At 40.1% G+C, this 288,358-nt stretch overlaps 2 protein-coding genes across 2 annotated transcripts; one reads left to right on the forward strand and one right to left on the reverse strand.

Annotated features, from left to right (window-relative positions):
- Nucleotides 1-30,049: 30,049 nt before the first annotated feature.
- LOC110933565 (protein FAR1-RELATED SEQUENCE 5-like) lies at nucleotides 30,050-33,514 on the reverse strand. The gene is made up of 8 exons (XM_035989397.1): nucleotides 33,207-33,514; nucleotides 32,947-33,081; nucleotides 32,763-32,861; nucleotides 31,866-32,655; nucleotides 31,495-31,753; nucleotides 30,810-31,382; nucleotides 30,641-30,699; nucleotides 30,050-30,449 (listed from the first exon to the last, which is right to left on the reverse strand). The coding sequence occupies exons 1-8, from the start codon at nucleotides 33,439-33,441 to the stop codon at nucleotides 30,050-30,052; spliced, it is 2,550 nt and encodes an 849-aa protein (XP_035845290.1). The 5' UTR covers nucleotides 33,442-33,514.
- A 237,662-nt stretch (nucleotides 33,515-271,176) lies between these two features.
- LOC118491544 lies at nucleotides 271,177-272,488 on the forward strand. Its single transcript, XM_035989398.1, has 2 exons — nucleotides 271,177-271,407; nucleotides 272,303-272,488. Exons 1-2 carry the CDS (start codon nucleotides 271,177-271,179, stop codon nucleotides 272,486-272,488), a joined length of 417 nt encoding a protein of 138 aa, XP_035845291.1.
- The last annotated feature ends 15,870 nt before the right edge of the window (nucleotides 272,489-288,358 follow it).

Here is a 288,358-nt window from a genome sequence, read left to right on the forward strand (position 1 = left end):
TTATGTACATCGAGGATTTTAAAGGGTGGCAAAACCTTTTTGAAACTTGGGTGCAAACTTATAAGTTTGATGCATGGGTTTCGTTGGACAAAGATTACGTTAAACCGAAAGATGAACGTGGAAATGAAAAATCTTTAAGTGATTATTCAGCTGATGAGAAATTAAAATACACCAGTGAAAAATGATGATTAGTATTCTCCAACAAGCGGTAAAAGAAGATATTTTTTTTTTGCTTTAACATGAGGAAACTGCTAGATCAATTTGGTTAGCGTTACTTAACAAGTTTAAGGGAAATGCTGATATGATAAAAAATAAACGTGCATTACTAAAGAAATCATTTGATATGTTTACAGCTTTTGAAGATGAGACAACTAAGAAGACTATCGATAGATATTGTCATCTTATTCAGGAAATGAGAAGATTGGAGATCAAGAAAGAAGACGATGAATGGGTTGATAAGCTAGCTGATTGTTACAGCCCCCGACTCCACCCTGGGAGCGAGAGTCGTCCACCAGCCAGATGGTATCGGTGTTTTAATTATGCAGCGGAAAATTTTTCATCAGGATTGTAGTTAGGAAATAATTTCAGAGTTTATAAAACACCAACTTTTAATATTAAATAAATGGACTAAAACCCATATTCAATTCAATTGTTTTTATAGGGATAAACCCAAATAAATAAAACATAAATTTCTTCTTTTATTCAGGTATTTATAGGCACTTTATTTAAGCCTTCAGTGCTCCATAGCTGACTTCTATTATCTTTACAAAAAATTACCTGAAACACGTTTTGAAAACGTTTTATCAGTAATAAATACTGGCGAGTTCATTCCATTTTTATAAAAATATATTGTTATACTTTACAGCATTAAGGGCTTTTATATTTGTTTATATTTACCCAAAACTCAATCAGTAGTTGTCACATGGTGGCAGTTCCGATGTAACAGTGGTCATATCACTCATTGGCTCACTTTCGTCCAATAGTGAATTTATCAAGTGATCATATTTTACTATTATTCAAAGTATCTGTCACTAGGCGATTCCTGTGACGGTGGTCAAATCACTGTTGATCATTTTTTACAACTAGTGACTCTGGTCATATCACTGTTGATCATTCTCTCAACTAGTGCTTGTGGTCATAACACTGTTGATCATTCTCTCAACTAGTGCCTTTGGTCATAACACTGTTGATCATTCTCTCAAGTAGTGTCTTTGATCATGTCACTGTTGATCATTCTTTCAACTAGTGACTCTGAACTTAGTAATGTCCCATGACATTGCTTTGTCAAATATATTTTCTATGACACAAAACCAATTAGCCTAGAAAAAGAAGTATATCATTTTCTGTAAAATTAATAGCTATAACTTTATCAAATATAATATATTAATTTAATATATTAACGTGACTAAGATTTAAAATATAATCTTAGTATATTAAAAATAGAATGTATTATTTTTGACATATATCATTTAAGATATACATTAAGGTTTGCATATTATATTTATAATATATAATTTTAAACTACGTACCGATACTTGTACTAAATACCTAAAATTGGTACGGATACAGTACGAATACGAGTACGGCTATTTGAAGAAAAATCCATCCCTAGTGTAAACCACTAAAATAACATGGTTTACATCCGAAAATCAAGAAGGGTAAATAAATATTCCATACTACATTTTACTTATCAAAAAAAAAAAAAGTAAAAAATAACTTTTGGGTCACTTGACCCACAACTCTCGTGGCACACCAGAGGTCTAGCCATGATTATAAATAATTTGTAAAATTAATCATTTAGTAAAATACTAAATTCTATATTTAAAATTTATTTAATATAAAAATGTTTATAAGAAAAAAAAAACGAATAGGAATTTAGTTTTATTTGTAACATTTGAAAAGGCCATTCAAGTATAATTTAGTCTATGTATATGTTCATCAAAAGATTCTTCTACATTAAATAATTTTGAAAAGACCATTTACCTTAAATTACCTTTTTTTTTTTTATTTTTACATCGTCAAGACTTTTAATATACTGTGTACCATAAATAAAGGTTAAAAATATATAATTACTAATATATGACATTAAATGTTCATGGCTCTACTAAATCATATTAAACCATATTTGTGCTACTACTGGCTAACTTTTGATCAATAGTAACGATTGTCAAATAATGTATAAAAACCCCCCATACCGGTGACTATTGTAGAATACAAAAATTTAATCACTGTAAATATAACTGGTAAACATTTAGGATTTTAGAAAGCATTTTTAAATGTAACTATATCACAAAAAGGTGATAAAACTGTGAAAAAAAGAGAATTGACTCACTTTGTAACTTTAAGGTTCAACTAGAAAGCCTCCTGGTATAATCTTGGGTATAACTCCTGAGCTATTTAATAAAATATATAATGCGCTCGTGTTAAGTATAGTAACCCTGTTCAACTTTATCCCTACGTCACGAGACAGAACCCCAACGAACTTAGTCAGGCAGAGCCTTGACATGCGTTATGGGGCCTAGATCAATCGGACAGGGCATCAGTGATCAGAGTTTAAAACACTTAAAACAGGGCAGAGCTTTGGAGTATTATAGGGTCTAATACTTAAAGAAGAAAGAAAAAGAGATGGCGAGAGAGTGTAGGCAAAATGGAAAAAGAAGTTTGAGCAAATCCAAAGCGTCTCGATTGTCTCTATTTATACTGAATTGGTAGCTTTGAGTCCACGCAAACATCCTGATGTGCCCACGTACACAAAACAATGTATTTTTATAATTTAATTATTAAACGGTTCCTAGGCCCGTCTAGGTACTTCATATTTCTAATAGTCAACTTACCTATAATCTACCTGTCTGATAATATAAGTTTTTATATACTTTTATTTTAATAGAAAGGTCTCCCATATACAGGCCAATTAATTAGCATAACATTACAACCAACTATATATAAAATAGTTTTTAAAACTATTTGGGTCAAATAATTATATTAAAAATAACACTAGTTACTAGTGGTTAATAAATTTAAACAATCTATGATAAAAAATGGATATGTTACATCCTTCCCACCTTGTTTTAAATCTCGTCCTCGAGATATGGGCTACGATGTCTCCTCTAGAGTTATGTCACGTCTTAGTCAATAAGAACAGTATTAAGGTAAATGATATGGAATGAAAACATCAAATTTTGTGAATACGAGTTGTACAATAAATAGGACTCAATTGTTCAGCTGAATTAGTTCAAGAAATCGATGTTAAACGAATGAGATGAAATGATAAAATTTCCAAGGTGACTAGGTTCAAGTCAAAAGAGATATATGATCAATAGATATCTAAATTGAATGTTTACAAGTTGTAAATGACTTTAGAAACAATAGAATTCATTGTCAAAGGAAACTTACTTTGATTCTCAACTAAGAAAGATTTAGAATCAACAAGCTCAAAATGAAATAGAAGCACGGAAATAATTTGTCAACTATTAAACCATGATATGAGAAAAATCAATGTTGACATTTATTGAATTGCAAGGATACACCGAAAATACAATAGAGTTTAGTGTATCATTGTCTTAATACATAATTGCATTAAGACTATTTTAAATGACGAGTCAAACGAAAGACATACGTGGTTTTGAATGATTCGTATGATTATGATTAGCTCAAGCTACAAGTTTATGTCGACGCCGCAAGGTGTCAAAATGATTGAAATAGCTAAATAAATATGGTGACCGAACAATTTCACCGTGTTCGTAATCAACTGAAAGCTTTAATGAAGTAAATTTGGATATTCATAGATTTTTCAGTTGATGATGAAAAACCAAATGAATATCATAGAAAAATTTGATCAATGATGAAAGAATCTTTAGAGGTACACCGGAATATAATACGAATTTGTGTACTCTTATCTTAACACATAATTGTATTAAGATTGTTTAGGAAATGAACCAACAGAAATTAAATAAATAAATTCGTACATCAGGTGGGCAAATGAGATTAGCTCAAGCTTCAAGTAAATGAAAACGCCACCACAAGGTGTCGTAACCAACTAAATGATTCAATGAAAGTGAAGACCAAATAATATTATAGTTATAAATAGATGAAGTATTTGACAGGATGCATTTATTTAAAAACTTTTATTTATACTAGGGTCAAATAATAACTTAACTTAGATATTACATATCAGCGATTACTTCTGGAATCATTTCTGCTTCTTGCGTAGTAAGTACGAATGCTCGCGCGTTCTTCTTAGCTCCGTCTGCTGTTCTAGCGTTATTGTCGGGTGCTTTGGTTAGTTTTGGGCAATATGGTTTGATGTGTCCTGTTTCTCTGCAATTGTAACAGATATTAGTTTTCCTTCTACAATCTTCCTCTATATGCTCGGTCATCTTGCAGAAGTTACAGTAGGGTGTTCTCATAAAACGACATTTTCCTGAATGCTTTTTGTTATAGCTTCTGCAGGTAGGTTGCTCCAATGACGGTTCAGTTCCTTTCTTCTTGAATGTAACGCCCCGCTTTTTCGTAACTTTCTTTAACTAGAAAACATGTCTTGTATTTCTGTTTTTTTTGAAGTTTGTTCCTTTTGTATTTCGTATTTCGTTTCAAACCATTGTAAATCCAAGACTTCGATCGTAATGAAATTCTATTTTTTTCATGCTTATACGTGTCGCAATACTTGAGTTATACATTACCCATCTCAAATGCATATGCGCAACCGATACCCGACATACTGGTACCCATGACTTATACATGCTTGTTACCTGTCAAATACATGGTTAATAATAATAATAATAATAATAATAATAATAATAATAATAAAATAATAACATCTTAAACATCAACGTGTAGTTGATATGTTGTATGCATATCATTGCAAAATATATATATATATATATATATATATATATATATATATATATATATATATATATATATATATATATAAAAGAATGTAAACAACTCTGTTCGATCAGAGCCTCATGGCTAACTTGGTTGTTTTCTTTCAATGTATAAACCATTTATATATTTTATATTTGAATAGTTAGTGTTTGTTGACATAATATGATATATCATGATCCACTAATATACATCAACTAATTGTCAAAAAAAATGTATATATATTATGGCTGTATAGCCTTGCGATCGGGACTAAGCTTGTAGGATTGTGATTGTGTTTTAATCACCTCCCATGTGACTTCTGATTTAGTGTAAGTTATATGATTTAATAATCTACAATAATCTTACATATATAATAATTAAACTATGTTTCAACAAAGAAAAATGAAGTAAATTGGCTGCTAAAGCAACCTTCGGCCGCAAGCTCCAAGAAAGAAACAATTTCTTTGTTTTAATTCTTTTAACACCCAACTAATCCCATTAAATGCCAACCAACTTAAACCCTAATCCTTCCCTATAAATACCACTCTAATCCAAGCCACTTTTCCACTTTACAAACACTCCCAAATCCCTCTCAATCACTCAAAATCGTTGCTGAAAGTTTAGGTTTAGACAGATTCATCGAGCTTTACGAAAATGAGCATAACTTCTTCATTTCTTATCCGTTTTGGTCCATTCTTTTTCCAGAACGCTTGGCTTGACCTTGGCTTCGATTCTAGGGGTGTTTCACAACAAACAAGTCCCTGAAACTCTGGCAAAAAGGCTTCAAAGTCTACTGTTTAAATTTATTTTCATTAATCTTTGTTTAGACATGAGTTTAACTCACTCAAACCTATGTCCTTATGCTTATAACCACTCTTATGGTTAGTTAGGCTTAAAAACAAGGTTGAGACATACAAAATCAGAGGATAATCCTCAAATACTTTCTGTTTTGTTTAGGGTTTTGACCCACAAGTCATGTTCAAGCTTCAAGCTTGACGAAGGAGTGATTATGGATCAACTTGGGTTATCCAATATAGAATCCCCACATGATTTGATGATTTCTCATAGTATAGTTGTTCTTATTATTGTCTTAATATTGTTCAAGACCCTTCTTGGTTGTTCTTACATCAAGTGTAGTGGTGAACACAAAAGAGGTGCCTAAATGGGAGCTTGTTCTTCCTACCTCCTACATGACTTCTATGACACATTTGAGATACCTAAATGAAGATTAAATCTTCTACCTCATGCTTGAAATACTTGTACTAAGGACTTATTAATATATACTACCCAACCTAAATAATATCTATGTACCTTCAAACCTTTGATGTTGAATTCATGTTCATTTGTCAAAGTAGTAGGACATCATCTAGGACCTAAACCTTGTTATGATTCTTATGAGTGTTCAACTCATGAAAACATTATTATAACCCTCGTGGTTACCAAGTGTCATACAAGTGTTATGCGTTAAAGATGATTATGTTGATATAATACTTTCATGTTGTTTTATTCCGAATCTCGACTCTAAGCATGCTTGAACTTTAACCCTTACACATTCAACCTTCTAAACCTCATCAACTTCGTCACATTGGATAATCGGAAAGCATATGCAACTTTGTGAGTATACTCGCAACCCCTTTTTATGTTTACCACTTTTTGGGGTGTAACATGTTTCATTACTAAAAACACACTTAAACTTATTTTTTATGCAATGCACAAAAACAATCCTTATACATGAATACTATGTTGTGATACTTAATGCTTACGTGGACCATACTTATGTGATATGTTTTAGTCATTAGCTCTCACGAGCCTCCATTTGACATGTATAGCGCTATAGGAGTAACGCACCGCCCCCCTTAAACTTGGGTCATGTTGAATTAATTAAACTTTCTTGCGTAAACAGAGGTTGGCTAGAAATATTGCATGCCACGATAGGTTGATCTCGTATAAACTAAGTTGCCATGTGGATTCGTTTTAAACTTTTATACTTATACTTATACTTATGCTTAAACTTGTATACTCGCCTTTGCTTTTGCATTGAACTTTATTTTAAACATGTTACAGGTTGAGGATGATGATGCTATGAAATGAAGTAGCGTTGATGCCTAGATACACATATAGACGTTTAGGTTTAATCGTTGTATCAATTTTGCATATGTTCTTATATACTTCTTTGAACTTGTTGTATTTGAATTTTTTGTAATGTCGACAATCTACTTTATGAAATGAAATCGGTTTATTAAATATTGTCACAAATAGCGTTATGATGTCTCTAGCAATCTTCACACTTCGTCTCATCCCGATGTTTCCGCCATTGGTTGGGGTGTGACAGATTGGTATCAGAGCCATAACTATAGGGAATTAGGAAAAGTAGGAATACTTTTACCTAGTCTATAGTTTTAGAGCTTTATTCTTATGTTTTGCTTGAAACTACTTGCATGCTACTTTATTTGCTTCTTATTTATTATCCTTTGATCTTTTTAAACATATATGTCGCTTATGTGTTAATATTTGACACGCTATTCTTATGTGTTAATACTTGTTTTGTTTGTGTTGATACTTGTTTTATTGTTCTATTCTTTATGTGTTAGTCTCGATGTACCTCCTTATGTGTTTATACTTGTTCGTTTATTTCCTTAACATACGCTTTTTCTAAAGCTTTTGCTTGATTATTCTAAATCCGACAACACTCATATTATACAAACGAGACGAGTTTACCAAAATAGGCGTGAAACCCACAATTTGGTAAATGAATCTTATTCCGCTTAATTCTATGTTACACGAAATTACACCATTAAGTTAGGGGTGAAACCCACATCTTGATGGAAATTTCAAATTTTAATTCAAAATTCTAGTGGACCCTCGTCAACGTGTCGAAATTTAATTTTGACCCGATGAGTACCAACCACACTTAGGGTACAAAGTCGTCAAGTTAGGGGTGAAACCCGCATCTCATCGACTAGTCCACTCCTTGGCTTTCATAAATCCCGCCAAGCCTCGAAATTTTCGATTGAATTGGGACATGTAGTAACCGGAAGGGTGAATACCGTTAACCGACTTGTCGGCGAGAGTATATCACCTATTAGGCCAAAGCATGTTCCTCAATTTCAAAAGACTTTTCGATCACTTTGGTTAGTCAAGTTCCGTTTTGGAACCATCCAAGTTTGTAATTGAACTTACGCTTATTATTTTTGATCTTTTATGATGCAATTCTCTCTTCTCAATTTTGAACCATTTTTGAGATTTCACTTTTGCGCATACATCATACTATTAATTTTCATACAATTATACGTTATTAACATGCATAATTTCACACAATCTTATTTACACTTCTTGTAAACAACAAATGGAGACATGTTATCAAGATAGGGGTGATTTCCTTACCTTGATGATTAACTCCGCTTCCTTTTTTTTCTCATCTTACAACGACCTCACCAACGTGTAGGGGGTGATTCCCTTACTTAGGTGGTCGTTACAATACCTTCTTTTAACAGACCATATTATGTAAACACGATCATGTTTATATCCACATCGTTTATCATTAGTCAAATTCCTATTTATTTCAAAATGCATTATTTATTTAAGCGTACTTCTTATCCTACAATCTATTTTCACATCATTCGTTTTACATTTTCAAATTCTTGAGCATTGTATATGCCCGAATTCGCTTTACTTCAACATACACAATATACGTAGTTTTATTAATCGTGCCAACATTCATACTCATACACTTGTACATGTATTACTCATATGTTTTATGTCTATACTCATACTTGCGTGAATGATCATACTTAAACTTATATCTATGCTCATACTTTCATTCATACCCATACATTCGTACCTGTACGCGAGTGGAATCCGAGGGGTTCGCTTGCGTGGGTCCCATACATACTTAAGCATAGACTTGCTTATATACTATATTCTTATACGTATACATCCTTATCCTTTTATGTAGACCCTGATTCATACACAACTAGTACAAGCTATGCGGATCATGCGACGATCAAAATAATCGCGGGTGCACACTTGATTATAGTGATAGGCGTATGAGAACCATAGAGTGTACCACTGTGTATGGTAAGACACAGAACGTCACATGACACCGAATACGAAACGGACGTAATGTGGTCAAAACATGGTGGATACGCCGCTGGTACTTCCTATATATAAGTGTTTTCACCATGTTACCAAACTTACGTAAAACGTGCCATGAGAAATTCAGTGTTTTGCAGACCTATTTAGACCTAATACAACTTTAGACAACTCACGAACGCATTATATCCGATTATCCACGACGAGACTTCATTCTTAACACACTACTTTCATCTACCCAACACATATGCCATTCATATGCTTGCATTCTTTAAGAGTCAATCGTTCACTTCTATACTCGTACTATTCTCCATTATCCCTTTCGTTATTTCAAACCCTGTTTACAATTGAGCTTGTTTGAAACTTTCGAAACCTAACTTACCTTCCTACCTTTAGAACTATTTCCCTATTTGTTATTCTTGTGTAAACATACTTAGTAGACCGTTAGCACTTTATTTAAAATACCAAACTTTCTCGTTCCACTCGAGAAGCAATTTTTATGAATGTGGTTTTATACTATCCTTAAACTTCCTATGTAAACTACCCCACCTACCATCAAAATACAAACCGCATTGTACAAAACCTTCCTTCTTAATAGGTTATATTTATAATACACCTCTAATTTAAGTTATCCAAACTTGTTTCAACTCGTTTTACCTATATACGCACCTATATGTTTCAATAATGCGTGGTACCTCAAATCTATTTTTTGCCAAGAAAATTCTTTTACAAACCCACCTCGTCGTTTTCCAAAAATTCATACTCTTTACGTTTCAAAATTTTCGAGTCTCAGATTTTATATAATCACTTTTCACCAAAACTCCTTCGAGTCTTCTCTTGAATAAATTTCGGGACGAAATTTCCTAAAGGAGGGGTGACTGTAACGCCTTGCTTTGTACGACTTCCTTTATTTAGAAAACTCGCCATGTATTCCATATATGGAAACTCGGCTTCTTTCGAAACCACATTGCCATTATAAATCGACACTTTCATCATATTAAAATATGATCATTTTTTTGTCATACTTCGAATGATCATACTTGTTTTATGTTCCAATTAATTACATGATTCGTTACGTTTTCGTCTTACATACAAACTTGCACCTATTTTACGAACAACCATCATGAATATGAGTTTTTAATACCCTTCATACATACGGATACCTATCTATACATTCACAATACATAACCTATACCTTATTTTATACAAACTTATCAAGTCTCATATATTGTATAAATTAGACACTAATAGATATATATATTCTTAATAAATAAATTAATCATATGGTGATATTAATTATTATACACTTTAGTGAATATATATATATATATATATATATATATATATATATATATATAGGATAAGGATCCGTTAGGAACCACCCTTTATTGCGAGAACCGCGAGAACCAGTGTGAACACATGGCAAAATTGTAATTATGTGATATTTATTATAAAGCACGTGCCCCTCTGTTTCACAACCCTGTTCACAATCCATTAGGGTTTCATTCATGTTTCATTCATCGCTTCAGAATATTGTATACATTGACGACGGTGGTCGACGGCGTTCACGTAACTCACCGGAGTTCATGGCGGTGGCATCCGGTCACGGTGTTTCCAAGGGCGTTCACAAGGACAACCCACATTTTGCACCCTCTACATGGCATCTCTGATTCATCACATGTCGATTCTCACACATCCGATGTTGCTCCTCATACATTCTCTGATAATCCTCCTCATACATCTGATGCTGACATTGTTGCTCCATCTGCTGATAATACAGTTTACAGTCACAATACACCTACAAATACAGAGCATCAAGAGTTGCAGTTCATTCCAGTTGTGACTAAAGGTATTATTTTGACTGTAAATGATGTATATACTTTGTAAATGATATTATATTGAGTGATATGAACATGTGCATTATATTTACTCGAAATGATGTTGTATTAAATTATATGCACATGTGCATTATGTTGATTGTAAATGATATTGTATTACATTATATGCACATGTGCATTATGTTGAAAATTAGACTATGTTGTTGATGTATGTATTCTGAACAATTGCCTTATGTATGACTATCCAATTATATACAGAAGGACAGCAAACAAAGGGTCTTGGGTGGCGGACAACTACAACTAAAAAAGGGAGGTGACTGTGTGAGATTGGCAATGGAAGAACAAGCCGACAACCGGGAAGGCATGGGTGGAGTTTATGCAGCTTTTGGCGCTGCTGAGATACACCAGAATGAGGACGGGTCAAGATGGGTGGGGTTGGCAATCGGAAAAAGTAAGTCGACTTTCAATGTTAAAACCGTTAGAGAGGACTTGTGTGTCACAAGTGGGGACCCGTCGAGTGGCTTTGTAATGACCTGGAACGGCTGGGCTACACCTAAAGCCAATATGTTAGCATGGAAAGGCGTCGAAGGCAGGTTACCGACAAGAAAAAGAGAATTCATATCAGCAACGCATTGTGCCCTGGTTGCGGATACGAGCAAGAAACTGTTGAACACATCCTCCTTATTTGTTTGATGTTGAAAACGCTATGGTGGATGGTCGGATCATGGCTAGGAGTAAAATATTTACATTCTTGCTCATCAGTGGCATATATTCTCTTTTTCCTGGAAGCTGTATATTTCTAAGAAGAAGAAAAAGGCAGCCAACTGCATAGTGATGGCCACATTATGGAACATATGGTCGAGTAGAAATGAGAAGGTATTCAAAGCCGTGAAGTTTTCAAATGCTATAATACTGGAACAAGTCAATGAGTGTACTATGTTGTGGATGAAAGTCATAGCCAAAATGGAGTATTTAATGGAGAATTTAGTGACTGAAGAGTGGTACACCAGTGGTGTGAATAGTGGTGTGAATGTAATAGAAAATTAGGAGTTTATATCTTTATTGTAAACGTACTTATCTAGTTTATGGCTAGAGTTATGGTTAGAATATATGGCATCTCGTTATGTTAAAAAAAATGTCGTTATATATAAAATGATAATGCTCGTGTGCATTATGTTGACAATTACATTATGCACACGTGCAATATATTGACAATTACAATATGTATACATTTAATGACAATATGTTGTTGGACTCCTGGTCCCCCTTTATGATGAACGTAATTCTTGTTCCGATGATGTAAATTCCAATGACACTTCCAATGACACTGATGAAGATGCTGATGATGATCTAGAAGACCCCCCTCACATATATATATGTATGACCATGAGCAATAACTTATACGTTCATCCAGGCGTCGTAAATCAACTGACGATCCTCTATTAGCCTATATATGATTTCAAACAATTTCTAAGCAGTATTCGTCTTGTTTATGTTTTTTTTTGTTTACAATCATTTTTTGTGATATCTGTTTTCATATTCATAGATTGTGATTACGATCATGTTACATTGTTATCAATTACTTATTAGACATAATCATATGTAATTTCATTATTGACTACCTAACATATATTACCAACATGGTTACTGTTTCGAACAATGCACATGTGCATACATGTTTAACGTTTCACTCCACATGGGCATTACCAACATTAACACATTATCACACAAATTTTGTGTTACAACAATTAAATATAACACCCTCATCATAAGAATCACATAATCCGATCAACAATCATTATTGCACATATGCACCACCAACATATATTATACCAAAAAACATACTACATCCTAAATTAACAAATATAACCATCTGTAATGCATTATACAATTCCAATATGTATGCTATTTCAGACTATGCACATGTACAATACCAACATTCCCTCTACCAAACGACCTAATACACCATATATTAACAAACATGATCATTCGCCTCTGATACTGGAAATTTTGTTGATATCTTCATCCTCATGTTCTTAAGTTGCAAGTCTTGAATTTCTTTATCTTTGCTGAAGATGCAATCAAACTTCTCACCACTCCCATTATACATCTTCACATGTCGCATAGCGAACACCCCGCAAACTGTGAAGTAATAAAGGGATTTCGTTTACTTGTTCGATTATTTCATTGTGATTTCGCTCATTTGTCCTCCTCTTTATGTTTTTTTTCTTCTTGTGCACCTACATGTGATATATTTAATGTGTATAGATAAATGATATCATTTAACATGAAAGTAATAAAGGGATGCACATGTGCATAAACTCCCAACTGCATCATCGAATATTAATCAACCTTTTTTACCTTTTTGTTTAACCGTTGCGTAATCATCTTCCATTGCATCCGACTAGTTTTTGACCCTTCATCCTTTGATTTCAAAACATAAGTTACCTTCTTTGAATTTTTTCCGTTATCGATCTACGATAATAAAAAAACAAAAAAAAAACATAGGATTAACAAACATATAATCTCAATGAATATGTGCATCAACATTAACATTAACTTTATCATTACTATATACACTATGCACATGTGCATCAATAAAAATTACATTGTTAACATAATCTGTCAAAATTCTGGCAAACTATGCACATGTGCATAACTATGCACATGTACAACAACATGAATGACCTTATTAACATATTCTGGAAGATTATGCATATGTGCCTAACTGTACGTTTGCATCCATATGACTGACCTAATTGAAATAATCTGGCAAAATATGCATTTGTGTATAACTATGCACATGTGCATTAACATGACTGAGCTTATCAACAGGTTTGCTTCGATAAAAAATAATAGACAAAACAAAAGTTATTTTTTCAATTTTTTACGTATTTGTTTAACTGTCGCATAATCATCTTCCATTGCATGTCACATAATCATCTTCCATTGCATCGGACATTTTTTTACCCTTCATCCATTGACATCAAAACAAAAGTTACTTTCTTCGATTTTTTCCTATTTTTTATATACAATAATATACAAAAAAATAATAAAAAATAAGATCAATAAACATAAATTATCAATAAATATGTGCATTAACGTTAACTTTATCATCACCATATACACTATGCACATGTGCATAAACATAAACGACCTTGTTAACAATATATGCATCAACTTTATCATCACTATATTAACTATGCACATGTGCATCAACATAAACGACCCTGTTAACAATATAAACATTAACTTTATCATCACCATATTAACTATGCACATGTGCATAACTATGTGCACATGTGCATTAACATGCCCGACAATATCAACAGGTAATGTTTGCTTCAATAGAATAACCTAACCATTGCCAACTCAAATTCTGTATTACCACCAAATATATATAAAATTATTCAGTAACAAAACCTACATACAAAAAAAAAAAAACACACACATACCTACCAAATTATAAGTCGGTGTATCACAAAAATTACCCTGAATCCCTCAAACATCATATACATCAAACCATTTTTGGTAATGCAGATATGAAACTACGATTTAATCGTCTTATTAACATATAAAGGATCTGAATCCACAATTAAGCATCATGTTAACATATGAAAGTGCAAAAACAAATTTATTCTTATAATCACCGAACCAAATTTGGGAATTTACCTCGATTATATGATGAAACATAAAGCTTCTTATTCGTATGCTTCTTTCTCATATCTCAAGCAAACCAACTATGAGAGGTCTCATAATATCTACTGGTAGAAAACTCAAATCTGAGATACAATCTCAATCCAGATGCTTCGATATGGTGAACTGAGGATGGTGAAGTGATAATGTATTCGGGACGATGATGTAAACGATTGTAATCGATGGATTATTGAGAGAATCTGGTTGAGAAGTGTTGAGATATTTGGATGTAATCACAGCTTAGATAAGAGTTCAGATGTTGGACGTGAAAGTTTTTATTAAATGTAATTTATTTTATGCTTGAAGTCCGATGATAAAGGGAATCAGGTATGCGGGTTTTTTAAAAGTTGTTTATTATTCACAAAATTGCCCCCTGTTCACATTGGTTCTCGCGGTTCTCGCAATAAAGGTGGTTCTCGCATGAACCCTACCCTATATATATATATATATATATATAGGAAAAGGATCATGTGAGAAGTGATAGGCTAGTTGAGAAACTTGAGAAGCATTCTGGACCACACATTTTTCTAAGCCTTTCGTAATATACACATATGTATAGTTTAAAATTGACTATATACATATGTGTATAACTCAATATACATATATGTATATAGTCAATTTTAAACTATACATATGTGTATATTACGAAAGGCTTAGAAAAATGTGTGGTCCAGAATGCTTCTCAAGTTTCTCATATAGGGTGGACTTCTCTTAGGATCCCTACCCTATATATATATATATATATATATATATATATATATATATATATATATATATATATATATAAATAGCCTTGGCGGCCGGACTCCAACAACCCACATTCAAACCCTTTTATGTGGTTTATACATCTAAGCACATTAAGTTTTAATTGTTAATTATTTATATTTAACTAACCTAACATTAAATAATATGCTCACTATCTAACTTATATGTTGTATGATGAAATGGAAAAAAAATAATAAAATAAAATAAAATAAAATAAAATAAAATAAACAAAGTTGTCAACCATCCCCATTCCGATCGCAGGTTTCCAAGAGGAGGTTTTGTTGTGTTTTAATTGCTATCTACCAACGTTTAATGCTTATACACCCATACATTGAACCCTTTTTGAAACTAGATGTTGCCGCCAAAACAGAAAACAAACATCCATGGCTTCCAAACATATAAGCCACTCCCTTCTCCTTTCTTTCTTGAACCACCGCGAACAACCACGGCAACCACCGTCACCCTCCTACGCCTCTCGACATCCTACACCTCTCGATACCCCCTTCCCTCCCTCTGTTAATGACTGGCGACCGGAATAAATTCCACCGGCGCCGGCGATTCGTGTTCTGTCAGACCACAACACCCTCGCATCCCCACAACATATTCGCCGTACCTTACAACCCACCGGAGTATCAGATGCCGTCGGAATCCATTCGGGTTCACCACGTTTCCATTGCTTTGCACCGTGTCGGAGAAGTCGGGCCATAGCCGGAAAACTTGAAGCTTGCCCGAAGCCGCCGGAGTTTACGTCATCACTGTTCGGAGACAAAGACGTGTGCCGAACTCATACTTTCACCGGAGCCAATCGGACCAACCATTCTTGTTCGGTATATATCCCTTTTATCTTTGTCCCTCGTAACTTCATTTTTACTTCGGCGTTAATGTTCACATAAGCTCATAAGAGATGAACTGGTAGTTGAAAAATAGTTTGTTCATATATAAGTCACTGTTATGTATAATATTGAAGAAGAAACCAACTTGCTCTGTTTAAAAATTAAAACATAAACTGATAACATGTTGGTTTAGTTATTTCAAAGAAGCACAGAGAATGAGGACGTTACCGGTTCGACCCGTGTCCCCTATCCTTTCGCTGTAAATGTTATTTTTAGAACTGTATTTGTAGAAAACCAAATAATTGTTATTTCATATATAAATTTTCGAAACATGTTATCATAACTTTTGTGGAATTATAATCATGGAGTTCAAAGCTTTTTAAATTCAGTAACATCGATCAGGGAATGCCCCCTTCCTTATGTAAACATTGGCCAACCTTTTGTTTTTTTAGAAAAATGCTGAAAGTTTTAGAAATACCAATAAACTACTTATTTCCCTAAGTAAAATGATGTAAAGGTAGTCAAATTACATTTCCCTAATCCAAAATAACCACAACGAATAATTCCTTTTTTTATTATTTAATTTTTTCCTCTTTTATAAAAAAAACCTCCAAAAATAAACAATTACCAAATCATTTTAATTTCCTTTATAATAAAAGTTATAAATCATAATGTTAATCGATTCACAAACCATGAATATTAAGATTGTATTAACCTATGAATATTAATGAGATCGTTATTTTAACTTAGGATAATCGCTCTTGTTTGTTCTCTTGGATTGTTCCAATCTTTACTCGTGCGTTTTTTTACAAGGAGTCGCATTCACAACCACTCTTAATCTCGAGACCTCAGTGTTCCATTCTTTCCATCTCTTAGACTCGTCAACATTTGGATAATCGGAAGACTTAGCAATTAGGTGAGTATACTCGCAACCCCCTTTTTATGTTTACCACTTTTTGGGGTGTAACATGTTACATTATTAAAAACACACTTAAACTTATTCTTTATGCAATGCACAAAAACAATCCTTATATATGAATACTATGTTGTGATACTTGATGCTTACGTGGACCATACTTATGTGATATGTTTTAGTCATTAGCTTTCACGAGCCTCCATTTGACATGTATAGCGCTATAGGAGTAACGCACTGCCCCCCTTAAACTTGGGTCATGTTGAATTAATTAAACTTTCTTGCGTAAACAGAGGTTGGCTAGAAATATTGCATGCCACGATAGGTTGATCTCGTATAAACTAAGTTGTCATGTGGATTCGTTTTAAACTTTTATACTTATACTTATACTTATGCTTAAACTTGTATACTCGCCTTTGCTTTTGCATTGAATTGTATTTTAAACATGTTACAGGTTGAGGATTGATGATGCTATGAAAACGGACTAGCAAAGATGCCTAGATACTCACGTAGACGTCTTAGGTCAAATACGTTGTATAAATTTCATATTTGTTGTTGTATTATTTTCTTGTATTTTTAATGTATTGTAACATTTATTCATGAATGAAATCAATTTATCTTTAATTCTATTGTCACAATTAGCATTATGAGTGATGAGCAATCTTTCTTCGTCTCACTCCGATGTTTCCGCCATCGGTTGGGGTGTGACATTGAATTCTTGGGAAATTTTCTTGGCCAACTCTTTCTTCTTGTTTTCTTCTCTTGTGCAAATTAGTCCATCTGTCAGGATGTTAGCTAGTTCAACCGTTTCTTCAATAGTCTGTGGTCTGGCGGCCTTGACCATGTCTCGAGTTTCGCTAACTAATCCCCAAGTATAACGAGAAATTAGTATGGGTTCTGGCGAAGCCAGAGTTGGTACCATTCTTGCATATTCGAAGAACGTTGTCGTATATCCACGACAATTCACGTCTATCATTTTATGATTTAGGAACTCGTTAGCCATTCGTTCCTTTTCATAAGGGGGACAAAATTTCCTTTCTGTCATTTCCTTGAATTTTTCCCAGTTCATGGCATAAGCCATGTCACTTCCTTTTGCTTAAAGAATTGTATTCCACCATTCTAAGGCTTCTTCCTTAAAGAGGTTGGAAGCATACATCACCTTATCTTCTTCGGCACATTTGCTGATTTTAAGAACAGCTTCCGTCTTTTCCAACCATCGCAGAGCAGTCGTGGCTCCTTCACTGCCTGCGAACTCAGTTGGTTTACAAGCTATAAATTCTTTGTAGGTACACCTGAGAGTCATCGCCATCATTTTCATGGGAAATGGGGTTTTGATAATATCATCATTGCCTCCATTGACACTATGGCTAAAACTGTCGTCGCAAGCATGCTTGCTACTCACAACTTTGGTGGGTTCTACGGGGTTTTTAACAACTTTAATTATTAAAGATAAAGCATTAGCTATTCCTTGGGCTATTAGATTTTCTATAGCATTTTTATCCAAAGGATTTTCATTATTTGCATGAACTTCTGGATTATGTGATACTTCATTCGACATCTGAATGGCAAACATTTTCAGTTATTAATATCACAGAATAATTAAAACAAAATAATACTTTCAAGAATCATATGTGCTTACATATATATATATATATATATATATAGGGCTTGGCTATATAAGAAACTCTATCTTTTTAAGAAAACTATGGAAACCTATTGTGAACCATTGATTAGCTTACATCAAACTTGATCAATGGCTATGATAATTTTGGTATGAATAAAATTAAAAAGAAATGAAAGTACTGCCATTAGTACCAGTGAAGGGCATTTTTGGAAGTCAAAAAACACATTGGAAAACAGAAAGCACTGCCATGCAGTAGCCGTCTAATCAAGAACTGCAAACAAAATTCAAATTTTTTTCTTCTTTATGTTCAACCCATTATACTCATTACTCCCCTGTTCATGTTTCTCTCTCGTTAAAAAACCAACATTGAAAACCTACTTCCGGAACCCTAACACAGTAGCCGATAGTGTCGATCTTGGAGAATGAGGAAGTCGTTCATAATTTTGTCGTCGTCGGTGAAGCTGAAACGATTAAGGAAGATTAAGAGTTCAATTAAAAGGTTAGTTGTTGTAATCGGTCATGTAAAAGGAGGTTTTGTTCAACCGATTTATCGGAAAATGGCAGCTGAGTTTGTTTTCTTTTATATATGTAGGACTTCGAAACACATATTAGGGCAAAAAAGGTCTGAGAGCCGTAGTGTTGTGATTATATCCGACGAACCAACAATCTGATATGTCTATGAACCTTTAACATAGTTCAAGGTGATCTATATATGGATAGTGTGTTGGATAAGAAATTGTGCATAACAGAATTTTGTTGGCTGCGTTGCAGTGTATGATGATACCGATATTGTGTCACCAAGCCATGGGAAAAGACGGAAAACGGGTTGTGTGGAAAGCAAACGGGGACATAACAAAAATCACAATGGTAAGTTCCTTTTGTTACAATAGTGGCTATTTGCGTATCCAGTTAAATCTGAGTAACATGTTTGAAACTGTAGGGAAGAAAAGCATTGCCGGGGATAGTTCTGGGTGTGGAAATAAAAGAAAACGTGGTTAGTTAAATATTGTTGGCTTTGATTAACATGTGTTAATTGGGCATGACATTGAAAATTCGCTAACATGTGATAATTGGCAAGGGAAATGAACAACGTCGATGATAATTCTGGCAATCTAATGCGAAGAAACCGTGGTTAGTTAATTTTTAAGCCCTTCAAATTTTTGGATGTTAGAAATGAAAAATTGTTACATGTTTTAACATAGCTAATCAATGTTACCGTTTGTGTTAGAAAGATGTTGTCATAAGTGGTTGTAAAGTAGACTTATTTTTTGGGTTGTTGTGGTTTCGTATAAAATGTTATTTCAGTAAGTAGGGCAGAAGTGATGGCTACATCGAAGGGTGGGACGTTAAGGACCAAAAAGAAGAAGGGTTCGGTGGACAATGTGAAAGGTGAAGCAGGGAAGCCAAAGGTAGTTGGTAACAAACAGGAAAAAGTTCAGAAAGCCCGTAAGCGAGCAAAGAAGGATGAATTTTCGGGTATAAGGACAAGATCCGCACCACTGCAGTTTTATAAGTGTGTACGGGCATTGACAGAACAACAACGTGACGCAGTCAGGCAAATGGGCTTTGGTCGTTTGCTTACTTTCAGCGTTGATGGGTTGCCGGCTAAGTTAGATTATTTTGTTGTGGACAATTTTAATCCCGATAAGATGGTGATATGTACGCCTGCTGGTGATATCAAGGTGAACAGGAAAGTGATACATAAGTTATTAGGGATTCCGACTGGTGGACAAACGATTAGTTCGATTGATAAGCTGCCGATGCTGATTGATGCCATTGCGGATTGGAGGGCGAGATACCCGGGTGTAATGGTTCCTCCAACAAAGATGGTGAAAATGATAGATGAGTCCGATGGCGAAGACAATTTTGATTTCCGTATGGATTTTGTTATGTGTTTTGTGGCAGTGCTGGTTGATTGTCATAAACAAAGTTGTTTACGGGAAGAAATCTTAGAGTATCTGGATGACGAAATGGACTTTGCAACAATAGACTGGTGTGACCTGGTTGTAGATAAGCTGAGAACTTGCAAAGATACCTGGAATCGGCTTGACCCACAAAGTTTCTTCGTTGGTCCTCTCACGATTCTGATGGTAGGTGTACTTTTAATTATTTTAGATAATTAACATGTGTTAGAATACTTGATTATTTCCGGGATGAACGGATCGTTGTTTCTTGTAGTTGTTGTACGTTGATAGCATTGAGTGCACAGGGATGGAGGTAGACAAGGCGGTGTGTCCTTTAGCTTTTTGGAACTTGAAAAGATTGCGAGAGAGAGAAAGGCTTGAAATACTTGCTAGTGGGTTTGGACTGGGACGGTTTAAAGGATTAACACGTCCCAGAAACTATAACATGGAACACTGGGCAAGTAAAGAGGTAAAGTTATATGCTCTAACATGTGTTTTTTACAACTAGTATATAATCTTGGTGTCAAAATGTTGAAAAACTATTTTCAACAGGAGAGGTTGACGATGGTACGACAGTTAATAAATGTGACAAAGAAGAACAAAGTCAAAATAGAGGGTATGTTAGAATCTCTGTGGGTGGAGAGCCATGAAGACGAGGAAGTACAAACGTTGAAGGCAACGTATGAAAGTATGTTTGAGAAGAAAGTTAGTGAAAGTGAGGATCACGATGAAGCGGTAGATTTAGCGTCGCACAAGATCAATTCGGTGTTGGAAGATTTGAAAAATGATGAAAGAATTCACATCAACGAGGGAGAGAACGCTGGTTAGTAACTGTTATTCTTTGTGTTATTTAGTTTAATAATTTGGAATCCATTTATCGATGTGCAAACGATTTCGTAGGGGATGGCGTGGATGACGATTTTTCGGATGGGTCGCCAATAGCTAGCTTGTACAGGAAGTCACTTATTCGGCAAAACAAAAAAAATCAGTAAAAGTAGATTGAAAGAAGTAGGATCTTCAGCAATAGACTTTGATGCCCCAGAAGGTGTGTTGATAATGTTTCTGAAATGAACACTGAACTTCGTGTTAATGTGATACCTGTTGTGTTGGTTATCATTCTTAAAGTGATCACTGTAACACATTTTACTGTGTGGCAACCTGTATTGATTGACATATGTTGTTGGGGTTGCAGCTGATGTTGCGGGCCAATCAAGCGTAGATGATGGTGGAAAAGACTATGCTGAAAAGATGGAAGATGGTGGAAAGTCGGGTCAGGTGAGGAGATCTGCTTGACTCGGGAAGTTAAAGCATGTTAGTGAGATAGAAGAAGGGTTTGTAACCCCAAAAAGACGAAAGACAAATATGAAGTTTGGTGGACAAGACACGGATGGTGGTAAAGAAACAGGTAAATTGTTACATGTATTACCATTTTAAGAGTACGTTTATAGTGCGAAAAGAGTTTATGTCCCTGTACTATAGGTTATGGAATGAAATGTGTAGTCTAACACATGTTAATGTGATAACGATCGTAAAGTTTAACATTTTATTGTGGTTGCAGCTGATGTTGGGGGGAATCAAGCGTACTTGGTGATGGAACTAAGTGTACCGGAGCGCTGGAAGATGGTGGTATGTCGTTGCGGGTAAGGAGATCTCCCCGTCTGAAGAAGTTAAAGGATGCTCCTGAAATGGAAGCAGGCTTTGTGACCCCAAAATGCCGGAAGACAAATATAAAGTGTGATGGGGAAAAAACGGATGATGGCAACGAAGCAGGTAAACTGTAACATGTGTTACCGGTTTCATCGAACATTTAGATTTAAAAGTACACGTTGACCGTGACGCGTAGTTTGTTGCTCGTTAAAATTTATTACCCTCTAATATGCGTACGTGTCTGAAACGCATTTATTATTAATGTGATGTTATAGGGTTCAACAAGGCTGAGAAGCAACGGGAAGAGAGAGAACTGGGGTGTAGTGAAGTTGGGGAAGAAACAAATCAAGCCGTCCAAGGTGATAAGATTGTTCATGATGCTGGTAATTCAAGTGGATGTGACTGTAGTATGGGTGGGGCCGAAGATAATAAAGGAGCAGGAAGCAGGGATAAAAGTGATGTTGAAGAAGTGCATAAGCCGTTGGGTTTAATGCGTGCAATACTGCGTTTTAAAGCAGCAGAAGTGCATGGTGCACGTGGTAGTTCCTGTCACACCCCCAAATTACCACCTAGGGCGTGTCCCTAATGGAGGTGTAACGATTCAACAAAGAGCCACCAATCATATCAAACACAAGTTATAATGTAATAAAATACCCTATTGAAAGAAATGTATCGTTTGAAAGTTAAACCAAAACCAAAACCAAAGTATTGAGCGGAAGCATAAATGTATAAGTGTATAAATGTGTCAAAACCAAATCAATGTAATTGTTTATCATGACCATAACCACTCCAGCAGCATCAGACAGCAAGCTCCCAAGTTCCTTCAATAATTACCTACAAGCATGTAAACAAGTGTGTCAGACTACGCTGGTGAGTTCAAGGTTTGTGTTTGTTTACCAAGTAGTGTTACCAATCAGGTGAGCAAAACAGTTTACAAGACAATAGGTTGTTTGTTGTTAAGATGTTTGATGTTTCGATGTTTTGATGTTGTTATTACTCGAGTACCGAATGGCCATATGATATGTGATTGCCAACCCCAATGCCTCTATCAAAGCATTGGTCATGTTTTAAGGTAATTAGTTCACGCCCGTTCCCCTTGAACGTCGTGAGGGTGCCAAACCTAATAGCGCTATCAACTAATAACCCCCGTTGCCCTACAAGCAACGTGCCGGTAGATGTAGTGGTCTTACAATGATAGAAAAACTGAGTACAATAACCAACATCCCGTTACCCATGCATTCCTCATCGGAACGTTACCCGTTAACCCTTCACTGGGATCCATGCTTGAGAAAAGAGCAATGAACTCACCTTTGGTTTGCTCGGTTAGATTAATTACTCGTTTAACAGATGATCAATCAGTCCCTATTGTAGTTAACAATAGCAGTCAGTTTCACGTACACATGATCATGTATTCATTGCATTTATTACACAAGTTACAAGTAAGCAAAACGCACATCGTTATGCAAGTCTTAGCAAGTATTTGGTCCTACTTATAATCACAATATAGGTTCACGTCACACCTTATCACAAGTGATTCAGTTCACAATTTAGTTTATACATATCGGTTCGTAAACAGCTTCATAATCACATTTGTATGACACACCATAAGTTAATCACATAATAAAATGGCACTAGGGGTTTGGGTTATATATTCAACACCTATCATCAATAATATCAAACTGTTATTATAGTCCTTAGAACCATTTTCATATCATGTATAATCTAGTTCACCTTACCCACTTTACTATCTGTTTATGAATATAAACTTGCAAAATAAAACCACATAAACTTGCAAAATAAAACCACATATCGACATCTACTCTTTATAATAATCATGAAGAACCACTATTCAAAAAAATATATATAGCCGCCATACTCTAAATGACATCACTGAAACTGACATCCTATTTGTTCTATACTCTAAATGTGCCGACACCCATAAACAATCATATTTATTAACTTTTGATGTAAACAAACATGCCACAATATTTTGATTGGACCACAAACATAACCAAGGTCTCTCATTGGACCTCCATTATCACACATGTAAGGTGGTGGGCGGCAATAGTTAAATGTCCAACACCATAATCAATCAAAGTCCTTGTTCACTCACCTACATTTATGACAATGACATCTGGCCGCCTATATTCACTCACCTACAACTAGCCGCCCCTATACTCCAATCACACATCAATATATTGACCCACTTAACTGCCATTTACATATACATGCACATGGGAATCAAACCATACCATTTTTTCATGCTACTGACACTAGCCGACAAAGAATTCATAAATAAAATAATTGTTATATGCTCACAAATATCAACTATAATTGGACCACACAATCACACATCAAGTAATTTCCATCTATAATCCTAATCGATCTATAATCCTAATCGTCCATCCAGTGCATGCATATCATTCCAGAATCGGTTTTCGTGTGAATCTAGGCCTCCTTATCATCATAAAATTAATAAGCATCCAAGTTTACATAATACTCTAAACCAAATCACATGGCCGATTACTATATTCATGCTAACAGCCTTCTTCTTTCATAATAAATATAGTTATTGTATCTCGCATGTACGTATATAATCTCAAAACAATATTCATGTATAATCCGATTAATCCATATTACACATAATCATACCAATATGAAAGTCACAGTTAAGATCAACTAACCAGGAATTGTGTTATCTCGAGGGGGGGGGGTTTCCTTGCCGATCGCAAGCTTGAGAGAGGAAGGGTGTAGGGTTTTATTTTAAGTATGAGATTATACGTATCCCTATATAATACAACTTAGGACGGTTCCTTTAATTGGCCGATAATGGGCTGTCACAAAACTGAATTGATTGGGCCGACCTTTTACCCAGGGGAAAAAGGGTGTAATATGTACGCACATGGGGGGTTAGGGAATTTGGGTTGGGTTAGTTTACTTAGGTAATTTATATTAACTAATAAAGATTTATATCATCCAACTAACATAAATGTAAATATTCATGCTAAGGGTTCGGGCTTAAGGTTTCGAGTTATGCGGTTTAGTTCATGTTTCAAACGGTTCGAGTAGGTTCATCACCAAATAGATTTGGTTTTGACTACAAGTTTGCACACTATAAACTAAATGAGTATAAGTTTAATTCGTCGAAAATAAATAAGTATATATATTTATTTGTAAGAGCGAAACGTACGATTTATACTTCGAAGTTACGGGTTGTCACATCATCCCCAAGTTGAAAGAAATTTCGTCCCGAAATTTAGCAAACAGTCACTGAGGAAGCTAGTTTTGTTAAGCGTTTTCGCGGGGTGTCACAGTTCCTGTACCCTTTAGAACGTCTGATTTTAAAAGTGTGCTGTATTACTTTATTCGTTTTAACATGTGTCATCTTGTTTTGACAGATGACCGTGGTTCGGACATGCAGTTTGTTAGTAAAGATGAATATAGAGTGGATACAGAAAATAAAGTGGCTGCGAATGACAATGATCACCAGAACACCGATCTAGAAGCAAATGACGCCAAAAAGGATGAGATTTACGAAGCACGGTTTATCTGTGATCAAGAGGTAGCCAAAATGGTCGAGATGGAGGTTAAGGATAGCGAACAGGTTGAAGGGAATGAGAATGAAGGTAATCTTCGGAAACCGTTTTATTTGTTTAGCCATGTCTAATTTATTCGAAAATGTTTATGCAACTTCAGAAAGCAAGAGTGAGAATGAAGTTGGTGCTGCAACTGATGGAAGTAAAGAATAAAGTGGTGGTGGCGTGTTTGCATCTGTGGAAGGTGCTGTTAATGATAAGGACGAACATGTGGTTTTGGATGGCAAAGGCAAGGGGGCTGTTGATGAGTCTGACTGTGATTTTAACGGTAATTATTTATGCAGCTTCTGGTACTAAGTTGTGCATGAGATGTGATAAGAATGTTTTATGCAGCTGAAAAAGGTAATATTGAGCACGATGGGCTGCATTCAACTGATGTAAATATGCAAAAGTGTATTAGCGCGGTGGTAGACTCTGTCGCAGGCGCAGCTTTCGATAAGGCTCAGGATGTCGATGGTAAAGGGAAAGCGGCTGAAGAGGTGTGGCAGCCGGAAAAGAACGGTAAAGATTTTCATGCTCTAACATGTGTTAACTGCTTCCCTACCTGTATCATTTAGTGAGTTAACATGTGTTAATCATATAAACAGTGTGCGAAGGCGATACGTTTATTGATGAACGTAATTTAGATGGCCCTAATTGGAGTCTTGGAATGACACAAATTGGGGGTGAATTGGACGTGTCACAGAAAATCGGTACGATAGAGCATTAAACAAAAATAGGATTGATGGGTTAGTAGGAGTCATCTATAATATACTTATTTGCATCAAACGTGCATGTTGCACAAGTGGGAAGGTGGATGAGATGGCTGGTACAGAAACAGTGCTGGAGCGTTCCGGTGAGCTGAACTACATTCATTTACTGTGAAAGTGTTATATTCGTTACCGCGTTACGTGAATTATTTATTTTATATGTTTTTAGGCGATATGGAGGCTACCACAGACTTGAGTATGGTTATAATGGTAGAACCAGTTAGCTCCTATGACCCGACAATTACAATCCACAAGGGGCAAACTGGTCTGGAATTTTATGGGGGTGATATGAATGAGGTGGAGGACAATATGCCGCTTGCAAACCGTGTGCGTATGTTAGCTGAATTGGGGGCCCAAAAAAGGAAGCTCCCTTTTCGAGAGAAAGTGGCAGCGGAACCAAATAGATCACCTTACTATATAAGGTCTGTTGACATGGGTCAGCCAATAACTAAGAAGGAGGCAAATCTGTGGGAGTACATATTCGCTGATGAAAGCCCAATGCACTTTTTAAATGGGCATTCTCGTAGGAAGCGGGCAATGGAGGCAAACGTGTAAGTAGAACTGCAACGTGGTTTATTGTTGTATAATAATAGTGTAAACTATGAACCAAGTTCCACACTAGTTAATTGGTTATTTTTGATTTTTGCCGCAGGAGGGAACAGGGTTCGTCGTCGGTTGTTGATGTAGATAGTCCGATACACATGGCTGTGTAAGTAGGGGGGTCACCGTAGCAAAAATTAGTTAAATAAAAAATAACATGTGTTAAAGTATGCAATTTAATTTATAATTTGTGCATTTGAAACCAGGGAGTTGCTGTTTAGAAGCCCTACCCATGTAGAAGCGTCTCGGGCTATGTTCAAGAGTTTAAACGTTGGCAATGAGGTGTCAGATGGTATTATCGACTGTTGGGCGGAGGTGCTAAACTTCCAAGAGAAACGAAAATCACGGGAGGCTTACAGTAGGCAATTCTTTGGTACTAAAGTTGTGGTGAGTGTCATGTATATAGAAATTACGGTGTGGCGAGTTTTTGACCTTATTAATTTCTCTGTTGTGCTTAAAGTTTCCGTGGATGCTAACAACTGAGGAAGGTGGAGTCGAGGCGCGGATGCACAAGTTTCGGCTTGGAATAAAAGGTGCAGTTAACAGCGGTGAAAATGTTCCTGACTTTCGAAATCACGACATTGTTTTCTTCCCGATATTGGAGCACAAACACTTTTACTTGCTAGTGTTTGAGTTACGCGACCCCGGAATTTATGTCGTTGATAATGACAAAGCCCGCCAAGGTCAGTTGATAGAAGATAGTGTCTACTACCTCCACAAGGACACAGCGTATAAGATCGTAAGTTATTAAAATGACCATTGTTGAACAATAAGTGTGATAATATTGAGGATCTGTTTTTTTATTGAGCATGGCTTGTATATGTGTATGCAGAAAGATATGTTTGTGCAATACCTTCGGGAGGTTGGGTATCCGCGAGCCGATGACATAGACTACTGCAACATCCAGCGTATGCCGGTTCCTTGGGCGACCACCGCAAACACAATTGATTGTGGGGTCTTCTTGATGCGACACATGGAGTGCTACATGGGGAAAAACAAAAGTTTTAACTGTGGGTTCAGCATGAGTGGGGCGAGGAAGATGGCGGAGGTGCGAAAGTTGAGAAAGAGGTATGCTGCGCACATCTTATGTTCAGAGGTGAATGTGCTGCTACCAAAAATCAAGCAGGATTGCCGAGTAGAGTAACACGTGTTAGGGGGGGGGTGAAATGGTAGTTACTGTAGCACCAGTGGGCTTTAAATGCGCCAGCTTTGTTTTTGGATATGTAATGTACTTTGATTTGGGGATGTTGCTTTAAACTTATTGCGGGGTAGGTGTTTTGTTGGGTATGGCATCGTCACGATGTCTTTTTGGGGATAGACTATCTATATGAAATCTGATGTTTAGTAACTTGGTAATTGTGTACTCTAAAGAATATTGATGTGTTGTTGGATGTGTTAGAATATTATTAATGTAGTTGATGGATGTAGTTGATAATGTTTTAAATGAGGTTGTTTTAAATTATATAATGGTACGTGTAACATTATAGAAAATGAGAAAATGCTGCTTCATGTTTCCAAGGGGACCACTATTTCTAAAAATGTAGTAGGAATATTGGAAATTGGGGAAAGTAGGTGGCAGAAGTCTACAAACATAGGGGTTGGTGTCTATAAAACAACTTTATTGGAAAAGGAACCATTGCTTTTTTGCCCCTTATGTTCACATCAAAGTCAAGTCACAAAGACTTATATTAAATGTACCCAGGGAAAACCTCTATAAGTAGTGTAATGAAGAACCAAAGTCATATTCTGTAATACTTCACCAGTTCAGTAAACCATAAACTGTTTGCGGTTCAAAAGTGTGGTAATGTGATGGACCCTTGTAAAGGTAAGGTCACGGCTACCCAACCAGGCATGGAGAAGCGGAAGCAAAAGGGGAAGGAAGCATGTGAGGGCCGGTACGGGGTGTGCTACGAAAGAAAAGTGTCTCACAAGAAGCGAGAAGACGGGAAAACTGGAGTAGCTTCTGGTGACGATGCTTCACATAGCGGAACCAAAAATGTAGCTGATGTAGCTGGTGTGTCGCAGGAAACGTCACGCTGTAGGGAACACGTTTTTCCAGAAGCTGAAAAGTTGAAGGGGCTACCAGATGAGTTGGTTAGGTTGCTGACGGATCTAGACCATGAATTATGTGGTTGCCCGTTGTGTCCATACTCACCCGAAACAATCCAGTCCTGATGTTACCATGACCCATGGGAGAGTGAGCGCAGCCCCTCTCCTCTGTACTTTCATGATGAGGAATTTGCCACACCATGATGAAAAGCTTGTTAGAGATGGAGGATAATAAGGGGTAGTTAGTATGTTGAAAGTGGTTGAAGATGTGTTAACCTGATGACCCTATGTTTTAACAAAACGACATACCAATGTCGTTTTGTTGGTATTTTATTATGTGTTTTTTTTTTGGCAATCCGTTGATGTCATTTCTCGGTAGTCGATCCATTGTTTTAGACGCGGGGGTGTAACCTATTAGTAGAATGTGTGGTTAAGTTGGCTAGACGTGAAGTTTAATTCTATAACCTGATGTGGTTTAATATATAAGCTGTTGGTGTGGTTAACACAGATTGTTTTGATCCTTTCCAGTTTAAAGAACCAACAATTATGGGGGCTAACATGTGTTAAGCATCTGTTTTTATGCTATGGTAAAAAATAAAAACCAAAAACACAATTATCAATGCATATAATATTAAGATAAGCCCATTAATAGCAAACAGAGGTCCCCAAAAAAGTAGGGCTACAAACACAAAAGGGGCCAAGGCCATAGAGTTTCTTACAATCCTATTTATGATAAATGGGATCAAAATAGTTCCACCTTCTTACACACGTAACAGAGAAGAACAGAAGGATGTCAAAAGACTGTTACATGTGTGTAAGAAGGCCAAAATGAAGAGAGTCTCCCATTACATAGTACTAGAAAACGACAATAAAGATTTTAATCAGAGGGTGAGGCACCAGTGGCGGTCTGCCTTTGTTGTTCAGCAGCTGCCTTTGCTGCTTTCATTGCAGCCACCTTAACGCAGTTGCATGAGTCGTGGTCGTAGACATACAGACCACAACGCTTGCATAAACGAAGCTGCTTTGGACGTTTTGGTGGTTTTGCCTTTGCCTTCTCACCGGGCCCAGAAATGCGAGTATGAGTACCACATCCTTTATTGCGTGCAACTTCTGGATTAGCAACTTCGACTGGAATGTTGATTGGCTGCCCAACTATTTCTTCCATTTCACACTCGTTTGATTCAGTTTGAATTGTAGACAATGGTTGCTTGGAAAGCACATTGATCTTGAAATCCCTGAGTTGGTCAACCAATTTGGCCAACGAATCCTCATCGGTTCTGGCCACATCAACGCATTCAGTAATGAGGTCGAGGATTTTGTTCCGCACAACGGATGGTGCGTGTGGGTTGACTCCGTATCGGCTGGAAATTGAAAAAACCTGTTTGGGGAGGGCATCTCGACGCCACCTATCGTTTATGTATTGGGGTGGAATCCTTTCAACATTTTTCAATCGATAGACGCAAAAGACATGGCGACAAAGATATCCGATACGTGTGAAATTCCTGCATGAGCAACTGGCGGATTGGTCTACAGTGTTATACGTAACTTGTTTTGAACATAGACAGCAAAAAAAAAGCCCTTTAGATCTAACATATGTTAGAGGATGGGTAATAATGAAATTGCTTAACATGTGTTACCTGATAGACATTTGTGATGTTGTTCCTTTTATCCAAATGAGTGACGTCTATCAGAAGACTGGAATTGCCGGACTCGGTTTGGTTTGTGATGTAGCATAAAAACTTCCCTTTAATTATCTCCTTTTGAACTTGCGCGAAAACAGCGTTTGTGTAAATGGCGAACGCGTGCTGTTCTATCGCTATATCAGTATTGCCAGTGAACATCGTGGATGAGGTTTTGTACTCCGATACACGTTGCCGATATCGTTGGCTGTCTACCCTATTTTCAAAGCACATCATAAATTGTACAAGGGTGTTTGCGCTTGTTGAGTTGACCTTGAAGGCAATGTTAGAGCTTTCGCAACGTGAAGTGGTCTTCATTAAGCAACACATGGGCAGTTCCCTGAAGTACACTAGTACCCAAAGATGTTTGATGTTGTACATGTCTTTCAACCAGCTGTGGTCTTGAAGTCCAAATGTTTGTAGGAGTTCATTCCAGCGGGACTCAAACGTTTCAGGTTTGATATAAACATTCCAAACCAACCGGTGAATGCAGGACCGAAGATCAGTGTTATCGAGAACGTCCGCAGAGATCTGAAAAAGTTAATAGTTACTAACACGTGTTAGATTAAAACAGTTTGAAAAGACATATAAAAATTCTGTTATGTTGAATAACACATGTTAAGGGCTAACAAATTAAGCTAACCTTGGAGGGTAGTTTTTTCATTATATGCCACATGCATAGACGGTGTCGTGATTCGGTAAAGACCATAGGAACAACTTGTAGCATGGATGGGTCTTGATCACTCAGCACGAGAGTTGGTTGAGTACCGTGTGCTTTCAAGAAAGCCTTAAGCAACCACACATAAGATTCAATGGACTCGGTTGATATCAAACCCGCTCCAAATGTAACACATTGGAAATGATGATCCACACCCGTGAATGGCACAAAAACTATCTTGTACCTATGAATAAAAAATTGATTTGATGTTAACAAAATGTAAAACTTTTTTGGGTTAGGGTTGTATACTTGGGGATCAGGCCTAACACATGTTAATGGGGGGGGGGGGGACTAACCTGTTAGTGCTGTAAGTTGCGTCAAACGCGAGGACATCGCCAAAAGCTTTGTAATTTAGCTTTGAAATCTCATCAGCCCAGAATACAGCAGACAACTTTCCATTTGATACAGTGTAATCAAAATAGAAGTTGGGTAGGTTGTCAAAGCGCTCACGCAGGCGTTCGAGGAAAACTTGTGCGTCGCGTTCACCAATAAAAATTCGCAACTGGTGGCTAAAGTTTTTAAAATCCACCGGAGTCCCATTGACATTGTGATGCCCTCCTTTTAAAGCTACAAGACATCTATAAGCTCTCATGGGTCCGATACGGTTTAGACTCATATTGTGAATGAATTGTTTGGTGGAGAATGACAGCTTCCGTGATATCTTGCTAAGATCACGGTTGTAACCCTCAACAAGTTCATGATTATGAATATCATTGAAACTCAGAACTGTGTATGAATCATTCGAGATTGAGACAAGTATGCTTGCCTTACAGTCACACCATGTGAAGTTGGTCCTCCGGTGCTTAACAGAAGATTCATCTAGGGTGTCAAAAGTCCTCTTGGGTTGTGGTTTTCCATATTTTGAGCATCGAAGATACTTGTGTGTGGGAATTCCATTCCAGACTTTAGTTTGCCCTTTTTTTACAGAAAAACCTGCTTCAAATGCATAAAGTTCATACATGGAAAGAACATCCGCAAAAGTTGGATAAGATTTCCCACACACTGGTATGAACTTATCAGCGACGTTAGGAATCCAGTAACGGGTTCCCTGAGGGGTATCAAAAACGAAGTCTGGATTCGATGGCCCTACATCATAAAACGAAAAAGGTTAGGAATCTGCTATACATGGCATGACAAAAGGTTAGAAATCTGTGATATGAGAATAAAGTGGGCTCCCATGTAATATATACAACCGTCTAACTGGCTGCGTGATGATTCAGCAAACAGAGAAGGACCATGAGATGATCCAGAAACAGCACCAGGCATGAGCTGCATATGGGAATCTTGGGATGCTACATGTGAACATTATGGAATATGTTTCAACAATGCCATATCTGGGGAAGAAAAGTACAAAACCAGTGTATAGAAAAAACAAACCTTCTTCATTATCCATAACCTGGTCATAATTAAAAGCGCTGTTCATGAAATTGTTGGATATCACAACATCCGGTGATCTAACAGGGGCTTCAGATGATCGCGAACAATCAACAGGCATATAAGTGTATACAGAAGCTTCGAATGGAACATGTGAACATGGCCATGCAGTATAGTTTGGATTATTCGATTAAAAAGTTGTAAAAGACAAAAAAAAAAAAAACAGAACTTCGAGAACAGTTAAGTTACATAAATAGACAAACCTGGAGCATTAAATTCCTCATCATTTTGGAAGTCGCTGTTAAAGAACCGGTTGGGGAAACTATGGACCGGCGACATTAACTCGGAGGTTGGTGGATTTGTCTCCATGGATATTAATGGAGAAATGATAATTTGGAGTAGAAGATGACTATGGTACTTCTGTTGAAGAATATATAAAATGAAAAATTGTAAAAGAAATATGGGGTGGGTAAATTGTACAAATGAGTTGATGTGCATTAAATGATCATGTCAATTCAAATGGGGGAAAATATCTTGAGTTGCATAAATTACAAATATAACCTTGGAAGTAAAAAGTAACAGGAAGTGACTAAAGGCTACGTGGCTAAATGATGGCCACAATTAGAGTTTGCTAAGTTTTCTAAGAAAATGGGGTTTCTTGCTAAGCATTATCATATATATATATATATATATATATATATATATATATATATATATATATATATATATATATATATATATATATATATATATATATATATATATATATATATATATATATATATATATATATATATATATATATATAGGGGACCGCTAGAATGAGAACCACCCCGAGTTATGAGAATCGCAAGAACCACACCATCCGGGGCGAGGTGGACCAAATTTTTTTTTTACAACTAGATGTGTATATTGTAAACACATTCGTAAAAAAAAATTTTAAAAAAATGCCGTGTGGGTAGTTTTTTACACCACAAGTTTGGTGTAAAAAAAAAAAAACAAAAAACACCAAACTTGTGGGTAAAAAACTACCCACACGACATTTTTTAAAATTTTTTTTTTACGAATGTGTTTACAATATACACATCTAGTTGTAAAAAAAATTTTGGTCCAGCTCGCCTCGGATGGTGTGGTTCTCGCGGTTCTCATAACTCGGGGTGGTTCTCATTCTAGCGGCCCCCTATATATATACCTACATTTAAATCTACAAAAATAACACATAGCTTACTTTGTATTAGGTTCCCAACTTTATTGTTTAAATTTAGGTATTAAAAGAACACCTAAATATCTTAAACAAGTGGCTCTGATACCACCTTCTGTCACATCCCCCGACCCCACCCTAGGAGCGAGAGCCGTCCACCAGCCAGATGGTATCGGTGTTTATTAATTATGCAGCGGAAAATTTTTCATTAAGATCGTAGTTAGGAAATAATTTTAGAGTTTATAAAACCCAGCTTTTAATATTAAATAAATGGGCTCAAACCCATATTCGATTCAATTGTTTTTATAGGGATAAACCCAAATAAATAAAACATAAGTTTCTTCTTTTATTCAGGTATTCATAGTCATTTTATTTAAGCATTCAATGCTCCATAGCTAACTTCTATTATCTTTACAACAAATTACCTGAAACACGTTTTGAAAACATTTTATCAGTAATAAATACTGGCGAGTTCATTCAATTTTTATAAAAATATATTGTTATACTTTACAGCATTAAGGGTTTTTATATTTGTTTATATTTACCCAAAACTCAATCAGTATTTGTCACATAGTGGCAGTTCCGATGGAACAGTGGTCATATCACTCATTGGCTCACTTTCGTCCAATAGTGAATTTATCAAGTAATCATATTTTACTATTATTCAAAGTATCTGTCACAAGGCGATTCCTGTGACGGTGGTCAAATCACTGTTGATCATTTTTTTTTTCAACTAGTGACTCTGGTCATATCACTGTTGATCATTCTTTCAACTAGTGACTCTGGTCATAACACTGTTGATCATTCTCTCAACTAGTGCTTGTGGTCATAACACTGTTGATCATTCTCTCAACTAGTGCCTTTGGTCATAACACTGTTGATCATTCTCTCAACTAGTGTCTTTGGTCATGTCATTGTTGATCATTCTTTCAACTAGTGACTCTGAACTTAGTAGTGTCCCATGACATTGCTTTGTCAAATATATTTTCTATGATACAAAACCAATTAGCCTAGAAATGAAGTATATCATTTTCTGTCAAATTAATAGTTATAACTTTATCAAATATATTATATTAATTTAATATATTAACGTGACTAAGATTTAAAATATAATCTTAGCATATTAAAAATAGAATGTATTATTTTTGACATATATCATTTAAGATATAAATTAAGGTTTACATATTATATTTATAATATACTATTTTAAACTAGGTACCGATACATGTACCAAATATCTAAAATTGGTACGAATACAGTACGAATACGAGTATGGCTATTTGGGGAAAAATCCATCCCTAGTGTAAACCACTAAAATAACATGGTTTACATCCGAAAATCAAGAAGCGTAAATAAATATTCCATACTACATTTTACTTATAAAAAAAAGAAAAAAAGTAAAAAATAACTTTTGGGTCACTTGACCCACAACTCTCGTGGCACACCATAGGTCTAGCCATGATTATAAATAATTTGTAAAATTAATCATTTAGTAAAATACTAAATTCTATATTTAAAATTTATTTAATACAAAAATGTTTATAAGAAAAAAAACGAATAGGAATTTAGTTTTATTTGTATAACATTTGAAAAGGCCATTCAAGTATGATTTAGTCTGTGTATATGTTCATCAAAAGATTCATCTACATTAAATAATTTTGAAAAGACCATTTACCTTAAATTACCTTTTTTTTCTAAATTTTTACATCGTCAATACTTTTAATATACTGTGTACCATAAATAAAGGTTTAAAATATATTATTACTAATATATGACATTAAATGATCATAGCTCCACTAAATCATATTAAAACATATTTGTTTTACTATTGGTTAACTTTTGGCCAATAGTAACAAGTGTCAAATAATGTATAAAAACCCCCCATACCGGTGACTATTGTAGAATACAAAAATTTAATCACTGTAAATATAACTGGTAAACATTTAGGATTTTAGAAAGCATTTTTAAATGTAACTCTATCACAAAAAGGTGATAAAACTGTGAGAAAAGAGAATTGGCTCATTTTGTAACTTTAAGGTTCAACTAGAAAGCCTCCTGGTATATAATCTTGGGTATAACTCCTGAGCTATTTAATAAAATATATAATGCACTCGTGTTAAGTATAGTAACCCAGTTCAACTTTATCCCTACGTCACGAGACAGAACCCCAACGAACTTAGTCGGGCAGAGCCTTGACATGCGTTATGGGGCCTAGATCAATCGGACAAGGTATCAATGATCAGAGTTTAAAACACTTAAAACGGGGCAGGGCTTTGGAGTATTATAGGGTCTAATACTTAAAGAAGATAGAAAAAGAGATGGCGAGAGAATGTAGGCAAAATGGAAAAAGAAGTTTGAGCAAATTCAAAGTGTCTCGATTGTCTCTATTTATACTGAATTGGTAGCTTTGAGTTCACGCAAACATCCTGATGTGCCCACGTACACAATTCTAATTTAGTTGTTATGTTTCAGTTATATTATTATTTTATTATTATAATTAATTCAGCTGCTTCACTTATTTGGCGCTTATAACTTCTAAAATATTACATTTTACAAAACAATAAATATGTTATTAGAACGAGAATAATCTTATCTACATTTTGAACCAAGTTTCACTAAAAACGGAGTAAGTCCAAATATAATGTATTTTTATTATTTAATTATTAAACGGTTTCTAGGCCCGTCTAGGTACTTCATATTTCTAACAGTCAACTTACCTATAATTTACCTGTCTAATAATATAAGTTTTTATATACTTTTATTTTAATAGAAAGGTCACCCATATACAGGTCAATTAATTAGCATAACATTACAACCAACTATATATAAAATAGTTTTTAAAACTATTTGGGTCGAATAATTATATTAAAAATAAAACTCGTTACTAGCGGTTAATAAATTTAAACAATCTATGATAAAAAATGGATATGTTACATTCTCCCCACCTTGTTTTAAATCTCGTCCTCGAGATTTGGGCTACGATGTCTCCTCTAGAATTATGTCACGTCTTAGTCAATAAAAACAGTATTAAGGTAAATGATACAGCATCAAAACATCAAATTTTGTGAATACGAGTTGTACAATAAATATGACTCAATAGTTCAACTGAATTAGTTCAAGAAATCGATGTCAAACGAATGAGATGAAATGATATAATTTCCAAGGTGACTAGGTTCAAGTCAAAAGAGATATATGATCAATAGATATCTAAATTGAATGTTTACAAGTTGTAAATGGCTTTAGAAACAATAGAATTCATTATCAAAGGAAACTTACTTTGATTCTCAACTGAGAACGATTTAGAATCAACAAGCTCAAAATGAAATAGAAGCACGAAAATAATTTGTCAACTATTAAACCATGATATGAGAAAAATCAATGTTGACATTTATTGAATTGCAAGGATACACCGAAAATACAATAGAGTTTAGTGTATCATTGTCTTAATACATAATTGCATTAAGACTATTTTTAATGACGAGTCAAACGAAAGACATACGTGGTTTTGAATGATTCGTATGATTATGATTAGCCCAAGCTACAAGTTTATGTCGACGCCGCAAGGTGTCGAAATGGTTGAAATAGCTGAATAAATATGGTGACCGAACAATTTCACCGTGTTCGTAATCAACTGAAAGCTTTAATGAAGTAAATTTGGATATTCATAGATTTTTCAGTTGATGATGAAAAACCAAATGAATATCATAGAAAATTTTGATCAATGATGAAAGAATATTTAGAGGTACACCGGAATATTGTGACAACCCTCACTAAACTAGGTATCCGTACGATTTAATTAATAATTAATTGCTGCTTAATTACTGTGCTTAACTGTAATTGCTGACAAACTGCTACTTGATTTCTAGTACTTGTATATTCCTGCATCATACTTTGATTTCTGTCACTGCATTATTTACACGTTGAACCTTAGTGACAAACATGATGCACTAAAGCACAGTAGCATTAGAACGGATAACCTATTGAACATGCTGATAAAGCCAGCATCAGGCAGACACTGCCTCTAAGGGCCTGTATGAGCCAGAAATATTTTACTACACCCATAGTGAGTGTAGGGATACAAGGGTTGTAAAACTGCGTCTCTAGGAATAAGATATAATGACTGGATGTGCCTAAAACGTACTCTAAGCACAAGCCACAACACTTTTAATTACATACTAGCTTCTGGCTAACTAAGAAAGTGCCAAAACATGAGGAAAATATTCCTGACACTTTGGGAAATAAGTTGTGTCACTAAAAATATTATTAACGACACTTTAAAGCTTATTTAAACACTTTAACGGATTTCTATCCAACCGAACAACCGGACTATACCCAGAACATGAAAATATTGACAATGATATTATTGGTCTTTTTCTGAGCCAGTTAGGGTCCCTGAATACCCTAACACCCGCTATAGAACGCATCACACCACTAACCGAGTTAACCCCTAAATCTAACCTACTTAACTAAACTTTAATCCAACTAAACTTGTTGGAATCGAACTAGAGACCCCCCCCCCCTTGGGCCGATTCGGTCCCCATGTAACTAGCCAAGTACCATTTTGATTATAATATTACACTATGTCTCATATCTTGAAGACATCAAAACCAAAGGATAAACATGCTAACTTTGCCTATAAATACTTGTGATTACATAAGAGATTATTCACTTCACAAACCAACCACAACTCTCTCTCCCTTGCTCCCTTGACTCACGGCCGAACACCCCCCTTGGCACCTCACCACCTTTCGATCTTGATCTCCACATTCCAAGCACATACAAGTCTTTCGGGTCACGCATAAGGAGTCTTGGAGCTAACGGAAGGCGAAGGACCTCGTTATCTTGCTTTTATCCACCACCTTTTCGCATAGATTCTTCCCTAGCCCCGAGCTAGAGGTATAACACTTAAAACACCCTCTCAAACTAATCTAAGGTGGTTAATAAGATTTATAACGGTTAAAATGCGGAAACTTATCTTTTGAAGCTTTAAAGGCTACTAAAACATGAATATTGTTGGATAAAAGCTTAATACTTGTGTAAAAGTTGTAGTATTTGAAAGTTGTGAATATTGAGGCCCGATCTACGTTGTGGTAGCTCGGATCATCGTTTAACCCGACTTTGTTAAGATCATAGATCTTGACATAAGCTTGTTTCTATCGGTACAAGGGTTAAAAGGTGAAACTCTACCACACGAGAAACATGAACTTGTGTAAAAGTATTTTTACTTGTAAAATAGTGTTTAAAACTAGCGGATCTACGTATCTGCAAGTGGTATTTTCAAAGGACCAAGTGTCGAGAAAATCATGTTTTCTAAAAGACGGATAACACACTAACAAGTGTGATTTTTACAAACCACAAGCGTATAAACACTTGTGAAATGAAAGATCCGACAAAATAACAATCTTTGTGAAAGATGACGGGAAGTTGTAAAGATGGATTTATTCTAAAAACGAGGTTTTTACAAGATTGAGTTATTTTACACATAGATCCACAAAATATAACGGGATCTACACTATAGTTTTCGGAAAAACCACAAGTTCATGTGATTATGCGATTTACATACTTGTCGACTAGTCTGATGTGTCGGAAATTGATTGATTGATTAAAGAAGTGTTGAAATGATTTTGTAAAAGAAAATGATACGCTTGAAAGCGTGGCCACCTCCAGTTACAGAGGAAACTCTGGCGAAATTTTTCTAAAAACTAACACTTAGAATTATTTACAAGTGTTAGAATTATTTTTGATATGTTTTCAAAATATATTTCGCCACGACTTTATTTACAAATATTCGGAGGTGGGATTTTCACAAAACTAAACGTGATAAGTATATATTTAGTAAATATATTTTTCACCACACTGTTTATGATTATTTTGTGAAAATACATAAATATTATTTTTAGAGTAAAAATAATATTTCGAACGATAACAGCTCCAAAATAATACAAACGCTTACACGACAAACATATAAGTTACAACGGTAATTATTATTACCACATGATTACTAAAACGTAACTTACGCATTATACGGAAATGATTATGAACGTATATTTTATCAATGTATTATTTTTGGGGAAAAATTATGTGAAATGGAAATATAATATTTTTGAGAAAAATATTTATATTTGGAATGAAGATATATTAAGTGAGACTTAATATTATAAATTGAACGCACATGTATTAAATCCCCCCATCCTTGGGAAGGAGATTAACTACCAAGTACATGCAAAATATAAACACGAAATAGTTGTCTAACTATTTCCCAAAGACCTAAACTATAAAGCTAAGGCACGGCCATCCGTCTAATAGAATTAGTACATGTAGGTCGTCGCACAGCAGATATCCGGAGTACTTGGTAGAGACGCACTGACTGTGAGTTCATGTCCCCCTTTTCTCTTAACTGTTTTCAGTTTTCTAAACTGCGGGGGTGAAATACATGTTACAATGTTTATAATTACTTTATATATGGTATGGTTAGCGTAAGGAGGGTTACTTTCTAGATCATGTGAATGGGTAGGCGGAAACTTGAGGTCATTAATCCTCAGGGTAGGACCGAGGGGCAGGAGCGATAGATCTATTTGGGTGTAGCGAGCCCAGTCCCAGGCCCAGCATAACGGACCTTGGGATGACTTTGTACCCGACGCATAAATCTGCTAGGTTTGAGCCTTCCTACTTGCATTTCACACATATCAATGGCCTTGCAAACCATTGGTGATCTCTTTTTCCTTATTTGCTACATACCAGGATTTTTGATAAATACAAAGGTTTACTTACTCACTTACACATGAACTCGCTCAACATTATTGTTGATTTTTCAACTTACATGTATTTCAGGGAATTAAAAGATCTGGCACGGTATGGCACGTTTTCCCGCTGCACTAGTTTCCAAGATCATCCGGGGTTTAGGGAATGTGACTCTTTCCTGGACAAGTCACAGTCCTTAAACTGTGTTTATGTTATGTTTAAGTTTGTAATGTTTATTGAACAAGGTTGGTTGTTAGGGCGTGTTTCCCGTTAAAACAATGGTACTGTGTTTGGTTTTAAAACTTAATGGATGATTCTTGCATGTTTTTAATTCAAATAGCTTTGTTATGATTAAGCTATGGTATTAAGAAGTCACACCAAATTAACCACGCTTCCGCAAAGCCAGGGTGTGACAGCTTGGTATCAGAGCTCTGATCATAGCGAACTAGGATTCCTTCTCGAGTCTAGACTATGATCACTAGGGCTCTCACGAAAACATTTTTACTGCATACCACTTAAGTCCAGATCCAAAACCTTTTTATAAACAAATGTTGAGCGCATTTTATTTATTATTTTAGGCTCAGTCTGGGAGGCTGAGGCTCGGTCTGGGAGGCCGAGGCTCGATCCAATGGATCGAGGTAGTTGTCTAGTGGGACTAGGGAGTCAGTCTGGGAGGCTGGGAAAATTGGCTAGTGGGACTAGGAAGTCAGTCTGGGAGGCTGGGAGATTTGGCTAGTGGGACTAGGGAGTCAGTCTGGGAGGCTGGGAGAATTGGCTAGTGGGACTAGGGAATCAGTCTGGGAGGCTGGAAGAATTGGCTAGTGGGACTAGGAAGAACAGTCTGGGAGGCTGGGAGGCTAGTGGGACTAGGAGAATTATGTGATTTTTACTTGGTGACTTATGTGATTACCTGATTGTATGACTGATTATTTATGCATACTTGTGTTTGTGTTACAGACACATGGACTCACCAGGCACAGGTGACTCGGACACCACCGGACCCCTACCTATCGTATCTGATGACCTCCCATCTTCGGAGCATGAGGTGCATACATCTGATTCCACCAGCACGGACGACGACGATTTCCAGCCCTTCGCACTACCCGAGGGTGCTGATGAGCCTGCGGATGGCCCTCCTGCTGAGTACCTACCTCTAGTAGTGATTCCGGCTCCTATACCTTTAGCCGTTTATCCCGCATATGACTTACTACTTGACGCCGAGGCTGACGGCGATATCGATCTGTTTGATGATGAGCCTATCGAGGATGAGATCCCGGACGCAGCCCTACTTCCTGCTGGCGATCTTCTGATGATCGCTGATGCCCCTGCCGAGGACTCACCCGCACATTCACCGGTCCCAGACTCCTTTGAGTCTGTGGCATCCGCACCATCTCACGAGGTGAGCGCACAACACTTTGCACACGATTCGGATCCTGACCAGGCATCCTCTGCTGCACCTATTCCGAGCTTTGCATTTGAGCATGACGACATAGAGGATTCTGATCCCATTTTTCCTCCGGGATTCGACCCGGATCATGATATTGAGTTTATCCCGATGGACCAGCCCATGGAGGATCCCGCTGATCCAGTTGATCCTATTGATCCCGATTTTGATTTCGAGATGGCTTTTGATGACCATGAGCCTGCCTTGGCTCCTGAGCAGGCAGCTGCTCTAGATCCTATGCCCGAGCATGACCCCGTACATGCTGGCATCCCAGTTGAGCCCGTTCTAGCTGACCCGCCCGTTGATGATCATCTGGAGGATGATCATGTTATTGCTGTCGATCCTGTTGTTCCTCCACCTTTTGTTGCTGATATACCTGTTGAGCACATTGCACCAGTTGATCCTATTGTTGCTCCCCCATTTGATCACGTTCCACTTGAGCCTGAGCACGCACTGTTTGCAGACCACATGGATCCATCGGATGAGCATGCACAGCACGGTTGGATACCTGCTGATGAGGATGTTCCACCTTTGCCCCCTCAGATCCCTGTTACACGACCTGTTGATTTCACTTTTCAGGTTCCTCAGTTCGTACCTCCAGCGAGGCCTGGAGAGGGCTCTTCAGCCCATCCTTTTGGGCACGTACCGATGTCTATTCCCTTCATGCCCCAGATGTCATCTGTTCCACACTCTACTTCACCATCTCATGTGGCACCATTTGACCCTACCAGTGAGCCTTTGCTTTGGTCGACACCACCAGTCATGCCACCTACTGATCCTTACCATCCATTTCATGTGGGACACACTATAGAGGACGTCTTGATGTCCTTCGTTCATCAGCACGAGTCACACACGCAGCGTCTCCAGGAGCTCGAGAGAGCTCAGCTGCCACCATGTTCATGCCATGGTCAGATACACTCTCCTCTTCAGCCATGTCGATCATTACCCCCAGATTATGCTGCTCGTCTCTTTACACTAGAGCAACAGGTTGCTTCTGTCATCCGTACTCAGCAAGCTATGGAGGAGGACTGGCTCTAGTTACGTCGCTTGCTTTACACTTACTTTCCCCCTCCTCCACCGCCATCTGTATAGAGCTCATCAGTACTGCTTGTGTAGACGTTGGTGAGAGGACCGCGATTGCTTTTGGTTGCATAGCATTTTGGAGACTACATGATGATACTGACTTTTGACACATACTTGATGTATTTGATGTATTTGACACTGATTTGATATAGCTTTTGGACAGGGGTGATGTAGCCCCTAGTTGATTGATGATTGTATGACACAGTGATGTACTGATACACTTACGTTGTGGGCTCGATATATATGGCAATCACAGTGTTCTCATCATATTTGATTCGCTTGATTGCTTATTTACATTTTTATGACATGGGATGTTGTGTGTATAATATTTGTGACATGGGATGTTGTGTGATTAGTATTTGTAAAGTATTGATAACATGAGATGTTATGTGCTATTACTATTACTATATACGTACGCGTTATTATGGCCTGACCAACATAAACACATCTTTAGAAGATGCCGCCAAGACGTCAACAACAGCAGATGCCTACGACTCAGGCCGAACTACAGCAAGTCATTGCTGCTGCTATTGCTCAATATGCTGCCTCTCAAGGAGGAATGAGTGGAAGCAACTCTGGCAACACTGGCAACAACAACAATCCACCTCATGGTAACCCTAAGTCATTAAGACATACCATGACCTAAATGGATCCCCTTAGCAAGAGTGTTAATGCCAATCATGCGTTGTAATGTATGTGCAGGGTGCACCTACAAACAGTTCTTGGACTGCAAGCCCGTAAACTTTGATGGCACAGGAGGTGCTGTCGCTTTTGTCCGCTGGGCTGAGAAAACATAATCCGTTCTTCGCATGAGCAAATGCGCATTGGATCAGCAAGTCACTTACATCTCTGGGCTATTTTTGGATGGAGCCCTATCATGGTGGAATCTACAAGTACAAACACTTGGCGAAGCTACTGCTTACGCGCTGACTTGGGCTGAACTGAAGGAACTCATGCGCAAAAAGTACTGTTCTCGCGCCGAAATCCAGAGATTGGAGACCGAGTTCTGGCATCTAAAAATGGAAGGTCCTAAGATAGCTGAGTATGTTCAGAGATTCCACGACTTGTCGCATGTGGTACCCTACATGGTCACTCCTGAGTTCAAAAGGATCGAATGCTTCATTTGGGGATTAGCTCCTCAAATCATAAGCATGGTGACCTCCTCTAAACCTGCGACTATCACTGAAGCCATTGATTTAAGCGTGGCTCTCACAGAGGAGGCAATTCGTTTGAACAAGTTTGATGAAGCTGAGCCAAAGAAGAAGGAGACTCATGTGGAGTCGTCAGGAGGTAACAAGCGGAAGTTTTCAAACTTCAAGCAGGGCACCAGGGTGGTGGTTAAGAAAGGGGAATCAAATGCGCCAGCGCAAGATACAGCTGGTAGTAGGAAGAAAGGAAAGGGATACATGGGCGCCCAGCCCAAGTGTAATAACTGCCAGCGCCATCATTCTGGCCGCTGTGGGTTGAAGGTTTGTGAAGCATGTGGAAAGACTGGCCACCTGAAGGAGTCTTGTTGGGCCACTGCTGGCCAGGGAGGCCAGAGAGGATTTGGAAGCAGAAACACCAACCGAGGCGGAAATGGAAATCGCCCCCAAGGGAACAATGGAGGTGATGGAACTAGGGTCAACAACGCAAACCAAGCGGGCGCCATGAATCGTAATCAGAGAAACAACCAAGCGGGAAACAATGGTGGGAACGGGCAGAGGCCCGGATGTTTCAATTGTGGTGATCTTGGGCATTACAAAAGGAATTGCCCGGAATTGAACCAAGCCCGCGGAAGGGTTTTCAACATAGAAAACATAATCCGTTCTTCGCATGAGCAAATGCGCATTGGATCAGCAAGTCACTTACATCTCTGGGCTATTTTTGGATGGAGCCCTATCATGGTGGAATCTACAAGTACAAACACTTGGCGAAGCTACTGCTTACGCGCTGACTTGGGCTGAACTGAAGGAACTCATGCGCAAAAAGTACTGTTCTCGCGCCGAAATCCAGAGATTGGAGACCGAGTTCTGGCATCTAAAAATGGAAGGTCCTAAGATAGCTGAGTATGTTCAGAGATTCCACGACTTGTCGCATGTGGTACCCTACATGGTCACTCCTGAGTTCAAAAGGATCGAATGCTTCATTTGGGGATTAGCTCCTCAAATCATAAGCATGGTGACCTCCTCTAAACCTGCGACTATCACTGAAGCCATTGATTTAAGCGTGGCTCTCACAGAGGAGGCAATTCGTTTGAACAAGTTTGATGAAGCTGAGCCAAAGAAGAAGGAGACTCATGTGGAGTCGTCAGGAGGTAACAAGCGGAAGTTTTCAAACTTCAAGCAGGGCACCAGGGTGGTGGTTAAGAAAGGGGAATCAAATGCGCCAGCGCAAGATACAGCTGGTAGTAGGAAGAAAGGAAAGGGATACATGGGCGCCCAGCCCAAGTGTAATAACTGCCAGCGCCATCATTCTGGCCGCTGTGGGTTGAAGGTTTGTGAAGCATGTGGAAAGACTGGCCACCTGAAGGAGTCTTGTTGGGCCACTGCTGGCCAGGGAGGCCAGAGAGGATTTGGAAGCAGAAACACCAACCGAGGCGGAAATGGAAATCGCCCCCAAGGGAACAATGGAGGTGATGGAACTAGGGTCAACAACGCAAACCAAGCGGGCGCCATGAATCGTAATCAGAGAAACAACCAAGCGGGAAACAATGGTGGGAACGGGCAGAGGCCCGGATGTTTCAATTGTGGTGATCTTGGGCATTACAAAAGGAATTGCCCGGAATTGAACCAAGCCCGCGGAAGGGTTTTCAACATAGAAGCGAGGGAAGCGCGCCAGGATCCCAATGTTGTCACTGGTACGTTCCCCGTAAACCAACGCTATGCATCCGTTTTATTTGATACTGGCGCTGATTATAGCTTCGTGTCGTTAGAATTTAAGAATATGCTTGGTTTAGCCGCTAGTAAGTTAGATACTCCGTACTCGATCGAATTAGCGAATGGGATGTTAGTAGAAGCTAATGAGGTGATTCGAGGTTGCATAATCGAGTTGGGAGAGCGCGAGTTCGCTCTAGATCTACTACCAGTCCAGTTGGGAAGCTTCGACGTGGTAGTAGGGATGGATTGGTTATCGAGTAACAAGGCCGAGATAGTTTGTCATGAGAAGGTCGTTCGTATCCCGACCAGTGATGGTGAGACCATTGTTGTTCACGGAGAGAAGCGTGAGACGCCGTTGAGGATTATTAGCTGCCTGAAGGCAAGAAAGTGTTTGCAGAAGGGATGTGCTGCCTTTCTGGCACACATTGTAGATAAGAAAGCTGCTGAGCCAAAGATCGAAGACATCCCTGTCGTGAGGGAATATCCAGAAGTCTTTCCAGAAGACTTGCCTGGATTGCCGCCTCAAAGGCAAGTGGAATTTCGCATTGACTTAGTTCCAGGCGCCGCGCCTGTGGCTAAGGCACCCTACAGACTTGCCCCGTCCGAGATGAAGGAACTGTCGACACAACTTCAAGAGTTGTTAGACAAGGGATTCATCCGACCGAGCTTCTCGCCTTGGGGAGCTCCAGTTTTGTTTGTCAAGAAGAAGGACGGTAGTTTCCGTATGTGTATTGACTACAGAGAGTTGAACAAGCTGACGATCAAGAATAGGTATCCCCTGCCAAGAATCGATGATCTGTTTGACCAACTACAAGGTTCAAGCTTTTATTCAAAGATCGATCTTCGATCTGGATACCATCAGTTACGGATACAGGAGGAGAGTATCCCAAAGACAGCCTTCAGAACTCGATATGGACACTACGAGTTTCTCGTTATGCCATTTGGTTTGACAAACGCACCCGCAGTATTCATGGATTTGATGAATCGAGTTTGTAAGCCGTACTTGGATTAGTTCGTGATTGTGTTCATCGATGATATTTTGATTTATTCAAAGACGAAGGCTGAGCACGAGCAGCATTTAAGAGCCATCCTGGAGCTGCTAAAGAAGGAACAGTTGTACGCCAAGTTCTCTAAGTGCGAGTTTTGGCTAAGAGAAGTGCAATTCCTTGGGCACGTGGTGAATGGAGATGGAATCCACGTGGATCCCACCAAGATCGAGGCGATCAAGGATTGGGAAACGCCAAAGACGCCAACCGAGATTCGGCAATTCTTGGGTTTGGCTGGCTATTACCGAAGGTTCATTGAGAATTTTTCAAAGATCGCTCAACCATTGACGCTCCTCACACAGAAGGACAAGAAGTTTGATTGGGGAATCAAACAGGAGGAAGCATTTCAGATATTGAAAGATAAGCTTTGCAACGCGCCAATCTTAGCCCTACCGGAAGGTACACATGATTTTGTGGTATACTGCGACGCATCGCGTCAAGGATTGGGTTGTGAGTTGATGCAACGTCAAAAGGTTATTGCCTACGCGTCACGCCAACTGAAGGTGCACGAAAAGAACTATACCACACACGATTTGGAGCTAGGCGCAGTAGTTTTTGCTTTAAAGATCTGGAGACACTACCTTTATGGTACGAAGTGCACAATCTTCACAGATCACAAGAGCCTCCAACATATATTCAACCAGAAGGAGTTGAACATGAGGCAAAGACGTTGGGTACAACTGTTGGGTGACTACGACTGCGAGATTAAGTATCATCCAGGGAAGGCGAATGTGGTCGCCGATGCCCTAAGTCGAAAAGAGAGGATCAAGCCCATAAGGGTTAGGGCTTTGGAGATGGTTATTCGAACCAACTTTCCTCTGCGCATTCGTGCCGCGCAGAAGGAAGCCCTCAAGGAGAAAAACCTTGAGGAAGAGTATCTCCGTGGGATGGAGAAGTTATTGGTACCAAACAGGGAAGGAACGTTGTGTTTTGAGAAAAGGATTTGGGTTCCTCTGTTTGGTGGTTTAAGGAAGGTTATTTTCGATGAAGCTCACAAGTCGCGGTACTCTATCCATCCTGGAGTGGATAAGATGTACCAGGATCTTAAAGATTATTACTGGTGGCCTAGGATGAAGGGCGATGTTGCTATTTACGTGAGCCAATGTTTAACCTGCGCCAAGGTTAAGGCAGAATACCAGAAGCCTTCGGGACTTCTGCAGCAACCAGAGATTCCCAAGTGGAAATGGGAACAAATCTCTATGGATTTTATTACGAAGTTGCCAAGAACGCCAAGAGGCCATGACACTATTTGGGTAATAGTGGATCGCTTAACGAAGTCAGCACACTTCCTACCTATCCGAGAGAAGGATAATACGAGCAAACTGGCCGAAATTTACATGAGAGAGATTGTTACACGCCATGGAGTACCTCTCTCAATCATCTCCGATAGAGACGGAAGGTTCGTATCGAGGATATGGCAATCCTTCCAGGAAGCTTTTGGCTCAAAGTTGAATCTGAGTACTGCTTTTCACCCGCAGACCGACGGCCAAAGCGAGCGGACGATTCAGACATTGGAGGACATGCTGAGAGCATATGTTATGGATTTGGGCGGTAGCTGGGATAAACATTTGCCTCTGGTTGAGTTTTCATACAACAACAGCTACCACACCAGTATTGGTGCCGCACCATTCGAAGCTTTATATGGGCGCAAGTGCAGATCACCGCTCTGTTGGTCTGACGCAGGTGATAGATAATTGGTTGGTCCTGAAGTAGTCCAGGAAACCACCGACAAGATCGCACAAATCCGAGACCGCATCAGTGCGGCACGTGAGAGGCAGAAAGCCTACGCGGATCGAAGCAGGAAACCTCTAGAGTTTGAGGTTGGTGAGATGGTTTTGTTAAAGGTATCACCCTGGAAGGGTGTGGCACGCTTTGGGAAACATGGAAAGTTGAACCCGAGGTATATTGGACCATTCAAGATCTTGGAGAGAATCGGGTTAGTAGCTTACAAGTTGGATTTACCTGCTGAACTGAATGGTGTTCACGATACATTCCATGTATCCAATTTGAAGAAGAGTCCAACTCAAGTTACCGTTGCCATTCCCACCGACGAAATTCATGTTGACGACACGCTCCATTTCGTTGAAGAACCTGTTGAGGTCACGGATTGGAAAGTAAACAAGACCCGCCGGAGCAGTGTCAAGCTCGTCAAAGTTCGTTGGAATGCTAGACATGGTCCTGAATACACCTGGGAGCGTGAGGACCGAATGAAAGAGAGATACCCCCACCTATTTCCTGAGAACCCTGCTTCTACAAGCAGAACTTAAAATTTCGGGACGGAATTTCTTTAACGGGGGGAGAATGTGACAACCCTCACTAAACCAGGTATCCGTACGATTTAATTAATAATTAATTGCTGCTTAATTACTGTGCTTAACTGTAATTGCTGACAAACTGCTACTTGATTTCTAGTACTTGTATATTCCTGCATCATACTTTGATTTCCGTCACTACATTATTTACACGTTGAACCTTAGTGACAAACATGATGCACTAAAGCACAGTAGCATTAGAACGGATAACCTATTGAACATGCTGATAAAGTGAGTGTAGGGATACAAGGGTTGTAAAACTGCGTCTCTAGGAATAAGATATAATGACTGGATGTGCCTAAAACGTACTCTAAGCACAAGCCACAGCACTTTTAATTACATACTAGCTTCTGGCTAACTAATAAAGTGCCAAAACATGAGGAAAATATTCCTGACACTTTGGGAAATAAGTTGTGTCACTAAAAATATTATTAACGACACTTTAAAGCTTATTTAAGCACTTTAACGGATTTCTATCCAACCGAACAACCGGACTATACCCAGAACATGAAAATATTGACAATGATATTATTGGTCTTTTTCTGAGCCAGTTAGGGTCCCTGAATACCCTAACACCCGCTATAGAACGCATCACACCACTAACCGAGTTAACCCCTAAATCTAACCTACTTAACTAAACTTTAATCCAACTAAACTTGTTGGAATCGAACTAGAGACCCCCCCTTGGGCCGATTCGGTCCCCATGTAACTAGCCAAGTACCATTTTGATTATAATATTACACTATGTCTCATATCTTGAAGACATCAAAACCAAAGGATAAACATGCTAACTTTGCCTATAAATACTTGTGATTACATAAGAGATTATTCACTTCACAAACCAACCACAACTCTCTCTCCCTTGCTCCCTTGACTCACGGCCGAACACCCCCCTTGGCACCTCACCACCTTTCGATCTTGATCTCCACATTCCAAGCACATACAAGTCTTTCGGGTCACGCATAAGGAGTCTTGGAGCTAACGGAAGGCGAAGGACCTCGTTATCTTGCTTTTATCCACCACCTTTTCGCATAGATTCTTCCCTAGCCCCGAGCTAGAGGTATAACACTTAAAACACCCTCTCGAACTAATCTAAGGTGGTTAATAAGATTTATAACGGTTAAAATGCGGAAACTTATCTTTTGAAGCTTTAAAGGCTACTAAAACATGAATATTGTTGGATAAAAGCTTAATACTTGTGTAAAAGTTGTAGTATTTGAAAGTTGTGAATATTGAGGCCCGATCTACGTTGTGGTAGCTCGGATCATCGTTTAACCCGACTTTGTTAAGATCATAGATCTTGACATAAGCTTGTTTCTATCGGTACAAGGGTTAAAAGGTGAAACTCTACCACACGAGAAACATGAACTTGTGTAAAAGTATTTTTACTTGTAAAATAGTGTTTAAAACTAGCGGATCTACGTATCTGCAAGTGGTATTTTCAAAGGACCAAGTGTCGAGAAAATCATGTTTTCTAAAAGACGGATAACACACTAACAAGTGTGATTTTTACAAACCACAAGCGTATAAACACTTGTGAAATGAAAGATCCGACAAAATAACAATCTTTGTGAAAGATGACGGGAAGTTGTAAAGATGGATTTATTCTAAAAACGAGGTTTTTACAAGATTGAGTTATTTTACACATAGATCCACAAAATATAACGGGATCTACACTATAGTTTTCGGAAAAACCACAAGTTCATGTGATTATGCGATTTACATACTTGTCGACTAGTCTGATGTGTCGGAAATTGATTGATTGATTAAAGAAGTGTTGAAATGATTTTGTAAAAGAAAATGATACGCTTGAAAGCGTGGCCACCTCCAGTTACAGAGGAAACTCTGGCGAAATTTTTCTAAAAACTAACACTTAGAATTATTTACAAGTGTTAGAATTATTTTTGATATGTTTTCAAAATATATTTCGCCACGACTTTATTTACAAATATTCGGAGGTGGGATTTTCACAAAACTAAACGTGATAAGTATATATTTAGTAAATATATTTTTCACCACACTGTTTATGATTATTTTGTGAAAATACATAAATATTATTTTTAGAGTAAAAATAATATTTCGAACGATAACAGCTCCAAAATAATACAAACGCTTACACGACAAACATATAAGTTACAACGGTAATTATTATTACCACATGATTACTAAAACGTAACTTACGCATTATACGGAAATGATTATGAACGTATATTTTATCAATGTATTATTTTTGGGGAAAAATTATGTGAAATGGAAATATAATATTTTTGAGAAAAATATTTATATTTGGAATGAAGATATATTAAGTGAGACTTAATATTATAAATTGAACGCACATGTATTAAATCCCCGATCCTTGGGAAGGAGATTAACTACCAAGTACATGCAAAATATAAACACGAAATAGTTGTCTAACTATTTCCCAAAGACCTAAACTATAAAGCTAAGGCACGACCATCCGTCTAATAGAATTAGTACATGTAGGTCGTCGCACAGCAGATATCCGGAGTACTTGGTAGAGACGCACTGACTGTGAGTTCATGTCCCCCTTTTCTCTTAACTGTTTTCAGATTTCTAAATTGCGGGGGTGAAATACATGTTACAATGTTTATAATTACTTTATATATGGTATGGTTAGCGTAAGGAGGGTTACTTTCTAGATCATGTGAATGGGTAGGCGGAAACTTGAGGTCATTAATCCTCAGGGTAGGACCGAGGGGCAGGAGCGATAGATCTATTTGGGTGTAGCGAGCCCAGTCCCAGGCCCAGCATAACGGACCTTGGGATGACTTTGTACCCGACGCATAAATCTGCTAGGTTTGAGCCTTCCTACTTGCATTTCACACATATCAATGGCCTTGCAAACCATTGGTGATCTCTTTTTCCTTATTTGCTACATACCAGGATTTTTGATAAATACAAAGGTTTACTTACTCACTTACACATGAACTCGCTCAAAATTATTGTTGATTTTTCAACTTACATGTATTTCAGGGAATTAAAAGATCTGGCACGGTATGGCACGTTTTCCCGCTGCACTAGTTTCCAAGATCATCCGGGGTTTAGGGAATGTGACTCTTTCCTAGACAAGTCACAGTCCTTAAACTGTGTTTATGTTATGTTTAAGTTTGTAATGTTTATTGAACAAGGTTGGTTGTTAGGGCGTGTTTCCCGTTAAAACAATGGTACTGTGTTTGGTTTTAAAACTTAATGGATGATTCTTGCATGTTTTTAATTCTAATAGCTTTGTTATGATTATGCTATGGTATTAAGAAGTCACACCAAATTAACCACGCTTCCGCAAAGCCAGGGTGTGACAAATATAATACGAATTTGTGTACTCTTATCTTAACACATAATTGTATTAAGACTTTTTAGGAAATGAACCAACAGAAATTAAATAAATAAATTCGTACATCAGGTGGGCAAATGAGATTAGCTCAAGCTTCAAGTAAATGAAAACGCCACCACAAGGTGTCGTAACCAATTAAATGATTCAATGAAAGTGAAGACCAAATAATATTATGGTTATGAATAGATGAAGTATTTGACAGGATGCATTTATTTAAAAACTTTTATTTATACTAGGTCAAATAATAACTTAACTTAGATATTACATATCAGCGATTATGTCTGGAATCATTTCTGCTTCTTACGTAGTAAGTACGAATGCTCGCGCGTTCTTCTTAGCTCCGTCTGCTATTCTAGCCTTATTGTCAGGTACTTTGGTTAGTTTTGGGCAATATGAAATGATGTGTCCTGTTTCTCCGCAATTGTAACAGATATTAGTTTTCCTTCTACATTCTTCCTCTATATGCCTGGTCATCTTGCAGAAGTTACAGTAGGGTGTTCTCCTAAAACGACCTTTTCCTGAATGCTTTTTGTTATAGCTTCTGCAGGTAGGTTGCTCCAATGACGGTTCAGTTCCTTTCTTCTTGAATTCTTGGGAAATTTTCTGGGCTAATTCTTTCTTCTTGTTTTCTTCTCTTGTGCGGATTAGTCCATCTGTCAGGATGTTAGCTAGTTCAACCGTTTCTTCAATAGTCTGAGGTCTGGCGGCCTTGACCATGTCTCGAATTTCGCTAACTAATCCCCAAATATAACGAGAAATTAGTACGGGTTCTGGCGAAGCCAGAGTTGGTACCATTCTTGTATATTCGAAGAACGTTGTCGTATATCCACGACAATTCACGTCTATCATTTTATGATTTAGGAACTCGTTAGCCATTCCTTCCTTTTCATAAGGGGGATAAAATTTCCTTTCTGTCATTTCTTTGAATTTTTCCCAGTTCATGGCATAAGCCATGTCACTTCCTTTTGCTTGAAGAATTGTATTCCACCATTCTAAGGCTTCTTCCTTAAAGAGGTTGGAAGCATACATCACCTTATCTTTTTCGGCACATTTAGGGGTGTTCATCGAATCGAATATCGAATTTTCGAATTATTCGAATCGAATTAATCGAATAATTTTTATTTTCCCTTGAATTCATATTCGATTCGAATTCGATTAAAATCTACCAAATTCAATTCGAATTCGTATTCGAATAAAAAACCCAATTCGTATTCGATTAAAAATTCGAATTCGAATCGAATTCGAATAAATTCGATTTGATTTAGATTCTTAAACATGTAAAAAAACTATCAAAATAAACCTAAATTTTAAAGCAACCATAAAGCACGATATCATATTAAAACAATTCCAAATAAAGTATCATAAATCTAAAATTCAAATCGAGAAGTCGGGAATAACCACTCCACATTACAAGTTAATATTTTTAGGGTTAGAAATCTATTGATAGATTTGTTACTTAGATTTTAGTTATGGGCCATGTAGTTGGTTTGGTAACAGGTAATTTTAATAGTTGGTTAATATTTTTAGGGTTAGAAATCTATTGATAGATTTGTAGTATAGCCTAGTAAAAGTTATATATGTATCATATATAAAAATATAAATAAAAATATATATTGTTTTATTCGAATTTCGAATCGAATCGAATTTGAGATTGTAAATTTGTATTCGATTCGTATTCGATTTACTTGACTCGAATTGAATTGAATTCGAATTCTTATAATTGAAACGAATTCTTGATAATCGAATCGAATTTAAACGAATTTTGAATTTTACGAATTCGAAACGAATTCTGAACACCCCTAGGCACATTTGCTGATTTTAAGAACAACTTCCGTCTTTTCCAACCATCGCAGAGCAGTCGTGGCTCCTTCACTGCCTGCGAACTCAGTTGGTTTACAAGCTAGAAATTCTTTGTAGGCATACCCGAGAGTCATCGCCTTCATTTTCATGGGAAATGGGGTTTTGATAATATCATCATTGCCTCCATTGACACTATGGCTAAAACTGTCGTCGCGAGTATGCTTGCTACTCACAACTTTGGTGGGTTCTACGGGGTTTTTAACAGCTTTAATTATTAAAGGTAAAGCATTAGCTATTCCTTGGGCTATTAGATTTTCTATAGCATTTTTATCCAAAGGATTTTCATTATTAGCATGAACTTCTGGATTATGTGATACTTCATTCGACATCTGAATGGCAAACATTTTCAATTACTAATATCACAGAATAATTAAAACAGAATAATACTTTCAAGAATCATATGTGCTTTTATATATATATATATACCTACATTTAAATCTACAAAAATAACACATAGGTTACTTTGTATTAGGTTCCCAACTTTATCATTTAAGTTTAGGTATTAAAAGAACACCTAAATAGCTTAAACAAGTGGCTCTGATACCACCTTCTGTCACTGCCTCCGACCCCACCTTGGAAGCGAGAGCCGTCCACCAGCCAGATGGTATCGGTGTTTATTAATTATGTAGCGGAAATTTTTTCATCAGGATCGTAGTTAGGAAATAATTTCAGAGTTTATAAAACACCAATTTTTAATATTAAATAAATGGGCTCAAACCCATATTCGATTCAATTGTTTTTATAGGGATAAACCCAAATAAATAAAACATAAATTGCTTCTTTTATTCAGGTATTTATAGTCACTTTATTTAAGCCTTCAGTGCTCCATAGCTGACTTCTATTATCTTTACAACAAATTACCTTAAACACGTTTTGAAAACATTTTATCAGTAATAAATACTGGCGAGTTCATTCCATTTTTATAAAAATATATTGTTATACTTTACAGCATTTAAGGGTTTTTATATTTGTTTATATTTACCCAAAACTCAATCAGTATTTGTCACATGATGGCAGTTCTGATAGAACAGTGGTCATATCACTCATTGGCTCACTTTCGTCCAATAGTGAATTTATCAAGTAATCATATTTTACTATTATTCAAAGTATCTGTCACAAGGCGATTCCTGTGACGGTGGTCAAATCACCGTTGATCATTTTTTTCAACTAGTGACTCTGGTCATATCACTGTTGATCATTCTTTCAACTAGTGACTCAGGTCATAACACTGTTGATCATTCTCTCAACTAGTGCTTGTGATCATAACTTTGTTGATCATTCTCTCAACTAGTACCTTTGGTCATAACACTGTTGATCATTCTCTCAACTAGTGCCTTTGGTCATGTCACTGTTGATCATTCTTTCAACTAGTGACTCTGAACTTAGTAGTGTCCCATGACATTGCTTTGTCAAATATATTTTCTATGACACAAAACCAATTAGCCCAGAAAATGAAGTATATCATTTTCTGTCAAATTAATAGCTATAACTTTATCAAATATAATATATTAATTTAATATATTAACGTGACTAAGATTTAAAATATAATCTTAGTATATTAAAAATAGAATGTATTATTTTTGACATATACCATTTAAGATATACATTAAGGTTTACATATTATATTTATAATATACTATTTTAAACTAGGTACCGATACATGTACCAAATATCTAAAATTGGTACGGATACAGTTCGAATATGAGTACGACTATTTGGGGAAAAATCCATCCCTAGTGTAAACCACTAAAATAACATGGTTTACATCCGAAAATCAAGAAGGGTAAATAAATATTCCATACTACATTTTACTTATAAAAAAAATAAAAAATAACTTTTTGGTCACTTGACCCACAACTCTCGTGGCACACCATAGGTCTAGTGTAACACCCCAAAAATGGGTTTGGTAATTTAAACTCGGGTAATATAAAGGGACGGGTAAAAATACTGTTAGGAGTAAAAGGGAACCCGTAAATGAATATTTACTAGGGATAATTAACCTAGTTGAATATTAGTATCGTTGGTATTAAACGAAGGATTGTAGCCTTATTTTATTAGAACGAAACATGAGGGACCAAAGTGAACAACTTGAAAGTTGTTCTATTAAAAGAAAACAACACACACAGACACACACATCGTGTGTGTGTGTTCGTGAACGAGCAGGAAGGCTCCCATGGAGCCAAAAACCCTAAACTTCATAAAATCTCCAAATTGAAAGGCTAAACGAAGCCCAAATTCACAACCGAACATGAATTAACGATCACCTTCACAAGGGGATCATAAGGTATGTCTTAAAACTTAGATTTGGTGACCTTGTTTGAAGTGGGTTATAATCAATCCATGAAATTGTATGAAATTAAGCATGTAGAGGTGTTAGAAACACCAAATAGAACTTGTGTTAGGAATAATTTCAAGTAATTGGGTGATTTAGAATGAAACCCATTGCATGAGTGTGAAGATGATGATCATGATGAACGTGAAGATGCTATAGTGTAATCTTGTGTTGTATAAGGTGTTGCATGATAGACTAAGATAGTTAAACTTGGAGTGAAATTTATGATTATGAGATTTTGTTTGAATGTGATAGTTCATAAGATGAAATAAGGAAGAACATGCTTAAAGAACTTGTACATTATGCTTAGGAAGTAGTACGCACGCCAAGTGTTTGATAAAATGTCTAAAAGACAATAATAAGTGAAAATTGTATGCAAGTAATGGGTACACATATATAGTTCATGTGAAGATTATGTAGGGATGATGTCGAGTATGCTTATGCTTGTTTAAATGGATTAATGATGTTGAGTATGCTTTATCTAGGTCATATGTTAGATGTGAATTCGGTATGGTTGTTCATAAGTATAACCATATATGCTAATAAGAATGTGAATGTAATGACATGAGTGTATAGGAATCATGTCAAGATGGATGGGAGCATTGAGGGCTAACGGGCTAAGAAGACTCAATCAAGTAAGCGAACGAGAATACGGACGCGCAAAGGTAAGTGAATCCCGAACCTACACTTAGATGTAAAATGTATTGTAGTATAATGATTATTGTGAATCATGTGAAAAAGTATGATACAATGGAAGTAATAAGGTAAGTTTACGGTAAAGGTGTTGAAAATGGTTAAGAAATAGTTTCTATTAAGTATAGGTAAGAAAGAAGCTTACATGATGGTTTTATGCATAAAGATGAAATAAGAAGTTATACGCGTAGGTATGGGTTAGTTTGTAAGTAAGTAATTGGGAATCATAGGAGAGTATGACTATAAACTCATAAGTATGGAGAATTAAGTGTATGCAAATTACATGTATTGACGGGTGCGTGTAGGATCGAAAGTAATATTGTGTAGAATGTAAGTTGCAAGCACATGTACAAATAGAAAAGGGTATGTATGCATGTATTGGAATATAGTTATATGTATAAATGAATGAGACTTGTTATGCGTATACATTGATATGTTCGTATGAATGAAATCTAAAGATGCTAACCGTTTTCCTATTTAGAATGAAATAGGGAATGCAGGTATACTAGTGATGGAAGTTGAAGGTAGGCGCCAAAATCCAATGCAAGTGGTTTGAATGGATGGATGAATGGACTAACATAAGCGAAAGCATGATATGTTAACGCCTAATTATACATGTTTAAATTTTATATATGATGACGCCAGTTGCTAATGATGTGATTGTACGTGGTGTATGCAGGTTGTACAGAACTGTGGATTCTCATCATGGAGTGTAAAAGGTTGAAGATCGAGTCAAGAGATGGATTGTACATGTGGGTGCATGGTCACGTAATTTGATAGTAGTATGTCCGATTTTTATAAATTTATAGAAAGCATTAATGTATTTAAGGTAAAAGAGTGAATTAATGTATTTCTAAGTATGTTAGAATGAATATGATGAAGGAAAATTTTTAAGTTCGTATTTCCGCTGCGACTTTTGGTTAAAACGTGTTAGGGCGTTACATCTAGCCATGATTATAAATAATTTGTAAAATTAATCATTTAGTAAAATACTAAATTCTATATTTAAAATTTATTTAATACAAAAATGTTTATAAGAAAAAAAAACGAATAGGAATTTAGTTTTATTATACCTGATGAAACAATGGTTAACCGGGCAGGGTTAACTCACTGGTCTCGTCAAGAAGGGTTAATCCCTTCCTCTCGAGGATCGCTGGCTGGATCACCGGTGGGTTGATCTCCTGCACAAGGAAACAAACCGTGACTCGTAACAAGGAGGATGGGGTGGGGGGTGCTCCTTGTTACCACTCTCCGGCGTGAGAATCAGTAGTTTGCTTGGGAAGCAAAGTAAGATGGTAGTAGTAGTGAGAGAGTTGTGAAGAGATACCTCAAACCTGGTTTGGGGTTGGTATTTATAGCCGAGGAGTGAAGGAGGAGGTGGATGGATAGACTGACGGCATGCTGCACCTTTGCAGGTATGTCAGACATGTCGGCCGTTGAGACGACGCCACGTCAGTCTGTCGCTTCCGTAGATCTAACAGGTGACTGCCATTGGTTCCACTTGCACTGTGGTGTTAGTCCCATTTGTTGAGCGTATAGGATGCAGTGCTAGCCGCATCGCTGTCTGCGGTAACATCTAATGTTATCGCGTCTCTTGCTAGTGATCAAGAAATACGCGAGATGCGGTGCTGGCCGCATCGTCGCCTGTGGTGACTGTTGCTGTTATCCAGCTTCCTTGTATTGATAGAAGTGTTCACTAGACGCGGTGCGAGGCCGCATCGCTGTGAATACTTCCGTTTTCATACACCAGATGTGATGCTATGTCGCATCACTCTACCGTTCTCATGTTCCATGTAAGTCCTCCTTCGTTACTAGATAGATTGGATTCACCCCTTGTGTCGATGCGTTCTCGCATGGGCACAAGTAGGTTGTTAACTGGTGGGGGTTTTGATAAGGGTAATGGTCACTCGCGGTCGATGCTGACGCGAGATCTGGGACCATACCCCTTCAAGTCCCCTCAGTCTAGTGTTGCTGCCACATACAAGTTGTATGTGGGAGGAGTACTGGACTATGGTGTTTAGAAGGTAGTTTGGAGTCTGGAGAAGATCCTAGACCATGTGGATGGTCTTTTCTGTTTGTAGATCAAGCTGGAGGTCTGGAAGGGTCATTTGACACCTCTTCCGTACCGGTGAAAATGTTTTGTCTGATGCGAAATTCTCAGCCTTTGGCTGGTTGCCACCTGTTGGTGTGCCGAACCAACTGTAGGAATTAGTTGGAGGAAGTGTACAAACTTCGAACCAATCTTTGAGATGTGGTTGAAGGTGTGCACAAACTTCGACCCAACCTTTGAAGTGGTGAATGAAGAAGAGAGCATGTTGTTCCCATGATTGGATATCTAATGATGATTCCGTTCGTGGGGTGTTCATGTTCTTCCCATTAGCTCTCAAGTAACCGCACGTCTTTTGCGGTTACCTCGTTGCTTGACATTGTTGGCCACGGTTGTGGGAGCAACGTTGGGTACTTGCGTCATTGTTGGCCATGTTTGGTCGAACAATGTGATTCTGGATAACGGTCAAATAAACATGATCATAGGCATGGTAATTGTAACAACTCTCATTAAAATTAATAATTAGGATGATAATTAGTCCATAAGAAAACCCTAATTGAGAAACCCAAGTAATTCTGCACTAACCCTAAAATTTTTAGAACAATCGGAATCAGGATCAGGACCCCTAAAACTCAGGGGGGGTAAACCCTAGCTTACGATTATCCATATAATACGCTGTCGAAATTGAATTTATAAAAACTGTCGACTCACCTGAGCTAGTTGGACACGTACCTACCCTACCCTAAAAATGACTTCCCAGGCGAGTAGCGGGAGATTCCCCGAATTCTGCCGCGACACGCGGGAGATGCCAATTTTCAGTATAAATAGAGGGCCTTGGGACTTGAATCTGGGAGTTGGAACGACGTAAAATCGTTGTCTGTACGTCGAGTTAAGATCATTTTACTACAATTAAACACACACTGTTCACGAAGTGCTGCCGCAAAACAGGGTAATTACTCGATCGCTATTACGATTTATCTTTCGAGATCAATATATCCAAAGAATGTCTAAGTGCCGCCCACATTGGGTTATGCTTTGTCGTTTGTCGATAATTCGATAAATGAGTTGAAGCATTATACTTTGTCGTTTGTCGATAATTCGATAAATGAGTTGAAGTATTATACTTTGTCGTTTGTCATTTTGATAAATGAGTTGAAGTATTGCACTTTGTCATTTATTGTGAGAATTTGATCTCGTGAGTTATCGTGACTGCTGTATTGATCACTAACCCGTTTGCGTATATGCATTATTATTTGAATTAGGATAATCAAGGCTAATCAGTAGGCTTATACCTTGCCCGTTAAAACTGCAATGTGAGTCATTCTCTTTTTATCAAACTGTTTTACAATACCTCAAAGTATTTTCAAAGTGTTATAATTACAGGGATTAAGTCGTGGTTATCTTGATCGCTGGTTAGTGGGGTATTGTGCACATTACTAATTTCTCACGGTTAAGCAATAAGCCCTAACAGGGGTTAGGCTACAAGACCTAGCAGTGACAAAACGTCACTAATTGGGTGACTGGACCCAATAGTGGTATGACCATCGTCACACGGGTGGCAAGACCAGATATAAAATAAGATACTGCCATTGTAATCGCTCTTATGCTGTAATTAATAACTATGTGTCGTTTTATCAAACTGAATGATTCACTCAGTATTTCCCCGCTGACAAAACCTTTTTACAACATGTTTCAGGTGACATACTGTGAATTCAGTACACGTGCTACGGAGCACCATCAAGCTTGAAGTAGTGGCTCATATTAATAAATAAACATGTTTGTAAAATAATGAAATGATGAAATTTACGGGGTATATCCCGAAATGTAAATAAATAATACTCGGGCATTTTGAAATTTTAAACGATCCTGTTAAGACTTCCGCTGTAAACCTGACTACCGCGTGTTTCCTGTCCCGCGGCTCCTGGACCGGATCAAACCGGGCGCGGGGGCCGTGACAGGAAAGAGGTGGTATCAGAGCCACTAATCAAGCCACTGATTTAAGCCTATCAAATATTTAGAAAATACTTAATTTTATGAATTGCTATTCTGTGATTATGTGTTTTATTATCTGATTAATTGTATACAGTATGGACAGATCTTTATATACTAGTCAACGTAGCAATGAATATAAATTTTTAAATAAATTTGAACCAAAGTTTTAGTACTTTCATTATCTACAGTTTAGAAGCTTTATTCCGTAAATAAATAAACTTATAAATAAAACATAGGGTGCTTTAAATTCTAGTTGTTCTGGTAGATAAAATCAAAATCTGTTATAAATTCTGATTTAATAAATTGTGTGTGTATTTTTAAACAGCATGAGTGATTTGTCTGATGCCCTTCAGAATTTAAATCTCTATCCAGTAAGAGTAGAAGTTTCCAGAGATTTCAATAGATATATACCAGATAGAGAAGAACCTATAGTATTTGATGCTTCACCTCTCAAGAAACCCAAGCCCAAGAAAATAGACATTGGGGAAAGCTCTAGGCAAATTAAAGGGTTACCATCTCAAGAAGAATTAGACCTTACATTAACAGACTATAGTACTATCAAGAATATTAATGAAACACAACTATCAATGAACTTAGAACCAGCTATTCCAAACCTTTCAGTACATTCGCGACCTTTCGACATAGACGAATGGTTGACTCATGAAATACAGTTACAGAACAATCCCTATAAGCTTTTTTCTCAGTTCAATCTAGAACCTTTATCAAATCCACCAAAGAGTAACGAGAATACAACTAGACTTCACTACTTGGATCAAGAACTAATGAATATTGGAAATAGGATCCAAGAGATTGGGAAACAAATCTCCTGGAATTACGATCCAAGGAAACACCGTTACTAGACTATTATCTAACAAAAGGATAAAGGAATTATGAAATTACGATTATGTAATAGTAATAAGTAAAATCAGTATGTGTAAAATAAAACGGATGTATATAGAAGCATGATATAATGAAAAACTTAGAAAATTTACAGAATTGGGTTCACGTGATTATGTGCAATTAAGTGTAACATTGGATTATTTCTTGTATACTAATTATTTATCTGTAAATCAGTTATCCAATGGAAAACGCTAATAACGAACCAGTTAACGAGGGTAATCAATCTGAGCAACAGTCAGGGGGTCAATATATGACTAGGCAGGATATAGAAAATATCGTTGCTCAAGGGATAGCCAACACTATTCCAACAATAATTGCTCAAGGGATAGCCAACGCTATTCCAGCAATTGTTGCTGCTGTTAAAAATCCCGTAGAACCACAGCAAATCATTCCTAGCAAACGTATTTCTGAAGATAATTTCAGTAATAGCGTAAACGGAGGTAATGATCATGTTAATCATGATAAAGAACCGCGACAAGCTCCGCTCCCTAAGAAAAGGAAAGCTGCAACACCTGGTTGCACTTATAAGGAGTTCCTTGCCTGTAAACCTGTAGAATTCGCAGGCAATGAAGGGGCAACTGCGGCACTGCGTTGGTTAGAAAAAACCGAGGCAGTGATCAGAATAAGCAAATGTGTTGAGGAAGATAAGGTTATGTATGCTTCGCACCTCTTCAGGGAAGAAGCGTTAGAATGGTGGAATACAGTGTTACAAGCTAAAGGAAGTGACGTAGCCTATGCCATGGGTTGGGAAGAGTTTAAGCGATTAATAGAAAGAAAATTCTGTCCCGAATATGAGAAAGAGCAAATGGCAAATAAATTTCTAAGTCACCGAATGGTGAACGTAGATTGTCGAGGGTATACTTCAAAATTCTTTGAGTATGCCAGAATTGTACCTACTCTGGCTTCGCCAGAACCGGTACTTATATCTCGCTATATTTGGGGATTGATTAGTGAAATTCGTGACATTGTTAAAGCCGCGAGACCTCGTACAATTGACGACGATGCGGTAGAATTAGCCAACACTCTAACTGATGGACTGGTACGCACTCGGGAAGAAAATAGGAGGAAAGATTTAGCCCAGAAAATTTCCCAAGAATTTCACATAGGTAGTCATAACCATCTCAGGAAAAGAGGAAATGAGCGATTTCCTACTATTCCATTTTGCGATACCTGCAAGGGAAAGCATTTTGGAAAATGCAAAGGATGCTGCAATTTCTGCAAAATTCCAGGACATCGGGAAGAGGATTGCAGGAAAAAGAAGGCAATAACCTGTTACAATTGTGGAGAAGCCGGACATTACAGAACGAACGGCCCGAAATTAGGCAACCCAGCAAACGAAAAGGCGAAACCTGCAGAAGGGACTGCCAAGAGAAACGCAAGAACTTTTCAATTGACTACTCCGGAAGCTGAACTAATTCCTGACATCCTAGTTGGTACGTTTTAGTTCCCGACGATTAGGCAAAAGTATTATTTGATTCTGGTACAAACCAAAGTTTTACAAATACTCCCTTTTTGCCAAATCCTTAATTTACTTTTAACCAAACCTTGGGCTGACTTCTACAGATGACACAGATTTCGTTAATATTTTGCGAATATTGAATTAATAAGACGTAATTTTTTTTTAATAAATTAGCCGGATTCGATGTTATAGGAATAGATTGGTTAAATAAACTAATCTTGCTCGAATTCTCTATAATAAAAGCTTCCGTGTTAATAGAAAGGACGGATCAAGGAAAAGGTGTATCAATTATAGGGAATTAAAGTTATAATTAGGAATCGATACCCATTACCTAAGATTGATGATCTATTTGATCAACTCTAGAAAACTAGGTATTTGTTTACGATAGATTTGTGTTTTAGATATTATCACTTGAAAGAACAAGAAGAAAACATACCTAAAACTACTCTCAGGATTAGGTATGAGCGATACAAATTCACAATCATGCTCTCCGGATTAACAAATGCCCCAGTAGCATTTATGGATATGATAAACAGAATATGTAAACCATATTTGGATAAATTTGTAATTGTTTTCATCAAACAATATACTTATTTACTTCCAAAAGTCAGGAGGACTATTGTAAACATTTACATATACCTAAATTCTCAAAATGTGAATTCTGACTTTAAGAAGTGCAATTCTTAGAACACATGGTGAATCTTGAAGGTATCCACTTGGATCTTGCTAAGATAGCAGCAAATGACTAAATGGAAGATTCCGCAATCCCTAAAGAGAAATTAGGAATTATGTAAATTCAGACAGATACTTTATTTGGAATATTTTTCTAGGTAGGATATATCCCTAAACTAAGCTAAAACAGTTAAGACTGAATAAGAACCTAAACCAAAAGAAGCCTTTAAAATTTTACAGTATAAATTAACAAGGGTTCCAATTCTAGAAGGAACAGAAGGTTTTAAAAGTATACGGTAATGCCTCAAAGCTAGAATTCGGAGATATGATAATGCAACACAAAAAGGTAATTGTGTATGCATCAAGGCAATTGCAAAAGCACGAAGAAAGCAATTCCACCTCTATATCTAAAATTTAGAAGCCATAAATTTACCCTTAAGATATGGAAACATTATCTGAAAAGAGGTAAGTTTACTATCTATATGGGTCATAAGAATTTAAGATACATATTTGAGCAACAAGAATTAGAAAATCCTAAGTAAATACAACTGCAATATTTAGTATCACTGGAGACGATTATAAACAAAAGATGTTGGAGTTCGAGTTGGAGACAAAATGTTATAAAAAATAATCTCCTTGGAAAAGAGTTATTAGATTCGGTAAGAAAGGAAAGCTAAGTCTAAGGTACGTAGGATCATTTCCAGTAATCCAACAAATAAGACCAGTAACTTATCATCAACAACTACCAAAAGAATTATTTAAAATACATGATATATTTCATATATCCAATCTCAAGCAATAGTTAGCAGACAAATCTCTGGTGATACCTCTTCAAGGGGAAAAGGTAAATAAAAAGTTAAAGTTCATAGAAAAGCCGCTACGGATAAAAGAATCAAGTTTCTTACACATAAACAACTAGTATTAGTAGGACTCAAAGAAAGAACCCGAATATATTTGAAAACTAAAATCAGAAATGAAACAGAGGTACCCTTATCTATTCCAGTAAATCTCGAGGACGAGATTTTTATTAAGGTGAGGAGGATGTAACAACTCTCATTAAAATTAATAATTAGGATGATAATTAGTCCATAAGAAAACCCTAATTGAGAAACCCAAGTAATTCTGCACTAACCCTAAAATTTTTAGAACAATCGGAATCAGGATCAGGACCCCTAAAACTCAGGGGGGGTAAACCCTAGCTTACGATTATCCATATAATACGCTGTCGAAATTGAATTTATAAAAACTGTCGACTCACCTGAGCTAGTTGGACACGTACCTACCCTACCCTAAAAATGACTTCCCAGGCGAGTAGCGGGAGATTCCCCGAATTCTGCCGCGACACGCGGGAGATGCCAATTTTCAGTATAAATAGAGGGCCTTGGGACTTGAATCTGGGAGTTGGAACGACGTAAAATCGTTGTCTGTACGTCGAGTTAAGATCATTTTACTACAATTAAACACACACTGTTCACGAAGTGCTGCCGCAAAACAGGGTAATTACTCGATCGCTATTACGATTTATCTTCCGAGATCAATATATCCAAAGAATGTCTAAGTGCCGCCCACATTGGGTTATGCTTTGTCGTTTGTCGATAATTCGATAAATGAGTTGAAGCATTATACTTTGTCGTTTGTCGATAATTCGATAAATGAGTTGAAGTATTATACTTTGTCGTTTGTCATTTTGATAAATGAGTTGAAGTATTGCACTTTGTCATTTATTGTGAGAATTTGATCTCGTGAGTTATCGTGACTGCTGTATTGATCACTAACCCGTTTGCGTATATGCATTATTATTTGAATTAGGATAATCAAGGCTAATCAGTAGGCTTATACCTTGCCCGTTAAAACTGCAATGTGAGTCATTCTCTTTTTATCAAACTGTTTTACAATACCTCAAAGTATTTTCAAAGTGTTATAATTACAGGGATTAAGTCGTGGTTATCTTGATCGCTGGTTAGTGGGGTATTGTGCACATTACTAATTTCTCACGGTTAGGCAATAAGCCCTAACAGGGGTTAGGCTACAAGACCTAGCAGTGACAAAACGTCACTAATTGGGTGACTGGACCCAATAGTGGTATGACCATCGTCACACGGGTGGCAAGACCAGATATAAAATAAGATACTGCCATTGTAATCGCTCTTATGCTGTAATTAATAACTATGTGTCGTTTTATCAAACTGAATGATTCACTCAGTATTTCCCCGCTGACAAAACCTTTTTACAACATGTTTCAGGTGACATACTGTGAATTCAGTACACGTGCTACGGAGTACCATCAAGCTTGAAGTAGTGGCTCATATTAATAAATAAACATGTTTGTAAAATAATGAAATGATGAAATTTACGGGGTATATCCCGAAATGTAAATAAATAATACTCGGGCATTTTCAAATTTTAAACGATCCTGTTAAGACTTCCGCTGTAAACCTGACTACCGCGTGTTTCCTGTCCCGCGGCTCCTGGACCGGGTCAAACCGGGCGCGGGGGCCGTGACAGTAATGCCCATCATTGTTTATTCTATCCAACGTACAAGTAGGGTAACAAAGTCATAAGCAGACTTGTTACCGCTTGTTCGACCGCTTGTTGTTCGACAAGGGCTCGTGTGATTATTGTGGATTTCGTCCGTATCTCTTCCTTAGGCACCTTCCTTCCCGCTCCAATACCGAGGAGTTTTCCTTGGAGTAGTTTCGTTCCTCGATGTGGAGTTAGTTGTGGCTCCACCGTAGCAACCATTTCCGGAAGCTATGGTTATGTCCGCAGTGACTCATGAGTGTCTGCGGTTTTGCATTCCCATATTCGCTTGAAATGGGTGTGTTGCTTGGATGTGGCTCTTGAAGGTTCAGGAGTCAGGGTTGCTGATGTGCGCGTGCGTACATTCCCTTCCTTCTTCAAGTTAAAGAAGGTGTTCATGTACCCTCTGCGGTTGTGAACCGGACAGGAGGGATTTGAAGCTTGAAGAGAATGAAGGCAATGCGGTTTACCTATTTCTGAGATGTGGTTCAGTCCAAAGAACAACACTGGTTCTGAGTATCTGACACACCTGAACGGGCTCGTGTGTGTCATTTCCGCATATTCCACGTGTGCTCGTGGGTAGTGCGGAATACCAGAGAAACCGCATGCCGCTTGTAATTGGATAAGGTAGTCGCTTTTTGTTGCATACGTGGCTGATCTCACGTGTGAGTTGGTGGAAGTTGGTGAGATCTTTCTGGCATGTGTTGAAATGAAAGGACGTTTGCACTGCCCGAGGCATTAAATGCACTGTAGCAAAGAGTGTAAACGTCTCTTATGTCAGGCGCGTGGGCGGCCACGCGCGCGTGATAACCGTCAGCGAAGCTTGACACGTGGTGTCGCGCAATTCGTTCTTTTTGAACGTGATGATTCGTTTTCTCCCTCCGCATTAATTGCGATGGGTATATAAGGGGAAACCGTTCGTGGTTTCCCCTCACTTGTTCGAAATTTCAAAAATTTGCCGGTGAGAGAAACCTTTCCTTTGTCTTCTCCGACGATATTTGTTGAAAATTCCGGTGAGGTTGTTAGTGTTTATCTTTTATATTCTTGATGGCTGAACCATCAAATCCACATAATGTGGAGGGTGAAAACCCTGAACAACCTGTAGTGGATACTGATGAAGATGACGAGGACGACGTGGATGTTGCCGGTGGTGGCTTACCGGTGTTGAAGTGGTCGAAAGGTGGTTTTAAAACCCTGATGACCACTGTTCAGATGGCCGACGAGTGGGATGCCACCTACCCACAAGAGGGGGATACCGGTGCCGATGCTCCGGCCGGTTATATAACTTTGTGGGCTGATTTTTTCAACGATGGCAACCTTAGGTTGCCGGTGACGGTGTTCGTTGCGGAGGTGTTGGAGTATTATCATCTCCATATCTCCCAACTTAGTCCCTTTGGAATGTTCCGAATCAGGAACTTTGAATATACATTCCGAGCCCATGGCTTGCCCATTACAGTTGAAAATTTCCGGCGATTCTACCAGTTGACGGTGAACACTGGTTTTTTCTCGTTTACTCAACGGCATGGGAGCTTGAAGTTGATGACGCCTCCTAAGGGTGTGACAGGCTGGAAGAAGAAATTCTTCTATGTTAAAGCCTGTGCGGTCTATGCCAGCATGTCTTTAAGGAATGTCAACGTTGGAGTTTCTGATGAAGATATTCCTGTTGCCACCGCAAAGACTGTGGATTGGTTCTCTAGGCTGCGGCCTATTGAACTCAAGAAGTTGGATAACAATCAGCTGTGGGTGTTGCGGATGATGCTCACTAGACCGGATAGGAAGGCAATGCCCGTTTTGCGGGAAAAGAGTGGTGGTAAGTTTGTTACTCTTTGTTGTTTTTCTTATTTCCTAAGCCTTGTAGTAACCTGCATGCATGTGTTGTATCAGTGGATGCGGTTGGCTTGTGGAGAATGTTCGAGCCCGATTTCGAGGGCCGGGTTGAGCTTATTGCGGTTGAGCTGAAGAAAGGCTTCAACCTAGAAATTGTTAGCAACTTCCGCGTACCGACGCGCGCAATGCTGGAAGCCTCTGTGTCGGGAGACGCAAGAGGTATGTCATAAGTTGCATCTGTTTGTCCAGTTTATCTTTTTGACTGGTTTTCTTGATTGTTTCAATGCAGCTGTCCTTGCGGATTTGGGGAAGTTTGAGAAGCGCATCCCCAAAAAGCATGCGGAGAAAAAACTGGTGAAGAAGACCACGCGGGGTCGTGGCAAGGGGAGGGCTGAAGGCTCAGTTGCCCCTTCTTTAGTTTCTGAAGCCGCAGGTACCTATCGATCTTGTTATCGCGGATATACCGATTACGTGGTAGTATCTGACACCCTTGAGGGTTTGGGTGTTATAGGTAGTGGTGCGGCTGCGGGTGGAACTGCTGCGGTTCCCCCCATTGTTGGTGAGAAAAGAGGACCAGAGCGGAAGGGTGCTGGTGGTGGTGAACCAAAGCGTCGGAGACTGCAGACCAAAAGGGCTGCTCCGGCGCAAAAGAAACCTGCGGTTGCTGCTGGTAAGTATATCCCTTTTCATTGTTTTGCATGTACAATATGTTGGATTAACAATTGTTGCTCTTTGTGTTGCAGAATCCCAAGACGCAGGTTATTCTTTCTTTGACTTCCCTACGTCTCCCCTGCATACCGCTGCTGCGGGTGCGGGTGTACCGAAGGAGCCTGTTGTGCCCAAGGAGCCTGCGGCCCCTTTTGTTGGGCCGGTTCGCGATCCCACCGTGGAGAAGACGGTGGAAAAGACTGCTAACCAGATATTCGACACTGTGGATTCCTCCGATAATCTGATCTCTCCTAATGAGGGTGATGGATTAGACTTAAGGTTTTCAGATGGTGGTAAGCAGAAATCTGATGCTGAGGTGCGGCAGCATGATGCTGAGCCGCAGAAGTCTTCTGCTGGTGAGAAGGGTACCGGTTCGTCTGCCGGTGGTGTGGGGTATGATGGGCCTCCAATTCAGCCTGGGGAGTCTGAATTGGAGTATTATTACCGCACCTATACCCAGGGTCGAAGTACTGTTTATCACCGACCCCCCTGGACTGTTATGCAGGGGGATGATATTTCCAACGACCCTTCTGCGTGTAAGGAGATTCTGGGTGGTTTGGGCACCCCCTTTGAAGTGGAACGTGCTCGTGCCGCCCCCCGTGAGTTGCGCATCAACTCTCCACCTTGCTAGTAGGAAGTTCCATAGTGGCTAACGCTATTTTGGAAGACTACAAGGTGTTAGGCCGCAGAGAGGATGAAGCTGCTCGCTTGCGGGCTGAAGCGGAAGAGTTGGTCAAGGCTGCTCGTGCGGGTGCGGAGCAGCTTGAGAAGGATAGAGCTGCTTTTGAGAAGCAGAAGCAGACCTCGGAGTGGGCTGCCACTGCTCAGCTGAAACAGGTTCGTACTCTTGCCAAACTTCTTTCTGATGAACGTAAGAGTTGGAATGAAAAGTATTCCAATGAGCGCAAGAAGTGGAATGAATCTTGGGCGAAGCAGAATGACAATCTGTTTCGTGCTCGTCAGGAGTTGACGAATGCCAAGGCAGCGAACGTTGCCTTGGGCAAGGAGAAAGCTGCAGCTGAGGCAATTGCGGTTAAAGCGCAACAAGCAGAGGCCCTGGCTGTTAAGGCGCTGGAAGAGGCCAAGGAAACGGGGGCCCGTACTGCGAAGGCCCTTGATGAGGCCAAAGAGAGGGAAAACCGCACTTCGAACGCTCTGGAAGAGGCGAACGCGGAGCGTACCCGCTTGGGTAAGGTTGTTGCCAGCCTTCAGGTATGACTTGTTACCTTTGTTTTATACTTCCCTGCTTTTTGAGAATGTTTACTGAGTAAACTGTTTCCTGCTCTTTGACAGGCTGAGGTTCAGACCCGGGAGGTCGCGGTCACTGACCTCACAGCCCGTATGACTGCAGCAGAAGAGCGAGCTAACACTGCTGTTGAGGCCAAGGATGCCTTGGCATCTTCTTTTAACCAGCTGGAGGCTGATCGCGAGTGGAAGCGGAGTCATGGCATCGCGCGTGTAAGTATGTTGTGATGTTTGAGCCAAAGGTTGACCATATGCTGACTTTATTATCTTTGTGTTGCAGATTGTTCAGGCCATTATGGATGCTCCTGAAACCGCAGCTGGTTTGGACTTGGTCAAGCAGCGTGCTCGTGACGCTGGCTTTAAAGCTGGTTATAATCGTTGCATTTCCCATATGAACGTCATGTCCATAGGCGGTGTTATCGAAGAGCGATCCGGTTTTCGGGACGTGGATACCGAAGGTCGCCTGATCGCGGCCGTAGCCTCCTTTTATGATACGTCCCTCTCTTGTGTGGAGAAGTTGGACGACTGTTTAGAGGCTGCGGACTACGTTGACCGGCTGCGGATGCTCTATGCCGATGCAGAAGAGGAAGATCCCGCTGGTGGTGCTGGAGATGACGCGGGTACCAGTGGTACGAAATAGGGTTTAGGTTGGCAAGTGCGCCCCCTTTTTGTTTTCCTCTTGTATATACTAGGAACTTTATGTAAATCCATTAAGCATCGCGTGGGTGCTTAATTTTTTGAATATAAAGTTTTTTGTTCAGTTTGTACAAGTGTTTTTAATTCTTGCATGTTTGAACGTATGTATGCGGAACTTTACCCATTTGTGAATGGGGTCAAGTATACTCCATACTTTTGTCGTATGAGTATGCGTCAATTCTGTTATTTACCCCGTTAGGGTTTTAGAATTGTGTAAGCTTTGTAAAAGCTTATATATCCGGAACTCTACCCATTTGTGAATGGGGTCAAGTATACTCCATACCTTTGTCGTATGAGTACGCGTCAATTCCATTGTTTGCTTTTTGGGCTCAGGAATTGTGTTAAGTGTTAACAAAAAACTTGTTTATCCGGCCGGATAAATATGCAAGTCTTTTTGCCTTTTGCTGGCCTATTACAATATTTGTGTGTGGTTACCACTTTGTATGGGTATCGCGAATGAAGATTTTGCCAATCTGTTTTTGGGATACCGCAAAGTGGAACACGCATTTGTAATAGTAGTAACAAACAATAATGTATAAAATTGCTTATTTATTTATTTGCCAATGGCCTGCGGCCCGCTATGTTACATAGAAAATGTAGGAACATGGCTTACATATAACAGCGTCGAAGCTGTTGTGCGTTCCATGTTCGTGCGATAGGTTCGCCTTCTAACGCTTGTAATTTGTATGCGCCTTTTCCTAAGACCTCTTTGATGAGGTAGGGTCCTTCCCACTTGGGGGCAAGTTTGCCTGGGCGCTCAGCATTAGATGCTTCGTTATCGCGTAGGACGTAGTCTCCTGGATTGAAAGTACAAACGCGGACTCGCGTGTTGTAGTACTTTTCAAGTTTGGATTTATATTTGGCCTCGTTGATGGCAGCGTTTTCGCGCTTTTCTTCCAAGAGGTCCAAATCGATCCTGTGTTCTGTGATGTTGTCTAGTTTTTCAATAGCCAACATTCTAGGAGAGGGGAGACCTACTTCCGCGGGGATCAACGCTTCTGAACCGTAGACTAGGCTGAAGGGTGTTTCCCCATTGCTTGTTTTTGGGCTAGTACGGTGAGCCCATAGGATACTTGGGAGTTCATCGACCCAGCCACGCCTGGCTGTTCCCAACCTTGCTTTGATGCCCTCGACTAGGCTTTTGTTGATACTCTCAACTTGGCCGTTTCCTTGCGGATGTGCCACGGATGAGAATATGTGTTCAACGTGTAGTTCTTTTAGCCATTTTTGAAATTCGTCAGCAACAAAGTTGGTGCCATTATCGGTGACAATGCACATTGGTAACCCAAAACGGCAGATGATGTGTTCCCAAATGAATTTTCTTGTTATCATAGCAGTGGTTGAGGCGAGCGGTTTTGCTTCTACCCATTTTGTGAAGTAATCAACCGCTACTATGATAAATTTGACCGCACCTGGAGCGTCAGGGAAAGGTCCCACAACGTCAATTGCCCATTTCTGAAAGGGCCATGCGGTTGTGACGGGGACTAAGTTGTTCTTTGGCCGCAAAGTTTTTGGAGCATGACGTTGACAGTCGATGCATTTGCGCAACTCTTTGACGGCGTACAGGTGCATGCCGGGCCAGTAATACCCGGCATTCATGATTTTGGCCACTACCATGCGCGGCCAGCATGTATGCCACATATGCCCTCGTGTATCTCTCGGATGAGGTATGTCGCATCCTGGGGGTTGACGCATCGTAGTAGTGGTCCTAGGTATGATTTGCGGTATAAGATACCGTCTCCCATTTGATAATGGCACGCTTTGTATTGTAGCTTGCGTGCCTCTGATTTGCTTTCGGGGGTCACACCTGATTGCAGATATGCGATAATAGGTGTCATCTATGATGTTGTACCGTATTGAATGACGTTGACTTGGCGCAGGGGTACCGAAGGATTTTGCAGAATTTCGATGCGTATCTCCTTTGCCAAGTGCTGGAAGCTGGTGGATGCAAGTTTTGATAGTGCATCCGCGGACTTGTTTTCACTTCGATTAATATGTCGGATATTGAACGAAGCGAATTTGGATGTTAGTTGCAGGGCTTGCTCGAGGAAGAGGATCATGATATCCCCCTTTGCGGCATAGTCGCCGCGTATTTGTCCTGCAACCAACAAAGAGTCGACGTGTGCTTCCAGATGCTGCACGCCGAGTTTGACTGCTAAACGTAGTCCTGCCAGTAGGGCTTCATATTCGGCCTCGTTATTTGTGCTTTTGAAATCGAGGCGGATGGCATATGTAAGCTCTTGGCCATCAGGGCTGACGAGTCGCAGACCTGCGCCCGCACCTTCCTCGTTGGAGGCACCGTCGGTAAATAGTGCCCAAGTTTCTGAGGAAGATGGCGTTGGTGCAGGGTTTTGTGCTTGTTCGCATTCTTGGATGCGATTCACCGGTACTTCGGCAGCGAAATCAGCTAAGATTTGGCCTTTTATCGCGGGGCGCGGTTTGTAGTTCAACGTGTGCGCGCCCAGCTCTATTGCCCATTTTGCTAATCTCCCAGAAATGTCAGGTTTGGATAGGATCGGGCCGATCCTGTAATTGGTTAGCACCGTGATGACATGGTTCGCGAAGTAGCGTCGCAACCTTCTTGATGCGTGCACTAGTGCTAATACCAATTTTTCCATTATTGAGTACCTTGTTTCTGGGTCGTTGAGCATCTTGCTGATGTAATAGATGGGTGTTTAAACCCCCTCCCGCTCCACTATCAATACCGCACCTACCGCGTTGTCCGCGGCAGATAGGTATAATATGAGTGGCTCCTCCTTGCGTGGTGCGGTTAAGGTTGGGAGTTGTATCAAACACTCCTTCATTTCCCGGAAGGCGTTTTCGGCCTCTGCGGTCCACTGGAAATTGTTCTTTCTTTAAACAGTTCCGCAGGGTTTTGATGAAAGGGTAAGACTTAGCTGCATGGTTGGCTAAGAATCTGTTGAGTGCCGCTAGCCTGCCGGCTAGTCGTTGCATATCTTTCATCGATGAAGGCGATGGCATGCGCTCGATCGCTTGAAATTTCTCCGAGTTTACCTTGAATCAATCTTTTGTCACGATGAACCCAAGGAACTTGCCTTCTTCCATTCCAAACGAGCATTTCCCTGGATTGAGCTTTATGTTAACGCTTCGCAGAGTCTGGAATGTTCTTTCAATGTCTGTGAGCATGGTATCTTCCTCCATGCTCATGACGACTAGGTCGTCCATGTAGATTTTGACACTTTTGCTTATTTGGCCGCGGAAAGTGTCGTTCATCAGCTTTTGATAGGTTGCGCCCGCGTTGCGCAACCCAAACGACATTTTTATATAACAGTAATTCCCGGTGGGAGTGCGGAATGCCGTTTTGTCTTCATCCTCGATCGCCATTTGTACCTGATGGTACCCTTTGTAGCAATCGAGGAAACACTTCCATCTGAATGGTACGAGATTATCGACCTTTTCGTCGATTTCCGGAAGTGCGTAACAATCCTTGGGGCAGGCTTTGTTAAGGTCTTTGTAATCGACGCACATGCGCCAGCCTCCGGATGGTTTTTCTACCATAACTGGGTTGGATAACCAAGTCTGGTATTTGACTACCCGTAGGATGCCTGCGGAGAGCAGTTCTTCGACTTGCTCTGGCATCGCCTGATTTTTAGCGGACCCAAGGTGGCGTTGGCCTTGGATCACCGGCTTGATACCTGGTGAGGTATTCAAGTGGTGTTGCGCAATATCACGCGGGACCCCTGTCATGTCTGCGGGTGTCCATGCGAAAATGTCTTGGTTCCCGAAGAGAAGCTGCTTCAGGTGCGCTCTTGTGGTCGGGGACAAAGCGTGACCCAATGTAACCTTTTGTTCTGGGTATCTCGCGTTGAGAACCCATTTCTCTGGTTGGTTGTTGGTGGTAGGCCTTGCGACCTTGGTCGGACGTAGTTCGTCCGTCATCATGACGTCTTTTCGTGCGTAGATTATCGCGACCCCCGATTCGGTTGGAAAACCGACAGCAGAGTGGGGCACGGATGTAATCATATTGAAATCGCCTTGGGATTCTCTCCCAAGGAGTACGTCATATCTGGAGGTGTGAGGTAAAACCATGAAGTTTACCTCTTCTATTCTTGTGTGTCTGCCGCTGGTAAGACGCACAGGAAAAGTGATCTGGCCTAGGGGAAAGACAGTTTTCCCTGCGAACCCGGCCAATGGGTAATCTACTGCTTGCAACCGATCTTTGTCCTCCTGGTCGAACTGGTTGAAGCATTGTTCGTAGATTATGTCAGAAGTACTGCCCGGGTCGATGAATAGACGCTCGGTGTAGTAATGTGCCAGTTGGCCTGTAATAACGACGGCGCGCCTATCGCGCGGCCCGCCTCGGACTTTTGGAAAGACGACTTGCTCGTCTTTCCAGTCATTGTCCGGCCTTCTCGCCGCTTTGCGCGGCCTACCTTTGCCTCCGTTGATCATGTGGGAGGAAGCCACGTACATGGTTCTCTTTCCGGAGGAGGTACCTTCGCCATGAGGGGTGATGCGCTTCGTGGGTTTTTGCCCACCTGGCAAAAGGTGTTGCAGTTTCCCCTCTTTTAAGGCCCGCTCAATCTCCAGCCAGAGACTGATGCAGTTGTTGGTGGTGTGGCCCGAGTCCTTGTGATACTCACAGTAGAGTGTGAGGTCCTGATTTTTCTTGGACTTCATCGGTTGGGCCGGTCGCAAGAATTGCGGGTCCGCAAGAAGGACCTCGCTTGGCGACATGTTGATCTCGGTCCAGTTACGGTCCCGAGAATCTTTATTTGGTGCCCGGTTGTCCCGTTGAGGGCTGCGTTTCCTCGGGTCAAACGGGTTGGTCTGCGGGACGTATGGTTTGGAAATATCGCTATTCCCTACGTCCCGGTTGCGTTTATTGTTACGCTTGGACCCGTGGTTGGAAGTTTCGGCCTGGTGTTCTGCCTTTGTCACATGCGGTTCGAGGGACCGCTGTGTCTGGGCATATGTCTTGACTGCGGTCATGACATCTTCCCATTTTTTAGGCAAGCCTTCTTTGCCGGAGATGGTCATAACCATCTGCCTATCTTTCACGGCCCTGATGAAATGGTTCCGTGCCATTTGATCTGCCACGTCGCCTATTTCCAGGCACTCCTTATTGTATCGGACAACGAATGCTTCTAGGGATTCGTTGTCTCTGCGCCAGATATTCATGACGTCCAACGAGTCACGCATGTGACGTCGTTGTTGGCTGAAATGAGCGAGAAACTTGGCATGAAAGTCCTCGAATGAGTCTAGTGATGCCAATGGTAAAGAATCGAACCAAGCCCTGGCCAGACCCGTAAGGGTCTGGGGGAAAAAATTGCACCAAGTGGGTTCGTCCCACTGGCCGTTGCACCCTGCGCCTATGAAAATGTTCATGTGGTCATCCGGGTCGGATGAACCACTATATTTCCCAACGTTGAATGGGAATTTTGTTGTGGTGACATGGGCGTGGGCTATTCGCGGGGCGAATTTTGAGTTTTCGGCCGCAGCTTTCGGCCTATAGGGCTGGTTCTCAGGGCGTTTTGCAGCTCTGAGGTATGTACTACGGGGGTGAGTGGGAGGAACATAGTTGCGTCCTCTCGGTCTGCTGCAGGTGTCATGTGAATCCCCACAATATGTACGGTCATCCGGGTCGGTACGACCATACCCTTCGGTGTATGGTTGTGGGCTCAACCGGCTCTGAATTCCAGAGCCATATCGGGATGCAGACCGTCGTCTGTCCTCAACATAAGGACCTAAGCGGGTATGCACTGGTCCCCTGGTGTGGGACTCGTATGCGGAATCATCCTCGTTGATTGTGTGGACCGAACAGTAAGATGATCCGCGGTCCTCACGTCTGCTTCTCGAAGCTGGACGTGAACGCGCCCTGCCTTCGTATTGTAAAATACGATCGGCAGGGGTGTGCGGTGCTGGGGTTGGCCCAGCTTGTATGTGCGCTTCCGCACAAGCGCGGTTATATGTTGCGACCAGCAGGGTGGCCTGTTGGTCATACCAGATGTGGGGGTCCATGTTCGGGGGGATCACAGATGCGTACTGTAATAAGTCATGCCCGAACGTTAGGGATGGACCCCTTTGCGTTGATGTGCCGATATGGCCCGGATTCGGTTCCGGTGGGGTACTCCCCACATTTCCTGTGTTGGTGGGGAGTGGATTATCCCCTGTAGTATTGTTTTGGTGATCAGTCATGATTTTGAGAGAGGACAAAGGATGATCGAAAAAGTGCTAAGAGTAGCGGTGGGCGCCAATGATGAAACAATGGTTAACCGGGCAGGGTTAACTCACTGGTCTCGTCAAGAAGGGTTAATCCCTTCCTCTCGAGGATCGCTGGCTGGATCACCGGTGGGTTGATCTCCTGCACAAGGAAACAAACCGTGACTCGTAACAAGGAGGATGGGGTGGGGGGTGCTCCTTGTTACCACTCTCCGGCGTGAGAATCAGTAGTTTGCTTGGGAAGCAAAGTAAGATAGTAGTAGTAGTGAGAGAGTTGTGAAGAGATACCTCAAACCTGGTTTGGGGTTGGTATTTATAGCCGATGAGTGAAGGAGGAGGTGGATGGATAGACTGACGGCATGCTGCACCTTTGCAGGTGTGTCAGACATGTCGGCCGTTGAGACGATGCCACGTCAGTCTGTCGCTTCCGTAGATCTGACAGGTGACTGCCATTGGTTCCACTTGCACTGTGGTGTCAGTCCCACTTGTTGAGCGTATAGGATGCGGTGCTAGCCGCATCGCTGTCTGCGGTAACATCTGATGTTATCGCGTCTCTTGCTAGTGATCAAGAAATACGCGAGATGTGGTGCTGGCCGCATCGTCGCCTGTGGTGACTGTTGCTGTTATCCAGCTTCCTTCTATTGATAGAAGTGTTCACTGGACGCGGTGCGAGGCCGCATCGCTGTGAATACTTCCGTTTTCATACACCAGATGTGATGCTATGTCGCATCACTCTACCGTTCTCATGTTCCATGTAAGTCCTCCTTCGTTACTAGATAGATTGGATTCACCCCTTGTGTCGATGCGTTCTCGCATGGGCACAAGTAGGTTGTTAACTGGTGGGGATTTTGATAAGGGTAATGGTCACTCGCGGTCGATGCTGACGCGAGATCTGGGACCATACCCCTTCAATACCCTTATAAAGAAGTAACTTTTTGGTGCATATCAAGTTGTAACTTATGCTTTGCACATTACTCAAAAAAAAACTTTACTTTTTATTTTTAACCCAAAAGTTTTTACTTTTTGTCATTTTGACCCTATATAATTTGTTTTTTTAACTTTAACCCAAAACTTTTCATTATTTGCAATTTAATTTCACAACTTTTGTCACTTATACTTTTCATCTTTCGCAAATTTCCGTTTTACGTATAGTTCTAAATTTTTCGAGTTAATACGACGTAACGTACATGTGTGGTTCAACGTTTTTGCCTCTATTTTTCCATGTTTGAAAGGTTTCAAAACAAGCATATCCTAGGTCGAGTCAGTGTTGGTGGTCGATGACGGTTGTGTGACATTAGTACTATTTGAAACCGTTTTACGCCCCGCTGCAACGCGATGTGTACTTTGTGGGGTTTTCAAAGAAAAACTGGTTATGCATATGGTTGTCGTAACATTGGCTTTAGGGGTTTTCCAAAAAAAAAATGATTTTTTTTTACTTTTCACCCAAAAGTATTTCATATATTACTTTTAACCCAAAACTATTTGTTTTTTACTTTTAACCCAAAACTTTTTATCTTTTGCAATTTATTCTCATAAGTTTTTTACTTTCAACTTTGTTCCTTTATAGTTTTCATTTTCCGCAAATTTTTAGCTTTATGCTTGGTTCTAAATTTTGTGACATAACACATCGCAACGCGTGTCTTTGGCTTAACGTTTTTACGTTTCGTCTAAATTTTGCGAGTTAACACGATGCAACATGCGTGTGTGGGTGAACGTTTTACATCGTCTATTTATTCCCCGTTTGACAGGGTTAACATAATGTGTGGGTCTTAGACCGACTTAGTTATAACTAAAGAATCCCCGCCGCATTGCGGCGGGTTGTAATCCTAGTTTGTATAACATTTGAAAAGGCCATTCAAGTACGATTTAGTCTTTGTATATGTTCATCAAAAGATTCTTTTACATTAAATAATTTTGAAAAGACCATTTACCTAAATTTCCTTTTTTTTTCCAAATTTTTACATCGTCAAGACTTTTAATATACTGTGTACCATAAATAAAGGTTTAAAATATATTATTACTAGTATATGACATTAAATGTTCATGGCTCCACTAAATTATATTAAACCATATTTGTGCTACTATTGGCTAACTTTTTGGCCAATAGTAACGAGTATCAAATAATGTATAAAACCCCCAATACCGGTGACTATTGTAGAATACCAAAATTTAATCACTGTAAATATAATTGGTAAACATTTAGGATTTTAGAAAGCCTTTTTAAATGTAACTGTATCACAAAAAGGTGATAAAACTGTGAGAAAAGAGAATGGACTCACTTTGTAACTTTAGGGTTCAACTAGAAAGCCTCTTGGTATAATCTTGGGTGTGACAACCGTCAAATTTGCATGTATCCGTACAATTAATTAATGTTGATTAGTGCTTAATGACTGTGCTTAATTTCAACTGATGACTTAGACTGCTTTCTGATTTCTGTATCATACATACATGTGCATCACCTTTCATACTGTCACAACCATTTACTACATACAAACTTTAGTGACATACATAAAATTCAGCATGAGCTAGAGACAAAGTACTACACGAGTATGGAGTGTAGGGAAGTAAGGACCATAAAACTGCGTCACTAGGTGATAGTTTAAGTGCCGAAAAGTGCCTAAAACCCACTAAAAATGCAGAATTCTGCATATTTCAGCAAAATTCAGCATTTTAACATGCTGGTATTATGCAGAAAATGGACTAAATGGTCCTGTATACTTTCCTAAGTGTCGGGAATTAAAAGTATCACAAAAGGGTACTTAAAGAACATTAAACGGAATAGTTTGACACTTTAACGAACCGGTATCTAACCGAACAACCGGACATTACCCGAAACACCAAAATTTTACTAGAAACATTGTTTAATTATTTTTGAACTAATTATGATCCCCGAACACCCTAACACACTGTATAATGTGTCATACACTTAAAACGCTAGACTTTTTCACTTAACCTCCAACTATTATTCACTTTACCATTCAAAATTACACATACCCCCCCCTTTTGGATTTACGGTTTTGGGGATGGCCCCACCTCAATCTTTGCAAGATTTCACTAAAATCCCATAAGATCTTACATGATATTATTTGATTTTATTAGATATATTACTTGATTTTGAAAGATATTCTAAGATTTCCTTGGATACTATAAGTTACCTACTTATCATCAAATTTACCTACTAAGATTTCCCACTAGATTTTAATTCTATATTTTTTTTAGATATTGCTTGAGATCTTTGCCAAGATATTGAAGGAGACCTTATAAGTATGGTGGCCTTAGATCACAACATCCTATCATTCATATCTTCACAATCTTCACCCCACTCCCTCACTTACTCTCTCTCTTCCTCTCGGCCTAGGAGTGCCGCCACCACCACCACCACCACTTACAACCACCATTGATCCATTTTTAAGATCATTCAAAGTACTAGAAGGTGTTACATGGAACTTGAAGCTTGAAGAACTTGAATAACCTTCCTCCTTAGCTTTTATCGTCCATTTTCATCATCTTTTTCTCTAGTGATCTTCCCTAGCCTTTGAGCTAGTTAAGCTTCTTGCTACTAGTTTTTACTTCTTATTTAGTTGGTTAAAAAGATATTTATTGTTATGAATCACAAGAACACTAAGAGAACATAAACAAAGAATCCTAAACATAAGCTTATATATGATGATTTATGGATGAAATGAGGTTGTTAAATACATACATGGCACCTGATTGTTATTTACTTGAAATTATGATGATGATCACTATAAGGAGCTTGCTAAATGGTGATTAAACACATGATTTAGCAAGTTAGAGGATGATTATGTGTTATCCCAAGAAGATCATCCTCACTTATGAACATGAACTTGAAAATAAAATTATTTCTTGAAAAATAGTAAATAAAGTGAGCTAGTAATTTTGCAAATCTAAGATTTATGAATAAATTTCCAAGAAAATCAAGTTCAAAATATGATTTTTAGTAGAACTTGATTCTTACATAAATGTACATTGCCTTTGGTGATAAAGTGAGTGTAAGAACCCTTCATTTACAAGGAGAGTTCAAAAGAATAATTTTTGTAGAATATGTTTACAAGTTGTAAACACCCAAAATTTTCAAGAAGGAAGTTTATTAAGAAATAAACACACTTTAAGGGGTAACTAAGTCTACTAAACATGTTACCAAGTTACTATGAGTTTTTGTGAAAGTTCATGTTCATATTGTTATATACATTGTATAGTTTTTGCACTTGGGAAGTGTAGTTTGATTATTGATTGTTGGGTTGATTTTTAAAAAAAGGAAAATGATATGCTTTAATAGCATGGACACCTCCGTTTTTAGGGGAAACTAAGGCAAAATTTTCTAAAAATATAAACACTTAGAAATTATTTTCTAACAAGTGTTTACGAATACGTTTTAAACTTTACTTTTCAAAATAAACTTCGCCATAGGTTTGTTACAAAAATACATAGTGTCGGAGGTTGATTTCGTAAATAAAAATGGATAAATATATATTTAGAATATATATTTTATAATAAGACGCTTGTGTGAACATTTGTACGAATTGTGAACTAGTTATATTATTTTAGGGTAAAATAATATATCTTAACAAAATACCATGGGAATTACAACTCCAAAACAATACCAAAAATCTCACGGAAGAAATATTTAAGTTAACACTTAATATTGTGAAGCCAAACGATAAAACGTAACTTATGTAATATTCTGGAAAGTCCTCGTACAACTATCCTTTTTGGTAAATATTATTTTGGGAAAACAAAAGAAGTGAAAATATATTATTTTCGGGAAAAATATATATATTTTGGGAATACATTATTTTTTTGACAAATAAATTATATATATTTTAAGTGAGACTTAAAAATATATTATTTCGGAACTACAATATACATGTATAAATACCCCCATCCTTGGGAAGGAAATATGGAATTAAAATACTTGAGAAGTATTAATACAAAAATATTGGTTAAACAATTATTCCAAAACCAAATATAATTATTTTAACTAATAATTATAACTTGAAATAATATTCGGAAACGCAACCCAAAACATTAAACTCTAAGCCAAGGCACGGCCCGTTCGTCTAATAGACGTTAGTACACTGTAGGTAGTCGTGATTAGCTGCGGATATTTTAGTTGACGATACAGGAGACGCACTACAGTGAGTTCATGTCCCCCTTTTCTTTTAACTGTTTTCAGTTTTACAACTTCGGGGGTGAAATACATGTTACATACTGATTACAAACATTTTATACATGGTATGATTAGCTAAGGTGTTGATGCATGGAATGTCTGTTGACTTCGTCTACATCAAGTCTTAGGTCAAGATAGGTCAACACAGGATCTAGAAAGTCAAAATTAGGTTTTGTATTATGGTTTCGCTTGTTTGTACAAAAGGTTCCGCTTATGTGTCAAACAAAGGTTTCGCTTATATGGTAAAGAGGTAGTTTCGCTTATCTGTCATGTCGAATAAGCGAAACCCCAGGGACTATATAAAGCACTTATGAGCGAAACCTTGTTAGTTAGTCGTGTACATTGAAGCGGAACAGGTTAGAGCTTTTATTACCGAAACTCTGTCAAATCATTATCAGAAAGCAATAAAAGGAAAGGAATTGAATAGGAAAGCTGTTGTTACTTCATTTACGTTGATTCCGCCTTCGTACGTGAAGATGAACGTTCTCTACTGACTATTCAGGGTCGAAACACGGTCCAACAAGTGGTATCAGAGCTCAGGACGAGGAGTTCATACTACTACAGCTTGATTCTACCGAATTCTCTCATTTCTACTCACTTTCTCTCATACTTTTTTAGTTTGAACTGGTTTCTATGGTTGAAATGGCCTGAATTTTGACTATAACGTGTAAAATACAGTAATAACAAACCCTAGAAAGTTTCAAGTTAAAATTCGGACTAAAACATGGTGAAAACTGGTTAGAACTAGGTTCCGCTTTTACGGACAATCGGAGGTTCCGCTTGATAGTTCCGCTTATAGGGACATCTCGCTTATAGGTTCCGCTTGTAATAACTTAGTTCCGCTTGAAATAACCAGTTAGTTCCGCTTATCCAGACAGTTCCGCTTGTAGGTTTCGCTTGAAAGGACAAGATAGTTTCGCTTGAATGAACCTGTGACTTTCACTTATACGAACAAATCTACTTTCGCTTATCAGTCATACCCTTTTTCGCTTAGTTGTCACATTTTTCAAAAATTCGAAAATTTGTCTAAGTGTTTGCTGATTTTGCAGGTACATTCACAATGGATGATATTTTCTTGAATCCGTTTAGCGATATGTATGCGTTTGCAGGAAATACCGGAAACGATGATACATCGTCAAGCAATGCAAATGAGAACTCGTTGAAAGAAAAGAAAAAGGAAGCTTGGGAATCGGAAAGTGCCTTCGGAACATTCAATAAACCCCCAAAGCTAATTGCTATCGAGGAGTACGGTCGGTGGTCTAGGAAGTTTGAAGATTGGCGGATGGCATTTGCATTTCCCAGTTGGAAGAGTTTAAAAAACGGTTATGAAAATGGAAACAAAAATGGTGAATCATTAAGAACAACTGAAGAGATTGATGCATTTGTAGCTGAACAAAAGTGTGTGGCATTGTTGTTCCAGTCTGTCCGGGAAGACATCATTTCTTTGATTGATTATTCAAATGCAAAAGATCTGTGGAACAAACTTCGAGTAAAATGTTTAGGAAGTTCTGATATTGTGAAAAACAAAAGAAAGCTTCTGAGGAAAGAGTTTGATCTTTTTGGATGTCTTAAGAACGAGTCAGTTTGTAAAATGATAGAACAGTTTGGTCATCTAAAGCTGGAATTAGCACGGCATGATATCATATATCCTGAGGATGAGCTTATCGACAAACTGTTTGATTCATTACCCGACGAGATGGATTGGAGGTATTATGCAATGATGATGAAGAATACCATCAAAGATCCAGAAAAGTTGACGCTAGATCTGTTGATTGAGAAACTCGAGAGTCACGAGTTAGAGCTGAAGAAGACATACAAAGTCAATCACTCTTCTTATCAACAAAATTTGGATCTGTACTATCCGAAAAGCATGATGCCAAAAGCAACGTCTCCCAAGACTGCATTTTCTGCTGAGAATGTGTCGACAACAAGCAAAGAAAGTCAAAACAGTCAAAGCAGTGGAAATCACAGTGGTTATCACAGTGGATCTTCATCATCTGCAAGTCATTCTGATGCAAAATTCCAATGCAACATCGCAATAGATTTGAAGAATGCACAGAATTTTGACGAGGAGTCGGCTAAGCAACAAATGGTCTTCTTGGCGTCTGTGTTGGAATCATATGAAGGGTTGGTGGCTGGTAAGATCGGGAACACAAATCTTATAAAGGAAGATTATGACCAGATAGATCCCGAATAAATGGAGCTGATCGATATTCGTTGGGCTATGGCTAGTGCTGTTCGTAGAGCACAACGCTTCATGGAAATTACCGGTAGGAAGACAATCGGTGGTCCGTCTACTAAGCTGGGGTTCGATAAGTCCAAGGTGACATGCTTCAAGTGTAAGCATAAAGGTCACTTCAAACGAGAGTGCAGAGACGCTTATGCTGATGAGTCGGAGAATCCTTTCAAAGATGATTACTACAAGAAGGTGATTTATCCCTAGAATAAATCTGAGCCGCCTAGATTGAAGCAGGCTGAAGATAACAGAGACAAATCTAGGGCTTTTGCGGTGATCTACGATGATGAGGGGTATGATTGGAGCAAAGAAGTGCTACCAGAGGAAGATGCGATTGGTTACGCATTCATGGCGAAAAACGATGAACCTGTCCCTTGGAAAGATAACCGAACAGAAGAGCAGAAGTATAGATACAGAAAAATGATTGCTGAAAACAAGATCATTAGACTGTCTGGTATCTATCTGGAAGCAAAGCGAGCGAGAAGATGGGATCCGGACAGAGAGTGTTATCTTGATCCGTATGGAAACATTGCGATCGACGACAAAACACTGGATATTGAAGCCATCATCAAGGAATACAAAGAAGAGGATGAGTATTGGCAACACAAATGGTGGGGAACTCCGACCGAGAAAATGAAAGAAGAAGAGAAAGAGAAGAAAGAAAAAAAGAGATCGAGAAATCAAAGAAAATTGATACTGGAGTTATCGATACAACGCAGGAGTTGACTGCAGAGAACCTGGGAAAAATGGCTGACAAAGTGCTGGCTGCTAAAGCACTTGAGGTAGACTCTAACTCCGTGTCTGAGTCAAAAGGCCAGGTCAGTCCAAACTCGTCAACAAATGCGTCAGGTAAAAAGATCGAAGGAAATGCTGATTGCAAAAATTGCAACAAAGAATGCAAATTTTGTAGCACTGTCACGTATCTTAAGGGTGAGAAAATTAAAGATCTGACAGCAAAGGTCAGAAGCGTTGAGAATCAGATTTTTGGTCGTGACAAAACAGTGAAAGCTTCAACTGAACGGATAAGAGAATTAACTGGCCAAATTGAAAAAGATAAAATTGATCATGAAAAGGTTAAAAAAGAAAATGAAAGGTTAATTCTCGAAAACCGTCAAATTTCTGAAAAGTTTGAAAAACTCAAAAGCACCGTGAAAGATAGTGATGATCGAAATGGTAAAACTTTTAAAGAAAACGAACATTTAAAAACAGTGCTAAGAATAAAAGAAGAGTCAATCAACAAACAACTGGATGAAATCGCTAAGTTGAAATTTAATTTCAAGAGGCTGAAATTGAAAACGAGCGAATCCAGTTGAAGCTTAACAGTTATAGCTCCACAAGCTTTGTTTTGCAACATATTGTTCCAAAACCCATTGGCAAAAACAAAGCTGGCGAAGACGTGTATTCTGATGGAACCGGGGTGGGTTTTCACAGAGTTCCACCACCTGTTCTTGATAACTACACCAAAAAACAATCTAGGTTGGTTGATCTTGAGGAAGAAATTGAAGTTAAACTTCCGGAGAACATTGATGTTACGTTCACTTCTTCCAATGACGATAGTGTCCAAAATGATGTGGTAAAAGGTGTTGTTGAAAAAGTGCTAAAATCGGATAGTGACACTACTGAGGAAGATGGGTGTTTCTTGGACAAATACATTCCGAAACAAAAGTGCAAGAACAACTTAAATGATGAATCTACTCTTGTCATGTACAAGATGTCGGGATCGGATAAGTTGTTTTCGAATTCAGAGTTTCCGATTGAGAATGTAAACATGAACAAATTGACAAATGTTTTCAAGTTAGTTGAAGTTGAGTTATCAGAAGTGAACAATCTGAGTCGAACAAAGACAAAAATGAGTTTTGAGAAAGCAAAAGATTACAACAAGAAATCTGTTAATCCACCGCATGTTTATAATAATAACCGAAACAATTGGTCAGGGGGTTCTCAGTGGGGTAAGTCTTATCAGAAAAGAAATGTTCCAAACAAGGAATTTGTTGAGAAGAAAAAGTTTGTGAATAGTTCGAGTTCACTTACTGATGAAGAGAAACAATTTTTTCAAAATCAAACAAAGAGTTCTTTGAGAAGAGAACTTCACAAGTTCAATCTGAAGGCACAAGTCGAGATGTTGACACTCGAACTTGCTTCAGATGTAATCAAGTTGGTCACATTGCATGAAAGTGTACCAATGTGAAGCCTAAGACTGAAGACTCAAAAGAAGAAAGTTGATGTGAAGGGTAAAGCACCAATCGTTGTTGAGAAAAAGAGTGTGAAAAATGAACCCGTAAAGAAGTTGGTAACTAAAAACGACAAATTTTACAAAAGGGTTGCATTATCTCAACAAGTTTGGAAGCCAAAAAGTGAGAAGAAAATTTCAACTTCTGAGGTGAAAAAGTCTGAAGAATGAATTACGGTTGATTATGATGCAAATTTTCCACCTCTTAAGGCTGGAAATTTCAAAATTCAAATTGCGAGAGTCAAGGTTACACCTAAGGCTGATGAGGCCTGGGTGGACTCATGTTTGACTAAACAGTTTGATTTGCCGGAGCTTCCAGGATCGCGAAGCATGAATCGGCATCTTTCTTGAAGTTGTTTAAGTGATAATTTGTTATGTGTAGGATCTTCCAAAACTTGTATCCAGATGGATCATGGATAGTGGAGCTTCAAGACATATGACAGGGAAGACTGCGTTACTGTATGATGTAAGGAATATCAACGGTGGTTACGTAGGTTTTGCTAGTAATCAATGAGGAAGGATTATAGGTGAAGGAACGTTATCCAACGGAATCGTAACGTTTGAGAGAGTTAACTACATTGCTGAGCTGGAGAATACTCTGCTGAGTATCTCCCAGATCTGTGACAGAATGTATACTACTCACTTCACTGACAAAGAATGTTTGATCTTGAAACCGGGATTTGTGATACCTGAGGAATGGATCATCATGAGGGCACCAAGAGTCAATGATCTGTATGTGTTGGACATGAGCGTAGCTACTACAACCACGGGTCAGGCTCATTGTTTTGTGTCCAGAGCAACGGAAAAAGAATCGAGATTGTGGCACCGGAAAATGGGGCATATTCATCTTAGAAAAATGAATCATTTGGTGCATAATGATTTGGTCACAGGAGTTCATGTCAAAGGTTTTCATCTAGAAGGGGAGTGCATAAGCTGTGTCAAAGGCAAACAGAAGAAAAAGTCACACCCTACAAAGCAAGTCAATTCAGTTTCGAGACCTCTGGAAAGGCTTCACATGGATTTGTTTGGTCCGGTGAATGTCAAGAGTATTACAGGAGATTACTACTGTTTGGTCGTGACTGATGATTATTCCAGATTTTCGTGGGTTTCATTTTTGAAAACGAAAGACGAAACATTTGACAGTTTGATGGCGTTGTTCAAAAGAATTGAGAATCTGTACCAAAGGCCTATTAGTAGAATTAGAAGTGACAATGGTACTGAATTCAAAAACAGTAAGATGGAAGAATTTTGTGATGAAAGAGGTATACTGCATGAGTTTAGTGCCCCGTACACTCCGCAACAGAATGGAGTCGCAGAACGCAAAAATCGGACGCTAATCGAGACGGCTAGAACGATGCTCGCAGATTCAAAGTTACCAATTAATTTTTGGGCCGAAGCTGTTTCTGCCGCATGCTATATGCTCAACAGGGTTCTCACTGTCAAAAAGTTCAACAAGACATGCTTTGAGCTAATCAATAACCGAAAACCGAATTTGAAGTATCTAGAACCGTTCGGGTCACCTTGTACAGTTATAGAGCCTAATGGAAAGTTTGGTTCGAAGTGCATTGAGGGTATATTTGTTGGTTATGAAAATCCATTGCGTCGTGTCTTCGTTCCAAGTGAGAAGCGGATTTTTGAAGCAGAAAATGTTGAATGTCAAGGTTACACTATGCCGCCACAGAATCCTGGATATTCATGGCGTTATCATTATGACAAACTTTGGGATTCGTTTGACATGAGAGAAGAATCAGAGGAAGATGAAGATTTCTTTGATGAGCTGGATATTTTGCAAGAGTATGATTCGCAGCTCAGGTTCCCAGCGGAGTATTCTAGAAGACCTCGGGAAACTTCAAATGATGATGAAGCAGGTCCGAGTAATGCTGGTGAACATGATAATGACGTTGCTCCTGGTAATCAGTCGGCAGTGAATGATGATCAAGAAGCTGATAACATGCTAGTATTTGACCATGGTGATTCAGATTCTGAGGGGGAGCAGATCCAGATATCAAGTCAAACAAACCAAGTGGGTGAACAAGATGCAGAACAAAATGTTACTAATCTGGAGGGAACTGTAGATGTTCCAAGCGAAGTGATGCCGAGAACTCTTTCTTATCATCCAGAGGAGTTGATCATAGGAGAATTGCAAGCAGGCGTTCGCACAAGACGTCAAATTGACCAGGGCCTTACATGTTTTTATTCTACAGTAGCACCTTTACAAACTGAATTTTCATTAAGTTGTTTTATCTCGCAGATTGAACCGAGAACTTACAAAGAGGCGCTTACTGAAGACTCTTGGGTCATAGTGATGCAAGAAGAGTTAAGTCAGTTTGAAAAGTTGGGAGTGTGGAAGCTAGTGGATTTGCCGGATGGTCATAGACAAATCAATACAAAATGGGTATTCAAGTGTACCAGGCTCGACTCGTTGTTCAGGGCTTTAGTCAACAGGAGGGGATTGATTTTACAGAAGTCTATGCTTCTGTGGCACGACTAGAGGCTATCAGAATTTTCCTAGCATTTGCGTCTTGGAAGAACTTCAAAGTATATCAGTTGGATATAAAGTCAGCGTTTCTTTATGGGAAGGTTAAAGAGGAGGTTTATGTCGGTCAGCCGCCGGGCTTTACTGACCCAATCCACAAGAACAAAGTTTATCTGTTGGACAAAGCATTGTATGGTCTACATCAGGCACCGAGAGCCTGGTACGAGACTTTGTCTCAACACCTACTCACTAACAAGTTCATACGTGGAAAAGTGGATGCCACTCTCTTCACTAAAGTCATTGATGGTCATCTTCTGATCGTACAGATTTATGTGGACGATATAATTTTTGGGTCAACGAATGAGAAATTGTGTAAAGATTTCGAACAGGTGATGAAGCAAAAATTCGAAATGTCATCAATGGGGGAGATGAAATTCTTTCTGGGTCTTCAAGTTGAACAACTTCCTGAGGGAATTTTCATTCACCAGACGAAGTATGTTCATGATATTCTAGAGAAATTTGGGATGTCAAGTTCTACTCCAGCTGCTAGCCCACTTGCGACAAATCATGGGATTCACCCAGATCTCACCGGAGACAGGGCTGATGAAACGTTCTACCGTTCCATGATAGGTTCTTTGATGTATCTAACTGCTTCACGTCCTGATATCATGTACCCAACGTGCCTCGCAGCAAGATTTCAGTCTAACCCGAGAGCATCGCACATGATTATTGTCAAGAGGATATTACGTTACCTGAAAGGTACTCCGTCATTGGGGTTATGGTATCCTAGGAAAGGCGATTTTACGCTCGAAGGGTATTCCGATTCGGATTTCGGATGCTGCAAAGTCAATGCTAAATCAACAACTGCAGGATGCCAGTTCTTTGGTCCTGGATTGGTTACCTGGCAGTGTAAGAAACAAACGTCTATGGCGTTGTCTACATGTGAAGCGGAGTATGTTTCTGCTAGCAGTTGCTGCTCTCAGATCCTGTGGATACAGCAACAGATGCGCGACTACGGTTTGCAGTTTCTTAACACACCTCTGTTTGTTGATAACGAGGCCGCAATAAACATAACAAAGAATCCAGTACATCATGCTAAAACCAAACACATAGAAATTCGTCATCACTTTATTCGCGATTGTTTCGAGTAAAAGTTGATACGAATTGACAAAATCCACACTGACGAACAAAAAGCTGATTTACATACCAAAGCTTTTGATAAAAATCGGTTTCAATATTTGTTAAAACTTAATGGTATGAAATTGCTTTCGGTGTCGGATGGAATGGTGAGCGTTGATGAGAGTACTGTTGCGGATGAAGACAAGAAACAATCTGCAATGGTTTGTCGATTTTTTACATGTGTTGGTATTTAGGGGGAGTATAGGTAGATGTATATAGATATATTTTCAGAAAAATACAAAAACAGTAAAAAATGCAAAAATTCAAAAACAATATAAAATCTGAAAAAGAGCTTGTGTATATAGGGAAAATGATAGTACATCGGCTAGACAATTACAGTATGCTAAAGATTTGGAAAGATTAAATGAGTTAAACAGTCTCACTAATGATGTGTCGATAGGTTTTCGCACATTTAGTAGATTTATTCGGGATATAAACCTAAAATTTCAAACTTGCGAAATTCGTGGGGGAACACTAGTTGGATATATAGGTAACCCCTGAAATCTCGTTTGAAAGGTCTTGTATTCTGATATACTAGGTTTTTATACTCAATGATGTCTGGGGTATTATTCCGGGACTTCTGCTGAACGGAAGTTCTGACCTAGTCCTTGGATAATACTTTCACCAAATGCTTGAAACATAGCATAAACCCACAGCATGCAGATGAAACAATAAAATTGATAGTCGCTGCTGTTGTATCTTAAAGATCCTCTAAAGGGGACATACTGAAAAGTCGAAGCTGATATCTCTCTGCGCATACGGAAGTATCAACCTGAGATCCCTCGGCCCTCGCATACCTAATTTATGTACAGATATCATTGTAGTATACTCACCTGTAAGACTGAATATTGAGATTCTGGATACGGGAGTATATTCAAGAGGTGGGACACATGAATTGAGCTAAGTTCATAAGTCATCTAAATCGTATCCTGAATAGATTGAAATCTGTGTGAGAATTTAAGATGGATCAGTATATCGACAATCGAGGTGAATTGTTTAAGTCTGAATATGTAATGAAGCTTAACGGTACTAGTAATTTGTCTGAAAAGCTGATATGATTCCCTGACACGCTTGCCAAAAATAAGTTTGTATATAGTTCAATTTCTTTATTTTTTGCAATTTAAGTATTCTGCATTTTATTTCTTAGTTTAGAACACTTTATAAAATCCAAAAAGATTTTATTTCTGCTTTATTTTTGACAAACCAAAGTGGAGAGTTGATTGTTGGATTCTCACAAGATTGAAGCAGATGCAGGAGATTCTGAGCTGAAAAATGAGGAGAGCTTACTTTGTTGGAGTTTGAAGATATTTTCAAAGATTAAAACAAGTTCATTAAGTTGATGCTTGTTACATTGTTGTCAGAATTTGATTGAAAAAGTTGTTTTAAATCAGTTTGATTCGTCAAATGATCAACCAAGGTCATTAAATTGAACTTGGTAGATTAATTGAGTAACCAGGGTCATAATTTGGACCTGAATACTTGAGTGGATTTCTAAAGCTGATTGAGTTTGTGAATTATTGTTGGAAAAGTTAGATTTGTAATGTTATTGTTTGAGTAACAGGTTTGGACTTCATTATTCCAGCGGAAGCTATCTGTCAAAGCTTGAACCAGATTTCTCAGATTCTAGTATATCGAGAGGGGGAGTTTGTGAAAGGGGGAGTCTGGATCAACAGCTAAAGGAAAGTCTGAAGATGGAGTTAGGTTGTGATCCTGAACTTGTGAAGATCGAATGCTTATGATGAGAAGACAGAGAGTTGGAGAAAAGACCAAGACTGAAGGCTCAGGAGCTAAAGACTACGTCAACATCCAAGGGGGAGTCTGTTGATGCATGGAATGTCTGTTGACTTCGTCTACATCAAGTCTTAGGTCAAGATAGGTCAACACAGGATCTAGAAAGTCAAAATTAGGTTTTGTATTATAGTTTCGCTTGTTTGTACAAAAGGTTCCGCTTATGTGTCAAACAAAGGTTTCGCTTATATGGTAAAGAGGTAGTTTCGCTTATCTGTCATGTCGAATAAGCGAAACCCCAGGGACTATATAAAGCACTTATGAGCGAAACCTTGTTAGTTAGTCGTGTACATTGAAGCGGAACAGGTTAGAGCTTTTGTTACCGAAACTCTGTCAAATCATTATCATAAAGCAATAAAAGGAAAGGAATTGAATAGGAAAGTTGTTGTTACTTCATTTACGTTGATTCCGCCTTCGTACGTGAAGATGAACATTCTCTACTGACTATTCAGGGTCGGAACACGGTCCAACAGAAGGAATGTACTGCTATATCACGTGAATTGGTAGGCTATTGTCTTAAGACCATTAATCCTTGTATAAGGACTGAGGGGCATGAGTGATAGATTTATTGGGTGTTGCGAGCCCCACCTATGGGACTGCGAGTGGCTGCATGTGGTGACTATGTCGTTCCGCTGGAGGGGCCGGTACGAAATACGCATACATGTTTGAGTGCTTCCTAGGCCATGTCACTTATTAATGTATTAGCTACACATTAATTGATCTGTTTTTTCCTTATTGCTACATACCAGGGACATACATTTATACAGACACACTTTAAAGGCTTATTCATTCACATACACATGAACTCGCTCCACTTTTGTTGATGTTTTTCAAACTACATGTATTTCAGAAAATTAAGTATGGATCTGGCGGGCGTTGAAGTTTCAAGTCAAGTTAAGTATAAAGATGTCATCCATGGTCTTTAGGTTTGGTCAGTGTGTCTTAATCCTGGACGAGACACGTCTTCCAAACTTTGATTACAACTAATATCTTTTGACGAGTCCTTAGCAAACTTTACACAATTCATATGGTTTGTAAAACTTAAATTTGAAGTCTACGTTTTAGTCAATGTTGTTATGTTTTAAACTCATTTTATGGATGAAAATCTTTGGTTTTATTATATAGTTGTTTAATATGGTTGAATGCAATGATAACAAGAAAGTCACACCATAATCACGCTTCCGCAAAAGTCAGGGTGTGACAGCTTGGTATCAGAGCTTCGATCGTAGCGAACTAGGATTCTTTCTCGAGTCTAGACTACGATCATTAGGGCTCTCACGAAAACGTTTTACGACATGTTTTCATTGCATACACAAAACGTCCAGATCCAGGGAACAAACATATTTACAAACAAAAGGCACAAAAACACATTTCAAAGTTTATGTTCATAGTTCAGTCTTAGAGACTGAGGGAGGTTTAGTCTTAGAGACTGGGGGAGTTCAGTCTTAGAGACCGTGGAAGTTCAGTCTTAGAGACTGGGGAGGATCAGTCTTAGAGACTAAGGTAGGATCAGTGTTAGAGACTGGGGAAATTGAGTCTTAGAGACTGGGAAAATTAAGTCTTAGAGACTGGGGAAAATTGAGTCTTAGAGACTGGGGAGGATCAGTCTTAGAGACTAGGGAGGATCAGTCTTAGAGACTGGGAAGGTTTAGTCTGAGAGACTGGGGAATTCAGTTTGGGAAGTTGGGAGTTTAGGCTGAGAGACTGGGTGTTTAGTCTGAGAGAATGGGTGTTTAGTCTGAGAGACTGGGTGATTAGTCTGAGAGACTGGGTGTTTAGTCTGAGAGACCGGGTGTTTAGTCTGGGAGACTGGTTGGGATAGTCTGGGAAGACTAGGACGAATATGTGAATACATGATTACATTATGAATTGTCTTTATTTTACACAAAGTGTTAAAGATTACTGTGAATATGCATGCTATTACTATTATGTACCGGCACACACGTCACCTTCCTCAGGGAACGAATTGTCAGATGATGACGACCCTATGGCCACCGCCACAGATGATGAGACTGTACCTGCGCCGTAGATATTTACGTCGGACACTGAGAGTGACCCTGACATGCTGAAAAAGGACGAGGATGACTTCCAACCGTCTGCACTGCCAGACTCTGGTGATGACTTACCCTTGTTGATGGCTTCCTTGACGAAGATCCCTCTGTCATTCTTGTTCTGGTCCATGACCACTTCAATACTGGTCATCCCGTTGGTAAGCACACCAGGGCTCCGATCCTCGACAATGCGCCTCTCGTGGACATTCCTTCCTAAGGTTGGCTACTCAACAAATAATTGATGATGACTTTAACGTATTATTGATGGTCCTTCTGATAACGCCCAGGATGATGGGAAGATAGACGAAAACGTTGTTACTGTAACACCCCGTGTTTTGAAAGTCAAAGTCAAAGTCAAGATTGAAGTCAAAGGAAGAAAAGATCGCTAATTGTGATCTGTCACTCCTTACTCAATTCCTGTTTTGACTTCTTTGACTGTAGTTAGTCTATTTTATGTTTCACGTTAGTTGTATTATGTGGAGTGTCTGCAAATAATCGAAGTTTATTCACTATTTATCGATGTTAATCGCTATTTATCGCAATCGCGCTCGCAACTCGAAATACACATTTTTGTTATTGTTATGTGTGTGTGTGTGTGCCTTACGTGTTACTTGTGCATGTTTATTTATGTTATGTGTGGTAATCAATCAAATCTCAATCGAATCGCAATCGAACTCAATCGAAATCGAATTATGATAATTGGTGGAGAAGAGACAGCGCGAGATATGAGTGATTGGGATTAAAAAGTAATTTGAATAGGAAACTCTATCGTATTCGCATCGTTCGCAATCGAAATCGAAATATCAAAAATCGTCGAATCAAACTCCCCACTAAGGCGACCGATCGATCAGGCACCCAGCCGATCGACCAGTCGTCCGGCCGGACTGCTGTCCGATCGAGCTGCCTGGCCGATCGGCTAGCACTTTCCTCTTTTGGAACCCTATAAATACCCCTGTCATTATCATCATTTCCACTTTTGGAAACCCTCTGACCGACCAGCGCGTGCACTTCACCATTTTTCAGATTTCTCTTAATTCCAGTAAGATTTCATCCTAAATCTTGTACTTTCTTGATCTACACGCACTCCTACACATCTCTATCTTTTAAATCTTAACTTTTAACCGTGAAATCATCAAGATTCAAGTGTTCTAGGATCGGACTATTTGAAGTTTGAGTATTAAACGAACTGCTATCCGATCGGACTACCATCCGATTTGATTACTCTTCGGATCATGAGATACTTGACTTCAACACTTAATCAATTTTTCAACATGTTCAATGCACTAGGAATGCCACCCGACGGAACTACTGTCCGATCGAGTGACATTTTGCTGAGAATTTATTCTTCGCTGAAGTACTAGCCGATCGGGTTGTCGGCCGATCGAACGACCGTCTGATCGACCGACCTGAAAGGTAAAGATACTTCAATGCTTTCAAATGCTGCAACAAAAACTTGAAAAGTCAAACCATCATACACAAACACATCTTACTCAAAGGAAGAAACAATCCACTCGAACAGTCATCCGACCGGACTACCGTCCGATCGGACTGCCATTCGATCGACCAGCTGTCCGATCCACTCACACTTGTTTCCGTTTTACGCGTTACTTATCGTTATACTATCGAACCATTCAGGCTAACCCTACTCTCAAGCGCTCCCTTCAATCCATCAACCGCTGTGAGTATACTCGAACCCTTTTTGCTTTCGCACTTTTGGGTGTTACATACGTTACTTATTCTAAATCACAATCGAACACACTATGCAATACTTTTAAACGCTAACCGTTACCGCATGTTATACGTGACTTAATGAATGCTTGTTTGTTATGTTTACACATGGAATGCTGTCTACCTGCCTTAACGACGATAGTACTATAGTTTGGACTCAGCACCCGCTCATGCGGGGGTTGTGAAGGACAATTATTTGCATGGATTACAGTGGTGATCATGTATTACGAACTGCCTCGGGCAGTCAACCCGCAGTCATTGGTATCGATAGGTTCATGTCGATAACTAACATGCTTCGTTTTCCGCTGTGTACGTGCTGGTTATGCGTAAATCATTTCGAACTCTATATACTATTATCAAACTTGTATACTCACCTTTACACTATGTGTATTGACTTTATTTTAACGTACGTGATAGGTAATTAGGATGCTTATCTGCTAGGAAAGCGAGGCTAGAATAAGGCTCTAGAGTCCAACAAATAGTTGTCTGTACAAATGAAATCAAGGGTCTCTAGAAGCAGATAAACAATTGCTCTATTTAAATCTAAGTTGTCGGAATAGAACTGTTTGCCTAGATTTTGTATGTAATAATTTGTTTACTATTTGAGACATGGTATGGGACATGTTACTTTAAATTAAATAGTAATGATAGTTGTTATGGAAACTTCTGGACAATCTGTTTCGCTCAGTGCCATGCCCCGATGATTCTGCCGTCGGTTGGGGTGTGACAGATTGGTATCAGAGCCATAACTATAGGGAATTAGGTAAGACTCGACCTAGTCCGGGTCGATGTCTTAGAGACATAGACTATAGTTAGGAACCAATAGACCGACTCATGCATCTCTAGTAGGGATTTTGTATGAATCTATTTGCCATTCCTCGTTATTTCTCGCCTACGCTACACTATCACTGCACCTGGAATTTCAATTCTGATAAGTGATTAAGTCGAGATTAGGTGTGAAAACTGCAAACTCCCGATTAAATTGCTTGTGTGATCTGTATTTATCTATAAGACGCGAGAATTCGCGTTAAATCAGGAGTGAAATCCATACTTTAGCACGAATTTTCATCTCTACCTTATTTAAATTAAGAAAGAAGTTGTTAAGCCAAGGGTGAAACCCTAACGACTTATTCTTGGTTTTGCAACCTCTTACCAAAGTCTCGACGGACTCCAATGGCCTGAAGTTCACTAAATGATTAAAGGGATGCGTGCCAAAAGCCCAAGAATCGAGGCAGAAGCACGATCCTGAAGGTCAAAGTGTGTACGACAAGCCATTGAGAATAGTCAAATCACTTTGGGTAGTCGATGTCTATTTAGCTGCAGACAATCCATTTCCCAGGTTTTATGTTTTGATTCTGAGCCACAACTGCTGACTCTGATGATTCGTTGATTTTATGTGTGTATTTACCTGTTTATGTGATTAATTTTGAGCATTTTTCGAATTTTTGAATTCACTTCAATCAACACACAAAAACTACACTACACATCTATCTCGAATCGATGATCGCTTATGCCATACTATACGCTATGTAAATCGCAAACGCTATTCTCGAACAATCAAGGGCTTTGAAGGATAGAGGTAGTTAGAATGCTTCTAGGGTCCTTATGTGCTTCTAGGAGAACTATATGTCTATACGTGTTTTTGTACCTTTGTGATTACATGCGTATGTGCTTCTGTGATTCTGTGCCCTACGTGCTTATGTGCTTCTGTGATTATGTGAAATCTGTGATTATGTGCCTATGTGGTTATGTGATACATGTCTTGTTATGTTTTGAGCGTCAGTGAGAAATAGACGTGTGAGGTGAGATTCGATTAAGCTATGTCTAAGACCTATGACGATGTCTGTTGCAGACAATGTCGTCGTCTGGACTTCGTAACACGCGACTCACTCGACAAGAGAAGAGAGACAAACGCCTTGCTGCCATCCTCGCAAAACAAGTGGCCAAGGCTGTGAGTGAAATCTATGAGAACGTCAGCAAATCGTCTGAGGAGTCTAGAACCGACACTCCTAAAGTCACTCCAAAGACTGCTTTCAGCTTCAAGCAATTCAAGGCATGCGGCCCAAAGGAATTCACTGGAGAAGATGGCCCAACAGCTATGTTCCAATGGTTCGATTCCGTCGAAGTCACTCTGCGCCAAAGCGGATGTCCTGATAATCTTCGTACCCTCAATGCTACCGGAGTCTTCTAGTCCCGCGCTTTAGACTGGTGGACGGCCGAGAGAAACAAACGTGGGAATGATGCAGCTTATGAGCTGAGTTGGGAAGAGTTGAAAGCCATCATGATGGACGAATTCTGCCCTCCCCATGAACGCCAAAAGCTGGAGGACGAGTTTTGGAACATTAAGCAGAAGGATGGAGACAACGCTGCCCTGACTGCTCGCTTTAAGCAGCTCAGCATTATCTGTCCCGATCAAGTCAAGACACCAGACATGGCAATCAAGAAGTACATCCGAGCTTTACCCGACTGTGTTGCTGATTTTGTGCACGCCGCGAAAACTGCATCGATCGAAGAAACTTACTTGCTTGCCGTTGAAATCAACGACAAGCGTGTAAAAGCTGGTTTCTGGGATAAGCCCTCCAAGTCTCTGCATCAAGCTACCACCGCACCAACCGCTGAAACCGCCACTGCTCCACCATCAAAGTCCTCATGCCGCAGGAAAAAGAACAACAACCGCAGCTCCAGCAACAAGAACTGTGCTGTCACTACCACTGCTGCTCCTCTGCAAGCCGTACTAGCTCAGCAGCAGTCTCATCATCGACCAGCACCAGTTACATATGCACCACCAACAAAGCGTGCTTACACAGGCCCCCACCAGGTTTGCCCAACATGCTCATATCACCATCCGGTGGGTCTTGCCTGTCGTTTCTGCGCTCACTGCAACATGTACGGTCATTTCACTGCAACATGTACGGTCATTTCATTGCTAACTGCCGTACTGGTCCTCGTCAAGCCCCAGCTCAAGCCACTGCTCAACAAGCTCTGCTCCCAGCCCCGCAAGGCCAACACGCGGCTCAGGCACCCGCGATCAACGCCCGAGTCTGCTTCGCATGTGGTGATCCCAACCACTTTGCGAACATGTGCCCAAACAGGGTTGTGAAGCAAGAGCCCCAGCAGCAGCAGCAACACCAACAGCAGCAGCCTCAGCAGCAGCAACAAGCCGCACTCACCAGAACTTTCAACATCATTGTGCACCAAGCCTAGGCTGACAACAACGTGGTCAATGGTACGTTCCTTGTGAATGGTATTTATGCTTCATGTTTGTTTGATACTGGAGCCGATAACTGCTTTGTATCATTTGAATTCGAGAAGCTCCTTAGTCGTAAGCGCTCCCAACTCTCCTCGACATTCGATGTTGAAGTTGCCACTGAAAGAACTGTCGCCGTTAACTCTGTTCTTCGTGATTGTACTCTTGAGCTCTACAATCACATCTTCCCAATCGACCTTATTCCGATGCAACTCGGAAGTTTTGACATCATAGCAGGCATGGACTTTCTTCGCGAAAACCATGCTGAAGTTGTGTGCTTCGATAAAATGATTCGATTCTCGCTCGTAAATGGTGATTTATTATGTGTGTATGGTGAAACTGCTTCGAAAGGCCTCAAGCTCATGTCGTGTGTCCAAGCTAGCAAGTATCTCCGCAAGGAATACAGAGCTTTCTTGGCTAACATTGTAGTAGCAGAGAAGGAAAAGAAAGGAAAGACAAAAGTGAAAGATGTTCCTGTGGTTCGTGAATTCCCTGATGTGTTCCCTGACGACCTTCCCGGCTTACCGCAAAGTCGTGATATCGACTTTCGTATCGACCTCATTCTTGGAGCCAACCCTGTTGCCAAAGCTCCTTACCGCCTCGCACTGTCCGAAATGCGTGAACTCTCAAATCAACTCCAGGAATTACTTGAAAAAGGCTTTATTCGCCCGAGCACCTCTTCTTGGGGCGCGCCAGTCCTCTTCGTTAAAAAGAAGGATGGGTCGTTCAGGATGTGCGTCGATTATCAGGAGTTGAATAAGTTAACCATCAAAAACCGCTATCCCCTGCCTCGTATCGATGATTTGTTTGATCAACTGCAAGGTGCTACGTGTTTCTCGAAGATCGATCTACGCTCAGGCTATCATCAACTACGCATTCAGGAAGAAGATATACCCAAAACAGCATTTCGCACTCGTTACGGCCACTATGAGTTCGTAGTTATGCCTTTTGGTTTAACCAACGCACCCACGGTTTTCATGGATGTGATGAATCGTGTGCGTAAGCCATTTCTAGACCGTTTCGTCATCGTGTTCATCGATGATGTCTTGATCTATTCCAAGTCGAAAGCCGAACACGCGCAACATCTACGTTTGGTCCTCGAGCTACTCCAGGGGAATCAACTCTATGCCAAGATCTCTAAGTGTGAATTCTGGTTAGAGGAGGTTCAATTTCTGGGTCACATCGTAAATAGTCAAGGTATTCACGTCGATCCCGCGAAGATTGAAGCAGTTAAGAGTTGGGTTACGCCTAAGAACCCGTCTGAAGTCCGTTCTTTTCTCGGATTAGCGGGCTATTATCGACGATTTATCGAAGGATTCTTTAAAATCGCTATGCCGCTTACCGCCCTTACACATAAAGACAAGCCTTTTGTTTGGGGAACTGAACAAGAGTCTGCTTTCCAAACCCTCAAGCACATGTTCTGCAATGCCCTTGTTCTCACATTTCCCGATGGAAACGACGACTTTATTGTCTATTGTGATGCTTCCAACCTTGGTCTTGGTTGCGTTCTCATGCAGCGGGACAAGGTTATAGCTTACGCATCTCGTCAGCTCAAAATCCACGAGAAGAACTGTACAACCCATGATCTCGAGCTAGGCGCGGTTGTTTTTGCATTAAATTTTGGTGACACTACCTGTATGGTACCAAGTGTACAATCTTCACCAATCACAGGAGTTTACAAAACATCTTTGATCAGAAAGAACTTAATATGCGTCAACGCCGATGGGTAGAACTTCTCAACGACTACGACTGTGAAATTCGTTACCACCCAGGCAAAGCAAATGTCGTAGCCGACGCTCTCAGTAGACGGAGTTATTTGCTCAGCATTCGTAATATCCAAGCCCAACACGATCTCGAAACCCTCATCCGCAAAGCCCAGCATGCTTGTTTCAATGAACGCACTCTGAAGAAGGAAAGAATCTATCACGATGGAGCTCAGCTTGTAAGTAAATCGAATGGGATCTTCTATTTTCTGGACCGAATCTGGATCCCTAAGCGGACCGAATTGCGACAGATTTTGATGAACGAAGCCCACAAATCCCGATATTCTATTCATCCTGGTGCTGACAAAGTGTACCAGGATCTTCGCTACAAGTACTGGTGGCCGGGCATGAAAAGGGATATCGCTCTCTACGTTGGGAAATGCCTGACCTGTGCAAGGGTCAAAGCTGAACATCAAAGACTCTCTGGCTTACTCGAACAACCACCGATCCCTATGTGGAAGTGGGAGAGTATAGCCATGGACTTCATAACAAAGCTTCCGTACACGTCATCAGGTCACGACAGCATTTGGGTTGTTGTTGATTGATTGACCAAATCAGCTCACTTTTTGCCAATACGGGAACACTACAAGGTAGAATGATTAGCCCGAATCTACACCGATGAGATCATTTGTAATCATGGTACGCCTCGCGACATCATCTCTGACCTTGATGCTCGGTTTACCATGAGATTGTGGGAACCGTTTCAAGCGGCTCTCGGTACTACGCTTAACCTAAGTACCGCATTCCATCCTCAAACCGACGGACAGACTGAAAGAACGATCCGTACTCTTGAAGACATGCTCCGTTTGTGTGTCATAGATTTCGGCGGTAATTGGGATAAATACCTGTCGTTAGTCAAATTCTCGTATAACAACAGTTATCATACCAGCATACAAATGGCACCATTCGAGGCTTTATATGGAAGAAGATGTCGATCGCCTATTGTGTGGCACGAGATCGGTCACTCGCAATTAACCTGTCCTGAGCTACTGCAAGAAACGACTGACAAAGTTCTCCAAATTCGAGACAACTTGTTGAAAGCTCGAAGTAGACAGAAAAGTTACACCGATAGACGACGCAAGCCCCTTGAATTTGACGTTGGCGACTATGTACTCCTAAAGGTATCACCTTGGAAGGGTGTGGTCAGATTCGGCAAGAAAGGGAAACTAGCGCCTCGATATGTTGGACCTTTTAAGATTCTGGAAAGGATCGGAAAAGTCGCTTACAGACTCGAACTACCGGAGGAACTTAGTAATGTCCACCCGACTTTCCATGTGTCAAACCTCCGAAAGTGCCTGGCTGAGCATGATTTAATTGTACCTCTCGACGACTTTCAAATAAATGAAACACTACACTTCGTGGAGAAGCCTGGCGAAATCATGGATCGTCAAACCAAGCAGCTCAGACGCTCGCGCATTCCTATTGTGAAAGTCCGATGGGAAGGCAAACGAGGCGCAAAGTTCACTTGGGAACTCGAAAGCGACATGAAGGCGAAGTACCCGCAGTTGTTTGTTACGGCTTCAGCCTAACTTCGGAACGAAATTCCCTAAATAAGGGGAGGCTGTAACACCTCTGTTTCGAAAGTCAAAGTCAATGTCAAGATTGAAGTCAAAGGAAGAAAAGATCGCTACTTGCGATCTCACTCCTTACTCAATTCCTGTTTTGACTTCTTTGATTGTAGTTAGTCTATTTTATGTTTCACGTTAGTTGTATTATGTGGAGTGTCTGCAAATAATCGAAGTTTATTCGCTATTTATCGATGTTAATCGCTATTTATCGCAATCGCGCTCGCAACTCGAAATACGCATTTTTGTTATTGTTATATCTGTTTGTGTGTGCCTTACGTGTTACTTGTGCATGTTTATTTATGTTATTTGTGGTAATCAATCGAATCACAATCAAATCGCAATCGAACTCAATCGAAATCGAATTATAATAATTGGTGGAGAAGAGACAGCGCGAGATATGAGTGATTGGGATTAAAAAGTAATTTGAATAGGAAACTCTATCGTATTCGCATCGTTCGCAATCGAAATCGAAATATCAAAAATCGTCGCATCGAACTCCCCACTAAGGCGACCAATCGATCAGGCACCCAGGCGATCGGCCAACACTTTCCTCTTTTGGAACCCTATATATACCCCTGTCATTGTCATCATTTCCACTTTTGGAAACCCTCTGACCGACCAGCTCGTGCACTTCACCATTTCTCAGATTTCTCTTGATTCCGGTAAGATTTCATCCTAAATCTTATACTTTCTTGATCTACACGCACTCCTACACATTTCTATCTTTTAAATCTTAACTTTTAACTGTGAAATCATCAAGATTCAAGTGTTCTAGGATGATGTCATCATGTGTTCTTGAAGAACTTCATGCTTTGACCTCAATCCACCAAGAATAACTTGGATCTAACCGATTTCCACATGAACAAACAAAGATCTGTCATAGATCTAAATATATTCGCGGTGAAAATGATTGAAAGATGGTTTTTCCAACTTTCTTTCAACTCTTTTACACTGAATACCTTCAAAACCGATAGAAACAGAGCTTGTGCCGGGTTACCAATCATTCTGGTGGTTATGTGGCCCAAGATCCGGATTCTACTCACGAGGTTCACCGGTTTTGGGTTAAACATGAAGACACCGTCCCGAACCGTTCACTAAATGGATTTGGGTGATTCCTGTCCGATTAGGAGAAGCAAGTAATGACGAGGTTTCTGTTGTTTGACTCGTTGTCAAAATACCTCGATAAACCGACAAACAAACAAAACTACCAAGTGTGAGACGAACAGGCCGGCCAGGACAAGGGGCTGTCCGATCGGACTGCTGTCCGAATGGACAGCCAACCGAACGGACAGCCAGCCGAACGACTGGTCAGCCGAACGGCTAGCTCATGGGTCCCACACTTAACCAACTTATTTGAAGTTTGAGTATTTAACGAACTGCTATCCGATCGGACTACCTTCCGATTTGTTTACTCTTCGGATCATGAGATACTTGACTTCAACACTTAATCGATTTTTCAACGTGTTCAATGCATTAGGAACGCCACCCGATCGAACTACTGTCCATACTCTCAAGCGCTCCCTTCAATCCATCAACCGCTGTGAGTATACTCGAACCCTTTTTGCTTTCGCACTTTTGGGTGTTACATACGTTACTTATTCTAAATCACAATCGAACACACTACGCAATACTTTTAAATGCTAACCGTTACCGCATGTTATACGTGACTTAATGAATGCTTGTTTGTTATGTTTACACATGGAATGCTGTCTACCTGCCTTAACGACGATAGTACTATAGTTTGGACTCAGCACCTGCTCATGCGGGGGTTGTTAAGGACAATTATTTGCATGGATTACAGTGGTGATCATGTATTACGAACTGCCTCGGGCAGTCAACCTGCAGTCATTGGTATCGATAGGTTCATGTCGATAACTAACATGCTTCGTTTTCCGTTGTGTACGTGCTGGTTATGCGTAAATCATTTCAAACTCTATAAGCTATTATCAAACTTGTATAGTCGCCTTTACACTATGTGTATTGACTTTATTTTAACGTGTGTGATAGGTAATTAGGATGCTTATCTGCTAGGAAAGCGAGGCTAGAATAAGGCTCTAGAGTCCAATAAATAGTTGTCTGTACAAATTGTAGGATCGATTCGTGACCCGAACGAGTCAATCAGAAGAGCTCTTGTCTGTTTCAGAGGCGGAAACTAAGAAACAGACTTCAAAAACAGCTTGAATTCACTTTAATTTGCCTTATATATTGATTTCAATCAGATTAAAATCAGATGACACTTCGACAGCACTTCGGTACCGGAAAACAAAGAAGTTACAACTGATTTCGCTTAGGGCCTATATATAGATGATGGAATTTCGCTTGAAAGTGACATATGTCAGTTCAAGCGAAATCAACCTGGTTGATTTCGCTTGAAAGTGTCACTTGTCAATTTCAAGCGAAATCACCCATTCAAGCGGAATTAGATCAATCACACCCTAAAACCTCCTATTTTCTCGTACAACGCGCCCTGATCTAACAATTTTAATACTATACTCGATACAAGACGAAGTCGACAGACGTATGCACCAACAGACTCCCCCTCAGATGTTGACGAGTCTTAAGTGTCGAGTCTTCAACGTCTTCAGTCTTTATCAGTCTTTGGGCTTCCAGTTTCTCGATCTGGTTCTTGACTCACTCTAACTCTCTTCAGCTAATCTCCCCCTCGGATGATGCTCTATCAATCTCTGGCATCTTCAGGATCAAATTCCTAGCTCTTTCCTCTTCAGACTCTCTCTTTCTAACAGACTCCCCTTCAAAATGTACTGGGATCGTAGTCTGGCTTTTACAGAAACAGGATCGCGACCTGGCTCTATACTCTCAATCAGAATCCAGGCTATCCTGTACATCCTCTACCTAAAACATAAGATTTACAAATTTCACAATTTGACAAACTTTAATCTTATCTTACCATTTGTAGAATCAAATTTTAAAAAGATTTATCATTTTAATAATTCTGATGACCACTTGCAAAAACAACTTTCTCATATAACACATTTCCCAGACCAGTTAGTCATGTTCAGCACACGAAATTTTGAAAATCAGCTTTCCAATATCAGATGTCGAAAATCTTTTTGAATTTTTCAAAAAATTTATGCTAAAACACACTGAAACTCTTTTTGGAATTTTGTATATGAAATGCAAAGCAGTAATGAAATATTTACATACAATATTTTTGTGAGTTTGTGTAAGAGGATCATATCAGAATTTGAGACAAATCACTAACACCATTAAGCTTTAAACATTTTAAGTTCTAAATGATTCACTTAGATTGTCAGTATACTGGTCCACTTAAATTTTCACACAAAGTTCAACTGTTTCAAGATATGATATTAATGTTTTAAGCACTTAAACTTATCCGCGTGTCCCACTTCTTGAATATACTCCCGTATCCAGATCCCAATATTCAGTCTTACAGGTGAGTATACCTAGATAATATCTGTAAGGGGTTAGATGCGAAACCATGAGAGCTCAGGTCAGAACTTCCGTTCAGCAGAGAGATGACGGTTCGACTTTTGGTGTGTCCCCTTTAGAGGATCTTTTCTTCAACAGCACATGATTAGCATTTTTCAATGTTTCATCATTTTTTGTACTGAGGGCAGCGCTATATTTCAAGCAAAAGCATAAAGTATTATACGGGGACTAGGCTATTGCTTCAGCAAAATCAGAAGTCCTGGGATAATACCCCAGATATCATTGAGTATAAAGACCTAGTATCTCAGAAAGAGGGACCTTTCAAACAAGATTTCAGGGGTTACCTATATATCCAAGAAATGTTCCCCACGATATAAGCAAGTTTGAAATTTTAGGTTTATATCTCGTCACAATCTACTAAATGTGTAAAAACCTACTGACATATCCACAGAGAAACCGTTTCATTAAACATTCCACATCTTTGGCGTGCTGTGATAGTCCACTGATGTATTATCATTTCCTCTTTTATACACCAAAACTCATTTTTGAATTTTTAATGTTTTTGGATTTTCTGAAATTTTTACTCCCCCTAAAATACAAAAAAATCTAAAGGAAATTGAAAGTAAACTGTACAAGTAAAGTAACAACTGATATCGAATCGCTTCAAATCTCTATCCACTTGGCATAAACAATCAAAACTCCCCCTTTCAACAAACCATTTTCCCATTATGATTTCAAAACACTTAAGTTTGTTTTAATCAAAATGGTTTTTTCCGAAAAATTAGTTTTGTTGATTTTATCACATGTAGGATCGGGGTCATCACATCACCTTGTTTTTAATTACTTGAATGAGGATTACATCAAGTTCAAATTAATGCCTTGATTAATCACTTTGACAGAATAAACCTCTGTACCACTTGTAAGATTACCAACCAAACATATACAAAGAATGATGCCGATTCATGCTCCACGATTACCCACTTGGGAGCTCCGGCAAGTCACACTTAACCATTTTATAAACATTTCAATAAAAATGCCGATTCATGCTCCACGATTACCAACTTGGGAGCTCCGACAAGTCACACTTAACCATTTTAAAAACATTTCAATAAAGATGCTGATTCATGCTCCACGATTACCAACTTGGGAGCTCCGGCAAATCAGGAATTTAGTTAGGAAAAACTTTCCCCCAAGCCTGACCAGCCTTGGGAGATTCTGGGACACATCTATCCCACCAACATTTTGATTTGTAAAACTCTTTTGCACCCTTTACCTTCCTATCAACCATCTTACTGAAAATATGTTTGACTTTCCCATTGAAAGCCTTCTCAACATCTAATTCTCTCTTATCAGCGAAGAACTGATTTGAGATTTCAACCTTCCCAACTTTTGACTTCAGATTTTCCTTTGACAATGGAGGAAAATTCTCATCGTTCACCTCTGGAACGGAATCCACATCTTTTTCTCAACCAAAGACTCCTCTGATTTTATAGAATCAGATTCATTGTTAGAATTACTCTCAAATTTAACCACCCATTTTTGCTTATTCAAATCACCTTTTCTTTTGTAAAACTGTTTTGAACTTTCACTTTTTTCAGAACTAGAATTTTCAAACATTTTATCATTTTTCAAAGATAGTTCTATCTTATCAACAAATTTTCTTCTCGAATCAAAGTTAGAAGAAACTCCTTGTTCTTTGTAGTTGGACTTAGGACAATTCCAAGCAATATGCCCAACTTCTTGGCATTTGAAGCAGGTTCTTCTATCAACTCTTTTAGCAAACATTCTCACATTCTTCTTCACTTCAGCAAGAAACTCCTGGTTTGACTGTTTCCAGAAAGGTTTCTTCTGTTCATCCTCTGAACTTCCTCCTGCAACAAATTTTGTATTTGGTTTATAAGTTTTCTGATTTTTATAATTTTCTGGTGAAATGAAACCAAGACCTTTCTTTTTGAAGTTACCATTATGGTTTGGTTTCTTTTGAAAACCATAACCAGAACCATAACCCTTTTTCTTGTTCCATCTCTGTTGAACTCTTGAAGTGTACTTTTTAGGTTTTTCAGCAAGATTTAAATCTTTTATTTCAGAAATATTAATTTCTGTTAATTTAAAACCTGTTTGATCTTTTCAGTTTTGACACTTCTTATTGGAAATTCATTATCAGAATATAATTTGTCTGAATCATTCAAAATATAAGCCACTTTGATTGATTCATCATTCAAATTAGATTTTGATAGTAAAAATTCCTTATTGTAAACCCTCTTGACTGGCGAACTCGGACTCTTCTCAGACGAACTTGAACTATCTGACTTAGACTCCGAATTTGACCCTTCATCCATATCCAACACCTGATCGACAACTTTCTTTACTAACTCAGACTCATGATCAGTGTCAGACGCTGTGAATGTGACATCAATATTGTCTGGTAATTCATCAATGATTTCAGACTTTAACTTGATGTTGAGAGCCTTATTAACTCGTTCCTCATTTGGATTTCTGGGAGAATAACTTTCAAAGATTGGGGGCGGACATCTGTTATACTTGACACTTTGTTTCTTACCAATGTCAGTATCTTCAGTCTTTTCCTCTTTGAATGCCTCCAGACCTGCAACAGTAGGATAAACACGATCAATCAAATAATCACATGTTGTATAACTCAATAGTAATCATTTGATCCTTTCACTCTCAATATTTTCAAGTTCTAACTCCTGCTTGAGCTTAGCACAGTCTTCAATATACTCATTGATGACCTTCTGCTTCATCATCAATGTTGAGCTTATTTTATCCATTGCATTTTCGATTTCTGAATTCGTCTTTTTCAATCTATCCACTGTTTTGTTCAGCACATCGTATGACTCTTTCACATACTTTACATCAGACAGTAAATCTTCTTTAATCTTTAATTCAGCAACCTTCTTGTCTTTCTCCTCACAAGCTTTGCAATATTCTAAACATTTCAAACATGGTTTTTCAACTTCAACCACTTATTCAACTATCTTTTCAACCTCGACAGTCTTTTCAATTTCAACGAGTTTCTCAACTTCAACAATTTTTTCTATTTCAACAACTTTTTCGACTTCAACTGTTTTTCCACCACTTTCTCCACTTCAACAATTTTCTCTACTATTTTCTTAGTTGCTGGTTCAACATTTGCTTCTCCAGCTTCTGTCTTTGCCTTTTCATCAGCGAGTAATTTTGCTGCTTCCAGCTCTCTCCTCAATCTGGCAATCTTCTTCTGATTCAGCATCTCCATTTTATCTGCAAAAAACAAATTGAAACTATCAGGATCAATACCTTTTCTAGCTTTGTTAAGATATTCTTCCTCATCATCAGTATCAACATCACTCCCTAGATCTGGAAAAATAGAGATTCTTTTCTAATTATCCTCATCTTCTCCCAAAATTCTAGCAACAAGAGCTGAACCAGGCATGTATTTGTCCTAACTAAAACCCTCGGCAACTTTTTCATCATCTTGATGAATAATTAAAGCTTTCTTCTTTCCATCGTCAATGGCACGAGATGATGATGGTTGTTGCTGTCACACCCCAACCAATGGCGGAAACATCGGGATGAGACGAAGTGTGAAGATTGCTCGAGACATCATAACGCTAATAATTGTGACAAGTATTTAAATAATCATTTCATTTCATTTCTAAAGAATCAAGTACAAGGTTTTGAAACAAAGTACAACAACATGAATAATAAAATGATACAATACAAATACAATTCTTTCTAAGTGTGTATCTAAGCATCCTACTAGATTCCATGCATCGTCAACATCCACCTGTAACATGTTAAAATAAAGTTCAATGCAAAAGCAAAGGCGAGTATACAAGTTTGATACGTACATAGCAAAAGATAAGTTTTGAACAATTCCTCATAGCAAGCATGTGATTCAAGATAAGCCTTTAAATATGGTATGTGTCTAACATATCAAACCAAGGAAACGCAATATGCTCATGACATAACCGAGATAAAGGGGCGGGTCGTTAATCCTATAGCGCTACATATGTCACGGTTTGGCTCGTACGAAGTTAATGATAAGTTCAACACATAAGATAAATCCAAGTTTAAAGCATCAAGCCACCACGTATACAAGCATGTTATAGGAATGTTCATGTGTTTAAGCAAAAGTTCATGTGTAAGTTTGTTGATAGATAAGCATGTTACACCCCAAAAGTGATAAAAGTAAAAAGGGGAATACGAGTATACTCACAAAGTTTTCATATGTTTTCCGACTATCCAATGTGACAAAGTTGACGAGGTTGGAAGGTTGAATGCGTAAAGGTTTAAGTTCAAGCATGTTTAGAGTCGAGATTCGGAATGAAAGTGACATGAAAATATTATATCAAAATATTCATCTTCACACATAACACTTGTATGACACTTGGTAACCACAAGGGTTATAATGATTTCATGAGTTGAACACCCATAAGAATCATAACAAGGTTTAGGTCCTTAGATGATAACCTACTACTTTGACAAATGAATATGATTTCAACATCAATGATTCGAGTGTACATAGATAGTATTTAGGTTGTATAATATACACATATTATTAAGTCCAAATGTTCAAGTATTCAAGTAAGAGGTAGAAGATTACATCTTCATTTAGGTACCTCAAGTTGAGTCATGGGTGTCATGGATGGGGTAGGAAGACAAGGCTTCCATTTAGGTACCCCTTTGATGTTCACCACTACACTTGATGTAAAAACAACCAAGGAGGGTCATGAACTAAGGTCTTTACATGTATGTAAAGTAAACTAACTAATAGAAATCATCAAATCATGTGAGGATTGTATGTTTAGACAACCCAAGTTGTTCCATAATCACTCATGTATCAAAGACTATGTTTGACATGATTTGTGGGTTGAAACCCTAGACAAAACACCAAGTTTATGAGGTTTAATCCTCTGATTTCAAATGTCTCAACCTTGTTTTTAAGCTTAACCACCATGGGATAAGTTGTAAGCATTAGGACATAGGCATGAGATGTGTTAGACACAAGTTGCATAGGTTTAAACAAGTTTTGAAGAACATAAAAATCAAACAGAAAGTTTATGGACTATTTCGGGGCATTTCTAGGTCTGATTTCTCCAAGGAGAAGTCTAGGAATCGAACCCCATGATTATCCAAGCAAGTAGGAAAAAGAATCAAGTGAATCGGATAAGAATTGAGTGAGTTATGCTCATTTTCGTGAAGGGGTGTCAATCTGCTCGAACCTTTGCTTTCAGCTACGGTTTGGAGGATGTTTGAGAGTTTTTAGTGTTGCAAAAGTGGTAGGGAGGCTGGTTATAAGTGGTATTTATAGGGGGAAGGATTAGGGTTTCAATGGGTTGGGCTTTGGAAGTGTTTAGAAGGGGTTACACCTTGAAACTAGCCCACAAAACCCAACTATATGGGGCTGAATTTTGCTGAATTGGGGCTGCCATATTTCTTTATTTTTTTATTTTTTAAAACATTATAATGAGTAATTTTGTTAATTAAGTTGTGTAATAATATGCAACAATGTTTCCCCTAACTTGTAACAAGGTGAAATATGAAATAAAACATGATTTAACTAGGTAAAAAGTGTAATGTACAAGTATGTAACATGTTTGTAAGTGACAAGTATATGTCACATATTAGATGATTAACCGTTGTATAAATAAGCATATTATTAGGGGTTTTTAGGTATCAACAATATAAGGACAAGCATGGACATGCATCGTGAATAAGTATAAGTATGAATTACAAATAAGGATTCGATGTACAATGAATTCGAACGTATGAACATGTATGAATATGTAGATGGTGAATTTAAAGAAATACAAATTTTATTTATGATCCAAGTCTCGGATTTTACAACGAAAAGACGACTACAATAATACAAGATTTCCAAAAATAGCATTACAAGGCGAGCTTTCTAATTATGGAAAGTATGAAAAAGCAGGGCGTTATAGTTGCTCAATCTGATGAAAAATTGATTTCTGATAATAATTGTTCTTTTCTTGATTCCCAGTTGCTTCTTGGTTTTTACACTCTCGTTTAAAATGACCTTTTCCTTTTCAACGAAAACAAGTCACTTTTGATTTGTCAAATCCTAAAGCAGAATTTGCCAGATCACGAAAACCATCTCTGCCAGTGATTTGTTGAAATTTTTCAGCTCTCCTACAAGCACTAGCTAAACACCATTTCACATCCATCAACTCAAGTTCCTCTACATCAATTAGGTCATAATCTTCTTTTGTAAGCATCAGATTTCCAATTTTGCCAGCAATCAAATTTTTGTATGATTCCAACATAGCAACGAGTGATGCCATGTGTTGCTTAGCAATTTCAGGAGACAAGTTGTGACCATTTTGAATGTTTAAAGTAACATTGAACTGCAGATTTGTAGAATTCTGCTATTGAGGACTTGATGTTGTGTTGTTTGGATCAAAACTTGAAAATGATGAAGAATATCCACCACTATGAGTTGTAGTGCTAACATTCGGACTAGAGGATCCATCAGCACTAAAAGTAGTACTAATCTTTGGACTTGGGCTGGGGGTAACCTCAAACTTGTTCCCTCGGTAGTACAAACTGACATCCTGTTTAGCATTTGGATTTGTCATGATAGCCGTTTTCTGGATATCCAACTCGTGCTCTTCAATTTTTTGAATAAACTGTGCCAAATTCATATTCTCAGACTTCCTCTTGTGTTTTAAGATCAACAAATACGTTCCCCACTTGTTCTACGGTAACGCCTCAGCAAGTTTATCCACCCACTCATCATCATCTTTTGTTATTTCCAATCTTCCCATTTCTAATACAAGATGACAATACCTATCAATAGTCATTTTTGTTGTTTCATTATCAAATGCTGTAAATGTATCAAATGATTTCTTTAACAAAGCTTTCTTGTTTTTGATCATATCAGCGCTTCCTCTGAACTTTTGAATCAACGCATTCCAAATTGACCTTGCAGTACCCGAATGTTGAAGTAACACAAAGATATCTTCTTTAACTGCTTGCTGGAGAATGCTGATCATCATCTTTTCACTTGTGTATTTCAATTTGTCAGTTTCTGAAAAATCACTAAAACCTTTTTCAAGCCCACGTTCGTTTTTCGGTTTCTCATAATCTTTCTCTAGCGCACACCGTGCGTCAAACTTGTATGCTTGCACCCAGTTCTCAAACCGACTCTGCCACCCTTTAAAATCTTCAATATACATCAACTTTGGCGGTTTTTGATAAGTTCCCGTCTCATTTTCACTATACAATGTTTCAGCAGCAGTAACTGGAGCAACGGGTGTCGCAAACGCATTGTAGAATTCCTCAGCCATGTTTTGGTAAATTTTTCACAAAATCACAGATTCAAGTGGAATACCAATTCAAATGGGATTACACTTTGAAGCGGAATAACTGTTTGGAGAGAAATAACTAATTTCGCTTGGAACGTATCAAGCGGAATCACAAGTTGAAGCGGAATCACCTCTTTGAAGCTAAATCACCTAATTTCGCTTGAAACGGCTCAAGCGAAAACACTCACTGAAGCGGAATAAGGTATTTTAAAGCGGAATCAAGAGACTTTTCAAGCGGAATAACGGGTTCAAGCGAAATCAACCTGCTTATCTCGCTTGAAATGCTGCTGACGTCATCTTATGCGATCGTGTTTTCAAGCGGAATTAGGTAAATCTACCAGTTTTAATTCTAGTTAGAGTCCAATACTTTCCAGGATTAGTTAAAACACTGTTTTACTTAATATATGAGAAAATCAGACCATTTTGACTGTAAAAACTTGTTCAATTTTGAAAAGAAGGTGTAGAAGTCAGAATATGGTTGTTTTGGCAAGAACTCTTCAACCTGAGCTCTGATACCACTTGTAGGATCGATTCGTGACCCGAACGAGTCAATAAGAAGAGCTCTTGTCTGTTTCAGAGGCGGAAACTAAGAAACAGACTTCGAAAATAGCTTGAATTCACTTTAATTTGCCTTATATATTGATTTCAATCAGATTACAATCAGACGGCACTTCGGCAGCACTTCGGTACCGGAAAACAAAGAAGTTACAACTGATTTCGCTCAAGGCCTATATATAGATGATGGGATTTCGCTTGAAAGTGACATATGTCAGTTCAAGCGAAATCAACCTGGTTGATTTTTCTTGAAAGTGTCACTTGTCATTTTCAAGCGAAATCACCCATTCAAGCGGAATTAGATCAATCACACCCTAAAACCTCCTATTTTCTCGTACAACGTGCCCTGATCTATCAATTCTAATACTAGACTCAATACAAGACGAAGTTGACAGACGTATGCACCAACACAAATGAAATCAAGGGTCTTTAGAAGCAGATAAACAATTGCTCTATTTAAATCTGAGTTGTCGGAATAGAACTATTTGCCTATATTTTGTCTGTAATAATTTGTTTACAGTTTGAGACATGGTATGGGACATGTTACTTTAAATTAAATAGTAATGATAATTGTTATGGAAACTTCTGGACAATATGTTTCGCTCAGTGCCATGCCCCGATGATTTCGCCGTCGGTTGGGGTGTGACAGTTACTAAATTCACTTCTGGAGGCCCCTGTTAGCAAGCTATCCTCTGATTCTAGTATGCACTCGATTTTAGACTCCTTTGAGTCTGTGACATCTGCAGCCTTACAGACGGCCGGATTACAGCTTTCTACTACTGACACAGACGACGACGACATGACTACTGCACTATCACCTGCTCAAGGCACGCACCGTTACTCGACCTCGAGCCTGCCCCCGAGCTAGCTTCTGCACCTTTTGGGTCAGCTTGATATTGCACCTACTGATCCTGCACCCTTGCTTAATCATGACCCTGTTATTTTTGGTAAACCGGACAATACACCCCTTATATCTGATGTTGATGCATGGAATGTCTGTTGACTACGTCTACATGAAGTCTTAGGTCAAGTTAGGTTAACATAGGATTTAGAAAGTCAAAATTAGGTTATATGTTGTTAGATTCGCTTATATGAACATTGTTTAGAAAAAGATCCACTCATAGGGTTTAGATAGGTTCGCTTTTATGGTCGATCAGGTGGTCCGCTTTTGTGTCATGCTGGTAGGTTCACTAATTTGTCATATCCCTTGGAGCGAACCACATCACACTATAAATACCTGATTATTCGTGGACGTTGGAGCGAACCGGTTGAGAGCTTTTGATGTTGAAACTCTGTCAAATTGTAATCAGAAAGCATTAATAAAGAAGGAATTGAAAGGAATAGCTGTTGTAACTTCATTTACGTTGATTCCGCCTTCGTACGTGAAGATGAACGTTCTCAACTGACTGTTTAGGGTCGGAACACGGTCCAACAAGTGGTATCAGAGCTCAGGACGAGGAGTTCATACTACTACAGCTTGAATCTGCAGAATTCTCTCATTTCTACTCACTTTCTCTCATACTTTTTCGATTTAATGTGGTTCCTATGGTTGAAATTGTCTGATTTTTGAGTATATTGTGCGGAACATACAATTAACAAACCCTAGAAAGTTTCAGGTTAAAACTCGGCTTAAATATGGTTAAAATTGGGTAAAAAGTTAGGTCCGCTTTTACGGATATCGCTAGTTCCGCTCAAAAATCATAGGTTCGCTTATGAGGTTCGCTCGAAACTGCCTAGTTCCGCTTATCCGAACTGAGTAGTTCCGCTCGAAAGTGCTAGATCCGCTCGAATGAACAAACTAGATCCGCTCGAACGAATCTTGGTAGATCCGCTCGAACAGACAACTTGGTAGATCCGCTCGAACGAACTTGAAGTAGTTTCGCTTGATCGGACATTGTAGTTCCGCTTATTTGATCATATCCTGGTTCGCTCATTTGAACAATTGATAGGTCCGCTCATCCGGACATATATAGTCTCGCTTATTTGGACAACACTGATAGATCCGCTTATCTGTCAAAGTTCGAGTTTCGCTCATCTGTCACTTTAAATCATAGTTTCGCTTATCAGTCACTATTTGTCAAAAATTTCGAAAACTTTTCTAAGTGTTGGCTGATTTTGCAGGTACATTCAAGATGGATGATATTTTCTTGAACCCGTTTAGCGACATGTACGCGTTTGCTGGAAATTCCGGAAATGATGATACATCATCAAGCAATGTGAACGAGAATCCGCCGAAAGAAAAGAAAAAGGAAGCTTGGGAATCGGAAAGTGCCTTTGGAACATTCAATAAACCCCCAAAGCTAATGGCTATCGAGGAGTACAGTCGGTGGTCTAGGAAGTTTGAAGATTGGCTGATGGCATTTGCGTTTCCCAGTTGGAAAAGTCTGAAGAACGGTTATGAAAATGGAAACAAGAATGGTGAAGCCCTAACATCTGCTGATGAGATTGATTCATTTGTAGCTGAACAAAAATGCGTGGCTTTGTTATTTCAATCTGTTCGGGAAGACATCATTTCACTAATCGATTATTCAAACGCAAAAGATCTGTGGAAGAAACTAGGAACAAAATGTTTAGGAAGTTCAGAAATTGTGAAAAACAAAAGAAAGCTTCTTAGGAAAGAGTTTGATCTTTTTGGATGTCTTAAGAACGAGTCAGTGTGTAAAATGATAGAACGGTTTGGTCATCTTAAGCTGGAATTAGCACGACATGATATCATATATCCTGAGGATGAGCTTATCGACAAATTATTTGATTCGTTACCCGACGAGATGGATTGGAGGTATTATGCGTTGATGTTGAAGAATACCATCAAGGATCCAGAAAAGTTGACGTTAGATTTGCTGATTGAAAAACTCGAGAGTCACGAGTTAGAGTTGAAGAAGACGTACAAAGTCAATCACTCATCTTATCAACAAAATTTGGGTCTGTACTATCCAAAAAGCATGATGCCGAAAGCTACTTCTCCCAAGACTGCATTTTCTGCTGAGAATGTGTCGATAGCTAGCAAAGAAAGTCAAAGCAGTCAAAGCAGTGGAAATCACAGTGGTTATCATAGTGGATCTTCATCATCTGCAAGTCATTCTGATGCTAAGTTTCAATGCAATATCGCAATAGATTTGAAGAATGCACAGAACTTTGACGAGGAGTCGGCCAAGCAGCAGATGGTCTTCTTAGCATCGGTGTTGGCATCATATGAAGGGTTAGTAGCTGGGAAGATCGGTAACACAAACCTGACGAAAGAGGACTATGATCAAATAGATCCTGAAGAAATGGAGTTAATCGATATTCGTTGGGCTATGGCTAGTGCTGTTCGTCGTGCTCAGCGTTTCATGGAAATAACGGGCAGAAAGTCAATTGGTGGTCCGTCTACAAAATTAGGTTTTGATAAATCGAACGTGACGTGCTTTAAGTGCAAACAAAAAGGTCACTTCAAACGAGAATGCAGAAACGCTTATGCTGATGAGTCGGAGAACCCTTTCAGAGATGATTACTACAAGAAGGCGATTTATCACCAGAATAAATCTGAGCCGCCTAGATTGAAGGAGGTTGAAGACACCAAAGAAAAGTCTAGAGCACTTGCAGTGATCTATGATGATGAGGGTTATGATTGGAGCAAAGAGGTTCTACCGGAGGAAGACGCGGTTGGTTACGCGTTTATGGCGAAAAATGAACCTATTCCATGGAAAGATAATCGAACAGAAGAGCAGAAGTATAGATACAGAAAAATGATTGCTGAAAACAAAATCATTAGACTTTCTGGTATCTACCAGGAAGCGAAGAAAGCGAGAAGATGGGATCCGGACAGAGAATGCTACCTTGATCCGTATGGAAACATTGCGATCGACGACAAAACACTGGATATTGAAGCCATCATCAAGGAATACAAAGAAGAAGATGAGTACTGGCAGAATAAGTGGTGGGGAACTGGTGATGAAAAAGATAAAGAAGAGAAAGAGAGAAAGGAGAAAGAAGAAAAAGAAGAGCAAGAGAAATCAAAGAAGATTGATACTGGAGTTATCGATACAACGCAGGAGTTGACTGCAGAGAACCTGGGAAAAATGGCTGACAAAGTGCTTGCTGCTAAAGCACTTGAGGTAGACTCTAACTCCGTGTCTGAGTCAAAAAGCCAGGTCAGTTCAAAATCGTCAACAAATGCGTCAGGTAAGAAATTTGAAGGAAATGTTGATTGCAAAAATTTCAACAAAGAGTGCAAATTTTGTAATACTGTCACGTATCTCAACGGGAAGAAAATTGAGGATTTGACAGCAAAAGTCAGAAGCGTTGAGAATCAGATTCTTGGCCGTGACAAAACAGTTAAAGCTTCAACTGAACGGATAAGAGAATTAACTGCTCAAATTGAAACTAATAAAATTGAACATGAAAAGGTTAAAAATGAAAATGAAAGGTTAATTCTTGAAAACCGTCAGATTTCTGAAAAGTTTGAAAAACTCAAAAGCACCATGAAAGATAATGATGATCGAAATGGTAAAACTTTTAAAGAAAATGAACATCTAAAAGTTGTGCTGAGAGTAAAAGAAGAATCAATCAACAAACAACTGGATGAAATCGCTAAATTGAAACTTAAATTTCAAGAGGCTGAAATTGAAAATGAGCGAATCCAGTTGAAGCTTAACAGTTACAGCTCTGCAAGCTTTGTTTTGCAACACATTGTTCCAAAACCCATCGGTAAAAACAAAGCTGGCGAAGACGTGTATTCTGATGGAACCGTGGTGGGTTTTCACAAAGTTCCACCACCGATTTTGCATAACTACACGAAAAAGGAATCTGGGTTGGTTGAAATTGAGGAAGAAAGTGAAGTTAAACTTCCGGAGAACATTGATGTCACGTTCACATCTTCAATGAAGATAGTGTCCAAAATGATATTGTAAAAGGTGTTGTTGAAAATGTGCTAAAAACGAATAGTGACACTACTGAGAAAGATGGGTGTTTCTTGGACAAGTACATTCCGAAACAAAAGTCCAAGAACAACTTAAATGAAGAATCAAATCTTGTCATGTACAAGATGTTGGGTTCAGATAAGTTGTTTTCGGATTCAGAGTTTCCAATCGAGAATGTAAACATGAACAAATTAACAAATGTTTTTAAATTGGTTGAAGTTGAATTGTCAGAAGTGAATAATCTGAGTCAAAAGAAAAGTAAAATAAGGTTTGAGAAAGAAAAAGTTTACAACAAGAAATCTGTTAATCCACCACGTTTTTACAATAACAACAGAAACAACTGGTCGGGTGGTTATCAGGGGGGTAAGTATTATCAGAAAAGAAATGTTCCAAACAAGAGGTTTGTTGAGAAGAAAAAGTTTGTGAACAGTTCAAGTTCACTTGCTGATGAAGAGAAAGAATTTTTTTCAAAATCAAACAAAGAGTTCTTTGAGAAAAGAGCTTCTCAGTCTCAGTCTGAAGGCACAAGTCGAGTGGCTGATACTCGAACTTGTTTCAGATGTAATCAAGTTGGTCACATTGCACGAAAGTGTACCAACGTGAAGTCTAAGACTGAAACTGTGAAGACTCAACAAAAGAAAGTTGATGTGAAGGGTAAAGTACCAATCGTTGTTGAGAAAAAGAGTGTGAAAAATGATAACATCAAAGTGAAAAAAGAACCCATAAAGAAGTTGGTAACTAAAAATGATAAATTTTACAAAAGGGTTGCGTTATCTCAACAAGTTTGGAAACCCAAAACTGAGAAAAAGGTTTCACCTTCTGAGGAATCAATTCAAGTTGATTATGATGCGAATTTTCCACCTCTAAAGGCTGAAAACTTTAAAATTCAAGTTGCGAGAGTTAAAACAGTCAAGGTTACACCTAACGCTGATGAGGCCTGGATGGACACCATGTTTGACTAAGCAGTTTACATGCCGGAGCTTCCTTGATCACGAAGCATGAATCGGCATCTTTATTGAAGTTGGTTAAGTTAAAGTTTGTTATGTGTAGGATCTTCCAAAACTTGTATCCAGATGGATCATGGATAGTGGAGCTTCAAGACATATGACAGGGAAGACTGTGTTACTCTATGATGTCAGAAACATTAATGGTGGTTACGTCGGATTTGCTGGTAATCAAGGAGGGAAGATTATAGGTGAAGGAACGTTATCCAACGGAATCGTAACATTTGAGAGAGTTAACTACATCGCTGAGCTGGAGAACAATCTGCTGAGTATCTCCCAGATCTGTGACAGGATGTATACTACTCACTTCACTGACAAAGAATGTTTGATATTGAAACCGGGATTTGTGATACCTGAGGAATGGATCATCATGAGGGCACCAAGAGTCAATGATCGGTACGTGTTGGACATGAGTGTAGCTACTACTACCACGGGTCAGGCTCATTGTTTTGTGTCCAGAGCAACTGAGAAAGAATCAAGATTGTGGCACCGGAAAATGGGTCATATTCACCTAAGGAAGATGAATCACTTGGTGCATAATGATTTGGTGACATGAGTTCATGTCAAAGGTTTTCATCTGGAAGGGGAGTGCATTAGTTGTGTCAAAGGCAAACAGAAGAAAAAGTCACACCCTACAAAGCAAGTCAATTCAGTTTCGAGACCTTTGGAAAGACTTCACATGGATTTGTTTGGTCCGGTGAATGTCAAGAGTATTACAGGAGATTACTACTGTTTGGTCGTAACTGATGATTATTCCAGATTTTCGTGGGTTTCTTTCTTGATGAAAGAGGTATATTGCATGATGAAAGAGGTATATTGCATGGGTTTAGTGCTCCGTACACTCCACAACAGAATGGAGTCGCAGAACGTAAGAATCGGATGCTAATCGAGACGGCTAGAACTATGCTCGCAGATTCAAAGTTACTGTGACAACTCGTATTTCGAACCCGTCTTTGTAATGAATGTAACGTATGTGTACATGTGAACTTTGATGTATTGAATGCTATTATGTATGTATGTATGTATGTATGTATGTTATGTGCAATGTGTATTACGTGTATGTATGTTAATCGAGCCCAACCCGAACCGCACAACCATCATTCAAGCGCACAAGGCCTTTGGCCGTATTGCTTGTACTCGGACTATAGGGCAGCCCAAGTTTGGGTTCGGCCCATTCCCTTTAACCGATTAACACATGAGGTGTTTGCACCTATCTCACATTGTTACCAAAACACACAAACCCTAAACTACTCCTCCTTCTCTCTTGTGTTGCCGTGAAACCCGACGACGGCCTCGTCTCTTCGAAGATTTCCCTTGTTCGGATTGAGTTCTCTTTCAATCGGTTAGTGTTGAATTCTCGTTGAATGAGATTATGATTGCTATAGTTGTATATTGATTGCTATGGTGGTTGATTATGATGTTAATTGATAGTGTTTTGTTAATCGGCTCACATGTATGGTTAATGTTCACACGAATCGGATTGTATGATATAAATCAAGGGTAATTGACGATGCTTGATAAATCAGTCGATATGCTATATGTTTCGGATTGTTTTGTGTGATGATTTAAGATTTGAATGAATGTAATCGGACCAAATCAATGAGTTGTTAGTTATTGTTATGCTTTGAATCGAGATTAGGGTTCATAAGATTTGATGTTCGGAATCCCTGTTTGATCGATATTAAGTTAACCGAATGATTGGATATTATGTTGATTGATTGTTGTAAATAAGGAAACTGATAAATTGTTGTAACTGAATTGCTTGATTTTTGGAATGTTGAAGTGGTCGCACAAGGCATCCTGGTAGCACAAGATGTCCACTCGCACAAGTAGATCAGTCACACAAGCTGATCTGGTCGCACAAGAGACCCTGATCGCACAAGGGGTCTCCAGTCGCACAAGGTGCCTCAATCGCACAAGAAGTATGGCATCGCACAAGCTGTTTATTGTCTGTTGTTTGGGCCGGGTACTGTTGGGCCTCAAAGCTCAAACCCAGTCGCACAAGCCCAACCGGATCGCACAAGGCTTTTGCATTGGGCCGAGTATTTTTATGTTTGGACTTCTTTATGTTGGGCTTAATTATAGTTGGGCCGGGTTTGGTTGGATCGCACAACATGTTGTGGGTCGCACAACATGTTGGGCCGATTTCTTTTGGGCTTATTTTAAATCGTATAAGTTGAAGTTGTTACATAACTGTTAAAATGCTGCCATGTTCTATACGTGCTCGAAACGTGTTAACTTGTGTGAAACCTATACGTGCATTACTTGAAGTCAAAACCTGACTTGTGTGGTAACCCTGTTAGGACGTGGTTGACCACCCTTAGTTCAAGAACCTTTTGTGTATCTGCCGAGCAAACCAAGGTGAGTTCACACAGCCAAGGCATGGGATTCCCGGGTTGGGAATTGGGTTCGAATATTTGAAATGGATAATTACTCGTACTTACGCAATCACTAGACTATAGACCATCGTCCTTAGGCTAGTCAGGACACTTACGTAAAACCTACGTAAACTAGTATCTACCATTGTCTCCCGGGTCGGGAGGACACTTACGTAAAACCTACGTAAACTAATACCTACTACTGTCTTCCGGGTCGGAAGGACACTTACGTAAATCCTACGTAAACCCCACACGTACCACTGTCCTCGGGGAAGGGCACTCACGTAAATCCTACGTGACCTTGTACGTATTCCTGTTCTCGGTTTAAGAAGAACACATGGTTGCAAATAGTCTAGTAAATACAACATGGGAAGCCCCCATTAGTAAGGATACACGTGGGAATCCCCCACTAGTAATATATATATGACCATGGGAAACCCCCACCATTAGTACATACATGCATGGGAAGCCCCCCACTAGATGAACTTACGCATTACTGTTATGAACTTACTTTCTGTGAACTCGCTCAACTAGTTGTTGACTCTCTGCTGCATGCCTTGCATGACCTTAGGTATTTATGGAGCTTGCACAAGGAGGAGCAGGTCGTTGTGGGCATGGATCATGAATGCTTAATAAAACACTTATGACATTTCATACATTATTAAAACTTATGTGGGGTTGTTACATTAATGCTTCCGCTACACTTAATTATGTTGGTCTTGATAAACACCTTTCGTATTGATGGTTAACTATTACTACTTATTTACATGTTCAATATGATTGGTGGCCTGATCCTGGTCATGTCACGCCTCCAAGCGGTGGTACTCCGCGTGTGGATTTTTGGGGGTGTGACAGATTGGTATCAGAGCCATTGGTTATAGAGAACTTGGTTTTAATATGGGACAACGTTTTTATTAAAACCAGACTATAACCAGAACAGTGCTCTCAACGATCCACAACGACGCTTCGCTCCACGTGCAAGACTCGACATCCTAGGTAATATGGTGATGTTTATTACCTGTTTGCTAGAATTACATAGAACTTTGCTCGTAGTATGCATAGATACACATGACACTAATACCTGAGAATACCTACGTGCTTACACTTTTCTGTCATCGCACTACTCGCGAACCATTCTCACTTACGCTACTTTTACTATGAAGATCATGTGTGGACGAATTAACATGACTCAAGCCCAGTTGACGGCTCTCATTAACGAACAAGTTGATGCGGCACTTGCAGCCGCACAAGCAGGAGGTATATCCTGTAGTCATAGCACACACTAGGGTCTTTAGATCCTACACTCCTAAACCAACTCTCGTGTTTAAACTTTGTCCTATTCGTACACAATAGGTCAACCTGCACAGCAACCTGTCTGCACCTTCAAGAACTTCATGGACTGTCGTCCAAGCACTTTCAGTGGCACAGAAGGAGCAGTGGGACTACTCCATTGGTTTGAGAAGCTCGAGTCAGTGTTCGAGATGTGTGAATGCCCTGAGGCTCGCAGGGTCAAATACGCCACTGGTACTTTGGAAGGAATCGCGCTAACCTGGTGGAACGCGCAAGTACAGATTCTCGGGTTGGCAGCTGCTAACGCCACCCCATGGAACGATTTTAAAGAACTCATCAAAAGGGAATACTGCACGCGTGACGATATCCACAAGTTGGAAGTGGAGCTTTACCATTTGAAAATGACGGGGTCAGAGATTGAAGCTTATACGAAACGGTCGAACGAACTGGCCATTCTGTGTCCAACCATGGTAGACCCTCCGATCAAGCGCATCGAACTGTACCTCAAGGGTCTAGCCTCAGAAATTCAGAGCCATGTTACATCGGCTAACCTCGACAACATCCAAGACATCCAGCGTCTTGCCCATCGCCTCACGGATCAAGCGGTGGAACAGAACAAGTTGCCCAACGCATCAGTGCTACCACTTCAGCCGCTACTCCCACTACACCCAGTGACAATAAAAGAAAGTGGGATGGGGACTCTAGCAAAGGTTCAGCAACAGTTCAATCTCAAGCTCAGCAGCAGAAGACTGACCACTACCAGAGTCCCAGTCAGCAATCCTCTGGTGGTCGTAGACAGAGAAGATATCAAGGGTTTCACCCCAAGTGTCACAACTGCAACAGACATCACAGCGGCCAGTGCAACAAGGGTCGTTGTCAAAGGTGTCTCAAGATGGGTCACGAGGCCAAAGACTGTAGGAGCCCACGGCCTGCAAATCAGAATCAGCAACCGCAACTACCTGCTCGACAGAACCCACAGCAGCAGCAGCCACAGCGTGGAAACCGGGGATGTTTCCAGTGTGGGGCTGAAGGTCATTTCAAACGCGATTGGCCTCAACTGAACCAGAACCAGAATCGCAACAACAACAATCACCAGGGCAATGGTAACAACGGTGGGAACAACAACAACAACAATGGCAACGAGGCAAGGGGTCGAGCTTTCGTGCTGGGGCGAGGAGACGCAATGAACGATCCCAATGTGGTTATGGGTAAGTTTCTCCTCGACGATATTTATGTTACTGTTTTGTTTGATTCGGGTGCTGATACAAGTTATATATCGCTAGAAGTCAGTAAATTGTTAAAACGTGCACCAACACCCCTAAACACCAAGCATGTAGTAGAACTAGCTAATGGTAAGAGCCTAGAAGCCACGCAAGTAGTCAAGGGTTGTAGTATTGCCTTAGCCGGTCAAGCTTTCTCCATTGATCTTATTCCCATAGTTTTGGGTAGTTTCGATATCGTTATAGGGATGGATTGGTTATCCCAACATCAGGCAGAAATCTTATGCAGCGAGAAGATCATTCGTATTCCCCGTTCTAGTCAAGAACCCCTCGAAGTTCAAGGCGACAAGAGTGGTGCTGTGGTTGGCATCATCTCCTTCTTGAAAGCGCAGAAATGTTTACGAAAGGGGTACACTGCAATTCTGGCACTTGTCATTGACGCATCAGCAAAGGAAAAGAAGCTGGAGGATATTCCAGTTGTACGTGACTTTCCTCAGGTGTTTCCTACAGATTTACCCGGTTTACCGCCTCACCGCCAAGTCGAATTCCAGATTGAGTTAGCTCCTGGAGCAGCACCAATAGCCCGCGCACCGTATCGTTTAGCTCCAACCGAACTGGAAGAACTGTGGAAGCAGCTACAAGAGCTCTTGGAAAAGGGCTTTATTCGTCCAAGCTCATCGCCTTGGGGAGCTCCAGTACTTTTCGTGAAAAAGAAGAATGGCACTTTCAGGATGTGCATCGACTACCGGGAACTGAACAAGTTGACGGTGAAGAACCGTTATCCTCTTCCGCGTATAGACGACTTATTCGACTAGTTGCAGGGGTCGAGTTACTACTCCAAGATAGACTTGAGGTCAGGGTATCATCAGCTGAGAGTCCGGGATGAGGACGTCTCCAAAACCGCATTCAGAACTCGCTACGGTCACTACGAATTTCTTGTCATGCCATTTGGGTTAACGAACGCGCCTGCTGTATTCATGGATTTAATGAACAGGGTATGCAAGCCATACCTAGACAAGTTTGTCATTGTTTTCATCGACGATATTCTGATCTATTCCAAGAGTCAGGAGGAACACGAGCAACACCTGCGACTTATTTTGGAACTCCTTCGAAAGGAGCAGCTGTACGCCAAGTTTTCGAAATGTGACTTCTGGCTTCGTGAAGTCCACTTTCTAGGCCACGTAGTAAACAAGGATGGGATCCATGTCGATCCATCCAAGGTAGATTCGATCAGGAACTGGCCTGCACCGAGTACACCAACGGAAATACGCCAATTCTTGGGTTTGGCGGGATATTACAGACGATTTATCAAGGATTTCTCGAAAATCGCGCAGCCAATTACACTACTGACACAGAAGGGTGTCACCTACCGTTGGGGCAACATTCAAGAAACTACTTTTCAGCACCTAAAGGATAGACTTTCCAGTGCACCTATCCTCTCATTGCCTGAGGGCACGGACGATTTTGTGGTCTATTGTGATGCATCCATCGAGGGTCTTGGATGCGTGTTAATGCAGCGCGACAAGGTCATTGCTTACGCTTCGCGCCAACTTAAGGTTCATGAACGAAACTACACGACGCACGATTTAGAGCTGGGAGCTGTTGTTTTTGCACTCAAGGTATGGCGACACTACCTGTACGGTATCAAGTGCACGATTTACACCGATCACAGGAGTCTCGAGCATATCTTCAGACAGAAGGAATTAAACATGCGTCAACGACGATGGGTCGAACTACTTAACGATTACGAATGCGCTATCAAGTACCATCCAGGCAAAGCCAACATTGTGGCTGACGCCCTCAGTCGAAAGGACACACTACCTAAGCGTGTGCGAGCGCTACAGCTTACGATTCAGTCTAGCCTTCCTGCACAGATACGAAATGCTCAGGTGGAAGCGTTGAAACCAGAAAACAATAGGGCTGAAGCCCTACGCGGCTCAAGGCAACGAATGGAACAAAAGGAAGACGGCGCCTACTATGTAACAGGGCGTATTTGGGTCCCACTTTTTGGCGGTTTACGCGAGCTTGTAATGGACGAAGCTCACAAGTCTCGCTACTCGGTACATCCAGGGTCGGATAAAATGTACCACGACATCAGAACTACTTATTGGTGGCCTAGCATGAAAGCCCACATCGCTACTTACGTCGGCAAGTGTTTGACATATGCAAAAGTCAAAGTGGAGTATCAGAAACCAGCGGGTCTACTTCAGCAACCCAAAATACTGCAATGGAAATGGGAAGAAATTTCCATGGATTTTGTTACAGGCCTACCCAGATCCCAGCGTGGGAATGATACTATATGGGTGATCGTGGATCGACTCAGCAAGTCTGCATACTTCCTGGCTATTAAGGAAACGGATAAGTTCTCCACTCTCGCAGACGTTTATCTTAAAGAAGTCGTTTCGAGGCACGGGGTGCCCACCTCTATCATTTCGGATCGGGATGCACGATTCACGTCAGAGCTATGGCAAGCAATGCACAAATCTTTTGGCTCACGGTTAGACATGAGCACAGCATATCATCCTCAGACGGATGGGCAGTCTGAGCGAACGATTCAGACTCTTGAAGACATGCTTCGGGCATGTGTTATTGATTTCGGCAACGGCTGGGAAAAGCATCTCCCTTTGGTGGAGTTTTCATACAATAACAGTTATCACACCAGCATACAAGCCGCTCCATTCGAGGCATTGTACGGACGTAAATGCCGATCACCTCTCTGTTGGGCAGAGGTGGGGGATAGTCAGATTACGGGTCCAGAGATTGTAGTGGACGCCACAGAAAAGATTGCACAGATAAGACAACGCATGGCGGCAGCACGCGACCGTCAGAAAGCCTACGCGGATAAGTGTAGGAAGCCATTGGAATTTCAGGTCGGGGACCGGGTTTTACTTAAAGTCTCACCCTGGAAGGGTGTGGTTCGTTTTGGAAAACGGGGCAAACTAAATCCGCGGTATGTCGGACCGTTCGAGATCATTGAGAAAATAGGCAAAGTGGCCTACAAGCTAAACCTACCAGCTGAACTCAGTGCAGTTCATAATGTCTTTCACGTGTCGAATCTGAAGAAGTGCCTGTCAGATGAGACCCTCATAGTTCCTTTTAAGGAACTCACTATTGACGAGCGGTTGCAGTTCGTCGAGGAGCCAGTTGAAATCACGGACCGGGATGTTAAGGTCCTCAAAAACAAGAGAATCCCTCTTGTCCGAGTTCGTTGAAACTCCAAACGTGGCCCAGAGTACACCTGGGAACGCGAAGACCAGATGACAGAAAAGTATCCCCAGTTATTCGGAACCAATGCAACCACTACTGAGGCTGAAGCTACTACTGCGGAATTTCGGGACGAAATTCCAGATCAACGGGGGGAGGATGTGACACCCCAGGAAAACCAGTGAACGATATAACTTACCTAGCTTCCTCAGTGAGTGCGTACCAAATTTCGGGACGAAATTTCTTTTTAGTAGGGGATAATGTGACAACTCGTATTTCGAACCCGTCTTTGTAATGAATGTAACGTATGTGTACATGTGAACTTTGATGTATTGAAAGCTATTATGTATGTATGTATGTTATGTGCAATGTGTATTACGTGTATGTATGTTAATCGAGCCCAACCCGAACCGCACATCCATCATTCAAGCGCACAAGGCCTTTGGCCGTATTGCTTGTACTTGGACTATAGGGCAGCCCAAGTTTGGGTTCGGCCCATTCCCTTTAACCGATTAACACATGAGGTGTTTGCACCTATCTCACATTGTTACCAAAACACACAAACCCTAAACTACTCCTCCTTCTCTCTTGTGTTGCCGTGAAACCCGACGACTGCCTCGTCTCTTCGAAGATTTCCCTTGTTCGGATTGAGTTCTCTTTCAATCGGTTAGTGTTTGTTTGTGAATTCTCGTTGAATGAGATTATGATTGCTATAGTTGTATATTGATTGCTATGGTGGTTGATTATGATGTTAATTGATAGTGTTTTGTTAATCGGCTCACATGTATGGTTAATGTTCACACAAATCGGATTGTATGATATAAATCAAGGGTAATTGACGATGCTTGATAAATCAGTCGATATGCTATATGTTTCGGATTGTTTTGTGTGATGATTTAAGATTTGAATGAATGTAATCGGACCAAATCAATGAGTTGTTAGTTATTGTTATGCTTTGAATCGAGATTAGGGTTCATAAGATTTGATATTCGGAATCCCTGTTTGATCGATATTAGGTTAACCGAATGATTGGATATTATGTTGATTGATTGTTGTAAATAAGGAAACTGATAAATTGTTGTAACTGAATTGCTTGATTTTTGGAATGTTGAACTGGTCGCACAAGGCATCCTGGTAGCACAAGATGTCCACTCACACAAGTAGATCAGTCACACAAGCTAATCTGGTCGCACAAGAGACCCTGATCGCACAAGGGGTCTCCAGTCGCACAAGGTGCCTCAATCGCACAAGAAGTATGGCATCGCACAAGCTGTTTGTTGTCTGTTATTTAGGCCGGGTACTGTTGGGCCTCAAAGCTCAAACCCAGTCGCACAAGCCCAACCGGATCGCACAAGGCTTTTGCATTGGGCCGAGTATTTTTATGTTTGGACTTCTTTATGTTGGGCTTAATTATAGTTGGGCCGGGTTTGGTTGGATCGCACAACATGTTATGGGTCGCACAACATGTTGGGCCGATTTCTTTTAGGCTTATTTTAAATCGTACAAGTTGAAGTTGTTACATAACTGTTAAAATGCTGCCATGTTCTATACGTGCTCGAAACGTGTTAACTTGTGTGAAACCTATACGTGCATTACTTGAAGTCAAAACCTCACTTGTGTGGTAACCCTGTTAGGACGTGGTTGACCACCCTTAGTTCAAGAACCTTTTGTGTATCTGCTGAGCAAACCAAGGTGAGTTCACACAGCCAAGGCATGGGATTCCCGGGTTGGGAATTGGGTTGGAATATTTGAAATGGATAATTACTCGTACTTACGCAATCACTAGACTATAGACCATCGTCCTCAGGCTAGTCAGGACACTTACGTAAAACCTACGTAAACTAGTATCTACCATTGTCTCCCGGGTCGGGAGGACACTTACGTAAAACCTAAGTAAACTAATACCTACTACTGTCTTCCGGGTCGGAAGGACACTTACGTAAATCCTATGTAAACCCCACACGTACCACGGTCCTCGGGGAAGGGCACTCACGTAAATCCTACGTGACCTTGTACGTATTCCTGTTCTCGGTTTAAGAAGAACACATGGTTGCAAATAGTCTAGTAAATACAACATGGGAAGCCCCCATTAGTAAGGATACACGTGGGAATCCCCCACTAGTAATATATATATGACCATGGGAAACCCCCACCATTAGTACATACATGCATGGGAAGCCCCCCACTAGATGAACTTACGCATTACTGTTATGAACTTACTTTCTGTGAACTCGCTCAACTAGTTGTTGACTCTCTGCTGCATGCCTTGCAGGACCTTAGGTATTTATGGAGCTTGCACATGGAGGAGCGGGTCGTTGTGGACAAGGATCCGTGAATGCTTGATAAACACTTATGACATTTCATACATTAAAACTTATGTTGGGTTTTTACGTTAATGCTTCCGCTACACTTAATTATGTTGGTTTTGATTAACACCTTTCGTATTGATGGATAACTGTTACTACTTATTTATATGTTCAATATGATTGGTGGCTTGATCCTGGTCATGTCACGCCTCCAAGCGGTGGTACTCCGCGGGTGGATTTTGGGGGTGTGACAGTTACCGATAAATTTTTGGGCTGAAGTTGTTTCCGCCGCATGCTATACGCTCAACAGGGTTCTTACTGTCAAGAAGTTCAACAAGACATGCTTTGAGCTTATCAATAACCGCAAACCGAATTTGAAGTATCTAGAACCGTTCGGGTCACCCTGTACAGTTATAGAGCCTCAGGGAAAGTTTGGTTCGAAGTGCATTGAGGGAATATTTGTTGGTTATGCCAATCCATTGCGACGTGTCTTCGTTCCAAGTGAGAAGCGGACTATTGAAGCAGCGAATGTTGAATGTCAAGGTCACACTATGCCACCACAGAATCCTAGAGATTCATGGCGTTATCATTACGACAAACTTTAGGATTCGTTTGACATGAGAGAAGAATCAGAGGAAGATGAAGATTTCTTTGATGAGCTGGATATTTTGCGAGATTATGAGTCGCAGCTCAGGTTCCCAGCGGAGTATTCTAGAAGACCTCGGGAAACTTCAAATGATGATGAAGCAGGTCCTAGCAATGCTGGTGAACATGATGATGAAGTTGCTCCTGGTAATCAGTCGGATGTGAATGATAATCAAGAAGCTGAAAACATGCCAGTATTTGATTATGGTGATTCAGATTCTGAGGGGGAGCAGATCTAGATACCAAGTCAAACAAACCAAGTTGGTGAACAAGATGCAGATCAGAATGTTACTAATCTGGAGGGAGATGTTGATGTTCCAAGCGAAGTGATGCCGCGAACTCTTTCTTATCATCCAGAGGAGTTGATCATAGGAGAATTGCATTCAGGCGTTCACACAAGACGTCAAATAGACCAGGGCTTAACATGTTTTTATTCTACAGTAGCACCTTTACAAACTGAATTTTCATTAAGTTGTTTTATCTCGCAAATCAAACTTGCGATGCAAGAAGAGTTAAGTCAGTTTGAAAAGTTGAGAGTGTGGAAGTTAGTGGATTTGCCGGATGGTCAAAGGAAAATCAATACGAAAAGGGTTTTTAAGTGTAAGAGGGACGACAGAGGAGTGGTTGTAAGGAACAAAGCTCGACTCGTTGTTCAGGGCTTTAGTCAACAGGAAGGGATTGATTTTACAGAAGTCTATGCTCCTGTAGCACGACTAGAGGCAATCAGAATTTTCCTAGCATTTGCGTCTTGGAAGAACTTCAAAGTTTATCAGTTGGATGTCAAATCGGCATTTCTTTATGGGAAGGTCAAAGAGGAGGTTTATGTCGGCCAGCCGCCGGGCTTTACTGACCCAATTCACAAAAACAAGGTCTACTTATTGGACAAAGCGCTGTATGGTTTACACCAGGCCCCGAGAGCCTGGTACGAGACTTTGTCTCAACACCTACTAGCCAACAAGTTCATACGTGGAAAAGTGGATGCCACACTCTTCACTAAAGTCGTTGATGGTCATCTTCTGATCGTACAAATTTATGTGGACGATATAATTTTTGGGTCGACAAATGAAAGTCTGTGTAAAGATTTCGAACAGGTGATGAAGCAAAAATTCGAAATGTCATCAATGGGGGAGATGAAATTCTTTCTGGGTCTACAAGTTGAACAACTACCTGAGGGAATTTTCATTCACCAGACGAAGTACGTGCATGATATTCTAGAGAAATTTGGAATGTCAAGTTCTACTCCAGCTGCTACCCCACTTGCAACAAATCATGGGATTCACCCAGATCTCACCGGAGACAGGGCTGATGAAACATTTTACCGTTCCATGATAGGTTCTTTGATGTATTTAACTGCTTCATGTCCTGATATCATGTACCCAACGTGCCTCGCAGCAAGATATAAATCTAACCCGAGAGCATCGCATATGGTTATTGTCAAAAGGATATTGCGTTATCTGAAAGGAACAACCTCATTGGGGTTGTGGTATCCTAGGAAAGGCGACTTTACGCTTGAAGGGTATTCCGATTCGGATTTCGGATGCTGCGAAGTCAATGCAAAATCAACGACTGCAGGATGCCAGTTCTTTGGTCCTAGATTGGTTACCTGGCAGTGTAAGAAACAAACATCTGTGGCATTATCTACATGTGAAGCGGAGTATGTTTCTGCTAGCAGTTGCTGCTCTCAGATTCTGTGGATACAGCAACAGATGCGCGACTATGGTTTGCAGTTTCTTAACACACCTCTGTTTGTTGATAATGAGGCCGCAATAAATATAACAAAGAATCTAGTACATCACGCTAAAACTAAACATATAGAGATTCGTCATCACTTTATTCGCGATTGTTTCGAGAAAAAGTTGATACGAATTGAGAAAATGCACACTGACGAACAAAAAGCTAATTTGCATACCAAAGCTTTTGATAAAAATCGGTTTCAATATTTGTTTAAACTTAATGGTATGAAATTGCTTTCGGTGTCGGATGGAATTGTGAGCGTTGATGAGAGTACTGTTGCGGATGAAGACGAGAAACAATCTGCAATGGTTTGTTGATTTTTTACGTGTTTTGGTATTTAGGGGGAGTAGATAGTTGTATATAGTTTATTTTCAGAAAATACAAAAACAGTAAAAAATGCAAAAATACAAAAACAATATAAAATTGAAAAAGAGCTTGTGTATATAGGGAAAATGATAGTACATCGGCTAGACATTTACAGTATGCTAAAGTTTTGTAAAGTCTAAATGAGTTAAACAATCTCACTAATGATGTGTCGATAGGTTTTCGCACATTTAGTAGATTTATTCGGGATATAAACCTAAAATTTCAAACTTGCAAAATTCGTGGGGAACACTACTTGGATATATAGGTAACCCCTGAAATCTCGTTTGAAAGGTCTCGTATTCTGATATACTAGGTTTTTATACTCAATGATGTCTGGGGTATTATTCCGGGACTTCTGCTGAATGGAAGTTCTGACCTAGTCCTTGGATAATACTTTCTGCAAATGCTTGAAACACAGCATAAACCCTCAGCATGCAGATGAAACAATAAAATTGATAGTCGCTGCTGTTGTATCTAAAAGATTCTCTAAAGGGGACATACTGAAATGTCGAAGCTGATATCTCTCTGCGCATACGGAAGTATCGACCTGAGATCCCTCGGCCCTCGCATACCTAATTTATGTACATATATCATTGTAGTATACTCACCTGTAAAACTGAATATTGAGATTCTGGATACGGGAGTATATTCAAGAGGTGGGACACATGAATGAGCTAAGTTCATAAGTCATCTAAATCGTATCCAAAATAGATTGAAATCTGTGTGAGAATTTAAGATGGATCAGTATATCGACAATCGAGGTGAATTGTTTAAGTCTGAATATGTAATGAAGCTTAACGGTACTAGTAATTTGTCTAAAAAGCTGATATGATTCCCTGACACGCTCGACAAAAATAAGTTTGCAAATAGTTTATTTTCTGCAATTTAAGTTTTCTGCATTTCATTTTTAGTTTAGAACACTATATAAAATTCAAAAAGATTTCATTTCTGCTTTACTTTTTGACAAACCAAAGTGGAGAGTTAATTGTTGGATTCTCAGAAGAGTGAAGCAGATGCAGGAAAGTTCTGAGCTGAAGAATGAGGAGAGCTTACTTTGTCAGAAATTGAGATGTTTTCAAAGTTAAAATAAGTTCATTAAGTTGATGCTTGTTACATGGTTGTTAGAAAATGTAAAAATGTTTTTACAAAATCAGTTTGATTCGTCAAATGATCAACCAAGGTCATTAAATTGAACTTGGTAGATTAATTGAGTAATCAGGGTCATTAACTTGGACCTGAATACTTGAGTGGATTTCTAAAGCTGATTGAGTTTGTGATTTATTTTTTGAAAAGATAGATTGTAATGTTATTGGTTGAGTAACAGGTTTTTGGACTTCATTATTCCCAACGGAAGCTAACTGTTAAAGCTTGAACCAGATATCTCATATTCTAGCATATCGAGAGGGGGAGTCTGTGAAAGGGGGAGTCTGGATCAACAGTCGAAGGGAAGATGGAAGTTAGAGTCAGGTAATGATTCTGAAGCCTGTGAAGATAGAATGCTTATGATGTGAAGACAGAGAGTTAATGAAAAGACCAAGACGGAAGACTCAGGAGCTGAAGACTACGTCAACATCCAAGGGGGAGTCTGTTGATGCATGGAATGTCTGTTGACTAAGTCTACATGAAGTGTTAGGTCAAGTTAGGTTAACATAGGATCTAGAAAGTCAAAATTAGGTTATATGTTGTTAGATTCGCTTATATGAACATTGTTTAGAAATAGATCTGCTCATAGGGTTTAGATAGGTTCGCTTTTATGGTCGATCAGGTGGTCCGCTTTTGTGTCATGCTGGTAGGTTCGCTCATTTGTCATGTCCCTTGGAGCGAACCACATCACACTATAAATACCTGATTATTCGTGGACGTTGGAGCGAACCGGTTGAGAGCTTTTGGTGTTGAAACTCTATCAAATTGTTATCAGAAAGCTTTAATAAAGAAGGATTTGAAAGGAATAGCTGTTGTAACTTCATTTACGTTGATTCTGCCTTCGTACGTGAAGATGAACGTTCTCAACTGACTGTTTAGGGTCGGAACACGGTCCAACTTCTGACCCGGTACCTATACCTAACAATCTCCTTATTGGTTGAGAAGTTTATTCCTGCACCCGCACCCGCTGATGTTACTCCCTTCCTCCTGTGGCGTCCGACGTCCATCGCACCAGTTTGCCTATTGCTTTCTTTCAAGACATACCCGCACCCCTGGAAGGAACTCCAAGTCAGCACCCGCATAATGATCCTTTTGCTACAACAACATTTTCCCCAACCTCACAGGCCGCACCATTTGCTACATTCACCTTTACAACGTTGGGCGAGCCATTTTGATGGTTCCTGTCATACACTATGCTGATTTTAGACCCTTGCCATCCCTCCTCACATTATGGAGGCTACACACGGGGTGGGTGCTCCTGCAACATCAGCTACAACTTGGGGATATAAGCCGCAAAGTTTTGAAGCTTGAGCTGACACCAGGACCTCCACCCTGTCTAATGCCAGTATACTTTGATCCTCCACAATTATCAAAGACTTCTTTTGCGCTCTCACCTGCTGCTCTTGCACCTTTCTTAGGTGATTGACGCTCGTTTCCTTACTATCCAGCAGCAGACCAGTTAATTACTTCGACGTATATACAAGCTCGAGGAGGAACTCGCACATGTTAGCAGTTTGCTTTTTCTACCCTTCTCCACCTCCATCACCAGTATAGTTGGTTTCTGGATTTATGTGGATTACATTACTCTTGGGTAAAGACACTGCAAATAAGTTGAGATTGCAAAGATTTAGTTTTTTTTTTTAAAAAAGACTACTTATGACCACGTGATTTTGATACACTGATAGGCTTATTGGGCAAGGGTAGGGTGACCCTGTGTCCCATTTGATGTGATGCACTTCGTAGACAATGTGTTTGTGGTTGGTAAATAATGAAAGCTCAGTCGCTATATTCTCACTAGACACGTTATTGATTTGCATGATTGTACAGTAATTGTAATGCTACGTGCTTGCTTGTTGTGTTCTCATTAAATGTGTGCCTACCTACAAGTTTTACTATAATGATGCCGTTATATGATTGCTTATATACGTATGTAAATACACCTCTGAAGTCTTATTCGTTAAGTAGAGGCTTGTGTGCTCGTGTCCTTAATAAGACCTGACCTAACCGACCTTCTTCTAGGAAGATGTCGACTCAAGGGAACACCGATACCAACAACCCTCTGCCAACGACAGAGGCGAAATTTCAAGAACGCATCTTACAGGTCATCGCACAGTACGAGGCCCTTCGCTCTGAGCGCAGCGGAGGTACCTCAGCGAATAACCCACTCAACGGTAATGTTTAGTCCCTTAAGACACATTACAAAACGTTTGGACATTTCCACAAGTGCTTTGCTATTACCTTACGCGAATCATGTTGCTTATATCGCAGGCTGCACCTACAAGCAGTTCTTGGGCTGTCAGCCCCTACATTTCGAAGGCACTGGGGGTGCCGTAGCCTTCGTGCGCTGGGTTGAGAAGACGGATTCTGTTTTGCGTGTGAGCAAATGCGCCCCAGAGCATCAGGTCACGTATATTTCCGGACTGTTCCAAGATGGGGCTCTGTCATGGTGGAAACTCCAGGTTCAGACAATGGGCAAGGCTGCTGAGTATGCTTTGACATGGGATCAACTAAAAGAACTAATGCACAAGAAGTACTGCTCAAGAACGGAAAGCCAGAAAATGGAAACTGAGTTCTGGAACTTGAAGATGGAAGGACCAAAGATAGCTGAGTACGTGGAGAAATTTCATGTTTTGTTGCGAGTTGTTCCCTACATGGTAGATCCAGAGTTTAAGAAAATTGAGCGTTTCATTTGGGGATTGGCACCCCAAGTCATGAGCATGGTGACGACATCAAAGCCTGCAACGATCGCTGAGGCCATTGATCTAAGTGTGGCCTTGACTGAAGAGGAAATCAGGTTGAACAAATTTTCAATCTCCGAAGAGAAAAAGGAGACTCATGTGGAGTCATCTGGAGACAACAAGAGAAAGTTCGCAAACTTCAAGCAGGGTACTCAGACGAATAGCAACAACAAGGCCAAAAAGGGAAAAGAGTACATGGGTAAACTACCTAAATGCGACAAGTGTCGAAGACATCATACCGGCCGATGTAAAAATGGGAAGTGTGACAACTGTGGCAAAGTGGGGCACAATAAGGAGACGTGTTGGCATGAGACGAAACGTGGAAAGAAAGGTCAAGGATGTTATAACTGCGGTGACATGGGGCACTTTAGGCAAGATTGCCCAAGGGAGATTAAACAAAATCGTGGGAAGAATGTTTAACACTAGAGCTAGGGAAGCACGCCAGGATCCAAACATTGCTATCGCTACGCCTCATAATAGTTAATGTTATGCGTTTGTGCTATTTGATATTGTTGTCAAATTTTAGCTTCAGAATATACTTGTTTTAATAGTAAGCAAGATATATATCCAGTATTCGGTAGAACTAGCTTAAAGGAAGCTTTGATGTGATAATTGGGATGGACTGGCTGTTAAGCAATCAAACAAAGATTGTTATCCGCATTCCGATGACGAACGGAGAAACGATCGTGATTCATGGAGCAGGGAACGCCCCTACGGACTATCAGTCATTGCAGATACGAAAGTTTTTCGCTCAAAGGATGTGTTGTTTTCTTGGCTCATGTCGTGGACAAGTGAGCCGAAGAACCAAAACTCGAAGGTATTCCCGTGATAAGAAAAGTACCCTGAAGCCTTCCCCAAAGACTTTCCAGAATTATTTCCTCAACGACAAGTCGAATTTTGCATCGAATTTATTTCGGGCGTCGCGCCTGCTGTTAATGCACTTTGGCGACTTACACCTTCGGAGATGCAAGGATTGTCAGTGCAACTTCAGTAGTTGATAGAGAAGGAAGATAACAGACCAAGTTTCCCATTTTGGGTAACCCCAGTTTAGCTCGTCAATAAGAACAACGATAACTTTCGTACAAACATCAAACTACCAGGAGTCGAACGAGCTAACCAACAAGAGTCGGTAATTCTTGCTAAGGATTAACGAATTCATTATTTAGCTAACTAAGTGAATCCAACTACTGTTTTACGACCGATCGATGATCGAGTGTCATTAGCTGTGACTTCAGGAAGAAAGTACTGGGAAAATTGTGGAACAATGACTTGTTTTAAACGTACACAAAAATGGTGTTTCCTTCATGATGCACAAAACAGAGTTACACATAATACGAAACCTTGAGGATCTAGAAAACTTATGCTTTGGAGCTTTGGGAACCCAGGTCCAAACTCGTAAAGGTGGTTACTTAGGAACCATATCTGTTAACTCAATCAAACACCATTAGCCTGACATATATGCCATTTCAGTTAACAAAATAGGAAGTACTTAAATTTCTTTTGTTGAAATCTTCACATTTTTCTTCTAGCGAGTAGATGTTTCCATCTCTACTCCCCTTAATGGTAGTTGTATCGCATTAATCTTCTTCGCTGAGAGCGAACACTCATTTGCTTCGAATATTTGGTCATTTCTCCATTTTAGCAAATACTCATTGTTTCATTACTTGAAAACTCATATGTTACGTATGCACCATTTGCTACGCATGCGGTTTCACTTCAAACGCTTCATTGAAGTTCAAATATTATGTTGCTAAATCTAATTACTGATTTGTGATTCGAATGACCTACATTATTGTAATTGTTGGCTCTTTTGCTATCAAGTCAACACACACTCTTGAAACTTCTTTTATTTCAAGTTACATTCATGGTTTATTTTGTTACCAAGCCGAGATTCATTTGTTTATATATACGTTTATTGTCGGGTTACGCTGAAACTTAGTTCAATTGCTTGAACTTATCCATTTCACATGTTTGATTTGAGACGCTATATGATGTATTGAGAACATCACATTCAAATATTCTTGCAAAGGTTCTCTCATTTTCGAATCGTAGTAGACTTGGTTGGTCTACGACTCCACTAAATCGTTTGATTGGTTTCGATACCTTGCGGTGATACTTTCACATAACTGAAGCTTGGGCTAATTTTGTTATGCACCCTATACACGGACTTAATTGCCTAATTATTTGTTCCAAATCCATTTTTGGTTATCACAATTAAAGCAGTCTCAACACAGTTGTGTGTTAAGACAATGGTACATAGATTCATTTCATAGCACAGTGTGCCTCCCAATGATTCTTTCATTGTCGATTGAATGCCTCACGACACCTAATACTTTTTCCATCCTCAATCAAATACAGTGGCTCCTTGATGTTCAGTATTCAACTGAAAACTGTATGACATGGTTTAAATCAAATCTCCAGGATGGGTTCAGTACACTTTCATTTGATCTCAAACACGGTGAACTTGTTCATTCACCACTATTATTGAATCTTGTCATTACGACACCTTGTGGTGTCACTGCAAATTTGTAGCTTGTGCTAATCATGGTCAATCATTTCACACAAACTACATATACTTTTGTTTGACTAACTCATTTAAACATTCCTGATGCAACTACGAATCAAGACAATGATACATCAGTTTCGCTTGTATTTCATTCGATGTATTTTCGGAATTTAAGGATGTCAACACACTAATCCTTACCATTTATTTATTCGAAAGTTGACGGATCATTTTCATATTCAAGTTGTTGATTTTGAGTTCATATAGCGGATGCTATGGTTTGTGAAAACTCGTTTGCATAATTACGATCGGTCATTTGAGAATCCTATTAGTCAAAACTCTTTTTTGTGGAACCCCTGTTAACTGGATTACACTAGACTATAAGTTAATACGTCTTGTACCTTTGACACCAAATGCTAAAAGCACATACCTTTTAACCATTGGATTCGTGTTGTTATATATTCTTGGACTCACCTGATGTGAATAAGGTTTGATTCGGTTTGGTGATTATCACCTCGGTATTATTCATATACATACATGCATAATGAAACCCTAAGGAGTTAAGGTAGTACAAATTTCGAGGACGAAATTTTCTTAACAGGGGGAGAATGTGACAACCGTCAAATTTGCATGTATCCGTACAATTATGAATGTTGATTAGTGCTTAATCAATGTGCTTAATTTCAACTAATGACTTAGACTGCTTTCTGATTTCTGTATCATACATACATGTGCATCACCTTTCATACTGTCACAACCATTTACTACATATAAACTTTAGTGACATACATGATGCACCAAGCACAGTTAGCACAGCAAGCAGATAACTCAGAAATATACTGACAGTGCCAGTACATAGACAGACAGTGTTTTGAGGCCCAGCATGAGCCAGAGACAAAGTACTACACGAGTATGGAGTGTAGGGAAGTAAGGACCATAAAACTGCGTCACTAGGTGATAGTTTAAGTGCCGGAAAGTGCCTAAAACCCACTAAAAATGCAGAATTCTGCATATTTCAGCAAAATTCAGCATTTTAACATACTGGTATTATGCAGAAAATGGACTAAATGGTCCTGTATGCTTTCCAAAGTGTTGGGAATTAAAAGTACCACAAAAGGATACTTAAAGAACATTAAATGGAATAGTTTAACACTTTAACGAACCGATATCTAACCGAACAACCGGACATTACCCGGAACACCAAAATTTTACTAGAAACATTGTTTAATTATTTTTGAATTAATTATGATCCCCGAACACCCTAACACATTGTATAATGTGTCATACACTTAAAAGGCTAGACTTTTTCACTTAACCTCCAACTATTATTCACTTTACCATTCAAAATTACACATAACCCCCCCTCCCTTTTGGATTTACGGTTTTGGGGATGGCCCCACCTCAACCTTTGCAAGATTTCACTAAAATCCCATAAGATCTTACATGATATTATTTGATTTTATTAGATATATTACTTGATTTTGCAAGAAACTTTAAGATTTCCTTGGATACTATAAGTTACCTACTTATCATCAAATTTACACATGGACCCCCTCCCCCCACACCATTTATGGTCACAAGGACCCCACACCATATCCCACTAGATTTTAATTCTATATTTTATTTAGATATTGCTTGATATCTTTGCCAAGATATTGAAGGAGACCTTATAAGTATGGTGGCCTTAGATCACAACATCCTATCATTCATATCTTCACAATCTTCACCCCACTCCCTCACTTACTCTCTCTCTTCCTCTCGGCCTAGGAGTACCGCCACCACCACCACTTACAACCACCATTGATCCATTTTAAGATCATTCCAAGTACTAGAAGGTGTTACATGGAACTTGAGGCTTGAAGAACTTGAAGAACCTTCCTCCTTAGCTTTTATCATCCATTTTCATCATCTTTTTCTCTAGTGATCTTCCCTAGCCTTTGAGCTAGTTCCATCGGTAGGATTGGTAGTATTCTGAAAAGCGTTTCTTAACACCCAATATCCGACTTGAAACCTCCTAGTCCTTATATTCTTGTTGTATGCTCTGGATATCCTCTGTTGATATGCTGCCATCCTTAGCTTTGTTGCATCCCTTGTTTTATCCACAGTATCTAATTCTTCAAACATTGCTTCAGGATTCTGCCCAGGATCCTGAAGGTTGGATCTTGCCGTAGGTATCACCATTTCTGTTGGGATCACCGCTTCTGCTCCAAATACTAAGGAGAATGGAGTTTGGCCAGTTGCACTCTTTATTGTTGTTCTATCAGCCCATAAAACAAAGGGTAGCTCTTCTGCCCATCTTCCTTTCTTAGCTCCTAGTCTCTTTTTCAGGTTGTTGACTATTATCTTGTTTGAGGATTCTGCTTGCCCATTTTCTTGAGGATGTACCGGGGTAGATGTGATCATTTGATCCCCCAACTCTTGCAAAAGTCAGTGTTCCTCTTGCTTATGAACTGAGAACCATTGTCACAGATTATCTCAGCTGGTACTCCAAACCTGGTGTGAAACCTGTGTCACCGCGACCATCAAACAAATACCAAGCCGATGAAATATTGTATTTCATACTTGGGACCTTGTATAAATATGTGTATCTTTTGCACATAACAATTCTTGTTCAATTTCAAACTTTATATCGCTTTCTGGAGAATTATACGCAAACTGGTGCGTAAACGTACTTAGTTTAAATGCGACAAATACTCCGAAACATCAACATATACTTAACATACCTTAAATAACCTTTACATAACTTAGAAATAAGTTTTGAAGGCTTTGGTATGGCAAAAACAAGTTAATTCGCTTACAGGGACTAAACTTGACAAACTACGAAAGTATGCCAATTTGAAATGTAACGAACATTTCGGAACATGTCCATAAGTTAAACATACCATAAATATCCTTTACATAGCTTAGAAATAGGCTTTGAGGGGTTTGGTATGCTAAAACAAACTTTTGGATCATTCAGGGGCTAAAAGTGTCAAAAAGTGCACAAGTTTGCACTTTCGCGCATAACTTACGTTCTGAATACATCCGGACATCCAAAAATTTATGTAAGCATCCTTATATTATGCCTTAGTGTTTGGCACGAGAAAAATCCATTCGTCGCGTCATTTGGATCGTCTTTCGCGCTTATGCGCATTTCGTCGTAATTAAGCGAACACCACGATCGTACGGCCAAACGAACCGACATCCGGCATATTTTTGAGCATGTTTCATGTCCACAATGTTTAGGCATCATTTTAGGGCCTTAAAGTTGGCTTTACGGGCCTTAGAAGTGTCGGAAATGGCTTAAATATGAAACAGGGACCAAAACTGTCATTTCTGAAAGTTGGTTTCAGATCAGAAGTCCCAGGCGGGGCGCGTAAGACTATGTCCAAGTCTTACGCGGGCCGCGTCAGCCCTGCAGATGCAGAAACTCGTTTTTTGGCTGAATTTGGCCTTTCAATCACCCCAAAGGGCAATGCCCTTTCACAATAAGCCACCACAACATCTTGACAAGTGTACGCATGAGATCGTGGCATGATATTCAAGAAACGATCCTAACGGTTTTGCTTTTCCTATAAATACCCCCCCCCCCCATTTGTGTTTAAACCCACAAAACTGATCAAAGAGCTCTAAGTTGATGCCATTGCTTCATACCTGAGCTCCTGGAGCAAGTTTAGCTTTCGGGGACCCTTCGTAAGTGTTCTTTCGTTCTTTTATTCGCTTTTCGAGTCCGAAAGTCAACGTTTTGTTTGACTTTCTGCGTTGACCAGCCTATGGTCAACACGAAGTTCATTGGAACTTCATAACGTGAGTGTGATCACGATGGTTATAGTCTGTAGTGATTATACCTACTGATTACCACGTTATCTAGGCTCAGTGACGAGTCGTAGTTTCGGCCAAAATGCGCATTCTTGCGTATTTTGTAACCAAACTACTCGTGGGCATCAAAGCCGTTTGTTTTGATGCCAAACCTTTTTTCTAAACTTAGTTAAGCATGTTCTAACATGCTTAGCTCGTCACTTTTAGTATAGTGCTTATATAGGGTCGTAAGGTAAGCGATCTAAACCATCGCTTATACTTTCAAACCCGACCCATTTGGTCGATCATTAGGATCCGACCAAACACATTAGGTAACCATAGCTGTAACCTTCCGAGGTTATACCTTGTGGTCACGATGTTAGGCGTTCCAAACGCGTTCTACGCGAACGACGCGTTAAGGTAGCATAAGCTACCTAAACGGGTCGTAATGGATCGTAAGCACTTAGGTTAGGTTTCATTTTAGTATGTAGGCTTTGTTAAACCATATTACACGAGTCTCCATACTCGTTTAGTTTACGAGCCCGCATACTATCCGATCCTCTGATTTAGGTCCGGTATATTAACATAGCTACCTATTAGGTACCGTTTGATATTCCGTGATCTCTAGCATTATTTGGTTATTATACAAGAACTTCAAAGCAATCTCAGGTGAGTACATTGAACCCCTCTTTTACTGTTTTCCAAACTGTTTTGGGGTGAAACACATGTGCCTACTCGTTACTTTCATGCTTTCCTGTTTTCACATCATATACTGGCTATGTTCATTAGTACATTTATAGTACATGATTTCAATACATTTTATGCTATGTATGCCCATTGTGTGCATACTCAGTACATCACTTTACAATACATCTCATGCTACGTACGCCCATTGTGTGCATACTTAGTACATCACTTTACAATACATCTCATGCTACGTACGCCCATTGTGTGCAGACTTAGTACATCACTTTACAATACATTTCATGCTACGTACGTCCATTGTGTGCATACTTAGTACATTGTTTTACATTGCATTTCCGTTGCATATGCTCATCCAGCATATGAACACATTATACTACATTTTGAACCGTTGTAACCATTTGACTAAGTGAACCGTCTTACCCCTTTGATTACATGAACCGTTTGTAACCATTGAACCGTGTGAACGAGTTGTATCTATTGACATGATTTACATTTGACAATAGACATTTGACTATACATAAACATTTCCACAATTGTTAAACATTTCATCTTGATGGTTTGGTTTGAGTAAGTGATTTAAGTAACGAGGCGGGTGTAATATGATACAAGCGTGGTGGATACGCCGCTGGTACTTCCTATATATAAGTGTTTGTATGGTATTACATATCATAGCGTTATTTGAATCATTTCAAATTTGAGACATATAGCATTTTATACAAATAACACACTTTTCACAAGACATTGATTTACAAACAACTTATCTTATACAAACTCATTTTACATGGTTATTCATTTAACCATACATTATTCTCTTATTTATACATATCATCTGATCTTACCGTTCTTCAAATGATTTACAAGACAAAGCAAATTACAAGGTTCATGACTAAACATTTTCTCAAACATAAGTCATGAATTCTGTTTTCACAAAACCTATGTATCTCACAGGCATTTTTATGCTGACGTACCTATTTTCACATGTGTTTTCAGGAGATGATGCATAGGACTTATCAAGACATACTTAGGCGCACCTGTGCCTTAGTGACTTAAAACGAGACAAGAACTAGTTAATTTATGTTATGTACTCTTTGGTTCTTGTTTAAACAATGTAAACTTTCATGTTTGATTAATAAAACGAAACTTCATTTGCCATGGATGTGAAACAATTGATTCTGTTACAACACTCCCCGACGTTTCCGCCGCGGTTGCATGTTATACGCGGTCGGGGTGTGACAGAAAAGTTGGTATCAGAGCTAATGGTTATAGGGAATTAGGTTATTAGTAATGCTTTGACCTAGTCTATAACCTTCCTAGGACCCGAACGCGAGTTTACTTGCGTTTAGTCATAAAACAATACCGTCACCTATCCTTAGGCGACGACCACAACAAGAACATAAATTTCAAAACCGCTTTGAAAACTAATCATCTGTTCTAGGATGATTGATTACTAGGTTTTGAACCCTCTGTTATAAGGTTTTGAACCCCTTTGAATTTTCAAAACTCTCGTCAAAGTTTTGGGTCCTAAATAGTGTGAACCCGTGCGAACTGGAAGAGTGAATGCCTGTACCCTGAGTTTTCTGTCTAAGGCTAGAGTGTTCGTACAAATCCACATCATCGGACCAGTCACTCTTACCTGGGAACTCTTGGGGTGAGTGTCCACTTATAGGCAAGCATGTCTTCGTGATACACTATGAGGATCTATTTGCTTTAATTCAGCCTTGGTGTTGTTTGTTTGCTTCATGGTTCAAACAAATGACCATCAACCATGATTATGGTCGGTAATTATAACATCCTATTCTTACCCAATGCCATTTCATTTGTTTCCTTTCTTGTTTCTCTTTTAGAATGCCTCCTCGACGCGAAAACCAGATAGCGACTGCCGAACTGGCAGAGATCATTGCGCGGAAATGGCTGCTCAATTCCCAAACCTCTTTGCTCAATGGAACCAAGCCAACAACAACAATAATGCCCCCTGCAACTTCAAGACGTTCAACTCGGCTAAGCCATCAAAGTTTTCTGGGTCTCAAGGAGCGACTGCACTTCTGCAATGGTTCGAGAGTTTAGAGAACACCTTTAGACATGTTCAATGTACAAACGAGCGAAAGGTAGAATTCGCATCTAGCGTCTTTGAGAAACGAGCTTTGACATGGTGGAATGGTGTGATGAGAGATAGGGGTGCTGATGTGGCACTGGCTCAAACATGGCAAGAGCTTCGAGCTCTGATGATGAAGGAATTCTATCCTCGTCACGAGATCAGGGCTTTGGAAACGGAGTTCGACGATCTTAAGCAAGTTAGCGGTGAGCATCGAGCCTACACGGACCGTTATGAGGAGTTAAGTTTGTTATGCCCGGATATGGTTACACCTTTGGATAAGGCAATCAAAAAGTACATTGATGGCCTCCCTGACTCAATACAAGACATTGTGACTGGTAGCAACCCTACTACAGTTAGACAGGCCATTGAGCTATCTGCAACCTTGACTGAATCAAAGATCAGGAAAGGTAAACTTTTCCGAAAAGGTGACAAGAAACCGGTCGGGGAATCGAACCCAATCAGGGAATCAAAGACCATGGATGAACAGACTGAATCCCCTAAGAAGTCAAAGAAGCGAAAGGCTTCTCAGAACTTGGCCGTGGTCGCTCACAATGGTCAAGCCGTCCCCAACCAACCAGCTCAACCCCCTGCTAGAAAACCATACAATGGAAGTGCACCCTTGTGCAACCAATGTAGCCTCCATCATCACGACAATGTACAGTGCCGCAAATGCCAAACTTGTGGACTTATAGGCCACACAGTAAGAGTCTGCCCAACTGCAGCTGCGCCAAACCAAGCTGGCAACAATCCTGCTCAAGGTCGTTTTCTACCAGGTTCTTGTTTCAACTGTGGCGAGATGGGTCATTTCTGAAGAAATTGCCCAAAGCTTGCTAATGCAAATCCAGCACAGGGATGAGCATCTGACTGACTAGAAGACAACATCGTTTAGAAATAATCACGTCTTATGTATTATTTTCTTTTGTTGTCAAGGTCCAAGAAACAGTTGTTATCGTTGTTTATAAATAAATCTTTTATTTACATTGCAATGTATTTTTGTGGTTGCATGTATAAACGACATATCCCTTACAATACCGACAATCAAGGAACCGTATTCCATGAAGAAAAAACTACCCCCAAAATTCTCTCATTCTATGATCTCTTGCGTCTTCCACGAAATTCCTAAATACCCGTTTCTTCTAAGAAAAACGAAGTACAAGGCGCAAGTTACAACACATGACGAATACCCAAAGTACCACTATAAATCCTTAATAGGGTACCTAAGGATTTCCCGTAAGTCCTTAATTGTTGTATACCTTAATTCGAATGTGGTGATTCCTTGTAATCAAAAATCAAATTTTGGGAGATCTTCCTATCTTCTCAGATAGATCCCAGTGGACATTGTGGCCCGTCGACTGGTTTCCATATCCGTATTCAATCGATAACAAGTTAATAATAAATTATAATCAAGTTAAACAATTATGTGACTTTGTGCTTATGTGTTCCCTTATGTGTTGTTGTGTGATCCAAATTATGTTATCCAAATCCTCGTAGAATCCTACATCCTTGTACAAGAGATTCATCGTAGGATACCCAAAGGTATTACTTAAAATCCTTAATGGACTTCTACGTCACAGTTAAATCCCTTGGATTATAAAGTACTACTTCATAATAAGACCCCTTGAGTGGTCTAGTTAAACAGATTCATCCAAAAATCTGGTTAGGGATATCATGTGATGATATAGCTGAAAGGACTCCTTGGTGGCCTAACTAAGAAGATCCCCTGTCGATCTAATTGAAAGGAACCGATGGAAGTCTAGTCACCCTCATCACAAGTTTGATATCCTTCCCCAAAACAATACAAAACAAACTGTGCGGACTGTCCAAGGGATTACGTAATTATGGATGCATACATAATTATGGAATTTAGTGCACAGAAATCACAGCAAGTTCTGTCATGTGTCTAGAGTTAACCCTGTTCATTTCCAACTCTTAGGAAGCAACCGTTGAAAATGACTCCGTTAGTTCATTTTCGTTTCTGAAGATTTACCCGTTGAGGAAATGAATATCCGTTGTGTAATCCTTCATTTCCAACTCTGATGAAGCAACCGTTGAAAATGACTCCGTTAGTTCATTTTCGTTTCTAACGATTTATCCGTTGGGGAAATGAATATCCGTTGTGTAATCCTTCATTTCCAACTCTGATGAAGCAACCGTTGAAAATGACTCCGTTAGTTCATTTTCGTTTCTGACAATTTATCCATTGGGGAAAATGAATATCCGTTGTGTAATCCTTCATTTCCAACTCTGATGAAGCAACTGTTGAAAATGACTCCGTCTGTTCATTTTTCGTTTCTGAAGATTTGTCCGTTGAGGAGATGAACATCCGTTTTCTTATTCCGTTATTTCCATTTCTGAAGAATACTCGTTGAGGAAAATGACTCCGTCTGTTCATTTTCGTTTCTGAGGAATGACCGTTAAGGAAATGACAGGATATTGCCTTGCATATCGCTGGTGGGTATTTGGCAAAGTCACAAATAGACTCCTACGAATAAATTTCGGGACGAAATTTCCTAAAGTAGGGGAGACTGTGACACCTGTGTCACCGCGACCATCAAACAAATACCAAGCCGATGAAATATTGTATTTCATACTTGGGACCTTGTATAAATATGTGTATCTTTTGCACATAACAATTCTTGTTCAATTTCAAACTTTATATCGCTTTCTGGAGAATTATACGCAAACTGGTGCGTAAACATACTCAGTTTAAATGCGACAAATACTCCGAAACATCAACATATACTTAACATACCTTAAATAACCTTTACATAACTTAGAAATAAGTTTTGAAGGCTTTGGTATGGCAAAAACAAGTTAATTCGCTTACAGGGACTAAACTTGACAAACTGTGAAAGTATGCCAATTTGAACTGTAACGAACATTTCGGAACATGTCCATAAGTTAAACATACCATAAATATCCTTTACATAGCTTAGAAATAGGCTTTGAGGGGTTTGGTATGCTAAAACAAACTTTTGGATCATTCAGGGGCTAAAAGTGTCAAAAAGTGCACAAGTTTGCACTTTCGCGCATAACTTACGTTCTGAATACATCCGGACATCCAAAAATTTATGTAAGCATCCTTATATTATGCCTTAGTGTTTGGCACGAGAAAAATCCATTCTTTGCGTCATTTGGATCGTCTTTCGCGCTTATGCGCATTTCGTCGTAATTAAGCGAACACCACGATCGTACGGCCAAACGAACCGACATCCGGCATATTTTTGAGCATGTTTCATGTCCACAATGTTTAGGCATCATATTAGGGCCTTAAAGTTGGCTTTACGGGCCTTAGAAATGTCGAAAATGGCTTAAATATGAAATAGGGACCAAAACTGTCATTTCTGAAAGTTGGTTTCGGATCAGAAGTCCCAGGCGGGGCGCGTAAGACTATGTCCAAGTCTTACGCGGGCGCGTCAGCCCTGCAGATGCCGAAACTCGTTTTTTGGCTGAATTTGGCATTTCAATCACCCCAAAGGGCAATGCCCTTTCACAATCAGTAGAGTTAAGGTCATTATAAGCCACCACAACATCTTGACAAGTGTACGCATGAGATCGTGGAACGATATTCAAGAAACGATCCTAACGGTTTTGCTTTTCCTATAAATACCCCCCCATTTGTGTTTAAACCCACAAAACTGATCAAAGAGCTCTAAGTTGATGCCATTGCTTCATACCTGAGCTCCTGGATCAAGTTTAGCTTTCGGGGACCCTTCGTAAGTGTTCTTTCGTTCTTTTATTCGCTTATCGAGTCCGAAAGTCAACGTATTGTTTGACTTTCTGCGTTGACCAGCCTATGGTCAACACGAAGTTCATTGTAACTTCATAACGTGAGCGTGATCACGATGGTTATAGTCCGTAGTGATTATACCTACTGATTACCACGTTATCTAGGCTCAGTGACAAGTCGTAGTTTCGGCCAAAATGCGCATTCTTGCGTATTTTGTAACCAAACTACTCGTGGGCATCAAAGCCGTTTGTTTTGATGCCAAACCTGTTTTCTAAACTTAGTTAAGCATGTTCTAACATGCTTAGCTCGTCACTTTTAGTATAGTGCTTATATAGGGTCGTAAGGTAAGCGATCTAAACCATCGCTTATACTTTCTAACCCGACCCATTTGGTCGATCATTAGGATCCGACCAAACACATTAGGTAACCATAGCTGTAACCTTCCGAGGTTATACCTTGTGGTCACGATGTTAGGCGTTCCAAACGCGTTCTACGCGAACGACGCGTTAAGGTAGCATAAGCTACCTAAACGGGTCGTAATGGATCGTAAGCACTTAGGTTAGGTTTCATTTTAGTATGTAGGCTTTGTTAAACCATATTACACGAGTCTCCATACTCGTTTGGTTTACGAGCCCGCATACTATCCGATCCTCCGATTTAGGTCCGGTATATTAACATAGCTACCTATTAGGTACCGTTTGATATTCCGTGATCTCTAGCATTATTTGGTTATTATACAAGAACTTCAAAGCAATCTCAGGTGAGTACATTGAACCCCTCTTTTACTGTTTTCCAAACTGTTTTGGGGTGAAACACATGTGCCTACTCGTTACTTTCATGCTTTCCTGTTTTCACATCATATACTGGCTATGTTCATTAGTACATTTATAGTACATGATTTCAATACATTTTATGCTATGTATGCCCATTGTGTGCATACTCAGTACATCACTTTACAATACATCTCATGCTACGTACGCCCATTATGTGCATACTTAGTACATCACTTTACAATACATCTCATGCTACGTACGCCCATTGTGTGCAGACTTAGTACATCACTTTACAATACATTTCATGCTACGTACGCCCATTGTGTGCATACTTAGTACATTGTTTTACATTGCATTTCCGTTGCATATGCTCATCCAGCATATGAACACATTATACTACATTTTGAACCGTTGTAACCATTTGACTATGTGAACCGTCTTACCCCTTTGATTACATGAACCGTTTGTAACCATTGAACCGTGTGAACCAGTTGTATCTGTTGACATGATTTACGTTTGACAATAGACATTTGACTATACATAAACATTTCCACAATTGTTAAACATTTCATCTTGATGGTTTGGTTTGAGTAAGTGATTTAAGTAACGAGGCGGGTGTAATATGATACAAGCGTGGTGGATACGCCGCTGGTACTTCCTATATATAAGTGTTTGTATGGTATTACATATCGTAGCGTTATTTGAATCATTTCAAATTTGAGACATATAGCATTTTATACAAATAACACACTTTTCACAAGACATTGATTTACAAACAACTTATCTTATACAAACTCATTTTACATGGTTATTCATTTAACCATACATTATTCTCTTATTTATACATATCATCTGATCTTACCGTTCTTCAAATGATTTACAAGACAAAGCAAATTACAAGGTTCATGACTAAACATTTTCTCAAACATAAGTCATGAATTCTGTTTTCACAAAACCTATGTATCTCACAGGCATTTTTATGCTGACGTACCTATTTCACATGTGTTTTCAGGAGATGATGCATAGGACTTATCAAGACATACTTAGGCGGACCTGTGCCTTAGTGACTTAAAACGAGACAAGAACTAGTTAATTTATGTTATGTACTCTTTGGTTCTTGTTTAAACAATGTAAACTTTCATGTTTGATTAATAAAACGAAACTTCATTTGCCATGGATTTGAAACAATTGATTCTGTTACAACACTCCCCGACGTTTCCGCCGCGGTTGCATGTTATACGCGGTCGGGGTGTGACACCTGGTCAGGATATTTCTCTTTATGAAGGATACTACTTCTTGGTCTCTAACTTGGACAAATGCTTCAGCTTCAACCCATTTAGAAAAATAGTCGGTCATTGCTAGCATAAAAACTTTTCCTCCCAGAGCTTTCGGCAACTTTCCCACTATATCCATTCCCCATTTCATGAATGGCCAAGGGGACGCTATAGGATATAATGGTTCAGCTGGTTGGTGCAATATGTTGCTATGCCTCTGACATGCGTCACATCTTCGAGCATATTCTGCAGCATCTCTCTTCATTGTCGGCCAATAGTATCCTGCCCTCAATACTTTCAAGAATAAAGATCTGCCCCCAGTGTGGTTACCACAATCCCCTTCGTTTATATCCTAAAGCACTTCCTTGGCCTCAGGATCCTTCAAGCATCTTAGGTATGGACCTGCAAGAGATTTCTTATACAAAATATTATTTATAATGGTGAATCGTGATACCTTCATCCTAAATGCCTTAGGATTTTCATTCTCAGGAATGTGTCCTTCTTTGAGATATCTTATGATTGGAGTCATCCAGGATCCAGTATCCTCCTCAGGATCATGACCAGGATCCTGAATGCTTGTTACCTCTTTATTATGAGCTTTGAAGGGATCCATGGCAGGATACAGGATATGAAGTATCGGTATTTGGGTTCCTTCCGGTATCCTGACTGATGATCCTAAGTTTGCCAAGGCATCCGCTTCAGCATTATCCTCTCTCGGTACCTGTTCCAGTGTAAAAATATCGAAATATCCTGCTAATTTTTTGAGAATATCAAGATATTCAATCAATTTCTCACCTTTAACTGCATAAGATCCATTAAAATGATTAGTGATTAACAAGGAGTCAACATATACTTGCAAACTTTTAATATTCATACTCTTACCCAATTCTAATCCTAATCAAAGCCTCATATTCTGCTTCATTATTAGTGGCAGGAAATTCACATCTGATAGCCTGGGGTATTATGTCCCCCTGTGGCGATTTTAGTAGTATACCCAATCCTACTCCTCTAACATTAGATGCACCATCAGTATATAATGTCCATGATTCTAAAGTTTCTCCTAGTTGTTGTACTTCTAGGTCTACTTCATTTTGAATGTCACTACTGAAATCAGCCACAAAGTCAGCTAGAGCCTGAGACTTTATGGCATTTCTAGGTTCATATACTAGATCATAGGCACTTAACTTTACTGACCATTTAGCCATTCTTCCTGACATCTTAGGTTTCCTAAGCACATTCTTAACAGGATAATTGGTTTTGACCTGAATCCTATGTGTTTCAAAGTAATGTCTAAGCTTTGTTGATGCCATAACTAGGGCCAATATCAACTTTTCTAAATGAGAATATCTAGTCTCAGCATTTAAAAAACTTTTGCTAACATAATAAACAGGATACTGCTGACCTTCATGATCCTTTACAAGGACAGCACTTACTGTATTCCCTGATACTGCAAGATATATGGATAATGGTTCACCATCCTCAGGCTTCTTTAGTAGAGGTGCGATTGAGAGGTATCGCTTCAAATCCTGCAAGGCTGCTTCATGCTTCTCCCCCCATTCAAACTTCTTATTTTTCTTCAGGATATCATAAAACTCCTTGCATTTTTCTGAGGATCTTGAGATAAATCTGTTTAATGCCGCTACTCGTCCTGTCAGTCTTTGAACATCCTTCATGTTAGAAGGTGATTTGATATCTAGGATGGCTTTGATCCGTTCTGGGCTCGCTTCTATCCCTCTTTTAGTTACCATATACCCTAGAAACTTTCCTGCCCCCACTCCAAAATGGCACTTAGCAGGATTCAGCTTCATGTTGTACTGATCCAGGATATCAAACGCTGCTTCAATATCCTGAAGATGATCCTCAGCTTTCTTAGATTTCACTACCATGTCATCGATGTACACCTCCATAGTGTCCCCCAGTTTGTCTTTAAACATCATGTTTACCAATCTTTGATACGTTGCACCCGCATTTTTCAAACCAAAAGGCATAACAGTATAACAATAAATACCCGTTGGTGTCATGAAGGCAGTATCCTCCTGGTCTGAAGGTTCCATCTGAATCTGCTGAAATCCTGAGGATGCATCCATGAAGGTTAACATTTCATGGCCGACGGTAGCATCTACCATTGAGTCAATATGAGGAAGAGGAAATGGGTCTTTTGGACAAGCCTTGTTTAAGTTTGTGTAATCTACTCAAACTCTCCATTTCCCGTTTTTCTTCTGTACCACCACTACATTTGCTAGCCACCTTGGAAACTTAACCTCTCTGATCATTTTTCACTTCAACAATCTGTCTACCTCTTCCTGAATAATTGCATTTCGTTCTGGAGCAAATTTCCTTCTTTTCTGTTGGACAGGCTTGTATGACCTGTCAATACCAAGCTTGTGTATTATAATATCCTTTGAAATACATGTCATATCCTCATGCTTCCATGTGAATGTTGACATCCTGCATTTCAAAAAGTTAGTCAATTGGTCCTCAATATCCTGAGGGATATTGGTTCCCACGAGCACCGAGATATCCGGATTATCCTGGTTTAGGATAATTTTCTTTACATCCTGCTCCGAAGCCTCCGCAATATCCTGGGCCCATATCTTTAATTGCTATGCTGCATTAGGCTTGGTAGAGGATTTCATGGAGGATGAGTAGCACTCCTTCGCCTCTTTCTGGTCACTATCCACTTTGACAACTCCCCAGGGTGTAGGGATCTTGATGCACTGATGATAAGTTGACGGCACGACTTTTATATCATGGATCCATGGCCTGCCCAATATGATATTGTAGCAGGATAAGGAGTCCATCACACAGAAGAGCTGTATTGAATTGACCCCTTCAACATTTACTGGTAATTTAATCTCTCCCACAGTATTCCTGGCTTCTCCACTAAAGCCAACGAGTATAGTGGACTTTGAAGTGATATCCATTGGAGATACATTCATCCTTTTCAACGTTTCTAGCTGGATTATGTTGACAGAGCTTCCATTGTCCACCAATATCCTGCGTACAAAATGGTTAGCCACATATAATGTTATTACCAGAGCATCATGGTGAGGATCCTGGACAGTATCCCTGTCATCACTATCAAAGTGATCACTTTATCAGTCGTGAGGGTCGTCATCCTGGTTGGTCATTCCCCTCTTTCGGCTTTAGCCTCTTTTGCATGTCTCTTGGCCGCAGAATATGAAGTCCTGCAAATGTCGGACCCTCCTGAAATAAAGTTAATTATCTTGGCATCCGCAGGAGGCGATGCTGCTCGTTCAGGATCCTTCTCAGTATCCTGACCCTTGTTTTTCTTTTTTTCCCAGGAGATCCTTCAAATATCCCTTGCTCAAGAGGTAACTTATTTCTTTCCTCAGAGCAATGCAATCTTCAGTAACATGCCCAAAATCCTCATGGAAGGCACACCACTTGGACTTGTCTTTCCAATCAGCCTTTTGTTGATTCTTCCGAGGCCACCTGGCTTTGTCTCCTAAACCCTGCATAGCATACATCAATTCAGGTATATTAACAGAAAAACAGTATTCAGATAAATCAGGATACTCCTCAGGATCCTCGTCTTCGACAATATTCACTTTCTTGCTTTCATTTCTACCATATGGCTTGGAGCGATATGGTTCGTATGAGGATTCTGACTTCCTGTTAGTTGATTCATATGTTGAGGATGCATTCATCCTCTCTTGCATTTTCTTATCATCTTCCAGCCTGATATATCTCAAAGCCCTGTTCTGAGCTTCATCTAAGTTCCTGCAAGGATTCATCACAAGATCTTGATAAAATTGGGAATCTTTTTGTAGCCCCATCTTGAATGCTTGAACTGCTGTAGCAACATCAAGGTGTGGGATATCCAAGGATTCCCTGCTGAATTTGTTCACATAATCCCTCAGGGATTCTTGAGGTCCTTGGGTTATCCTGTAGAGATCACTTGTTAATTTTTCAAAACTCCTACTGCAAGAAAATTGACTATTAAATAAATTAACTAAATGAGCAAATGATGTAATTGAATGAGGTGGAACATTTAGAAGCCATTTTAAGGCCGATCCTGTTAAAGTTGAACCGAAGACTTTGCATAAGCACGCTTCCTTAAGTTCTGGAGGGATAGGATTGATTTCCATCCTTTCTCTATACTGGGCAATATGCTCCTCAGGATCCGTGGTTCCATCATAAAGCTTCATGTTAGGAGTTTGGAATCTTTTTGGGATTTCAGCATCACAAATAGGATGCATAAACCGAGATATCCTGTGGCTATCCTGGGATACTTCAGGAATTGGCTGAAGCACCCCAGGTAAACTGGATATCATATCCTTTAGCTTCTGAAGTTCCCTAGACAATGCTGATGTCACATCTGCATCCTGCAAAGATCCTTTAAGGAGTATATATATAATGAGAGTATCCTCTGCTTCTGTTACAATGTCAAGTAAGTATCCTTTAAGGAGTATATATATAATGAGAGTCAAATAGAATTAAGATACTCATCTTGTTTTTGTTGTGTAGGTGCTGGAAAATCCTCTAAGTCTGCTTCCAAGTTCGGTATTGCTGATCTTACTAATGTCAAATCTGCAAGGAAGAAGACTCCTGCTGCTAGCCCAAGTGCGTCGGCCGCTAAAGCACCTATTAGGGGAAAAGGAAAGAAGAGAAAGGCCTCTGAAGCCGAGGATCTCCAAGGTCTGCCCCTGCTCCGCCAACAGTTTCTGAATTACGTCAACAAGGTAAGGATCACTGCCCCTATTTGTGTATCCTGACAGTTTTGAGGATTACTTGTTTCTGATGTTATGCCTTGTCTTCCTTGCAGAAATTTGCTGAGATAGAGACGTATGTTGGCCACGTCGAGGATCAAGACCGCCAGATTGCTGACCTCCAACAAGTGGGTGTGCTGAAGGATCTTAAGATAGCTGATCTTGAGAAGGAGCTCCGGGCCACCAAGGATGATGCTGCCAGGATGCTGATCAATTTTGATTATGAAAAGCATGAGATCACCCAGGATGCCAAGGTCTCTGCTGCAATAACCATGTATAAGATCCAGCTGCAGATGGCTATGGAGGCTCAGGATCCTGCCTTCAACAAGAGCACATGGGATGTAGAGGGTTGGAAGGCGAGGCTGGCAGAGTTGGAGGATGATGAAGAAGCTGAGGAGGTCCCGATTCTTGAGGGTGGAGATGCTGGCAAGGATCAGGGTGGAGAGGCAAGTGGAGCCGGTGGTGATGGTGCAGCGAAGGATTGAGCTGCAGGATTGGGCGATGAAGGAAACTTCTAGACATAGCCGGAGCCCAATTCTTTTTGTTTGATGGTTGTGATGTTTTAAAACAATTATGGTTTGTATTTGAACAATAGGTTTAGGGTTGAGGATCTAGGATCCTGTGAACAATAGGTAGGATTACATATGGTGGAGGGATCCTCTGTTTGGGGGATGAAGCCATTGTGATCCTGCCGCCTTTTAAATTCCTACATGCTAAGACCGCACAAACAATGGACTCCCTTTGCCAACCCATGTGGACGGGCCACGTTTTGCTGGTAGAAACGTGGGTTGGCAATTTTGACAACTTTGAAGGGTTTTAAACCTTTGTTAATAAAATAACTCTTAATCTTTTTGGCTTATCTCGTATTGTTATCCTTTTAATTTCCAATTGTTTTGATACATATTTGTTTGAGCAAGAAAAGTTAAGCAAATTATGTTTAAGGAATTTAGGATATGATCCTGGATCAAATATCCTATAATCGAAAATTTTCAAAGTAGTTTATTTTAAGGATCATAGGTTCAGTTGTCAAAGTCTATGGGTTATTCAAACAAATAATGAATGAAATTGAAAATAGTTATGGATCATACCTGAGGATCCAAGTTAGGATCCTAACTTTTAATCAGGATAACTATAAGTGAAACTTTAATGGATTCTAAGGATTAAGGATCCTTAATTGTTTAACTTCGAGAACCTGAAAAATAGAACATAACTTGGGACTAAGCCAATATAAAAGATAAGTCAGTAACTGGGGACATGCGAAAAGGATAACTGGCGACAATCCCAAAGGATCACTGGGGACAAGCCCGAAGGATAACTGGGGACAAGCCCAAAGGATCACTGGGGACAAGCCCGAAGGATAACTGGGGACAAGCCCAAGGATCGTATGTAAACTGGAGTATGGCCCTCACTGGCGACTATCCAAACTTAGTGACATGAAAATGCCAAAACCTTAGCTAACGTGAAAACGTTAGAAACCCTAGGAACGGATGTATGGTACGTCTACCATTATACGTAGGATCCTGGGTATAGCCAGTACGATGAGGTTATCAGCCCCTAAAGCGAGTACTGGTCCCAAAGACGTGAACTATACCAGGATCATCGTGCGCTACAAGCGAAAACTGGGGACAAGCCCAAGGATAACTGGGGACAAGCCCAAAGGATCTGAGTTGCTTCAGAAGATTGTCAACATTATGCTAAGGATACCTGAACTTACCAGAACTCAAAATCTCGTGAGAGAAGGATGAAGGATACATGATCCTTATCCTTTAAATAAGAAGATATGTAAATAAGAGTTCAAGCTTAGGACATTACCAGAGTAAGGATCATTGATGCTTCAGGGATCCTTGAAGGATACTTCCAATGTAAGGATCACTCATGCCAGAAGGATCCTGCTTACATGAAATATTTTTTCAAGTGGACAGCATTCCAGGCTCTTGGTAACAGATTACCCTCCATGGTATGCAACCTATATGCCCCCTTTCCTGCTTCGGCTTCGATCAAATAAGGGCCTTCCCATTTTGGTGCCAATTTCCCATCAGCAGGATTGGTGGTATTTTGGAATGCTTTTCTCAATACCATATCCCCAACTTGGAATTTCCTTATCCTGACATTATTGTTGTAAGCACCAGCCATTTTTTGTTGGTAGCTAGCCATCCTTATCCTAGCCAGATCCCTGATTTCTTCGATAGTATCTGTTAGGGCTGGATTTTTACAATACATGATCCTCACATGTAATCCTAACCAGTGATCCTTGTTTCTTTGACAGATAGTGATCCTCAGCAGAGTTCCAGGATCAGGGTCACGGACCATCATAGGATCCTCATGCTAACAGTTGCTTTCGTTGAATTTAATGTTGTTTTGCAGGACATCTAGCAGGATCCGCTCTTAAGCATCACAATTAAAGGACACGTCTTTACAACTATGGCATGTGCTTAATCGGAGATGGACGTTGTGAAGAATATGGAAACATGGCATGATTTAAGGGCGATAATTTAGGCTAGATTTACTTTTATTTCTAAAGGGGTAATGAGCTGATTATTAGTCTTTTTACCTAAAATAGGTCACCTACACTTGTATATATAACACTCTTCCTCATTCGGAAGAACACACAACACAACTCTCACACGCTTAGACACTCGAAACTATAGTGATCCTTGTACTCAGCTCATTATCATCCAAAGTTGTAACTATTTTTCTTATATTGAAGTTTGGTGATCGGTAGTTGCCATCACCCGAGGTTTTTTATGCCGGAGATCATACATTGATCAAGGGCTTTTTCCTCGTATAAATCATTGTGTCTTTGCATATTTCACATTGAAGTGATCCTTTACTTTTTCTACAAACCAAGCATCATACCCCATTTACATAAAGTTTGGTTGCATTATCCTTGTGTGATTTTTGACCAAAACAGTTTGGCGCCCACCGTGGGGCAATTGGTGCTTCATTCATAAGAAAACCTTTTGTTCGAAATCATTTCAAAGAATTACATGGCTTCATCATTGAAAAACATGTCCACGGCAATGTCTGCAGTCACCTCGTCTCAAAACACTCTGCCTCCTCCACCGGCAGGATCCCAGAAGAATGCTGAGAAGAGACAAACTCCTACTAATTCTAAAACTCCATCTCCTTCTGCTATGAATTCTTATATTCCCAGTACTAGTGACGTATTTACTTTGATTTTGCAGATGAAGGATCGTTTGCAGCGGCAGGATGAAACTAATGAAAGGATCCTCAGGGAAATTGGAGATCTCAAAAGACAAAAGAAAACGGCAGAGGATCATTCCCCACTGATGCCCAAATCCTTGAGCTTTGATACTCCAATGATCACTTCTCAGCCATCGGGAATTCCAGACGTGCAAATTATGGGAGAATCAAGAGGATTGTACCTCGGATCGACAGCAATGACTCAGGCATCAGGCTCACACTTTCAGCCGGCAGGATCCTATCCCCAGCATATGGGATCCTTCATGAATTCGGGAGCCTATCCGGGAGCACAGCAGTTTAAAGGATCCTACTTTATTCCAGGATCATCCCAGGGTCAAGGATCCTCCTTCGTTCCAGGATCATCCCAGATACCAGGATCCTTCCAAATACCAGGATCCTTCCAGATGCTAGGATCCCTAAAAAGTTTGCAAACAGGAAGTCTAGATGTCCATCAAGGGGACTTCATTCCAATGCAGACCATTGCTTCCACTGGTCCCTCCGTTATCCCAGAATCCCAGCAATATGGATTCACTAACTTGAACTCAATGGGAGGTAACACTTTAAATAATCATCTTACCACTAACCATGGATTCATGCAGGATACAGGTGTCAATCATGCTATGGCCAGGGAATTGCAGAAACTAAAAGATATGATCTCAAGTGTTCCAGGGGTAGTCAAGCCTATCCCAGAGATTGCAGATGGAAGCCATAAGGTATCTCGCTTTGCACCGCCAATTTGTGATGCAGAGGTACCCAAAAGGTTCCATATCCCTACTATGAAGCTGTATGATGGTACAACGGATCCAGAGGAGCACATAGCACAATACAGGGAGAGGATGGAGATCAATCCTATCCCAGAAAAGTTGAAGGAAGCATGCCTATGTAAAGGATTTGGATCCACTCTTACTGGATCAGCTCTTAAATGGCTGCTAAGTCTTCCCCCTTACTCTATTACTTCATTTGCTAATTTAGTTAATTTATTCAATAACCAATTCTCTTGTAGTAGAAAATTTGAAAGATTAACCAGTGATTTATATAGGGTAACTCAAAGTCATAATGAATCATTAAGGGATTATATAACTAAATTTAGTAAAGAATCCTTGGACATTCCCAACTTGGATATGGCTACGGCTGTTGAAGCCTTCAAAATGGGACTGCTTAAGGATTCATTATTCTATGATGATCTTGTTATGACACCATGCAGGAATCTAGATGAAGTAAGAACTCGGGCACTCAGGTTCATCCGGCTAGAGGATGACAAGAGGATCCAGGAGAGACAAGTAGGATCCTCAAAACAGGAGAAGCAAGGATCCTCCTTCAAGAACAACAAATTCAAATCCTACCATAGAAATGAGAACCAGAATGTGCATGCTGTTGACCAAGAAGAGGATGATGAAGATTATCCTCCAATCTCAGAATATTGTTTTTCCGTTGATAATCATGAACTAATCCTTGCAATGCAGAATCTAGGTGAAAAAGCTAGGTGGCCCAGGAAGAATGATAAACCATCCGGGACTAAAGACAAGTCAAAATGGTGTGCATACCATGAGGATTTCGGGCATCTAACTGAAGAATGCATAGCTTTAAGAAAAGAGATTGGGTATCTGTTAAGCAAGGGGCACCTGAAAGAATTGTTGGGAAGAAAAAAGCAAAGGACTCAGGATCCTGAAAGGATCCCTGAAAAGGCTCCAGCACCTCCGGCAAATGCACAAGTGATCAACTTTATTTCCGGAGGATCAGACATCTGTGGTACATCTTTCTCGGCGGCCAAAAGGCATGCAAAGGAGTCAAAAATGGATAATGGAGAAAGACCTATTAGAACATCAAGTGTCTCAGAAGGGAAGATGATAACGTTTGATGAGGATGATCGCATTAACATTCAGGATCCTCATCATGACAGTTTAGTTATTACTCTCTTTATCTCTAACCATTTTGTCCGCAGGATCCTTATCGATGGAGGAAGCTCAGTGAACATTATCCAGCTTGATGTTCTGAAGAAAATGGGTATTCCAGAATCAGACATCACACCAAGATCCTCCGTGCTTGTAGGATTCAGTGGAGAAACGAAGAAAACTCTGGGGGACATCAAACTCCCAATCTACGTGGAAGGATTACATAATTATCAAAAATTTTGTGTTATTGACTGTTTATCTTGTTGCAATGTTATCCTTGGCAGGCCCTGGATACACGATATGAAAGCAGTCCCATCCACCTACCATCAATGTGTGAAGCTCCCTAGCCCATGGGGAATAATCAAGATCGACAGTGATCAGCAGGAGGCTAAGGATTGTTATACCTCATCCATGAAGCCAACCTCGAAGCCAAGGGAGCAATAGCAATTACAGTATCCTCCAAGGAATGTCTTGGAGGCAAGGGAACAAGATGTGGACGAAATCCTCTTGGATCCTAGTGATCCTGAATCAAAAATCTATATCGGATCAGGGATCCTTGGCAAGATGAAAGAAGACTTAATATCCTTCCTCAAAAGAAGAAAATCTACCTTTGCTTGGAAACATAAAGATATGACAGGTATATCTAAGGATATTATTACTCACAAACTTGGCATTGACAGGTCTATCAAACCAATCCATCAAAAAAGGAGGAAGTTGGCACCAGAAAGGAATGCCATTATCCAAGAAGAAGTAGAGAGACTACTTCGAGCAGGTTTGTATTGTTATATTGCCATGCCTTTTGGACTAAGGAATGCGGGTGCAACATATCAAAGGCTGGTAAATATGATGTTCAAAGATCAAATTGGACAAACTATGGAAGTATACATAGATGATATGGTAGTCAAATCAAAGAAAGCTGAGGATCACCTAAGGGATTTGGAAGAAGCATTTGATATCCTTGATAAATATAACATGAAGCTTAATCCTTCAAAATGCCACTTTGGTGTTAAGGCAGGAAAATTCCTAGGATATATGGTAACTCAGAGAGGCATTGAAGCAAGTCCGGAGCAAATTAAAGCACTAGTGAACATCAAGTCCCCTGCCAACGCTAAGGTTGTGCAAAGGCTAACAGGCAGGATAGCAGCTCTGAACAGGTTCATATCAAAATCCTCAGAAAAATGTAAAGAATTTTACGATATCCTAAGGAAGAACAAGAAGTTTGAATGGACTGAGAAACATGAGAATGCTTTACAAGCCCTTAAAGAATATATGTCCTCAGCACCAGCATTAACAAAGCCTGAAAAAGGAGATGTGTTATCCTTATATTTGGCGGTATCCTCAACCGCTGTAAGTGCTGTCCTTGTTAAGGATCATGAAGGTACACAATATCCTATCTACTATGTAAGTAAGAGTTTACTTGATGCCGAATCCAGGTACTCACACCTCGAAAAACTTACCCATGCATTAATCATGGCATCAACGAAGTTAAGACATTATTTTGAAACCCATACTATTGTTGTTAGAACTAACTTTCCAATTAAGAATGTCCTCAGGAAACCAGAGATGTCAGGAAGAATGGCTAAGTGGGCAGTAAAGCTTAGTGCCCATGATATAAGATATGAGCCAAGAATAGCCATTAAATCCCAAGCATTAGCTGACTTTGTGGCTGATTTCAGTAGTGATCTACAAAAAGAAGCAGAATTGGAAGTCCAGCAGCTGGATGAAACCAAGGATCCTTGGATACTACACACCGATGGATCCTCAAATGTCAAGGGCACAGGGCTCGGGATACTACTAAAATCGCCACAGGGGGACATAATACCCCCCTCCATAGCCTGTGAGTTCCAAGCAACTAACAATGAGGCTGAATATGAAGCCTTAATTGTTGGCTTACAAATTGCTAAGGATATGGGTGTGACAACCCGTACTTTAGACTTATCTTGTGTGACGTTATATGCTCACGTGATCTATGTTAATTGAACGAATACATGATATGTTATGTGATTATGTGATTGTGTGACATGTTGCTTAAACCGAATAGTATTTGATTTCACGAAAACCCACTCGGTCCATTTAGTGGACTCGAGACCATGAGAAAACCCATGTGGGATTTCGGCCCACATCCCTTGTACGTATACATATATACATGCACACCTTTAGGGTTCTAGTTTTACAACTTGGCAATTTAGAAAAAAACACACACAAAACCCTAGCAAAAACATCTCTCTCTTTCTCACGCATAACCGGACGGCACAAGCAACCGGAAATTGATCCCGATTTGGATTACCCTCGACCGATCGGTTAGTGTTTTAATTGAATTGCTTTACTTGATTTGTGTGTTATTTGGCTGAATGTGTTGTTGAATCGGTCGGACATGTAGAACTGATCGACCGGATATGTTTGATGGATAGGAATCGATGTCTGATAAATTGTTGATTTGCTATATATGATTAGATAATTGCATGTTTGTTTGGGCTTTGTTCGATCAGCCGGACAGGTTATATAATCGGATAATGTTTGATAATGTTAATGATAATATTCTTGTTAAGTTGGTTACATGATTACGAAATCGGATATGATGTTTGATGTTGTTGTTCATAAATTGGGTGATTTGGTTATTCACGTTATTCATACTAGGGTTTATGAGAATGTATGTTGTTATTGCATGTTTGATCGATAAAACTCGGTAGGATTCATGAGAAACTGTTAGTTGGTTTGAATTATGGAAATTGATAATTGATTGGCATAACTGATTGCATGAAACATGGAAACTGTTACAAGTTGTTAGGCACACGGATTGCGAGTCGAGACCGAGATTGCGAGTCTTGTTGCGACTCGGAACCTCACACAACAGCATGAGCCGAAACCGTGGTTGTGAGTCCCGGTTGCGACTCGTAACCAAACCATGATGAGCCGAGACCAGTAGTTACGACTCGTAACCCCGTTGCGACTCGAGACCGGACTCGAAACCACCTAGTCTCGAAGGATATGCGTCTGTCGAGATCTCCCTTGTTGCGACTCGTAATCTCTGTTGCGAGTCGGGACCATGCACGTGCACATGATTGGACTTGCACACTGACACGAGCCCAATTAATTGGGCCGGATAATTGGACTTGTTTACATCGCTGCTTATTGGACTGCTTATCTGGTTGGGCTATTATTGTCATTGGGCCGGGTTATGTTTGGGCCGAATACTTAGATTGTTATCGGATTGCTGATACGTGTACATGTTTACCATGATCCTTGCATGCTTGCAACGTGTTAACCTATGTGATACAGTATGTGTGCTATATACGAACCTGACTTATGTGATAACCCTGTTAGGACGTGGTTGATCATTTACTTGCTACCTGTACTCTTTGTGCATCTGCCGAGCAAACCAAGGTGAGTTCACACAGCCAAGGCATGGGGTTCCCAGGGTGGGAATGGGATTGAATAAACTATACGTACATACTTAGTTAACAGAACATAATGATATGAGTCCTCAGGGTGAGGGTGGTGAATGATAAGATACGGCTAGACTAGTATACCAATTGAACTGATCTTCGCATACACGCCAGGGGTTGGCCGCGATATTATGACTGATCTTCGCACACATGCCTTGGAAAGGCCGCGAACTATAGATACTAAAACTTCGCACACATGCCAGGGTGGCCGCGATACAAATATACATAGTCTAGAATACTTGAGAACTTTCCCCAATCTTCGCATACATGCCGAAATGGCCCGCGATACGAACCAATACTATACATGAACAATGAACGAACTAGTACGATGCATGATTAGATAAACGAACGCAATGCTTGCTATACTACTCCATTACTGAACTTACTTTCTGTGAACTCGCTCAACTAGTTTGTTGATTATTTGCTGCATGCCTTGCAGGACCTTAGGTACATTATGGAGCTTGCACAGGGAGGAGCAGGTCGTTGTGGGCAAAGGGTCGTGAATGATATTTCAACACTTATGATAAATCATGCATGCTATTGTTTGGGTTACTTAAAATGCTTCCGCTATACTTAACTATATTACATGTTCAATATGATTGGTGGTTAGGATCCTGGTCATGTCACGCCTCCAAGCGGTGATACTCCGCGTGTGGATTTTGGGGGTGTGACAGATTGGTATCAGAGCCATTGGTTATAGAGAACTAGGTTTTAATATGGGAAAACGTTTTTATTAAAACCAGACTATAACCAGAACAGTGCTCTCAACGATCCACAACGACGCTTCGCTCCACGTGCAAGACTCGACATCTTAGGTAATAAGGTTTATGTTATTGCCTGTTTGCTAGAACTGCTTAGATCTTTGCTCGCATTATGTTTAGATACACATGACTTTGATTACATGAGAACACCTATGTGCTTACACTTTTCTGTCATCGCCCTACTCGCGAACCACTCTTGCTTACGTTACTTTTACTATGAAGATCATGTCTGGACGAATCAACATGACTCAAGCCCAGCTAGAGGCCCTCGTTCAAGCTCAAGTTGCTGCGGCACTTGCAGCTGCTCAAGCAGGTCAACCAGCGCAGCAAGTTTGCACCTTTAAGAACTTCATGGACTGTCGTCCAAATTCCTTCAGCGGCACAGAGGGGGCAGTGGGACTCCTCCACTGGTTTGAGAAGCTAGAATCCGTATTCGAAATGTGCGAGTGCCCTGAGGCTCGCAAGGTCAAGTTTGCCACTGGCACGCTAGAGGGAATAGCACTGACTTGGTGGAACGCCCAAGTTCAAATCTTAGGGTTGGCAGCTGCTAACGCCACACCCTGGAACGACTTTAAGGAACTCATCAAGCGTGAGTATTGCACGCGTGAAGATATTCACAAGCTGGAAGACGAGTTGTATAATCTAAGGATGGTGGGCTCTGAGATCGAAGCGTATACCAAACGGTCGAATGAGTTGGCCGTTCTGTGTCCAACTATGGTGGACCCTCCATACAAGCGCATTGAGTTGTATCTCAAGGGATTGGCGCCAGAAATTCAGAGCCACGTGACTTCGGCTAATCTCGAAAACATCCAGGAAATCCAACGCCTCGCTCATCGCATTACCGACCAGGCAGTGGATCAGAATAAACTACCAAAGCGTGTCAACGCTACTGCTACAGTCACCCCAGCTGCTACTTCTGCTACACCCAACGACAACAAACGGAAATGGGATGGGGATTCCGATCAGTCTCAAGCACAGCAGCGCAGAACGAACGACTACCAGAACCCGAGTCAGCAATCATCTGGCAGTCAGGAGCAGGGTGGATACAGGGGAGTACACCCACTATGTAACAAGTGTAACAAGCACCACAGTGGAAGGTGTCGCAAGGAACGTTGCCAGAGATGTTTCAAGATAGGGCACGAAGCCAAAGATTGCAGGAGCTCACGACCTGCAAACCAGAATCAGCAACTTCCACCACCAGTTCCTCAGAACCCACAGCAGCAGCAGCAGCCACAGCGTAGAAATCGGGGATGTTTCCAGTGTGGGGCAGAAGGTCATTACAAGCGCGATTGCCCACAGTTGAACCAGAATCTGAACAACAATAATAACCAGGGCAATGGGAACAACAACAACAACAATGGCAACGAGGCAAGGGGTCGAGCTTTCATGCTAGGACAAGGAGACGCTGCTTGAAGTTATAACTCGTTTTGGGATTTTCTTTATTATGTCTCTGTTACTCAAACAAAGTTTGGTTTGAACCTGATTCGTACTGGGTTTTATGGACTATTTTAGTTACTATACTTTGTGTTTGATATGATGGATGGTTTGATATTATTTGAACGCACCTGCTGTATTTGAGAACCTCATGAACAGGGTGTGCAAACCCTACCTAGACAAGTTCGTCATAGTATTCGTGAAGTCCACTTCTTAGGCCATATAGTGAGCAAGGATGGGATCCGTGTCGATCCATCCAAGGTAGACTCGACCAGAAATCAGGCCTACACCACATACTACAGACGGTTTATGCAGGGATTTCTCAGAGATTGCTCAGCCACTTACGCTACTGACACAGAAGGGTGTCACCTATTGCTGGGAGAGCCCCAGGAGACTGCTTTCAGCGCGACAAGGTTATCGCTTTTGCTTCACGTTAACTTAAGATTCATAGACGCAACTACACAACGTACGACTTAGAGCTGGGAGCTGTCGTTTTCGCGCTTAAGATATGGCGACACTACCTGTACGGTACCAGGTGCACAATTTACACCGATCACAGGAGTCTCGAGCATATCCTTAGGCAGAAGGATTTGAACATGCGTCAACGATGATGGGTTGAACTACATAGCGACTACGAATGCGCCATCAAGTACCATCCAGGCAAGGCCAATGTTGTGGCGGACGCCCTCAGTCGGAAGGACACTCTACCTTAGCGCGTGCGAGCGCTACTGCTACGATCCAATCTAGCCTTCCAGCACAGATACGAACTGCTCAGATAGAAGCACAGAAGCCCGAAAACGTCAAGGCTGGAGCCTTACGCGGCACACAACAACGATTAGGACAGAAGGCAGACGGCGCCTACTCTGTAACGGGGCATATTTGGGTCTCACTTAACGACGGTCTATGCGAACTTGTGATGGATGAAGCTCACAAGTCTTACCACTCAGTACATCCAGGGTCGGATAGAACGTACTACGACATCAGCACTACTTATTGGTGGCCTAGTATGAAGGCCCACATCGCTACGTACGTTGGAAAATGCTTGACCTGTGTGGGAGTCAAGGTTGAATATCGGAAACCAACGGGCCTACTTCAGCAGCTTAAGATACCTCAGTGGAAATGGGAAGAAATTTCCATGGATTTCGTTACAGGCCTACCTCGATCCCAGCATGGGAACGATACCATATGGGTGATCGTGGATCGACTCACCAAGTCTGCACACTTCCTACCGATTAAGGAAACGGACAAGTTCTCCACTCTCGCAGACATCTATCTTAAAGAAGATTGTTCGAGGCACGGGGTGCCCACGTCCATCATTTCGGACCACGATGCACGATTCACGCCAGAACTTTGGCAAGCAATGCACAAACCATCCAACTCACGATTAAACATGAGCACAGCAGCATACAAACCGCTCCATTCGAGGCATTGTACGAGCGTAGATGCCGGTCACCTCTTTGTTGGGCAGAGGTGGGGGATAGTCAGATTACGGGTCCAGAGATTGTAATGGATGCCACGGAAAAAGATTGCACAGATACGACAACGCATGGCGGCAGCACGCGACCGTCAGAAAGCCTACGCGGACAAGCGTAGAAAGCCATTGGAATATCAGGTCGGGGACCATTCGGGATCATAGAACGTACAGGCAGGATAGCCTATAGATTGAACCTACCAGCTGAACTCGGGGCAGTTCACAATGTCTTTCAGGTATCGAACTATCGACGAGCGGTTGCAGTTCGTCGGGAAACCAGTTGAAATCACGGACCAGGATGTGAAGGTCCTCAAACACAAGAGAATCCCTCTTGTTCGAGTTCGTTGGAACTCCAACGTGGCCCAGAGTACACCTGGGAACGCGAAGACAGGATGACAGAAAAGTACCCCAGTTATTCGAAACAAATACAACCACTACTGAGGCTGAAGCTACTACTTCGGAATTTCGGGACGAAATTCCAGATCAACGGGGGGAGGATGTGACACCCCAGGAAAAACCAGGGAACGATTGAACTTACCTAGCTTCCTCAGTGAGTGCATACCAAATTTCGGGACGAAATTTCCAATTAGTTGGGGATAATGTGACAACCCGTACTTTAGACTTATCTTGTGTGACGTTATATGCTCACGTGATCTATGTTAATTGAACGAATACATGATATGTTATGTGATTATGTGATTGTGTGACATGTTGCTTAAACCGAATAGTATTTGATTTCACAAAAACCCACTCGGTCCATTTAGTGGACTCGAGACCATGAGAAAACCCATGTGGGATTTCGGCCCACATCCCTTGTACGTATACATATATACATGCACACCTTTAGGGTTCTAGTTTTACAACTTGGCAATTTAGAAAAAAACACACACAAAACCCTAGCAAAAACATCTCTCTCTTTCTCACGCATAACCGGACGGCACAAGCAACCGGAAATTGATCCCGATTTGGATTACCCTCGACCGATCGGTTAGTGTTTTAATTGAATTGCTTTACTTGATTTGTGTGTTATTTGGCTGAATGTGTTGTTGAATCGGTCGGACATGTAGAACTGATCGACCGGATATGTTTGATGGATAGGAATCGATGTCTGATAAATTGTTGATTTGCTATATATGATTAGATAATTGCATGTTTGTTTGGGCTTTGTTCGATCAGCCGGACAGGTTATATAATCGGATAATGTTTGATAATGTTAATGATAATATTCTTGTTAAGTTGGTTACATGATTACGAAATCGGATATGATGTTTGATGTTGTTCATAAATTGGGTGATTTGGTTATTCACGTTATTCATACTAGGGTTTATGAGAATGTATGTTGTTATTGCATGTTTGATCGATAAAACTCGGTAGGATTCATGAGAAACTGTTAGTTGGTTTGAATTATGGAAATTGATAATTGATTGGCATAACTGATTGCATGAAACATGGAAACTGTTACAAGTTGTTAGGCACACGGATTGCGAGTCGAGACCGAGATTGCGAGTCTTGTTGCGACTCGGAACCTCACACAACAGCATGAGCCGAAACCGTGGTTGTGAGTCCCGGTTGCGACTCGTAACCAAACCATGATGAGCCGAGACCAGTAGTTACGACTCGTAACCCCGTTGCGACTCGAGACCGGACTCGAAACCACCTAGTCTCGAAGGATATGCGTCTGTCGAGATCTCCCTTGTTGCGACTCGTAATCTCTGTTGCGAGTCGGGACCATGCACGTGCACATGATTGGACTTGCACACTGACACGAGCCCAATTAATTGGGCCGGATAATTGGACTTGTTTACATCGCTGCTTATTGGACTGCTTATCTGGTTGGGCTATTATTGTCATTGGGCCGGGTTATGTTTGGGCCGAATACTTAGATTGTTATCGGATTGCTGATACGTGTACATGTTTACCATGATCCTTGCATGCTTGCAACGTGTTAACCTATGTGATACAGTATGTGTGCTATATACGAACCTGACTTATGTGATAACCCTGTTAGGACGTGGTTGATCATTTACTTGCTACCTGTACTCTTTGTGCATCTGCCGAGCAAACCAAGGTGAGTTCACACAGCCAAGGCATGGGGTTCCCAGGGTGGGAATGGGATTGAATAAACTATACGTACATACTTAGTTAACAGAACATAATGATATGAGTCCTCAGGGTGAGGGTGGTGAATGATAAGATACGGCTAGACTAGTATACCAATTGAACTGATCTTCGCATACACGCCAGGGGTTGGCCGCGATATTATGACTGATCTTCGCACACATGCCTTGGAAAGGCCGCGAACTATAGATACTAAAACTTCGCACACATGCCAGGGTGGCCGCGATACAAATATACATAGTCTAGAATACTTGAGAACTTTCCCCAATCTTCGCATACATGCCGAAATGGCCCGCGATACGAACCAATACTATACATGAACAATGAACGAACTAGTACGATGCATGATTAGATAAACGAACGCAATGCTTGCTATACTACTCCATTACTGAACTTACTTTCTGTGAACTCGCTCAACTAGTTTGTTGATTATTTGCTGCATGCCTTGCAGGACCTTAGGTACATTATGGAGCTTGCACAGGGAGGAGCAGGTCGTTGTGGGCAAAGGGTCGTGAATGATATTTCAACACTTATGATAAATCATGCATGCTATTGTTTGGGTTACTTAAAATGCTTCCGCTATACTTAACTATATTACATGTTCAATATGATTGGTGGTTAGGATCCTGGTCATGTCACGCCTCCAAGCGGTGATACTCCGCGTGTGGATTTTGGGGGTGTGACAATGGGGGTAAAGTATCTTAAAGTATATGTAGACTCATTATTGATCACCAATCACTTTAATGGATCCTATGCTGTTAAAGGTGAAAAACTAACCAAATATTTAGAGATAGTCAAGGAATTGGCACTCTCTTTTGTCTCTTTCAGCTTAACACAGGTACCAAGGGAGGATAACACGGAAGCTGATGCATTGGCCAACTTAGGATCATCCTTAAAAATTCCAGAAGACATAAGTATCCCTATCATCCATATCCTGGCTCCTGCTATTGAAAATCAAGTGGCCATGGAAATAGAAGAGGATACTGCAGTAATTCCTAGTGAAGAAGCTCAATCTTATGCAGGATCATGGGTCTCACCAATCATGAGATACTTGCAACACGGGGAGATTCCGATGGGAGAAAATCCTAGAGCTTTCAGGATTAAGGTATCTCAATTTACAATCTTAAATAATGTGCTATATAAACGATCCCTTGCAGGACCATATTTAAGATGTATTGAGGATCCTGAAATTGAAGAAGTGTTGAGAGACTTCCATGAAGGAGATTGTGGAAACCACACTGGGGGCAGGGCATTGTTCTCAAGGATCCTTAGAACAGGATACTACTGGCCAACCATGAAAAGGGATGCTGTAGAATATGCTAGGAAATGTGATCCTTGTCAAAGACACAGCAATATCCTTCATCAACCAGCTGAATTGCTACACCCCATACCATCCTCTTGGCCATTCATGAGATGGGGAATGGATATAGTTGGCAAGCTCCCTAAAGCACCTGGTGGAAAAGTATTTATGCTTGCCATGACTGACTACTTCTCTAAGTGGATAGAAGCTGAAGCTTTTGCTCAAGTCAGAGAAAAAGAAGTTATATCCTTTATCAAAAGAAACATTATAACTAGATTTGGCATCCCCTCTGAAATTGTATGTGATAATGGTTCCCAATTCATTGGAAGCAGAACCTCTAACTTTTGTGACAGTTGGGGAATCAAGATGATAACATCAACACCGGTTCATCCACAAGCCAATGGCCAAGCAGAATCATCCAACAAGATCATTATCAACAATCTGAAGAAGAAGCTAGGATCCAAGAAGGGAAAATGGGTAGAGGAGTTACCTTATGTGCTATGGGCTGACAGGACAACTCCCAAGAATGCCACTGGTCAAACACCTTTTTCCTTAGTATTTGGGGCAGAAGCAGTGATCCCAACAGAGATGGTGATCCCAACCGCTAGAACAAGTGCTCGTGATCCTGAAGAGAATGCTACAATCCTGGCTCAGGATTTGGATACTATTGAGGAAATCAGGGACCTGGCTAGGATAAGGATGGCAAGCTACCAACAAAGAATGGCTGGTGCTTACAACAAAAATGTTAGGATAAGGAAGTTCCAAGTCGGAGATATGGTGTTGAGAAAAACATTCCAAAACACTATTAATCCTGCTGACGGAAAGTTAGCACCAAATTGGGAAGGCCCTTACTTGATTGAGGCTGAAGCAGGAAAGGGGGCATACAGATTGCTAACCATGGAAGGAAACTTATTACCAAGAGCCTGGAATGCTGTTCACTAAAAGAGATACTTTATGTGAACGTGATCCTTCAAGCATGTGATCCTTACATTGAAGTATCCTCAAAGGATCCCGGTGATGTCAGTGATCCTTACTCTGGTAATGTCCTTATCTTAAAACTATTACATTTCCTTACTTTTTACCAAAGGATAAGGATCCTGTATCCTTCATCCTCTTCTCACGAACCATTTGAGTTATGATAGTTCAGGTATCTACAGCATATCGTCAAAGATCTTCAAAAGCAACGCAGATCCTTGGGTCCAACCCCAGTTATCCTTGGGATTATCCCCAGTTTCCGCCAGCAGCGCACGATGATCCTGATATAGTTCACGTCTTTGGGACCAGTACCCACTTCCGGGGCTGACAACCTCATCGTACTGGCTATACCCAGGATCCTACGTATAATGGTAGACGTACCATACATCCGTTCATAAGGTTTCTAACGTTTTCACGTTAGCTAAGGTTTTGACATTTTCATGTCACTAAGTTTGGATAGTCGCCAGTAAGGGCCATACTCCAGTTTACATACGATCCTTTGGGCTTGTCCCCAGTTATCCTTCGGGCTTGTCCCCAGTTGTCCTTTGGGCTTGTCCCCAGTGATCCTTTGGGATCATCCCCAGTTATCCTTTGGGCATGTCCCCAGCTACTAATTTATCTTTTACATTGGCTTAGTCCCAAGATATGTTCCATTTTTTAGGTTCTCGAAGTTAAACAAATAAGGATCCTTAATCCTTATCATCCATTAAAATTTCACTTATGGTTATCTTGATTAAAGGTTAGGATCCTAACTTGGATCCTCAGGTATGATCCTTGACTATTCTGATTATACTGAACAACCCTTACACTTTGACAACTAAACCTATGATCCTTGAAATTGATTGCTTCAAAAATTTTCAGTATCAGGATATTTGATCTAAGGATCATATCCTAAATTTATTAAACATGGTTTGCTCAACTCTTGTTACTCTAACAAATATGTTTCTAAAACAAACTGGAAGATAAGAAGATAAATAAAGGATAACAACACGAGATAAGCCAGAAAGATTAGAGTTATATTATTAACAAAAGGATCTTAAACCCTTTCAAAAAGTTGTCAAAATTGCCAACCCACATTTCTACCAGCAAAACGTGGCCCGTCCACATGGGTTGGCAAAGGGTGTCCATTGTCTATGCGGTCTTAGCATGTGTAGGAAATTAAAGGCGGCAGGATCACAAAGGCTTCATCCCCCAAACAGAGGATCCCTCCACCATTTGCGATCCTACCTATTGTTCAAAGGATCCAGGATCCTTAACCCTAAAAACTATTGTTCAAAGTACAAACCATAAAATTGTTTCAAACATCACAACCACTACCAAACTCAAAAAATTGGGCTCCGGCCTAGTCTCAAAATATCCATCATTGCCCAATCCTGCAGCTCAACCCTTCGCTGCCTCATCACCACCGGCTCCACTAGCTTCTCCACCCTGATCCTTGCCAGCATCACCACCCTCCAGCATTGGGATATCCTCAGCATCATCGTCATCCTCCAACTCTGCTAGCCTTGCCTTCCAACCTTCCACGTCCCATGTGCCTTTGTCAAAGGAAGGATCCTGAGCCTCCGCAGCCATCTGCAGCTGGATCTTATACATAGTTATCGCAGCAGAGACCTTAGCATCCTGGGTGATGTCACGCTTCTCGTAGACAAAGCTGATCAGTGCTTTGACAGCTTTATCCTTGGTAGCCCGGAGCTTCTTCTCAAGATCAGCTATTTTAAGATCCTTCAGCACACCCATCTGTTGAAGGTCGGCAATCTGGTGGTCTTGATCTTCAACGTGATTAACATAAGTCTCTATTTCGGTAAATCTCTGCAAGAAAAACAGGATATGATGTCAGACACAGGTGATCCTCAAAACCATCAGGATAACCAACAGGGGCAATGATCCTTACCTCATTGACATAGTCGAGAAACTGTTGGCGGAACAGAGGAAATCCTTGAAGATCCTCCGGAGCCTTCCTCTTCTTTCCCTTACCCCTAATGGGTAATTTAGGGGCTGAAGCAGAGGGACTAGCAGCAGGAGTCTTCTTCTTCGAAGACTTGACGTTGGCCAGATCATCAATCCCAAACAAGGAGGCAGACTTGGCGGACTTAGCAGATTTCCCAGCACCTACACGATCAAAACAAGATAAGTCTCCTAACTAATTTAATATTTTTGCATAGAACTTACTTTTTGGTAAGGATACTTACTTGACATTGTGGCAGATGCGGAGGATACTTCTTGTGAATCTTGGATGGTGACTTGAAAACTTCTGGTCTCAGGATCAAGCTTCTTGAAAGCTAAAACTCTCTCTCTTGCAGCAGGAGTTAACTTGAGATGAGTAACGGATATAGCTGAAAAAACACAAAAGACAAAAAAGACATTAGTGATCCTCATCATAAGAAACAAGTCTGATGGTGATCCTTCCAGGATCCTCTATCCTACCATGAGTAGCCCACTCCTTGGGCAGATCCTCCCCGTTAGGGATGGTATCTCTCCTAACAAAGAAGAATCGTCGCTTCCAGTTGGTATCATTTTTTGTGACCTTAAAAACAGGGTGATCCTCTCCAGCCCTCCGTTTCAACAAGTATCGACAGGAACCAAATGTGGTAAGATCATATAACTCGGCCAGCTTCGGCATCCCTAAGTCAATCCCCTCCTGATCGATGATCCTCTCAAGGGTACACAGAACCCTCCAGATCATCGGCATGGCCTGGATATAGGACATACCGGTCAGAGAAAAGAAGGACTGGGTGAAGGCTGGAAAAGGATATGAATATCCTATGGTAAACGGAGTTGCAGGAAAGGCCACCCAGGCGTCGGAAACGAAATCACTCAGAGCGGTGGGAGTAAAAGACTTGAAGACGGTATCCGCTGGAAAACAGTGACGGATCCTATCAACATGAGCATCAGTAAAGCAGCACCTCTCTGTAGGAGAGTCTTTGACGACCCCTTGGCTTTTCAAGGGACTGATCTTCTTGTGATCCTTGTGAGGAGAATTTCGGAGCAACATACTCTTGGCAGGATAAAAGCAGAAAAACAGAGCAAGAGAGGGAAGAAAGAGAAGAGAATACCTGATTGATCTTCGGTAGAGATTATAAAGGGAGAATATCTTGAATTTAAATGAAGATTGATCCTAACCCTATCTCCTATTTATAATCATGGTTTGCAGGGATGTCACCTCAATGACGTAACGGTTGCAACGGCTAGTTCGAGATTAACGGCTAGTTATCCGAATTATTCGTTGCAGATAAGATCAAAGCAAAATATAACTCGTTAATTTACAATAAACTCCTTATATTTTGGGGGCAATTGTTAGGGCTGGATTTTTACAATACATGATCCTCACATGTGATCCTAACCAGTGATCCTTGTTTCTTTGACAGATAGTGATCCTCAGCAGAGTTCCAGGATCAGGATCACGGACCATCATAGGATCCTCATGCTAACAGTTGCTTTCGTTGAATTTAATGTTGTTTTGCAGGACATCTAGCAGGATCCGCTCTTAAGCATCACAATTAAAGGACACGTCTTTACAACTATGGCATGTGCTTAATCGGAGATGGACGTTGTGAAGAATATGGAAACATGGCATGATTTAAGGGCGATAATTTAGGCTAGATTTACTTTTATTTCTAAAGGGGTAATGAGCTGATTATTAGTCTTTTTACCTAAAATAGGTCACCTACACTTGTATATATAACACTCTTCCTCATTCGGAAGAACACACAACACAACTCTCACACGCTTAGACACTCGAAACTATAGTGATCCTTGTACTCAGCTCATTATCATCCAAAGTTGTAACTATTTTTCTTATATTGAAGTTTGGTGATCGGTAGTTGCCATCACCCGAGGTTTTTTATGCCGGAGATCATACATTGATCAAGGGCTTTTTCCTCGTATAAATCATTGTGTCTTTGCATATTTCACATTGAAGTGATCCTTTACTTTTTCTACAAACCAAGCATCATACCCCATTTACATAAAGTTTGGTTGCATTATCCTTGTGTGATTTTTGACCAAAACAGTATCCAAGTCTTGAGCCAGGTTTGCATCGTTCTCCTCAGGATCACGGGTACTTGTTCTAGCAGTTGGAACCACCATTTCTGTTGGGATCACTGATTCTGCTCCAAACACCAAAGAGAAGGGTGTTTGACCAGTAGCATTCTTGGGGGTTGTCCTATCAGCCCAAAGCACATAAGGCAATTCCTCTGCCCATTTCCCCTTCTTGGATCCAAGTTTCTTCTTCAGATTGTTGATGATGATCTTGTTGGATGATTCTGCTTGACCATTGGCTTGTGGGTGGACTGGTGTTGATGTTATCATCTTAATCCCCCAACTGTCAAAAAAGTTAGTAGTCCTGCTCCCAATAAATTGGGAACCATTATCACATACAATTTCAGAAGGAATGCCAAATCTAGTTATAATGTTTCTCTTAATAAAGGATATAACTTCTTTCTCTCTGACTTGGGCAAAAGCTTCAGCCTCTATCCACTTGGAGAAGTAGTCAGTCATAGCAAGCATGAATACTTTTCCACCAGGTGCCTTAGGGAGCTTGCCAACTATATCCATCCCCCATCTCATAAATGGCCAAGAGGATGGTATAGGATGTAGAAATTCGGCCGGCTGATGAAGGATATTGCTGTGTCTTTGACAAGGATCACACTTCTTAGCATACTCCACAGCATCCCTTTTCATAGTTGGCCAGTAGTATCCTGTCCTTAAGATCCTTGAGAACAATGCCCTGCCCCCAGTGTGGTTTCCACAATCTCCTTCATGGAAGTCTTTTAATACTTCTTGAACTTCAGGATCCTCGATACATCTTGAATATGGTCCTGCAAGAGATCGCTTATATAGCATATTATTTAAGATTGTGAATTGAGATACCTTAATTCTGAAAGCCCTAGGATTTTCTCCCATATGAATCTCCCCGTTTTGTAAGTATCTCATGATTGGTGAGATCCATGATCCTGAACAAGATTGAGTATCCTCACTAGGGGTCATTGCAGTATCTTCTTCTATTTCCATGGCCACCTGATTTTCAATAGCAGGAGCCAGGATATGGATGATGGGGATACTTATATCCTCTGGGATCTTCAAAGATGATCCTAGATTGGCCAATGCATCAGCTTCTGTATTTTCCTCCCTTGGTACCTGTGTTAAACTGAAAGAAACAAAGGAGAGTGCCAATTCTTTGACTATCTCTAAATATTTGGTTAGTTTTTCACCTTTAACAACATAGGATCTGTTAGGGCTGGATTTTTATGACATATGATCCATACATGTGATCCTAACCAGTGATCCTTATTTCTTTGGCAGATAGTGATCCTCAGAAGAGTTCCAGGATCAGGATCACGGACCATCATAGGGATCCTCATGCTAACAGTTGTTTTCATTGGATTTAATGTTATCTTGCAGGAATGTCTAGCAGGATCCGCTCTTAGCAACGTAATCAAGGGACTCGTCTTTACAACTTTGGCATATGCTTAATCAGAGATGAACGTTGTAGAGGATATGGAAACTCAGCATGATTTAAGGGCGATAATTTAGGCTAGATTTACTTTTATTCCTAAAGGGGTAATGAGCTGATAGTTAGTCTATTTACCTAAAATATGGCTACTCACACTTGTATATATAGCACTCTTCCACATTCGGAAGACACATAACACATTCCTCACACGTTTAGACACAATACTATAGTGATCCTTGTACTCAGCTCGTTACCATCCGAAGTTGTAATCATTATTTTTTATATTGAAGTTTGGTGATCGGTAGTTGCCATCACCCGAGGTTTTTTATGCCGGAGATCGTTCATTGATCAAGGGCTTTTTCCTCGTATAAATCCTCGTGTCACTTGCATATTTCATACTAAAGTGATCCTTTACTTTTTCATCAAACCAAGCATCATTCCCCGTTTACATAGAGTTTGATTGCATTATCCTTGTGTGATTTTTTGACCAAAACAGTTTGGCGCCCACCGTGGGGCAATTGGTGCTTCATTCATAAAAAGTTTTTCTGTTCGTGACCATTCCGGAGTGTTGCATGGCTTCGTCGTTGAAGAATACTTCCACAGCGATGTCGGCAGTCAATTCATCTACTGGCATTCCACCTTTGCCTCCACCACCAGCCGGATCTCAGAAAAATGCTGAGAAGAGACCAACTACTATCTCCTCTAAACCATCATCTTCTGCTCTAACTTCTTCTGTTCCCAGTACTAGTGATATATTTACTTTGATTTTGCAGATGAGGGATCGTATGCAGCAGCAGGATTAAACTAATGACAGGATCCTCAGGGAAATCGGAGATCTCAAAAGGCAAAAGAAAACGGCAGAGGATCATTCCCCACTGATGCCCAAATCTTTAAATTTTGATACTCCAATGATTACTTCTCAGCCATCAGAGGTCCCAGACATTCAATATATGGGTGGATCAAGAGGAGTGCATTGCGGCCCAGCAACAATGACTCAGGCATCAGGATCATATTTCCAACCGGCAGGATCCTATACTCAACATATGGGATCCTTCATGAGCTTAGGATCCTCCTTTGTTCCAGGATCATCCCAGGTTCAAGGATCCTCCTTTGTTCCAGGATCATCCCAGGTTCAAGGATCCCTTCAGATGCCAGGATCCTTGAAGAATTTGCAAACAGGAAGTCTAGATGTCCATCAAGGAGATTTCATTCCAATGCAGACCGTTGCTTCCACTGGTCCCTCCATCATCCCAGAATCCCAGCAATATGGGTTCACATCCGGTGTTCCTAACTTGAACCCAATGGGAGGTAACGCCTTAAATAATTATCTTACCGCTAACCATGGATTCGTGCAGGGTACAGGTATCAACCATGCTATGGCCAGAGAACTGCAGAAGCTGAAGGATATGATCTCAAGTGTTCCAGGGGTAGTCAAGCCTATCCTGGAGATTGCAGATGGAAGCCATAAGGTATCTCGTTTTGCACCACCAATTTGTGATGCAGAGGTACCCAAAAGGTTCCATATCCCTACTATGAAGCTGTATGATGGTACAACGGATCCTGAGGAGCACATAGCACAATACAGGGAGAGGACGGAGATCAATCCAATCCCAGAAAAGTTAAAGGAAGCATGCCTGTGTAAAGGATTTGGATCCACTCTTACTGGATCAGCTCTTAAATGGCTGCTAAGTCTTCCCCCTTATTCTATTACTTCGTTTGCTAACTTAGTTAACTTATTCAATAACCAATTTTCTTGTAGTAGAAAATTTGAACGATTAACTAGTGATTTATATAGGGTGACTCAGGGTCATAATGAATCATTAAGGGATTACATAACCAAATTTAGTAAAGAATCCTTGGACATTCCTAACTTGGATATGGCCATAGCTGTTGAGGCATTCAAGATGGGATTGCTTAAGGACTCATTGTTCTATGATGATCTTGTTATGACACCATGCAGGAACCTAGATGAAGTAAGAACTCGGGCACTCAGGTTCATCCGGCTAGAGGATGACAAGAGGATCCAGGAGAGACAAGCAGGATCCTCAAAGCAAGAAAAGTAAGGATCCTCTTTCAAAAGCAACAAATTCAAATCCTACCATAGAAATGACAACCAGAACGTGCATGCTGTTGACCAAGAAGAGGATGATGAGGATTATCCTCCGATTTCTGAATATTGTTTTTCCGTTGACAATCATGAACTAATCCTTGCAATGCAGAATCTAGGAGAAAAAGCCAGGTGGCCCAGAAAGAATGACAAACCAACTGGAATTAAAGACAAATCGAAGTGGTGTGCATACCACGAGGATTTTGGGCATTTAACTGAAGAATGTATCGCATTAAGAAAGGAAATTTGATATCTGCTAAGCAAGGGGCATCTAAAAGAGTTGTTGGGAAGAAAAAAGCAAAGGACTCAGGATCCTGAAAGGATCCCTGAAAAAGCTCCAGCCCCTCCGGCAAATGCACAAGTGATCAACTTTATTTCTGGAGGATCAGACATCTGTGGTACATCCTTCTCGGCAGCTAAAAGGCATGTAAAGGATAACGGAGAAAGGCCTATTCGAACATCAAGCGTCTCGGAAGGAAAAATTATAACCTTCGATGAGGATGATAGAATTAACATCCAGGATCCTCATCATGATAGTCTAGTCATCACTCTCTTTATCTCTAACCATTTTGTCCGCAGGATCCTTATCGACGGAGGAAGCTCAGTAAACATTATCCAGCTTGATGTTCTGAAGAAGATGGGTATTCCAGAATCAGACATCACACCAAGATCCTCTGTGCTTGTGGGATTCAGTGGAGAAACTAAGAAAACCCTGGGGGACATCAAACTCCCAATCTACGTGGAAGGATTACATAATTATCAAAAATTTTGTGTTATTGACTGATTATCTTGTTGTAATGTTATCCTTGGCAGGCCCTGGATACATGATATGAAAGCAGTCCCATCCACCTACCATCAATGTGTGAAACTCCCTAGCCCATGGGGAATAATCAAGATCGACAGTGATCAGCAGGAGGCTAAGGATTGTTATACCTCATCCATGAAACCAACCTCGAAGCCAAGGGAGCAATAGCAATTACAGTATCCTCCAAGGAATGTCTTGGAGGCAAGGGAACAGGATGTGGACGAAATCCTTTTGGATCCTAATGATCCTGAATCAAAAATCTATATAGGATCAGGGATCCTTGGCAAGATGAAAGAAGACCTAATATCCTTCCTCAAAAGAAGAAAGTCTACCTTTGCATGGAAACACGAGGATATGACAGGTATATCTAAGAATATTATAACTCATAAACTTGGCATTGACAGGTCAATCAAACCAATCCATCAAAAAAGGAGGAAGTTTGCACCGGAAAGAAATGCCATTATCCAGGAAGAAGTAGAAAGATTACTTCGAGCAGGTATGATTAGAGAGGTAAAATATCCAAAATGGCTAGCCAATGTGGTTGTTGTTCAAAAGAAAAACGAAAAGTGGAGGGTATGTGTCGATTTCACTGATCTAAATAAGGCATGTCCCAAGGATCCTTTCCCATTACCCCACATTGACTCCATGGTGGATGCAACGGCGGGGCATGAACTGTTAACCTTTATGGATGCATCATCTGGATTCCAACAAATACAGATGGAGCCATCTGACCAAGAGGATACGGCTTTTATGACCCCAACCGGTTTATATTGTTATATTGCCATGCCTTTTGGATTAAGAAATGCAGGTGCAACATATCAAAGGCTGGTGAATATGATGTTTAAAGATCAAATTGGATAGACTATGGAAGTGTACATAGATGATATGGTAGTAAAGTCAAAGAAAGCTGAGGATCACCTAAGGGACTTGGAGGAAGCATTTGATATCCTTGATAATTATAACATGAAGCTTAATCCTTCAAAATGTCACTTTGGTGTTAAAGCAGGTAAATTTCTAGGATATATGGTAACTCAGAGGGGCATTGAAGCAAGCCCGGAACAAATTAAAGCATTGATGAATATCAAATCCCCTGCCAATGCTAAGGATGTGAAAAGGCTAACAGGAAGGATAGCAGCTCTAAACAGGTTCATATCAAAATCCTCAGAAAGATGTAAATAATTTTATGATATCTTAAGAAAAAACAAGAAATTTGAGTGGACTGAAAAGCACGAGAATGCTTTACAAGCCCTCAAAGAGTATATGTCCTCAGCTCCAGCATTGATGAAACCCGGAAAAGGAGATGTGTTATCCTTATACCTGGCGGTATCCTCAACAGCTGTAAGTGCAGTCCTTGTTAAGGATCATGAAGGTACACAATATCCTATCTATTATGTAAGTAAGAGTTTACTTGATGCTGAATCCAGGTACTCACACCTTGAAAAACTTATTCTTGCATTAATTATGGCATCTACTAAACTAAGACATTATTTTGAAACCCATGCTATCGTTGTTAGAACTAATTTTCCAATCAAGAATGTCCTCAGGAAACCAGAGATGTCCGGAAGGATGGCTAAGTGGGCAGTAAAGCTTAGTGCCCATGATATAAGATATGAGCCTAGAACAGCCATCAAATCTCAAGCATTAGCAGACTTTGTGGCTGATTTCAGTAGTGATCTACAAAAAGAAGCCGAATTAGAGGTCCAACAGCTGGATGAGACTAAGGATCCTTGGATACTGCACACCGATGGATCCTCAAATGTCAAAGGCACAGGGCTCGGCATACTACTAAAATCGCCACAGGGGGACATAATACCCCACTCCATAGCTTGTTAGTTCCAAGCAACTAACAATGAGGCTGAATATGAAGCCTTAATTGCTGGTTTGCAAATTGCTAAGCATATGGGGGTCAGGTATCTTGAAGTATACGTAGATTCATTATTGATCACTAATCACTTTAATGGATCCTATGCTGTGAAAGGTGAAAAACTAACCAAATATTTAGAGATAGTCAAAGAATTGGCACTCTCCTTTGTTTCTTTCAGTTTGTCACAGGTACCAAGGGAGGAAAATACAGAAGCTGATGCATTGGCCAATCTAGGATCATCTTTGAAGATCCCTGAGGATATAAGTATGCCCATCATCCATATCCTAGCTCCTGCTATTGAAAATCAGGTGGCCATGGAAATAGAAGAGGATACTGCAATGATCCCTAGTGAGGAGACTCAATCTTATTCAGGATCATGGATCTCACCAATCATGAGATACTTACAACACGGGGAGATTCCTATGGGAGAAAATCCTAGGGCTTTCAGGATTAAGGTATCTCAATTCACAATCTTGAATAATGTGCTATATAAGCGATCTCTTGCAGGACCATATTTGAGATGTATCGAGGATCCTGAAATTCAAGAAGTATTAAAAGACTTCCATGAAGGAGATTGTGGAAACCACACTGGGGGCAGGGCATTGTTCTCAAGGATCCTTAGGACAGGATACTACTGGCCAACTATGAAGAGGGATGCTGTGGAGTATGCTAAGAAGTGTGATCCTTGTTAAAGACACAGCAATATCCTTCATCAGCCGGCTGAATTTCTACATCCTATACCATCCTCTTGGCCATTCATGAGATGGGGGATGGATATAATTGGCAAGCTCCCTAAGACACCTGGTGGAAAAGTATTCATGCTTGCCATGACTGACTACTTCTCCAAGTGGATAGAGGCCGAAGCCTTTGCCCAAGTCAGAGAAAAGGAAGTGATATCCTTTATTAAAAGAAACATTATAACTAGATTTGGCATTCCTTCTGAAATTGTATGTGATAATGGTTCCCAATTTATTGGGAGCAGGACTACTAACTTTTGTGACAGTTGGGGGATTAAGATGATAACATCAACACCAGTCCACCCACAAGCCAATGGCCAAGCAGAATCATCCAACAAGATCATCATCAACAATCTGAAGAAGAAACTTGGATCCAAGAAGGGTAAATGGGTAGAAGAATTGCCTTATGTGCTTTGGGCTGACAGGACAACTCCCAAGAATGCTACTGGTCAAACACCCTTCTCTTTGGTGTTTGGGGCAGAAGCAGTGATCCCAACAGAAATGGTGGTTCCAACTGCTAGAACAAGTACCCGTGATCCTAAAGAGAATGCTGCAAACTTGGCTCAGGATTTGGATACTATTGAAGAAATCAGGGATCTGGCTAGGATAAGGATGGCTAGCTACCAACAAAGAATGGCTGGAGCTTACAACAAAAATGTCAGAATAAGGAAATTCCAAGTGGGGGATATGGTATTGAGAAAAGCATTCCAAAATACCATCAATCCTGCTGACGGGAAGTTAGCACCAAAGTGGGAAGGTGTAGGATCGAATACCGACCTGTTTGAGTCGTTCAGAGAAGTTCGTATCCGAATTAAGAGGCGGAAACTAATAATTCGGTGCACTTGAAGCTGAATTCATTTTAATCTTGCTGTTGTATTGCTATTGAACTCGATTACAATGTTTTACAGCACTTCGGCAGCACTTCGTGGCTTACCGGAACAATTCACCTCTAACTATGTGTGTTTCTAACTATATGTTTGGAACCACTCTTATGACCTATATATATGCCTCTGGAACCGCTTATACGTCATGTCCGTATGAGTGGTTCAACAACTTGACGTAAAAGGGGTCCAAGATCATGACACAAAAGCGGTCCTAGACTAGATATGACACAAAAGCGGTCCTAGATCATGTAAACATAAACAATCCTATACAAATCACTATTTCTAGGATTCCGTGCCATTTCTGATCTGTTCAGCTTCAAGACTCGATGGAAGACGTAGTCAGCAGACGTAGGTGCACTAACAAACTCCCCCTCGGATGTTGACGGAGTCTTCATCAATGTCTTCATTCCAGTCTGCAATCTACAATCTTCATCAGTCGACAATCTGCCTCTGAAAAAATTTGTCGTTTCAAGAATCCTGGTTCTCTATCTCCATCATCAACAAACTCTTCTCTCTTGAATGTTGACTCGGTGTCTTCAGACTCCCCCTCTCACACAGCTGGGATCGTAGTCTGAAAGTCAATCTTTCACTGGTTCTGAGATCTTTAACAGGCTCCCATCAGGTTCTAGGTCGAAACCTGGCTCTTTAACACCTGCACAATCTCTACCCAACCATAAGTTTCTATAAAGATAAACTTTTCAACAATTTTAGAAACTATAAAGAACCAATCAGCAATAATGATTTTGCATTCAAGAACATTACTGGTTTTTATCAAAAACAACTTCATCATTTAACTCTCAAACACTCTCCAAACCAGTTCTTCAAGTTTAGCACTTTGAATTTCGAAAATCAGCATATCAACATCAGTTGTCGAAAATCTTTTTGATTTTTCAAAATTTATGCTAAAACACACTAAAAATATTTTTGGATTTTCTGAATGAAAGTAAATGCGAAAAAGAAATATTTACAAACAATATTTTTTGTGAGTTTGTGCAAGAGGATCATATCAGTTTTGAAACATATCACTAACACCGTTAAGCTTGATTACATGATAAGTTCTAAACAATTTACCTAGATTGTCAGTATGTTTGTCCACTTAAAGTTTCAACACAGATTTCAATCGATTCGAGATACGATATTAATGTTTTAACGACTTAAACTTAATTGTGTATCACTCCACTTGAATATACTCCCGTATCCAGATCCCAAATATTCAGTCTTACAGGTGAGTATACCACATATGATATCTGTAAAGGGGTAATGTGCGAGGGCCGTGAGAGCTCAGGTCGATACTTCCGTATACGCAGAGAGATGACGACTTCGACTTTTGGTGGGTCCCCTTTAGAGGATCTTTTGTTACAACAGCAAAGATTACCAATTTTATTGTTTAATCAGTTTGCTGAGGGCGGCGCTTATATTTCAAAGCTTTTTGCAGAAAGTATTATTCGGGGACTAGGTCAGTACTTCCATACAGCAGAAGTCCCGGAATAATACCCCAGATATCACTGAGCATAAAGACCTAGTATCTCAGAATACGGGACCTTTCAAACCAGATTTCGGGGGTTACCCATATATCCAAGAATAGTTACCCACGAATCAAGCAAGTTTGATTTAGGTTTATATCTCGTCTCAATCTACTAACTGTGCGAAAATCTACTGACACATCCGCAGTAAGATTGTTTAGCACATTTAAACTTTACAATTCTTTAGCGTGTCTTGATAGTTTACTGATGTACTATCATTTCCTCTTTATCGCAACAAAAACTCATTTTTTAATTTTATCATGTTTTTGGCTTTTTCAAATTTTCTGATGTTTTTGGATTTTCTAAAAATAAATTCTTACTCCCCCTAAAATTCAAATACATCTAAAGAAAATTGAAAACAAGCTGTACAGAACATGACAACTGATATCAAAACACTTCAATTCTCCATCCGTTTGGCTTAAACAATCAGAACTCCCCCTCACAACAAACTATTTTCCCATAATGATTTCAAAACACTTAAGTTTGTTTTAATCAGAATGGTTTTTCCGGAAAATAAGTTTAGTTGTTTTTATCTTTTGTAAAATGGGGTTCAAATCATCACTTTGTTTACCAAATTCTTGAATGATAATTAAATCAAGTCCAATTCAATGACCTTGATTTAACCACTTGTAAGATCTACACCAATCACTACCATACAACCACTTGTAAGTTTAGCAATTCAAGCTCTTCAAACCTGTTTTTCAACCAATTACCATCTTTAGGTTGAATTCTCAAGATGCCGATTCCTACTCCTCGCTTACAAACCTGGGAGTTCCGGCAAGTCCTGCAACTTCACAAACAGATTTAGAAATATGCCGATTCCTGATCCACAATACCATCTTGGGATCTCCGGCAAGTCAGGTTTTCATTCTTGAAAAAATATATCCACCCAAGCCTGACCTTCCTTGGGTGTAACCTCATCGTTTTCATTTTTTCTTTCAACTGACCTGTAAACCCATCCTTTGGAAGCATAAAAATCCTGAATGCTTTGGGCCTTACCACTGACCATTTTTCCAAAGATGCGTTTTACATTTCCGTTGAAAATATTTTCAACATCAATTTTCTTCTTGTCAGAATAAAACTGATTTGAAATGTCAACTTTTCCGATTTTAGATTTGTAATTTTTAGCACTTAGTGGCGGAAAATTCACATCGTCCACTTTCTGAACGTTCTTTTCAATCCTTTTCTCAACATGTGGCTCCTCTGATTTTATGGAATCAGAATCATCACCAGACTTGTTACCTGAACCTTTTACAACCCATTTCTGATTTGTAGAATTGTCTATTCTTTTGGAAGCACTCTTTGAACATTCTCCTTTCTCATAAGTTGAATTTCTCAAAGCATGTGAACTTCCGGGTTGACAGTTCAGTCTTCTCAACAACTTTTTCTTTCATTTTTCTTGAGACTTCTTGTTTTGGTCGAAATGTCTTTGGACAATCTTTCGCAACATGACCCACAGCTTTACACTGAAAACAAGATCTCTTTTCAACCTTTTTCGGGTCTTCTTTCTTCATGCCCTCTTGCTTCTTAGCAAGGAATTCTTGATTTGTCTGATTTCTGAATGATTTTTCTTTTTCAGCTTCTGTAGTTTTTCCTGCAACAAACATTGTTTTTGGTTTATAAACTTTTTCATTTTTATAGTTTTTCTGTGGAGCAAAACCAAGACCTTTCTTTTTGTAATTACGATCATGGTTTGGTTTCTTTTGGAAACTATAACCACAATTGTAACCCATTTTCTTGTTAATTCTCTGTTGATCTCTTGAAGTGTATTGTTTAGGTTTTCCATTAAGATTAAAATCTTTTATTTCAGAAATATTAATTTCTGTGATTTTGAAAACCTTTTGAATCATTTCAATTCTGACACTTCTTATTGGAAAACTTTCATCTGAATATAATTTGTCAGAACCTTTCAAAGTATATGCCACTTTGACTGATTCATCATTCAAATTAGATTTCGAAAGTAAAAACTCTTTATCATAAACCCGTTTGTCCTTTTTGACTGTTTGCTTTGACGCACTGGACCCAGACTTTGACTCGGGTTTAGACTTCGGTTTTGATTCTTCATTGTCATCTGTGTCTAACACCTGATCGACCATACTTTTTATCAACTTTGACTCATGATCAGTGTCTGATGACGTATATGTGACATCAATACTTTCTGGTAAGTTATCCGACGACCCAGACTCCCATTTCAAATTGATTGCTTGATTGACTCTTTCTGAATTTGGATTTCGAGGTGAATATCCATTTTCGACTGGGGGCGGACATCTGTTGTAAGATACACTCGGTTTCTTACCAGAAGTCTTCAATTTTTCTTCATCTTTTGTCACTGATTTTTCTTCTTCAAATATCTTCACTTCTTCAAAAGTCTTCAAATCTTTCACAACTGGATAAATCCTGTCAACAACAAAAGTAGAACATGAGTAACTGTCTAGTAATTTCTTAACTTTCTCAGTTTCTATCTTTTGTGTTGCCAACTCAAGCTCGAGGTCTGCACATTTCTTTATGTTATAATTCGCTGTATCAAGCTGTCTCAGATATGCTATCTTCAAAGTATTCATAGCTTCAGCTTGTTCACCACCAGAATCTGTGTATTTGTTGATCTCTCTGTTCATAGTATCATATGATTCTTTCAACTTGTGAATGTTGTGCAACAGCTCATTGTTCTGTTTAATCAGCGAATCACAGTTCATGCACTTTTCTTGGACTATGACCGGTTCAGCATCCACTTTAATTTCAAATTCAGGAACTTCTTTCACTGTCCTGCCTGAATTTAAAAAATGAGCTCTTCTCAATTTTTCAGCTTTTGCTTCTTCCTTCAATCTCTCTTCCTCTTCAGCCTCCTCTTGAATCTTTCTTCGTCTCTCTTCAGCAGCTTCCATGACTTTTCTGCATCTTTCTGCGCATTTTAGATCATAAGCATTAGCAAAGAAAGCATGAGAAGTATTTTTGGCCATAAAGTCTTGATCTGTACAGAAATCATCCCAAATAAATCCTTCAGCCAACTTCTCGTCATTTTGTTCAGCTACACACACTTTGCTTTCTTTCGGAAGATATTTTTCCTGACTAACAACACAAGCCTTTTTATCAACCACATCTCTTCCATGAGCTGTTTGTGCCTGATGCTGCTGTGCTGGTTGTGTGATTTGATGATAAATGGCCTTCTTGTGATAATCATTGTTTCCGAAAGGATTCTGGGCACCGGTAGCTTCACGGTTTTTGCATTCCCTCTTGAAATGCCCCTTCTCCCTGCAACGAAAACATGTAACTTTAGATTTATCAAAACCTAAAGTTGAAACGTTTGCATCTCGAAAGTCATCACGGCCGGTAATTTGTTTAAACTTTTCAGCGCGTCTCATCACACTCGCCATACACCATTTGATATCCATCAATTCCATTTCTTCAGCATCAATCTGATCGTAATCCTCTTTCGTAAGCATTGGATTTCCGATCTTTCCTGCAACAAAACAACTATAAGATTCTAAAATCATCCCTAACAAAGACATTTGATTTTTTGCAATATCTTCAGTGTAGTCTTGATCATTCTCAAGGCTTAACACAATGTTACACTGAAGTTTTCTACCATTCTTTGTTACAGAGATGTTAGGATCAAAAGATGAAAATCTTGTGCTGCTGCTTGATCCCTGGGGTGTCGTCTTCTCAGCAGAATCTTTAACGCTGTAAGCAGTTTCGATCTTAGGAGAAAACTTTGTTGAATCAGTAGCACCATGCTTGTAGTACAGACTGATATCCTGCTCTCCATCGTAGTTCTTCATCCTAGCGATCTTTCTCTGCTCCATCTCTTGAGCTTCCAAAGGCTTTATGAAGTCTCCGAGTTTCATCTTTTTATATTCCACTTTGTTAGACTTCAGCATCATCAAGAATGTTCCCCAGATTTCATATGGAAGTGCATCTACAAGTTTTTCAATTAATTCATCAGTATCTTTCTTAACACCTAACTTTGTCATATTTCTCACCAAATTACAGTATCGATCAATAATTTGTTTGGTGGTTTCATTTTTTAATCCCCTAAACAAGTCAAATTATTTCTTCATGAGAGACATTTTGTTCTTTAACATGTCATCACTTCCTGTAAACTTTGCTTCCAATTCTGTCCAAATCGAATATGCAGTTCCATCGTGTTGAAGCAAAATCAAGATATCTTCTTTTATCGCTTGCTGAAGTAGACTGACCATTAATTTCTCATCTCGATACTTCTTTTTCTCATCTGTACTCATCTCTCGAAGTGTTAGTTGCACACCATTTTTAACTGGTTTAATATATGGTTCCTCGGTGTGTTCCCATGCATCAAGATGATAAGCTTCAACCCAATTTCCGGATCGTTCTGACCACACGTTGTAATCATCAATATCCATGAGTTTCGGTGGCTTCTGAGACGTTCCGGTTTCATTTTCTATCAAAGCACTCTGAGTAATCGAGGTCGGAGTAGCAAAAGCGTTATAAAAATCAGTATCCATCTTTCAAATGTTCACTAATTCACAAAGATTTTCAAATTTTTGCAATCAAAGACAATGTCTGCTCGAGCGAACTGTCTTTCAAACGATCCAATCAATTTTCCAAATAAACGGCCTAAACAATGTCTGTTTGAACGGGCTAACCAAATAAGCGATCCAAACCCAATCCGTTCGGGTGGTGTCTAATGTTTAATATTGGGGTAATATTGGACGTAATTTGTGGGGCGGTGGAAACTGATTGTAGATTATATCTTTTTACTTAATAGAAACAAACTGATTGGGATTGGTGAACATGTGGGCGGTAGCTAAATGGGATTGGGCCGCTATCTGTAATGTGTTGGCTGCACATGGACATTGAACATAGCTGACACTTTGACCTTGAATGTTAGTATGAGCGAACCACTTGTTTATCAATGAGCGGACCTTAAAAAAATGACCAATGAACGAACCCCCTTTTTTTACACTATGAACGGTTCAAGGATGAGGACTTATGAGCGGTTCCACATCAGACACAAAAGCGGTTCACACTTGTTTTCATATAAGCGGTTCACACTTGTTTTTATGAGCGGTTCAAAAATCCTTATAAGCGAGCCGTCCAAAAAGCAATCCAAACCACAAATTTTGAGCGGTTCACATATGTCCAAATAAGCGGTTCAGACTTTTTGACGAAAAACCGAACCGAAAAATCGCGATAACTCCAAAACGGCTTGGAGTTTCGAGCTGAAACTTGGTAGGGTTTTAGATCAGGTATACGCGCATCACATATCCAAAAAAAAGCCAAAACGGACCGTGAAATCTTGGTCTGACGTAAGAAAGAAGGTGTAGAAGAAGAAAATGTTACGAAATCCAGCAAATTTCAATAGAACTCCTCCTCCTGAGCTCTGATACCACTTGTAGGATCGAATACCGACCTGTTTGAGTCGTTCAGAGAAGTTCGTATCCGAATTAAGAGGCGGAAACTAATAATTCGGTGCACTTGAAGCTGAATTCATTTTAATCTTGCTGTTGTATTGCTATTGAACTCGATTACAATGTTTTACAGCACTTCGGCAGCACTTCGTGGCTTACCGGAACAATTCACCTCTAACTATGTGTGTTTCTAACTATATGTTTGGAACCACTCTTATGACCTATATATATGCCTCTGGAACCGCTTATACGTCATGTCCGCATGAGTGGTTCAACAACTTGACGTAAAAGGGGTCCAAGATCATGACACAAAAGCGGTCCTAGACTAGATATGACACAAAAGCGGTCCTAGATCATGTAAACATAAACAATCCTATACAAATCACTATTTCTAGGATTCCGTGCAATTTCTGATCTGTTCAGCTTCAAGACTCGATGGAAGACGTAGTCAGCAGACGTAGGTGCACTAACAGAAGGCCCTTACTTGATTGAAGCTGAAGCAGGAAAAGGGGCATATAGATTGCTAACCATGGAAGGAAATTTGTTACCTAGAGCCTGGAATGCTGTTCACTTAAAGAAATATTTCATGTGAACAGGATCCTCCTAGCACATATGATCCTTACATTGAAAGCATCCTCGAAGGATCCCAGCGATGTCAATGATCTTTACTCTGGTAAAATCCTGATCCTAAACTATTTCATTTTCTTATTTTTACCTAAGGATAAGGATCATGCATCCTTCATCCTCTTCTCACGAGAATATAAGTTCTGATAGTCCAGGTATCCTCAGCATATCATTAAGAATCTTCAAAAGCATCTCAGATCCTTGGGTTCAACCCCAGTTATCCTTGGGCTTGTCCCCAGTTTCTGCCTGTAGCGCACGATGATCCTGGTATAGTTCACGTCTTTGGGACCAGTACCCACTTTCGGGGCTGATAACCTCATCGTACTGGCTATACCTAGGATCCTACGTATAATGGTAGACGTACCATACATCCGTTCCTAAGGTTTCTAACGTTTTCACGTTAGCTAAGGTTTTGGCATTTTCATGTCACTAAGTTTGGATAGTCGCCAGTAAGGGCCATACTCCAGTTTACATACGATCCTTGGGCTTGTCCCCAGTTATCCTTCGGGCTCGTCCCCAGTGATCCTATGGGCTTGTCCCCAGTTATCCTTTGGGCTTGTCCCCAATTACTAACTTATCCTTTATATTGGCTTAGTCCCAAGTTATATTCCATTTTTTCAGGTTTTCGAAGTTAAACAGTTAAGGATCCTTAATCCTTATTATCCATTAAAGTTTTACTTATGGTTATCCTGATTAAAGGTTAGGATCCTAACTAGGATCCTCAGGTATGATCCTTAACTATTTTTAATTTCATTCATTATTCATTTGAATAACCCTTAGACCTTGACAACTGAACCTATGATTCTTAAAATAAACTACCTTGAAAATTTTTGATTATAGGATATTTGATCCAGGATCATATCCTAAACTTCTTAAACATAATTTGCTTAACTTTTCTTACTCAAATAACTACATTTCTAAATAAGCAGAAAATAAGAGGATAAACAAAGGATAACGACACGAGATAAGCCAAAAAGATTAGAGTTATTTTATTAACAAAGGATTTTAAACCCTTCAAAGTTGTCAAAATTGCCAACCCACGTTTCTACCAGCAAAACGTGGCCCGTCCACATGGGTTGGCAAAGGGTGTCCATTGTTTGTGCGGTCATAGCATGCAGGTAAATAAAAAGCGGCAGGATCACAAAGGCTTCATCCCCCAAACAGAGGATCCCTCCACCATTTGCAATCCTACCTATTGTCTGAAGGATCCTGGATCCTTGATCCTAAAAACTATTGTTTAAGTTACAGACCATCATTGTTTAAAACATCACAACCACAAAAGAAACCACTAGCAAAATTAAAAAATTGGGCTCCGGCTATGTCTAGAAGTTTCCTTCATCGCCCAATCCTGCAGCTCAAACCTTCGCTGCACCATCACTGCCAGCTCCACTTGCTTCCCCCTGATCCTTGCCAGCATCACCTCCTTCAAGCATTTGGATCTCCTCAGCCTCCTCATCATCCTCCAGCTCTGCTAGCCTCGCCTTCCAACCCTCTACATCCCATGTGCTTTTGTCGAAGGCAGGATCCTGAGCCTCTATAGCCATCTGCAGCTGAATCTTATACATGGTTATTGCAGCAGAGACCTTAGCATCCTGGGTGATCTCATGCTTCTCACAATCAGAATTGATCAGCATTTTGGCAGCATCATCCTTGGTGGCCCGGAGTTCCTTCTCAAGATCAGCTATCTTAAGATCCTTCAGCACACCCATCTATTGGAGGTCAGCAATTTGGCGATCTTGATCCTCGACGTGGCCAACATAAGTTTCTATTTCAGCAAATTTCTGCAAGGAAAACAAGGCATAACGTCAGAAACAAGTGATCCTCAAAATTGTCAGGATAACGAACACGGGCAGCGATCCTTACCTCGTTGAAGTAGTCCAGAAACTGTTGGCGAAGCAGGGGCAGGCCTTGTAGATCCTCAGAGGCCTTTCTCTTCTTTCCTTTACCCCTAATAGGTGCTTTAGGGGCTGAAGCAGTTGGGCTGGCAGCAGGAGTCTTCTTCCTTGCAGATTTAACATTAGCAAGATCATCCATGCCAAACTTGGAGGCAGATTTAGCAGATTTTCCTGCACCTACACAACCAAAATAAGATAAGTATTCTAACTGATTTAGAAATCCTACGTAAAACTACTTTTTAAATGAGGATACTTACTTGACATTGTGGCAGATGCGGAGGATACTTCCTGTGAATCTTGGGTGGCAACTTGAAAACTTCTTGTCTCCGGATCATGCTTCTTGAAGGCCAAAAGCCTCTCTTTTGCAGCAGGTATCAGCTTTAGATGAGAGATGGAGATAGCTGCACAATAAACAAAAAACAAAGAAAATACTAGTGATCCTCATCCTAAGGAACAAATCTGATGGTGATCCTTCTAGGATCCTCTATCCTACCATGAGTAGCCCACTCCTTGGGCAGATCCTTCCCATCAGGGATGGTATCCCTCCTAACAAAGAAGAACCGTTGCTTCCAATTCGTGTCATTCTTGGTGACCTTGAGAACAGGGTGATCATCTCCGGCTTTCCGTTTAAATAAATATCGACAGGATCCAAACGTTGTGAGATCATACATCTCAGCCAGCTCCGCCATTCCTAAATCAATCCCTTCCTGCTCAATGATCCTTTCAAGGGTATATAAAACCCTCCAGATCATTGGCATGGCCTGGATAAAGGAGATGCCGGTGAGGGAAAAGAAGGACTGGGTGAATTGAGGAAAAGGATACGAATATCCTATTAAGAACGGAGTAACGGGAAAGGCTACCCAAGTATCAGAAATAAAGTCACTCAAAGCAGTGGGAGTGAAGGACTTGAAGATGGTGTTCGCCGGAAAACAATGACGGATTCTATCAACCTGAGGATCAGTAAAACAGCACCTCTCGGTGGGAGAGTCTTTGATGATCCCTTGACCTTTCAAGGGACTGTTCTTCTCAGGATCCTTATGAGGGGAATTCCGGAGCAACATATTTGCAGAAGAATGGAAAGAGACAGAGAAACAGAATAAGAGAAGGAAGAAAAGAGAAGAATACCTGATCAATCTTCGGACGAGATTAAAAAGGGAGTTTCTCTTGAATTTAAATGCAAATTGATCCTATCTCTATCTCCTATTTATAATGATGATCTGCAGGGCTGTCACTTCTGTGACGTAAGAATTGCAACGGCTAGTCCGACTTCAACGGCTAGTTATTCGATTAACTTGTTGCGGATAAGATCAAGCAAAATATAACTCATTTATTTACAATATTACTCCTTATATTTTGGGGGCAATTGTTAGGGCTGGATTTTTATGACATATGATCCTTACATGTGATCCTAACCAGTGATCCTTATTTCTTTGGCAGATAGTGATCCTCAGAAGAGTTCCAGGATCAGGATCACGGACCATCATAGGGATCCTCATGCTAACAGTTGTTTTCATTGGATTTAATGTGTCACACCCCCAAAATCCCACACGCGGAGTACTACCGCTTGGAGGCGTGACTGACCAGGATCAAGCCACCAATTATATCAAACATAGCATTTAATAGTAATCAAAGACATAATTGGTGTGTTCAAAACCAAACACTGTTTAAGTAGCGGAAGCATTAAATGTAAAACCCAAAACATAAGTATCAATGTGTGAATGTAAAAGTGTTTAATAAGCATTCACGAGTTCTTGTCCACAACGACCCGCTTCTCCTCTGGTGCAAGCTCCAAGTATACCTAAGGTCCTGCAAGGCATGCAGCAAATAATCAACAAACTAGTTGAGCGAGTTCACAGAAAGTAAGTTCATAACGTAGTGCATAAGTATAACTAGTGGGGGCTTCCCATGTTTATCCTGGCTAATGAGGGCTTCTCATTAACGGTACTTACTAGACTAACTTCCGACCATGTGTTCTTCTTTACCGAGAACAGGAAAACGTACAGGGTCACGTAGGCTTTACGTGACGTGCCTTTCCCCGAAGACAGTGGTACGCGTGAGGGCTACGTAGGCTTTACGCAGCGTGGCCTTCCGACCTGGAAGCCAGTGAATGGTATTGGGTTACGTAGGCTTTACGTAACGTGTCCTTCCCGACCCGGGAGACATATGGCAAATATACTGGGTTACGTAGGCTTTACGTAACGTGTCCTGACTAACCTGAGGACGATGGTCTATAGTCCGATATATGCGTAAGTACGAGTAACTCCTTTTACAATATCGTATCCAACCCAATTCCCAACCCGGGAATCCCATGCCTTGGCTGTGTGAACTCACCTTGGTTTGCTCGGCAGATACACAAAGAGTATAGATAAGCTAGTAATTGGTCAATCACGTCCTAGCATGTTTGTAATACAAGTCAGGTTTGGTTCAAAGATGCACGTACACAACATGGCAAACACGTATGCACGCAAATATATTAAGTACACTACTTGTGCTATTCGGATGGTTGGGTCAAAGAGCTTGTGCGAGCCCAACCATCTTGTGCGATGTAAGTCTAGGCCCAAACTATCCGGCCCAATATGCATAAGTGACTTGTGCGAGTCCATTGGTGTTGTGCGATTTGGGATTGGGCTTGAGGCCTAATCGGTTAAACAAATATCATAACATAGGTGTGTGGCCCAACAGTTAAGCAATACATAATAAACATCTCGGCCCAGCAACTAAACAATCAATTGTGCGATCAGTGTGGGGCTTGTGCGGTCTGACTTTGGGCTTGTTCGGCCCAACAGTTTCATTATCAAACACAGCCCAACTGATGATATACTTGTGCGCTCCAATTGGGCTTGTACGATTGTGGGCTCTTGTGCGATTGGACAATTGGACTGCCCGGCCCAACATACAGCCTTGTGCGACCAGGCTGCCCTTGTGCGACTGGGCTGCACTTGTGTGTTTGGACCAGCATGTGCGACCAGCTCAGTTGTGCGATCGAGCCAGCTTGTGCGTGTGGTCCATTTGTGCGATCAGTTCAATCATCCCACTAATCAAGTAATTCGGTTATAATTTGTTTACCAGTTTCCAAACATACACCAATCAATTAACATACTCCCTACAATTCGGTTAACTAATTATGAATCAAACAAGGGTTTTTATTATGAACTTCCTATGAACCCTAATCTTGACTTAACAATTCAACAAGAACATCATTAACATTCATACTAAATCCAACAACCCGAATCAATACATGGCAGCCGGTTAGCATCACATCATCAGAATTTCATATCATCACAACAGATTAATCATCAACATACAATACCGATTTCATAAGCATGAGTCCGTTTAACGCATTAACACATCACAGCCGATTACTATATATCTATACTTCCGATTTTTGTGTTAAGATCATGAGGTGTATTCACATATAAAGACTAGCCTAGATCGATCAACAACCATCATGTAACATCATGTGAGTGCATATCACATACAATCAATTAGTAAACAAGCAACATACACTAACCGGTTGGAAATCAAGAGAGAGGCGATGATCCTCTTGTGCCTTGTGCCGTCGGGTTCTAAGCAGCCGAGAGAGAGAGAGGGTTTAGGGTTGTGTGTGTTTTTGTGTTGGTAACAAAATGAGAAACAAACCCCTTGCAATATGTTTGTTCACGTGAAAGGGAAGTGGGCCGAAACCCCTCATGGGCCGCCCTATGATCCGTGTACAAGAATGAGGCTCAAACGGCCTTGTGCGAGTGATGTGTATGATGTGCGGTTCGAGTTATTAACATTTATATATATACAAAGCACACAATAACAAAACGTTTATTAAATCCAAACATATAATCCAGTTCACATATGCACGTAGCGTTACACAAAACGAGTCTAAAGTTCGAGTTGTCACATTATCCCCAACTAATTGGAAATTTCGTCCCGAAATTTGGTATGCACTCACTGAGGAAGCTAGGTAAACTGTACTGTTCACTGGTTTTCCTGGGGTGTCACATCCTCCCCCCGTTGATCTGGAATTTCGTCCCGAAATTCCGAAGTAGTAGCTTCAGCCTCAGTAGTGGTTGCCTGGTTCCCGAATAAATGGGGGTACTTTTCTGTCATCCTGTCTTCGCGTTCCCAGGTGTACTCTGGGCCACGTTTGGAGTTCCAGCGAACTCGGACAAGAGGGATTCTCTTGTGTTTGAGGACCTTCACATCCCGGTCCGTGATTTCTACTGGTTCCTCGACGAACTGCAACCGCTCGTCGATAGTGAGTTCCTTGTAAGGAATGATGAGGTTTTCATCAGATAGGCACTTCTTTAAGTTCGATACGTGAAAGACATTGTGAACTGCCCCGAGTTCAGCTGGTAGGTTCAACTTGTAGGCAACTTTGCCAACCTTTTCTATAATTTCGAAGGGTCCGACGTATCGCGGATTCAGTTTGCCCCGTTTGCCAAAACGTACCACACCCTTCCAGGGTGAGACTTTCAATAAAACCCGGTCCCCGACCTCAAATTCTAACGGCTTTCTACGCTTGTCCGCGTAGGCTTTCTGACGGTCGCGTGCTGCCGCCATGCGTTGTCGTATCTGTGCAATCTTTTCTGTGGCGTCCACTACAATCTCTGGACCCGTGATCTGACTATCTCCCACCTCTGCCCAACAGAGGGGTGACCGGCATTTACGCCCGTACAATGCCTCGAATGGAGCGGCTTGAATGCTGGTGTGATAACTGTTATTGTAAGAAAACTCCACCAAAGGGAGATGCTTTTCCCAGCCGTTGCCGAAATCGATGACGCATGCCCGAAGCATGTCTTCAAGTGTTTGAATCGTTCGCTCAGACTGTCCATCCGTCTGAGGGTGGTATGCTGTGCTCATGTCTAACCTTGAGCCGAAAGATTTATGCATCGCTTGCCAAAGTTCTGACGTGAATCGTGCGTCGCGATCCGAAATGATAGACGTGGGCACCCCGTGCCTCGAGACAACTTCCTTAAGATATACGTCTGCAAGAGTGGAGAACTTGTCCGTTTCCTTGATCGGCAGGAAGTGTGCAGACTTGGTGAGTCGATCAACTATGACCCATATTGTATCGTTCCCCCGCTGGGATCTAGGTAAGCCTGTAACGAAATCCATGGAAATTTCTTCCCATTTCCATTGTGGTATCTTAGGCTGCTGAAGTAGGCCAGCTGGTTTCTGATATTCGACCTTGACTCTTGCACAGGTCAAGCATTTTCCAACATACGTAGCAATGTGGGCCTTCATACTAGGCCACCAATAGGTAGTGCTGATGTCGTGGTACATTTTATCCGACCCTGGATGTACCGAATAGCGAGACTTGTGTGCTTCGTCCATCACAAGTTCGCGTAGACCGCCATAAAGTGGGACCCAAATACGGCCCGTTACATAGTAGGCGCCGTCTGCCTTCTGTTCCATCTGTTGTCGTGAGCCGCGTAAGGCTTCAGCCTTGACGTTTTCTGGTTTCAGTGCTTCTGTCTGAGCAGCTCGTATCTGTGCGGGAAGGCTAGACTGAATTGTAAGCTGTAGCGCTCGCACGCGCCGTGGTAAAGTGTCCTTTCGACTAAGGGCATCAGCCACAACATTGGCTTTGCCTGGATGGTACTTGATAGCGCATTCGTAGTCGTTCAGTAACTCGACCCATCGTCGTTGACGCATGTTCAAATCCTTCTGCTTAAGGATATGCTCGAGACTCCTGTGATCGGTGTAAATCGTGCACCTAGTACCGTACAGGTAGTGTCGCCATATCTTAAGCGCGAAAACAACAGCTCCCAGCTCTAAATCGTGCGTCGTGTAGTTCCGTTCATGAACCTTGAGTTGACGAGAGGCGTAGGCAATCACTTTATCCCGCTGCATCAATACGCATCCCAGACCCTGTATGGATGCGTCACAATATACTATGAAGTCATCTGTGCCCTCTGGCAATGAAAGAATAGGTGCACTGCAAAGCCTATCCTTTAGATACTGAAAAGCAGTTTCCTGCGTGTTGCCCCAACGGTAGGTGACACCCTTCTGTGTCAGTAGTGTGAGTGGCTGCGCAATCTTCGAGAAATCCTTAATAAACCGTCTGTAATAACCTGCCAGACCCAAGAATTGGCGTATTTCTGTCGGTGTACGCGGTGCAGGCCAGTTTCTGATCGAATCTACCTTGGATGGATCGACATGGATCCCATCCTTGTTCACTACGTGGCCTAAGAAGTGGACTTCACGAAGCCAGAAGTCGCATTTAGAAAGCTTGGCGTACAACTGTTCCTTCCGAAGGAGTTCCAAAATGAGACGAAGATGTTGCTCGTGTTCCTCCTGACTCTTGGAGTAAATCAGGATGTCGTCGATGAATACTATGACGAACTTGTCGAGATAGGGTTTGCACACCCTGTTCATAAGATCCATAAATACAGCAGGCGCGTTCGTTAACCCGAATGGCATGACGAGAAACTCGTAGTGACCGTAACGAGTTCTGAAGGCTGTCTTGGAGACGTCCTCATCCCGGACTCTCAGCTGATGGTACCCCGACCTTAAGTCTATCTTCGAATAGTAACACGACCCTTGCAACTGGTCGAATAAGTCGTCTATGCGTGGAAGAGGATAACGGTTCTTCACCGTCACCTTGTTCAGTTCCCTGTAGTCTATGCACATCCTGAACGTACCGTCTTTCTTCTTCACGAAAAGTACTGGAGCTCCCCAAGGCGAAGAGCTTGGTCGTATGAAACCCTTTTCCAAGAGTTCCTGCAGTTGCTTTGACAATTCCTCCAATTCTGATGGAGCTAGACGATATGGTGCGCGAGCGATGGGTGCTGCTCCTGGAGCGAGTTCGATCTGAAATTTGACCTGACGATGAGGCGGTAAGCCAGGTAAGTCTTCAGGAAACACCTGGGGGTAATCACGTACAATTGGAATATCTTCCAATTTCTTTTCCTTTGCTGAGGCGTCTGTAACAAGAGCCAAAATGGCTGTGTGACCCTTACGTAAGCATTTCTGAGCCTTCAAGAAAGAGATGATGCCAACCACTGCACCACTCTTGTCGCCTTGAACTTCTAGAGGTTCCTGACCCGAACGAGGAATGCGAATAACCTTTTCGCTGCATAAGATTTCTGCCTGGTGTTGGGATAACCAATCCATCCCAATCACAACGTCGAAGCTACCCAAAACTATGGGAATGAGGTCGATAGAGAAAGCTTGACCAGCTAAGATAAGATTACAACCCTGAACTACGTGCGTGGCTTCTAGACTTTTACCGTTAGCTAACTCGACTACATGTTTGGTGGGTAAAAGTGTTGGTGCACGTTTTAGCAGTTGACACATTTTCACAGACATATAGCTTGTATCCGCACCCGAATCAAACAAAACAGTAACGTAAATATTGTCGAGGAGAAACTTACCCATAACAACGTTGGGATCGTTCACTGCATCGCCTCGACCTAGCACAAAAGCGCGACCACGAGCTTCATTGCCGTTGTTGTTGTTGTTCCTGCCGTTATTGTTGCCGTTGCCCTGGTTGTTATTGTTGTTGCGATTCTGGTTCAACTGAGGGCAATCGCGTTTGAAGTGACCTTCAGCCCCACACTGGAAACATCCCCGGTTTCCACGCTGTGGCTGCTGCTGCTGATTCTGGTTCGGTGGAGCTGGTTGCTGAGGCTGCTGATTCTGATTCGCAGGACGAGGGCTCCTGCAGTCTTTAGCCTCGTGCCCCATCTTAAGGCACCTTTGACAACGACCCTTGTTGCATGGGCCGTGGTGATGCCTGTTGCAGTTGTGGCACCTGGGTTGACTACCCTGATATCTCCTCTGTCTGTGACCACTAGAGGATTGCTGACTGGGACTCTGATAGTGATCGACCTTCTGCTGCTGAGCTTGTGGCTGAACAGATGCTGAACCTTTGCTAGAATCTACATCCCATTTTCTTTTACTGTCACCAGATGTAGCAGGAGTAACTGAGGTGGTGACATTAGCAGTAGCATTAACACGCTTTGGCAGTCTATTCTGATCCACTGCCTGATCAGTGATACGGTGAGCGAGACGCTGAATTTCCTGAATGTTTTCGAGATTAGCCGACGTCACGTGTGTCACACCCCCAAAATCCACACGCGGAGTATCACCGCTTGGAGGCGTGACATGACCAGGATCCTAACCACCAATCATATTGAACATGTAATATAGTTAAGTATAGCGGAAGCATTTTAAGTAACCCAAACAATAGCATGCATGATTTATCATAAGTGTTGAAATATCATTCACGACCCTTTGCCCACAACGACCTGCTCCTCCCTGTGCAAGCTCCATAATGTACCTAAGGTCCTGCAAGGCATGCAGCAAATAATCAACAAACTAGTTGAGCGAGTTCACAGAAAGTAAGTTCAGTAATGGAGTAGTATAGCAAGCATTGCGTTCGTTTATCTAATCATGCATCGTACTAGTTCGTTCATTGTTCATGTATAGTATTGGTTCGTATCGCGGGCCATTTCGGCATGTATGCGAAGATTGGGGAAAGTTCTCAAGTATTCTAGACTATGTATATTTGTATCGCGGCCACCCTGGCATGTGTGCGAAGTTTTAGTATCTATAGTTCGCGGCCTTTCCAAGGCATGTGTGCGAAGATCAGTCATAATATCGCGGCCAACCCCTGGCGTGTGTGCGAAGATCAGTTCAATCAGTATACTAGTCTAGTCGTATCTCATCATTACCCTTCCTCACCCTGAGGACCATATCATTAAATTCTATCTTCTGAGTAAGTACAAATAAATAATCCAAAACCCATTCCCACCCTGGGAACCCCATGCCTTGGCTGTGTGAACTCACCTTGGGTTGCTCGGCAGATACACAAAGAGAGAAAGAGAGTTCTTGAACTAACAGTGGTCAACCACGTCCTAACAGGGTTATTACATAAGTCAGGTTCGCATATAGCACGTATGTTGTATCACATAGGTTAACACGTTGCAAGCATGCAAGGATCATGGTAAACATGTACACGTATCAGCAATCCGATAACAATCTAAGTATTCGGCCCAAACATAACCCGGCCCAAATAATATTCACCCAACCTATCAGCCCAATCAGATAAGTAGTCCAAATAGCCGAGGTGCAAACAAGTCCAGTTATCCGGCCCAATTAGTTGGGCTCGTGTCAGTGTGCAAGTCCAATCATGTGCACGTGCATGGTCCCGACTCGCAACAGAGATTACGAGTCGCAACAAGGGAGATCTCGACAGACGCATATCCTTCGAGACTAGGTGGTTTCGAGTCCGGTCTCGAGTCGCAACGGGGTTACGAGTCGTAACTACTGGTCTCGGCTCATCATGGTTTGGTTACGAGTCGCAACCGGGACTCACAACCACGGTTTCGGCTCATGCTGTTGTGTGAGGTTCCGAGTCGCAACAAGACTCGCAATCTCGGTCTCGACTCGCAATCCGTGTGCCTAACAACTTGTAACAGTTTCCATGTTTCATGCAATCAGTTATGCCAATCAATTATCAATTTCCATAATTCAAACCAACTAACAGTTTCTCATGAATCCTACCGAGTTTTATCGATCAAACATGCAATAACAACATACATTCTCATAAACCCTAGTATGAATAACGTGAATAACCAAATCACCCAATTTATGAACAACAACATCAAACATCATATCCGATTTCGTAATCATGTAACCAACTTAACAAGAATATTATCATTAACATTATCAAACATTATCCGATTATATAACCTGTCCGGCTGATCGAACAAAGCCCAAACAAACATGCAATTATCTAATCATATATAGCAAATCAACAATTTATCAGACATCGATTCCTATCCATCAAACATATCCGGTCGATCAGTTCTACATGTCCGACCGATTCAACAACACATTCAGCCAAATAACACACAAAGCAATTCAATTAAAACACTAACCGATCGGTCGAGGGTAATCCAAATCGGGATCAATTTCCGGTTGCTTGTGCCGTCCGGTTATGCGTGAGAAAGAGAGAGATGTTTTTGCTAGGGTTTTGTGTGTGTTTTTTTTCTAAATTGCCAAGTTGTAAAACTAGAACCCTAAAGGTGTGCATGTATATATGTATACGTACAAGGGATGTGGGCCGAAATCCCACATGGGTTTTCTCATGGTCTCGAGTCCACTAAATGGACCGAGTGGGTTTTCGTGAAATCAAATACTATTCGGTTTAAGCAACATGTCACACAATCACATAATCACATAACATATCATGTATTCGTTCAATTAACATAGATCACGTGAGCATATAACGTCACACAAGATAAGTCTAAAGTACGGGTTGTCACATTATCCCCAACTAATTGGAAATTTCGTCCCGAAATTTGGTATGCACTCACTGAGGAAGCTAGGTAAGTTCAATCGTTCCCTGGTTTTTCCTGGGGTGTCACATCCTCCCCCCGTTGATCTGGAATTTCGTCCCGAAATTCCGAAGTAGTAGCTTCAGCCTCAGTAGTGGTTGTATTTGTTTCGAATAACTGGGGTACTTTTCTGTCATCCTGTCTTCGCGTTCCCAGGTGTACTCTGGGCCACGTTGGAGTTCCAACGAACTCGAACAAGAGGGATTCTCTTGTGTTTGAGGACCTTCACATCCTGGTCCGTGATTTCAACTGGTTTCCCGACGAACTGCAACCGCTCGTCGATAGTTCGATACCTGAAAGACATTGTGAACTGCCCCGAGTTCAGCTGGTAGGTTCAATCTATAGGCTATCCTGCCTGTACGTTCTATGATCCCGAATGGTCCCCGACCTGATATTCCAATGGCTTTCTACGCTTGTCCGCGTAGGCTTTCTGACGGTCGCGTGCTGCCGCCATGCGTTGTCGTATCTGTGCAATCTTTTTCCGTGGCATCCATTACAATCTCTGGACCCGTAATCTGACTATCCCCCACCTCTGCCCAACAAAGAGGTGACCGGCATCTACGCTCGTACAATGCCTCGAATGGAGCGGTTTGTATGCTGCTGTGCTCATGTTTAATCGTGAGTTGGATGGTTTGTGCATTGCTTGCCAAAGTTCTGGCGTGAATCGTGCATCGTGGTCCGAAATGATGGACGTGGGCACCCCGTGCCTCGAACAATCTTCTTTAAGATAGATGTCTGCGAGAGTGGAGAACTTGTCCGTTTCCTTAATCGGTAGGAAGTGTGCAGACTTGGTGAGTCGATCCACGATCACCCATATGGTATCGTTCCCATGCTGGGATCGAGGTAGGCCTGTAACGAAATCCATGGAAATTTCTTCCCATTTCCACTGAGGTATCTTAAGCTGCTGAAGTAGGCCCGTTGGTTTCCGATATTCAACCTTGACTCCCACACAGGTCAAGCATTTTCCAACGTACGTAGCGATGTGGGCCTTCATACTAGGCCACCAATAAGTAGTGCTGATGTCGTAGTACGTTCTATCCGACCCTGGATGTACTGAGTGGTAAGACTTGTGAGCTTCATCCATCACAAGTTCGCATAGACCGTCGTTAAGTGAGACCCAAATATGCCCCGTTACAAAGTAGGCGCCGTCTGCCTTCTGTCCTAATCGTTGTTGTGTGCCGCGTAAGGCTCCAGCCTTGACGTTTTCGGGCTTCTGTGCTTCTATCTGAGCAGTTCGTATCTGTGCTGGAAGGCTAGATTGGATCGTAGCAGTAGCGCTCGCACGCGCTAAGGTAGAGTGTCCTTCCGACTGAGGGCGTCCGCCACAACATTGGCCTTGCCTGGATGGTACTTGATGGCGCATTCGTAGTCGCTATGTAGTTCAACCCATCATCGTTGACGCATGGTTCAAGTCCTCCTGCTTAAGAATATGCTCGAGACTCCTGTGATCGGTGTAAATGGTGCACCTGGTACCGTACAGGTAGTGTCGCCATATCTTAAGCGCAAAAACAACAGCTCCCAGCTCTAAATCGTGCGTCGTGTAGTTGCGTTCATGAATCTTAAGTTAACGTGAAGCAAAAGCGATAACCTTGTCGCGCTGAAAGCAGTCTCCTGGGGCTCTCCCAGCAATAGGTGACACCCTTCTGTGTCAGTAGCGTAAGTGGCTGAGCAATCTCTGAGAAATCCCTGCATAAACCGTCTGTAGTATGTGGTGTAGGCCTGATTTCTGGTCGAGTCTACCTTGGATGGATCGACACGGATTCCATCCTTGCTCACTACGTGGCCTAAGAAGTGGACTTCACGAATACTATGACGAGCTCGTCTAGGTAGGGTTTGCACACCCTGTTCATGAGGTTCTCAAATACAGCAGGTGCGTTCAAATAATATCAAACCATCCATCATATCAAACACAAAGTATAGTAACTAAAATAGTCCATAAAACCCAGTACGAATCAGGTTCAAACCAAACTTTGTTTGAGTAACAGAGACATAATAAAGAAAATCCCAAAACGAGTTATAACTTCAAGCAGCGTCTCCTTGTCCTAGCATGAAAGCTCGACCCCTTGCCTCGTTGCCATTGTTGTTGTTGTTGTTCCCATTGCCCTGGTTATTATTGTTGTTCAGATTCTGGTTCAACTGTGGGCAATCGCGCTTGTAATGACCTTCTGCCCCACACTGGAAACATCCCCGATTTCTACGCTGTGGCTGCTGCTGCTGCTGTGGGTTCTGAGGAACTGGTGGTGGAAGTTGCTGATTCTGGTTTGCAGGTCGTGAGCTCCTGCAATCTTTGGCTTCGTGCCCTATCTTGAAACATCTCTGGCAACGTTCCTTGCGACACCTTCCACTGTGGTGCTTGTTACACTTGTTACATAGTGGGTGTACTCCCCTGTATCCACCCTGCTCCTGACTGCCAGATGATTGCTGACTCGGGTTCTGGTAGTCGTTCGTTCTGCGCTGCTGTGCTTGAGACTGATCGGAATCCCCATCCCATTTCCGTTTGTTGTCGTTGGGTGTAGCAGAAGTAGCAGCTGAAGTGACTGTAGCAGTAGCGTTGACACGCTTTGGCAGTTTATTCTGATCCACTGCCTGATCAGTGATGCGATGAGCGAGGCGCTGAATCTCCTGGATGTTTTCGAGGTTAGCCGATGTCACGTGGCTCTGAATCTCTGGCGCCAAACCCTTGAGATACAACTCAATGCGCTTGTATGGAGGGTCCACCATAGTAGGGCACAGAACTGCCAGCTCGTTTGACCGTTTCGTATATGCTTCGATCTCTGACCCAATCATTTTCAGATTATACAGCTCGTCTTCCAGCTTGTGAATGTCTTCACGCGTGCAATACTCCCTCTTGATGAGTTCCTTAAAATCGTTCCATGGGGTGGCGTTAGCAGCTGCCAACCCTAAGATTTGAACTTGGGCGTTCCACCAAGTTAGTGCTATTCCCTCCAAGGTGCCGGTGGCAAACTTGACCTTGCGAGCCTCAGGGCACTCGCACATTTCGAATACTGATTCTAGCTTCTCGAACCAGTGGAGGAGTCCCACTGCCCCCTCTGTGCCGCTAAAGGTGTTTGGACGACAGTCCATGAAGTTCTTAAAGGTGCAAACTTGCTGCGCTGGTTGACCTATTGTGTACGAATAGGACAAAGTTTAAATACAAGGGCTAGCTTAGGAATGTAGGATCTAAAGACCCTAGTGTAAGTTATGACTATAGGGTATACTACCTGCTTGAGCAGCTGCAAGTGCCGCAGCAACTTGAGCTTGAACGAGAGCCTCTAGCTGGGCTTGAGTCATGTTGATTCGTCCCGACATGATCTTCATAGTAAAAGTAATGTAAATAAGAGTGGTTCGCGAGTAGGGCGATGACAGAAAAGTATGGGCATATAGGTGTTCTCATGTAACAAAGTCATGTGTATCTAAACGTAATGTGAGCAAAGTTCTAAGCAGTTCTAGCAAACAGGCAATAGCATAATCCTTATTACCTAGTATGTCGAGTCTTGCACGTGGAGCGAAGCGTCGTTGTGGATCGTTGAGAGCACTGTTCTGGTTATAGTCTGGTTTTAATAAAAACGTTTTCCCATATTAAAACCTAGTTCTCTATAACCAATGGCTCTGATACCAATCTGTCACACCCCCAAAATCCACACGCGGAGTATCACCGCTTGGAGGCGTGACATGACCAGGATCCTAACCACCAATCATATTGAACATGTAATATAGTTAAGTATAGCGGAAGCATTTTAAGTAACCCAAACAATAGCATGCATGATTTATCATAAGTGTTGAAATATCATTCACGACCCTTTGCCCACAACGACCTGCTCCTCCCTGTGCAAGCTCCATAATGTACCTAAGGTCCTGCAAGGCATGCAGCAAATAATCAACAAACTAGTTGAGCGAGTTCACAGAAAGTAAGTTCAGTAATGGAGTAGTATAGCAAGCATTGCGTTCGTTTATCTAATCATGCATCGTACTAGTTCGTTCATTGTTCATGTATAGTATTGGTTCGTATCGCGGGCCATTTCGGCATGTATGCGAAGATTGGGGAAAGTTCTCAAGTATTCTAGACTATGTATATTTGTATCGCGGCCACCCTGGCATGTGTGCGAAGTTTTAGTATCTATAGTTCGCGGCCTTTCCAAGGCATGTGTGCGAAGATCAGTCATAATATCGCGGCCAACCCCTGGCGTGTGTGCGAAGATCAGTTCAATCAGTATACTAGTCTAGTCGTATCTCATCATTACCCTTCCTCACCCTGAGGACCATATCATTAAATTCTATCTTCTGAGTAAGTACAAATAAATAATCCAAAACCCATTCCCACCCTGGGAACCCCATGCCTTGGCTGTGTGAACTCACCTTGGGTTGCTCGGCAGATACACAAAGAGAGAAAGAGAGTTCTTGAACTAACAGTGGTCAACCACGTCCTAACAGGGTTATTACATAAGTCAGGTTCGCATATAGCACGTATGTTGTATCACATAGGTTAACACGTTGCAAGCATGCAAGGATCATGGTAAACATGTACACGTATCAGCAATCCGATAACAATCTAAGTATTCGGCCCAAACATAACCCGGCCCAAATAATATTCACCCAACCTATCAGCCCAATCAGATAAGTAGTCCAAATAGCCGAGGTGCAAACAAGTCCAGTTATCCGGCCCAATTAGTTGGGCTCGTGTCAGTGTGCAAGTCCAATCATGTGCACGTGCATGGTCCCGACTCGCAACAGAGATTACGAGTCGCAACAAGGGAGATCTCGACAGACGCATATCCTTCGAGACTAGGTGGTTTCGAGTCCGGTCTCGAGTCGCAACGGGGTTACGAGTCGTAACTACTGGTCTCGGCTCATCATGGTTTGGTTACGAGTCGCAACCGGGACTCACAACCACGGTTTCGGCTCATGCTGTTGTGTGAGGTTCCGAGTCGCAACAAGACTCGCAATCTCGGTCTCGACTCGCAATCCGTGTGCCTAACAACTTGTAACAGTTTCCATGTTTCATGCAATCAGTTATGCCAATCAATTATCAATTTCCATAATTCAAACCAACTAACAGTTTCTCATGAATCCTACCGTGTTTTATCGATCAAACATGCAATAACAACATACATTCTCATAAACCCTAGTATGAATAACGTGAATAACCAAATCACCCAATTTATGAACAACAACATCAAACATCATATCCGATTTCGTAATCATGTAACCAACTTAACAAGAATATTATCATTAACATTATCAAACATTATCCGATTATATAACCTGTCCGGCTGATCGAACAAAGCCCAAACAAACATGCAATTATCTAATCATATATAGCAAATCAACAATTTATCAGACATCGATTCCTATCCATCAAACATATCCGGTCGATCAGTTCTACATGTCCGACCGATTCAACAACACATTCAGCCAAATAACACACAAAGCAATTCAATTAAAACACTAACCGATCGGTCGAGGGTAATCCAAATCGGGATCAATTTCCGGTTGCTTGTGCCGTCCGGTTATGCGTGAGAAAGAGAGAGATGTTTTTGCTAGGGTTTTGTGTGTGTTTTTTTTCTAAATTGCCAAGTTGTAAAACTAGAACCCTAAAGGTGTGCATGTATATATGTATACGTACAAGGGATGTGGGCCGAAATCCCACATGGGTTTTCTCATGGTCTCGAGTCCACTAAATGGACCGAGTGGGTTTTCGTGAAATCAAATACTATTCGGTTTAAGCAACATGTCACACAATCACATAATCACATAACATATCATGTATTCGTTCAATTAACATAGATCACGTGAGCATATAACGTCACACAAGATAAGTCTAAAGTACGGGTTGTCACAACGTGGCTCTGAATTTCTGGCGCCAAACCTTTGAGATACAACTCGATGCGCTTGTAGGGAGGGTCCACCATAGTTGGACACAGAACGGCCAGCTCATTCGACCGTTTAGTATACGCTTCGATTTCCGATCCAACCATTTTCAAGTTATAAAGCTCGTCTTCCAGCTTGTGTATGTCTTCCCGCGTGCAATACTCACGCTTGATGAGTTCCTTAAAGTCGTTCCATGGGGTGGCGTTAGCAGCTGCCAACCCTAAGATCTGGACTTGGGCGTTCCACCAAGTCAGTGCTATTCCCTCCAGAGTGCCAGTAGCAAACTTGACCTTGCGAGCCTCAGGGCACTCGCACATTTCAAATACTGATTCTAGCTTCTCGAACCAGTGGAGGAGTCCAACTGCTCCTTCTGTGCCGCTGAAAGAGTTTGGACGACAGTCCATGAAGTTCTTGAACGTGCAGACAGGCTGCTGCGCGTGTTGACCTATTGTGTACGAGTAGGGCAAAGTTTAAATACAAAAGCTAGTTTAGGAGTGTAGGATCTAAAGATCCTAGCGTAAGTTATAACTACAGGTTATCCTACCTGCTTGAGCAGCCGCAAATGCTGCTGTGACTTGGGCTTGAACGAGAGCCTCTAGCTGGGCTTGTGTCATGTTGATTCTTCCAGACATGATCTTCATAGTAACAAGTGGCATACGTAAGAATGATTCGCGAATAGGGCGATGACAGAAAAGCGTAGGCATATAGGTGTTCTCATGAAATCAAAGCATGTGTATCTAAGCGTAATGCGAGCAAAGTTCTAAGCAGTTCTAGCAAACAGGCAATAAACATAAACCTTATTACCTAGTATGTCGAGTCTTGCACGTGGAGCGAAGCGTCGTTGTGGATCGTTTGAGAGCACTGTTCTGGTTATAGTCTGGTTTTAATAAAAACGTTTTCTCATATTAAAACCAAGTTCTCTATAACCAATGGCTCTGATACCAATCTGTCACACCCCCAAAATCCCACACGCGGAGTACTACCGCTTGGAGGCGTGACTGACCAGGATCAAGCCACCAATTATATCAAACATAGCATTTAATAGTAATCAAAGACATAATTGGTGTGTTCAAAACCAAACACTGTTTAAGTAGCGGAAGCATTAAATGTAAAACCCAAAACATAAGTATCAATGTGTGAATGTAAAAGTGTTTAATAAGCATTCACGAGTTCTTGTCCACAACGACCCGCTTCTCCTCTGGTGCAAGCTCCAAGTATACCTAAGGTCCTGCAAGGCATGCAGCAAATAATCAACAAACTAGTTGAGCGAGTTCACAGAAAGTAAGTTCATAACGTAGTGCATAAGTATAACTAGTGGGGGCTTCCCATGTTTATCCTGGCTAATGAGGGCTTCTCATTAACGGTACTTACTAGACTAACTTCCGACCATGTGTTCTTCTTTACCGAGAACAGGAAAACGTACAGGGTCACGTAGGCTTTACGTGACGTGCCTTTCCCCGAAGACAGTGGTACGCGTGAGGGCTACGTAGGCTTTACGCAGCGTGGCCTTCCGACCTGGAAGCCAGTGAATGGTATTGGGTTACGTAGGCTTTACGTAACGTGTCCTTCCCGACCCGGGAGACATATGGCAAATATACTGGGTTACGTAGGCTTTACGTAACGTGTCCTGACTAACCTGAGGACGATGGTCTATAGTCCGATATATGCGTAAGTACGAGTAACTCCTTTTACAATATCGTATCCAACCCAATTCCCAACCCGGGAATCCCATGCCTTGGCTGTGTGAACTCACCTTGGTTTGCTCGGCAGATACACAAAGAGTATAGATAAGCTAGTAATTGGTCAATCACGTCCTAGCATGTTTGTAATACAAGTCAGGTTTGGTTCAAAGATGCACGTACACAACATGGCAAACACGTATGCACGCAAATATATTAAGTACACTACTTGTGCTATTCGGATGGTTGGGTCAAAGAGCTTGTGCGAGCCCAACCATCTTGTGCGATGTAAGTCTAGGCCCAAACTATCCGGCCCAATATGCATAAGTGACTTGTGCGAGTCCATTGGTGTTGTGCGATTTGGGATTGGGCTTGAGGCCTAATCGGTTAAACAAATATCATAACATAGGTGTGTGGCCCAACAGTTAAGCAATACATAATAAACATCTCGGCCCAGCAACTAAACAATCAATTGTGCGATCAGTGTGGGGCTTGTGCGGTCTGACTTTGGGCTTGTTCGGCCCAACAGTTTCATTATCAAACACAGCCCAACTGATGATATACTTGTGCGCTCCAATTGGGCTTGTACGATTGTGGGCTCTTGTGCGATTGGACAATTGGACTGCCCGGCCCAACATACAGCCTTGTGCGACCAGGCTGCCCTTGTGCGACTGGGCTGCACTTGTGTGTTTGGACCAGCATGTGCGACCAGCTCAGTTGTGCGATCGAGCCAGCTTGTGCGTGTGGTCCATTTGTGCGATCAGTTCAATCATCCCACTAATCAAGTAATTCGGTTATAATTTGTTTACCAGTTTCCAAACATACACCAATCAATTAACATACTCCCTACAATTCGGTTAACTAATTATGAATCAAACAAGGGTTTTTATTATGAACTTCCTATGAACCCTAATCTTGACTTAACAATTCAACAAGAACATCATTAACATTCATACTAAATCCAACAACCCGAATCAATACATGGCAGCCGGTTAGCATCACATCATCAGAATTTCATATCATCACAACAGATTAATCATCAACATACAATACCGATTTCATAAGCATGAGTCCGTTTAACGCATTAACACATCACAGCCGATTACTATATATCTATACTTCCGATTTTTGTGTTAAGATCATGAGGTGTATTCACATATAAAGACTAGCCTAGATCGATCAACAACCATCATGTAACATCATGTGAGTGCATATCACATACAATCAATTAGTAAACAAGCAACATACACTAACCGGTTGGAAATCAAGAGAGAGGCGATGATCCTCTTGTGCCTTGTGCCGTCGGGTTCTAAGCAGCCGAGAGAGAGAGGGTTTAGGGTTGTGTGTGTTTTTGTGTTGGTAACAAAATGAGAAACAAACCCCTTGCAATATGTTTGTTCACGTGAAAGGGAAGTGGGCCGAAACCCCTCATGGGCCGCCCTATGATCCGTGTACAAGAATGAGGCTCAAACGGCCTTGTGCGAGTGATGTGTATGATGTGCGGTTCGAGTTATTAACATTTATATATATACAAAGCACACAATAACAAAACGTTTATTAAATCCAAACATATAATCCAGTTCACATATGCACGTAGCGTTACACAAAACGAGTCTAAAGTTCGAGTTGTCACATAATGTTATCTTGCAGGAATGTCTAGCAGGATCCGCTCTTAGCAACGTAATCAAGGGACTCGTCTTTACAACTTTGGCATATGCTTAATCAGAGATGAACGTTGTAGAGGATATGGAAACTCAGCATGATTTAAGGGCGATAATTTAGGCTAGATTTACTTTTATTCCTAAAGGGGTAATGAGCTGATAGTTAGTCTATTTACCTAAAATATGGCTACTCACACTTGTATATATAGCACTCTTCCACATTCGGAAGACACATAACACATTCCTCACACGTTTAGACACAATACTATAGTGATCCTTGTACTCAGCTCGTTACCATCCGAAGTTGTAATCATTATTTGTTATATTGAAGTTTGGTGATCGGTAGTTGCCATCACCCGAGGTTTTTTATGCCGGAGATCATTCATTGATCAAGGGCTTTTTCCTCGTATAAATCCTCGTGTCACTTGCATATTTCATACTAAAGTGATCCTTTACTTTTTCATCAAACCAAGCATCATTCCCCATTTACATAGAGTTTGGTTGCATTATCCTTGTGTGATTTTTTGACCAAAACAGGATCCATTAAACTGATTAGTGATTAACAATGAATCCACGTATACCTCAAGATACCTGATCCCCATATGTTTAGCAATTTGCAAACCAGCGATTAAGGCTTCATATTCAGCCTCATTATTAGTGGCTTGGAATTCACAAGCTATGGAATGGGGTATTATGTCCCCCCTGTGGCGATTTTAGTAGTATACCAAGCCCCGTGCCTTTAACATTTGAGGATCCGTCAGTATGTAGTATCCATGGATCCTTAGTTTCATCCAGCTGCTGGACTTCCAATTCGGCTTCCTTTTGTAAATCACTACTGAAATCAGCCACAAAGTCTGCTAATGCTTGGGATTTGATGGCTGTTCTGGGCTCATATCTTATATCATGGGCACTAAGCTTTGCTGCCCACTTAGCCATTCTTCCGGACATCTCTGGTTTCCTGAGGACATTCTTAATTGGGAAATTAGTTCTAACAACAATAACATGGGTTTCAAAATAATGTCTTAGTTTAGTAGATGCCATAATCAGTGCAAGAATAAGTTTTTCAAGGTGTGAATACCTGGATTCAGCATCAAGTAAGCTCTTACTTACATAATAGACATGATATTGTGTACCTTCATGATCCTTAACAAGGACTGCACTTACTGCTTTTGAGGATACCGCAAGGTATAAGGATAACACATCTCCTTTTTCTGGTTTCATCAATGCTGGGGCTGAGGACATGTATTCTTTTAGGGCTTGTAAAGCATTCTCATGCTTTTCAGTCCATTCGAATTTCTTGTTCTTTCTTAGGATATCATAGAATTCTTTACACTTTTCTGAGGATTTGGATATGAATCTGTTTAGAGCTGCTATCCTGCCTGTTAGCCTTTGCACATCCTTAGCGTTGGCAGGGGATTTGATATTCACCAATACTTTGATTTGTTCTGGGCTTGCTTCAATGCCCCTCTGGGTTACCATATACCCTAAGAATTTACCTGCTTTAACACCAAAGTGATATTTTGAAGGATTAAGCTTCATGTTATAATTATCAAGGATATCAAATGCTTCCTCCAAGTCCCTTAGGTGATCCTCAGCTTTTTTGGATTTCACCACCATATCGTCTATGTACACTTCCATAGTTTGTCCAATTTGATATTTGAACATCATACTCACCAGCCTTTGATATGTTGCACCTGCATTTCTTAATCCAAAAGGCATAGCAATATAACAATATAAACTGGTTGGGGTCATAAAAGCCGTATCCTCTTGGTCAGATGGTTCCATCTGAATTTGTTGGAATCCAGATGATGCATCCATAAAGGTTAACAGTCCATGACCCGCCGTTGCATCCACCATGGAGTCAATGTGGGGTAATGGGAAAGGATCCTTGGGACATGCCTTATTCAAATCAGTGAAATCGACACATACCCTCCACTTTCCATTTTTCTTTTGAACAACAACCGCATTGGCCAGCCATTTTGGATACTTCACTTCTCTGATCATACCTGCACGTAGTAATCTTTCTACCTCTTCCTGGATAATGGCATTTCTTTCTGGTGCAAACTTCCTCCTTTTTTGATGGATTGGTTTAACTGACCTGTCAATGCCAAGTTTATGAGTGATAATATCCTTAGATATACCTGTCATATCCTCATGTTTCCATGCAAAGGTAGATTTTCTTCTTTTGAGGAAGGATACTATGTCTTCTTTCATTTTATCAAGGATCCCTGATCCGATGTAGATTTTGGATTCAGGATCATCAGGATCCAAGAGGATTTCGTCCACATCCTGCTCTCTTGCATCCAAGACACCCCTTGGAGGATACTTTAATTGCTATTGCACCCTTGGTTTCGAGGCTGGTTTCATTGAAGAGGTGTAACAATCCTTAGCCTCCTGTTGATCACTATCGATCTTGATTATTCCCCATGGGCTAGGGAGCTTCACACATTGATGGTAGGTGGATGGTGTTAGGGCTGGATTTTTATAATACATGATCCTTACATGTGATCCTAACCAGTGATCCTTGTTTCTTTGGCAGATAGTGATCCTCAGCAGAGTTCCAGGATCAGGATCACGGACTATCATAGGATCCTCATGATAACAGTTGCTTTCATTGAACTTAATGTCAATTTTGCAGGAATATCTAGCAGGATCCGCTCTTAGCATCACAATCAAGGGACGCGTCTTTACAACTTTGGCATATGCTTAATCAGAGATGAACGTTGTGAAGGATATGGAAACTTGGCATGATTTAAGGGCGATAATTTAGGCTAGATTTACTTTTATTTCTAATGGGGTAATGAGCTGATTATTAGTTTGTTTACCTAAAATAGGCCACTCACACTTGTATATATAACACTCTTCCCCATTCGGAAGACACACAACACAATTCTCACACGCTTAGACACACATTACGATAGTGATCCTTGTACTCAGCTCATTATCATCCGAAGTTGTAACCATATTTTGATATATTGAAGTTGGTGATCGGTAGTTGCCATCACCCGAGGTTTTTTATGCCGGAGATCATACATTGATCAAAGGCTTTTTCCTCGTATAAATCCTTGTGTCACTTGCATATTTCTTACTAAAGTGATCCTTTACTTTTTCAACAAACCAAGCATCATTCCCCATTTACTTAGAGTTTGGTTGCATTATCCTTGTGTGATTTTTGACCAAAACAGTTTGGCGCCCACCGTGGGGCCATTGGTGCTTCATTCATAAGAAAACTTTCTGTTCGAAATCATTTCAAAGAGTTACATGGCTTCATCATTGAAGAATACATCCACAGCGATGTCGGCAGTCAATTCATCTACTGGCATTCCACCTTTGCCTCCACCACCAGCTGGATCTCAGAAAAATGCTGAGAAGAGACCAACTTCTATCTCCTCTAAACCATCATCTTCTGCTCTAACTTCTTCTGTTCCTAGTACTAGTGATATATTTACTTTGATTTTGCAGATGAGGGATCGTATGCAGCAGCAGGATGAAACTAATGACAGGATCCTCAGAGAAATCGGAGATCTCAAAAGGCAAAAGAAAACGGCAGAGGATCATTCCCCACTAATGCCCAAATCTTTGAATTTTGATACTCCAATGATTACTTCTCAGCCATCAGAGGTCCCAGACATTCAATATATGGGTGGATCAAGAGGAGTGCATTTCAGCCCAGCAACAATGACTCAGGCATCAGGATCATATTTCCAACCGGCGGGATCCTACGCCCAGCATTTGGGATCCTTCATGAGCTTAGGATCCTCCTTAGTCCCAGGATCATCCCAGGTTCAAGGATCCTCCTTCATTCTGGGAACATCCCAGGTTCAAGGATCCTCCTTTGTTCCAGGATCATCCCAGGTTCAAGGATCCTCCTTCGTCCCAAGATCATCCCAGATTCAAGAATCCCTACAGATACCAGGATCCTTGAAGAATTTGCAAACAGGAAGCTTAGATGTCCATCAAGGAGATTTTATTCCAATGCAGACCATTGCTTCCACTGGTCCATCCATTATCCCAAAATCCCAGCAATATGGATTCACACCCAATGTTCCTAACTTGAACCCGATGGGAGGTAACACCCTAAATAATTATCTTACCACTAACCATGGATTCGTGCAGGATACAGGTATCAATCATGCTATGGCCAGGGAGTTACAGAAGCTGAAGGATATGATCTCAAGTGTTCCAGGGGTAGTCAAGCCTATCCCGTAGATTGCAGATGGAAGCCATAAGGTATCTCGTTTTGCACCACCAATTTGTGATGCAGAGGTACCCAAAAGGTTCCATATCCCTACTATGAAGCTGTATGATGGTACAACGGATCCTGAGGAGCACATAGCACAATAAAGGGAGAGGATGGAGATCAATCCAATCCCAGAAAAGTTAAAGGAAGCATGCCTGTGTAAAGGATTTGGATCCACCCTTACTGGATCAGCTCTTAAATGGCTGCTAAGTCTTCCCCCTTACTCTATCACTTCATTTGCTAATTTAGTTAATTTATTCAATAACCAATTCTCTTGTAGTAGAAAATTTGAAAGATTAACTAGTGATTTATATAGGGTAACTCAAAGTCATAATGAATCATTAAGGGATTATATAACTAAATTCAGTAAAGAATCCTTGGACATTCCCAACTTGGATATGGCCACGGCTGTTGAGGCCTTCAAAATGGGACTGCTTAAGGATTCATTGTTCTATGATGATCTTGTTATGACACCATGCAGGAACCTAGATGAAGTAAGAACTCGGGCACTCAGGTTCATCCGGCTAGAGGATGACAAGAGGATCCAGGAGAGGCAAGTAGGATCCTCAAAACAGGAAAAACAAGGATCCTCTTTCAAGAACAATAAGTTCAAATCCTACCATAGAAATGACAACCAGAACGTGCATGCTGTTGACCAAGAAGAGGATGACGAGGATTATCCTCCGATTTCTGAATATTGTTTTTCTGTTGACAATCATGAATTAATCCTTGCAATGCAGAATCTAGGAGAAAAAGCCAGATGGCCCAGAAAGAATGACAAACCATCCGGGACTACAGACAAGTCAAAGTGGTGTGCATACCACGAGGATTTCGGGCATCTAACTGAAGAATGCATAGCATTAAGAAAAGAAATTGGATATCTGTTAAGCAAGGGGCATCTAAAAGAATTGTTGGGAAGAAAAAAGCAAAGGACTCAGGATCCTGAAAGGATCCCTGAAAAGGCTCCAGCCCCTCCGGCGAATGCACAAGTGATCAACTTTATTTCCGGAGGATCAGATATTTGTGGTACATCCTTCTCGGCAGCCAAAAGGCATGCAAAGGAAGCAAAAATGGATAATGGAGAAAGACCTATTCGAACATCAAGTGTCTCGGAAGGAAAGACGATAACGTTTAATGAGGATGATCGCATTAACATCCAGGATCCTCATCATGATAGTTTAGTTATTACTCTCTTTATTTCTAACCATTTTGTCAGCAGGATCCTTATCGACGGAGGAAGCTCAGTAAACATTATCCAACTTGGTGTTCTAAAGAAAATGGGTATCCCAGAATCAGACATCACACCAAGATCCTCCGTGCTTGTGGGATTCAGTGGAGAAACGAAGAAAACTCTGGGGGACATCAAACTCCCAATCTACGTGGAAGGATTACATAATTATCAAAAATTTTGTGTTATTGACTGTTTATCTTGTTGCAATGTTATCCTTGGCAGGCCCTGGATACATGATATGAAAGCAGTCCCATCCACCTACCATCAATGTGTGAAACTCCCTAGCCCATGGGGGATAATCAAGATCGACAGTGATCAGCAGGAGGCCAAGGATTGTTATACCGCATCCATGAAGCCAACCTCGAAGCCAAGGGAACAATAGCAATTACAGATTCCTCCAAAGAATGTCTTGGAGGCAAGGGAACAAGATGTGGACGAAATCCTCTTGGATCCTAGTGATCCTGAATCAAAAATCTATATCGGATCAGGGATCCTTGGCAAGATGAAAGAAGACATAATATCCTTCCTCAAAAGAAGAAAATCTACCTTTGCATGGAAACATGAAGATATGACAGGTATATCTAAGGATATTATAACTCATAAACTTGGCATTGACAGGTCTATCAAACCAATTCATCAAAAAAGGAGGAAGTTTGCACCAGAAAGAAATGCCATTATCCAAGAAGAAGTAGAGAGACTACTTCGAGCAGGTATGATCAGAGAGGTAAAATATCCAAAATGGTTAGCTAATGTGGTTGTTGTCCAAAAGAAAAACGGAAAGTGGAGGGTATGTGTCGATTTCACTGATCTGAATAAGGCATGTCCCAAGGATCCTTTCCCACTACCCCACATTGACTCCATGGTGGATGCAACGGCGGGGCATGAACTGTTGACCTTTATGGATGCATCATCTGGATTCCAACAAATTCAGATGGAACCATCTGACCAAGAGGATACAGCCTTTATGACCCCAACCGGTTTATACTGTTATATTGCCATGCCTTTTGGACTAAGAAATGCAGGTGCAACATATCAAAGACTGGTGAATATGATGTTCAAAGATCAAATAGGACAAACTATGGAAGTATACATAGATGATATGGTAGTCAAGTCAAAGAAGGCTGAGGATCACCTAAGGGACTTGGATGAAGCATTTGATATCCTTGATAATTATAACATGAAGCTTAATCCTTCAAAATGCCACTTTGGTGTTAAAGCAGGTAAATTTCTAGGATATATGGTAACTCAGAGGGGCATCGAAGCAAGCCCGGAGCAAATTAAAGCACTAGTGAATATCAAGTCCCCTGCCAATGCTAAGGATGTGCAAAGGCTAACAGGCAGGATAGCAGCTCTAAGCAGGTTCATATCAAAATCCTCAGAAAGATGTAAAGAATTTTACGATATCTTAAGGAAAAACAAGAAGTTTGAATGGACTGAAAAACACGAGAATGCTTTACAAGCCCTTAAAGAATATATGTCCTCAGCACCAGCATTAATGAAACCCGGAAAAGGAGATGTGTTATCCTTATACCTGGCGGTATCCTCAACCGCTGTAAGTGCTGTCCTTGTTAAGGATCACGAAGGTACACAACATCCTATTTACTATGTAAGTAAGAGTTTACTTGATGCAGAATCCAGGTACTCACACCTTGAAAAACTTATTCTTGCATTAATTATGGCATCAACCAAGTTAAGACATTATTTTGAAACCCATACTATTGTTGTTAGAACTAATTTTCCAATCAAGAATGTCCTCAGGAAACCAGAGATGTCCGGAAGAATGGCTAAGTGGGCAGTAAAGCTTAGTGCCCATGATATAAGATATGAGCCTAGAACAGCCATTAAATCCCAAGCACTAGCTGACTTTGTGGCTGATTTCAGTAGTGATCTACAAAAGGAAGCAGAATTGGAAGTCCAGCAGCTGGATGAGACCAAGGATCCTTGGATACTACACACTGATGGATCCTCAAATGTCAAGGGCACAAGGCTCGGGATACTACTAATATCGCCACAGGGGGACATAATACCCCACTCCATAGCCTGTGAGTTCCAAGCAACTAACAATGAGGCTGAATATGAAGCCTTAATTGCTGGCTTGCAAATTGCTAAGGATATGGGGGTGAAATATCTTAAAGTATATGTAGACTCATTATTGATCACCAATCACTTTAATGGATCCTATGCTGTTAAAGGTGAAAAACTAACCAAATATTTAGAGATAGTCAAAGAATTGGCACTCTCTTTTGTTTCCTTCAGTTTAACACAGGTACCAAGGGAGGAAAATACAGAAGCTGATGCATTGGCCAACCTAGGATCATCCTTGAAGATCCCAGAGGATATAAGTATCCCCATCATCCATATCCTAGCTCCTGCTATTGAAAATCAGGTGGCCATGGAAATAGAAGAGGATACTGCAATGATCCCTAGTGAAGAAACTCATTCAGGATCATGGATCTCACCAATCATGAGATACTTACAACACGGGGAGATTCCTATGGGAGAAAATCCTAGAGCTTTCAGGATTAAGGGTATCTCAATTCACAATCTTAAATAATGTATTATATAAACGATCTCTTGCAGGACCATATTTAAGATGTATTGAGGATCCTGAAATTCAAGAAGTGTTGAGAGACCTCCATGAAGGAGATTGTGGAAACCATACTGAGGGCAGGGCATTGTTCTCAAGGATCCTTAGAACAGGATACTACTGGCCAACTATGAAAAGGGATGCTGTAGAATATGCTAAGAAATGTGATCCTTGTCAAAGACACAGCAATATCCTTCATCAGCCAGCTGAATTTTTGCATCCAATACCATCCTCTTGGCCATTCATGAGATGGGGGATGGATATAGTTGGCAAGCTCCCTAAAGCACCTGGTGGAAAAGTATTTATGCTTGCCATGACCGACTACTTCTCCAAGTGGATAGAAGCTGAAGCTTTTGCTCAAGTCAGAGAAAAGGAAGTTATATCCTTTATTAAGAGAAACATTATAACCAGATTTGGCATTCCCTCTGAAATTGTATGTGATAATGGTTCCCAATTCATTGGGAGCAGAACCACTAACTTTTGTGACAGTTGGGGAATTAAGATGATAACGTCAACACCAGTCCATCCACAAGCCAATGGTCAAGCAGAATCATCCAACAAGATCATCATCAACAACCTGAAGAAGAAATTAGGATCCAAGAAGGGGAAATGGGCAGAGGAATTGCCTTATGTGCTGTGGGCTGATAGGACAACTCCCAAGAATGCCACTGGTCAAACACCCTTCTCTTTAGTATTTGGGGCAGAAGCAGTGATCCCAACAGAAATGGTGATTCCAACTGCTAGAACAAGTACTCGTGATCCTGAAGAAAATGCTGCAAACCTAGCTCAAGACTTGGATACTATTGAGGAAATCAGGGATCTGGCTAGGATAAGGATGGCAAGCTACCAACAAAGAATGGCTGGTGCCTACAACAAAAATGTCAGGATAAGAAAGTTCCAAGCTGGGGATATGGTGTTGAGAAAAGCATTCCTAAACACCATCAATCCTGCTGACGGAAAATTGGCACCAAAATAGGAAGGCCCTTACTTGATTGAAGCCGAAGCAGGAAAGGGGGCATACAGATTGTTAACCATGGAAGGAAATTTGTTACCAAGAGCCTGGAATGCTATTCACTTAAAGAAGTATTTCATGTGAACAGGATCCTTCAAGCATATGATCCTTACATCGGAAGCATCCTCGAAGGATCCCGGCGACATCAGTGATCCTTTACTCTGGTAAAGTCCTTATCTCAAAACCTTTTTCATTTTCTTATTTTTACCTAAGGATAAGGATCACGTATCCTTCATCCTTCTCTCACGAGAATTTGAGTTATGATAGTCCAGGTATCTTCAGCATATCGTTAAAGATCTTCAAAAGCACCACAGATCCTTGGGTTCAACCCCAGTTATCCTTGGGCTTGTCCCCATTTTTCGCCAGTAGCGCACGATGATCCTGGTATAGTTCACGTCTTTGGGACCAGTACCCACTTTCGGGGCTGACAACCTCATCGTACTGGCTATACCTAGGATCCTACGTATAATGGTAGACGTACCATACATCCGTTCCTAAGGTTTCTAACGTTTTCACGTTAGCTAAGGTTTTGACATTTTCATGTCACCAAGCTTGGATAGTCGCCAGTAAGGGCCATACTCCAGTTTACATACGATCCTTGGGCTTGTCCCCAGTTATCCTTTGGGCTTGTCCCCAGTGATCCTTTGGGCTTGTCCCCAGTTATCCTTTGGGCATGTCCCCAGCTACTAATTTATCTTTTACATTGGCTTAGTCCCAAGTTATGTTCCATTTTTCAGGTTTTCGAAGTTAAACAGATAAGGATCCTTAATCCTTATTATCCATTAAAATCTCATCTACGGTTATCTTGACTAAAGGTTAGGATCCTAACTTGGATCCTCAGGTATGATCCTTGACTATGTTGATTATACTCATTATTGTGAACAACCCTTGCACTTTGGCAACTAAACCTATGATCCTTAAAATAAATTGCTTTGAAAATTTTCAATGATAGGATATTTGATCTAGGATCATATCCTAAATTTATTAAACATGATTTGCTCAACTTCTGTTATTCTAACAAATATATTTCTAAAATAATTGAACAACAAGAGGATAAATAAAGGATAACGAAACAAGGTAAGCCAGAAAGATTAAAGTTATTTTATTAACAAAGGATTTTAAACCCTTTCAAAAGTTGTCAATATTGCCAACCCACGTTTCTACCAGCAAAACGTGGCCCGTCCACATGGGTTGGCAAAGGGTGTCCATTGTCTATGCGGTCATAGCAGGTGCAGGAAATTAAAAGCGGCAGGATCACAAAGGCTTCATCCCCCAAACAGAGGATCCCTCCACCATTTGCGATCCTACCTATTGTTCAAAGGATCCATGATCCTTAATCCTAGAAACTATTGTTTAAGTACAGACCATCATTGTTTGAAAACATCACAACCACAAAAACCACTACCAAATTTTAAAAATTGGGCTCCGGCCTAGTCTCGAAATATCCATCATCGCCCAATCCTGCAGCTCAAACCATTGCTGCTCCGTCTCCACCCTGATCCTTGCCAGCCTCACCACCTTCCAGCATTGGGATCTCCTCAGCTTCGTCCTTATCCTCCAGCTCTGCCAATCTTGCCTTCCAACCCTCCACGTCCCATGAGCTTTTATCAAAGGCAGGATCCTGAGCCTCCGCAGCCATCTGCAGTTGTATCTTATACATAGCTATTGCGGCAGAGACCTTGGCATCCTGGGTGATCTCCTGCTTCTCACCATCCATGTTGACCAGCATTTGAGCAGCTTCATCCTTTGTAGCCCGGAGTTCCTTCTCAAGATCAGCTATCTTGAGATCCTTCAACACGCCCATTTGTTGGAGGTCGGCGATTTGGCGATCCTGATCCTCGACGTGACCAAGGTAGGTTTCTATTTCAGCAAGTTTCTGCAGAAAGGGAAAAGGTAAGTTCAGGACCAGGTGATCCTCAAAGAAGCAGGATATACAGGCAGGATATTCAAGCAGGATATTCAAGTAGGATAACCAACAGGGGCAATTATCCTTACTTCATTAACATATTCAAGAAACTGCTGGCGGAGCAGGGGAAATCGTTGAAGATCCTCAGAAGCCTTCCTCTTCTTTCCCTTACCCCTAATAGGAGCTTTAGGGGCTGAAGCAGAGGGACTAGCAGCAGGGGTCTTTTTCCTTGTAGACTTGACATTGGCAAGCTCGTCAATACCAAACTTGGAGGCAGACTTGACAGATTTCCCAGCACCTACACAATCAAAATAAGTGTTTTGGTCAAAAATCACACAAGGATAATGCAACCAAACTCTAAGTAAATGGGGAATGATGCTTGGTTTATTGAAAAGGTAAAGGATCACTTCAGAATGAAATATGCAAAGACACAATGATTTATACGAGGAAAAAGCCCTTGATCAATGTATGATCTCCGGCATAAAAAACCTCGGGTGATGGCAACTACCGATCACCAACTTCAATATATCAAAATATGGTTACAACTTCGGATGATAATGAGCTGAGTACAAGGATCACTATCGTAATGTGTGTCTAAGCGTGTGAGAATTGTGTTGTGTCTTCCGGATGGGGAAGAGTGTTATATATACAAGTGTAGGTGGCCTATTTTAGGTAAAAAGACTAATAATCAGCTCATTACCCCTTTAGAAATAAAAGTAAATCTAGCCTAAATTATCGCCCTTAAATCATGCCAAGTTTCCATATCCTTCACAACGTTCATCTCTGATTAAGCATATGCCAAAGTTGTAAAGACGCGTCCCTTGATTGTGATGCTAAGAGTGGATCCTGCTAGATATTCCTGCAAAATGACATTAAGTTCAATGAAAGCAACTGTTAGCATGAGGATCCTATAATGGTCCGTGATCCTGATCCTAGGACTCTGCTGAGGATCACTATCTGCCAAAGAAACAAGGATCACTAGTTAGGATCACATGTAAGGATCATGTATTATAAAAATCCAGCCCTAACAATTGCCCCCAAAATATAAGGAGTGATTTTGTAAATAAATGAGTTATATTTTGCTTTGATCTTATCTGCAACGAAGGATTCGGATAACTAGCCGTTAAACTCGGACTAGCCGTTGCAACCCTTACGTCATAGACGTGACAATCCTGCAGATCATGATTATAAATAGGAGATAGGGTTAGGATCAATTTGCATTTAAATTCAAGATATACTCCCTTTATAATCTCGTCCGAAGATCGATCAGGTATTCTCCTCTTTTCTTTCTTCCTTCTCTTACTCTGTTTTTCTGCTCCTCTGTTTCTATTCTTCTGTGAATATGTTGCTCCGGAATTCTCCTCACAAGGATCACAAGAAGAACAGCCCCTTGAAAGGTCAAGGGATTATCAAGGACTCTCCTACTGAGAGGTGTTGCTTCACCGATGCTCACATCGATAGGATCCGTCACTGCTTTCCGGCGGATACTATCTTCAAGTCTTTCACTCCCACCGCTCTAAGCGATTTTATATCTGACACATGGGCAGCCTTTCCTGTGACTCCGTTTACCATAGGATATTCGTATCCTTTTCCAGCTTTCACCCAATCCTTCTTTTCCCTGACCGGCATGTCTTATATCCAAGCCATGCCGATGATCTGGAGGGTTCTGTATACCCTTGAGAGGATCATCGAGCAGGAGGGGATTGACTTAGGGATGTCGGAGCTGGCTGAGCTATATGATCTTACCACGTTTGGTTCCTGTCGATACTTGTTGAAACGGAAAGCTGGGGAGGATCACCCTGTTCTTAAGGTCACCAAGAATGATACCAATTGGAAGCGACGATTCTTCTTTGTTAGGAGGGATACCATCCCTAATGGGAAGGATCTGCCCAAGGAGTGGGCTACTCATGGTAGGATAGAGGATCCTGGGAGGATCACCATCAGACTTGTCTCTTATGATGAGGATCACTAATGTCTTTTTTTGTTTTTTGTTTATTGTGCAGCTATCTCCATCTCTTATCTGAAGCTGACACCTGCGGCAAAAGAGAGGCTTTTGGCCTTCAAGAAGCTTGATCCGGAGACACGAAGTTTTCAAGTTGCCATTCAAGATTCACAGGAAGTATCCTCCGCATATGCCACAATGTCAAGTAAGTATGCTCATTAAAAAGTAGTTCTATGTAGGATTTTTAAATTAGTTAAAGTACTTATCTTATTTTGATGGTGTAGGCGCTGGGAAATCTGTCAAGTCTGCCTCCAAGTTTGGTATTGACGAGCTTGCCAATGTTAAGTCTACAAGGAAGAAGACCCCTGCTGCCAGTCCATCTGCTTCGGCCCCTAAAGCACCTGTTAGGGGTAAAGGAAAGAAGAGGAAGGTCTCTGAGGATCTTCAAGGATTTCCCCTGCTCCGCCAGCAGTTTCTTGATTATGTTAATGAAGTAAGGATCATTGCCCCTGTTGGTTATCCTACTTGAATATCCTGCTTGTATATCCTGCTTCTTTGAGGATCACCTGGTCCTGAACTTACCGCTTTCCCTTTCTGCAGAAACTTGCTGAAATAGAAACATATCTTGGCCATGTTGAGGATCAGGACCGCCAAATTGCCGACCTCCAACAGCTGGGTGTGCTGAAGGATCTCAAGATTGCTGATCTTGAGAAGGAGCTCCGGGCTATAAAGGATGAAGCTGCTCAAATGCTGGTCAACATGGATGAGGAGAAGCAGGAGATCACCCAGGATGCCAAGGTCTCTGCCGCTATGTATAAGATACAACTGCAGATGGCTGCGGAGGCTCAGGATCCTGCCTTTGATAAAAGCTCATGGGACGTGGAGGGTTGGAAGGCAAGATTGGTAGAGCTGGAGGACGAGGACGAAGCTGAGGAGATCCCAATGCTGGAAGGTGGTGAGGCTGGCAAGGATCAGGGTGGAGATGGAGCAGCAAAGGTTTGAGCTGCAGGATTGGGCGATGATGGATATTTCGAGACTAGGCCGGAGCCCAATTTTTTAAGTTTGGTAGTGGTTTTTTTTTGTGGTTGTGATGTTTTGAAACAATGATGGTCTGTACTTAAACAATAGTTTTTAGGGTTAAGGATCATGGATCCTTTGGACAATAGGTAGGATCGCAAATGGTGGAGGGATCCTCTGTTTGGGGGATGAAGCCTTTGTGATCCTGCCGCTTTTAATTTCCTGCACCTGCTATGACCGCATAAACAATGGACACCCTTTGCCAACCCATGTGGACGGGCCACGTTTTGCTGGTAGAAACGTGGGTTGGCAATTTTGAGAACTTTTTTGAAAGGGTTTAAGATCCTTTGTTAATAAAATAACCTTAATCTTTCTGGCTTATCTTGTTTTGTTATCCTTCATTTATCTTCTTGTTTTCCAATTGTTTTAGAAATAGTTTTGTTAGAGTAACAAAAGTTGAGCAGATCATGTTTCATAAATTTAGGATATGATCCTAGATCAAATATCCTATCATTGAAAATTTTCAAGGTAGTTTATTTCAAGGGTCATAGGTTTAGCTGTCAAAGTGCAAGGGTTGTTCAGAATAATGAGTATAATCAAAATAGTCAAGGATCATACCTGAGGATCCAAGCTAGGATCCTAACCTTTAATCAAGATAACCGTAGATGAGATTTTAATAGATAATAAGGATGAAGGATCCTTATTTGTTTAACTTCGAAAACCTGAAAAATGGAACATAACTTGGGACTAAGCCAATGTAAAGGATAAATTAGTAGCTGGGGACATGCCCGAAGGATAACTGGGGACAAGCCCAAAGGATCACTGGGGACAAGCCCAAAGGATAACTGGGGACAAGCCCAAGGATCGTATGTAAACTGGAGTATGGCCCTTACTGGCGACTATCCAAGCTTGGTGACATGAAAATGTCAAAACCTTAGCTAACGTGAAAACGTTAGAAACCTTAGGAACGGATGTATGGTACGTCTACCATTATATGTAGGATCCTAGGTATAGCCAGTACGATGAGGTTGTCAGCCCCGAAAGTGGGTACTGGTCCCAAAGACGTGAACTATACCAGGATCATCGTGCGCTACTGGCGAAAACTGGGGACAAGCCCAAGGATAACTGGGGTTGAACCCAAGGATCTGTGGTGCTTTTGAAGATCTTTAACGATATGCTGAAGATACCTGGACTATCATAACTCAAATGGTCCGTGAGAAGAGGATGAAGGATGCATGATCCTTATCCTTAGGTAAAAATAAGAAAACGTAAAAGTTTTGAGATAAGGACTTTACCAGAGTAAGGATCACCGATATCGCCGGGATCCTTCGAGGATGCTTCCAATGTAAGGATCACATGCTTGGAGGATCCTGTTCACATGAAATATTTTTTTAAGTGAACGGCATTCCAGGCTCTTGGTAACAAATTTCCTTCCATGTTTAGCAATCTGTATGCCCCCTTTCCTGCTTCGGCTTCGATCAAGTAAGGGCCTTCCCACTTTGGTGCTAACTTCCCGTCAGCAGGATTGATAGTGTTTTGGAATGCTTTTATCAACACCATATCCCCGACTTGGAACTTCCTTATCATGACATTTTTATTGTAAGCACCAGTCATTCTTTGTTGGTAGCTTGCCATCCTTATCCTAGCCAAATCCCTGATTTCCTCAATAGTATCCAAGTCTTGAGCTAAGATTGCGGCATTCGCTTCAGGATCACGAGTACTTGTTCTAGCAGTTGGAACTACCATTTCTGTTGGGATCACTGCTTCAGCCCCAAATACTAAGGAGAAGGGTGTTTGACCAGTGGCATTCTTGGGAGTTGTTCTATCAGCCCACAGCACATAAGGCAATTCCTCTGCCCACTTCCCCTTCTTGGATCCTAGCTTCTTCTTCAGATTGTTGATGATGATCTTGTTGGATGATTCTGCTTGACCATTGGCTTGTGGATGGACTGGTGTTGATGTTATCATCTTAATTCCCCAACTGTCACAAAAGTTAGTGGTTCTGCTCCCAATGAATTGGGAACCATTATCACATACAATTTCAGAGGGAATGCCAAATCTAGTTATAATGTTTCTTTTAATAAAGGATATAACTTCCTTTTCTCTGACTTGAGCAAAGGCTTCAGCTTCTATCAATTTGGAGAAGTAGTCGGTCATGGCAAGCATAAATACTTTTCCACCAGGTGCTTTAGGGAGCTTGCCAACTATATCCATCCCCCATCTCATGAATGGCCAAGAGGATGGTATAGGATGTAGCAATTCGGCTGGTTGATGAAGGATATTGCTATGTCTTTGACAAGGATCACATTTCCTAGCATATTCTACAGCATCCCTTTTCATGGTTGGCCAGTAGTATCCTGTTCTAAGGATCCTTGAGAACAATGCCCTGCCCCCAGTGTGGTTTCCACAATCTCCTTCATGGAAGTCTCTCAACACCTCTTGAATTTCAGGATCCTCGATACATCTTAAATATGGTCCTGCAAGAGATCGTTTATATAGCACATTATTTAAGATTGTGAATTGAGATACCTTGATCCTGAAAGCTCTAGGATTCTCTCCCATAGGAATCTCCCCGTGTTGTAAGTATCTCATGATTGGTGAGATCCATGATCCTGAATAAGATTGAGTTTCTTCACTAGGGATCATTGCAGTATCCTCTTCTATTTCCATGGCCAGCTGATTTTCAATAGCAGGAGCCAGGATATGGATGATGGGGATACTTATATCTTCTGGAATCTTCAAGGATGATCCTAGGTTGGCCAATGCATCAGCTTCTGTGTTTTCCTCCCTTGGTACCTGTGTTAGGCTGAAAGAGACAAAAGAGAGTGCCAATTCTTTGACTATCTCTAAATATTTGGTTAGTTTTTCACCTTTAACAGCATAGGATCCATTAAAGTGATTGGTGATCAATAATGAGTCCACATATACTTTAAGATATTTCACCCCCATATCCTTAGCAATTTGCAAGCCAGCAATTAAGGCTTCATATTCAGCCTCATTGTTAGTTGCTTGGAACTCACAGGCTATGGAGTGGGGTATTATGTCCCCCTGTGGCGATTTTAGTAGTATCCCGAGCCCTGTGCCCTTGACATTTGAGGATCCATCAGTGTGTAGTATCCAAGGATCCTTGGTCTCATCCAGCTGCTGGACTTCCAATTCTGCTTCCTTTTGTAGATCACTACTGAAATCAGCCACAAAGTCAGCTAGTGCTTGGGATTTGATGGCTGTTCTAGGCTCATATCTTATATCATGGGCACTAAGCTTTACTGCCCACTTAGCCATTCTTCCGGACATCTCTGGTTTCCTGAGGACATTCTTGATTGGAAAATTAGTTCTAACAACAATTGTGTGGGTTTCAAAATAATGTCTTAACTTAGTTGATGCCATAATTAATGCGAGAATAAGTTTCTCAAGGTGGGAGTACCTGGATTTTGCATCAAGTAAACTCTTACTTACATAGTGTTTTGGTCAAAAATCACACAAGGATAATGTAACCAAACTTTATGTAAATGGGGTATGATGCTTGGTTAGCTATGAAAGTAAAGGATCACTTCTGTGATAAAGATGCAAAGACACAATGATTTATACGAGGAAAAAGCCCTTGATCAATGTATGATCTCCGGCATAAAAAACCTCGGGTGATGGCAACTACCGATCACCAATTTCAATATAATAAAAATGTAGTTACAACTTCGGATGATAATGAGCTGAGTACAAGGATCACTGAGTGTCTAAGAGTTGAGAGTTGTGTCGTATGTTGTGTGTGTCCTTCCGAATGAGGAAGATGGGTATTTATACATGTGTAGGTAACTTATTTTAGGTAGATAGACTACTAATCAGCTCATTACCCCTTTAGAAATAAAGATAATCTAGCCTAAATTGCTGCCCATTAATCAAGCTAAGTTTCCATATCCGGTACAACGTCTATCTCCAATTTAGCTCTTGCCATATTTGTGAAAGCGCGTCCCTGGATCATGATGTGTAGGGCATATCCTGCTAGGTGTTCCTGCAAAACAATTTTGTAATAAGTGAAAGTGACCGTTAGCGTAAGGATCACCATATCGTCCCATGATCCTGATCCTGAAGTCTGGCTGAGGATCACTATCTGTCAAAGAAACAAGGATCACTTGTCAGGATCACGTATAAGGATTATTTATAGTAAAATCCAGCCCCAACAATTGCCCCCAAAATATAAGGAGTTAAATGTAAATAGATGAGTTATATTTTGTTTTGAGCTTATCTCTAACGGACGATTCCGATTTACTAGCCGTTGCACATGGACTAGCCGTTATGATATTTACGTCACTGATGTGACAATCCCTGCGAATCATCATTATAAATAGGAGATAGGGTTAGGATCATTTTGCATTTAAATTCGAAGTATCTCCCTTTATAATCGTCACCGAAGGCTTGATCAGGTATCATCTTCTTCTTTTCCTTCTTTGCCCTGTTCTTTCTTACTTTTACCCTGTTTTCGTCTCGAATATGCTTCTTCGGAATTCACCGCACAAAGGCTCTAAGAAGGATAGTCCCTTGAAAAGCCAGGGGATTATCAAAGATTCTCCTATGGAGAGATGCTGTTTTACCGATATCCAAATAGACAAGCTTCGCCATTGCTTCCCGGCGAATGTTGTTTTTAAGTCTTTTGATCCTACTGCTTTGAGTGATTTTGTTTCGGACACTTGGGTGGCCTTTCCTGCTACTCCTTTCCTCATCGGGTATTCATATCCTTTTCCGACATTTACCCAATCTTTCTTTTCTCTTACCGGCATCTCATTTATCCAAGCTATGCCGATGATCTGGAGGGTTCTATATACCTTTGAGAGGATCATCGAGCAAGAAGGGATTGATTTGGGAATGTCAGAGTTAGCTGAGCTCTATGATCTCACCACCTTCGGTTCTCACCGGTACTTGTTGAAACGGAAATCTGGGGAGGATCACCCTATCTTCAAAGTTACCAAGAACGATAAAAACTGGAAACGTCGGTTTTTCTTTGTTAAGAGGGATTCCATTCCGGATGGGAAGGATCTGCCCGAGGAATGGGCCACTCATGGTAGGGTAGAGGATCCTTGAAGGATCACTATCAGTCCTGTCTCGTATGATGAGGATCACTGATGCCTTTTCTTTATTGTTTTTCTATGCAGCTATCTCCGTTGCTCATCTGAAGTTAACCCCTGCTGCGAAGGAGAGAGTGTTAGCTTTTAAAAAGCTTGATCCTGAAGTTAGGAGCTTCCAAGTTATTATCCAAGATTCTCAAGAGATATCCTCTGCATCTGCCACGATGTCAAGTAAGTATCCTCATAGAAAGTTAGTTTTATGTAAAAATATTTAATTTTAGAAGGGAACTTATCTTGTTTTTTGAATTGTGTAGGTGCTGGAAAATCTGCCAGGTCCGTTAAATCTGCCTCCAAGTTTGGGATTAGTGACCTTGCCAATGTCACCTCCTCAAAGAAGAAAGCTTCTGCTGCCAGCCCTTCAGTCTCAGCTCCTAAAGCGTCCATTCGGGGTAAGGGAAAAAAGAGGAAAGCCTCTGATGAACTCCAAGGATTCCCTCTCCTTCGTCAGCAATTTCTTGATTATGTAAACGAGGTGAGGATCACTGCCCCTGTTGGTTATCTAGTATCTTTCGAGGATCACCTGATTCCGAGCTTGTCTTTATTTCTTTTGTTTGCAGAAACTTGCTGAGATTGAAACTTATCTTGGCAATGTTGAGGACCAGGAGAGCCAGATTGCCGATCTTCAGCAAATGGGTGTGTTGAAGGATCTCAAGATAGCGGATCTTGAGAAGGAACTCCAGGCCACCAAGGATGAAGCTGCTCAGAGGCTGATTGACATGGATAATGAGAAGCAGGAGATCATCCAGGATGCCAAGATCTCTGCCGCAACTGCTATGTACAAGATACAACTACAAATGGCTGCGGAGGCTCAGGATCCTGCCTTTGACAAGAGCTCATGGGATGTTGAAGGTTGGAAGGCAAGGCTGGTGGACTTGGATGATGAGGAGGATGCTGAGGATATCCCAAGACTGGAGGGAGGTGATGCTGGCAAGGATTAGGGTGGAGAAGCTGGTGGTGATGGAGCAGCGAAGAAGTAAGCTGCATGATTGGGCGATGATGGATATTTCGAGACTAGGCCGGAGCCCAATTTTTTAGGATTGGTAGTGGTTTTTTGTGGTTGTTGATGTTTGAAACAATTATGGTCTGTAATCTCTGAACAATAGTTTCTTAGGGTTAAGGATCCTGGATCCTTTGAACAATAGGTAGGATTACACATGGTGGAGGGATCCTCTGTTTGGGGGATGAAGCCGTTGTGATCCTGCCGCCTTTTAATTTCCCTGCAATACTTTTGAACCTATTATCATGGACACCCTTTACCTACCCCAGCGGACGGGCCACGTATTGCTGGTAGAAGCTTTGGGTAGGTAATTTTGACAACTTTTTTGAAAGGGTTAAAGATCCTTTTGTTTAATAAATAAAATCTTAAACTTTTGTCGCTTATCTTGTGTTATTATCCTTTTTGATTTTCAATTGTTTTGACACATGTTTGTTTGAAAAGTTGAGCAAATTATGTTTAAGAAATTTAGGATATGATCCTGGATCAAATATCCTATAATCGAAAGTTTTCAAGATAGTTTATTTTAAGGATCATAGGTTCAGTTGTCAAGGTCTAAAGGTTATTCAAATGAATAATGAAATTAAAAGTAGTTAAGGATCATACCTGGGGATCCGAGTTAGGATCCTAACCTTTAATCAGGATAACCATAAGTAAAAATCTTAATGAACAATAAGGATTAAGGATCCTTAATTGTTTAACTTCGAAAACCTGAAAAATGGAGTATAACTTGGGACTAAGCCAATATAAAAGATAAGTTAGTGACTAGGGACAAGCCCAAAGGATAACTGGGGACAAGCCCAAAGGGTAACTGGGGACAAGCCCAAAGGATCACTGGGGACAAGCCCATAGGATAACTGAGAATGATCCCGGAAGATCACTGGGGACAAGCCCATAGGATAACTGGGGACAAGCCCAAAGGATCGTATGTAAACTGGAGTATGGCCCTTTCTGGCAACTATCCAAACTTTAGTGACATGAAAATGTCAAAACCTTAGCTAACGTGAAAACGTTAGAAACCTTAGGAACGGATGTATGGTGCGTCCACCATTATACGTAGGATCCCAAGTATAGCCAGTACGATGAGGTCGCCAGCCCCGAAAATGGGTACTGATCCCAAAGACGTGAACTATATCAGGATCATCGTGCGCTGCTGGCGGGAACTGGGGATAATCCCAAGGATAACTGGGGTTGTACCCAAGGATCTGTGGTGCTTTTGGAGATCTTTGACGATTTGCTGAAGATACCTGAACTATCATAACTCAAATGGTTTGTGAGTAGAGGATGAAGGATACATGATCCTTATCCTTAGGCAAAAAGTAAGAAAATGCAATAGTTTTAGGATAAGCATATTACCAGAATGAGGATCATCAACGGCACCGGGATCCTTCAAGGATACTCCAATGTAAGGATCACATGCATGAAGGATCCTGTTCACATGAAATATTTCTTTAAGTGAACAGCATTCCATGCTCTTGGCAACAAGTTCCCTTCCATGGTTAGCAGCCTGTATGCCCCCTTTCCTGCTTCGGCTTCAATTAAGTAGGGACCTTCCCATTTTGGTGCTAGCTTCCCGTCAGCAGGATTAATAGTATTTTGAAATGCTTTTCTTAATACCATATCTCCGACTTGGAACTTCCTTATCCTGACATTTTTGTTGTAGGCACCAGCCATTCTTTGTTGGTAGCTTGCCATCCTTATTCTGGCTAGATCCCTGATTTCCTCAATAGTATCCAAATCCTGAGCTAGAGTTGCAGCATTTTCTTCAGGATCACGAGCACTTGTTCTAGCAGTTGGGATCACCATTTCTGTTGGGATCACTGCTTCTGCCCCAAATACTAAAGAGAAAGGTGTTTGACCAGTGGCGTTTTTGGGAGTTGTCCTATCAGCCCATAGCACATAAGGCAATTCTTCTGCCCATTTCCCTTTCTTGGATCCTAGCTTTTTCTTCAGATTGTTGATGATGATCTTATTGGATGATTCTGCTTGACCATTGGCTTGTGGATGAACTGGTGTTGATGTTATCATCTTGATTCCCCATCTGTCACAAAAGTTAGTGGTTCTCCTTCCAATGAATTGAGAACCATTATCACATATAATTTCAGAGGGGATGCCAAATCTGGTTATAATGTTTCTTTTGATAAAGGATATAACTTCCTTCTCTCTGACTTGAGCAAAGGCTTCAGCTTCTATCCACTTGGAAAAATAGTCAGTCATGGCAAGCATAAATACTTTTCCACCAGGTGCTTTAGGAAGCTTGCCAACTATATCCATTCCCCATCTCATGAATGGCCAAGAGGATGGTATGGGGTGTAGTAATTCAGCTGGTTGATGAAGGATATTGCTATGTCTTTGGCAAGGATCACATTTCTTAGCATACTCCGTAGCATCCCTTTTCATGGTTGGCCAGTAGTATCCTGTTCTAAGGATCCTTGAGAACAAAGCTCTGCCCCCAGTATGGTTTCCACAATCTCCTTCATGGAAATCCTTCAACACCTCTTCAATTTCAGGATCCTCGATACATCTCAAATATGGTCCTGCAAGAGATCGCTTATATAATACATTATTCAGAATTGTGAATTGAGATACCTTAATCCTGAAAGCTCTAGGATTTTCTCCCATCGGGATCTCCCCGTGTTGCAAATATCCCATGATCGGTGAGATCCATGATCCTGAATTAGGTTGGGCTTCTTCACTAGGGATCATTGCAGTATCCTCTTCTATTTCCATGGCCACCTGTTTTTCAATAGCAGGAGCCAGGATATGGATGATAGGGATACTTATATCTTCTGGAATCTTTAAGGATGATCCTAGGTTGGCCAATGCATCAGCTTCCGTGTTATCCTCCCTTGGTACCTGTGTTAAGCTAAAAGAAACAAAAGAGAGTGCCAATTCTTTGACTATCTCTAAATATTTGGTTAGTTTTTCACCTTTAACAGCATAGGATCCATTAAAGTGATTGGCAATCAATAATGAATCTACATATACTTCGAGATACTTTACCCCCATATCCTTAGCAATTTGTAAGCCAGCAATTAAGGCTTCATACTCAGCCTCATTGTTAGTTGCCTGGAACTCACAAGCTATGGAGTGGGGTATTATGTCCCCCTGTGGCGATTTTAGTAGGATCCCTAGCCCTGTGCCTTTGATATTTGAGGATCCGTCGGTGTGTAGTATCCAAGGATCCTTGGTCTCATCCAGCTGCTGGACCTCCAATTCTGCTTCCTTTTGTAGATCACTACTGAAATCAGCCACAAAGTCAGCTAGTGCTTGAGATTTAATGGCTGTTCTTGGTTCGTATCTTATATCATGGGCACTAAGCTTCACTGCCCACTTAGCCATTCTCCCTGACATATCCGGTTTCCTGAGGACATTCTTAATTGGAAAATTAGTTTTAACAATAATAGTATGAGTTTCAAAATAATGCCTTAACTTCGTGGAGGCCATGATTAATGCAAGGATGAGTTTTTCGAGGTGTGAGTACCTGGATTCGGCATCAAGTAGACTTTTACTTACATAGTAGATAGGATATTGTGTACCTTCGTGATCCTTAACAAGGACAGCACTTACAGCGGTTGAGGATACCGCCAGATATAAGGGTAACACATCTCCTTTTTCCGGTTTTGCTAATGCTGGTGCTGAGGACATATACTCTTTTAGGGCTTGTAAAGCATTTTCATGCTTCTCAGTCCATTCGAACTTCTTATTCTTCCTTAGGATATCGTAGAATTCTTTGCACTTTTCTGAGGATTTCGATATGAACCTGTTTAAAGCTGCTATCCTGCCTGTTAGTCTTTGAACATCCTTGGCATTGGCAGGAGATTTGATATTTATTAATGCTTTGATTTGTTCCGGGCTTGCTTCAATGCCCCTCTGGGTTACCATGTACCCTAAGAACTTTCCTGCCTTAACACCGAAATGACATTTTGAAGGATTAAGTTTCATGTTGTACTGATCAAGGATATCGAATGCTTCTTCTAAGTCCTTTAGGTGATCCTCAACTTTTTTTGATTTGACCACCATATCATCTATGTACACCTCCATAGTTTTTCCAATTTGATCCTTGAACATCATATTTACCAGTCTTTGATATGTTGCACCTGCATTTCTTAGTCCAAAAGGCATGGCAATATAACAATATAAACCGGTTGGGGTCATAAAGGCTGTATCCTCTTGGTCAGATGGTTCCATCTGGATTTGTTGGAACCCAGATGATGCATCCATAAAGGTCAACAGTTCATGCCCCGCTGTTGCATCCACCATGGAGTCAATGTGGGGTAATGGGAAAGGATCCTTGGGACATGCCTTATTCAAATCAGTGAAATCGACACATACCCTCCACTTTCCGTTTTTCTTTTGGACAACAACCACATTGGCTAACCATTTTGGATACTTTACCTCTCTGATCATACCTGCTCGAAGTAGCCTCTCTACTTCTTCTTGGATAATGGCATTCCTTTCTGGTGCAAACTTCCTCCTTTTTTGATGGACTGGTTTGATAGACCCGTCAATGCCAAGTTTGTGAGTAATAATATCCTTAGATATACCTGTCATATCTTCATGTTTCCAAGCAAAGGTAGATTTTCTTCTTTTGAGGAAGGATATCATGTCTTCTTTCATCTTGCCAAGGATCCCTGATCCGATATAGATCTTTGACTCAGGATCACTAGGATCCAGAAGGATTTCGTCCACATCCTGCTCCCTTGCCTCCAAGACGTTCCTTGGAGGATACTGTAATTGCTATTGCTCCCTTGGTTTCGATGTTGGCTTCATGGATGATGTATAACAATCTTTAGCTTCTTGCTGATCACTTTCGATCTTGATTATCCCCCATGGGCTAGGGAGCTTCACACATTGATGGTAGGTGGATGGGACTGCTTTCATATCATGTATCCAAGGCCTGCCAAGGATAACATTGCAACAAGATAAACAGTCAATAACACAAAATTTCTGATAATTATGTAATCCTTCCACATAGATTGGGAGTTTGATGTCCCCCAGAGTTTTCTTCGTTTCTCCACTAAATCCTACAAGCACGGAGGATCTTGGTGTGATGTCTGATTCTGGGATACCCATTTTCTTCAGTACATCAAGCTGGATAATGTTGACTGAACTTCCTCCATCGATAAGGATCCTGCGGACAAAATGGTTAGAAATAAAGAGAGTAATAACTAAACTATCATGATGAGGATCTTGGATGTTTATGCGATCATCCTCGTCAAAGGTTATCGTTTTCCCTTCTGAAACACTTGATGTTCTAATAGGCCTTTCTCCATTGTCCATTTTTGATTCTTTTGCATATCTTTTGGCCGCTGAGAAGGATGTACCACAGATGTCTGATCCTCCGGATATAAAGTTGATCACTTGTGCATTTGCCGGAGGTGCTGGGGCTTTTTCGGGGATCCTTTCAGGATCCTGGGTCCTTTGCTTTTTTCTCCCCAGCAATTCTTTTAGATGCCCCTTGCTTAGCAGGTATCCAATTTCCTTTCTTAAGGCTATGCAATCTTCAGTCAGATGGCCGAAATCCTCATGGTATGCACACCATTTGGACTTGTCTTTAGTCCCGGATGGTTTATCATTCTTCCTGGGCCACCTAGCCTTTTCACCTAGATTCTGCATTGCAAGGATTAGTTCATGATTATCAACGGAAAAACAATATTCTGAGATTGGAGGATATTCTTCATCATCCTCCTCTTGGTCGACAGCATGCACATTCTTGTTCTCGTTTCTATGGTAGGATTTGAACTTGTTGCTTTTGAAGGAGGATCCTTGCTTATCTTGTTTTGAGGATCCTACTTGTCTCTCCTGGATCCTCTTGTCATCCTCTAGCCGGATAAACCTGAGTGCTCGAGTTCTTACTTCATCTAAATTCCTGCAAGGTGTCATAACAAGATCATCATAGAATAATGAATCCTTAAGAAGTCTCATTTTGAAGGCTTCAACAGCCGTAGCCATATCCAAGTTGGGAATATCCAAGGATTCTTTACTAAATTTAGTTATATAATCCCTTAATGATTCATTATTATTTTGAGTTATCCTGTACAAATCACTGGTTAATTTTTCAAATTTCCTACTACAAGAGAATTGGTTGTTGAATAAATTAACTAAATTAGCAAATGAAGTAATAGAGTAAGGGGGAAGACTTAGCAGCCACTTAAGAGCTGATCCAGTTAGAGTGGATCCAAATCCTTTACATAGGCATGCTTCCTTCAACTTTTCTGGGATAGGATTGATTTCCATCCTTTCCCTGTATTGTGCTATATGCTCCTCTGGATCCGTTGTGCCATCATACAGCTTCATGGTAGGGATATGGAACCTTTTGGGTACCTCTGCATCACAGATTGGTGGTGCAAAGCGAGATACCTTGTGGCTCCCATCTGCAATTTCTGGGATAGGCTTGACTACCCCTGGAACACTTGAGATCATGTCCTTTAGTTTCTGTAATTCCCTGGCCATAACATGATTGGTACCTGTATCCTGCATGAATCCAAGGTTAGTAGTAGGATAATTATTTAAAGTGTTACCTCCCATTGGGTTCTGGTTAGGGAATCCACATTGCTGGGATTCTGGAACAACGGAAGGACCAGTGGAAGCAATGGTCTGCATTGGAATGAAGTCCCCTTGATGGATATCTAAACTTCCTGTTTGCAAACTTTTTAGGGATCCTGGCATCTGTAAGGATCCTGGTATCTGGGATGATCCTGGAACGAAGGAGGATCCTTGAACCTGGGATGATCCTGGAACAAAGGAGGATCCTTGGCTCTGGAATGATCCTGGAATAAAGTAGGATCCTAGAAACTGTTGTGCCCCCGGATAGGCTCCCGGATTCATGAAGGATCCCGTGTACTGAGGATAGGATCCTGCTGGCTGAAAATACGGGCCCGATGTCTGAGTCATTGCTGCTGACTTGAAATGTAATCCTCTCGTCTCTCCTGTGATCTGTACGTCTGGGATCCCTGATGGCTGAGAGGTGGCCATTGGAGTCTCAAAACTCAAGGATTTTGGCATCAGTGGGGAATGATCCTCTGCCGCTTTCTTTTGTCTTTTGAGATCTCCAATTTCCCTGAGGATCCTGTCATTAGTTTCATCCTGCCGCTGCATACGATCCTTCATCTGCAAAATTAAAGCAAACACATCACTAGTACTGGGAGTAGAAGAATTCATAACAGAAGAAGATGGAGGTTTAGAGAAAGAAGGGGTTGGTCTCTTCTCAGCATTTCTCTGGGATCCTGCCGGTGGAGGAGGTAGAGTGGCTTGTGCTGAGGTGACTGCAGACATCGCCGTGGAGGTGTTCTTCAATGATGAAGCCATGTAACTCTTCGAAATGATTTCGAACAAAAGAGTTTCTTTATGAATGAAGCACCAATTGCCCAACGGTGGGCGCCAAACTGTTTTGGTCAAAAATCACACAAGGATAATGTAACCAAACTTTATGTAAATGGGGTATGATGCTTGGTTAGCTATGAAAGTAAAGGATCACTTCTGTGATAAAGATGCAAAGACACAATGATTTATACGAGGAAAAAGCCCTTGATCAATGTATGATCTCCGGCATAAAAAACCTCGGGTGATGGCAACTACCGATCACCAATTTCAATATAATAAAAATGTAGTTACAACTTCGGATGATAATGAGCTGAGTACAAGGATCACTGAGTGTCTAAGAGTTGAGAGTTGTGTCGTATGTTGTGTGTGTCCTTCCGAATGAGGAAGATGGGTATTTATACATGTGTAGGTAACTTATTTTAGGTAGATAGACTACTAATCAGCTCATTACCCCTTTAGAAATAAAGATAATCTAGCCTAAATTGCTGCCCATTAATCAAGCTAAGTTTCCATATCCGGTACAACGTCTATCTCCAATTTAGCTCTTGCCATATTTGTGAAAGCGCGTCCCTGGATCATGATGTGTAGGGCATATCCTGCTAGGTGTTCCTGCAAAACAATTTTGTAATAAGTGAAAGTGACCGTTAGCGTAAGGATCACCATATCGTCCCATGATCCTGATCCTGAAGTCTGGCTGAGGATCACTATCTGTCAAAGAAACAAGGATCACTTGTCAGGATCACGTATAAGGATTATTTATAGTAAAATCCAGCCCCAACACATAGTAAATAGGATGTTGTGTACCTTCGTGATCCTTAACAAGGACATCACTTACAGCGGTTGAGGATACCGCTAGGTATAAGGATAACACATCTCCTTTTCCGGGTTTCATTAATGCTGGTGCTGAGGACATATATTCTTTAAGGGCTTGTAAAGCATTCTCATGCTTTTCAGTCCATTCAAATTTCTTGTTTTTCCTTAGGATATCATAAAATTCTTTACATCTTTCTGAGGATTTTGATATGAACCTGTTTAAAGCTGCTATCCTGCCTGTTAGCCTTTGCACATCCTTAGCATTGGCAGGGGATTTGATATTCACCAATGCTTTAATTTGTTCTGGGCTTGCTTCAATACCCCTCTGAGTTACCATATATCCTAGAAATTTACCTGCTTTAACACCAAAGTGACATTTCGAAGGATTAAGCTTCATGTTATAATTATCAAGGATATCAAATGCTTCCTCCAAGTCCCTTAGGTGATCCTCAGCTTTCTTTGACTTGACTACCATATCATCTATGTATACTTCCATAGTTTGTCCTATTTGATCTTTCAACATCATATTCACCAGCCTTTGATATGTTGCACCTGCATTTCTTAGTCCAAAAGGCATGGCAATATAACAATATAAACCGGTTGGGGTCATAAAGGCTGTATCCTCTTGGTCAGATGGTTCCATCTGAATTTGTTGGAATCCAGATGATGCATCCATAAAGGTCAACAGTTCATGCCCCGCCGTTGCATCCACCATGGAGTCAATGTGGGGTAGTGGGAAAGGATCCTTGGGACATGCCTTATTCAGATCAGTGAAATCGACACATACCCTCCACTTTCCGTTTTTCTTTTGGACAACAACCACATTGGCTAACCATTTTGGATATTTTACTTCTCTGATCATACTTGCTCGAAGTAGTCTCTCTACTTCTTCTTGGATAATGGCATTCCTTTCTGGTGCAAACTTCCTCCTTTTTTGATGGATTGGTTTGATAGACCTGTCAATGCCAAGTTTATGAGTGATAATATCCTTAGATATACCTGTCATATCTTCATGTTTCCATGCAAAGGTAGATTTTCTTCTTTTGAGGAAGGATATTATGTCTTCTTTCAACTCGCCAAGGATCCCTGATCCGATATAGATTTTTGATTCAGGATCACTAGGATCTAAAAGGATTTCTTCCACATCCTGTTCCCTTGCCTCCAAGACACTCCTTGGAGGATACTGTAATAGCTATTGCTCCCTTGGCTTCGAGGTTGGTTTCATGGATGAGGTATAGCAATCCTTAGCCTCTTGCTGGTCACTGTCGATCTTGATTATCCCCCATGGGCTAGGGAGTTTCACACATTGATGGTAGGTGGATGGGACTGCTTTCATATCATGTATCCAGGGCCTGCCAAGGATAACATTGCAACAAGATAAACAGTCAATAACACAAAATTTTTGGTAATTATGTAATCCTTCCACGTAGATTGGGAGTTTGATGTCCCCCAGAGTTTTCTTCGTTTCTCCACTGAATCCCACAAGCACGGAGGATCTTGGTGTGATGTCTGATTCTGGGATACCCATTTTCTTTAGAACATCGAGCTGGATAATGTTTACTGAGCTTCCTCCGTCAATAAGGATCCTGCGGACAAAATGGTTAGAAATAAAGAGAGTAATAACTAAACTATCATGATGAGAATCCTGGATGTTAATGCGATCATCCTCATCAAACGTTATCGTCTTTCCTTCCGAGACACTTGATGTTCGAATAGGTCTTTCTCCATTATCCATTTTTGCTTCCTTTGCACGCCTTTTGGCTGCCGAGAAGGATGTACCACAAATATCTGATCCTCCGGAAATAAAGTTGATCACTTGTGCATTCGCCGGAGGGGCTGGAGCCTTTTCAGGGATCCTTTCAGGATCCTGAGTTTTTTGCTTTTTTCTCCCCAACAATTCTTTCAAATGTCCCTTTCTTAGCAGATATCCAATTTCTTTTCTTAATGCAATGCATTCTTCAGTTAGATGCCCGAAATCCTCGTGGTATGCACACCACTTTGACTTGTCTTTAGTCCCGGATGGTTTGTCATTCTTTCTGGGCCATCTGGCTTTTTCTCCTAGATTCTGCATTGCAAGGATTAGTTCATGATTGTCAACAGAAAAACAATATTCAGAAATTGGAGGATAATCCTCATCATCCTCTTCTTGTCATTTCTATGGTAGGATTTGAATTTATTGCTCCTGAAGGAGGATCCTTGCTTCTCCTGTTTTGAGGATCCTACTTGTCTTTCCTGGATCCTCTTGTCATCCTCTAGCCGGATGAACCTGAGTGCCCGAGTTCTTACTTCATCTAAGTTCCTGCACGGTGTCATAACAAGATCATCATAGAACAATGAATCCTTAAGCAATCCCATTTTGAAGGCCTCAACAGTCGTGGCCATATCTAAGTTGGGAATGTCCAAGGATTCTTTACTGAATTTAGTTATATAATCCCTTAATGATTCATTATGACTTTGAGTTACCCTATATAAATCACTAGTTAATCTTTCAAATTTTCTACTACAAGAGAATTGGTTATTGAATAAATTAACTAAATTAGCAAATGAAGTGATAGAGTAAGGGGGAAGACTTAGCAGCCATTTAAGAGCTGATCCAGTAAGGGTGGATCCAAATCCTTTACATAGGCATGCTTCCTTTAACTTTTCTGGGATTGGATTGATCTCCATCCTCTCCCTGTATTGTGCTATGTGCTCCTCAGGATCCGTTGTACCATCATACAGCTTCATAGTAGGGATATGGAACCTTTTGGGTACCTCTGCATCACAAATTGGTGGTGCAAAACGAGATACCTTATGGCTCCCATCTGCAATCTCCGGGATAGGCTTGACTACCCCTGGAACACTTGAGATCATATCCTTCAGCTTCTGTAACTCCCTGGCCATAGCATGATTGATACCTGTATCCTGCACGAATCCATGGTTAGTGGTAGGATAATTATTTAAGGTGTTACCTCCCATCGGGTTCAAGTTAGGAACATTGGTTGTGAATCCATATTGCTGGGATTCTGGGATAACGGAGGGACCAGTGGAAGCAATGGTCTGCATTGGAATGAAGTCCCCTTGATGGACATCTAGACTTCCTGTTTGCAGACTTTTTAGGGATCCTGGCATCTGGAAGGATCCTGGTATCTGAGACGATCCCGGAACGAAGGAGGATCCTTGAACCTGGGATGATCCTGGAACAAAGGAGGATCCTTGAACCTGGGATGATCCCGGAACGAAGGAGGATCCTTGAACCTGGGATGATCCAGGGACAAAGGAGGATCCTAAGCTCATGAAGGATCCCGAATGCTGGGCGTAGGATCCCGCCGGTTGAAAATATGATCCTGATGCCTGAGTCATTGTTGCTGGGCTGAAATGCACTCCTCTTGATCCACCCATATATTGTATGTCTGGGACCTCTGTTGGCTAAGAAGTAATCATTGGAGTATCAAAATTCAAAGATTTGGGCATTAGTGGGGAATGATCCTCTGCCGTTTTCTTTTGCCTTTTGAGATCTCCGATTTCTCTGAGGATCCTGTCATTAGTTTCATCCTGCTGCTGCATACGATCCCTCATCTGCAAAATCAAAGTAAATATATCACTAGTACTGGGAACAGAAGAAGTTAGAGCAGAAGATGATGGTTTAGAGGATATAGAAGTTGGTCTCTTCTCAGCATTTTTCTGAGATCCAGCTGGTGGTGGAGGCAAAGGTGGAATGCCAGTAGATGAATTGACTGCCGACATCGCTGTGGATGTATTCTTCAATGACGAAGCCATGTAACTTTTTGAAATGATTTCGAACAGAAAGTTTTCTTATGAATGAAGCACCAATTGCCCCACGATGGGCGCCAAACTGTTTTGGTCAAAAATCACACAAGGATAATGCAACCAAACTCTAAGTAAATGGGGAATGATGCTTGGTTTATTGAAAAGGTAAAGGATCACTTCAGAATGAAATATGCAAAGACACAATGATTTATACGAGGAAAAAGCCCTTGATCAATGTATGATCTCCGGCATAAAAAACCTCGGGTGATGGCAACTACCGATCACCAACTTCAATATATCAAAATATGGTTACAACTTCGGATGATAATGAGCTGAGTACAAGGATCACTATCGTAATGTGTGTCTAAGCGTGTGAGAATTGTGTTGTGTCTTCCGGATGGGGAAGAGTGTTATATATACAGGTGTAGGTGGCCTATTTTAGGTAAAAAGACTAATAATCAGCTCATTACCCCTTTAGAAATAAAAGTAAATCTAGCCTAAATTATCGCCCTTAAATCATGCCAAGTTTCCATATCCTTCACAACGTTCATCTCTGATTAAGCATATGCCAAAGTTGTAAAGACGCGTCCCTTGATTGTGATGCTAAGAGCGGATCCTGCTAGATATTCCTGCAAAATGACATTAAGTTCAATGAAAGCAACTGTTAGCATGAGGATCCTATAATGGTCCGTGATCCTGATCCTGGGACTCTGCTGAGGATCACTATCTGCCAAAGAAACAAGGATCACTGGTTAGGATCACATGTAAGGATCATGTATTATAAAAATCCAGCCCTAACAATAAGATAAGTACTTTAACTAATTTAAAAATCCTACATAGAACTACTTTTTAACGAGGATACTTACTTGACATTGTGGCAGATGCGGAGGATACTTCCTGTGAATCTTGAATGGCAACTTGAAAACTTCTGGTCTCAGGATCAAGCTTTTTGAAGGCTAGAACTCTCTCTCTTGCAGCAGGAGTCAACTTGAGATGAGCAACGGATATAGCTGCACAAAAGACAAAGAAGACATTAGTAATCATCATCATAAGGAACAAGTCTGATGGTGATCCTTCCAGGATCCTCTATCCTACCATGAGTAGCCCACTCCTTGGGCAGATCCTCCCCATTAGGGATGGTATCCCTCCTAACAAAGAAGAATCGTCGCTTCCAGTTCGTATCATTTTTGGTAACCTTAAGAACAGGGTGATCCTCCCCAGCTTTCCGTTTCAACAAATATCGACAGGATCCAAACGTTGTGAGATCATACATCTCAGCCAGCTCCGCCATTCCCAAATCAATCCCTTCTTGCTCAATGATCCTTTCCAGGGTATACAAAACCCTCCAGATCATCGGCATGGCTTGAATATAAGACATGCCGGTCAGGGAAAAGAAAGATTGGGTGAAAGCTGGAAAGGGATACGAATATCCTATGGTGAATGGAGTTGCAGGAAAAGCTACCCATGTGTCAGAAACAAAATCGCTTAAAGCAGTGGGAGTGAAAGACTTGAAGATAGCATCCGCCGGAAAACAGTGACGGATCCTATCGATGTGAGCATCGGTGAAGCAGCACCTCTCGGTGGGAGAGTCTTTAATGATCCCTTGACCTTTCAAAGGGCTATTCTTCTTGTGATCCTTGTGAGGAGAATTCCGGAGCAACATATTCGCGGTGGAATGAAAAGAGAAAGAAAAACAGAGAAAGAGAAGGAAAGAAAAGAGAAAGAATACCTGATCGATCTTTCGGACGAGATTATAAAGGGAGTAGCTCTTGAATTTAAATGCAAATTGATCCTAACTCTATCTCCTATTTATAATGATGATCTGCAGGATTGTCACGTCTATGACGTAAGGGTTGCAACGGCTAGTCCGAGTTTAACGGCTAGTTATCCGAGTCGTTCGTTGCAGATAAGATCAAAAGCAAAATATAACTCATTTATTTACAAAATCACTCCTTATATTTTGGGGGCAATTGTTAGGGCTGGATTTTTATAATACATGATCCTTACATGTGATCCTAACCAGTGATCCTTGTTTCTTTGGCAGATAGTGATCCTCAGCAGAGTTCCAGGATCAGGATCACGGACTATCATAGGATCCTCATGATAACAGTTGCTTTCATTGAACTTAATGTCATTTTTGAAGGAATATCTAGCAGGATCCGCTCTTAGCATCACAACCAAGGGACGCGTCTTTACAACTTTGGCATATGCTTAATCAGAGATGAACGTTGTGAAGGATATGGAAACTTGGCATGATTTAAGGGCGATAATTTAGGCTAGATTTACTTTTATTTCTAAAGGGGTAATGAGCTGATTATTAGTTTGTTTACCTAAAATAGGCCACTCACACTTGTATATATAACACTCTTCCCCATTCGGAAGACACACAACACAATTCTCACACGCTTAGACACACATTACGATAGTGATCCTTGTACTCAGCTCATTATCATCCGAAGTTGTAACCATATTTTGATATATTGAAGTTGGTGATCGGTAGTTGCCATCACCCGAGGTTTTTTATGCCGGAGATCATACATTGATCAAAGGCTTTTTCCTCGTATAAATCCTTGTGTCACTTGCATATTTCTTACTAAAGTGATCCTTTACTTTTTCAACAAACCAAGCATCATTCCCCGTTTACTTAGAGTTTGGTTGCATTATCCTTGTGTGATTTTTGACCAAAACAGATGGGACTGCCTTCATATCGTGTATCCAGGGCCTACCAAGGATAACATTGCAGCAAGACAAACAGTCAATAACACAAATTTTTTGATAATTATGTAATCCTTCCACGTAAATTGGGAGTTTGATGTCCCCCAGGGTTTTCTTAGTTTCGCCACTAAATCCCACGAGCACGGAGGATCTTGGTGTGATGTCTGATTCAGGGATACCCATTTTCTTCAGAACATCAAGCTGGATAATGTTTACCGAACTTCCTCCGTCAATAAGGATCCTGCGGATAAAATGGTTAGAAATAAAAAGAGTAATAACTAAACTATCATGATGAGGATCCTGGATGTTAATTCTATCATCCTCATCAAAGGTTATGATTTTTCCTTCCGAGACACTTGATGTTCGAATAGGTCTTTCTCCGTTATCCATTTTAGCTTCCTTTGCATGCCTTTTAGCTGCTGAGAAGGATGTACCACAGATGTCTGATCCTCCAGATATAAAGTTGATCACTTGTGCATCTACTGGAGGAGCTGGAGCTTTCTCAGGGATCCTTTCAGGATCCTGAGTCCTTTGCTTTTTTCTTCCCAACAATTCTTTCAAATGCCCCTTGCTCAGCAGATATCCAATTTCCTTTCGTAATGCGATGCATTCCTCTGTCAAATGCCCAAAATCTTCATGGTATGCACACCACTTTGATTTATCTTTAGTTGCGGCTGTTTTGTCATTTTTTCTGGGCCATCTGGCCTTTTCTCCTAGATTCTGCATTGCAAGGATTAGTTCATGATTATCAACGGAAAAACAGTATTCAGAAATTGGAGGATAATCTTCATCATCCTCTTCTTGGTCTACAGCATGCACATTCTGATTGTCAGTTCTGTTATAGGATTTGAATTTGTTGCTTTTGAAATAGGATCCTTGCTTTTCTTGTTTTGAGGATCCTACTTGTCTCTCCTGGATCCTCTTGTCATCCTCTAGCCGGATGAACCTGAGTGCCCGAGTTCTTACTTCGTCTAGGTTCCTGCATGGTGTCATAACAAGATCATCATAGAACAATGAATCCTTAAGCAATCCCATCTTGAAGGCCTCAACAGCTGTGGCCACATCCAAGTTAGGAATGTCCAAGGATTCTTTACTAAATTTGGTTATATAATCCCTTAATGATTCATTATGACCCTGAGTTATCCTATATAAATCACTAGTCAATCGTTCAAATTTTCTGCTACAAGAAAATTGATTATTGAATAAGTTAACTAAATTAGCAAACGAAGTAATAGAGTAAGGGGGAAGACTTAGCAGCCATTTAAGAGCTGATCCAGTAAGAGTGGATCCAAATCCCTTGCACAGGCATGCTTCCTTTAACCTTTCTGGAATAGGATTGATCTCCATCCTCTCCCTGTATTGTGCTATGTGTTCCTCAGGATCCGTTGTACCATCATACAGCTTCATAGTAGGGATATGGAATCTTTTGGGTATCTCAGCATCACAAATTGGTGGTGCAAAACGAGATACCTTATGGCTTCCATCTGCAATCTCCGGGATAGGTTTGACTACCCCTGGAACACTTGATATCATATCCTTCAGTTTTTGTAGTTCTCTGGCCATAGCATGATTGATACCTGTATCCTGCATGAATCCATGGTTAGTGGTAAGAGAACTATTAAAAGTGTTACCTCCCATCGGGTTCAATTTAGGAACATTGGATGTGAATCCATATTGTTGGGATTCTGGGATGATGGATGGACCAGTGGAAGCAATGGACTGCATCGGAATAAAATCTCCTTGATGGACATCTGGACTTCCTGTTTGCAAATTCTTCAAGGATCCTGGTATCTGAAGGGATCCCTGAATATGGAATGATCCTGGAACTAAGGAGGATCCTTGAACCTGGGATAATACTGGAACGAAGGAGGATCCTTGAACCTGGGATAATCCTGGAACGAAGGAGGATCCTTGAACCTGGGATGATCCTGGAACGAAGGAGGATCCTTGAACCTGGGATGATCCTGGAACGAAGGAGGATCCTGAGTTCATGAAGGATCCCATATGCTGAGTATAGGATCCTGCCGGTTGGAAATATGATCCTGATGCCTGAGTCACTACTGCTGGGCCAAAATGCACTCCTCTTAATCCACCCATATGTTGAACGTCTGGGGCCTCTGATGGCTGTGAAGTAATCATCGGAGTATCAAAATTCAAAGATTTGGGCATCAGTGGGGAATGATCCTCTTCCGTTCTCTTTTGTCTTTTGAGATCTCCGATTTCTCTGAGGATCCTATCATTAGTTTCATCCTGCTGCTGCATACGATCCCTCATCTGCAAAATCAAAGTAAATATATCACTAGTACTGGGAGCAGAAGAAGTTAGAGCAGAAGATGAAGGTTTAGAGAAGATAGGAGTTGGTCTCTTCTCAGCATTTTTCTGAGATCCAGCTGGTGGTGGAGGCAAAGGTGGAATGCCATTAGATGAATTGACTGCAGACATCGCTGTGGAAGTATTCTTCAACGATGAAGCCATGCAACACTTCCGGAATGATCACCAACAGAAAAACTTTCTTATGAATGAAGCACCAATTGCCCCACGGTGGGCGCCAAACTGTTTTGGTCAAAAATCACTTAAAGATAATGCAACCAAACTTTATGTAAAAGGGGAATGATGCTTGGTATGATGAACAAAGTGAAGGATCACTTAAATGTAAAATGCACAAGTGACACAAGGATTTATACGAGGAAAAAGCCCTTGATCAATGAATGATCTCCGGCATAAAAAACCTCGGGTGATGGAAACTACCGATCACCAAACTTCAATATAACAAATAATGGTTACAACTTCGGATGGTAACGAGCTAGGTACAAGGATCACTATAGTATTGTATGCTAAAGCGTGTGAGAAATGTGTGTCCTCTTGCGCATGTTCAAGAGTACTATTTATACAAGTGTGTGTGGTTCTATTTTAGGCAAATCACCTAACTACTAGCTCGTTACCCCTTTAGAAATAGAAGTAAATTTAGCCTAAATAATCGCCCTTGAATTGTGCTGAGTTTCCATATTTGTCATAACGTCCATCTTTGATTATGCATGTGCGAGATTAGCGTGACAGATTCCTTGTTTACGTTGCTAAGATCGGATCCAACTCGTAATTTCTGCAAGATAATATTAAGTCCAAAGAGAACAGTCATTAGTATGAGGATCCTTGGAATGATCCGTGATCCTGATCCTGGAGCTCCTCTGAGGATCACTATCTGCCAAAGAAACAAGGATCACTTGTTAGGATCACATGTTAGGATCACATGTAAGGATCATAGGTCATAAAAATCCAGCCCTAACACTAACTGAAGAGGGTATCTCAGGAGTGTGATTCTAGGGACGGCTAGGCACAATATTTCCCCGGTTATCCTTAGTATAAACAACAGAACTGAAGTTCAAAGCCCTGGGTTGCAAGGGAGTGACAGTATCCTCAGTGGGCCTGCTTGAGCCGGATTTTAAGACTTGTATTTCTCTTAAAATCATTCGATTGGTCTCCTGCTGCTGCCTCATCTGTTCCTGCACACTACCAAACAAGGTCAGAATTTCATCATTAGAGGCCAGAATAGGGGCCGATTCCTGAATACTCCGAGTAGGTATAATATCCTGAGGCTGCGTGGAGGCTTGCATCCTCGGAGGAGGTGGAGGAAGCACCGAACCAATTGTTGTGGAAGTTGTAGCAGAAACAGTAGAAGAGCTCATGCTTGATCTCGTGGCCATTGCAAACAATGTACTAAACAGTTTGGAAAATACAAAACCAAGTAGTGATTTTGCAAAAGTTTTTAGAAAAAATAGCACCACTTGCCCCACGGTGGGTGCCAAATTGTTTTGGTCAAAAATTACCGAGGCAATTAAGTGATCAAATTAGTTAAGTGAGGTAGTGTGCTAAGAGCATGTGTTCAAAAATGTGTTAATTAAGTGGTTTGCGAAAACAATTTCAGGATACGGCTCAGGATATTGAGTTGTATCTACGATCAAACAATGAGCAAAAAAGGTAAAAGGTGACACAGGATGTACGAGGAAAGCCCTTGATCAATCTAGATCGCCGGCACAAAACCTCGGGAGCTGACAATTGCAGCTGCCTTGTTCTTCTTATTGCTTTAACGTCAGGATACAGTGCAGGATATTGATCGGATCACTAGGTGTTACAATGTTTGTTGTGAAAGTGAAAGTTGCGAGATGGAGAAGTGTGAGAGCAGTGAGTGTTCGTGTTATGTCCTATTTGATTTGAGTTATCCATCTATTTATAGTTACAAAATACAAAAAAGAACTCCTACAAATAAGGGATGCTCCTGAATATTCCATTATGAACGTTGTAGACCGAGTAAAGCGGCTTCAACGTCTTTCTTCGAACTACTTAGACCGAGTCTTCCGGAAAGAGAGTCCTCATGAACGTTGCGACCTTGAACTCATATTCCTGCACAGAATTCGTTAGTAATCCTCAGGATACCATTCAGGATGTTACCAATATCCTGAATGTGTAACCCGGGGTATGAACAGATATCATATAGTCAGGATATAGCTCAAAATATTGACTAAGATATAGGCTTAGAATTTCACCCATAACAATAGGTTTGTTACAAAAATACAAAGTGTCGGAGGTTGGTTTTCGTAAATAAATTAATGGATAAATATATATTTAGAATATATATTTTATAATAAGACGCTTATGTGAACATTTATACGAATTGTGAACTAGTTATATTATTTTAGGGTAAAATAATATATCTTAACAAAATACCATGGGAATTACAACTCCAAAACAATACCAAAAATCTCATGGAAGAAATATTTAAGTTACACACTTAATATTGTGAAGCCAAACGATAAAACGTAACTTATGTAATATTCCGGAAAGTCCTCGTACAACTATCCTTTTTGGTAAATATTATTTTGGGAAAACAAAAGAAGTGAAAATATATTATTTTTGGGAAAAAATATATATATTTTGGGAATACATTATTTTTTTGACAAATAAATTATATATATGTTAAGTGAGACTTAAAAATATATTATTTCGGAACTACAATATACATGTATAAATACCCCCATCCTTGGGAAGGAAATACGGAATTAAAATACTTTGAGAAGTATTAATACAAAAATATTGGTTAAACAATTATTCCAAAACCAAATATAATTATTTTAACCAATAATTATAACTTGGAATAATATTCGGAAACGCAACCCAAAACATTAAACTCTAAGCCAAGGCACGGCCCGTTCGTCTAATAGACGTTAGTACACTGTAGGTAGTCGTGATTAGCTGTGGAGATTTGAGTTGACGATACAGAAGACGCACTACAGTGAGTTCATGTGTGACACCTGTGTCACCACGACCATCAAACAAATACCAAACCAATGAAATATTGTATTTCATACTTGGGATTTTGTGTAAATATGTGTATCGTTTGCACATATTAATTCTTGTTCGATTTCGGGCTTTAAATCGCTTTCTGGAAGGTTATACGCGATCTGATGCGTAAATATAACCAGTTTAATGCAACAAACACTCCGGAACAGTGAAATAGGCTTAACATACCTTAAATAACCATTACATAACTTAGAAATAAGTTTTGGATGGTTTGGTATGCCGAAATCAAGTTTATTCGCTTACAGGGACTAAATTCGACAAAATGCGAAAGTATTTCAATTTGTACTGTAACAGACCTTCCGGAACTTGATCATAAGTTAAATATGCCCTAAATATTCTTTACATAGCTTAGAAATAGGCTTTGAAGGGTTCGGTATGCTAAAATAAACTTTATTGATCAATAAAGACTAAAAGCGTCAAAAGTGCATAAGTTTGCATTTTTGCGCATATCTTACGTCCTGAATATATCCGGACATCCAAAAATTTATGTAATCATTAAAATATTTTATTTTAGTGATTGGCATGATAAAATTCCATTCGTCGCTTAATTTGGATCGTTTTTGCGTTCGTTACGACTTCCGTCGTAATTAACCGAATAACGCAACCGTACGGCCAAACGAACCGACATCCGTGATGTCTGTGAGCATATTCTAAGTTCCCTAAACTTTAGTATCATTTTAGAGCCTTGAAATGAGGTTAAAGGGGTTTAAAAGTGCCAAAAAAATCAAGTTTTACAAGTGTAGGGACCATTTTTGAAATTTCTGGCAGATTCAATGAACCTAGTCCATTTTGAAGTGTTAATGGTTTTCACCCATGGTTTTGCAAAACCATGGGATGGTATTCAATGAACATAGTCCACATTAGGGGCTCCCATGGTATTTGAAAACCATGTGCCCACATGTAAGGTCTAGATCAAATCACGTTTTTCGACGAACGATCTTAACGGTTCAAGGAAATTTATAAATACCCCTCACCCATTTCATTCTTCCTCACATTTGAATCTGATTCTACACTCTCTAAGTGGAAGTATATGCTTCCTACCTGAGAGTGAATCGGGTTCGAATCTTGCGAGGACCTTCTGTAAGTATTCTTTCACGTTTTTCATTCGTTTTAGCGTTAAAGTCAAACTGCGTTTGACTTTCTGCATTAACCAGTTTATGGTCAATACGAAGTTCATTTGAACTTCAAAACGTGAGCGTAATCACGATGGTTATAGTCCCTAGTAACTATACCTACTGATTACCACGTTATCTAGGCTCAGTGACGAGTCGTAGTTTCGGCCAAAATACGTTTTCTCGCGTATTTTGTAACCAAACTACTCTAGGGTATTAAAACCGTTTGTTTTAATACCAAACCTGTTTTCTAACTTTACTAAACATGTTCTAGCATGTTTAGCTCGTCGCTTTTAGATTTGTGCTTGTTTAGGGTCGTAAAGGTAAGCGATCTAATCAATCGCTTATGCTTACGAACCCGACCCATTGGTCGATCTTTAGGATCCGACCAAACACATTAGGTGACCATAGTTGTATAGGGAATAACCTTCCGAGGTTATACCTTATGGTCACGACGTTTAGTTAGTTATATGATAGGTAGTTTATATGCCTTAGGTAAATTACCAAAATGCCCTTTTTACGCATAAATTCATTTTAAGTCTATGTAACGAAATTTTTGACATCTAAACTGATTTAACAACAATATTAAACATGTTAAGGCATATCTTGCTTGTCATAGGACTAGTTAGGCATTCCAAACGCGTTTTACGCAAACGACGCGTTAAAGTGGCGTAAGCTACCTAAACGGGTCGTAATGGGTCAAAAGCACTTAGGATAGGTTTCGTTTTAGTACGTAGGCTTTGTTAAACCATATTACATAAGTTCCCATACTTATTTGGTTTACGAACCCTTGTACTACACGATCCTCCGATAGGTCCGTTTATTAATGTAGATACCTATATAGGTGCCGTTTGATTCCGTGATCTTCTAGCTTTGCTTGGTGGTTATCCTAAGACTTCTAAGCACCCTCAAGTGAGTACATAGACCCCTCTTTTACTGTTTTCCAAACATTTTGGGGTGAAACACATGTGCCTACTTGTTACTTTCATGATTTCATGCTTTTATATCGTATACTTGCTATGATTCACTAGTACACTATTAGTACATGATTTTATTATGTTTTTGCTATGTATGCCCATTGTGTGGATACTTAGTGCATCGTTTTACATAACATTTCATGCTATGTATGTTCATCATACTTAGTACATTTTACATCACATGCTATGTATGCCCATTGTGTGCATACTTAGTACATCGTTTTCGTAACATTTCATGCTATGTATGTTCATCATACTTAGTACATTTTACATCACATGCTATGTATGCCCATTGTGTGCATACTTAGTACATCGTTTTACATAACATTTCATGCTATGTATGTTCATTATACTTAGTACATCGTTTTACAAGACATCTTATACTTGGTATCATGCTATGTATGTCCATCCGTCGCATACTTAGTACATTGTTTGTGCATTCTTACCTATGGTTTGGTTGTTACATATTTCACTTGCCATACATGACATTTTGTTTACACAATACTTGATTGACATTTGACAACGGTTTAGACATGGGCAATTTACATTGGTGGTTTATGTGGGTAAGTGATTTGAGTAACGAGACGTGTGTAATGTGATACAAGCATGGTGGATACGCCGCTGGTACTTCCTATATATAAGTGCTTGTATTATATTACATGGCGTAGCGTTATTTAAATCATTCATTTGGATTTATAAATTTTTACACAAATAACATATTTTTCACAAGACATTGTTTTACAAAACAGTTTGTTTTATACAAACCCATTTTTACTTGGTTATTCATTTAACCTTACATCATTCTTTTAACTATACATATCTATCATCGATTTTCAAACGTTTTATAAAAGCAAACACTTAAACTGGATTCATGACAAGTTTTTGGTTAAACATTTTCTTAAACCTAAGTCATGGATCCTATTTTTCATAAAACCTATGTACTCGCCGGAATTTTTATGCTGACGTATTTTCACATGTGTTTCAGGTACAATAGTTGATGATATTTGATGATGATATTGATGCATGCTCACATAGGATTGGACGAGACCTTAGTGACATTAAAAGATGCAAGACTAGTTAATTTTTGATATGTTTCTTTATTGTTAAGACATTGTAACTCATTTAATTCAATAAAACGAAATTTGTTTAATCCATGGTTGTGAAACAATGATTCTGTTACAACACTCCCCGACGTTTCCGCCACGTTTTGTTGTTTTACGTGGTCGGGGTGTGACATCATTGTGACACCTGTGTCACCATGAACACCAAACAAATGCCAAACCTATGAAACATTGTGTTTCATACCTGGGATTTGTATAAATATGTGTATCCTTTGCACATATCAATTCTTGTTCAATTCCGAGCTTTAAATCGCTTTCTGGAAAGTTATATGCGCACTGGTGCGTAAACGTAATCAGTTTTAGCGCAACAAACACACCGGAATAGTGAAATAGGCTTAACATACTTTAAATGACCTTTACATAACTTAGAAATAAGTTTTGGAAGGTTTGGTATGGCAAAAACAAGTTTATTCGATCGCAGGGACTATTTGCGTCAAACTGCGAAACTATACCGATTCGTAAGGTAACGAATAGTCCGGAACTTGATCATAAGTTAAACATACCATATATAACCTAATCATAGCTTAGAAACAAGCTTTGAGTGGTTCGGTGTGCGAAAACATGCTTATGTGATCTTTCAGGGACTAAAAGTGTCAAAAACGGCGTAAGTTTGCATTTTCGCGCATATCTTACGTTCTGACCACATCTGGACATCCAAAATTTTTGTACACACTAAAATATTTTTATTTTAGTGATCGCCATGCAAAAATTCCATTCGTCGCTTAATTTGGATCGATTTTGCGTTTGTTACGACTTCCGTCGTAATTAACCGAACAACGCGATTGTACGATCAAACGAACCGACATCCGAGATATTTTTGAGCATGTTTTGAGTCCCCTATACTTTAACTTCATTTTAGAGCCTTGAAATGAGGTTAACGGGGTTTAAACGCATCGAAAAAGGCTTTAAACACGTGCAGGGACCATTTCTGTCATTTTTTGAAACTTTGCTGAATCAGACACATGGTAGCGTAGCGCGAGCACCTCCTGCCTATGCCGTCGCGCTACGCGAGCATCATATCTGGGCAGAAAGTCTGTTTTCAGCAACAGTTTGCAAATTCAGGGGCTGTTTTGGTAAATTCTTAGTGTGTTGAGCAAGTTATGTGCTCTCCAAGTAATACCAGCTGTCCCTAACACATGTATGGTTGTGATTCATTGCTTAATGGCTAATCAAACCACTTGTAATGATCTTGTTCATCATCAACAACTATAAATAGCTTGGCCAACTTCCTCATTCTTTGCTCATTTCCTTCTCTTCACCTCTCTAATCTGATTTGGGAGCTTTCTAATCTGCTTGGAACTTTATTCTTTGTAGAAAAGATAGCTAGGACCCTTTGTAAGTCTTCTTTCATGCTTGTTCTTTATGTTTAAGCAGAAAGTCAAACAGTTTGGCCAACAGTTTGACTTTCGGTTTTGACCATCAATTGGTCAAGTCAAAGTTCAATTGAACTTTGAAACGTGATTGTAATCACGATAGTTATAATCCTTCGTGATTATAGCCGCTGATTACCACGTTAACTAGTTGTAGTGTCGAGTCAAAGTTTCGGTCAAAAAGCGTTTTAGCACGCATTTTGCAACGGAACTACTTTAGGGTATCAAAACACTTTGTTTTGATACCAAATCAGTAGGTTAAACATGTTTTGACATATCTAACTCGACACTATTAGTTTGTGCTTGTTTAGGGTCGTAAGGTAAGCGGTCTAAACAACCGCTTATACTTCCGAACCCGACCCGTTGGGTCGATCTTTCGGATCCGATCAAGCTTAGTAAGTGATCATAGATTCATAGGGAATAACCACTGAGGTTATAACCTTATGATCACCTAGGATTGGTTAGTCATTTGCTAGTTAGCTTGTATGCCCATAGGAAATGACCAAAATGCCCTTTTGAAGCTAAAATCCGTATTTTGACTATGTGAACATATTTTTGACATATAATCTGAATTAGTAACATGTTTAGAGATAACTGGGCATGTAAGACTTGACATAGCACATAGTTAATCATCCGAACCTAGTTTTACGCAAACGACGCATTATAGTGGCTTATACTACCATAATGGGTCGAAACGGGTCAAAAGCACTTAGGTAAACTTCCAAATCAGAATGCTAGCTCTATTAAATCATACCATATGAGTTGCAATACTCATTTGATTTATAGAACTTCATTCTATCCTATCTCCCGATTTAGGATCCGATTGTTTAACATAGTGATCCATACTAGGTGCCACTTGATTCCTTGATTTCCCGAGCTTTGTTAGGACACTTAATCAAGGATACTTGCAATCTCAAGTGAGTACATAGTCCCCTCTTTTACTGTTTTCAATTGTTTTGGGGTGAAACATATATGCCTATCTGTTATTTTCCTGATTTTAAACTATATGATTACACATGCTTAATACACATTCTTTTGACAAATTAAACAATTACCTATGGTTTAAACACTGATTTTCCAAAACTTATAAAACTAATTGTTGGATTGTACCTATTTTATACATTCACCCAGCCGATTGGTAGTATGATATAGCGCTATAGGACTAGACACCCCATTCCTGTTGTATGGAATGTCAGAAACCAAATTTAAACCAAATAGAAATTGCCTTCGTGGTATTTCTATAGTCTCCAAAGTGTAGTTTGATACACTAAGGCTTTGTTGAATACCAAATCACACTCTCTTTGTATATGTTGATATACTACAAAAGTACAGTTTGATGTGCTCTCAAATGTGATCTACCAAAGTATATTTTGATATACTAAGTACAAAATCCAACATATGTTTTAACATACTTTGTTATTTTAAACTAAAGTATATTTTGATATACTACCCAAAGCATAGTTTGATATGCTACTATTTTCCAAAGTATAGTTTGATATACTACCTACTTTGTTATTTTGAACTAAAGTATATCTTGATATACTATCTAAAGCATAGTTGATATGCTACTTTTAAACCAAAGCATAGTTGATATGCTATTTACAAACCAAAGTATAATTTGATATACTACCAATACTTTTATTCTTAAACCAAAGTATACTTGAGATATACTACCAAAACTATTATTTTAATTACTAAAGTATATTTTGATATACTATCCATTTAACTATTTCAAAACTAAAGTATACTTTGATATACTATTTATACAAACTTTTCAAAACCAAAGTATATTTTTGTCTACACTATAAACCCGTTTTCCAAAACGACACGTTTTCAGAAACAAAACTTTTACATTAGATTCATGGCTATTTTGAAAACATAAAACCTTTTTTTTTCGTATTATCTAAAGCCATGAATCTAATACACAAAAACCTATGTTACTCACAGGCATTTTTATGCTGACGTGTCTATTTTCATATATGTTTCAGGTAATGCTATGTGATGATTGATGATGCACACTACATATAGGATGGACTTGTGCCTTAGCGACTTTAAAACTGAGAAACAATTGATTGTATTTATCTTAGTTATACCAAAAACAATGAGTTCAATAATTCAATAAAACAAAACTATTTGATCCATGGTTGTGAAACAATGATTCTGTTACAACACTCCCCGACGTTTCCGCCACGTTTTGTTGTTTTACGTGGTCGGGGTGTGACAGAAAAGTTGGTATCATAGCCAATGGTTATAGGGAATTAGGTTATTAGTAATGCTTTGACCTAGACTATAACCTTCCTAGGACCCTAACACAAATTAACTTGTGTTTAGTCATAAAACAATACCATCACCTATCCTTAGGTGATAACCACAACGCGAACACAATAACGAATCCGCTTCGAAAATTAATCATCTATCCTTGGATGATTGATTGCTAGGTTTTGAACCCTTTGTTATAAGGTTTGAACCCTTCCAGTTTGATTCGTCTTTAGCTTTGTGCCTTTTGAGTTTTCAAAATCCCGTCAAAGTTTGGGTCTAAATAATGTGAACACGTGCAAACTGGAAGAGTGAATGCCTGTACCCTGAGTTTTCTGTCTAAGGCTAGAGTGTTCGTACAAATCCGCAGTATCGGACCAGTCACTCTTACCTGGGAACTCTTGGGGTGAGTGTTCACTTATAGGCGAGTATGTCTTCAGTGATACATTATGTTGACCCATTTACTTTGATTTGTCACAGTGTCGTTTGTTTGTTTTAAGTAACGAACAAATGGTCACAATCCTTATGCTTTGTCGATATTCTTAACATCTAGTTTTGAATATCCAATAGCATCTCACTCGATTTTCCCTCATATTTCTTTGCTCTTTTAGAATATGCCACCTCGACGTGATCTCGCTCAGGATGCCGCCTTGGCAGCCTTAATCGCTCAGCAATTCGCTGCTGTACTCCCGAACCTTATCACCCAGATAAATCAGGCAAACAATAACAATAATAATGTTCAGTGCACCTTTAAGACATTCAACTCAGCTAAGCCACTCACATTTACTGGGTCTGAAGGGGCCACGGGGCTCCTACAGTGGTTTGAGAGTCTCGAAAGCACGTTTCGTCATGTACAATGCCCAAACGAGCGAAAAGTTGAGTTTGCGTCGAGTGTATTCCAGAAAAGAGCACTCACATGGTGGAATGGCATAATGAGGGATCGAGGTGCCGATGTAGCAATGGCACAAACATGGGAAGAGCTTCGGGCTCTAATGATGAAGGAATTCTGTCCTCGTCATGAGCTTAGGGCTTTGGAACGGGAATTTGATGATCTCAAACAAGACAGCGGTGAACATCGAGCCTACACTGATCGTTACGAGGAATTGAGTCTGTTATGTCCTACCATGGTTACGCCCTTGGATAAGGCGATTGAAAGATACATCGATGGTCTTCCTGACCCAGTTCAGGATATTGTTACTGGCAGTAACCCTACTACCGTCAGACAAGCCATTGAACTATCTGCTACCCTGACTGAGTCTCAAATCAGGAAGGGTAAGCTTTTCCGAAAAGGCGATCCGAAACCATCTGACAAGTCAGCACCAGAAAAACCAAAGGATAAACAGACCGAGTCCTCTAAGAAGTCGAAGAAGCGTAAGGCTTCACAAAACTTCGCAGTAGTCGCTCAGAATGATCAGGTTGCACCAAATCAACCAGCACAGCCTCGTGCTAGGAAGAACTATGTTGGTACTGCACCCTTGTGCAACAAATTCAACCGTCATCATGTGAATCAGACACCGTGTCAGAAGTGTACCCACTGTGGGCGTTTGGGACACTTGGTCAATACATGTCGCCATGTTATCCAAAACCAAAATACTGCAAATCCTGCTGTTGTTCGAGCACAGTTTCCACCTGGATCGTGCTATAACTGTGGTGACCATACTCACTACAGGAACAATTGCCCAAGACTTGTTAATACAAATCCAGCACGTGGACGAGTATTCAACATAAACGAGGCAAATGCAAATGACAACGCAACAGTGAACAATTAGTCTTTTGTATTTCCTTCGTTTGTTATCTTTTGACATTTGAGACAATTCAGTTATTATAAATAAAATGGTTGTTCCAATTTTATTTCCAAAACTGATACGATTTTGTGTATGTGTCGACATACCCCTACAATATCGACACCAAAGAACCATGTTCTTTCCAGAACAAACTACTTGTATGGTTCCTTCATTCTATGATCATTTGTGATCTCCCCAAAAATCCTAAGTACTAGTTTCTTTTAAGAAACAAAGTACGGGTGCAATTCTTAATCAGATACTTGAAGTACCATTTCAAATCTTTGATTTGATAAAGGTGCTATCATAAGTCCTTAATTGGATTCTTTATTTATCCTAATACGAATGTTATAACACGACAGAAACAAATTCCAAATCCTTATAAGATCTTCCTATCTTCATAGTTAGATTCTTGAGGATATTTTAAAGTACTAATTGAAGTCCGTGATTGGATTTCTAGTATACTTCAAATTCACAAACGAGCTAATAATTAAATTAACGAATACACAATTTGGTGATTTCATGTTTATGTGTAACTCCAAAGCTCGTTATCTAAGTCCTGGTGGAATCTTCCGTATTTTCATATGTTAGATTCTCAGAAGGATACTCAAAGTACTATCTTAAATACTTAAGGGGCTTCTATGCAAATAGTAAGAACCTTGGATTCCAAAGTGCTGATTCAAAACGATTATTTGGTTCCGAGTTATAAAGATCCCTTAAATGGTCTATTTAAAAAGATCATACGACGATCTAGATAAGGAGATCATGTGTTGATCTAGTTAAAAAGATCGTTCGTTGATTTAATTAAAAAGATCTTTTGGTGATCTGGTCAAGTCATTTCATGGTTATTCGATTGATTTTACCCTACACATTATGAGATGAACTATGCGGACTGTGCAAGGAATTACGTAATTATGGATGCATATGTAATTATGGAATTCAGTGCACAGAAACCACAGCAAGTTTTGTCATGTGTTAAGACCTATAGTGATAAGAATAACGAGACGGGAACAATGTAAAAAGGGCATGGTGGATACGCCGCTGGTACTTCCTATATATAAGTGTTCCTTATTACATTGCGAAAGTAGCGTTATTTAAATTACTAGAAGTCCTGGACCTTGACCAATTTCATTCTATTTTGGAATCTCCGACTTTGATTTCGAGCACACACAAGTTTCCTATAATAGTCTTCATAGGAAACATCCTCCTATCCGTCGTTCGAAACCCCATGTGTTTGTTACTGAAACATTCTGGCAGTTAACAGATTCGCTAAGAATCCAAACGTGACCCAGAATTCTACTTGGGAAACGAAGGATTCATTTGAAAGCGAAACGATCACAGTTGTCTTCACAAGTTTCCTCTAGAATTAAATTTCGGGACGAAATTTCCTAAAGAGGGGAGACTGTGACACCTGTGTCACCATGAACACCAAAAAAATGCCAAACCTATGAAACATTGTGTTTCATACCTGGGATTTGTATAAATATGTGTATCCTTTGCACATATCAATTCTTGTTCAATTCCGAGCTTTAAATCGCTTTCTGGAAAGTTATATGCGCACTGGTGCGTAAACGTAATCAGTTTTAGCGCAACAAACACACCGGAATAGTGAAATAGGCTTAACATACTTTAAATGACCTTTACATAACTTAGAGATAAGTTTTGGAAGGTTTGGTATGGCAAAAACAAGTTTATTCGATCGCAGGGACTATTTGCGTCAAACTGCGAAACTATACCGATTCGTAAGGTAACGAATAGTCCGGAACTTGATCATAAGTTAAACATACCATATATAACCTAATCATAGCTTAGAAACAAGCTTTGAGTGGTTCGGTGTGCGAAAACATGCTTATGTGATCTTTCAGGGACTAAAAGTGTCAAAAACGGCGTAAGTTTGCATTTTCGCGCATATCTTACGTTCTGACCACATCTGGACATCCAAAATTTTTGTACACACTAAAATATTTTTATTTTAGTGATCGCCATGCAAAAATTCCATTCGTCGCTTAATTTGGATCGATTTTGCGTTCGTTACGTCTTCCGTCGTAATTAACCGAACAACGCGATTGTACGATCAAACGAACCGACATCCGAGATATTTTTGAGCATGTTTTGAGTCCCCTATACTTTAACTTCATTTTAGAGCCTTGAAATGAGGTTAACGGGGTTTAAACGCATCGAAAAAGGCTTTAAACACGTGCAGGGACCATTTCTGTCATTTTTTGAAACTTTGCTGAATCAGACACATGGTAGCGTAGCGCGAGCACCTCCTGCCTATGCCGTCGCGCTACGCGAGCATCATATCTGGGCAGAAAGTCTGTTTTCAGCAACAGTTTGCAAATTCAAGGGCTGTTTTGGTAAATTCTTGGTGTGTTGAGCAAGTTATGTGCTCTCCAAGTAATACCAGCTGTCCCTAACACATGTATGGTTGTGATTCATTGCTTAATGGCTAATCAAACCACTTGTAATGATCTTGTTCATCATCAACAACTATAAATAGCTTGGCCAACTTCCTCATTCTTTGCTCATTTCCTTCTCTTCACCTCTCTAATCTGATTTGGGAGCTTTCTAATCTGCTTGGAACTTTATTCTTTGTAGAAAAGATAGCTAGGACCCTTTGTAAGTCTTCTTTCATGCTTGTTCTTTATGTTTAAGCAGAAAGTCAAACAGTTTGGCCAACAGTTTGACTTTCGGTTTTGACCATCAATTGGTCAAGTCAAAGTTCAATTGAACTTTGAAACGTGATTGTAATCACGATAGTTATAATCCTTCGTGATTATAGCCGCTGATTACCACGTTAACTAGTTGTAGTGTCGAGTCAAAGTTTCGGTCAAAATGCGTTTTAGCACGCATTTTGCAACGGAACTATTTTAGGGTATCAAAACACTTTGTTTTGATACCAAATCAGTAGGTTAAACATGTTTTGACATGTCTAACTCGACACTATTAGTTTGTGCTTGTTTAGGGTCGTAAGGTAAGCGGTCTAAACAACCGCTTATACTTCCGAACCCGACCCGTTGGGTCGATCTTTAGGATCCGATCAAGCTTAGTAAGTGATCATAGATTCATAGGGAATAACCACTGAGGTTATAACCTTATGATCACCTAGGATTGGTTAGTCATTTGCTAGTTAGCTTGTATGCCCATAGGAAATGACCAAAATGCCCTTTTGAAGCTAAAATCCGTATTTTGACTATGTGAACATATTTTTGACATATAATCTGAATTAGTAACATGTTTAGGGATAACTGGGCATGTAAGACTTGACATAGCACATAGTTAACCATCCGAACCTAGTTTTACGCAAACGACGCATTATAGTGGCTTATACTACCATAATGGGTCGAAACGGGTCAAAAGCACTTAGGTAAACTTCCAAATCAGAATGCTAGCTCTATTAAATCATACCATATGAGTTGCAATACTCATTTGATTTATAGAACTTCATTCTATCCTATCTCCCGATTTAGGATCCGATTGTTTAACATAGTGATCCATACTAGGTGCCACTTGATTCCTTGATTTCCCGAGCTTTGTTAGGACACTTAATCAAGGATACTTGCAATCTCAAGTGAGTACATAGTCCCCTCTTTTACTGTTTTCAATTGTTTTGGGGTGAAACATATTTGCCTATCTGTTATTTTCCTGATTTTAAACTATATGATTGCACATGCTTAATACTCATTCTTTTGACAAATTAAACAATTACCTATGGTTTAAACACTGATTTTCCAAAACTTATAAAACTAATTGTTGGATTGTACCTATTTTATACATTCACCCAGCCGATTGGTAGTATGATATAGCGCTATAGGACTAGACACCCCATTCCTGTTGTATGGAATGTAAGAAACCAAATTTAAACCAAATAGAAATTGCCTTCGTGGTATTTCTATAGTCTCCAAAGTGTAGTTTGATACACTAAGGCTTTGTTGAATACCAAATCACACTCTCTTTGTATATGTTGATATACTACAAAAGTACAGTTTGATGTGCTCTCAAATGTGATCTACCAAAGTATATTTTGATATACTAAGTACAAAATCCAACATATGTTTTAACATACTTTGTTATTTTAAACTAAAGTATATTTTGATATACTACCCAAAGCATAGTTTGATATGCTACTATTTTCCAAAGTATAGTTTGATATACTACCTACTTTGTTATTTTGAACTAAAGTATATCTTGATATACTATCTAAAGCATAGTTGATATGCTACTTTTAAACCAAAGCATAGTTGATATGCTATTTACAAACCAAAGTATAATTTGATATACTACCAATACTTTTATTCTTAAACCAAAGTATACTTGAGATATACTACCAAAACTATTATTTTAATTACTAAAGTATATTTTGATATACTATCCATTTAACTATTTCAAAACTAAAGTATACTTTGATATACTATTTATACAAACTTTTCAAAACCAAAGTATATTTTTGTCTATACTATAAACCCGTTTTCCAAAACGACACGTTTTCAGAAACAAAACTTTTACATTAGATTCATGGCTATTTTGAAAACATAAAACCTTTTTTTTTCGTATTATCTAAAGCCATGAGTCTAATACACAAAAACCTATGTTACTCACAGGCATTTTTATGCTGACGTGTCTATTTTCATATATGTTTCAGGTAATGCTATGTGATGATTGATGATGCACACTACATATAGGATGGACTTGTGCCTTAGCGACTTTAAAACTGAGAAACAATTGATTGTATTTATCTTAGTTATACCAAAAACAATGAGTTCAATAATTCAATAAAACAAAACTATTTGATCCATGGTTGTGAAACAATGATTCTGTTACAACACTCCCCGACGTTTCCGCCACGTTTTGTTGTTTTACGTGGTCGGGGTGTGACAATCATGTCCCCCTTTTCTTTTAATTGTTTTCAGTTTTACAACTTCGGGGGTGAAATACATGTTGCATACTGATTACAAACGTTTTATACTTGGTATGATTAGCTAAGGAATGTACTACTAGATCACGTGAATGGGTAGGCTATTGTCTTAAGACCATTAATCCTTGTATAAGGACCGAGGGCATGAGTGATAGATCTATTGGGTGTTGCGAGCCCCACCCATGGGACTGCGAGTGGCTGCATGTGGTGACTATGTCGTTCCGCCGGAGGGGCCGGTACGAAATACGCATACTGGTTTGAGTGCTTCCTAGGCCATGCCACTTATTAACGTATTAGCTACACATTAATTGATATGTTTTTTTCTTATTGCTATATACCAGGGACATACATTTATACAGACACACTTTAAAGGCTTATTCATTCACATACACATGAACTCGCTCAACTTTTGTTGATGTTTTTCAAACTACATGTGTTTCAGGAAATTAAGTATGGATCTAGTGGGCGTTGGAGTTTCAAGTCAAGTTAAATATAAAGATGTCATCCATGGTCTTTGGGTTTGGTCAGTGTGTCTTAATCCTGGACGAGACACGTCTTCCAAACTTTGATTACCACTAATATCTTTTGACGAGTCCTTAGCGAACTTTACACAATTCATATGGTTTGTAAAACTTGAATTTGAAGTCTACGTTTTAGTCAATGTTGTTATGTTTTAAACTCATTTTATGGATGACAAATCTTTGGTTTTATCATATAGTTGTTTGATATGGTTGAATGCAATGATAACAAGAAAGTCACACCATAATCACGCTTCCGCAAAAGTCAGGGTGTGACATTGGGTATAACTCCTGAGCTATTTAATAAAATATATAATGCACTTGTGTTATGTATAGTAACCCAGTTCAACTTTATCCCTACGTCACGAGACAGAAGCCCAATGAACTTAGTCGGGCAGAGTCTTGACATGCGTTATGGAGCCTAGATCAATCGGACAGGGTATCAGTGATCAGGGTTTAAAACACTTAAAACGGGGCAGGGCTTTGGAGTATTATAGGGTCTAATACTTAAAGAAGAAAGAAAAAAAGATGGCGAGAGAGTGTAGGCAAAATGGAAAGAGAAGTTTGAGCAAATTCAAAGTGTCTGGATTGTCTCTATTTATACTGAATTGGTAGCTTTGAGTCCACGCAAACATCCTGATGTGCCCACGTACACAATTCTAATTTAGTTGTTATGTTTTAGTTATATTATTATTTTATTATTATAATTAATTCAGCTGCTTCACTTATTTGGCGCTTATAACTTCTAAAATATTACGTTTTACAAAACAATAAATATGTCATTAGAACGAGAATAATCTTATCTACATTTTGAACCAAGTTTCACTAAAAACGGAGTAAGTCCAAATATAATGTATTTTTATAATTTAATTATTAAATGGTTCCTAGGCCCGTCTAGGTACTTCATATTTCTAACAGTCAACTTACCTGTAATCTACCTGTCTAATAATATAAGCTTTTATATACTTTTATTTTAATAGAAAGGTCACCCATATACAGGCTAATTAATTAGCATAACATTACAGCCAACTATATATAAAATAGTTTTTAAAACTATTTGGGTCGAATAATTATATTAAAAATAAAACTAGTTACTAGTGGTTAATAAATTTAAACAATCTATGATAAAAAATGGATATGTTACACTGATGCATTACCACAGAATAAATGGGGAACATATTTGTTGATTTTAAAACATATGAGAAAGTCTGAAAGTATGAATTTGAGTAAGTTCATTTAGAAGATTGAAGAACATGAATTAGATGTTCAGAAAACTGCTATCATGAATAATCCAAATGCTCAACAAGATGTTAGTCTATACTATAGAGGAAGCAAATTTGAGACTACTCCGAGTCCGAAGATTAAGACTGCTTTCAGTGCTAATGGTACTTCCGAAACAAATGTTAGCACTACAACTCAGAGTGGTGGATATTCTTCATCTTATTCAAGTTTTGATCCAAATTTCACAACACCAAGTTCTCAACGACAAAATTCAAAAAATCTGCAATGCAATGTGACATTAAACATACAAAATGGTCAAAATCTCTCTCCAGATATGGCTAAGCAACACATGGCATCACTTGTTACTATGTTAGAGCCTTATGAAAGCTTAGTTTCTGGAAGAATTGGAAATCCGATGCTCACTAAAGAGGATTATGACCAGATTGATTCTGAAGAACTTGAGTTGATGGACATCAGGTGGTGTTTAGCTAGTGTTTTGAGAAGAGAAGAAAAATTCAAACAAATCACTGGTAGAGATGATCTTCGTGATGCGGCCACATCTCAGTTAGGGTTTGACAAATTAAAGGTTACTTGTTTTCGTTGCAGAGAAAAAGGGCATTTTATACGAGAGTGCACAAACAGAGAAGCAACCGGAAGAGAAGATCCGTTTGGAAACAACGATTATCATCGAAAAGCAATTTATCATCAGGTTGCTCAACAACCGTCATCATCCATTACTATTGAAGATGGAAAGAAGAAAGCTTATCTGGTTAATCAAGATGATGAAAGATTGGCAGAGGGTTTTAGCTGGGAGAAATACATTCCAGCTGATTCAGATAAATCAGCCTTTGTTGCTCAAATCTTGGAAGAAGAGTCAGTCAAATCTAAGCCAAAAAGAACTTCAGATCATCAGAAAGTGATGAAGACACAGATGATGAAGAAGAGTATATTAATACAGCTAGACAAAATTTGGATTCATTTAGTTTTAATTTTTTTCTTGCAGATAAAATCGAGATGTTGAAAGAGAAAAGGGCTGCTTGACTGAATAGAGAATTGGAAGAATTGGAAGCAAGAAGGATTGCTGAAGAAAAGGCAAAAATGGAAGCTGAAAAGGCAAAAGCTGAAGAAAAACCGACACAGAAGGTCGAGATTGATGAAAGTGAAGCTATGATAAAAGTTGAGACAGAACCAAATGTGATTGAGAAGGTGATGGAGAAAATTGTTGAAGTGGATAAAATTGTTGAAGTGGAGAGAATAGTTGAAAATATTATTGAAGTTGAAAAAATCGTCGATGTTGATAAGATAGTTGAAGTTGAAAAAATCGTCGAAGTTGATAAGATTGTCGAACTTGAAATCTTGTTTGAAAGATTTTCTATTTCTGACATACTAGGTCTTTGTGCGTGATGATATCTGGGGTATTATACCAGGACTTCTGCTTTTGCGGAAGCAATAGCCTCGTCCTCGTATAATGCTCTGCACTGCTTTGATTATAAAGCTCACCCTCAGCATAAAAATGATGAAACATTGAAAAATGCTAATCATGTGCTGTTGAAGAAAAGATCCCCAAACGGGACACACCTAAAGACGAGCCATCATCTCTTTTTCTGAACAGAAGTTCTAACCTGAGCTCTCATGGTCTCGCATTTACCCGTTTACATATATCATTAGTGTACATTCACCTGTAAGACTGAATATAGAAGTCTGGATACGGGAGTATATTCTGAGGTGGGACACCCGAATAAGTTTAAGTTCATTAAAACACTAATCTCGTATCTCGAAACAATTGAACTTTGTGTAAAAATTTAAGAGGATCAGTATACTGACAATCTACGTGAATCGTTTAGAACTTAAAATGTTTAAAGCTTAATGGTGTTAGTGATTTGTCTCATAAACTGTTATGATCCTCTTACACAAACTCACAAAAATATTGTATGTAAATATTTCTTTACTGCTTTCCATTAGTGTGTTTTAGTATAAAACATTGAAAATGCAAAAAGATTTTATTTCATCTTATTTTCGACAACTGATTTTGAAAAGCTGATTTTCAAAAATTCCAAGTGCTAAACATGATGGGCAACAGGTTTGGGAAAGTTTGTTTGAAAAAAAGGAAAATAGTATTCTTACAAGTGATCATCAGAGTTTTTAAATGTTAAATCATTTTGAACAATATCTACAAGTGGTTAATAAATTTGTCAAATTTTTAAATTTGTGAAATTTATTTGAGGTAGAGTTTGTGCAGGCAGAAGCAGCCAGGGTTCGATTCCTGAATACTTTCCGCATAAAGCCTGAGCAGAGTTTGAATCAGTTTTCGATCTTAGAACGAGAGCTATGTCAGATTGCGATCCCGGAACAACTTAAGGGGGAGTCTGCTTGCAAAGGGGAGTCTGAAGGCAGTAAAGCCAGTTTCTAATCAAGAGAATTAGAAAGCTCAAGAGCCAGGTTGCGATTCTGAAACTATGAAGAAAAGAAGAGATTGAAGATTTGTAGATCAACATCCAGGGGGAGGTTAGCTGATGATGTTGATAAAGAGAAGAGAGAAGATTGAAGGATGCTTACACTGTCAGATACTTTGGAAGAGCACGAAGACTAATCAAGACTGAAGACTTGTCATGCTGAAGACTCGACACCGAAGACTTCGTCAACATCCAAGGGGGAGTCTGTTGGTACATATGTCTGTCGACTTCGTCTTGTATCGTGTCTTGTATCTAAATAGGATAAACCAGAGCTCGGTAATCAAGAAATTAGGAATTGTGTGTAAACAGTCCAGTTCGCACGAAATGGAAGAGCCAGTTCGTATGAAATGGACATTGTCCATTTCGTACGAAGTGAGCATGCCCATTCCATGCGAATTGGCCTCTCCTATAAATACCTGAACTTGGGTTGTCATTTGTAACTTTGTGATTCCAGAGCCGAAGTGCTGCTGAAGTGTCTCCAGCAAGTAAAATGTTGTTATATCAATATACAAGATAATTAAAGTGTATATCAAGCTGATTCAACATCAATACATTTGTTTCCGCCTCTCATATTGATCAAAGAGTCTTCTGACGACTCGTTTGGTCGTGCAAACGATCCTACAGGGAGCTCCAGTGTTGTTCGTAAATAAAAAGGATGGAACCTTACGGATGTGCATCGATTACAAAGAGTTGAATAAACTCACAGTCAATAATCGGTATCCACTACCGAGGATTGATGACTTATTCGACCAGTTGCAAGGATCGAGCTATTACTCCAAGATTGACCTTCGGTCTGGTTATCATCAGTTGAGAATACAGGAGGAGAGCATACCAAAGACAACGTTCAGAACTCGTTATGGGCACTACGAGTTTCTCGTTATGCCATTTTGACGGACAAACGCTCCTTCGGTTTTCATGGACCTAATGAATCGCGTATGCAAACCATATCTCGATAAATTTGTGTGACACCTGTGTCACTTCAACCATCAAACAAATGCCAAACCATTGAAATATTGTATTTCATACTTGAGATTTGTAAAAAAATCTGTGTATCGTTTGCACATATCAATTCTTGTTCGATTTCAAGCTTTAAATCGCTTTCTGGAAGGTTATACGCGCACTGATGCGTAAGTGTAACCAGTTTAATGCAACGAACACTCCGGAATAGTGAAATAGGCTTAACATACCTTAAATAACCTCCACATAACTTAGAAATAAGTTTTGGATGGTTTGGTGTGTTGAAATCAAGTTTGTTCGATCGTAGGGACTAATTGTTTCAAACTGCAAAACTATACAGATTTGTATAGTAACGAACATTCCGGAACTTGATCATAAGTTAAATATGCCCTAAATATGCTTCACATAGCTTAAAAATAGGCTTTGAGGTGTTTTGTGTGCTAAAATAAACTTTCATGAACAATAGGGACTAAAAGCGTCAAAAAGTGCATAAGTTTGTATTTTCGCGCATATCTTACGTTCTGAATACATCCGGACATCCAAAAATCTTTGTAAGCATTAAAATATTTTATTTTAGTGTTTGGTATGATAAAATTCCATTGGTCGCTTAATTTGGATCGTTTTTGCGTTCGTTAAGACTTCCGTCATAATTAACCGAACAACACAACCGTACGGCCAAATGAACCGACGTCCGAGATATTTTTGAGCATGTTTTAAGTTCCTTATACTTTAACTTCATTTTAGAGCTTTGAAATGGGGTTAACGGGTCTTAAACGTGTCAAAAATGCATCAAATAGCAAGTTTGGGGCTTCAGGGGCCTATTCTGCCAAAATTCAATTTTTGCTGACCTGCAGTGGGTATGAGGTGTACGGACTAGATCGAAGCTCGTTTCCCGATAAACGATCCTAACGGTTCTAGCATTCCTATAAATACCCAACCCATTCACTTGCAAAAACCTACTTGATTTTTCTGAGATTTCTCTAAGTTGAAGTGCTAGCCACTTCATACCTGAGAATACTTGGAAAATCAAAGCTTGCGGGGACCTTTTGTAAATATTTTTTGTTCTTTTCATTCGTTTTTATCGTTAAATTCAAACTGCATTTGACTTTCTGCTTTGACCAGTTTATGGTCAATGCGAAGTTCATTTGAACTTCATAGCGTGAGCGTAATCACGATGGTTATAGTCCCTAGTGACTATACCTACTGATTACCACATTATCTAGGCTCCGTGACGAGTATTTTGTAACCAAACTACTCTAGGGTATCAAAACTGTTTGTTTTGATATCAAAACCTATTTTCTAACTTAACTAAACATGTTTCGACATGTTTAGCTCGTCACTTTTTAGATTAGTGCTTATGTAGAGTCGTAAGTCAAGCGGACTAAACACCCGCTTAGACTTACGAACTAGACCCGTTTGGTCAATCTTTAGGATCCGACCAAACATGTTTAGTGACCATAGTTGTATAGGGAATAACCTTCCAAGGTTATACCTTATGGTTACTTCGTTTAAGTAGTTGTATGATAGGTAGTTTATATGCCTTAGGAAAATTACCAAAATACCCTTTTTATGCATAATTGATGTTTAAGCATATATAACCCAAACTTTTGTCACTTAACTAATTATGCAACATAATTAAACATGTTTAGGCATATAATACTTGTCATAGGACTAGTTAGGCGGTCCGAACGCGTTTTACGCGAACGACACGTTAAAGTAGCGCAAGCTACCTAAACGGGTCATAATGGGTCATAAGCACTTAGGATAGGTTTCATTTTAGTATGTAGGCCTAGTTAAACCATATCATATAAGTTCCCATGCTCATTTGGTTCACGAGACCTCATACTATCCAATCCCCCGATTTAGGTCCGGTTTATTTATGTAGTTATCAACATTAGGTACCGTTTGATTCCGTGCTCCCTCTAGCTTACTTGGTAGTTGTTCAAGACTCCTAAGCACTCTCAAGTGAGTACATAGTCCCCTCTTTTACTGTTTTCAACTATTTTGGGGTGAAACATGTGTACCTATTTGTTATGTTCTTGTTTTCAAAAGTATAATTGATTATACATACTAGTACTTATCTTTATATAAACTTAATGATTATTTATGGTTTAAACTCTAAAATTTTCTCAAAAGATTATAAGATTAATGTTTGGAATAGTACTTATTTGGTTCACCAGTCCGGTTGGTAGTATGATATAGCGCTATAGGATTTGACACCCCATTCCTGTTGTCATGGAATGTCTGAAACCAATTTGTTTCTCCATCCAAATAGGAATTGCCTTTGTGGTATTTTTATAGTCTCAAAGGTGTATTTTAATGCACTAGGTCTGAATGAATTCTTAAATCACATTATTTTTGTATATTAAGTTATACTCCCAAAAGTATAGTTTGATATGCTCTCATATGTGATATTGTACAAAACCAACATATATATTTTGTTAATCATTAAAACATAGTTTAATATGTTATTTTCAAAACCAAAGCATAGTTAATATGTTATTTTCAAACCAAAACATAGTTTAATATGTTATTTATAAATCCAAAGTACACTTTTAATATACTACTGAAAATTATTATTTTTAACAACTAAAGTATATTTAATATACTATTTGCTTAACAATTGGGTTTTGGTTAGTGTTTAGATAACGGGACGGGTGTAATGTGATGAAAACATGGTAGATACACCGCTCGTACTTCATATATATAAGTGTTTTCATCACATTATATACCGTGGCATTATTTAGTACACTTGGGTTAAGGATTTTGGAACTGAAATATATTTTAATATATTACTTATTCGACTTTCTTAAAACCAAAATATATTTTTATATATACTATGAACCTTTTTTCAAAATATTGTTTTTTTCAAACAATATATTTTATACAAACTCATTTTACTTAATTATTTAATTTCCTATGTATTATTTTTTCATGTCATCTGATTTCTTATAAATTTTAGTATGATTTATAAAAGAAAACCTTTTTCAAGGATCATGACTACTTTTCTTAAACATTTTTCTTTAAACTCATTAGTCATGAATCCTAAAAACAATAAAACCTATGTATCTCACAGGCATTTTTATGCTGACGTACCTATTTTTACACATGTTTCAGGTGCTGCTTTATGATGATTGTTGATACATGCTACACTTAGGATGGACTCATGCCTTAGCGACTTTAAAACTTGAAAGATAATATTTGTAATTATCTGATTTGTAATAGAACAAAGATTTCAATGATTCAATAAAACAAAATTATTTTATCCATGGTTGTGAAACAATGATTCTGTTATAACACTCCCCGACGTTTCCGCCACATCTTGTTGTTTTACGTGGTCGGGGTGTGACAGAAAAGTTGGTATCAGAGCCAATGGTTATAGGGAATTAGGTTATTAGTGATGCTTTCACCTAGACTATAACCTTCCTAGGACCCTAACACAAGTTACCTTGTGTTTAGCTTTTAAAACAATACCGTCACTTATCCTTAGGTGACAACCACAATAAGAGCACAATTTTTGAATCCGCTTTGAAAACTAATCATCTATTCTAGGATGATTGATTACTAGGTTTTGAACCCTCTAAGTTTTCAAAATCTCATCAAAGTTTGGTCTAAATAATGTGAACACATGCAAACTGGAAGGGTGGATGCCTGTACCCTGAGTCTTCTGTCTAAGGCTAGAGTGTTCGTACAAATCCGCAGTATCGGACCAGTCACTCTTACCTGGAACTCTTGGGGTGAGTGTCCACTTATAGGCGAGCATGTCTTCGCGATACATTATATTGACCCATTTACTTTGATTAGTCACCGTCTCATTTGTTTGCCTTAGGTAACAAACAAATGATCGCAATTTTATGCATTGTTATTCTGTTTTCATTTCCCTTGTTTCCTCCTATGCCTCCATTTTCTTCATGGTGTCTCTTCATCGCAACAACAATGTCCGAACTAGGTGCTGCAATTGTCTATCAATTAGGTGTCGTACTACCAGAAGGCCGTTGATTTAGCTATCACCGTAACTCGTCTCAGGGATGAAGCCATACAAGGGAACCACTCCTTAGAGCAATCAATGCAACCGTCATCATCCGAATCAGATACTCTATTTCAAATGTACCCACAGTGGACGATGGGGGATATTTGATTAACATGTGCCGCTTTGCAATCCAAAGCAAAGCTGTTACAAATCCTGCTGCTGCTCAACCTCTTGCAAGGAAACCTAATGCCGGTATGTGCTTATGTGCAACAAATGTAATGCACCTCACCAAGCTTACCTGCAGTGTCGTCTGTGTGCATCACGTGGACGACTTGGTCACCTGACAAATGCTTATCAATTCAACCCAAACCAAGGTGGTCTAAACCAACCCTAAGTCAACCCTACTCGTATGATCGACTTAACATACGTAGTACCCAACCTTCAAACTCTGCTTCATATGTCGCTTGGCATATCTAGCACCTCAACCTCATGAACTTTCTACCTTGTGTATCAACTTAAGCACGCCTAGTGCAAGGTGTCGAAACACCTTTTGTTACACAAAATTCCCAAATCCAAAATAGGATCTTTCTATCCTCATAATTAGATCCTAATGGATAATTATCAATCAAATCGGAGCCCTTAATTGAATTATTCGTATGCCTTAATATGTAAATTACGATTCAATAAGGATAAATCCGAATTCCTATTAAGATCTTTCTATCTCCATAGTTAGATTCTTATGTTTAAAGTGCCAAATGAAATCCACGGATTGGATTCCTGGTGTGCTTTAAATACCCGTGTCGAAAGATAACAAATTAAAGATCAAGTTAACTAATTATGTGATTATGTGCTGATGTGTTTTCTTATACGTTTTGTGTTTTTATGTGATCCATCCAAATCCTCGTAGAATCTTCCATAGCTCATATGAGGGATTCATAGTAGGATATCTAAAGGTACTATCTTAAATCCTTAATGGACTTCTACGTTGTAGTAAAGTCCCTTGGGTTTTAAAGTACTATTCTATAATTGGACCCCTTGAGTGATCTAGTTAAACAGATTGATTTGAAAATCTGGTTAGGAATATCATGTGATGATATAATTGAAAAGATCCCTTAAGTGGTCTATTTAAGGAGATCGTACGACGGTCTAGTTAAGAAGATCATGTGTTGATCTAGTTAAAAAGATCGTTGGTTGATCTAGTTAAAAAGATCCTTTGGTGGTCTAGTCAAGTCGCTTCATGATTATTCAATTGATTTTCCCCTACGCATTATGAAATGAACTGTGCGGACTGTGCAAGGAATTACGTAATTATGGAGGCCTACATAATTATGGAATTCAGTGCACAGAAACCACAGGAAGTTTTGTCATGTGTTAAGACCTATAGTGACAAGAGTAATCATACGGGAGAAGTCTTGGACCTTGACCGATGTCATTTTATCTTACACTCCCCAATTCTGATTTCAAGCACAAACAAGTTTCCTATGACAAGTCTTCGTGGGAAACGTTCTCCTGTCCATAGTTTGAAACTCCATGTTTTGCTACTACAAGGACTTCACTTTGAGGGTTGACAATTTCGCTAAGAACCCTATCATGGCCCAGAGTTCTACTTAGGGTTCAAGGGATTCATTCGAAAGCGAAAACATCACAGTTGTCCTCACAAGTTTCTCCTAAAATTAAATTTCGGGACGAAATTTCCTAAAGTAGGGGAGACTGTAACACCTGTGTCACTTCAACCATCAAACAAATTCCAAACCAATGAAATATTGTATTTCATACTTGGGATTTGAAAAAAAATCTGTGTATCGTTTGCACATATCAATTCTTGTTCGATTTCAAGCTTTAAATCCTCTTTCTGGAAGGTTATACGCGCAGTGATGCGTAAGTATAACCAGTTTAATGCAACGAACACTCCAGAATAGTGAAATAGGCTTAACATACCTTAAATAACCTCCACATAACTTAGAAATAAGTTTTGGATGGTTTGGTGTGTTGAAATCAAGTTTGTTCGATCGTAGGGACTAATTGTGTCAGACTGCAAAACTATACAGATTTTTATAGTAACGAACATTCCGGAACTTGATCATAAGTTAAATATGCCCTAAATATCCTTCACATAGCTTAGAAATAGGCTTTGAGGTGTTTTGTGTGCTAAAATAAACTTTCATGATCAATAGGGACTAAAAGCGTCAAAAAGTGCATAAGTTTGCATTTTCGCGCATATCTTACGTTCTGAATACATCCGGACATCCAAAAATCTTTGTAAGCATTAAAATATTTTATTTTAGTGTTTGGTATGATAAAATTCCATTGGTCGCTTAATTTGGATCGTTTTTGCGTTCGTTAAGACTTCCGTCGTAATTAACCGAACAACACAACCGTACGGCCAAACGAACCGACATCCGAGATATTTTTGAGCATGTTTTAAGTTCCCTATACTTTAACTTCATTTTAGAGCTTTGAAATGGGTTTAACGGGTCTTAAACATGTCAAAAATGCATCAAATAGCAAGTTTGTGCTTCAGGGGCCTGTTCTGCCAAAATTCAATTTTTGCTGACCTGCAGGGTCCTTACGGACCGTATGGGTCTCCTCTTGCGGTCCGTAAGCAGGTCCCAGACATCAGAATGTGTTTTCCAGCTTGTTCCAGCTGTTCCACACCTTTGCACCTGGTTTCTTTGATTCTATGTGCTTGTTTTTTATGCCCATGGTTTCTCAAAACAGTGGGTATGAGGTGTACGGACGAGATCGAAGCTCGTTTCCCAATAAACGATCCTAACGGTTCTAGCATTCCTATAAATACCCAACCCATTCACTAGCAAAAACCCACTTGATTTTTCTGAGATTTCTCTAAGTTGAAGTGCTAGCCATTTCATACCTGAGAAAACTTGGAAAATCAAAGCTTGCGGGGACCTTTTGTAAGTATTCTTTCGTTCTTTTCATTCGTTTTTATCGTTAAAGTCAAACTGCCTTTGACTTTCTGCTTTGACCAGTTTATGGTCAATGCGAAGTTCGTTTGAACTTCATAACGTGAGCGTAATCACGATGGTTATAGTCCCTAGTGACTATACCTACTAATTACCACGTTATCTAGGCTCCATGACAAGTCGTAGTTTCGGCCAAAATGCGTATTCTCGCGTATTTTGTAACCAAACAACTCTAGGGTATGAAAACTGTTTGTTTTGATATCAAAACCTGTTTTCTAACTTAATTAAACATGTTTAGCTCGTCACTTTTTAGATTAGTGCTTATGTAGAGTCGTAAGTCAAGCGGACTAAACACCCGCTTAGACTTACGAACTAGACCCGTTTGATCAATCTTTAGGATCCGACCAAACATGTTTAGTGACCATAGTTGTATAGAGAATAACCTTCCGAGGTTATACCTTATGGTTACTTCGTTTAAGTAGTTGTATGATAGGTAGTTTATATGCCTTAGGAAAATTACCAAAATACCCTTTTTATGCATAATTGATGTTTAAGCATATGTAACCCAAAATTTTGTCACTTAACTGATTATGCAACATAATTAAACATGTTTAGGCATATAATACTTGTCATAGGACTAGTTAGGCGGTCCGAACGTATTTTACGCGAACGACACGTTAAAGTAGCGCAAGCTACCTAAATGGGTCATAATGGGTCATAAGCACTTAGGATAGGTTTCATTTTAGTATGTAGGCCTTGTTAAACCATATCATATGAGTTCCCACGCTCATTTGGTTCACGAGACCTCATACTATCCGATCCCCCGATTTAGGTCCGGTTTATTTATGTAGTTATCAATATTAGGTGCCGTTTGATTCCGTGCTCCCTCTAGCTTACTTGGTAGTTGTTCAAGACTCCTAAGCACTCTCAAGTGAGTACATAGTCCCCTCTTTTACTGTTTTAAACTATTTTGGGGTGAAACATGTGTACCTATTTGTTATGTTCTTGTTTTCAAAAGTATAATTGATTATACATACTAGTACTTATCTTTATACAAACTGAATGATTATTTATGGTTTAAACTCTAAAATTTTCTCAAAAGATAATAAAATTAATGTCTGGAATAGTACTTATTTGGTTCACCAGGCCGGTTGGTAGTATGATATAGCGCTATAGGATTTGACACCCCATTCCTGTTGTCATGGAATGTCTGAAACCAATTTGTTTCCCCATCCAAATAGGAATTGCCTTGGTGGTATTTCTATAGTCTCAAAGGTGTATTTTGATGCACTAGGTCTGAATGAATTCTTAAATCACATTATTTTTGTATATTAAGTTATACTCCCAAAAGTATAGTTTGATATGCTCTCATATGTGATATTGTACAAAACCAACATATATATTTTGTTAATCATTAAAACATAGTTTAATATGTTATTTTCAAAACCAAAGCATAGTTAATATGTTATTCTCAAACCAAAACATAGTTTAATATGTTATTTATAAATCCAAAGTATACTTTTAATATACTACTGAAAATTATTATTTTTAACAACTAAAGTATATTTAATGTACTATTTTCTTAACAATTGGGTTTTGGTTAGTGTTTAGATAACGGGACGGGTGTAATGTGATGAAAACATGGTAGATACGCCGCTGGTACTTCTTATATTTAAGTGTTTTCATCACATTATATACCGTGGCGTTATTTAGTACACTTGGGTTAACGATTTTGGAACTGAAATATATTTTAATATATTACTTATTCGACTTTCTTAAAACCAAAGTATTTTTTTATATATAATATGAACCTTTTTTCAAAATATTGTTTTTTTCAAACAATATATTTTATACAAACTCATTTTACTTAATTATTTAATTTCCTATGTATTATTATTTCATGTCATCTGATTTCTTATAAATTTTAGTATGATTTATAAAAGAAAACCTTTTTCAAGGATCATGACAACTTTTCTTAAACATTTTTCTTTAGACTCATAAGTCATGAATCCAAAAAACAATAAAACCTATGTATCTCACAGACATTTTTATGCTGACGTACCTATTTTTACACATGTTTCAGGTGCTGCTTTATGATGATTGTTGATACATGCTACACTTAGGATGGACTCGTGCCTTAGTAACTTTAAAACTTGAAAGATAGTAATTATCTGATTTGTAATAGAACAAAGATTTCAATGATTCAATAAAACAAAATTATTTTATCCATGGTTGTGAAACAATGATTCTGTTATAACACTCCCCGACGTTTCCGCCACGTCTTGTTGTTTTACGTGGTCGGGGTGTGACAATTTGTGATTGTATTTATCGACGATTTCCTGATCTATTTGCGAACGAAGGAAGAGCACGAGCAACATCTAAGAACCATTCTGGAACTATTGAAGAAGGAAAAGCTCTATGCGAAATTCTCAAAGTGCGAATTTTGGATTCGTGAGGTACAGTTCCTTGGTCATGTTGTGAACGAGAATGGTATCCATTTAGATCCGTCAAAGATTGAAGCGATTAAAAATTGGAAAGCGCCCAAAACTCCGATAAAGTACGGTAGTTTCTGGGATTAGCAAGCTATTACCGAAGATTTATTGAGAATTTTTCCAAGATTGCTCAACCGTTAACTTCCCTTAAACAAAAAGACAAGAAGTTTGACTGGTGAGACAAATAGGAAGAAGCGTTCCAACTACTCAAGGATAAACTATGCGATGCACCAATCCTATCACTACATGAAGGTACTGATGATTTTGTGGTATACTGTGACGCTTCGCGTCAAGGTTTGGGTTGCGTGCTCATGCAATGACAAAGGTCATCGCATATGCATCATGACAATTTAAGGTTCATGAGAAAAATTATACCACCCACGACCTAAAGCTAGGCGCGGTGATAATTGCTTTGAAGATATGGCGGCATTATCTGTATGGTACACGGTGTACTAACTTCACAGATCACAAGAGACTGCAACACATATTTAAACAGCAGGAATTAAATATGCGTCAGCGTTGATGGGTTGAGTTACTGAACGATTATGATTGTGAGATTAAGTACCACCCTGGAAAGGCGAACGTGGTAGCAGACACCTTGAGTCGAAATGAACGGGTTAAAACTTTAAGGGTTTGAGCTTTGGAGATGACGATCCGGACGAATCTCACTTCGCGCATTCATGATGCACAACAAGAAGCACTCAAGGTGGAAAGTCTTAAAGCTGAATTTATCCGGGGAATTGAGAAACAATTGGTAGCAAACGAAGAGGGAACATTATACTTCATGAGACGCATTTGGGTTCCGCTCTTTGGCGGTGTTCGAGAGATAATCTTTGATGAAGCCCACAGGTCAAGATACTCGATCCACCCAGGATCAGACAAAATGTATCAAGACTTGAAGGAATACTATTGGTGGCAAAATCTAAAGAACGACGTTGCTACTTACATTGGAAAGTGCCTAACCTACGCTAAGGTTAAGGCTAAGTATCAGAAACCATCAGGTCTACTGCAACAACCAGAAATACACGTCTGGAAGTGGGAACAAATATCGATGGACTTCATAACGAAATTACCTAGGATCCCTAGAGGGAATGATATGATTTGGGTAATAGTTGATCGATTAACAAAGTCTGCACACTTTCTACCGATACAGGAAAAAGATAGCACTGGAAAGCTTGCCGAATCTTAAAGAGATCGTGGCACGTCATGGAGTGCCTATTTCGATAATTTCAGACAAAGATGGACGTTTTGTATCAAGGATCAGGGAATCCTTCCAAGAGGCCTTTGGATCTCAATTGGATCTAAGCACGGCCTTCCATCCGCAAACAGACGACCAGAGCGAACGGACCATACAAACTCTTGAAGACATGCTTCGCACGTGTGTAATGGATCTAGGCGGCAGCTGGGATACTCACCTACCCTTGGTCGAGTTTTCCTATAGTAACAGCTATCATAAGAGCATAAAAGCCACACGTTCAAAGCTCTATATGGTCGCAAATGTCGCTCATCCTTGTGTTGGGCAGAAGTCGGAGATAAACAGTTGATTGGTACTGAACTTGTTCAAGAAATGACTGACAAAATCATTTAGATCCGAGATCGTATCAAGGCGGCTCGTGAATCGACAAAAGAGCTACCCTGATCGAAGACGAAAACCTTTAGCCTTCGAGGTGGGAGACAAGGTGTTATTAAAGTCTCACCTTGGAAGGGTGTGGCAAGTTTCGGGAAATGTGGAAAGCTGAATCCACGATACATTGGACCGTTCACGATCTTAGAAAAGATTGGTACCGTAGCGTACAAACATGAGTTACCGGAGGAACTGAATGACGTACATGATACGTTCCATGTGTCAAATCTCAAAAAGAGTCCAACCCAAGAAACAGTTATCATCCCTGAGGATGAGGTACATATCGACGACAAACTCCGATTTACAGAAGAACCTATTGAGGTAATCGACTGGAAAGTCCAGAAGACAAGGAGGAGTCTCATAAAACTGTTTAAAGTATGTTGGAACTCTCGAAACGGGCCCGAGTATACTTGGGAATGCGAGGATCAGTTCAAAGCTAAGTACCCCCACCTGTTCGAGGAAGCTCCTGCGAGAGATAACTCAGCTAAAATTTCGGGACGAAATTCTTTTAACGGGGGGAGACTATTACAACTGGCACAAAACCCACAATTTCCGTACTATTTTATTATTTATTTATTTCATGCAATTATGTGCTTAATCGTCAACATCATATGCTTACTTGCTTTACATATGAATTAATGCATGTTTTATAATTCAATTATCGCATTGTGCATTACATTAAGCGTTGCGTCGAAACGATTAGTAAACTCACTGGTAAGACAGGCTGTGTCGCATCCCCCGACCCCACCCTGGGAGTGGGAGCCGCGAACCAATCAGATGGTATCGGTGTTTATTAATTTGGCAGCAGAAATTACATCAAGATCGTAGTTAGGAAATTATATTACCAGAGTAAAACACCATATTTTATATAAATAAACATATTGGGATAAAACCCAAATTTTCATTACAAACTGATTTATAGGGATAAATCCCATTTTATTGAAATAAAACGCCTTCTTTATTTAGGTAACTTTTATAGCCACTTTTCCAAGCCTTCAGTGCTGTCCAGCTGGCTTCTAATTGGCTTTCACATTGTGTTACCTGAAACGCGTTTTAAAAACATTTTGTCAGTGGGAAATACTGGTGAGTGAATCCCAGTTTAATCAAGAAAGGTTAATTTAATTTAAACAGTATTGAGAGCGATTACAATGTTTATATCTACACAATTACTCATTCAGTACTGTCAATCCTGACTGGTAGGTCATATTACACATTGGCTAACTCTTCGTCCAATGGTAACGTGTCTCACATTTTGTATACAAAACCCCAACATACCGGCAATAATTGTAGAACTGTTTGCAAAAAGGAGATTACTCACAAAAAGTTTTACACAAAAAAAGGATTACTCACATTGTTGTCTTAGGTTTTCTGTAAGGGTTTCATGGGAATTATCTATAAATTACACAAATGCACATGTGTTAGTATAATAACCCATTTTAACATTAGTAATACCCTCCCCAAGACGGCATTCCAACGACTACGTCGGGCAGAACCACGACAGCCGTTACGGAACCCTAGATCAATCGGGCAGAGTATCTAATACACCTCTAGGGGTTATGATACTTACAATGGAGCAGAACCTCATTATTTAGGGGGTATTAGACCCGAGTATAGCTTCTACTATGTGAAAATTCAAGATTAAGAAAAGAAATTGAGCGAGTCGACTGAATTGCCGATGCCCTTCTTATATAGGTCCTGATCTTGACCTTGTCGCGGCCCGCGTAAAACAAGACCAAGGTCTACGCGGCCCGCGTAGTAGGGGGTTAGGCCGTAGGTGATCCGTGTCATGACTAGGTTCAACACGCGTTATGACACGTGTCAACACTGGAGCTCGCCTGGTCTTTAAGTTGTCGCGGCCCGCGTAAGGGTTGAGGGTGGCTTACGCGGACCGCCTCAAACCCAAAATTCCATTTTTTAATTAAATTTAATAATAATTAAGGTATTCAGGGCCTGTTTTCACGTATGGGGTGTTTTTAGGGACATATTGGGATATTTTAAAATATATTAGGGCGTCGGAAAATATTACGAGGGTGTCGGTTTAGGGTTGTTATATCCTCCCCACCTTGTTTTAGAGCTCGTCCTCGAGGTCTACTGGAACAGGTGTGGATATTTCCTTTTCATTTCTGATTCAAGCTCCCATATGTATTCTTGTTCTCTTTTGGAGTCCCGCTTAACTTTGACCAGAACTAATCTTTTGTGCTTGAGATTCTTAATCTTTCTGTCTTCAATCTGTAGAGGCCTTTCTACAAATTTGAGTTGTTCATTTACCTCTATATCCTTAAGAGGTACAATTAGTGATTCATCAGCTAAGCATTTCTTGAGATTTGATACATGAAATACATCATGTATTCCTGCCATTTCCTCTGGCAGTTGTAGCTGATAAGCTACAGGTCCTATTCTTCTAATAATCTCAAAAGGTCCAACATACCTGGGACTTAGCTTTCCCCTCTTGATAAATCTTACTACTCCTTTCCAAGGAGAGACTTTTAACAATACTTTATCTCCTACCTGAAATTCCAATGGTTTGTGTCGGTTATCAGCATAGCTCTTTTGTCGATCACGTGCTGCTTTCAGTCGTTCCTTGACTTGAATGATCTTGTCGGTTGTTTCCTGCACTATCTCAGGTCCAGATAGTCGCTTTTCCCCAATTTCTGCCCAACAGACTGGGGTTCTGCACTTTCGTCCATTAAGTGCTTCGAATGGTGCAGCATTGATACTTGTGTGATAACTGTTATTACAAGAAAATTTAATTAATGGTAAGTGATCGTCCCAATTGCCTCCGAAATCAATTACACAAGCTCTAAGCATATCTTCCATTGTCTGAATTGTCCTTTTGCTTTGTCCATCCGTTTGAGGGTGATAAGTTGTGCTTAGATTTAACTTGGTTCCCATTGCTTTTTGGAAACTTGACCAAAAATGAGAGGTAAAACGGCTATCCCTATCAGAAATAATTGATAAAGGAATTGCATGTAATGAAACAATTTCATTTACATACAATTTGGCTAATTTTTCCATACTGAACGTTTCCTTCATTGGTAGGAAATGAGCTGATTTGGTTAGCATGTCTACAATCACCCAGATTGTATCATTACCTTTTCTTGTTTTGGGTAATTTGGTAACAAAATCCAATGTTATCAATTCCCATTTCCAAACTGGCATTTCTAACTGTTGTAATAATCCTGAGGGTTTCTGATGTTCAGCTTTGACTTGCGAACAGGTTAAACACTTAGAAACGTAAGCTGCTATATCCTTTTTCATTCCTATCCACTAGAAATTCTTTCTTAATTCCTGATACATTTTATCACTTTCATGATGCATTGTATACTTAGACTTATGGGATTCTTCTAATATACGATGGAGTAGGTTTCCTGATTTAGGTATCCACATTCTTTTCTTATGGAATCTCCAAATTCCATCAGTTCCTTGTTCTAATTCCTTAATCATTCCTCTTAATTTTTCAGTATCTTCCTTGATTACTGATTCTTGTGCTTTTCTAATCTGTTCATTTAAATCTACTTGTAGATTTAACTTAAGAGAACGTACCCTTTTTTGGCTTTTCGTGATATTTTCGGCTTATAGCATAAGCCACTACATTGGCTTTTTCTGCATGATACTGGATATTACAATCATAATCACTAAGAATCTCCATCCAGCGTCTTTGTCTCATATTCAACTCTTTTTGTTCAAAAACATACCTTAGACTCTTATGATCAATGAATATGGTAAACTTACTACCGTAAAGGTAATGTCTCCAAATCTTAAGGGCAAAAATTATGGCTCCTAGTTCCAAATCATGGGTTGAATAATTCTCTTCATGATTCTTAAGTTGTCTAGATGCGTAAGCTATAACCTTTTGACGTTGC

Source organism: Helianthus annuus, chromosome 4, assembly GCF_002127325.2.
Source record: "Helianthus annuus cultivar XRQ/B chromosome 4, HanXRQr2.0-SUNRISE, whole genome shotgun sequence".
NCBI lineage: Eukaryota > Viridiplantae > Streptophyta > Magnoliopsida > Asterales > Asteraceae > Helianthus > Helianthus annuus.

Bases quoted from the DNA above. Each gene is read 5' to 3' on its own strand.
- LOC110933565 (XM_035989397.1), bottom strand. From the start codon at position 33,441: ATGCACATCAACTCATTTGTACAATTTACCCACCCCATATTTCTTTTA. The intron at 32,656-32,762 runs GTTGTATATATT...TTTATGATGTAG, and splicing joins ATCACGCAGCCAGTTAGACG to GGCCATCGAATCCAGACTTC. The intron at 31,383-31,494 runs GTTAGCTTAATT...TAACTTTTTCAG, and splicing joins TGAAAAAACTACCCTCCAAG to ATCTCTGCGGACGTTCTCGA.
- LOC118491544 (XM_035989398.1), top strand. From the start codon at position 271,177: ATGGAAGCTGAAAAGGCAAAAGCTGAAGAAAAACCGACACAGAAGGTC. The intron at 271,408-272,302 runs GTTGATAAGATT...AATTTATTTGAG, and splicing joins AAGTTGAAAAAATCGTCGAA to GTAGAGTTTGTGCAGGCAGA.